This window comes from Alligator mississippiensis, chromosome 1 (assembly GCF_030867095.1).
Source record: "Alligator mississippiensis isolate rAllMis1 chromosome 1, rAllMis1, whole genome shotgun sequence".
NCBI lineage: Eukaryota > Metazoa > Chordata > Crocodylia > Alligatoridae > Alligator > Alligator mississippiensis.
In genome coordinates, this window is record NC_081824.1 from 237,760,850 (window position 1) to 238,040,863 (window position 280,014).

The window sequence follows — 280,014 nt, forward strand, 5'->3', positions numbered from 1 at the left end:
CGTTTTTCCCTGCACTCAGTACCAGCCCCTTCCCTGCCGGTGAGCAGGGGGTTGGGGCTGTGCACTGCCTCCCACCTGTACCGTTGGGTTGGGAGGGAACTGGGAGTGATGGGCGTGGGAGCACAGGGCCTGCACTAGTGTCCCAGTGTCCCAGGGCCAGTGCTAGCAGGACGGCAGGGATACAGGGTCCCAGCTGCCAGGGGCTCTGGAGCCAAGTCAGCTCCCCCCTCTCCCTGCTGGTGCAGCCCAGCTGGGCTTTGCAGACCCCTGCTAGCCTGTGCCCTGCTCTGGGCCCCACCGATGCTGGCCCTGGGACATTGGTCCCAAGATGGTGACCAGGTGCAGTACCTGTCAAGGGGCGGCCTACCCATGTGGGCCTCAACAGCTTGCCAAAACTGGGTAAGCGGCCCTCCGCCCAAAATAATTGCCCATCCCTGCTGTAGAGAGATCCAGAAGGGTCTGGAGGATTTCCTCAGCCCATGCAAGGATGGTGCGGTTGTCAGCCTATTGAAGATCAAGTGTGGTTGTTTTGCATAACTTTGATCATCAAGCAAAAATGGCTCAGATTGAAGAGCACTCCATATGTTTGGTATGCAGTATCAATTCTAGAAGGGAGGTGGTCCTTAATGAGAACCAGAATGACAGTAAGAAAAAAAAAAAATGGAGAACAGAATTGGGGTGATGATGCATCTTTGCTTGATCCCAGTTCAGATGACAAGTGGATCTGTGTCCAGCCTGCTACAAAGAATGGTCACGGTTATCTATTCATGGAGAAGCCTCAGGACCTGATGTGTTTTTCAGGTCATCCAACTCTAGCCAATACTTTCATCCACAAGTCTTGACAGTCAAAGGCATTTAGTAAAGTCAATGAAGGCCATATATAGGCCCTGATGTTGTTCCTAATGCTTCTTGGACCAGGTGGGCAACAAATATCATGTCAGTTGTCCTACAGGATGGTTTGAAACCACAGAGTTTCCAGCAGGACTTTCTCAGCAAGAGGTAGAAGATGGTTCAGGAGGATGCAGACAAGGATTTTCCCTGCTGTGGAAAGAAGGTGATATCTCGATAGTTCCTGCACGCAAGCTTATCTCCTTTCTTGAAGATAGTCATGATATTGGCATTCCTGAGATCAATAGTTTCATAGTAGGTAGGGTCGGAAGGGACCTGGGCAGATCATCAAGTCCGCCCCCCTGCCATGGGCAGGAAAGAATGCTGGGGTCAAACGACCCTGGCTAGGTGATTATCTAGCCCCTGGGATCTCCTCATTTTTTCATATTTGAAGGATAAATTTGTGGAGACTCTACTAGTTCCTTGACACTAGCCTTGAAGATTTCAGCAGGTATGCTATCTGGTCCAGTAGCCTTTTTGTTCTTGGTTTCCCTGATGGCATGCCATCCTTCTTCTAGATTAGGATGTTTGGTGAGGGATCCCTTTTCAGGGTGTTGGAAATGGACTTGATGGTGGGATGGGAAGAGGGATGTGGATAACCTTGAGAGGGTCTAAAGTAGGGTCACTCAGATGGTTAAGTGCCTGCAGGTAAGGTCCTATGAGGAGAGAGTGAGGAACCTGGACCTCTTCAGCCTCCACAAGAGAAGGCTGAGAGGTGATCTTATGGTCATCTATAAATTCATCTGGGGGGGCCAGCAAGGAATAGGAGATGCACGAAGGGGCACTCTGGTAAACAGTAACTAGAAACAATGGCCACAAACTGACACAGATCAGATTTAGATTAGACATCAAGAAGAACATCTTTATGGTAAGAGTGACCAGAATCTGGAATAGGCTTCCAAGGGAGGTGGTTGCTCTCCCCTACCCTGGGGGGTCTTTAAGAGGAGACTGCACAAGCAACTGGCTGGGGTCATCTGACCTCAGCACTCTTTCCTGCCTAGGGCAGGGGGTCAGACTCTGATCTACTGAGGTCCCTTCCACCTCTAAAAATTTATGAAATCTTCAGACTTGCTTACCTCCTCACACCTCAATCCAGCCTTCTAAGCATCTTGAGGTAGTCCATGGTTCCATAGTACCCTGGTTGAATTGCTCCCATATTTTGATAATGGGGGAGGGGGGAAATAACTCCTAGAACAAGTATTTTGAAAACTACTCGTTGACTGATTTCCAAAAATTGTTTGCCATTGGATCCTACCAGGATTCTGTAATGCTAAGGATTAATGCAATAGTGAAATGTCTTGCTTCTGGGTAGCATGCAGGTGAGACCAATACTGTATACAGTTCTGGTAGGAATATGGTTTTTAATTTTTGTTTTGCCTTTATTCTGTAAAAATTAAAGAGGATTGGAGAGAAGATGCACAAAAATTATTTGAGGGTTGGAAAAAGGATGCCTTACCCTAATACATAGTGCTTGACCTACATATGTTATTATCAAAAGACAAGTGACTTGCTTGGGTCCTAAATACCTTCACAAAGAAGAAAATATTGTGTATAGAAGGGCTCCTTTAATCTAGCAAATAAAGTAATTTTATGAATGTCACAAATGATCTTGTCAGTGAAGTAAAATTATATTTTGGATTGTGCACATCTAAGACCCTTTTCTTTGCTTTTTCTTTGCAATGTCTTTCTTCTAATTGTGATGAAGCATGACCCTGGATTCAGTCAGATGTACCTTTGAGATGCTCCTTTGGTGTTCTCATAAATTTAGGGATGCCGTTCTGTCCCAAACCCCTCTACTACTTGGCTGCTGAAAGCAGACAGAGATGCTCTGAAGGTCATCTGTCTGACGGGTAAAGCAGAGGTGCCATCAGTCTCATCTAGGTCTTGCCAGCTCTTAGCTGAGGGTGTTTTGCCAGCTAGAAGAATCAGACTCTTGTCATGTGCTTAGAAATGTTAGATTCCCCCTTCCAATAGAAGGCCAGCCTGCATGGTCAAATGCTCTGGAATCACACTTACCACTGACACAAAGTTACAAAAGATAACAAAAAGATTGATTATAAGAACAAAAGCCATCATAAGGAATTAGTAGCCATATGTTGAGATCAGAGGCAGAAACAAAAATAAACACACACAAGAAAACATAAAAACAATCACTTTACCTTATCCCTGCATCTCAGTCCTAAGCTCTAAGAATGCAATATGTTGGTCTGTGGGTTATATATGGTGGTTTGAATTTTACCATCTTGGATATTGATCATGGTGTCCAAAAAGGAACTGCTGGTAAGAACCCCACAGTCCAACATACATATCTACACAGAACCAGCAGTCACCCCAAACACACCAAGAAAGCTGTAATATACAGCCAAGCTCTCCAATACCACCAAATTTGCAGCAAAGAGAATACCTGTGATCACCACCTCACAAATCTCAAAAGGGCCTTCAGACAACAAAGACACTCCTCCAGAGAAAGTGAGAGATTGCACTTTTGAAAGTCACCTGGATACCACGTGGAGAGTTACTGCAGTATACAAAGAAAATCCCCACAAATCGCACTCTACTAGTTATGACATCGCCTTTCCCTAGCACATACATGGAAAATCCTCAAACTATTCAACCCATACTAGAAGAAGACCCAATGCCAATGGGTTTCCAGAACCACCCATCCTAGCCTTCAAACAAGCACTAAACCTTGCTAAACTCATCACCAGAAGCAAACTCCCTATGACCCAAACCACATTGACAAATGGATCCAGACCATGCCAGGACTAGAAATGCAAAGCCTGCCAACAGCCTCCACCATCCCGACTCTAACGGTGCTCCACAGCAGAACCATCACCATCCCTGGATCTTACAGCTGCATCTCCAGAAATGTTATACATCTCATCCAGTACAACAAATGCCCTGAGGGAAAATGTATTGGAGAGACCAAACAACAACTGCACACCAGAATGAATGCACACTGCAAAGCTATCAATGACAAGAATACCCAACTACCTGTGGGGACACACTTCTCACAAGACAATTGCTCCCTCTCCAATCTCTCAGTTCTAATCCTCAAAGGGAACTTATAAAACGCCTTCCATAGACAATCCAACAAACTTCACTTCATAAATCTGCTGGATACAAAAAATCATTGACTCAATAAACACTTTAGTTTTATGACACACTAGAACCTGCCTAGCATCTGATTCATCAGGTACCTGCCTGACAGCCTCTTTTTTACCTTATACTCTATCCCTTCAGCCTTTTTTTCCCTGCTCTCTTCCCCCTCCCCTCCCTTCTCTTTTTCACCCTTCTGCCTCATCTTTTGTCTTTCTAATTCTACCTATTTACATTTTTACTTGCATCCTGCCACACTTTTAGCTTCTTTCATTTCTTTTCTTGGAGTCTCAGAACAGCAGATTCCCTATGCCTGAAGAAGGGTGATTGCGCTTGAAAGTTTGGCAAGAATTTTTTTCCAACTACCCAGCTGGTCTAATAAAAAATATCACATCTGCTCAAAGAACCTTGCCTGTCGTGTAATGGCCAGCCAAAGACAAGGGGGTCTTTAGCCAGCCATTAAGCATACCCTTGTAAGATGTTAATTCTCAATGATTACTTTTCTCAAAAGTGAATAATGGAGGAACAATTAAGTTAATTATAGCCCTACTAAACAGTCCTGACAAAAATATAAAGCATAAAAATTACATTCATATCAAATACCACAACTCATACAGACATAATAAAGATAATGCTAAACACAGCTTAATGCCACCTATCCATAGAGACTACACATGCTATATCAGCAAAATAAATTCAGGAAAACATGCATGGCATTCCACAAACACCTCAACTATTGTGGATTCATGACACTAATATGGAAGAAGCAGGGGGGAGGTTCTTAGTGGGGGAATGTTTTTTTATTGGATCAACTGTGTAGTTGGGAGAGATGTTAGACAGACTTTTGGCCACAGTGCATTTCCTCAGGTCTGGGATAGGAGCATATGCAGCATAAGCTAAATACCAGATCAACATACAGAATCAGACACAATCTATTGTTTTAAGAAGATAAGCTCTTGGGAAGTGAAGAGAGGTAGCTACTCATGTTAGGCCAAAGTGTCAGAAGGTGGAGCAGAGTGGTACCTTATGGAAAGCAGCTAGTTCAGAGAGGCCTGAGCTTTTGCAGGCAACAACCTACTTCAGTAGATTGTCACATATGAAAACGTATGTTTTTCTGAATCAATTAGTCTCTAAGGTGCCACCCTGCCCTGCTTTCTGCCTTAAGGGAGTGGAAGATGATAGTAAACTTAAAGAGCAAAGAAAAGTTGGCAGAAGTCAAGGCAAGATAAGAGAAAGGCAGTTTAATAGATAAGCTAGTTGTATAAAACAGGGCTGTCCAATTTATAAGCAGCTGAGGGCCACAAGCCAGCCACAGCATTGCAACACTCCTCCCCCAGCACCATACTGTGTGGGCACTCACCTGCTCCCCCTGCTGTGTGTGTGTTCTGACCCCTGGTCCTCTCCCCAGCTCCCTGAGCTGCAGGCTGTGATGCCATGGCCCAGGCTACTCAGAGAAAGGGGAGGAGGCAGAAAGCAGCAGCCTGTGGGCCTTGGCTGCTGCTGCTTCTGCAGCCAGAGAATGGGGAGTGGCAGCTGGGCAGGAGCTGAAGGCTGCACATTTACCCCCTGTGGCCACATGAAGCCCATGGAATATAAGCTGGATAGCCCTGGTGTAAAAGAGCAAAACCATTCAGTAGGGAAAGGAATCGTTATTCTCTGTGGCGTACAGAAAGATTAGAGGCATCAGTCAGAGCATAATGAGCATAATGAATTACAAAATCCTTATCTGTATTTGGCCAATGGTGTCTACTGTGGAATCAGAAAAAATATATGCCTTAAACTTTGATTATTTTAGTTATAAGATGACATAACCACTTTGTGTAGAATTGCTGGCTCGGTACAGTAGAACAGATAAGGGCAAGTGTTTGTTCTTTGTAACTCTTCTGCAAATGCTTCGCTCACCGCGGCCTTGAAGGTAGAAAAAAAAAGTATGTACAAAGTAGATTTCCAGGTGCAAGAAGGAGGTTTGTGAACTAACCCCACCTCCCCCATAATTCCCATCCTGATAACAGCAAAGAAATAATGAAGTAATATTATAGCCGCTTTTCATGCTAATTTCACTATATGATCACGTGAGTTGTAAGCGACTGTTAAAAAGTATATAAGCCTCCTGATTTTGCTCTTGGGGGGGGACCCCTTCCAAGTGCTTGGGAAATCCATGTCACTTTGGAACTCCCCCTACAGCTGTAGTTTCTTTTGAATAAAAGCTTCTGCTGACCTGACCCAAAAGTACTCTGTGTGTGTTTCCACGACACTACAGTCCAGTAAATTTATGAATTTTTATTCTCAAGACCAACTTCTGAAGGGGTTTTGTAGATTACCCCAAGCATAAAAAGAGAGATCAGAAACAGAGGAATTTGTCTCTGAAAAGCATTCTTATTATTCTCTGAGAGTTCATGTTGAAGCATAGCGGTTGTATAGCTTCACCCACAGTTTCTGGTGATGGGTATGGTAGGATCTATGGTTTTGGTTGCTTTCATTGTTGATTGTGGTGGTAGTGGATGTGTGTTGACAGGTTTTGCATTTATTCTTAAGGCAGGGTTGTATATGCCCTGGTATGTGCTGCTCCAATAAAAGAAATTACCAAGAATTGTGAGAAGCAAGGTTATTTCCTAAACCATCAACACTCAACAACACTCCAGTCCTGCTCTAATGCATTTTTATTTTAAACAGGCCACCTAGTTGCTGATACTGTCATAGCTTCTGGAGAGCATTGAATTGCTGGGTTTGGACATGAATCTGATCTGTGCAGTGAGCCCAGGGAGCTGAAGCCCAAGCTTTGGTCTGTATGTGGAAGAATCAAATAATAAGCCTAAGAGGGAGTAAGATTTTATCTGATGAGAGAGCAGAGTTGAGACTTGTTTTAAGAACTTAGAGCAGTCCTTTAAAAAAAATCCTGGGGAAGACCACTCTAAGCCCTATTGTTTCCATGACTTTGGACCATTATCTCTTCTATTTGAAGTAACTGGGCTATACCCTGCCCTCTGCAAATACCCGAGATGTAATTCAATCATGGTCATGCCCTGTTGCCCTGATTCAGATGCTTTCCCTCCTACATAACAACTGGAACATCAATATAACACACACCTCAAGTCACAATCCTTGCTTTTGCTGTTAACAATTAACACTGTGGGGTTAGTGCACTGGAAGCTGCTATAAGAATTCGGGGTGTAGCCAGAGGATTATGTCCAGGGTGGATTTCAGTGCTGAGGCAGCAATGGATGAAGCAGTTATTGGGGTGAGAGCAAGAGTAGACCCAGGTACAGGGGCATGCTCACATCCCTTTTTTAGACCATGCTACAGAAGCAGCAACTTCAGACATTTTTTAAGTCCTGTGGAAAAAGAAAACATGATGCTGGGTCAATTAAAATTAGTCTCACAGTTGTTCCGAAGGGAGCACTGGAAAATACTCTACCTAAGAACAAGTTTCACTGTGCCTCGAAGAATGCATAAGTCAGACTGTTCTCCCATTAGCTCGCTTGCAGTCTGTTGCCCAACACATGGTTACAAAATCTCATTGGCTGTACTATAAGTACAAAAGGGGGGAATGTGGAAGAAGAAAACCCCAGGCCTTAATTTCTGCTGACTTCTTTGAGTTAGTGCACTATTTGCTAATGATTGCTTTTTCCCTGCCTATTTTGCAATCTGCTCTTTCTCCCGCCCTTTTCCCTTGCTGAGCTGAGTAAACCTATGAGGTCAATAGGTCAAACCACAGTCTATGCCCTCTTGCAGCTTTCTGGTTCAAACCAGTTTTTCTTTGACTTGTTATATCTTGTGTCATGTGACCTGAATTGAAACATATACAAAGCTTGCTTCAATTGTCTGTTGGGGGGCATGCAGAACCGATAAGGGAAAGCTCTGTCTGTTCGGTACTCTCCCCTGCAGTGTTTGCATAATAAAAGTCTCTGACAACTTCGTGACCAAACAATAAAAAGTGAAGCTTGTTTCTTCCACAGTCCCCAAATCAGGTAAGAATCTCCCCACTTCTTTCTATTCTGTGCTCAGGGATGTCCTGAGAAGCTCTGTCTGTTCGGTGCTCTCCCCTGCAGTGCTTGCATAATAAAGGTCTCTGACAACTTCATGACCAAACAATAAAGTGAAGCTTGTTTCTTCCACAATTCTTGGTGCCGTGACTCGGATGGTAACGCCCGGCTGAGAGTACCAACGGGCTTGCGGACCGTTCCCCTTCGAAACCCCAGGCACCAAATCAAGTTAAAAGACCTTTTGAAATCTCTAAAGGGATTATCGGTGGAGGACTGCCCATGCGGGTCAGGGAAACCAGTTCGAGCTTATGCCATCCAAACTTTTAAAATACAAACTTGTCAGACACTCTAAAGGATTTGTATAATACCAGTTTACAATTAAAAGAGTAAAAGGAAAAGTCTAGACTAAGACATATAGAAACCTGGCGAATAATGTGAGCGTTTTCCATGGTGTCGCTGACCAGGGCTGGGACTAAAGAAATATTCATGAACCTTGTGCCTCGGCACATAAGTTCCTTTATGTGAAAGAAAAGAATAAAAGACGCTGACCAGGTCTGATACTAAGGTTGGGTCTAGCTGCCCCAAGGCTGTCTAGAATGGCAGACTTGAAAGCAAGGGGGCCCAACTGAAACCTCGTGACCCATCAGACAGGTTTATGCTTTCCCCATCCACGGAAACTATCCAGGTAACTGGCGGTTAATGTGACCAAATAACTGTTAGGACGCCACTTCGTGCGCTGCCCTCAGTTCAAGATTGGCACATCAAGTCCCTTACCCTCTTCACTGTGTGAGTGCCTTGTGTGAATTGAGGGATGGGGGGCTCCAAGTCAAAAGATGTCCCAACCCCACCAAAAGAAACCCCAGCAGGTTATATGTATGCACATTATGGTCAAAAGTCGTGTAAGTTTTTAGATAAATGGAATTGGTATACCAGGAATAACTCTCCAAAACAATTTCCTTCAGAAGGAACTTTTGATCTTGATAAACTGATCCACCTCCGGAAAAGTTCTAGAGTCCTGAGGTAGCAAGACCCCTCAAACTCAATGGGATGTCTATTTTAACTGGTATGAAGAAGGTAGTAAGAGGCAACAAGAATCCTGGGTAAGGAGTCTTAAGGACTCCCAAGAAAAACTAAAAGCAGAAATTAAGCAATTAAAAAATGGATACAGCCCTGGCCAGGCTAATTCTTCCCTCAGCACCTCCTACTCCTTTATATCCCCAACTAACTCATGAGACCGAGAATGAGTCTGTAGAAGATATTCTAGAAAGTACTTCTTGTTTGGCCCAACCACCACCTTACCCCGAACACCTTCCACCTGAATTGGAAACTCCACCCTGTAGTCCAGAGGGCGCTTCTGCAGGCTCATATTCCCCTGTGGGTTTAAACAACAGTCGCCCTAAAAAGGGCCCTATTATTCAAGTACCGTTGCGCCAATTACCAGGCGCACAAGGCTGGGTAACAGTACATGCCCCTTGGACACCTGGAGATTTAAGAAATCTAGTTAAATAATTTCCTAACATCAGAGAAAAGCCCCAGAAGTTTAAAGATGAGCTCCAATCCGTTATTAACTGTTACAACCCTCCATGGTCTGATATGAACCAACTTTTGCGTGTTGCACTTCCTTCTGAAGTCCGACAACACCTAACAGATGAGGCAGACTGGCCACAGCGAGACCCTGGTCATGGGACAAATCTCGCAACCGCCCAACGCCAGTTACTAGAAGACATCTGTCATATGTCCTAAGAAAACTGATTGGGCTAAGATTAATAATTGTAAAACAGAATAAAGAGAGTCTCCAGCAAACTATTTAGACCGACTCAAGTCTTTGAAAGACACTCCAGAATAGATGAAGCTACCCAAAACACTCAGAAAGCAATTGCAGCCGCATTTGTCTAAATTAGGAGACCAATTGCATAACATCTGTGTGGGCTGGCAAACAAAACCATTAAATGAACTAGTTACGGTTGCCAACCATTGTTTAGCATGTCAGGAAAGAAAGAAAAAAAAAATAATGAAGCCCAGTTAATGGCTTTGCAACTTCAAACTTATCACCCCAGAGGACGAGGACGTGGAAAAGGGAATTCATGAGGCCGAGAAAGGGGATGCGAGTGCTGGCAACGAATGTTTCCTCCATTGACCGTTCTTCCTGTTTTTACTGCGGTCAAAGCGGTCATTGGAAAGGGGAATGTCCCAACAGACCACATACCTCTACCTCTTCAACAGGAGACACTGCAGATCAACATCAGCAATTCTCCCTAACTCTTCCCCAAAATTCTTTATCTCAATATTAGAACCGCCTGAGGGATAGTAACTTCACCCTTTCACCACTCTTACCCATTGATCAGTCTGGACCCTTTGTAGAATGTACCATAGCGGGGAATAGGGTAGCTTACCTTGTTGACAAAGGGGCAAGTCGTTCCGCTTTGCGTCTTTTTGATCTTCCCGATCCACCTCTTTCCAATGCTGTAGTTAATGCTGTCAGCATTTCTAACCAAGTAATTTCTCACCCTGTAACTCAACCCTTGTCCGTCACTCTTGGTCCTATCTATCTCTGACCACCATGCCTTCCTTTTAAGCCCTTTTACCCCTGTTAATTTTTTAGGTCGTGACCTACTTTGTAAACTTGTTTGTACTATTTATTGTACAGTGAATGGAGTTTTCCTTGAAGTACCAGCAGAAAACGAATGCGCAGTTCTTGCTGCTATGACTGAACCAGAAAACCCACCTATTTCTACAACAAGCCCTGATTTCAAGGATGAAATCCTTAACCAGGTACCCACTGCCCTACGGTCACAGCATGCTAATGAAGTTGGGCAGATACACACCACTGAACCTGTTAAAATTAATCTGGATCCACAAAAACAGATCCCGCGCATTTCCCAGTATCCTCTCAGCAAGGAGGCTGAGCAAGGAATCGCGCCAGTCATTTCTTCCCTCCTTCAACAAAGTATCTTGATCCCCACTTTTAGTCCTTGTAATACTCCAATTCTGCTAGTTAAGAAACCAGGCAAAACTACGGATCGCTTTGTGCAAGACCTGCAAGCCGTTAATTCTGTTGTTTTACCTATTTTTCCTGTAGTACCTAACCCAGCTACCATTCTTTCTTGCATCCCACTGGAAGCTTGTTTCTTTACTGTTGTAGATTTGTGTTCCGCTTTTTTTTCAATTCCTATTCATCCAAATAGTCAGTTTTTGTTTGCATTTACTTATAAAGGCTTACAGTATACTTGGACTAGACTCCCACAAGGGTATACAAAGTCCCCTTCTATCTTTTCACAAATTTTTAAAGAAAAATTTAGATATTCAGTTCAAAAACTGTTCTGTCCTTATCCAGTATGTCGATGATCTTTTGCTTGCCTCACCTTACTTTGAAGCCTGTAAAATGGATTCTCTACACCTTTTGACTTGTCTTGCTCTAAAAGGCCATAAAGCTTCTAAAGAAAAACTTCAGCTCTGCTTACCAAAGGTTCATTATTTAGGCCATGATATTTCCACTGGAAAAGTCAGCTTTCAACTGTGCAAGTTGAAACAATTCTCAAAATCCCTCAGCCTACAGCTGTTTCTCAAATGCACACCTTCTTAGGCATGGCCAGATATTGCCGCCAATGAATTTTGGGCTATGCCTCAATTGTAAAACCCTTGCAAAATCTTACCTTAAAGAACACCCCTGAACCTTTGCAGTGGTCTCCAGAAGCCAAAAATGCCTTTTCTGTCATTAAAACTGCTCTTTCACAGGCACCTGCAGTGGGGCTTCCTGATTATTCAAAGCCTTTTACACTCTTTTGTCATGAAAAAGATGGCTTTGCTCTGGGGGTACTTACTCAATCCCATGGAGATAAACATTGTCCTATTGCCTACTATAGTTCAGCCTTAGATCCTGTACTTGGTTTCCACCATGCCTTTGGGCAGTTGCTGCTGCTGCCATTCTTGTAGAATCATCTGCAAATATTGTTTTAGCCTCGCCCTTAACTGTTGCTGTACCCCACTCAGTGGCCATACTTCTTTTAAAAACCAAAACTCAACACCTTTCAAATGCTCATTTAACTAAATATGAAATTCTGCTACTTTCTGCAGCCCACATTTCTTTAGTTCGGTGCCCTGTACTTAATCCTGCTTCCTTGTTACCTTGCACCTTCTGATGGCGAGCCTCATGACTGCCTCGCTGTTACTGCTCATTTAACTTTACCTTGGGTTGATCTTAAGGACATTCCCATTCCAAATGCTGACCTAGTCTTGTATGTTGATGGGTCCTGCCTAAAAAATTCCAAAGGCTCTCTTGTTGCAGGTTACGCTGTATATTCCCAGCACGAGGTACTCGAAAGTAATTTTTTACCTTCTGTCTATTCTGCCCAAATTGCTGAACTTGTTGCCCTCACTCGTGCCTGTACCCTTGCTAAAGGTAAAACTGTTAATGTATATACAGATTCGCGTTATGCCTTTGGTGTTGTTCATGATTATGGGCAATTATGGAAACAACGTGGGTTTCTTACCTCAAATGGCACACCCATTCGTAATGGTTCTTATGTAGCCGCCTTATTAGATGCCCTTCAATTACCTGTTGCTATGCTATTATTAAATGTGTTGCGCACCAATCTTCCCAGGATGAAGTTATGCGTGGAAATACTCTGGCTGACTCTGTAGCCAGAGCTGGGGCCCTTTCACCCCCTCAGGCTGAGCAATTGTTCTTTTCCCATACCTATGAGCAGTCTCCTATTGCAACTCTTCATAATGTTGCAATTCTCCAAGATCAGGCCGCAGATTCTGAAAAAGACACCTGGAGACTGCATGAGTGCATATGACACCCTGATCACCTTTGGCACTCCCCAGACGGCCGCCTGGTTGTGCCCAAGGTCTTACTTCCCTACCTTGCTCGCGTGTACCATGGAGTGGCCCATCTGAGCAAAGGGGAAATGATCGCAGCTATTCAACCTGATTGGTACGCTCCAAATTTTCCTTCTATAGCTCAGCACTACTGCCAGGCTTGTCCTGTGTGTCAAGCCCATAATGTAGGCAAACCTGTTAAAACTAAGAAAGCTGCACATCCCCTACCTTGAGAACCGTTTGTAAATATTCAGATTAACTTTATACAAATGCCAAAATGTTGTAAATATCAATATGTACTTGTTATAGTTTGTATGTTTTCAAGTTGAATTGAAGCCTATCCTGTGACAAGAGCCGATACTAAAGCTGTCACTAAAATCCTTTTAAAAGGACCTTATCCTGCAATTTGAAATCCCACTTACCAACAATAGTGACAGGGGATCTCACTTTACTGGGTAAATTTTGCAAGAAATATGTAAAGCCCTGCAGATTCGACAGAACTTTCACTGCCCTTATCACCCACAGTCAGCAGGTGCTGTAAAGAGATAAAAAACGGGATACTGAAAAATAAACTAGCAAAAAATCTGTGCTGAGACTGGTTTAAAATGGCCAGATGCTCTAACATTAGCATTAATAAGCATGAAATCCACCCCTAATCGGAAGACTGGACTCAGTCCACATGAAGTCCTGATGGGGAGACCTATGCAACTTCCATCCTCCCCACCTTCTCAGATTAATATCCATTTAGCTAATGATCTTGTATTACATTATTGTCAAGCATTAATGAAATGTGTTAAGGCCTTTCGTTCACAGGTCCAAAAAGCTTTACCCAGAGAGCCTGAAAAAGCCTGCCATTCCTTACAGCCAGGAAATTGGGTTCATGTAAAAATCCACCAAAAAAAAAATCAGCTTTAGAACCTCGCTGGAAAGGTCTGTTCCAAGTTCTTCTCACCACTAACACTGCAGTAAAGTGTCAGGGACTATCTACTTGGATCCACGCGTGACACTGCAAAAAGACTGTTCCTCCTGACGAAACCAAGGATTAAAAATTAAGACTCCGAAAAAAGAGCCCATTAATAACCGAACATAGAGTCCCTCCTATTGACTATTTGTATTGGACTTTTAAACCTGGCCTATGAAAATGTGTGTTCGTCTTTAATTAACCAAATTAGGATAAACTTAAATGTCTCTCATTGTTGGATGTGTAGTCATGTCCCTATCCATTCTACCAAAGGAATACCCATACCAGTACCCTTAAATGCAGCCCAAATGTCAGCTCCTTATTCACCCTTTCATGGAAACAAAACTTGGCAAGATATAAATTGTAACCAAGCTGACTATGTACAACTAGCGTATACCACCCCTGGAAAGTTTTGTTGGACCTGTAATGGATCTTGTGTTGCAGTAAAAGTCAGTAAGTGTAAAGTAAAATTTAAGCTAAATGGTGCTTGGCTCTCTAACGGTTCCTGGATACCCAGTTATTCTCCCATTTCGGCTGAATATTTAGGTTATTATTCAGTATGAATGTTAAAACCAGTTTGTAACTTTTCAGTTACCGCACTAGCTAGTCACTATTTTGTATGTGAAAATAAGGCCTATAAAAATCTTCCTTCCGGTTGGAAAGGAACATGCCATGTCTCTGCAGCATATCCTGCCCTTACTATTAGATCTCACTTACCTAAAGGAAGAATTCGCAATGTTCGCAAAAAATCACAGAAAATCAAAGGTTTTGGGTTATAATGTTCCCCAACTGTGGCACAGGCTTAGCCATGTCCGAAATAAAGAGTTGCAGCAGCCCTAGAGAAAATAGCTAATGCTACTGCCATTGGTTTCCGTAAAATAAGTAAAGAAATTAAAAAAAAAAGACAAATGACTCTACAAAACAGACTCCCCTTAGATTATATATTAGCTAGCAAAGGAGGTGTGTGTGCTTTAATAAAATCAAAATATACCAGATGCTTCTAGTGCTATTGAGGACCAAGGCGAAATTATTAAAAAAGAAGCTGCTAAACTACACCAAACCGATCAATGGAGTCTTTGGAACTGGTTTGGCGGACTTGCGGCCAAATTCTTTTATATCACAATCATGGTCCTCAGGTTTATTCTCTTTCTACAAGTACTCCTTTTGTTGCTACGCAATTGTAACCTTAGTGCAGCCCGCAAAAAAACGCAACAGATATGTCTAACGTGATGCTGGGTCAATTAAAATTAGTCTCACAGTTGTTCCGAAGGGAGCACTGGAAAATACTCTACCTAAGAACAAGTTTCAGTGTGCCTCAAAGAATGCATAAGTCAGACTGTTCTCCCATTAGCTCGCTTGCAGTCTGTTGCCCAACACATAGTTACAAAATCTCATTGGCTGTACTATAAGTACAAAAGGGGGGAAATGTGGAAGAAGAAAACCCCAGGCCTTAATTTCTGCTGACTTCTTTGAGTTAGAGCAGATTGCAAAATAGGCAGGGAAAAAGCAATCATTAGCAAACAGTGCACTTTCTCCCGCCCTTTTCCCTTGCTGAGCTGAGTAGACCTATGAGGTCAATAGGTCAAACCACAGTCTATGCCCTCTTGCAGCTTTCTGGTTCAAACCAGTTTTTCTTTGACTTGTTATATCTTGTGTCATGTGACCTGAATTGAAACATATACAAAGCTTGCTTCAATTGTCTGTTGGGGGGCATGCGGAACCAATAAAGGGAAAGCTCTGTCTGTTCGGTGCTCTCTCCTGCAGCTGCTGGTATAATAAAGGTCTCTGACAACTTCGTAACCAAACAATAAAAAGTGAAGCTTGTTTCTTCCACAGTCCCCAAATCAGGTAAGAATCTCCCCCTTTCTTTCTATTCTGTGCTCAGGGATGTCCCTTTCCTCCCCTGCTGCTATCCGCAGCTGACCCAGGGCAGGGGATCTCCAGAGTTGCTTCTGCCCTGCTCCAGCAGGTTGTAAAAGAATAAAACCCGGTCATCATTCCCCCTCTTCCCACCCCTCTTCCCTCAGAAGCAAGCTCAGGGAGAAGGAATGCACCTGATACTACAACCATCCCTGGCTGAGCCTAGCTCCCAACTGCCCCACTGGAGCAGGGCAGGAGCAGCTTTGGAGCTTCCCCCACCCCAGTGCAGCCAAGGACAGTGGCAGCAGTAGGCAAGGAAGTAGGTGAATGAGAAGGGAGGGCTCTGTACAGTATTCTGGCTATCTACTTGGGCCACTGTGACAGGTTCTAGGGGTGACCCAGCTCTAACTCTAGGGTCCCTCACCTCCTTACTCACCCACCATGTCTTTGATGCTATTATTTTATTGGAAGGGAGGCTGTCCAAGGAGCTTAGAGCAAGCCTGCCATTGTTCCTGTCTCGGGTCTCTCCCCGCCCCAGTCCTCTTGGGCTCCATGCCCTTTGATCCATCTCCCCTCCCCCAATCTGTGCCTCCCTTGGCCGCCTCTACCTTTTTTCCCCTCTTGCTGACTCCAGGTCTAATGTACTCTCCATCTGCCTCATCCCTCAGAGCTCTTCTCTATTCAGCTTCCATGGCCGGACTGCCTGACCTGCCTCTACGGTTGCCTTATATTGCACTGGCTCTGCCCCTTTCTTGTGAGATGACTCCCTAGGGTTGCCTGTGAATGTCTCCTAATTAATCTCATTCATTACCTAGTCTCCAGGACAACCTGGCTCCAGCTGTGCCCTGCCTCCCTTGCAGGGTTCACTCTAGGCTCCTCCTTTCAAAGTGAAAGAAAGCCCCAGGCTCTATTAGGTCACTCATGCTCTGTCACTCTCCCCTTGAGCTACAGCTTTGCTGCTCCCAGTGGGAAAGCAGTACCCACACTCCTTGCTCAGAGCTGGATCCCTCAATTCACCCTCCTGAGAGAGTGTTTGACTTAAGACCCTACTTCCTGATATATCTTGTTCACAGGTGAAGCATAAAAGGGACTTTCACCTTTAGCTACAGGTTAAGCACATGGCACAGACCATCAGCCTCCAGTTTATGAATGAAACCCACTGCCTCTTCTTTCTCACTCATGCTGAAGCCACCCCAAAAATAAGCATTCACCAAACAGTTTTTTATTCACCTCCCTGTGGGGAGCACTTTCAGGGCAGGCATCTTTGCATCAGTTTAGGCTGGAGACAGATGTTCTGAGAGCTTCTTTGGAGGCAGAGCAGCTTGCTGATGGAAACAAGTTCTAGGGAGTAACTGGAGGCCTGTCCACATGTTCTCCTTTCTACTACCCTGCTGGGACTAAAGGAAGATAGTTTTAGTAGCTACAGATTCATACACATGCACTCAGAGCAGTATTTCAAAACTATGAAAAAAAGTGTGTGCGTGTGGGGAAGGGAGGGGGCAGGGTTGGAACTGGCCCACCCCTACCAACCAATTCCAATAGCAAACATTTGATTTTAAAGGGCTACTGAAGTAGGGGCTGAACTAGCAACTTCATATCCAGCCACAGTACCAGAGCCACATTATTTATTTTCGTTATCTCAACATACATTTGTTCACAATTGTGATTAATAATACATATAAAAAGTTACTGTACTAGAAAGTATTCAGGTACAAGTAGTTGCATATTTCTTAGTAAGGCCAGCCTCTTAAACATATGTAAGAGCATAGTATTTGTAGATAGCACAATTTCTTGGTGTGCTGCCTAGAATTTCCACACACACACTCAACTCTCCATGTGCTTTCCCTTTATCAGGCTTCCAGTTCAAAGTTAATGAGAACTTTCATGCCAGGTAAATGTGACTCCATCATCAGGACTCAGGATATTCCAGCATTATGTTGCCACTTGAAACATTTCATCTATCCAGTGTGCAAAAAGAGCACTATCCTGCAGATCTGTAACAAAGCTGGAAGTTCTCTGCACGTCAGAACTGTATCAAACAAAGACAGAGGCCAAATGTTTTAAATGACATCCAAGAATTTGCATTTCTTTTGCTGGTACTGGGGGTTCTCATTTATGCAGCACTATCAAAGGTGGGACTCTTCGGGTAAAAATCAGCAGGGGAGAGGTTCAAGATCTCATCGAATGGAAGGCCTTCATCTTCCGAAGGTATCTCTGCTTCAAACATACGCTGAAGCAATGCATCAACTGTCCTATACCCTAAGAACATAAAGACACATGGGTTTCTTTACTGGCACATATAAATCACCTCCATCCCCTTGATATACATTCAGGGCCCAAATGAGTGAGGTCCTTCTGCAACATGTTCATCAATTTGGGTAATGTCACAGGGGTGTTCATTCCAACTGCCTACGTTCTTACTCCCCAACAAGTGAGGGGTAGGACAGCTCTTCAGGTCAGCTCAAGTTAAGTCCTGCAAGAGCCCATGAATATAAAGAACTGTTTTCCACAGGCTTTACTCCCATGGCATATTTCCTACTTCTTTCTCCCCTCCCCCACTTACTATCAAGCACCCTGAACACACATGGTAAAGATCATTCTGTTTAAATTAAGTGCTTCTGTTCATAAGACTTCTGAAGGAAGTTTTGACAGCTTGGGGAGGAGGGGACAGGAAAGCAGGCAACATATGAAGCCTCAGAACTCAGGATTTCACTCATTTTTGTATCAACAGTGATATTTAAATAGGAAACAGCAAAGCTACAGAGAGAACACCTTAGTGGGAGGAAAGAGATATTACATTAAGTAGTATGGGAGATTCAGAGTTACCAAAGAATCTCAGTCAGGATGAAAATGGAATGGATATGAGAAGAAGAGTTCAACAGAAGAGAGGCTTCCTAACATCTGGAGGAGAAGCTGAACCACCAAGATTGTTCCTTAAATCAAGTAGCTATTGTAGGAGGTGGAGTGTGTGCTGCAAGGCCCAGGAACGAGAGAGACAAAACTGCTACAAGACACATAAAAACAGACACTATTAGAACAGCATTTTTGGTTTTGCCAGCCACAACTTGCATTCTGATTGACCATTGGGCCTGACAGTGCCACAGCGCAACTTGGCCAGTCCAGCTGGCACCACGCTGAGCCCATTGTGCTGAATGGACAAGGAACATTAAAAACAGAAGAGAAATCCCTTGGGCCACCCACCTGCTCTGAAAGAAGTTTTCTGAAGAATCACCAGGTGGTTCCAGCAACAGAGTGCCATGCAACCGTAATCAACTTTCCCACTTGTCTCATTATGACTTAAGGCAGGAAGGGGAGCCATTTTAGATTCAGACTTTACTTGGTGGGACTGGAGGAAATGGGGAGAGGGGGAGGTAGGGGAAACTGAGGCTTTAAGCATTTCATCAGTTTACTGGGAGCAGCAGAGGGAACTTCCACCAAAGCCAATTTACATGGTGAGGACACTGTGCCACATTGCAGTAGTGACAGTTAGCAACAGCATGTCCAACAGCAGACTGTCTTGGCTGATTGGAGGCATGTGGTACCCAGTTAGGGTGGCCATTGAGGTACCTCAAGAACAGAAGACAGTTGCATTTAGTGCAACTGTCCCCACCACCATTAATGTTGCAATTCACAGCAAAATCAGCCAGGACTCTCCATCTACAAGCCAGTGGGCCTTCCCACTACAGCTTAGACTCCACACAAAGACATTTGATCAATAAGCAGAAGTTGCTAGTGGGTTCATGCCCTAGAGAACGGCCCATGGGAGCAACCACTTACTTTTAGAAGCAATTTTAAAGACAAGACCTCTAGATGTCTTTATTCCATTCCCTTCAAGGTTGTTCTCAGTAGTTTCCATGTTGTCTATTAGTTTACCATCCAGTAGCTCTTCCCTTAAAAAAAGAGAGGGGTAGGGGAATAAATTCTCTTTTTCCCCCCAGGAAGCCATTCACCAATCCAGTCCCACACCCTCAGCCTGCTTGCCCACTGGCCTTAATGACACTTGCAACTTAAGAGTCATGGCAGATACTTGCTCATCTGCACTGGCTCCTCCCTATGCAGGAGCTCTGGTCAGTCAGTCCCACCCTGCAGTAGGGAAGCAGGACTCCCACCACTCTAGGAGGAAGGAAAGGGGAAATGCCATTTGGGGCAGGGAGAGCACAAGAGCCATCCTAGGCATAAGAGAGTGTTGATAAGCATGTCACTGACACCCACAGACTTCCTGTTAAAAGAAAAAACTCCAGCCTCAGATAGCAAGCATGCACTGGTCTGCCATTCCCTCTCACAACCCAAAATGTCTGTCACCTAGTCCTGATGCTTTCCTGCTCCCCTTCCCTGACCCTCTAGCCCCAAACTTGCTACCTATCCACATGAGAACAACAATCCATCCCATCTTGTGATACTCTGGAGAACTTCCAACTAAAGGTCATGCTTCTTCCTAGCTTGCCCCCAGTTTGCCCTGTGCTGTGTTCAGCACTCAAGGTCTGATCACCAGCAGCAATCCCATAAGTTTCTGGATTCCTAGCCTTTCTGAACAGAATGAGAGAAAGAGAGAGAGCGAGAGCGTGCGCGAGCGAGCGCGAGCGAGAGCGTGCGCGAGCGAGCGAATGTCAAGCCCAAGAGAGACAAATACTGGATGCCAATTCATAGAAGAGGTCCACTTGAGGACCAGAAATCTTCATCAAGCAGAGTGCCTCTATAAATTAGTCCATCTGCAACCTGCGTCAGTGCCTCTCCTCTGCAGGTGTAGCTACAGCCAGGCAATATCACTGGAAAAGGACAGCTTATATGGCTCATTTAGGTGAGGGTAACATTCAAAATAGGCATAAGACTACTACTTCCTAGGCCTTGTTCTAGACTAGGCTTTAAACGATTCACACCTCACTGCCTCAGAGTCCAGACAAGGCCTCAGGTGCTTCCAACAGAGCAAGGAAATGGTTGTAGCAGAAGAGCAATTTTGGGTACAGAGATCTGGGCTAAAGAAATTAGTCCAATTTTGTGGTAGCTATCCTGTCCCTGGAAATAACTGAGCTTTCCCCCAGATATTGTCTATTGCACTTTTTTGGGTGATTGAGACACTGTTGAATTAAACCTGCTCTCAAAAACCTAACCCTCTTTGACAAAGACAGGTTGTGAAGAGGCAGAGAGATGGAGGAGCTGAGGGGTATAAATTAGAGAGGTTCGTCAGCAAACAAGGAGAAGCAAACAGGACAGTTTGTAAGCAGTCCACTGGGAGCAAGAGAAGGAAGGGGAAAAGGCACCAGATCCTGCTTTGGGAAGGTAAGCGAGCCAAGACTGTGTGTTTGGCTTGCTGAGGTCTGTTTGGTGGGTTTGTGTGCTCAGAGCAGCTGGTTGCCAGTTGATTAATGCCTGGAAAAAAGACCCTAACAAAGGGGCCTAGTCAATCCAGGCCCAGGAGAGATATATAAAAAGAAACAGTTCAAGCAACCAGGGGAACAGTGAACAGGGAGAAGTAAACAGGACAGACTTAAGCATGTCAGACTTAAGCGTGTTGTTTAACTAGAATCCAGAGCAAGGGGGAGTTTGCTTGGAAACTCACATTCTTTTAGTTTAAGCTTCCTCTGAGAGAAGAGAGGTTTGCAGGGACAAGGGAACCCTTTCAGATCAAGAAACAGCAAACAGGCCAGCTACAGAGGAGTTTGCAAGGGAAGGTCTGCTTGGAAAGAAGCAGATTAGGAGACCCAGAGAGATGGCCGATTCTGAAGCATCCTCGGCCAGGAAGACTTCATCAACTTCATGTTGGAGGAAGCCTTTAGGACTGTGAAGGAAGGACTGCCAGAGGCGGTTCTAGAAAAGGAAGAGGGCATAGACTCTCAGGAAGCTGGAAGCTTGCAACCTCCGGCAGCAAAAAGTCATCATTATCCCCCATCTGCAGCGGTTTGCCTGGAGAATAGATATGGAGCGCTAGCAACAGAGGAGGAGGAGCACAATCCTTTGGTGAAAGAGGCCAGGGCAGAAATCCCCAAGGTGTGGAGGACTGAAGCTACTGTCATGAAGAGGAAGCGATGGGTGGTGATGGTTGACTCTTCTGCGGGGGACAGAGGGATTCATCTACCAGCCCGACCTGTTGTCCTGGTATGAAGAAAGAGCATTGGGAACCTGAAAGCCATGGGGAGGCCAGCACTATGGCACAGGTAAGAAACAAGAAGGTAAGAAACAATGGGCCCCTTGGGACTCGGAGCGGGGGGGCAGCAAAGGCACCAGTCGCAGGGCTCAAGTGCCTATATACTAATGCTAGGAGCATGGGGAACAAGCAGGATGAACTAGCGCTCCTGCTTGCACTAAACACCTATGACTTAGTGGAGCTAACAGAAACCTAGTGGGATTCATCCCACGACTGGGCAGTACATATTGAGGGTTATAGATTGTACAGAAAGGACAGGGTGGGGAAGAAAGGGGGAGGGGTTGCGCTCTATGTCAGTGAGCAATATACATCAACCCTCATCAAGATGGAATCCAAGGATGAGGAAGTAGAAGGATTGTGGGTTAGGCTACATGGGGGGCAAGGAGAAAGGGATTTGGTGGTAGGGGTCTGCTACAGACCCCCACATCAAGGGGAAGAAAGAGATTCGGGGCTCCTGAGGCAACTCTCAGAGACCATAAAAGCTAAAGAGGCGGTAGTCTTGGGGGACCTAAACTACCCGGACATCTGCTGGGAGTCACAGACAGCAAAGTCCCACCGCTCACGCAGGTTTCTAACCTGTGTACAGGACCTCCACCTGACACAGGAGGTACATGGTCCCACTAGGGGGAATGCCATACTGGATCTGGTATTGGCAACGGGGGATGACATGGTAGGGGACCTCCAGATCAGTAGCCATCTGGGGGACAGTGATCACCTAATAATAGAATTCACCATAAGACATCAAGTGGGTAAGGTAACTAGTAGGGTGAAAGTGCTAGACTTTAGGAAAGCTGATCTCAATGAACTCAGGCGATTAGTCAAGGACGCACTGCAGAGTAGGAGTTTTGAAGTGATGGGAGCCCAAGAAGGGTGGCTGTGCCTTAAGGAAACGATCCTTCGGGCACAAAGCAAGACGATCCCCGAGTGAGGCAAAAGAGGGAAAGGGGCCAGGAAGCTTCCCTGGCTGACCACAGAAATCCAGGGCAGCCTAAGGGCCAAAAGGGGAGCACATAAAAAGTGGAAACAGGGAGAGATCACCAAAGACGAATATACCTCCTCTGCTCGTGCTTGTAGGGAGGCAGTTAGACGGGCCAAAGCTACCATGGAACTGAGGATGGCAACCCAAGTAAAAGACAACAAGAAATTTTTTTTTAGATATATAGAGAGTAAAAGGAAGACCCAGGGAGGAATAGGACCCCTGCTAAATGGGCAGAAACAATTGGTGATGGACAGGGGGGACAAGGCTGAACTCCTCAACGAGTTCTTTGCCTCAGTGTTCCTAAGCGAGGGGCACAACAAGTCTCTCACTGGGGTTGTAGAGAGGCAGCAGCAAGGCGCCAGACTTCCATGCGTAGACCCTGAGATGGTGCAGAGTCACTTGGAAGAACTGGATGCCTTTAAGTTGGCAGGCCCAGATGAGCTCCATCCGAGGCTGCTGAAGGCACTGGCCGACATCATTGCAGAGCCACTGGCGGGAATATTCGAATGCTCGTGGCTCACGGGCCAAGTCCCAGAGGACTGGAAAAGGGCCAACATGGTCCCCATTTTCAAAAAGGGGAGGAAGGAGGACCCGGGCAACTATAGGCCAGTCAGTCTCACCTCCATCCTTGGCAAAGTCTTTGAAAAAATTATCAAGGCTCACATTTGCAAGAGCCCGGCAGGACAAATTATGCTGAGGGGAAACCAGCACGGGTTCGTGGCGGGCAGATCGTGCCTGACCAATCTAGTCTCTTTTTATGACCAGGTTACGATACGCCTGGACACAGGAGGAGGGGTGGATGTCGTATACTTAGACTTCAGGAAGGCCTTCGATACAGTATCCCACCCCATACTAGTGAACAAGTTAAGAGGCTGTGACTTGGATGACTACACAGTCTGGTGGGTGGTGAATTGGCTAGAGGGTCACACCCAGAGAGTCGTGGTAGATGGGTCGGTTTCGACCTGGAAGGGTGTGGGCAGTGGGGTCCCGCAGGGCTCGGTCCTTGGACCGATACTCTTTAATGTCTTCATCAGTGACTTGGACAGAGTACATTTCACTCCCTCGTCCAAGTCTGCAGATGACACAAAGCTATGGGGAGAAGTGGACACGCCGGAGGGCAGGGAACAGCTGCAGGCAGACCTGGACAGGTTGGACAAGTGGGCAGAAAACAACAGAATGCCGTTCAACAAGGAGAAATGCAAAGTGCTGCACCTAGGGAGGAAAAATGTCCAGCACACCTACAGCCTAGGAAATGACCTGCTGGGTGGCACAGAGGTGGAAAGGGATCTTGGAGTCCTAGTGGACTCCAAAATGAACATGAGTCGACAGTGTGACGAAGCCATCAAAAAAGCCAATGGCACTTTATCGTGCATCAGCAGATGCATGACGAATAGGTCCAAGGAGGTGATACTTCCCCTCTATCGGGCGCTGGTCAGACCGCAGCTGGAGTACTGCGTGCAATTCTGGGCGCCACACTTCAAGAAGGATGCAGATAACCTGGAGAGGGTCCAGAGAAGGGCCACTCGTATGGTTCAGGGCCTGCAGACCAAGCCCTACGAGGAGAGACTAGAGAACCTGGACCTTTTCAGCCTCCGCGAGAGAAGGTTGAGAGGCAACCTTGTGGCTGCCTATAAGTTCATCACGGGGGCACAGAAGGGAATTGGTGAGGATTTATTCACCAAGGCGCCCCCAGGGGTTACAAGAAACAATGGCCACAAGCTAGCAGAGAGCAGATTTAGATTGGACATTAGGAGGAACTTCTTCACAGTTAGAGTGGCCAAGGTCTGGAATGGGCTCCCAAGGGAGGTGATGCTCTCCCCCACCCTGGGGGTCTTCAAGAGGAGGTTAGATGAGTATCTAGCTGGGGTCATCTAGACCCAGCACTCTTTCCTGCTTATGCAGGGGGTCGGACTCGATGATCTATTGAGGTCCCTTCCGACCCTAACATCTATGAATGTCTGCTGCTTGCCTGGAGCCCAGATCTCGGATGTGATGGAGGGATTGCTGATACTCATCTGACCCTCTGACTACAGCCCCATGCTGCTTATCCACATAGGCACCAATGATACCATCAGCAGTAACTCTGAGCAGATCAAGTGCAACTACAGGGCTCCAGGTGCAAAGGTGAAGGGGACAGGGGCTCAGGTGGTATTCTTCTCAATCCTTCTGGTCAAGGGGAAGGGCCTCAGCAAGAGCAGATGCATCCTACAGATTAATTCATGGCTGGGCAGGTGGCATTGCCAGCAGGGATTTGGCTTCTTCAGCCATGGGATGTTGTTCCAAGAAGGATTGCTGGGATGCACCTGATGGAGAGGGAAGAGCATTTTTGCAGACAGGCTCACTAACCTAGTAGGGAGAGCTTTAAACTAAGTTTGCCAGGGAATGAAGAACAAACCCTGTGGTAAGTGGGGAAGTGGAAGACCTGGAGCAAGAGTAAGCAGGAGGGGGCAACAGAGGCAGCCTTATTCTTCCTGAGGAAGTAGGGCAATCAGCTAGTCACCTCAGGTACCAGTACACAAATGTGCGGAGATTGGGAAACAAGGTAGAACTGGAAGTCCTTGCACAGTCATAGCACTATGATGCAATTGGAATAACAGATACTTGGTGGGATAGCTCACATAACTGGAGCACTGTCATGAATGGGTACAAACTGTTCAGGAAGGACAGGCAGGGGGAAGAAGAGGAGGAGGAGTTGCACTTTATGTAAAAGAGCCATATGATTGGTCAGAGCTCCAGTATGAAACTGGAGATAGGCCTGTCAAAATTCTCTGGGTTAGGATCAGAGGAGAGAACAACAAGGGTGATGCCATGGTGAGGATCTGCTAAAGACCACCAGACCAGAAGGATGAGGTAGACAAGACTTTCTTCAAAGCAGGCATTTCCAGATCACAGACTCAGGTTCTCAGGGGAGATTCCAAAAATCTTCCTAACATCTGCTGGGAGGGCAATACAACAGTGCGCAGGCAATCCAGGAAGGTTTTGGAGAGTGCTGGAGACAGCTTCCTGGTGCAAGTCCTGGAATGGCCAACTAGGGGCCATGCTCTTCTTGACTTATTGCTCACAAACAGGGAAGAATTGGTGGGAGATGCAGAAGTGGATGGCAAGTTGGGCAGCAGTGACCATAAGGTGACCGAGTTCAGGATCCTAACAAAAGGAAGATAGGAGAGCAGAGTAAGGACCCAGGACTTCAGAAAGGCAGACTTTGACTTGCTCAAAGAACTGATGGGCAGGATCCCTTAGGAGGCCAGTCTGAGGAAGAAAGGAGTCCAGGAGAGCTGATTGTATTTTAAAAGAAACCTTACTGAGATGACAGGAATAAACCATCTCAGTGTGCAGGAAGAATAGCAAATATGGCAGGAGAACAGCTTGGCTTAGCAGGGAACTCTGTGAGCTTAAACACAAAAAGGAAATTTACAAGAAGTTGAAGCTTGGACAAGTGACTAGGGAAGAGGATAAGAATATTGCTCAGGTATGCAGGGATGAAATCATGAAGGCCAAAGTGCAACTGGAGTTGCAGCTAGCAAGGGATGTGAAGGATAACAAGAAGGGTTTCTACAAATGTTAGCAACAAGAGGAAGATCAGGGAGAGTGTCGGTCCCTTACTGAATGGAGGAGGCAACCTAGTGACAGATGATGCGGAAAAGGCTTAAGTACTTAATGCCTGTTTTACCTCGGTCTTCACAGGCAAGATCAGTTCCCAGACTGCACTAGACAGCACAGTTTGGGAAGAAGGTGAGCAACCCTCAGTGGTGAAAGAACAGGTTCGGGACTATTTAGAAAAGCTTGATGTGTACAGGTCCATGGGACCGGATGCGATGCACCTGAGGGTACTGAGGGAATTGGCTGTTGTGGTTGCAGAGCCATTGGTTATTATCTCTGAAAACTCTTACTGATTGGGGGAGGCCCTGGACAATTGGAAAAAACGGCAAATATAGTGCCCATCTTTAAGAAAGGGAATAAGGAGGATCTAGAGAACTACATACTAGTCAGCCTCACTTCACTCCCTGGAAAGATCGAGCAGGTTCTCAAGGAATCCATTTCGAAGCACTTGGAGGAAAAGAATAATCAGGAACAGTTGGCATGGATTTTCCAAGGGCAAGTCATGCCTGACTAACCCCACTGCCTTCTATGATATGACTGGCTCTGTAGATGCAGGGAAAGCAGCAAGTGTGATGCACCTTGACTTTAGCAAGGCTTCTGATGTGGACTCCCACAGCATTCTTGCAAGCAAGCTAAGGAAGTATGGGTTGGATGAATAGACTGGAAGGTGGACAAAGCTGACTAGATAGTCAGGTTCAATGGGCAGTGATCAATGACTCAAGGTCTAGTTAGCAGCTGGTATCAAGGGGAGTGTCCCAGGGGTCAGTCCTGAGGCTGGTTGTATTCAGTATCTTCATTAATGATCTGGAAAATGGGATGGATTGTACCCTATGCAAGTTTGTGGATGACACCAAGCTGGGGGGAGTAGTAGATATGCTGGAGGGTAGGGCTAGGATTCAGAGAGACCTAGACAAATTGGATGATTGGGCCAAAAGAAATATCATGAGGTTCAACAAGGACGTGCGCAAAGTCTGGCACTTGGGCTGAAATAAATTCCATTCGCTGCTATAGGCTTGGGACCAACTTTCACAGAGCTGCTGCTTAGCCAGAAGACCTGGGGGTTACACTGGACAAAAAGAGTCAGCGTGCCTTGTTGCCAGGAACAGCAGCATACTGGGCTGCATTAGTAGGAACACTGCCAGGAGATCAAGGGAAGTGATTATTCCCTTCTATTCAGCACTGGTAAGGCCACATCTGGAGTACTCTGTCCAGTTCTGGGCCCCCACTATAGAAAAATATGTGGGCAAGCGGTAGAGAGTCCAGTGGAAGGCAACAAAAATGGTTTGGGGGCTGCAGGCACATGATTTTCAAGGACAGCCTGAGGCAGCTGGGCTTCTTTAGTCCAGAGAAGACTGAGGGGGCATTCGATTGCAGCCTTTAAGCTATCAGAAAGGTGATTCCGGAGAGAATGGAGCTAGACTGTTCTCAATGGTGGATCAATAGTTTCAAGTTACAGCAAGGGAAGTTTAGGTTGGTTATTAGGAAAGTCACTCTCGCTAAGAGGATGGCGAATCACTGGAATGCGTTACCTAGAGAGGTAGCAGAATCTCCATCTTTGCAGGTTTTTAAGGCCCAGCTTGACAAAGCCCTGTCTGGAATGATCTAGTAGGGGATGGTCCTGCTTTGAGCAGGGGACTGGACTAGATGACCTCCTGAGGTCACTTCCAACCCTAGGTTTCTATGATTCTTATAGAAGTACCTTACAAAAAGAAACAGAGTTGCTCCCCAAAACGAGAGATGCAATTTGAAAACAAAAACAAAAAAAAACACCCCCTGCCCCGCCACCAGTGGTTGCAGGAGTTCCGGGAATCCTGGCTCAGATGCTTGAACAACTGCATTTCTGAGTTAGGCACCATAGAAACAACAGCATCCTTATATTTCCCACCACAAGCCGTACACGTCGAGACATATACTAATAAAAACTAGTTTCAGTCCTAGATGACTTACTCTTGGACTCCTACGCCCAGCTCATGAATTTTCTTCTCAATGGCTGTTTCTACTTCACTCTTTTCAAGTGAATACTCAACGAAGAAAGCTTCAAGAATAAATGCTATGAAGATGCTGAGGGAAACAATGAGCAGAAAGACATAAGCAGCATATTGTGTCCCTGTGTTTCCGCCATGCCCATCATCACAACAGTGATTAGTGTATGCCATGGGGTACTGAAGGATTTCTTGCCCATAAGCACAATCAGTAGAAGGCTCAGTCAGCTGGTGGCTGGCTTCCTTGCACATGCCTGGGACCAACAGACGTTGCACTGTGCTAGTACCACAGAGAGAGATAGAGGAACTGGCCAAGTCCCTTTCCAGAGCCCTGCTATAACTCATGGAGCAACATTTTTCTTCTTCCAGCTCCCATCCCCAGTGCAGCACATTATTTAGTTTTTTGCCTGACCCCCAAAGTGATATGCTCATTTATAGCCAGAGTCCTGCCTGCCTCTAGAGCATCCAAGCCATCTGCAAGATGATGACGACAACAACTGCTGCTTCCTGTCTAGTCTTGCCCAAGGAAGAGACTGGTCATTCCCACCCCTAAACCCTCTGCTAGCTCAATACCACTCTACCTATCAGTCAATAGGGGGTATTTGTAGGGTAGACCACCACAGCCTACACTTTCAGGGCTCAACTATATCCTCTTTACAGCACAGCAGGGCTCCAGGGACTGACTGGACTTTAATCATGGCTTTGTCAGTTGTGCAGAAGCCTCCATCTCAAACTCTCCCTTTCCCCCTCCAAGCAGATGAGCACTCTGCAAAAACATACTTAACAATCATAATAACCACCACAATGTGGAAGGCGATGAAGTACAGCTTTGCAGCCTGATGAGTTACACGTGCAAATCCACTGGCAAGAAGTATAAATAAAAGTTAAGGACTAAAACCAAGAGGAAACATATCTAGGGAACAAAAGGCACCCTGCTTGAGCAGTCAAGGCAGCCAGACTCATTATACCTTGTGACAAGTGAGCTCTCTTTAGGACACCAAGATCTTTCTGCATTCTGACTACACTGAAGTCAAGTGTGTACAGCAGGAAGCCTTTCCACTGACTTCACTGGGCTGTACTTACAAACTCTGTTTTGAGTATTGAAAGGATATCATGCCACTGATTAACAACCGTTAGCTCCATCAGAACAATGAATGAAGATGCAATATCATTGAAGTTGTTCTTGCAGTATTTCGCTCTAGCAAACGTAGAATCTTTTAAGGCCAAGTTTCCACATTCTAAGGCATGAGGGTCAGTGGATCCTGCTGCAAAGAATTGGATTTTCCCTTGGAACACTTCCATACCAATGATAGCAAACATGTAGTATACCACCTGTGAGAGGAGGAAGAGTTACTGGCTTTCTCTGCAGAGAAAGATGTGGAAATTTTGCCATGCACAGTAATAAAGGGTCTACAATTCTATCATGACCACTGCAAGCTAAACATTCCTTCCATGCGTGTCCCAGCTTTGTGTTTAAATACTGAAACACTCGACCCAGCCATAGTTTTTCCTCCAACAGCATTAGTGTTTGGACTAAGGCTAGCACCAATAGAGACCCAGTCCATAGAGAAGCGAAATCTATGCAAAAAACAAGACTAGAGTTGAACATGCAAGGAAGAGACTTTCCAATAAAATCTTAAGGGACCAGGATATTTTTCATTCTTACCAATAGTGTACCTTTTTTAGAGACATTCTTGGGAGGTGAAGGAGGGGTTTCTACTTGGCCAGACTGAAGTTCTAGATTCCATACTGTTCCTACACACTTGCCATCACTCCTAGATCCCACACTGATCTCTACTTCTGGTGGTTAGGCAGAATCTCATCCTGTCTGATATTATTTACACCTAAACTAACTCTGAAGACTTGAGTATATGTACACTGTTGTGATTCTGCCCTTCCTTTAAACAAGGGCATGCTGCTACTGGATGTGCCAACCCTTTACACTTTAGAGGTACAACAACGAGAAGACTCACCAAAGCCAGCCCGCCAAATGTCAGCATTGTAGGCACAATGTTTATTAGCGTGTTCATGATAACCCGGAACCTAGAGCACAAGGATTCATGAGAACATAGGAAGACTGCACTGCATGAAGATGTTTACTTAGGAAACTATTCCAAGAACCAGCCCCTCTGAACAGAAAGGCAGCATTTTGTTTTGCAGGTGGTTGAGTACATTCTTGGCTAGGTTGCTTCTGTTAGTTCCAGTTTTCTGTCCTCCTCCACTACTGAGGCAGGGCAAAAGCAAGCAGGTTTTGGGGGTAGTTATGCTGAAGTCTGTTTAGCAGCAACCCCCTGAGGACACCTAGAACATGAGAGTGCCCTTATTGTGCAGGTACTGCATAGTGTCAGAGTGTCACTCTTATTCCTGTTGGGACAGGAAGCTCCATGCCTCAGAACGATTTTTTTAAAAACAGTGGCTCTCAACCTTTTTTGTACCAGGACCTATTTGTAAATATTGATGGCCAGTCCCAACCCAGTGCTCCTCAATCCTGACTTGCTGCCTCCTGCCCCCAGCTTCTTACAGGCTATGTGGGGCAGGGAGGGGTGTGTGCGACATGGAGATCCCCAAGCAGCCCCTTGCAGGCTGGAAGTCTGACAGCCTGTGAGGGGAAGCCAGAGTTTCCTACATTTTTCTCCTTTAGAGGAGAATCCATTTTTCCAGTTTGTCAATCCATTTTTAAAATGTTGTTCACAACCCCTTCGTATATTCTTGCAACACTTCTGGGTCACAACCAAACGCCGTTTTAAAAAGGAACAGATTGGTGATGAGACTGAAATACCAAGATCAGTTTAGCTGGCATAGCCTCGCCTTTGCGAGCACCAGCTTTACTCCAACATGAACTAGACTGATAGGGATGGCTGCTCAGACCAACGACTGGGTCTACACTTATGTTCCACCTCTAAAACAGGCAGCAGCATGCAAAATTTAGGCTGGAGATTAGGAGGGACTTTCTGACTATGAGGGTTGTCAAGCATTGGAACAGGTTACTTTAGAGAAGCTGTAGCATCTCCATCCCTGGAACCTTTTGAAAGCAGTTGAACAGACACTTGCCTGGGATAGGTTAGTCACAAATGATCCTGAATTGAGCAGGGTGTTAGACTAGATGACCTCATGTGGTCCCTTCCAGCCCTAGTTTCCTCCAAGCCTAAATGTGACTTAGGTAAACCACACTACAGGTTTCACAAGGCCTAAAAACACACTCAGCTAGCCACAAATTGGTCAAAGCTGATAGCCAGCAAGCTCAGAATCACTGCCAGGCCACCCTCCAGAACAGCTCACTCTTAGGAAAAGGCTGCAAGCCCTATTGCTTTTGTACCTTTGAATGCTGTCAACAATCCTTATGAGCCTGAGGACTCGCAGTATGAAGACAATGTCCAACACCTGCTGACCATTGTATTTACTTGCTGAGTAAGAAAATAATCAGCTTTTAATATACTCTTAATTGGTAATGCTTCTTTGTCTGCTTAAGATAGGAATGTAAAAACTCGCATTTGGAGCTGTGTCAGGTGGCTAATAACATTGTTCAGACCTTCCTACTCTGAACAACCCAGCATCACAAGGAAGTTTGCTCATTTCTAGCACTGCCCCCACCCCCCAACCACAGAACCTCCATTAGAAACATGTATATACTTATGGGTCTGGGGGTGTAATATTACAAATAAGGTAAAACTGAAGGTTCTCTCCCCAGTGGTCCACGCAACATAAGAGGTAGGATTTACATTAAATGGATACCTTTCATTGTTGATGCGTAGCTAGCTTATTTGTTATAGTACTTTTGGTCTAAAAATATGAACTCCTTCATTATTTACTGTACTTAACCCCCCCACCCCCCAACTTTCTTCACACATCGCAAACCCATAACAAATCCTGTTACCAAAATAGGTATTATGTGCTTACAGCCATGTTGAAAGCCTCTGAATTTCAGACATCTGCCAACTAGATATAACCTACTCAAATCAGACATAAATAGGAAAGCAATGCTGAGCTTACTTGATTTGAATGCAGCATTGAGTATTGTAGCTACCAGGGCAGCAATGATGATTAAGGTGTCAAACCTAGTGCAGAGAAAAGGATGATTCTATTAAAAACTGTCATCTCAGTCCTTTTGCTACCATACACAGTAGGCTAGTGACATACACAGCACTTGGAATCCTGAAAAATGTTTAGACATGGGCTTATAAATGCTCATGTGCACTTGAATGTGGAGCTGGACCAAAAATGCAAGCATGGATTTTGCCAGACTAGATCCATGAAACTTTTGCAAGAGGATTCCAAATGAAAACTTGTTGTTTTCTGTTGCACACTACCTTTCAGATGTGTTAAGTGCTCTTAAGAACAGGACCAGCTGCACATTAGGGTGGGAAAACAAACTAAATGCCCTCTGAGCATCTCAGAGTTCTTTCAGCAAGAATTCTCTCTAGCTCATCTTGAGAAGCTCGTTTTGCAGACATGTCAAACTACTATACAGGGCCAAGGAGAGTGGGAAGTGGTCCTGCAACATCCCAGGAGGCACTGCTCCCAGCCTTCCCCACTTGGATACTCTATCCTGTCCCAGTGTGACAGTGCAGAGAGCCAGCAGCCAGAGAAACCCTAAAAGGTAAGGATCCCCACCCCCTGGCACACACACAGTCCTCTCCCCTCTGTTTCTGTTCTGGACTCCTTCCTTCCCCCTTTGCTTATGTGCTTTGTTGGCATTATCTTGGGGGAGCAGTCAGGGAAGGGGAATCCACCCATCTACCAGTGCTGTCTGGGCAGAGCTCAACCCAGAGAGTGGCGCAGCAGGTGGGCATATTCCCCTTCCTTGCCTGCTCCTCTGAGACAGTGCCAGCAAGCACAGGTGAGCAGGGTGCAGGTGGGATGGGAGAAAGACAAAAGGGGGAGGCAACAAGTGAAGCAGAGACTTGATCCAGGCTGGCAGGGGATGATGCAAACTCAGTCCAGGCTGGTACAGACCTAAGCTTGGACTGTATCCTGTCCTAGAGAGCAAGCAAACGGCAGGCATGGAGCAGACTTGGCAGCTCTTAGCCACATACCTGCTCCCCAGCCCTCTAGGGGCAGGTCAGAGCAGTGCATGTTAGATAGGGTATTTAAAAAAAAAAAAAAACCCTGTAGCCTGCATCTGCTCACAGCATGTGCTCTCTTTATAGAACACAACCTAGTATTCCTTAGGTTAGCATATGCTAACTGTAACATGTAACTGCATGTTTTCAAACAACAAAAAAACCCGAGTCATTTCCATTGCACTCTACATTCCTAATGCAGCTAAGAAAGCCACGCACAACTAAGAACCCTACTTACCAGTTCCAAAACTGGTTCTTTGCAAAGAATGTCCTGGGTTCATAAGTATACAGCTTCAAGAGTATCTCAATGATATACAGAGAAAGGAAAGCCCACTCTGCATATGAAATCAGTGGGTTTTCCTCATCCAGGGCAATGAATATAGCATTTATTAGAATGATCACATCGTAAATCCAAACAAATCTCCTGCAAGGAAAAAAAAAAAAAAAAAAAAAAAAAAAACCAAAAAAAACCAAAAAAAGCCACTTTTATATGCAATGACAGAAAAAGTCATTGTTCAAAGAACACTTTTCTCCCCCACCGACAACCGCCCCCCACCCACTTACTCATCAAGGCAGCTTTGCCAACCAGCCATTTTTTCCAATTTCAGTATTTTCTACAATTGTGTATTTAGGAGAGTTCTTATGACCGTCTTACACTTGAAATCTACTGAAAATATGTGCTCAAGTCACAGTGAACAACAGTGTATTTTCCTACCATCAGAAATGAGCACTTTTCAGACACTAGTAATAATTCAGCTGACAGCAAATCAAAGCCAGCTGGCAGTACTGATAAGAAGGTGAATGTAGAAAGTAGAAAAGAAGAAAGAAACCAGACAAGTGAAATGGTGGGCTATAAAGAATACCAAGCCCTAAATTAGCTCTTAGCACCAGTTGAATAAGTCAGTGAAATGGAGAAAACTGCCTATTGCTATAGACATTACTGAGTTACTATAAGTTTCACATAGCATTTAAGTCCAAGGATGGAAAGGAACAGCCAGGTTTTTGTGGGTCTCAATATTCATTTTATCTGAAAACTCTTGTACCAGCCACCTCTAACCAACATCTGCTCAGTTGTCCCCCAAGCAGTGAAAGAACTGAATTGTGCTTGTTGGGAAATTTCTGGTGGGCTCAGCACTGTGCAGTCTCTTCTACTCATGTTAGAGGTAACACTCCCAGCAACTTGAGCAGGAGCTAAATCTAGGCCAAGACTTTTGAAAAAGCATATGCAGTACATTCAATTGTGCAGTGTTGGACTATTCCAGTCTGTTGCCAAAAGGAACACTTGCCTGGAAAGAATTACTGGTTGGCAACATATTAAGTATTAGAGGCTGCCTGTTGAGAGAGCAGAGACACCTACTTGTGTCTAACCATGCTGCGCAGAAATCTGCTTGATGCAGAGTTATAGACATGGGGCAGCCAACGTTCCAGGGGATGGCTTCGGATTTTCATTGTGATCACCTGGATGTTCAGAAGGTCTGCCAGACGCACAAATGACTTTTTGTCTGCAACAGTCAAGGATGCTACATGTTACCATTTAGAATGCAAGCCCCTTAGGAGTTCACATTAGCAGAAATTTGCATAAGAAGCCTGGATAACAGCAGATCCAGTTTTGCAAGGGCAAGGGACCAGCCAAGTAGATGCTTAGGATTCAATTTCCCTAGTAGTATTTCAAAAACAAATATAGCAATGCTATTGTTTAAGCAAGAAGAGCTACCCTGCCCCCTCACCCCCAAAACCTTCTACACACCAAGTGTGATTTCAGTTTTCAGTTTGTTCCTACTCACCCACATAACCTTTCTGCTCATCATCTGAGATTCTCAGCAAGAGCTCTCGATGGGAAGTGCTGATCTCTGGGGCCACTAGCTTGACTACCTGCTTCCACTGGGATTCTTTAACAACAAATTCTGAGCCCTCCTTGACCTTTAGGATGTTGAAGGCTTCTACCATCTTGTGACGCTTCATGTAGGCAAGTTTACGAATCTCATTCTGGAGAGGACAAAGGAATTAAAGAGGTCTCACTTCTTAATTCCCCTCTATCCCACACTTTCGTCCATCTTAAAGTTCATATCTACAATTCTTTGCCATGGAATCTAGAACAGAACCTAGGGGGAAGTGCACTAAAAAAAAAATAAAATAAAATAAAATAAAATAAAATAAATGGTCAAGAAGGTTGCCATGCAACCAGAGGAGGACTTGTCTGATGTGACCCACCTGATCTGCTGCAACTGCAGATAGAAGGTCACCAGGAGCCTCCTGCCTTACTCTACACTAATGAATTGCACCTGTCCCCAATTTCTGCTCAGTCCATCCAGGCAGGATGCACTGGCAGCAATTCTGTCCTATAGATCAGATCTTGCAAGACTGAAAAAAACAAAAGTGGCTTACCCTGGGCCTTGGATCACAATGCATGATAAAGACAAGGCACACTGATGCATAAAGAACAGTATGGAGGGATGAGTTGCATGGTTTTACCACACACTAGGAGGGCTCTCATACTAGAATAGTAAAGAGCAGGAATCAATTTAAATATCATAAATGGTAACAACTTCCTCAATTTCAGTGGCACAGAACAGAGTTAGCCATCCCCAAGAAGCTGAACCCTATGATCAGAAAAGGCAACCACAGCTTTCATGATGAACCTTGTGTCCTGCTTCCATTGGGAGGCTGTCTCCAAAGGGCTCCAAACAGGGTCAGCTTTATGTAATAGCACTTCCAGTTTAAGCCTGCACTATCTGGTGTCACGTGGACACTTAGAATTGTAGAAAGTTAGGGTTGAAGGCACCTCAGGAGGTCACGTAGTCCAACCCCCTGTTCAAAGCAGGGCCATCCCCAATGAGGTCATCCCAGCTAAGGCTTTGTTTAGTCGGATCTTAAAAACCTCCAAGGATGGAGACGCCGCAACCTCTCTGTGTAACTTGTTCTAGTGTTTACTACCCTCCTAGTAAGAAAGTTTTTCCTAATGTCTAACCTAAACTTTGCTTGCTGCAACTTGAGACCACTGTTCCTTGTTCTTTCATTTGCTACCATTAAGAGCAGTCTAGCTCCATCTTCAGGTAATTGAAGGCTACAATTAAATCCCCTCTCAGTCTTCTCTTCTCCAGATTAAGTAAGCCTAGTTCCCTCAGCATCTCCTCATAAGACATGTGCCTCAGTCCCCATACCATTTTGAAGCAGAGAACCATTAAAAATGTGAAGAGGTCAATAAAATCCAATGTGTTTCAATCCTACATGGACAAGCTGTAGCTTGCTATTTCTGGATCAGGAGATGTGCTTCCCTAGCCTTTACCTTTAAGTGTTTTCTGTAATTGTTGTACACAACAGCCAGGAAGACAGACATGAAGATGTAGGTGTTGATTATAACATAGGTGATGAAAAACAGGGAGTACCACCAACTGAAGTCAAATGCTGGCATCCTAGAGAAAGGGGGAGTGTCTTTAATCACTTTTGCAGCAGACAACAAGCACATAGATAAATTCACAGTCATCATCTTAACTGCTGTAATCCTGTTTCAAACAGGCTTTGAGAAGTCTCATTCCCCTCTAGACAGCTATGAAAGCAGACAAATGAAACAATTATAAAGATAAGATACGCACACTCAGAAAGAAAAGCCACAGTCTGTTTGTTCTGTAGCCAGTCTGTAGCACTGATAGGCAACCTTTGCTAGCCACGGACCAGAACGACCCATCTCAAGTCAGAAGCAGGCCAGTACTTCTCCCCACAGCAGCATGGGGAGAAGCACCCAGGTCAAAGCCCTCACTTAAAGCTGCCCCACATTTGTGATCTGGATCCAATGGTTCTGTAGGCCAGATATGGCCTGTGGGCAATAGGTTGCCAACCGCTGGTTTATAGTGGTCCGAAACTACACAGCCCTATGCTCCACGGCAAGGTTTTCAAAATTCCTCACCTATCTGCTCTACACACACAGACCCTTCTCACTGAAGCTAGCAGCATCTGGAGCTGAGCTGAAATTGCTCAGTATAGTCAGAGTTCAAACTAGTAGAAATGTGATTAAGTGCACAGTTGGCAAAAGGGACAAATTTATCTTTGTGGCAGATCCAAAAGAGTCACCTGAATGACTATCAGCCTGGCTCCAGGGACAAACGTCTACTTTTTGTGTAAAACAGTTTGGTATCGTATTGATAAGAATGTGTTAATTGGAGTCTATTGAGTCCCATTCATAGAATATTAATATCAACTCAAAAGGGATCAAAATAATGGCTTTAACTGGAAGTGTAACATGAGTGCATTTAAATTCTGTCAAACAGTTTAATGCAGCCTTTGGCTGGGACTACAGAAATACTACTGATAGGTCAGTTTTACCATCCAAGTCATTCCTTATTTGAAGCTTAGTTTAAGCCCTCACTTGTTGCTGGATTAGCTGGCAAGTAGGATTTTCAGGGGCATACCCAGCTGCCCTGACTTTCTAGTCATAATTTTCTTTTAGTTGTTTACTACAATGTGTGCCTGAACCATTTGATATATGCAGCTCTGGCATACAAATAAGTTCAAAAGTTGACATCAGGTCACTCAGCTGAGTGAATCACAGTGCAACTGAAAACCCTATCAGGATACAAAAGAGGCAGCATTGTGTGGGCAAGAAAGTATTCCAGTGGCATTTCCTGAGGTGTGGTGGTTTAAACTCACCAATTTAAAATGTTGCATTAGGAGATCTTTCCACAGGATGGAACTGTACCTACAAAGCACAAGACTGAACACAGTTTTAAAGCGTGCCAGCATCAGTCTGTAACATCATTGCATGAGAAGCCTCAGAGAGAATGATCTTGGAGTCAAATTGCTCTTAATGTGCCACTGCCTCCTCCCTTCACTAAAAATGAAGATAAGTTAGGCAGCCCAGCACACACTAGTATTTTACCATGTATACTATATGAATAGAGATGTACTGGTTTCCTAGCTTTTACAATCTCTAAGTTAAAGAAGCCTAAGGAAAGGCAGGGGAAAGGGGTAGAGGGAAATGACCAATATGCTGCTTTAAGGTAATCTTTCCATCAACTGCAGAAAGGCTTTGGATCCTACACTAGGCTGCTCATACTGTTTTAAGCCCAGGGTGGTGTCTTTTATTTATTTATTTATTTATTTTTTACTGCCACTATGTGTCAGTGCAGTGGGATATTCTAGTTCTGGCCTCAGGAGTGCTGTGAAGACCGGGTCACTGCTAGAGTGCAGGGTACGTACATGACATCAGGGCTGTTAGCTGTGGTTACCAGCACATACAGGTCAAATACAATTTCTAGGTAGTTTGTGAAATATGGGGATCCTTCCACCGTCTGGAGATTCCTAAAGAGAAAGAAGCAGCAGGAAGTTATGTATTGACAGCAGGTGACTGATACACAGGCTGTGCAAAGGCTGGTGGGGCTGCTGTTCATTTCAGACTAAAGGCACCTGGCTATGATATTTTTAAGAGCATCAAGCCCCCACTGACTTGAGGAACAAGCAGTCTGGCAGTAGCTAGGCACTGTTCCCCATTCTCACACATTTGAGCTGCTGGATTTGGAGCTGCCCTGTTTCAAACCCACAACCCGCACTGAACTGCAACAAGGAGAGTACTCTCACCTGTCACCAAATAACTTCAAAGCCATGAGAGAAAACATGAGGACACTGAACATGAAGAGCAGGAAGACATATGTGATCTCCGGCAGCGTGTTCCGGATGCTGCGAAATGCTCTCCGCATCTGTCAAGACATAAGCCACAAGAAGCATAACAAGAGGCAAGTAAGCAGGGCATGAACCCTGGGCACTGTCTTACATGGCACATCAGAATGGTGGCAGGGTACAGGGTAGCAGTAGAAACAGACTGTGCTGTGGCAGCAGTAGCCAGGGACTTCTAAGTCCCCGGGGCAGGCAAGACCCCTCTCCCTACCCGACACCACCAGTAAGGTTTTGCTCAGGATGCAGACCTTGCTAGTTATGCCTCTGCAAGCCACCTTGAGGAACAAAGCAACACAAGTTTCTCCTTCCCTTTCAGGCCTCCATGCCAGGGTCAGCCACCCCATAGTGACAGACAGGCAGCACAGAACCCAGGAGCTACCACTGCTGGTCCATGCTGACAGAACTTGACAAGTAATGCTCAGTCAGTTTGGCTTCACATCATCCTGCCCCAGCTGAACAAGGGCAAGCTTGGTTATCAGCCTGACATTTTACCCTGAAAAGGTACCACCTTGCTACTAGATTCTCTGTACTGTAATTTTCTTGGTTGCCTCCTACACTGAGTTTTTTTGTGCCCTTGATGATTTCTACAACTATATTGACCCTAGTCTGAAGACAGCCTGAGATAACTCCAAGAAGAACACATCATCTCATTCATTTCAGCAGGTTGATTACCCAGAGACAGGAATTTAGAATCAACAGCAAAAGAAACAGCGAACAAATCAAAGCATGCTAGAAAGGAAAGGCAGTCATGCTACGAAGACTTGCACAGTCTGTTGTGAGGGTGTCAGGGTTTCTCTATAGCCAGAAAGATGCAAGGTCAGACACAAGTTTCAGATTGTGAACTTCAGCAGCACAGAAGCCTGTGCTTATTCTTATAGTTTAAAAAGCATTCTTGCTCCCCCCTCCTCCTGTTTTCTCTCTTTATCCAGAAGCCAGTACTTGGGCAGAATGGAGTCCAAGCATCCCGAGTACGCTTTATCAGTGTGGAGTATTTAGCAAGCCTCCCTCACTCAGCCCCCTCCCCCAACTCATAGCAAGTGTTGTTCACCAAACACTGAATGGTAGCATTTGAATCATCGTGACCTACTTAAAAACTCATTTGTTGCAGTCAATCCAGAACAGGCTGACCCAGATCATGGATTCCAGTCAGCCCAAGACGAATGGGATGAAAGATTACAGGGCTAAGCAAGCCACTCCTACAAATTGTCCACAGGGAAACAAGGGGCCACACACAGAGGATTCCAATCTTGTTGCTTGCCACCGGGTATCTTGGAGCATGGAAAAGGCTCCAGGTCAAGAACACAAGCAGAAGAAAGGGACTGCCAGTCCAACACTTCGAAGGGGACCGTGGACTGGGCTGCAGTGATACCCATTCAAGTTCCAAAGCCCCATCACACCACAGCAGGTAATCACAGATGCTCTGTGGCCAAAGCAGCAGCTAACAGGTCAACAAGCCACCTGCTCTGCTTTGTGAGGAGATGCATCTTCTTGACACACCTGCTCTCCCCCATTCTGTCAGAGGTCACCCCCAGTACATCATCTTGGCAACTGCCTCCACAGCTAAGTACTCCTTACTTTGCAACTTGGGAGTTGCAGTCAGGGTTAAGTCCTGGCAGGCATGGCCTGAATACCTCCCACTGATAAAACCCACCAAGGGAATGCCTGGATTCTATTCCCCCCCCCCCCCCCCGTTCTACATATACACAGACTGATCACAGGGAATTTGAGAAAAGGCAAGACTGAGATGATAAACAGCTGCTCCAGAAGCTTCAACGGAGCTGAAAACCACTGGAGCCAGTTTTCTCCTCACAGCAAAGGAAGCCAATGAATTCACACACAGACAGGGTCGCCTTGGGCAGCAGATGCAATGATTCAGCCTTCTGCTTACAGAAATAAGAGGCCAAAGTCCCGGTTGTGTCTGAGGAGAGTACAATTACGGATTGAGCTGTGCTCATCTTCCTTGAAGGAGTCTAGGATAGCTTGGCAAGCAAGTGAGGCTGCAGAACAGGTAAGAGCCACAGGCTGGTGCTTGCACAGGGTTTGGAGAGAATAGCTGGGATGTGCACTTCATTAAGAATCAGGACCAACAAGAAGAATGGTCCAAAAGTGTATAGATTCTATCCTGAATCTTGTTGATCCCATTCCCAAAAGCCAGCAAGAATTCAGTATGTGACCACATGGATGGTGAAACAAGCAGAGAAGGATTTTCACTACTGATAATCCAATGATGCAGACAAAGGCATTGACTTCAGAGACTCACTGGACTCTGGACAACATTGCACCTGGATAATTCATCGTATTATAGAGTTAAAAAAAAAAAGAAAAAAAAAAAATCACCCACCCCATGAAATTCTATAGTAAGTTACACTGGTGTATCATTTGTCTGTAGGGTTGACTTTCATTTAATTCCAGGGTAGACCTTTGCTCAGTGCAAACAGGCTCCTCCATCCCCAGTCTGGCAAGGCTCTGTAGGAAGCCCCAGCAGCAAACAGCCACCTAAGGAAAGCTGGCTATGTGTTTGTTCCATACAGCAGTGTAATTTCACTCAAAGTAAAATGAGGTATATTATCCTGGGATAAAAGATGTTTTATACCCATGCAAGAGAGGGCATTGTGGCTCATTTTTGTGATCTGGACACAAAGAAAGTTACTAGCAACGCCCGATGGCTCCTTTCATTCCAAAGCCTTACAATTTATTTCCTGCACGACTGAGTCGGTTTCTCCAGACATGGCTGGCCAGACATCTCCACTCACTTAGCAGGAAAGAAATCCTATTGATGAGACACACTGTTCTGCACTGTCACAGCCCAGAACATGTAGGTTTGTTTTGTACTATGTGCATGGTCTGCCTAAGCTGGGCAGCAAGAGCTGAATCCTATGAAAAGAATAACTTCAATTTGACAGCAAAGCTCTAGGAGTACTTCAAATCTGCACCAAGGGAAAGAGTGTTATGTGCTTGCACACACTGGGAAAGTCTCACTCTGAACAACCAAAGGAGCATATCTGGCTCAAAGGGAAAGGTCTTGACAGCTGCATTATGAGCTCACATATCTGTACCCCATTTTGTCAAATGCTCCAATTCAGAGAGAACAATCTGCAGCTTACAAAAAATCCAATACAGGTACATTTGTAAGATGACAAAGTACTGCTTACCTGGCGACTCTCTGTAAAGTTTACTAAGAAGATGGGCCTCATGATCCTTGAGTATCTAACACTGGTTATGTTGCAGATTTTAAGAGCCCCATGGATAATCAGATCAGTTAAAGTCACCTGTGGAAGAAAGTACAATTCACAGAAAATTACTTAGGGCTTGTATACCTGGGGAAACTGACTGAATATATATATTTTTTTTAGAGCAAAGTGTCCATGCAAGGAGGTATTCCAGAAAAGCTGTAGCTACTTGAAGTCTACAGCTGACCCTGATCTGAGATAGCCAGCCTTAAGCACTTAAGCCTTTACAGGAAAGCTAAACACCAACTCATAAAAAGCATCTCTTGTAGGGGGTGGGGTTTCAGTGAGTTAAACTGTGTTATTACAGGAAATATTTCAAATAGCTTCCAAGAGAACAATGCAAACAAGGCCACCCTATCTTGCTACATTTTCTTATCCTGAGTTTCAACAACTAGGCCCAGTTTTTGTCATGCTATGACCCAAAATTTAACCTTGAAAAGGAAGGGGTGTGTCAGTGCCATACAGATGATAGCTATGTGCAGTCAAAGCCAGCCCCACCATTTTCATGCTGCCATGAACTCTTTGTGCCCATGAAAACAGAAATAGGAAAAGGCTCAAATTAAAAAACTTTCTGCCCCAAGCATTGTACCTGCAACTAAGCAAAAGGGAACTCACCAGTATTGCCATCATAAGGCAGATATTCTTTGCATCCTTCCAGAATATATTGCGTGGAGTGACTTTTGCAAAGTGCAACAGTCGACTAAAGAATACTAAAAGACATAAGACCTCAACCAGTGAAGTGGCCTGGAAACAGAGGGAAAGTTAAGAAAATGAACTGACTTTGCTGAATTGTCCTATTATTTTTCCCCTAAACACTACAAATATCAGCAGAGCCCCTAATAAACATAACGTATGTTGATAGAAGAGGTTTCTCTGTTTGTATAGCTATACCATATTGCCAACCACCATGTTGGAAATCAACAAAAAGCTCTCCTATTGGAAGAGCTGCATCCACAGATGTTTTGTCCATAGACCTGCACCAGCAGGAGCATGGGTTTTTCATATTTATAGCCAACACAGCTGTGCCCACAAAACTTCATGAAAACCTGCACTCAGGCCATGAGACCAAGGTAGGAAAGTATGCATCAGATGGGTTCTCCGTTGGGAATTTTTTGTTGACTTGTCTTATTTCAAGCCCTCCCTCACCCACCTTGTATCTATACTTGCAGCTCACAGTTAAAGGGTCATATCTCTAGGTTGTAGAAAAAAAAAGCCACAGAGATAATTGATATTATTTATTTCTATTCTTATAGTAATAAACAGCTCAACAGCCTTCTCCACCAAATCCAGGCAGAGAAATACTGATTATTTATTTGCGCAGCAAAGCTATCGTAGGCAGCTTCCCATCTATTCTCCACAATGTTCATAACAAAGTTGCAATACTGTTTCCATTTTATCCCAATGGTTACCAAGAATGGAAGTGGGTACACAGCAGGGTCTTCAAACACAGCAAGGGAAAGGTTTACAAAAACGAAGAAGTAGGTGGCTGCTTGCATAGTCCAATGGTTGTAGAGATAATAAAGTCTGGGAAGGCAAACCACAGTCATTTTAAAATTAGGGTATTAGTACATATATGCATTAATACAAGTGTACAACAGAAGGGATAAAGGTCCTTCCACACTGTTAGATGCAGCTTGATTTTAAGTGATCAAGTGCCGGTAGGCAACAAGAAACTGTCCTGAGCATTAGCTATTTAAAGATTACCATAACACACATTATTTCTTAGAAGACCTCAGGTGGACTCAGCAGGTACCACAAGCAGCTGTTTCCTGAGGTTTTGCAAATCACCCGTGTCTAATTGCTGTTCCCAAGGAAACCAATTCATTTACACAGGTTTTTGCTTCTGATTATGTGGATTGGATGTTTCTCAACTGTTCAAGACAGCTGACTGTAACCACACTTTATCTAACATCACAGAGAAATATAAAGGGGAATACAAATATTGTGAACTCCAGTTTTAAATGTAACTATTAGCATGAATCAATCTGGTTTAAAAACAAAGAGCAAATACAAAGTTACCCACCCTTCATAATTGCCCCTTTTCTTAAAATGAAAATATACCACATAAGGTTAATTTAGATGTGTATCATAGAAAATTAGGATTGGAAGGGGCCTCAGGAGGTTATCTAGTACAACCCCTGCTAAAAGTGGGACCATCCCCAGTTAGATCATCCCAGCCAAAGGACCGTAAAAACCTCCAAGGATGGAGATTCCACCACCTCTCTGGGAAGCCTGCTCCAGTGTTTTACTACCCTCCTAGTGAAAAAGTTCTTCCCAATATCTAAGCTATACTTCCCTTGCTGCTACTTGAGACTGTTGCTCCTTGTTCTGTCATCTGTCACCACTGAGATCAGTCTACCTCCATCCTCTTTTGAATCCCCCACTTCAGGTGGTTAAAGGTTGCTATTAAGTCCCCTCTTCTCTAGGCTAAATAAACCCAGCTCTCTCAGCCTCTCCTTACAAGTCATGTCCCCCAGCCCCCTCACCATTTTTGTTACCCTCCACTGGATTCTCTCCAATTTGTCCACATCCTTTCTGTAGCGAGGGGCCCAAAACTGAACACAATACTCCAGATGTGGCCTCACCAGTGCTGAATAGAGGCGAAGAATCACTTCCCTTAACCTACTGGCAATGCACCTACCAATGCAACCCAGTATGTCATTAGCCTTTTACAACGAGGGCACGCTATTGGCTCATTCAGCTTACTGTCCACCATAGCCCCCAGGTTCTTTTCTACAGAGTTGCTGCCCAGGCAGTCAGCCCCCAGCCTGTCCTGGTGCATGGGATTGTTCTATCCTAAGTGCAGGACTTTGCACTTGTCCTTGTTGAACCTCATGAGATTCCTTTTGGCCCAATCCTCCAATTTTAGGTCACCGAATCTTATGGCCCTACCCTCCAGCATATGTACTACACCCCCCAGCTTGGTTGATACGTAATGTTGCAGCTAATCTAACCAAAAAGTTAGTGCCTTTTCAACAAGGCTCATACACACAGAATAAGTCTAGAGTTTGAAAACCAAACCATTTTGGAGACGTGAGCCAAAAGCATTAAAAATATTTCTCCATCACCAGGCATTTTTTGAACACTAGCTTTAAATATCATTGCTGTTTTCAAGCTTTCTATAAAGACTGTAGAAGATAAGTTTTGTTCTCCAGGAGAAGTGAGACACACCAAAATAATCATGTAATGCTGAACAACAGGGTATTTTTGTGATATCTTTTATTGGACCAATTGTATAGTTGGGAAAGAAGTCTGATGAGCTTTCAGGTATTTTGCTTAACCCAGGAGTGAGTAATTATTTGGGCCAGTGAGCAACATAGGGAATTTTGGTGAGCTGGGTCAGCACCATCCCCACCTCCCCCAACAGCTCAAAGCTCCCCAAGCAGTCTCACCCCATCCACCTGCCCATGTGGGACCTCCATGGAGACTGGCCAGGACCCAGGATTTCAGGGCAGTGACATAATGGGGCTGGGGCCCACGGCAGAGCCACAATCTGTTTCCGCATGCCCCTCCCCACAGAACCAAGGCCTGCTGCAGGGATGTGCAGGCAGCGAGTCATGGCTCTGCCCTCAGCTAAGAAAAAGCATCCGGGAGTGGGATGGGCAGGGGGCAGGGCCCAGCCCTACACTGTTACTGCTCTGCAATCCAAGCCCCAGCCCTGCCTGTCCACCCTGCTCCTGGATGCCACTCCTGGCCCACCCATGGCCCCATCCTGGCCAAGCATGGAGCAGAACTGTGACCTGCTGCCCACATGCCCCTGCAATGAGCACCAGTTCTGAGGACAGGGGTGTACAGGGAGCAACTTGTGGCTCTGCCCAGGACCCCAGCCCTGCACTGTCACCAAGCCACCTTGGGATCTCCACAGAGACCAGCTGGGACCTGCATGGGCAGGGTGTGCAGCCAGCTGGACTGGAAGGGTCCTTGGGCAAAGTGGTAGCTGTAGGCCCAGGATCTTGGGGCGGTGATAATAAGGGGCTCAGGCCTGGGCAGAGCTGCAATCTGTTCCCTACATGCCCCTGCATGTGGAACCCATGCCTGTAGCAGGGGCATTCAGAGGGCAGATTGCAGCTCTGCCCTGGCCCCAGCCCCATGCTGTCACCGCTCAGCATCTTGGCCTCACCCACCTGGAGTCCCATCACATCCAACTGGCTGCACATGCCACAGCCAGGGACCTGCCACAGGCTGGACAAAATCCATCAATGGGCTGGATGTGGTCCACACACCATATTTTGCCCAAACCTGGCTTAATTTATATGTCTGTTTCTTTTCCAAACCTGAAGAGAAGTGCTTTATGCCCCCAAATTTATCAAATCTCTCTTCCAGCCATACATTTAGTCCGAGATGGCACAAATGCACAATTCTCAGTGGGAAACAGTGTCAATAGATATTCAACAGGACAGGCTTTACTTACACACAATAGTAAATTAGCTTTTCAAACAAATTCCCTCCCCTTCTCTGTTTGTGGGCAGCTCATAAACACCTGACATAAGGTATTCTGGGAGAATTTGAGCTCCAATGGTCCTGCTCCCCCCAGCCCTCCCCTGCACTGTACAAGGGTTAGAGAGCAGCTCCATCACCCAGGAAGAGCTCAAAGCTTACTGTTCAGTAGCAGAACTGCAGAACGTGCGTGTACGTTTTGGTGGGCAGGGGGAAGAGATGCTAGAGCTGCTGGCAAGCGCCATGAAGCTTAAGTCATGTTGCTTGATGGAAATATCTGCCAGGGATCTTAGCCCAAGTCTGGCCAACCTGCAACATGGATGTCACAAGCACTATGGGTAACCTCTGTGTGTGCCACATGGCAGACCAGGGAGGGGACAGGCAGTACAGTAGCAGATAATGTGGGAAGTAGAAAGCAAAACAGAAAAAAAAAAAATATTGGGAAGGGAACACAGGGAAGAAAGCAGAAAGCAGAGCAGAAGATCAGGCATGGAAAGGTGATCACAGTGGCACTTGGAGAAAAGTGTGGGACTAATTTGTAACATGCCTGCCATGCCAAAAAGGCTGGCCTCCACTGCCTTAGTGTATCCATGCTTAGCTAGAATGGAAGATTTGAGGGAAATGAAATGTTTTATAGCTTGGCTGTCTGGTCCAAGCAATCTGATAGCAGAGAAACCACAGAGCACTAACAGAGCTGAAAGGAGGGGGGGGAGGGGGGGGGGAGCTGAATTAATCACAAAACTTGATTCAATTCTACGCAACCCACAAGTGGGTCATGAGAGTATATGAAAGGGTCGTGAACAAACTTCAAAGTTGATTATCCTTTAAAATGGGAAAAGTGTGGGAAACTGTGGCTTTTCCTTTACAGGCTGGGAAAATTCCAGCCTGTGAGGGGCTGTGTGCCCCTCCCCCCGAGTGCCCTACACATGGTGGGGCTGGGCAGCAGCAGGTCAGGAGTGAGGGGCACTGGGTCAGGAATAGTCGCTGAAGTTTACAAATGGGTAATGGTACAAAAGAGGTTGAGAACCACTGCCCTAAAGTACTCTTTTACACTCCTTCCCTTCTGTGCTACCTTCTCTTTTAATGCTTTATTACTAAGGAGTTAAGTTTGTATAGTCAACAGTTCTGTTCAATCTGAATAGGCCTAGTCACCAAAAGGGAATAAATCAATCCGACAGAATTGTTTTGATTAAAGTCTGCGTGACTTCTGACAAAAAGCACAAGAGGAAAGACTCCCAAGCATTTCAGCACCCCTACCCATTTCACCCAGAGGCAGCCAGCCAACAGCTCAGATTTCAATTTAATATGGTGTTGCCATACCATGCCAAGTTTCTGAAGAGTTCTCTAAAAAGAATAGGAAAACAGCATTCGAGACTTAACATTATTGGCAAGATGACAAAGCAAGGATCCCACTTCCTGTATTCACACATCACGCAACTCCCTCACCACATGCTCTGTTTCCCCCCCCGCACACACACACACACACACACACACACACACAAAGGTAGTACAAACACAGGAAAAAAGTTTTATTCCGTTTGCTGCTATTCTTTTATTCCTCAATCCTGCAAAAATGTGAATATACTATATATACTCTTAACTTCATGCATACAAAGAATTCCTTTTAAGCTGCTGAGGATCTGCATATGAACAGAGCAGAGGCTGTATGTAACACTTCATAGAATCATAGAAAAGTAGCTCTGGAAGGACCTTTGGGATGTCATCTAATCCAACTCCCAGCTTGAGGCAGAAACATTCTTAACAAACCATCTTAGACAAATGTATGTCTAAACATTTAGGGCTTGTAAACAGAGGTGATATCTTTTATTAGACCAAAAAGATTTTTGCAAAAAAGTGTCTTTAATTGCAAGCTTCTGGGCACACACACGCTTTGTCAGGCATCAGAGAAAAGATCGTAAATGTTCTCCTGGGTAGAAATTAAAGATCATGTTTCATAGGATTTCACAGGAGTCAATAGATGGAAAATTTTTTTTTGCAAAAATCTTGTTGGTCTAATAAAAGATACCACCTCTGTCCACAAGCCCCGAATGCTTTTTCCTCTAGACCAATACAGCTACACCTGAATACCTGACACATGGAAGATATTGAATTTTAGTCATTTTTTTGTAATGAAATCTTCATATTTTCCCAATCAGAAAACAACTTTGACCACCCGAAACCTGAGATCCTGCTCCTGCCTTTGTCTAAGGTTATTTGCATCATCACAGCCTCAGAGAAGAGCTGAGACTCCTTACTAGTTAAGGACTGCTGCCCAGAGGGTTTTTCCATCTATTGACCCCTCTGTAAAATCCTATGAAATATGAACTTTCATTTCTATCCAGGAGAACTTCTACAATCTTTTCTCTAATGCCTGATGAAGAGTATTTGTGCCCAAAAGCTTGAAGTTAAAGACTTCTTTTGCAAAAGTTTTGTTGGTCTAATAAGAAGATACCATGTCTGTCCATGGGCCCCAATTGCTTTTTCCTCTAGACCAATACGGCTACAACCTGGATACCTATCTAAACATTTGTAAGACCACAGCCTTGTTAGCTAAGTTAGTTTCCATTTCTCCTTGCATCAAGTAAGACTACTCCTCAACATCCCCCAACTATTAAAGGAAAAACATTTTCCAGTCAAACACTTGAACACTTTGCATGGTAGACCCCAAATATCATGGTGGATTTCAGGTCATTTTATTACCTGACTGCTTGCGGCGAGGTTTCAAATGGAATATTCCTGTTATACTGAGCATCGCAAACAAAAGCTGCCGCCAGTAGAAGATCCTGTAGAAGGGTGGGAGGAGCAAACGCAACAAACAACAAGAAACTCTTTAGTACTTCAAGAATCTAGAACTCTTACTTTACTTTATTTCACACACACTTCCAAAGATACCTTTCAAGGAAGCATAATTTTAACTTTAGATATTTCACAAAACAAGAGATGAATCTGGAAGATCAAAATAATGCTGACCATGTTACAACAAAGAGACTTTGTGATATGCAGCTTTGGAAATTATGCATTAATTAACAGCACTTGCGTATTCTCCTGCCCCTGGCACTCTATTCAAATTTAGGAAAAAAACCTTATTTCAGCATTTAAATCTCGAGGAGTAATGCATTTCTATTACAGGCTTGCCTGACTGAAAACAGGCAGAGGAAGGAATAGTTTAGCTAATCACCAGATGATATTGGCAACCAGCTAAGAACTTCAGGAGCACTGAGTTGGGGAGACCTGGCAGGCAGGAAGAATTTTTGCAAGTTTCTTCACTGTGCCAAGACAATGATGTTTATTTGAAGAGTATTCCTGGAAGCAGTTTTCACTATAGCTAAGGAAGGGGTCACAACCATGGCCACAGCAGTGCAGGGTGGTGCTAACTGGGCCAGGATAGGCTGCCTTCTTGCAATCCTGGGACAAGATGCAAGCAAGCCCTTAAAGTCTATTTCCTAGCAATTTACAGCTTCTCCCCTTATGATCTCACCGAGATGGTACCAGACCAACAACAGTCCCTCCAACATCTGCTAATAAGGGCATTCCTTGAAAAACTTGCAACAGGAAGGGATCTATTTGACCTGCCCTTCACAAATGGAAGTTCATTAGGAATGTTACATGTGTGCGCACACCCCGCTGCTCGCCTCTTTTCAAGCTTAGTATCTGTATGTTGAGTTTAAGCATTTAGCATTACTTCAGTTTACCTTTTAACAAAAAGGCTGAGGTAGGCATTTCATGCTTCAGCAACTGAGCCAAGTGTTTAGTTATTGGCCTTAGAAACACAGGATGGAGTGGCACAGACAGCTTCTCTGGTTCAGAGGGCACGATACTCTGCCTACGTGAGCCAGTCCATACCAGGGCAGACCTACTGCTGAACAAATCTGCATCCAGTTTAATGGATTAACTATTCAAATGCAGGCATTCACTACAGGGGCCTGCTGGCTTAACCTAGTGACCTGCACAGCTTTTCCTCCAGCACTGCTGCAGTACCCTGCTCTCAGACACCTGAGTCCTTCTATCTACTCTACAGGTACTCCTGCTGTGGTTGACTACACCTCATGCCTACACCCTGTCACGGTGGGGTGGCTCCTAACTACGTCCTTTCAGCCTGGCCCAAGAGGGGGACTGGGGCACCATTGCCAGGTCACAGGTTGAGTCCCAGGCCATCTCAGCGTACAGACAGAACCATGGTGGCGGCAGGACAGGGGTTGTCACCACCTTAGCCATTCTGCCCACGCCTGTGCTGGATGCTGATCTGAAACACCCAGACACCCGCTGCCAACAGGGCAAAACCTATGGGATATGTTTGACTGCACTGACCAGCAGACATGCTGACCACCACAGGCATATTTGAAAAAGCCCTGCCACCCAGTCCTGCTCAATGGCAACAGCCCCAACCAAGCCAAGGACTCAGGGTTTGAAGGGCACTTGGAAGAACTGGGGCCTTGCAAAAATAGTGGGGCACCCCACCCCAACGCACTAATGAAACTACAGCCCCTCTCTCAGGTTATGGTTTTCGAATTGTACAGGGGAGCACTCGTGTCTCATGGGGAGGGGGGGCTCAGCTCCCTCGTCCTTCAAATCCTGGAAGGAGTCGCCGTGCGAGCCAAGGCGCAGCTCCAGCCGGGAAGAAGGGTCCCCCCCGCGCGCTCCCAGCCGGGGCCCCAGTACCTGTTGCGCGGGCAGCGCCTCGCCGGGCGCGGCCATGGCGGCAGAGGGAGCGGGATGGGCCGCACGAAGCAAGCTGCTCCTCCCGCGCTGCCCGCCGCCCGGCTTTAACCCCGCACGTGACTGTGGGCGGCGGAAGCCGCGGGCCCGGCGGACAGACGGGGCCGAGCTGGGGCGGAGCGGGGCCGGGCGGCGCCGGGGAGCAGGCAGCCCGCAGCCCGCGCGGGGAAGGACTTCGCGGAGGGGCGTGGGTGCGGCCGGGCAGCACGACACAGCGCCCGCTTGTCTTCCCTCCCAATACTGGTGCTATGGGTAAAGCCGAGATCTTTTACTAGACCCACTCAACACTCTTCCTTGCCAGCTTTGGGGTAGGACAGCTACCCGTCGTCAGGCTGAGAAGTGCCTACCGTTGGTTTGGCTGGGGATCCAAACTCGTGGAAGAAGTGATGCCTTTTATGACAGACGTCCCAAAAGCGGGCGGCAGGGATGTATGAAAGGGTCATGAAGCAACTTTAAAAATGGATCAACAAACTTGACAAGTGGATTCTCCTTTAAAGGAGACAAAACATAGGAAACGGTGGCCTTTCCCCTGCAGGCTGGCAGAGTTTCAGCCTGCGAGGGGTTGCTTGCCCCTGCCCCACACACTGATGGGTTGGGACCTGGAGGGGCAGCGGGTCAGGGGTGTGGGGCGCTGTCCAGCTCAGGGCAGGGGGTTGGACTCAATGATCTACTAAGGTCCCTTCCGACCCTAAACATCTATGAAATCTATCAGTGTTTACAAAAAAAGGTTGAGCACCACTGTTTTATTAGACCAGACGAGTTTTGCCTGTCAGCAACCAGAGGTGCAGGGCCCCAGAACCCAGAAACCCCTGCACCGATCTCCTCGACAGCTAGCAGGCTTCATGGCCTCAGCAGGGGCTAGCAGGCCTGCAGCTTTCACCCTGCTGCGCCTTAACGCATACAGTCACCCATGTAATGAGTTTTGCTTGTCCGCATTTTGAGGTGCAGTTTCCCCCAAGCCTCTGCTCCGATCTCCTTGAAACTTGGCAGGCTTCGTGGCCTCAGCAAGAACTCCCACCCCTGCAGTTTTCACCCCCCTGTGACTTAACACACACATGTGACATGAGTTTTGCTTTGAGAACTTTGGGGTGCAGTTTCCCAAAAACCCCTGCAACAATCTCCTTGAATCTTGGCACACGTCAGCTCTCAGCAGAGGCTACTATCCCTGCAAGTTTCCTCTGAATCAGCCAAAAGACAACAAAGTTATAGATATTTCATTGATTCCCCATTATACCCTATTCAGAAGCTCGGAATCAATTCGGAAAGAGTAAAGCTTCCCGCAATTCAATTCAGATTAGTAGGTTTGGCCTCCAAATCATCTGAATCATCTCTGAATCCAAATCATGATCCGAAGCTTTGCACAGCCCTAACGCTTAGGTGTCTCTTTTGTGGCTTCCCTTGTGGCTTCAGTCTCCAACATCCTTAAGAACAGTTGCTGAGGGCAACTGTCAGGTGGCCCTCCCCAGTTTGCTTCCAGGTTAGCGCGTGCCTGTGGGGATATGCTCAGGAATGATTTTGCAAGGACACACCGCCACTACAGTATAGACCAAGGGTGCCAACCCTTGGCACGAGTGGCACACACAGCCACTTTGTTTGGTTTGCAATTCCAGCAGGGAGCATAGAGAACAGTGCAGATTAGTAAGAAAGCAGAGCAATGGATCCGGCAGGAAAGAGAGAGCAGAGCAAAGAACCAGGCAGGGGAAGGGGAGCAGAATGGCATTTGGCAAGGGGGCAGGGCTTACTTTGTGGTATACTAGCCAAAGAGGTTTGCCCCCTGGTGCCTGCCTTCCTGTGATCAGAGACCTGACAAAGAAAGCCTTGCATTCAAAAGCTTGTGTAACTTTACCCCAATGACATAGTTGGTCCAATCAAAGTTACCGCCTTAAGAAGTCTTTGGCTTTCACGTGCCTTCTGGAACATCATGGTTACACTTTTACATTACCATTAAAGCAAAAGAAAGATTTCATTCCATTTTCTTACTGAAATACAGCAGCTCTCTCTAATCAGGGAACTGCCAAACTCTAGTCAGAGTTTTCCTGCAATCAGCTTCTGCCAGCTGGGGGAGTAGACCATTCTAATGCTAAGGATCTGTAGACCCCATTTGCCTCAACCAGCATTTCTTAAGTACCATCAGCTTATCTACCCATCTATATTTTTCTATTGTATTCTCAGGGAGCACATGTACATTATGCAGATGAGTCCCTCACCCCCTTCCCCCCATATGCATCTGTCTGTCATTTCAGGTGATATCCATGATTTACAATTGTATCTAAGAAATGTAGAAATATATACAACCTTTCAGACCTGCCAATTCAATTTCCTTAGCTATCAGTTATTCAAGAAAGATATAGTCTCTCTCACATTCTATTTAAGGGGTGAAAAATAATAATCTCTGTATAAGATTCCAGGTGTTTATCTCCTGATTCCCTCTATGAGTCTTCCCTTTGAAATGTACAGTTGTTTGGGATTGGTGGATCACCTTAAGAGGCGTACCGGCATTTGGGCTGATATATATATATATGCAAATGCACACTCTCAAGGTGGAAACAGATGTTGTCTGATTTATCATTTGTGCCACCTTAATTTTTTTTTTAAGGTGGCACAAATGCAGAGCAAACAGACATCCTTACCTTTTGTTGCACCACATGACCTGAAAATCAGAGGCACAACAACAGGTAGTAATAGACTCTGCCACTTTATTGAGGCGGACATCTGTTACCTTGTGGTGCTTTCCCTGCTCAGCTTTCCCCACTACGGGTTTGGCTGGATAGGAGAAAACCCCACTTTTCCTGCTGCCCCAAACCTGCGCTGTGGGTTGGGACAGAGGGGGAAAAGTGCTTCCATGCTCAGCCAGCCCCAAAGGATCAGGCAGGGGAAGAAGAGCAGAATGGCATTTGGCAAGGGGGCAGGGCTTACTTTGTGGTATGCTGGCCACAGGGCTGGCTGGGTTGGGGAACAGCTGGCATTTCCTGGCTGCCCCAGACCTACACTAAGTGGGGTAACCTCTAGTGTTCCTCGCTGCTCCAAACTTGTGGGTCCATCATCAAGGACAGGACAAAGGGTGACATGTATTTTACCCTGTGCAGTGATCAGCATTGCCACGACACAAAGCAGCACATCTGAATCACTCCATTTGACAACATCTGTTTCTAGCCTCAGAGGTTATCTTCTGCTGCTAGGGTTTCTGTGAAGTGTGAAGGGCTATTGTCTGGTGCAAGTCATACTTCATTTAACCATCACTCCCCTGATTATTATCAGTCATGTTATGAAAATACAAAAATGCATTCATACCCAAAACTATGGTTCATATGAATAAAAAACATGGTAAAACTGAATATAGTTTAACATTAGTTATTTAATAGAGACCAAACACTACATCAGTAATTCTAATTTGGAAAAATATCTATGCATGATACATGGCAAACCCCCAAATCAACCCTGCTTTGGGTGGGTTTATAACATACATACACACCCTGGCATGGTAAGTGACCTCCATGTGGCTCTCAACCTCCCTTTAATCCTGCCCATGTTTGTGAGACTGACAGCTCAAGACCTGTAACTCAAACAATGGGCGTCTACATGTGATGCCATGCCACCATAGCAATGTGCTATGGCAACGTAGCAACCACATTCATCTACATGTAACAAGCTGCTACTTCACTTACTTCACTGTAGCGACATGCTCCCTCATTATAATGCGCTGCTAGGGTGAAGGAGAGGCTAAAAATAACCATGTGCCCAGCATACGGTGCAGTACGGGCTGCTACTGTGCCGTGCTTTACTATTTCCAAAAGGAAATAGTAAAGCACAGCACAGTAGCAATGTCACCATATGGGCATGTGTAGATGTGCAAGTGTGACGTACTTTCTTCCTTCATTGCATTATGGGCCTCTTGTCCTCTAAGAGAAATTCTGACAGTGCTCAGGCCAGATCAGTTGTCTGAATATGATCAAGTTTTACAATGGAATTTGGTTACAACCTTCATTAGTAAGAGCATTGCCAACAGAGAGGGGAGTGATTATTCCCCTCTATTCAGCACTGGTGAGGCCACATCTGGAGTACTGTGTTCAGTTTTGGGCTCCCCACTACAGAAAGCATGTGGACAAAATGGAGAGAGTCCAGCAGAGGGCAACGAAAATGGTTAGGTGACTGGGGGACATGACTTATGGGGAGAGGCTGAGGGAACTGGGCTTATTTAGTCTGGAGAAGAGAAGACTGAGAAGGGGATTTAATAGTAGCCTTCAACTACCTGAAAGGTTGTGCCAAAGAGGATAGAGCTAGACTGTTCTCAGTGGTGGCAGATGACAGAACAAGGAGCAATGGTCTCAAGTTGCAGCAAGGGAAGTTTAGATTAGATAATAGGAAAAACTTTCTCACTCAGAGGGTAGTAAGGCACTGGAACAGGTTACCCAGAGTGGTTGTGGAATCTCCGTACTTAGAGGTTTTTATGATCCGGGTAGGCAAAGCCTTGGCTGGGGTTGTATAGCTTAGGATGGTCCTGCGTTGAGCAGGGGGTTGGATTAGATGACCTCCTGAGGTCCCTTCCAACCCTCATTTTCTATGATTCTATGATTCACTATAGCAAGGCTAGAAAATATCTCTGTAATCAGTGGTCAGAACAGACACCCCAGATCCAAACTCTGAGGGGGTTCAAACCTGAACTCAGACTCTACAGCTGAGGTATGTCTCCCAGTAGCGTAACTAGGGCACTAACTTATTTGGGGGACAAGAAAAAAAAACTGCTGCTACAGCTGCACTATCACATTGATGGGGCAGTGGCAGCTGGAAGTCCCTGATGGTCCCATCTATAGTGGCTTCCCCAGGTTCCTGCCCACATTATTACACCTCTGATGTCTCCTAAATAAAATCATGAATCATAAATTTAGTGAGCTTACATCATGGGAACTTATCTGTGCAGCTCCTGGGCAGATAAAAGACTCCACAGCTGAGTCAAGTGCATACTGCTGACAAATAATACCCTGCAAGCACAGAGAGCTTCCTTTTCTGTTCTGCTAACAAAAGGCTGCAAGAAGGGAGAGCTTTGAGCAGGGACAGTGTAAGTGTAAATTTGGCCAAGGCTACTCACAAGCATACAGCCCTAATTCCACTCATGTATTCTCTGAGCACAGTGGAATCAGTATAAATAATCTACCTCTGACAAGAACCCAAAAGCAATACACACCCAAATTTCAACAATCTTGCACCCTCAGACAAGGTTTTAATGGAATCTTGTGTACTTTTGTGACAATAGAAAAAAACATTTATACTTCCAATTTATACACCCAAGTATTGCATTAGCTTTCTCAGCCATAGTCTCACACTAGAGCTCATGTTCAATTAGTTATCTTCCATTGCCCCTACGTCTTTTACAGTCTCTGCTTTCCAGTTTACAATTCTCAATTGAGCAAGTGTGACCGTCAGTCTTTGTTTCTAGCTACAGAATTTGGGTGCACTTGGAACTCATGCTTTTCAACTGAGCCCAAATTATCTAGACAATTTCTCCACCATTATTTTCCACTCCACTGATTTCTGTCATTCTTATCATCACCAATGATTTTATATTTTCTTCCAGATTATTGGTCATAATATTGAACAGCACTGGGCCAACCACAGATCCCTGCAGAAACACACACAGTAGATAATGATTCTCCACTTAATACTATTTTTGTGGTATATGAGAGTCCATTTTAATTCATTTAATATGTGCTGCATTTATCATAGATGGTGATAATTTTTTAATTAGGTTAGCGTATAGGACCGTGAAAAAAATTCTTATGGGAAGCTGAGGTATGCTACCTAGTATTCATTATTCTACCATGCATTAATTCTTCACTGATTGCATTGCAATCTTTTTGTGGGGATTTGAACCATAACTAGCCTGTAGTCATTCAGATAATCACATTTGCCCTTTAGATTACTGACATAAAATTGGGTCTTTTTTCAGTCTTCTGAAACTCCCCTCAAGTTCCAAAATTTGTTAAAAATCAATGAGTGGTTGAGTCAGATCATTGTCCAACTGTTTCAGAATTCTTAGATACAAATTACCTGGTCCTGCAGATATAAAATAGAATCTACAGATTAACAGATTATAAATATAATCTAATATAAATATAGGAGGGACCTTTGTTAACATCTAGTGTGACCTCCTTTATAATAGAAGGTATGGTTCTTCCCTGAATCCCTTTGGACTGACCACATCTTTCAAGGAAAACATCAAATCTCGACCTGAAAATTTCGAGTGATGGAGAAACCACTACAATTCATCATAAATTATTCCATTGGCTAAGTATCATCACCAGTAAAAAAAACTGCCTTGTTTCTAGCCTGTTTAGCTTCAACTTCCAGCATTGAACCTGGTTATATATTTGTCTGCTAAAATGAAGAACCCTCTTTTCACACTTCTGCTGCTCCTTAGATATTTGTAGGCTCTGATCACAACAGCCTTTAATCTTTGTATTGATAAAATAAATAGAGCTCCAGGACTGTTTCTTCCTAAACAGATTTTATGATCATTTCCTCATCCTTGTGGCTCTTCTCCAAACCGCTCCTGAACATCCTTCCTGAATTGTGCATTCCCAAACAAGGCACAGTCTTCCAGCAGCAGTTGCCCCTCTTCTGCCCAATAAAGACTTAATCTTCATGCTCCTGTCTAGTATTCCCATTTATATATCGAAAGGTCCCTGCTTCCTAGGACTGAGTTACCCATCCTATATGTATGTTCTTTTTTTCCAGATGGATGGTTGCACATTGAGGTGCCAGTTTACCAAGTGACTCACAGTGCTCCGAGTAATAACCTGATGTTTTTTTGCAGAGCTTATCAGGAATGATTTGTTTTCTTCCAAGTCCTTGTTAAAAATTGACCCTGCAGAATACCCCTGGAAACAACCTACTTGCTGGTGATTCTCTCATTTAACTTTAGGGGCTGCTATTGAATAGTCTATCTGTCATTCAAATAAAACTGTGTCATTATTACTTTCAGCTGTGAACATCATCCAGCTGTTTTCCAAAATACAGAACCTGTTTTATGTTTATTGAATTTTTTTGCATTGTTATTGAAGTTACCATAGTAATGCCCCCCCTTGTATTTCTTATATTTACAATGATTCCTTCTTACTGTCCTTAATTGAACTGCCCATGGGTTTCCATTATCTTTAGCCTCCCCTATCAATGCTTACAAGTCAGAACTGCAAAGTGATGACCCTGTCAAGTTCCCTTTCTTTCCATTTTAGATGTAAAATATTGATTTCAGGTTTGCCTTTCCTTTTTATTGCCTGGGAGGTTCCGTTATAGCCCAGGGTTGAGAAAGCTGGATTGCCTGGGGGCTGCTCTGCCTCACCTCTCCGCAGGAGAGTCAGCCAGCGCTGCAAGAAGGGCAAAGAAGATGAGGTCACAGCTCTGTCTGAACGGATCAGAGGAGGGAAAGTTTCCTCGTATTAGCATGGGCTGCCCTGCAGGGGCAAATGAGCCCCACTTTGGCCTCTGCTCCCACGGTGGAAGCCAACTGCCCGGCGGTGGCAGCGGCATTTCCAGCCATCCAGCGCCGGTTGTCATCCCTCAGCCCCCGTGACTGGGGCCGGCAGGGAAGCACCGCCCACACCCGGCGGGAGGCGGACGGACATGGCGCTCGGATCGGAGGCGCTGTCGGAGCGGCCGGTGCAGCTGGCTCTGATGCTGGCCTTCGCCTCGGGCGTGCTGGTGGGCTGGCAGGCCAGCCGCGCGCGCCGCCGCTTCCTCGACTGGCGCAAGCGGCGCCTGCAGGCCCAGCTGGTGGCCACGCAGAAGAAGCTGGACTTGGCCTGACCGGTGAGCGCGGTTGTGGGAAGCGGCCCCGCGCCACGTGCTCGCCCTGCGCATGCGTGTCCCGCGGGGCCGGGCCCTCGGCGTCCTGGCAGCCCTCCACCCCCCCTCCTATAGGTAGAGATGTGTGTGTACACATGCCATAGCTGTGTGAGTATACATGCATGCATATGTATATATGTGTGTGTATATGTCCAGGGGGACTGGACCCGATGATCTACAAGGTCCCTTCCACCCTTCCAGCCTCTATCTATTATAGACACACACATATTTATTTATTTATATTATACACACACACATATAATACAGACACACACATTATATATATCTATATATCTATATATACATTATAGACACACACATATGTATATGTGTATATATGTGTGTGTGCATATGTTTATATGTCTATATACATCAATAAATATTGTCAGGACCATACTTTCGGTGGGAGGGGAGGTGGCGATTGCCCTTGGCCCTGCGCACTTTCGGGGGCCCTGCTGAGCCAGACGGGAGCTGGGCAGAGTAGCTGCAGCCCTGCCTCTCACAGTGTTAAAGGGGCCTCACACAGGCTGATTTGCCCCAGGCCCTACACCCCTCTATGGCCATCTCTGGATATGGTGTATGTGTATATATATATATATATATATATATATATAGATGTAGACAGATATGTTTTGTGCAGGGAGGGGAGAGTAGCATATAAAATGTGGCAAGATTGCTGCCTGGTTCAGACTGGCTTTGTGTCAGCATCCAAACTTCTAAATTTTGTACCGTCCTTCCGGAAAACTCCCAAACCAATATTACCAATGGTAAACTTCTAATGAGGGATGCATTGTATGTTTGTGAGGGGGTAGTAAGGGGATCCTGAGCTAGGACTTGACATAGCAGAGCTCCATCTTAAAATAGCAGGGCTCCCGCCTCCAGTTTTGTTTGGCAGCAGCACAGCACAGTAATGGTATTGTCTAGAAATGCCGAGTGATTTGTCCTTAGTAAAGTTTGGTTTTTAGGGGATTGATGGGCCATTAAGTTTTGGGCTGTCTAGCTGTCTTTTCTAAATTGCTGAAAACTTCATGTCTTACATCAGGGGTGTCAAACATGGACCCAAGCTGGATCTAGCTAGGTCATCCAGCCTGCCAGTTTTGCCCCTCTTGGCTGCCAGACATCCAAGTGAAAGCAGTGGTGCTGGAGCCCCAGCAGCACTGCAGGAAGAAGCCCAGCACTGCAACTTATTCCAGCAGCAGTAGCCGAGTGCCGGCCATGCCAGGCTTCTTCCCAGCAGGTCCCCCCATTTAGACTGGCCAGAGTAGGTGCCATGTGCACTTGATCCAGCATGCAGGGGTCCCTGTCTGTTACCTGGCCTGCTAGCAGGTCCTATGCCATGAGACCCATCTTACATGACTGATTACTTCCTACAAGGTTTGATTTGATGTGGACATTACGTATCCTGGAACTATCACATTTGAGAGCTCTGGCATGTTTGAATGTTTGCAGGGAAGGAACACGAGTAGCAGGGGAACAGAGGTTTGCATGTGACAAGTGTTCAAAGAACAACAAAGTCCACATTTTCAAGTGCCCGTATGGCATGATGTGGTTATTATAAGCAGTGCTGACACTGTTGCATCTCCTGTATGTGTCTGCCTTCTTTGAAAATGTATCGACATTATATAAGGCAGATACTACACTGTCATTTTTTAAGTTTAATTTTAAGATTTTCCATTCCAAAGGACAAATTGTAGACAGCTGTAAACAGACTGTTACATTCTACATCATTTTATAGCCTGCTCTAAATTCCTGACATTTCAAGCTTGCTTTATTGTAGCTTATCAGTCTCAATGCTGTCTGTGCTTGGAGTATTTCCAGACCTGTTTATTTTTTTGTTTTGGGGTTTGTTTTTTTTAAATATAGTATTCTAACCTATTTTTCTTTGAGATTATTTTTCTCTCCTGCTGGAGTATTGTAACTATGGTTTAACATAAGTGAACATTGTTTTGACTGTATTTTTTATTTATAATTTAAATTACTTCAGGTTTGCAATGTAGCATTCACATTTATATTTCACTTTCTTTAACAGCCTGACTGGGATGGAAGTCGACAATTGAATGAACATAAACAGACTCCTGCTCCCTTTTTATCTAAATATATTTGAAGAAATGAGGTTTTATACAATACAAATATCTTCACACACTTCTTCACTTGAAAAAGAAGGCATCTGTGGTATAATACAGTCTCGCTTGCCCAAACTGACATTCTCCAAAAATGATCTTCATGCATATTAAAATAACCTCTGTATGGCTATGATGAGTTAAATTGGTACTGTGACTGCATGTCTGTTGTTTTGTATTTTTGAGGATTGTTCTAAGGACAGTTTGACACGCCTGTTCTCAGAGACAACCCGAGCAGGGTGAGGGGCCTGGGGCAAATCAGCCTGTGCGGGGCCCTGTCCCTGGACACGAAGCTGGCAGCAGATTCAGTGGCGAGGGGCCGGGGGGTGCCAAGCGGCCAGACATGAAGTTGGAAGCAGCGCGGAATCGCCACAACCACTCCGTCTGGCTCCACAGAGCCTCCCAAAATGCCGGGCCTGGGGCAGTCACCCTGATTCGCGCCCCGCAGAAATGGTCCTGTTCTTTTTCTTTACTTTTCTATTTGCTTGTCCCTGTGTCTTTTGACTCTAAAGCTGCTTCTGAACAGTATATGACTCTTACCACCAAAACTGTCAATATTTAAAGCTAATAAAATGTAATTTAGATTGCTTGTTAAATACAAACTTTTGTTAAGTAAAAATATAGCTTATGAAACATGTTAAGAGCCTAATGTTAAAGCCCAGAGAGGAGGTGGGAACAAGCACGTGAGCAAAAGTCAGTGAAAATTATAGAATGGCACACAAGTATACATGGGTCAGATAAAATCATTAATTCATGATTTCATGTTAGGCATAAAATTCAGAGTCTCTATCAGTCCTTTAGACTTACTTTTTATATCAGGAATATGTCCAGCAAAGATGCTTGTTATTTAGTAGAAGTCCTTGGGATTTTTTGATGTTTTTGTGGGGACGGGGAGACAAGTCTCAGCCTCGTGCTTCAGGTGTCTTGTCTATTGCTTTTTTTCTATCTCCCTGCACTCTTATTCACAAATGTTTTCCTCCAGAATTTTCTTTCATGAATTTCAAAGGAAGTCTGTACTCATTTTAAAACACGTTGAGCAGATGATGCAAAGTATACTCCATGTAGATTCAGAATGTGGTTAGCACTTTATTCTCAAGCTACTGTAATGCTTTCCTGCTACCTCTCCTGTCATCTTGCTTTTCCTAGGGTTTCTTACATTTGAGTAGGTGACATTAGATGCTTTGGGTTGTGTGACTGGCACCTGCCACAGTGAACAACAGGCTTATGTAACATTTTCTTCAAGAGTGCTAAAGATAGGTCAACAAAATGCAGTTACATTTTTACAACTAATGCTATATTAAGTTACATAAAAGTGGTATGGCATAAATTTTATGAGCAGGCTGTACCAAATGGGGCTGAGGTCAGTATTTAATAGGTACCTGTATTATTTATTGGGCAACATGAATCATGTGATAGCTCAAACTGCACATGCTGTTAAATTATACCTATACATTTTCTTTTATGAATAAATATCAGGTATTTTCATAAGCTCTTTTTGCCATGGACTGTCCTAATGTGTATCCCATATTTCTTAAAAGTAAATGGTGGGAGTGACAAAGATTTCTATGCAATACCTCTAATTTTTTAACATTCTGCGTTTAAACCATATCTGATAGTGAATTTTACCATTTTAATATGGGAACAGTGGACACTTAGCCTGCCTGTCAGCTGCCTGCATCTAAAATGGTACAGTTCTTCTGGGGGGGAGGGGGCGCAGTGGTGCTATTACACCACTCTGATTCCTGGCCCACCCAATCTCTAGCTAAAAACCTTAATTTGGGTGTAGAAATAACTGACAGTGAAGTATCGGAGGCACTGTGAAGATGCTCAAGAAAGCTAATTTAGTTTTGTGAATATGAATTAGAAATGTACATTTAACTATAATATCTACAGGACTAATGACAGTCTGTTTTGCCCATTTTGACCTAGTTTGGTGTTTTCTTAAATTTTATGTATACAACCAAGCAAGTAAGTGCACATTCCAATAGTTATATTTGTTTTTTGCTTTGGCTGTGAACTGAATAATATAGTACTAGCCCTCTAACATATTGGTAGAGCATCTAGTTTCTCTCTAACTGGAATTAAATGTGCATTGTTCTATGGCCACATCCAGACAAGCATGGATGTTTGGTTTCCCAGGGACAATTAGCAGTGGCACACCTTGTGCCAATGCTACTTGTTCCCTGGGAATGCCTGTGCCAAGTGTGTTCTGTTGCGTGGCAGGTTACCCCAGGTGGGGTAGGGGAGGCTGGGGCAGCAACTGTGCTGGCTCCAGCAGCCTTACTTGGGGGCCTTGGGGAGCTGTAGCCACAGCACTCCTGCAGCAGGGAGCCTGGCTGGCAACTGGAGCATGGCTCTAGCCAGCCAGGCTCTGGTTTTGGGTGGCACATGCTGCCACCACTTGCACTGCCCTTCTTGTTTTTGGCTTGGATTTTTTTGACCAAAAAACCCCTCTCATGCTGCAAGGCAGCGGCATGGGGAACGCCTGCACGCGCAGCGTGGCACTGCAGATGGGTCTGCAGAGCCACATATCGCATGCCCTACATACCGCATGTCCACACTTGTCTGAACACGGCCTGTGTGATAACTAGTGCGTCTGCACCCACCTCCCCTTTTTCAAAATCCTAGATGTGCCCACGAATTGTTCTATCAGAGCCCGTTTCTAAGATTATTTCCTTTCCCTTAAATGCCCCTTATGGCCGAGACTGAGGGTGTCTCTGCAGGCTGGGGTCCTCCCTGCAGGCTTGGGCGCTGTTAACGAAGGCAGCAGCTTCATCATCTTTTTCTTCCGACTCGCTGTAAGAAGTCCAGCTTGCAGAGCGCGAACCGTCCTGGCCAAGCCTCTTCCATCCCGCCCGTGTCCTCATCTCTCGCCCGCCGCTTGCGCGCGCCCTGAGCTTTCTCTGGGGACTGCAGCTCCCATGATGTACTGCGGCTGTGTGGCTCGCGGCCCAGGGTTTACTGCTCCACTCTCGTTGCGTGCTGGGACTTGTCGTTCTCTGCGTTCCCGAGCGCAGAGTTTGACCCCGTGCCTCCGTTGCATGCTGGGAACGTTAGTACTTTTGTTGCCTCCGGGCTCCGTGGCAGCTAGGTCTCTGGGCGCCGCGGGAGGACGTCACCGGGGAGCGCCCGGGCTTCGTTGCCGTGGCGACGATGGCCGGGCTGGGGCGGGGGAGCCGGGGCCGGGGCCGGGGCCGGGGCCGGGGCCCGCTGCAGCGCGTGCAGCGCCGGAGCCGCGAGCTGCGGGAGCAGGTGCCGCCCCTGCGGGGTGGGGGGGACCGGGGGAGGCAGGGGGGGCGACCGCCGTGCTCCGGCCCCGCTGACCGGCCCGTTTGCTGCAGGTGGACGCGTTGCTGGCAGAGAGCAGGCAGCGCGGGGCCCTCGGCCCCGGGGACAGCAGGGGACTGTACCCGAGGTAAGGACCCGCTCCCCTAGCCTGCCCTGCTGCAGGGCAGCAGCCGAAGCCGCCAGAGCCCCACCCAGGCTCGCTGGGGGACGGGACACACAGCCCTGGCCGTGGCACTCGTGCCTGGGGCAGCCTGTGGCTCTGATCAAGTCTGTTGCTTAGACTGGGATGGGTTTAAACAGCAGTGTGTAGTGGAGGGTGTGCCTCTGCCCAGTGCACTGCTGACAGGATGCCCTACAGGTCTTGCAACTAGCTTCTTACTGGCCAGTTTCCAGTTGGAGGATCTTGGCTACACACTGACTTTATGGAAATGAAGGAAACCTACCTAGCTTGTTCCTGCAGCCATACGGTTGAGGGCAAACGAAACCTGTGGGCATCCAAACCCCAAGTCTCTGGGCTTGGGCCTGCACATAGGATGATGGATTTGAGAGTATCTGAAGCCCTGGGCTGAAAAGTTTGGGGTGGAGGATACTTGCCAGTTGTAGCACCGCATATGGTGTTTAAACCGTTTGAGTGTTGCTCAGTTGAGAGGATTTGGCTAATTTGACCTTGAATACGAAACATTTTCCAAAAAAAAAGAAAAGTGGTTTGCTGCTGGCGAGGAGCTGCATCACTTTTGTGGAAGTCCTGTTGAACCATCTCTCCAGTGCAGCCACCTTCAATGCACGTGTAAATGACTGCCTGGATAACAGAGCTGGCAGCGGGCCAGGAGCCAGGGAGCCTGGATGCCGCACTTGGTCTGGCACTCAGCCTCACACCAAACATCTCGTCTCCTTGCGTTGCATTCCCACCATGATACCCACTTTGTGTCTCTGTGTGCTTTGTTATCTGCTGGCCTGAAACTCAGGAGGACCGGGTTAGAGTGCTTCTGGAGGGGCTGGACATGTTCAAGTCAGCAGGTCCAGATGCTCTCCACCCTAGGGTGTTGAGGGAGCTAGCAGGGGTTATTACAGGGCCCTTGGCACGGCTTTACGAGCGCTTATGGCGCTCGGGTCAGGTTCCAGATGATTGGAAGATGGCCAACGTGGTCCCCATCTTTAAAAAAAGGAGGGAGGACCCAGGCAACTATAGGCCTGTCAGTCTTACCTCAGTCCTGGGGAAACTCTTTGCAAAGATCATCAAGGAGCACATCTGTGATGGGCCGGCATCGGGGATGATGCTCAAGGGCAACCAGCACGGTTTCATTAGGGGCAGGTCATGTCAGACCAACCTGATTGCCTTTTACCATCAGGTCACAAAAGCATTGGATGCAGGTGTCGCCGTGGATGTAGTCTTTCTGGACTTCAGCAAGGCCTTTGACACTGTCTCCCGCCCCATCCTCATTAAAAAACTAGGCGACTGTGGCATCGATGCCTACACGGTCAGATGGATTGTGAATTGGCTGAAGGGCCATACTCAGAGGGTGGTGGTGGACGGGTTATATTCGACCTGGGGGGAAGTGGGCAGCGGAGTCCCCCAGGGCTCAGTACTTGGGCCCATGCTGTTCAATTTCTTTATCAGCAGTTTGGATGACAGGGTGAAAAGCAACCTGTTCAAATTTGCTGATGATACCAAAATTTGGGGTGAGGTGGGCAGGCTAGTAGGGAGGAAAAGACTGCAGAAAGACCTGGATAGGTTGCAAGGGTGGGCTAACAAAAACAGGATGCGTTTCAATACTGACAAGTGCAGGGTGCTGCGCTTGGGCAGTAGTAACCAGCAGCACACTTATAAGATAGGAAACTCCCTTCTTGAGAGCACGGAGGCAGAAAGGGATCTTGGAGTCATCATTGACTCCCAAGATGAACATGGGCCGACAATGCGAGGTCACGGTCGGCAGGGCTAACCGGACCTTATCGTGCATCCACAGGTGCATCTCAAGTAGGGCCAAGGAGGTGATCCTCCCCCTCTATGTGACACTGGTCAGGCCACAGCTGGAGTACTGTGTCCAGTTCTGGGCACCCCGCTTCAAGAGGGATGTGGACAACATTGAGAGGGTCCAGAGGAGGGCCACCCGCATGATCCATCTATGAGAGGCTACGGGACCTGAACCTGTTCAACCTTCACAAGAGAAGGCTGAGGGGGGACCTTGTGACCATCTATAAACTCACTAGGGGGGACCAGAGGGTTTGGGGGAGACCTCGTTTCCCCTAGCGCTCCCCGGGATAGCAAGGAATAATGGCCACAAGTTGTTGGAGAGTAGGTTTAGATTGGACATCCATAAGAACTACTTCACAATTAGGGCGGCTAGGATCTGGAACCGACTTCCAAGGGAAGTGGTGCTGGCTCCTACCCTGGGGGTCTTTAAGAAGCAGCTTGATGCCTACCTGGCTGGGGTCATTTGAGCCCAGTTTTCCTCCTGCCCAGGCAGGGGGTCGGACTTAAAGATCTACAAGGTCCCTTCCAACCCTACTTCTATGATTCTATGATATGATTCAGGGAGATGGGCCAGATACCATTATGTTACAATGTGCTGATCGCTGGTACGTGAACTACAGTATAAACATCTATGATGAAATCCTGGTGCCTGGAAGTTGTATATAAGGTTGCTCCCAAAGTTTTTAAGAATAAGTTTTTAAGAATAGGTTAGATAAACACTTGTCTAGGATGCTTTAGAATAAGAAAAGCAGGCCTGAAAGAGCCCTTGAGAGAGGACCTAGTCCAGTGATGCTCAGCCTTTTGATCCCATGGGCCAGATGAATGACATGGGGCCAGCCTGTGGGCTGGATTAGCCCTATGCACCAGGCTTGGACCCCATGCCACCTCCGGCTGGTCCCATGTGCCAGGCTCAGGTTCTGCACTACTACGCTCGCCCAGTCTGTTGTGCAGGGCCATGCTGTCTGACTTGTTGGGCTCCCCTCAGGTCTGGAAATTAGTGACAACTACTCCCTTGCCACCAATTTTTTGGACTTGCAGGGATCTCTGTGGGCACCCCTGATGTAATCCAGCCCCTTTTTTGAGGCAGGGCCATCCCTATCCTTAGATTTGTTGAACATACTTAACGATTACTTCCTGTCCCTGCAGTGGCAGGACACTGGCAGTTCCCTCATCCCTCTGTTTTACCTGGAGCAAATAAAGGAGACTTGTAATGTTTTGGGCCTTATTCCTGGTAACTGTGATAGGATTGTTCCTGAATCTTTTAAGAATAGGTTAAACAAACACTTGCCTACACCTAAATCATCTCTACTTATTCTGCCTCCTCTTGAAAACCTCCAATGGAGGAGATTCCACAACTTCTTCAAGCAGTCTGTTCACTGTCTTGCTATTCTAACATCTTGTCTTTTCTCTGCACTGAGTCAGGATCAAGTATGTCTTGACTGGTGATGCTCAGGCTCTGATTCATGGGCCAGATCTGGCCCCAGGAAGCCATGTTATCATGCCTGTGGGGCTCTGCCTGGGTCTGGAAATGTGACAGGTGGGGAATGGTGGTAACATTAAGTGCTGCTCCCCTGCTGCCAAATTTCCGAACCTGGGGGGAGCTCTGCAGGACAGTAATGTGCCTCTGTGTGCTAGCTTTGACTGACACACAGGCTCTACCCACAGCTAGATCAGGGCCTTCAAAGTTGCTCTGTTGCCAGATCAGGATGTGAGAGAATGTGTGGACGTGCTGCCAGATCAGGGTGCAGGGGATGATCCAATGGACCAACCTCATATATCGACTCCACATGGGATCCACCCAGCAGAATGACCCTGTGGCACTCATTTGGCCCATGGCACTGAAAGTCTGGGTGTCACTGATCTAAACCAGTAGGTTTCAACATTTTTAGACTTAAGGCATCCTTCAGGAAATGCTAACTCTTAACTTCCACTCATATTCTTTCTGTTACTAAAGAAAAAGAATAATTTTCTTTTTGCAAAGAACTGAGACACCACAACAGGTCAGAATATTTTTGACATTCGATTTCTATTTAAAATCCCTGGGTTCATGTTGTGAATCTTGTGAATAGTGTAGGCATCTGCACACCGAACAGTGCTGAGATGGTGCATCACCCTTAAAAGGATATCTCAGCACCGTGGTTGAAAATCAGTGGTCTAGATCATTCTTACAAATTTTTGTGTAACTTATTAACCACTTGTTAAAGGAGGTTTCATGATCTCTCTAAGTAGCCTGTTCCAGCATTAAGATTTCATTGCCCTTAACTTAAATCTAGCCTAAATTTTTGCAGCAAATAAAACCAAATTCCTTTTGTCCTTCTCTCAGCAGTCATTCTGAAGAGTTGATCACCATTATTTTTTTTTAAACAACTGCTTAAATATTGGTAGACAGTTATAATAATCTCAGTTCCTTTAACCTTTCCTTACAGATTGTTTTCTAAACCTCTTATTCTCGTTCTTACCCTCTGGAGTCTCTTGAGGTTGTCTATATCTTTTTCAAATTACATGTTTGAACTCCCAATAGTTGAGAAATGCAAAGTGATGAGGGGGAGAGACCAATGTTAGGTCTCTTGCATGTACCAGCAGCTAGAGTAGAACCTGAATACTACACAAAGTTAGCTTCCTTAACATCCCCCTCTTCTCATAAAGAGGAGGGTTTGCAATGTAACACAGGTTATACTGGGCTGCAGCAGACTGCTGTGTGAGACTGCTGCAGTGTTACAGCACAGAAGGGGCACCTTTAAGGTAAAAGCTGCAATAATCAGCTGAGCACCTTATCCTTATTTTGGCAATCCACTGTGAATGATGATTGTATATATAATTATTATACACACTGAGGCCTTAATTTTATAAAGACCTATGTACTTACACATTTCAGTAATTATGCTTGGTTTTGGTCATTTCTGTGTCAGAAAGGAGAAAATGCAACCTTGTTGTTTGATTTCAATATAGATGTGTGGAACTGAAGAAACTGGTGGATGAAAATATGCATACCCTTAAAAACTTGGAAAAAGTAAGTACTGGGGTTAAAGCATTTTGTGTTCCCCAGAGTAGCTTGGACCATGCCAAACTCTGGCTATATAGCAGCTATTCTGGCTGGATCAAGATCTTGATGGGAGTCCTTGGGGGTTAATTTATTATAATCACTACATGATTACATATTTCTGAGTGCTTTGGAATATGAAGTTCTGGACAAGAAGTGTTTATCAGCAGTACTTAATAGTATACTGATATTTTAAAATGGATTCAAAATCACAGAGATAAGATTAAAAGTATCCATGTGTACCTTTCTCTTGGCTAGATGAAAAATGAAACCCCTAAGCCAGTGGTTGCCAGACTGTGGGTTGTGACCCCAAATGGGGTCATAACATCAGTGGGTGGGGTCATGGGGGTGGGGGGCTGTGATTCAGGAGTGAGGGGTCATGTTGAGGAAATGGGGCTGTAAATGGGGTCATACTGAGGAAAAGCTTGTGAAGCACTGCTTGAAGCAGTTCTCCAACTGGGGGCACAGATTCCAAATGGGTCTCCAGTAGTTATGAACGCTATTTTGAGCTTGACAGGCATGTGTTTATACTGACAGACGTGGGGCTTACAACCAGAGGTGGGGTCTGAACTGGAAGTGGTTTGGGAATCTCTGGGCTAGAAAATATCAAGGAGACTTGACAATAACAGATTTCAGGGTGGATATCCCACAAACAGGGTTGGTAGGGAAAAGGACCCCTCTGAACTCAGTTACTTAAATAACATTGGCACAGAGACCAGAATGTATATCTTAGGCAGAGAAGCAGGAATTAGCTGGGAGCATAAAGTAATTATAAAACCATATATAATGAGGGTTTAGCGTCCTTTGACCAACTGTATGTGGGATTTTTTTCTTCAGGCTGATGAACCTGCCCCTGTAGGAAATTATAATCAGAGGAAAGAAGAGGAAGAAAAAGAATTATTAAAACTCACTCAACAGCTGCAGAAACTTGCTGCAGTCTTCAGTCATGAAAGTGTATCTAAGGATTACACTATGTAAGTAGTACAATTAAGCAAATATACCACAAACTTTCATATTACATTTTTATAAACATGGTTAAAGAACAAGAAATGGGTGTTTTCACTGTGTACTGGACCTTCCTTACATATTGTACTTGCTTAGGCAGCTGAAACTGACACTGTCTAATTAATGTGAGAGAAAGATAAAGTACCAAAAAATTCCATTTAAAATGTTCTGGAATCACAGTTTCCTTTCCTGTCATCTTATAACACACCCATTCAAGATGTTGATGCATAAGTGTTCCTTTAGAGCAGGGGTAGGCAATGTTTTTTGGCCGGAGTGCCAAAACCTCCCACAATGCCTACCTTGGAAGCAGCCAGAGTGCTGGCATGCCAAAAAAACAAAATGAGGTCAGGGGGTACATGGCAGGATGCCCTGCTTGTGCCCCTTGCCCCCCACCCAAACCCTTTGCCCCCTAGCCCTGCTGCCCTGTACCTGCCTGGGCTGCTCCCATGGAAGCCCTGCTGCAAGCAGCCTGGGCTCCATGGCCGTCAGCAGCTTCCCAGAACCTGGGCCAGCTGCAAACATCTGCTGCCTCTTGCGGCCCCAGCTGCCTCCCAGCCCCAGACCTGGCCCTGGACTCCAGGGAGGCAGCACATACCAGCGATGCTCCCCTCTGTGCTGCCCTTGAGGCTTCTGCAAAGCAGCGTTGGAACCCGGCGCGGCGGTGGGCACAGAAAGTTGCCTGCTCCCATCTCCCTGCTGCCCTGCCACGCTTCCCCTGCGTGCATGGGAGCAGCATGGGCGGCAGCACAGGGTTGTGCGCCTCGCTGCTGCCCGCACCTGCAGGGGAAGTGGCAGGGCAGCGGGGATCTTGGAGCAGGCAGCTATCTGCGCCCCCTGCTGTGCCCTGCCGGGCCGGGTTGGAACCCTGCTTTGCAGAAGCGGCAAGGGCAGCACAGCGAGGAGCTTTGCCGGTATGTGCTGTCTCCCCGGAGTCTTGGGCCGGGGCCGGAGAGGCAGCAGAGGTTTGCAGCTGGCCCATGTTCTGGGAAGCTGCTGACAGCCATGGAGCCCAGGCTGCTTGCAGCAGGGCTTCCATTGGGAGCAGCCCGGGCTCTGTGGCTATCAGCAGCTACCCAGAACCAGGGCTGGCTGCAGCTGGGAGGATACAAACAGTTGCTGCCGCCCCAGCCCCAGCTGTTTCCCGACCCCGAGCTCCGGAAAGGCAGCAGGTACTGGCAGCCCTGTTGTGGCTGGGGGCGGGGAGGCAGCACCTATTTGTAGCTTCCCAGCTGCAGCCGGCCCCGGCTCTGGGTAGCTGCTGATAACCACGAATCCCGAGCTACTCCCGGCAGGGCTTGCAGCATCCCAGCTGAGAGCAGCTTGGGCTCCCGGGCTCTGCACCGGCGCGTGCACCCGCGCCTCTGAGCCAGCAGTAGGGGAGGGGCCTGAGGCAGCGCAACCCTGGTCTCTCCCCCGCTCCTGGCACAGAGCTGATGACTGGGCTCCGGAGCCCGGCGCAGCTGTTTGTAGCCAGCCTGGGCTCTGGGCAGCCTCCCCGGAGTCTGCAGCAAGCAGCAGGCAGGCTGCAAACAGCTGTGCCGGGCTCCACAGCTCTGGCCTCAGCTTCATGCTGGTAGTGACTGCACGCACACCTCGGGGCAAACAGCAGGGCAGCACAGCCTGCTGCGAGGTGTGCGCACAGTCACTACCAGCATGAAGCTGATGCCGGAGCTGTGGAGCCCGGCACAGCTGTTTGCGGCTCCGGCTCTCTAGCTGCTGCCAATCATGGAGCCTGGACTGCTTGCACCAGGGCTTGCGGCCTCCCAGACACCTTCTGGGAGCAGCCCAGACTCTGTCGCTGGCAGCAGCTACCCAGAGCCGGGGCTCGCCGTGGCGTGCCAAGCAAAGTGGCCTTGCGTGCCATTCTTGGCATGCGTGCCAGGGGTTGCTGACCCCTGCTTTAGAGAGATCCTTTCTTTTCTGTGACATTTTTTGAATTGCTGCTCCCTGCTGCTTCTTGCTTTTGCTAGATGGTGAAACAGTGAAGGTGCTGCAACCATAAACACAGAGGCAGCAGCACAGCAGCAAAAGGTGCTGAAGAAAGTTTCTAAGGTCCCTGGAGGCTGGAGCCCTTTGGGGATTCAGGTGGGAATTTAGATCCGAGAGCTGTAAGGTATTAAAACAAAACACACAAAAGGTTAGACCTATCTGAAACATGAGGAGGGGCATAGGCATATTATAAGCTGGTAGGTGCTTTGCAGGTGAATGGGCAACAATAGTGGCTGAAGAAGCACAGTTCTAGTAAGGGAGGTGCTTTGTTGACTGCAGCTAACTGAAAGGTTAATATGACTGAAGGTTAATGTCCAAAGTAGAATGTTACCGTCTGGAGCTGGGAAAAAGTATACAGGCTGCAATCCACAAAATGAAGGGTTCAAATGTGTTCATAGTTTGGGAATTTCTTCCTAGCCTACTTGGAGTGTTGAGACTGTGAGAGAAATTGTCTGATCAGGCTCCCAATCTGGAAAGGGATCACCTGCAGACTCTCTTAACCCGAACAGGGCTCGTTTCCCATCTGCGACTCGAATAAGCAGGAGACGAGGGTGTGGTCTTTTCAGTTTATTCGGCCTAAGGTCCCCTGTCCCCGTAAGGGCAGAGAGACCCCGACTGCAACTCAACACATGTATTTATAAACTTTAGTTACATAAGCTCCTTCATAACGCATGCGCAAAAACTCAGCGGAAATTACCAAGATGGCTTGTCTTTGCTCACCCCACATGGTTGGGCCCAATCACCTTACTTGCCCGCCTATATTGACAGATCATGGCAATCTCACTGCAAGGTTGCATCAGCCAGCATTGACCAAAGGTCATACAAAGGTCACATTAACTTTCCAGCAATTTCCAACAATATTTTCTAACAAGACTTAGGAATGAGAATCCTGCTTTGACTTAACTTCCCTTCAGAAAAGCAAAATTACAAAGAAGATTGTTCCCATTGCTGTGTGCTGTAAAAAATTCTGGAGAGAAGCCATTAAAATAAGCAGTTGTAATAAATATGATGTATCGCTCTTTTTTAGCGATAGAGAATGTCAAAGCGGTCATCACATAGAACAGGAAAATGAGGAAGAGGATGAGGATGATGAAGTAGAAAGTAGTGAGGAGGAAGATGAGGTGGAAGATGATGAATTGGAAAATCAGCCAACTATTAAAGAATGTATCACTGTTGGTGATTTTGATGCTCAACAGGAAGGAGATCTCTCATTTAAGGTAAGCATATGTTCGTAAGTATTACAAAACATGTTCCAGGCTGTTTCTCACACTTGCAGCTCTGCACTAAGATGGTGACTAATCACCTCTCAAGCCACAAGGCTTCACCATGTTCCCTGCAGGAGTCAGAAAACAATTATTTTTTCAGTAATTGGAGGTTGTTGCTTTTCTCTTTGAGTTAGGGGTGGAACATCTGGGCATCTCGTATTTAATCCGTTCTCTGCCGTGGTAGGGCCATGGCATCTAGGATGCATCCACATGCATGCTTTAATAGGCATTAGCTTATTTTAATGCGCGTTAAAGCATCACAAAACACCATGCTCTTTAGCTAATGTGCATTAAAATAGGCTAATGCTCCATTTTCTAGTACCGTAAAATGGAGGTACTAGGTTTAATGCGCATTACCTAAAGGGCATTAATAAACATGTAGATGCACCCACAGCCTGTGGAAAACAACAGTTTAGTGTCTTGAAAACGAAAATACTTGAGTTAAATTAAGTCATTGGGCTCAAATACAGGTGTCTGGATGAAGTGTGGTGCTCTGTGTGTTATACAGGAGGTCAGATTAATTGGTGTAATGTCCCCCTTAGGGTTAATACATTTTTCAAAAAACGCCTTTATAGTGTTTAGTTTTCAGAATGGTCATAAAGCACAGTTTGGCTGGATGCCCCAGACCTTTGTTTAAAGAGATCCAGGAAATCACTGCCTTCTCCTAAGGGGAGAGCAAGTCCTATCTTCTCAGTTTGTGCTCTTCATATGAAATATAACCTCAGAAAAATTTCTCCTCTTGAGCTGCTTTGATGTTGGGCCACCTCTAATCACTTCCTTGCACCTATAATTTTTTTACATCAGATTCAAGTTTTATGTCTTTATCTTTGCATAAATATTGGCTCTTTCCACACCTCTTAATTGTTTGTCCTTGGTGCTGTTTTTATTTCCTTTAACAGCTCTTGCCATTGTGCCTTTCATGTTGCCATTATGCCCAGGGTCACTCATTCTCGTCTTGTGATGATTCTTTCATCTTGCTTTAATTGTCAGTAGTCCCCACATTCTTTCTATAGGTCTCTTTAATAAAGTTCTCTATAACCTCCCTTACCTGGATTGCTGCACTTTGTTTAATCTTCCTTTGGAAGCTACTTGTGTGCTCCAGTGTTCTAAAAATGATTAATATCTCATTGCAAATGTTGTGATGGAGCTCTTTCAGGCCAATTTTTGGAGCAAGACGTTCAAGAAAATAACATAAAGATTTACACTTAACACTGAAATGCATATGCAGTCCTAAGGATAGTTTAACAAGTTAAGGAATTGCATGGGATGAGTTAGAATGGTGTGGTTGCAAACTATCAGAGTTATCTGAGGCTTGGTCTCTTGTTTCTTGCCAGAAAGTGTAGCACTGTGCTTGGTTCCTGGGTGGGTGGGGGGCCATCTAGCAACACTTCCCTTTGATTCCAAGTACAGATTTTATGAACAGGCTTTGAGAATGTTCTTTATAGTTGGACTCTGATCAGCTTCTTGGCAGGTATCCTGGCATAGCTGATGTAGGGTTAATTATGTGTGTTAAAAGTATACATATGTATATTTTTATTCATATACCCCTACATATACATATATCTCCACCCCTACCATGAGAAGAATTTGGCCAATAGCTGTTTCAGGAGTAATTGTTAAATATTTATGTATTAATGTATTTGTGTCTTTTCTCTTTCTTTTCCACCCCCCTCCAATCTTCATTGCTGAAGAAAGGTGAAGTTTTGCTCATCCTTGACAAAAAGCCTGATGGTTGGTGGATGGCAGAAAATTCCAAAGGAGAGAGAGGCCTTGTTCCTAAAACCTATCTCGCTGTTAGTATGCTGCTACCTTCTTTCATTTATTTACACATCCGTTATGTAATGGGTGTGTATATGTTTGTACCTATCTGCAGATAGTCACTAAAACATTTCTCTCTTGTTATACAGAGATGAGCTGTACTGATGTTACATTCTTTTGTAAATAAAAGCGGCATCTTGAATACTTGAAATATGTTCCTGGACATAAAGGGGCATCTGTGAATGCTTGGTAGTGCTAATGCATGTTTCATATTATGAACCTAAGGAACACTTTCAAAGGCTACTTTTAAACTTGTATTCTAAAATTTTGGTCCCTCTGAAGTCTGACCTAGATTCATTTATGGCATACATATACATATGCTGGCCAGATTAATGATGTGCAATCATGATGCAGAAGTATGAGTGTATAGTTCAGATGACTGAGACCAGTCTTGAAGTCTGACCTCTGAGTTCATATCTTGCAGGCCAACTCACTGTAGTGCTCAGGATCATGTCTGAGAAACAAGCACTGCCCACTCACTTACTCTACACCAGGTGTTTTCAACCTTTTTTAAGGAGCGTACCCCTTTTGGGTACACTTCTGGTAGAGTTGGGGGCAGGGATGGTGGCCAGATGTGGAGCAGCGGGGGCTTGCCTGCGGCAGTTCAGGGTGGTGAATGGTGGCAGCGGCCACTACATGCGAGCTCCCCACCACTGCGTCTGGCCAGGTGGGCGGTGCCTGCGTGGCCCGCAGAGGGGAGCCGCTGCCATCCCTCTCTCCATCCCCCCCCAGCCCTGCTCCTGGGAGGCAGTGGCACGGGGTGGTGGGTGACGGCGCTCTGTCTCCACTCGCCCGCCCGCATTCACCCCCTAGCCCCTTTTCAAGTATCAACATGTGCTCCTGGTTGACAACCCCTGCTCTACACACATCCAGCAATATTATAAGGCACCATTACAGCTTAGGGAGTCCCAAGTATATGTCTCTTTGCTGCTCTCAGGACCTCTGAGTTTTCTATCCAATTGCTGGACTTGGGCAGTTGTAGACCAGGAGCTGGTGAGTAGGCAGGACTTGTTTTTCACACATCAATGGCAGGAGGCAGCATAGACATGGTCTGACTTTTGTACCCTCTTGCATTACACTGGTGGTCTGTCCTGTAAAAGAACCCTGCAGTGCATGGCAAAGAGCTAAGGTTCCTTTTTACCTCAGCAACAGGTGAATTTTCCCCTCCAAAGATGTCTATTTTGGATATAATCTCTTTTGCTCACATGGTAAGTGGGAGAATTTTGCTGTAAGAATTTTTAAATTCCTATATGTAGCAGCTGAGATATTTTAGTATCAGGGTGTCCCATAGATGTCAGTGTTTCTACTCACTAAGCAGAAAATATCCACTCCTAGGTATTAGCAAACACTGTGATGAGAGTACAGACTGGTCTTAAAAAATGAACTAGAAAGTATATGAAATGCTTGACAATCCACATGTTCATTACAGGTCTACAAGAAAGAGGGACTAGAGCAAGAGCCAAGTGAAGAGGAAACTGACGATGACATCGAGGTAGTAGATGAAACAGCAGATGGAACCAAAATTAAAGAAAGGTAACATGGGACAGCTCTGGAGGAGATGAAGCAAAACAATCTCCCTCTCCCTAAATTAGGTGATAAATTATTTAAAATTCGAATGCCCTTGGTTGATCTGAGCCAATTGCTTTTTTTCATACAGGAACCAGATAAGTTTGTTATCTGGTTTGTTCCAGATGGACTTGTCAAAAGCATATTGTGCTAATACAGGGTTGGGCAATTATTCTGGGCGGATTACCTAGGGCTGCTTACTCAGTTTGGGCAGGCTGTCGAGGGCCACATGGGTAGCCCTGCCCTGTGACAGGTGCCCCACCCCTTGACAGGTGCCCTGCCCCCTGGTCACCACCTTGGGACCAACGTCCCAATGTCTTGGGACCAATGTCCCAGGGCCAGCACCGGTGGGGCCCAGAGTGGGGTACAGGCTGGGCTGCACCAGCAAGGAGAGGGGGGAGCTGGCCTGGCTCCATAGAGTCCCTGCCAGCCAGGACCCCGTGCTCCTGCCACCCTGCTCTGGGCCCCACTGGCACTGGCCCCGGGACACTGGTGCGGGCCCTGTGCTCCCGCTGGCTCCCCACCTGCTCACACCCAGTGCCCCCCAGCCCTGCAGTACAGGTGGGGGGCAGTGCTCAGCCTTGACCCCCTGCTCGCCATCAGGGAAGAAGCTGGTGCTGAGCATGGGGAAAAGTGGTCCCTTGCCTGCCCCATGGACGGTGCTTCGTGCTGCAGCCTCTCACAGCCCACGCGGAACTGTCCGGAGCAGTCACAGGCAGCCTCGTGCAGGCTGCAGGTGGCTGCAGCACGGGGCGCTGGCCATGGGGTGGGCGAGGGGCCACTTTTCCCCATGCTCAGCGCCAGCTTGTAACCCGCCCCACTGCCAGCCTGGCAGTGGGGCAGGTTACAAGGTGGTGCTGAGTGCGGGGGGTGGGGGAGAGACAGCAGCCCCTCCCTGCTCCATGCCTGGCACCCCGCGCTGCAGCCGCTTACAGCCTGCCTGGGGCTGCCTGTGCCCGCTCCAGACAGCCCTGGGCAGGCTGCAAGTGCCTGCAGCATGGGGCGCCAGGCATGGGGTGGGCGAGGGGTTGCTTTTCTCCATGCAGGGAAGGAGCCTGGGAAATAACTGAGCGTGGGGGGGAAGCAACCCTGCCCCACACCTGATGTCCCACGCTGCAGGCACTCGCAGCCCGTGTGGGGCTGTCCAGAGCAGGCACAGGCAGCCCCATGTAGGCTGCGAGCAGCTGCAGCGTGGGGCACCGGGCATGGGGGGGGAGGGGCCACTTCCCCGCTCTTTCCCTGCTTGGGGTCCCCCCCTCCACTTACCTGGGCTTCCCCTGGGTCCTACTGCATTCATAGCAGGAACCAAGGGCAGAGAAATATTAATTTTCTACTTTTTTTTAGGGGCCCTGCGGGCCGGATAGAATGGCCCCGCGGGCTGGATTCGGCTTGCAGGCTGTATTTTGCCCACCCCTGTGCTAATATGATCCTGATTCTCTGTTCCAACAGAATGATGGGTCCTGTTAGTGGGGGAAGCGGTGAATGCAATGGATGTCATATTGAACTTTGTTACATATTTTGACACCGTCTTCCACTGCATTTTTATAAGTAAACCAAGGAAATTAAAATGGGGTGGGTGCATAATTGGTTGAATAGTTAGCCCAAAGAGGTCATCAACAGTTCAATGTCAAACTGGGAGGAGGGATCAAGTGAGGATTGTCATGGGTCTGATGCTGTTCATTATCTTCACTAATTACTCGGAGGTTAGAGTTGAGACTAATCTTATTAAATTGGTAGATGACACCAAGCTGGGAGGGGTAGTAGACATCTAGGGTAGGCTTAAGATTCAAAATAACCTTGATAAATTGTAAAACAAATAAAATATAATTCAAGAAGGGAAAGTATGACCTACTGCCCTTGGAAAGAAACAAGCAAATGTAAAATGGGAAATGAGTAGCAAGGTTGCAGCATTAGAAAAGCTGCTGGGGGTCATGATGGATCATAGGCTGAATATAAGTTCACATAATATCATTGCAAAAAAATAAGACAAATAAATCCAAGTATGCTAGTAAAGGGAGTGTCATATGCAAATCACATAAAGTGATTATTATTCACTTTATTTAGGAGAGATGCAGTCTCATTGGGTGTGCTGTAACCAGTTTTGGGTACTGCACATCTAGAACCTAGACAAGTTGAAAAGCAGACAGCAACAAAAATGATTAGCAATCTAGAAAATATGACACAGAAAAATTGGAACAAGTAGGATTATTTAATCTAGAGGTTGGAACACTGAAGGGGGATTTTCTAAATGTTCAAGTACTAAAAGGATAGCAAACATTTTGTTTTATTGCCAGTAGACATAGGTAACAAGAATTAAAAAGTTTAAATTGCAATAAGGGAGAATTAAATTGGATAATAGGGAGAACTGTCTTAGGGTCGTTAAACACTTGAGCAAATTATTGAGAGAGGTTGTGCAATCTCTGTCCTTGGACATTTTAAAGCACAATTTAGAGAGTCACTTGTCTGAAATGGTTTATGCCGAGATGATCATACCCTGGAGTTGGACTGGGTGACCTGAGATCCCCTCCAACCTTATTTTTCTGATTCTTTGTTAATGAACATACCTACTCAGATAAATTATTGTTTTACCTATAACAACTAGTTTGACTGTTAATTCTGTATCATTGATATTATTTTACTTTCTGATATCCTCTGATTTTTCCATCCTACCTCCAGAACTGATTCTCACTGGAGTGCTCTTAGGAAAGCTATCAGAGAGGTAGGTATATTTTTTGTGATATTGCTTTAATGAATCATTATGTTCACTAATTACTATTTGGATTTGATATTACGGTACAGTATAGTACTTTTTGTTAGCAAGGAAGGGACTCAGAAGTTCATTGTTTCTAGTGAAGCAAAGTGAGCGAGTACTTTGGGGATTAGCACTAGGACACATTGCTAAATAAATGCGTAATAAATTAGTGTATCTAGTTTTTTTCCATTAGTGCTACTCAGTCAACTCTTGTTCTAAGACTGTGGTTAATTTGATATTGTACTTTGCTATGCTGATTTTCTCTAACATGAACTCTGCTCTGATAGTGAAGTGTGAGCTTGTGTGAGGTGAGTCTAAGGATGTGTCTGGTAAGGGGCCAAAATAGCCCTTAAGATAAATTTGGGGAGGGGAGAAGTAAGTGAAGCTCAAGATCTGTGTTCACCTTTGTGACTGATTCCTCAGACAGTTGAAAATTAGGATAATTGGTGGTTAATGGAAATAGCAGCCAAAAATTCTGTTTTGAATAGAATGATGCCATTGATGTATTGGCAACCATGGGGGCTGTTCCTTCAGGGTTCCGGCCATCAACACTATCCCAGTTGTTTGAAGAAGGTAAGATTTTCTTACAGCAATTGCATTAGAAGAGGCCTGAAAATTAGTGATGAGTATATGATCTGTTTAGAACAGTTTAGGTTTCCTATTGTTGAATTGTTTTTGGAACAGTAGAGTGTACTACATTTTCTTGGTTAATCTCTTCATTCAACTGGATGAATGCTGCCCCTATGAAGTCAGTGGCAAAACTTGCATTGACTTCAATAATTTCACCCCTAAAAGGGGAGAAATCTCATAGACAGTTCCTGCAGATCGTAGGTATCGAACATACAGTGCACCGGCTGGATCCAACCCATGGAGCTGTCCTCTGTGGCCTGCCAGGCTACCACTGAGCCACCAGAAGCTGGGGGCATAGCTAGGGGGAGCAGCCTGCCACAGATTCCAGGCCCCTTGGGCCCCAGTGGATGTGGCAGTTGGCAGGAGGAGGGTGCATGAGGGCTCTCCAGCCACTGAGCCTGTTGCTACTGCCATGGCCCCACCTGCTGCCTTGTGCTGGAGCTGCTGCTATGTGCATCATGCCCTATGCCAGAGCTAGAGCTGTTGCCACAGCAGCACAGGGCACATGGCAGCTCCAGCTCCAGCATGGGACACAGAACCAGAGCTGCACCAGACATTTCTTGCCAGAGCTATCACTGCATAGGCTGGAGCTCTTTATTCCCAAGACTAGATCTAGCCTGCAAAGAGCCTTGTGGTCTGGATCCAGCCCAGAGCACAAAATGAGTTTGACATACCTTAAAACTACATCCAGTCAATAACTTTGCACTGATGTAATGATATGCCAGTGACATGGTGTGTAGTATTTATGCTTTCTAAACAAACACTGGAGGCCATGTGCTCTTTTTCTTCTTTCTTTTCATCCTTAATTTCTCTTTAACATTCCAAAAAATAAATGGATGTCCAAATATTTTCCAAAGAGAACCAGCTGCAAAGGGAGCTTCCAGCATGTTGATAGCAATATTTTCTTAGTTTCCTTTTAAATTTATTTTGTACTAAGTAATAAATGTTCTCCACCCGTAGCACCTGTATTGACTAGCTGGTTGTTTCCACATAACGAAAAAAATCTAATAATAAATCTATTCATGGATGGAGAGTGGAGAAAGAAGTGTAAATAATAAGTCACTGCCTTCTTTTAGGGAATCAGTTTCGAGCCAGTTACTTCCTACAGCCTGAACTTACTACTTCCCAACTGGCTTTCAAAGACTTAGTGTGGAACCCTGAAAAAGGCTCAGTAAGTAACTAATACTAATTGATACTATTAGTACTATAGTGTCCCTTTTCAGGATATAGTTTTTGGATTAGAGCACAGGTGTCAAACCGTGCAGGCAGTAGCAATGGTGGCAGCAGCTCCAGCTGGTACTCAAATCCAAGATGAGCATTTTTTCCCCCCCATTTCCCTATTAAATATGGTACTTTTCCCAAATCTTTGCTTACTCCTGACCAATGGGAGAGTCTTCAGCTTCCTGCATTAAATTAGCTTGCTTCTTCCTCGTTATAGATATGAAGTATGATGACATGTTATGCTTGTTATATAACTGTTATACATGAACTGCACCAACCCTTCCAGCCTATGCTTCACACATTCTCATTCCTGCCTTATGTGAGGATATGCAGTAGGCCATAGGCCCCTAGTTACATATTCAAGATGGAAAATCCATGGAAAGTCATTAAGTTTTGTCCCAAATTTTGTGTGGCTCCCTGTAGAATTCTGGAAAGGTGAGTGGGGTGGAATGGGTGCATCCAACCCAGTACAGAGTAGTGGATAAGACTTTGGGTGTTAGTAGTTATTAAAAACATGTATACATTGTATGAATAAACAGCCTATCTACTACAATAACTGTCACTTGATAGCATGTTTTGTTGGGCCTGTTTAGATCATTTTTTTTATAACCATATTCCTAGCTAAATTGATGGAGGTAAAATACAGCTGTTTTTAGGCCAGATGCTTGTAGATCCTACCCGTCCTTTAAACTGTTCCCATGTTTAGCATTAATTGGCATATTTGTTGTGGACTGCTGCTTATTAAGCAGTCTGAGCAGAAAGGCCAAGAAAAAATAGCATGAAGATTAAAATATATTCTTTTCCCCTCCTGGGGATTCCTTAAAGTAGGGATGAGTAGTGTTTTGGGGGAGCTTCAGAACTGGTACTCATGCTGTATCTATAGATAGAGGAATCCGGTTTCAAAGGCTTCCACTATGGTGCTTTTCATCTTTTACTCATTAAATTATAAAACGCACGATTATACCATTGTCAAGAACCACATGTAATTTAACATTTTTTTTCTTTTGTTTTGTTTATGATTTAGATTCAACCAAGACCAACTCGAATATCGCTGATTATAACTTTATGGAGCTGTAAAATGATTCCTCTTCCTGGAGTGAGCATACAGGTTCTCAGTAGACATGTCCGACTCTGTCTTTTTGATGGTAATAGGGTGAGTTGCTTTGATTAAGAAAATAAAAATACTAATTTCCCCAAAAGAGAGGTATTGAAACACGATTGCCCAAATCTTATTTTGCCTCTAAGGAATGCTGCTTGGGTGCCCAAAAACTGCCTAAGGCACTAAACTAATCCTGTTCCAACCTCGCTGTAGTCTGGATATCATTATGATACCAAATTCCTCATATGTCTTTTAGCAGCCTCCATCTTAGACTAATGCTCTCTTTACAATTTCCTGCCTGACTAGATTTGGCCTAATGTGCATGCCTAGAAGCAATTCAATGTGGCCACCTGACATCACTGGGAAACCCTAGCTGTTTGGGCTCCTGGCTGGCAGGGGGTGTCCTAGGTTCTGGTTCTATTTATGCATTTTCCATTATGCAGTTACTGGCTAAAATAGATAAAGAGCATTGGGAGTTGAGGCCAGAAGCTAGAGCTCTCATCTCCCAAGTGTGGTGGAGCCTTCTCCGGACCACAGGGACACTCCCTCTTCAGGACACTTCTAGCCCCTTGATTCTCACTTTTGCTTGCCCAGTGACCCAGCAGCCCTAGGTTCCTTAGAGCTCTTCTGAGGAGGTGGAGTAGAAGTGACTTAAATATACTGGCCAAAATCCTGTTTTTACTTTATGGCTACCTGCTTTTTTAGAAAGTATAGTTTATGTAATGTAACTGGCTACCTACTGTGGTCCTGTAGTCTGGCCCCCTTTTTCTTTCTTGCTTGGTTTTGCCTGTCATGTCTTGGTGTTGAGATGTTTTTCGTGAGGCTGTCTTTAAGGAACCTAAGCTTAGGCTGTAGGTACCTTGTCCCGCTATCCTGTCCCCAGCCCTGAATCTGACAGGGCTTCACGGGGTTTCACCCCCCTCTCTCTTTCTCCTGTACACCCTTTTTGCCAGTGGGTGGATACTCAGCCCTGCCAGGTTTCAGTTTGACTTAGTCCTCCTTTTTGTCCAGGCTCTGGTCAGTCTGAGTTTTGGCTTCCCTCCCTGGTTTCTAGCCCCCCTCACCTTCCCCCCACAAGCCCTTAATGCAAGTCTGAAAAAAAAAACAAACCTAGAAAAGCAGGCCCACACCAGGCTCTCAAGACAGTCTATGGTCCTTGGGGTACTCAGCTTCTTTGGACCCCTCTGGTATTACCCGGACCAGTTCTTTGTCTGTTTGGGCAAACTTACCACCCCCTTTTGGGGCTTCTCCAGGGTGAACATAAAACCACCCTCCAATTTTTGTATCCCCTTCCCAGAGCCCTCCAAATTCCAAAAAAAAGTGACCAGGGAAAAGGAGAAAAAAAAAAAGAGGAGGTTCTAAGAACTTCCTGGGCACTTACTCCCTCATTCTGGGTTGATGGAAGTCCCTCCTTTCAGGCGTCAGTTTTCCTGGCTGGAGGGGCTTCTGCCCCTGCCCCCCTGCAAGGCTGTGTTTCCCTCCATCACCTCAGCAAGTTTCTCCACTGTAGCCTGGGGAAAGTTCATATCTCACTCATCCGTGGCTGCCTGCTCAGCGACCTGGCTTCCCACTCCCTGAGTGCAGGTCTGCTCAATCTCTTGCTCTTCTCCCGCTGCTGGGTCCTGAAGCTGGCTGTGCTTTGGAAGCATGAGCCCCTGACCGAGGGCCTGGCCTCATCCCTTATCTGGGTGCCTGCTCCCCCTCTCTAGTGCCAGCTTCTTACCCCGCTCCTGTCCAACTGGGGCCTCCCTCAACAGCTGGGGTCTTCTCTGCCCCGTCCTGTGATGGGCAAGTCCCTCCTTACAAGTAATTTTGTAGGCTAGAAGGCCTTAAAGGGACCCCACTGCCTTTCCTTCCTTGGGCTAAGGTCTCCTGTTACCCTTTGTGATCCCTGTAACTAGATGGGTATATGAAAGGGATTTTTAAATTTAAAGTGATCACATTTTGGAGGCTGAGGCCTATCTTGATAAGTAATAATATTTCAAAAGTGTTCAAGTAGTGTTGGAAGTTAAGTTCCATTTTCAAAAGTTCCTCAAACACTTAGGAGCCCAAGTTCCACTGAAAGTCAGATACTTTTGAAATTATCTGGTATCCCGCATTTCCAAATCTGCGCAACCCATTTTATAGGTCTGAATATACCCCAGAGAGAAATATCATGAGAAGCATGTATCATTTTTACAGGTGTTGTTTAGAATTAAACAGTGTAAACAACTTTTAAAAAATAATATTGGAAAAAAAGTGTGTCAGGCATAAATGGGTTCTTTTCTTAAAAATGGAGCTTTCTGGAAACTTGGGTTGGTGGTAGTAACAAACAATATAAATTCAGTGACATTCACCATATTTTCTCACATACAACACACCTTTCCTCCCCCCCTCCCCCCCCATTACTGTGTTTTAAGCAGGGAAGCTGTTTTTTTTGCTGGAAGAGCAGAACAGGATATACTTTGCATACCATGCAGCTGCAGAGATGACTGCCAAGATAGCAGAGTCCTGTGTTAACCCTCTCACAGTCACAGCTATTGGCTGAGCACTGTAGCTGATGTCAGAAGCAGCTAATGAACTGTTGGCAGTATCTTGATGAGGCTTGTGATGTGAAAACAACAGTTTATTTACAGAACTTATATAAAGAACTACTTACAGTAATGAAATGCTACTGCCCTTCCGGGGGTCTTTTCCTCTTGGACAGGTCCTCTTGGAAACATAGTGTAGCATCCTAGGAGACAGTCTGGATGAGGTAGCTGGTATCAGGAACTTCCTTGTGCCATGCTTCCTGGATGCTCTGAGTTCCCAGGAGGGCTTACTCAGTGTCTCACAGTCTACCCTGACTCTGGAAAAATCTTTTTTTTCTACATTCTGCCTTTCATAAAGATTCATAGAAAATTAGGGTTGGAAGGGACCTCAGGAGGTCATCTAGGAAATCTTCAAGAGGAGACTGGACAGTCACCTCGCTGGGGCTACCTGATCCTCAGTTGTCTTTCCTGCCTAGTGCAGGGGGGCTAGACCCAATGATCTTGCAAAGTCCCTTCCAGCTGTTGCACAAACTGCTAGTTTCGTGCCCCTGGAGGCTTGTCCAATCCACCCCCAGGAGAGAGTCACACACACAGGCTAGGTCCAATTTCAGATTTATTGTTTGCAAACAAATCGACCCAGGAGCTGAGCCGCTCAAATCAGAGTCGACCCCAAACTGTGTCTGCAACTTCTTTTTATAGCCAATGTAAACAATAGATTTCAACGTGTCATGCAATTATTGGCAGACTTAGCATTACGTCTTGCATCGTATGTCTAGCAGTTACATGTTCTATGACGGTTTACATACATGTCTCATTTATATCTTAAATCCCCTCCCAGGGGCAGTTCTTAAGCCCCCCGCGGTCATCCTTCGGTCAGGGTCTGATCTCTTCGCATCAGCATCTTTCCCTGTCCCTCTTCTCTTATCTCTCGTAAAGAGTTATTTATTGCATCTGTTCCTGGCTCTGTCTGCAGAAGTTTGGTGCTACTCGTAAATCTATCATTTGCATATATGCCTTAGCAAAAGCAATTGTGATAATATGCAGAAGCAATTATAAAAGCAGAATGTATAGATTATGCTATATTTTTACCACACAGCCCCTTACAATCTATGAATCTAGTCCAGTGGTTCTCAGCCCTTTTTCTACTGGGACCTGTGGAAGAAACAGGCTTCACTCTATTGTTTGTTCACGAAGTTGTCAGAGACCTTTATTTACAAGCAGCTGCTGGAGAGAGCACCGGACAGACGGAACTTCCACTTATCAGTCCCGCATGCCCCCCTCCCCCCCAACAGACAATTGAAGCAAGTCTTTTATATGTTTCAATTCAGGTCACATGACACAAGATTATAACAAGTCAAAGAAAAACTGGTTTGAACCAGAAAGTTGCAAGAGGGCATAGACTTGGTTTGACCTATTGACCTCATAGGTCTACTCAGCTCAACAAGGGAAAAGGGTGGGAGAAAGAGCAGATTGCAAAATAGGTGGGGAAAAAGCAATCATTAGCAAATAGTGCACTAACTCAAGAAGTCAGCAGAAATTAAGGCCTGGGGTTTTCTTCTTCCACAGACCTATTTGCAAATATCCATGGCCTACCCTGACCCACACCCTCCTGGCCCTGCCCCCCCGGCCATGCCGGAGGAGCCCTCAGCTGCCCCTGTCTCACCTGGGCGGGAGCATGTGGGGGGTAGTGAAGTGACTCCGGCACTAGCATGGGCTGGAGGGAGGAGGAGAGGCCTGGGGCACCCTCTCTGCCCTGGGCTAGGGCTGCTGCGCCACACCAGGAAGCCTGGTCATGGCCCCTTCCACCCCCCGAGCAGTGTCTCCTGGCTGTCCCACCCCTGTGAGCACAGGCACTGGCCCTGGCCTCTTCCCCTGCTGGAAGTGGCAGATGCCTTCCTGCTGCCCATCTGTCCTGCCACAGCTCACAACCCTTTGAAATATTCTGATAGCCCACTTTTGGGTCTTGACACATGGGTTGAGAAACACCGATTTAGTCCAACCCCCTGCTCAAAGCAGGACCATCCCCAACTAGATCATCCCAGTCAAGGCTTTGTCTACCTAGGTCTTAAAAACTTTCAAGGATGGAGAGTCCACAGCCTCTCTGGGTAACCTGTTCCAGTGTTTTACTACCCTCCTACTGAGACTATTCTTCCTAATATCTAACCTAAACTTCCCTTGCTGAAACTCAACAACTTATTCTGTCATCTACCACCAATGAGAACAGTCTAGCTCCATCTTCTTTGTAACCATCCTTCAGGTAGTTGAAGGTTGGTTTTAAATCCCTTCTCAAGTCTTCTCTTCTCCAGACTGAATAAGCCCAGTTCTCACAGCCTCTCCTCATAAGCCATGTGCTCATAAGTCATGTGCCCCCAGCCCCGTCACCATTTTTGTTGCCCTCCACTGGACTCTCTCCAATTTGTCCACATCCTTTCTGTAGTGGGGAGCCCAAAACTGAACACAGTACTCCAGATGTGGCCTCACCAGTACTGATTAGAGGGGAATAATCATTTCCCTTGACCTGCTGGCAACACTTCTACCAATGCAGCCCAGTATGCTGTTAGCCTTCTTGGCAACAACGGCACACTGTTGGCTCATATTCAGCTTACTGTCCACTGTAACCTCCAGGTCCTTTTCTGCAGAGCTGCTGCCCAACCAGTCAGCCGCCAGCATATATCGGTGCGTGGGATTGTTCTATCCTAAGTGCAGGACTTTGCACTTGTCTTTCTTGAACCTCATGAAATTTCTTTTGGCCCAATCCTCCAATTAATCTAGGTCACTCTGAATCCTAGCCCTACCCTCCAGCCTATCTACTACTCCCCCAGCTTGGTGTCATCTGCAAACTTGCTGAGGATGAAGCCTATGCTGTCTTCCAGGTCAACGAAGATATTAAACAAAACTGGCCCCGGGACCGACCCCTGGGGCACTCCACTTGATACTGGCTGCCAACTAGACATCAAGCCATTGATTAATACCCTCTGAGCCTGATGCTGCAGCCAGTTTTCTATCCAACTGAGAGTCCATTCATCCAGCCCATACTTCCTTAGCTTGCCTGCAAGAATGTTGTGGGAGACTGTATCAATAGCCTTGCTAAAATCATGGTACGCTATATTGTCCAGTCGTCTCATCGTAGAAGGCAATCAGGTTGATTGGGCATGATTTGCCCTTGGTGAATCCATGCTGACTGTTCCGAATCCCCTTCTTCTCCTTCAAATGCTTAGAAATAGATTCCCTGAGGATCTGCTCCACGATTTTTCCAGGGACTGAGGTGAGGTCATTGGTCTATAGTTTTCCTGAATCCTGTTTCCCTTTTTTAAATATGGGCACTATGTTCGCCTTTTTCCAATCATTTGGGATCTCTCCCGATCACCATGAGTTTCCAAAGATGATGGCCAGCAGCTCTGCAATCTCATCAGCTAACTCCCTCAGCACCCTTGGATACATCCTGTCTGGCCCTATGGACTTGTATATGTCTAGCTTTTCTAAATAGTCCCTAACCTGTTCTTTTGCCACTGTTGGCAGCTCACCTTCTCCCCAAACTGTGCTGCCTGGTGCACCAGTCTGGGAGCTGACCTTGCCTGTGAAGATGGAGGTGAAAAAGTCATTGAGTACTTCAGCCTTCTCTGCATCATCTCACTAGGTTACCTCCCTCATTCAGTAAGGGACCCACACATTCCCTGATTTTCCTCTTGTTACTGACATACTTGTAGAAACCCTTCTTGTAACCCTTCACATCCCTTGCTAGCTGCAACTCCAATTACGCTTTGGCCTTCCTGACTTCATCCCTGCATGCTTGAGTAATACTCTTATACTCCTCCCTAGTTATTTTCCAGGTTTCCACTTCTTATAAGCTTCCTTTTTGTGATTTAGTTTGGTTTTCTGCCATACTTGCTTGTCTTCCTGCACATTGGGATTATTTGTTCCCATGCCCTCAGTAAGTCTTCTTTAAAGTACAGCCAGCTCTCCTGGACTCCTCTCCCTATCAGACTGGCTTCCTGGGGGATCCTGCTCATGAGTTCCCTGACTGAGTCAAAGTCTGCTTTTCTGAAGTCTGGGGCCCTTACTCTGCTGTTCTCCATCCTTCCTTTCCTCAGGATCCTGAACTCAATCAACCTGTGGTCGCTGCTGCCCCAGTTGCCATCTACTACTACATTCCCCACCAATTCTTCCCCATTTGTGAGCAGCAGGTCAATAAGAGCATGGCACCTAGTTGGCTGCTCCAGCACTTGCACCAGGAAGTTGTCCCCACCACTCTCCAAAACCTTCCTGGATTGCCTGCACACTGCTGTATTTCCCTCCTAGCAGATGTCAGGGTGACTCAAGTCCCCCATGACAACCAGGGCCTGTAATCAGGAAACTTCCACTAGTTGTCTGAAGAAAGCCTCATCCACCACTTCCTCCTGGTCTGGTGGTCTATAGCAGACTCACCACAACATTACCCTTGCTGCTTTCCCTTCTGATCTTAACCCAGAGACTTTTGACAGGCCTATCTCCAGTTTAATACTGGAGTTTTGAGCAATCATATGGCTCTTTATGTAAAAGTGCAACTCTTCCTTCTCTCCCCTGCCTGTTCTTCCTGAATAGTTTATACACATCCATGACAGTGCCCCAGTCATGTGAGCTATCCCATCAAGTCTCTGTTATTCCAGTCGCATCATAGTGCCATTACTGTGTAAGGACCTCCAGTTCTTCCTGCTTGGTTCCCAGGCTCTGTGCATTCACGTACAGGCACCTGAGGTAACTAGTAGATTGTCCTGGTTTCTCAGAAAGAATGAGAACATCTCTCCTGCCCAGGTCCTTTCCCTTGACCGGAAGGACCAAAGAGAACACCACCTGAGTCCCCATCCCTTTCACCCTTGCACACAGAGCCCTGTAGTCCCTTTTCATCTGCTCAGGGTCTCCCTTGGCAGTATGATTGGTGCCCACATGAGGTAGTAGTCAGGGGGCCAGATGAGTCTCTGTAATCTCTCTGTGACATCTTGGATTCAGGCTCTGTGCAAGCAGCAGACTTCCTCAGACAACAAGTCAGGCCAGCAGATGGATCCCTCTAACCTCCACAGAAGGGGGTCTCCAACCACCACCACCTATCGCTTCTTGGTGACAGTGGTCTCAGTCCTTTCCAACTTGAGGAGGCCTGGCCTGTTCCCCTCCTCTAATAGAGCATGCTCCTTGCCCTCTGTTGCTAGGGCTTCATATCTGTTCTCCAGACGAACTGTTGCAGGTGGAGATGAAGATTTCTGCTTGCTGACAGAGGTCACAAGCTCCCAGCTTCCACCTTCCTGGGAGTCCATGTCCTCTGCCTTCTCTAGTGCTGTCTTTGGCAGATTTTCCTCGACAGTCCTGGAGGTCTCCTCCAACATCAAATCAATGAACTCCCCATGGCAGAGGATGCTTCAGAACCTCACCACCTCCTCTGTAGCTCTCTTACCTGTTCCCTGAGAGACACCACCAGGAGGCACTGCTCACACCACAGGCATTCCTCCACTTGACCATCACTGGAAATAACATGCAAGCCACAGTCCCCACAGCACCAAACCTGGACCTGGGTGGAAGCCTCAATGGTGAGCGGTCCTTCGTGGACAGAAACCTCACAGGTACAAGCAGAGGCAGCGACAGTGGCTCTGACGTTATGACGTCCTCCAGCCATTTCCCTGGGACTCCTAATCTGCCTCTTTTCTCTTACAGCCCTTCTTCCGAGCATATTCCCTAGCAAACTCGTCTGGAAGCTGGCCTGTTTAGTGTTCCTTGGTCCCAAAGGTTTCCTTTTTCCTGGTTCCTCACACCAAGCTGAAAGGCTGTCCCCTCAAGGGGTGGGGGGGCAAACTTCTGCAAACCAACCAGCAAATTGCTTTCCCTCTTTGTTGCCCCTGTTCACTGGCTCCCTGGTTGCTTGGGGAGTCTCCTTTTTATACCCTGCTGGGTCTGGACTGGGCCCACCTCCTTGGTAGGGCTTCTGTCAGGCCCAGGCTGCAATCACTCAGCTAGCAACACTTGGCTTTTTAGAGCACATGCACCAAACACCCACAGCCCACCAAACAAACACTCAGCAAGCCAAAGCCACAAGCAGCTCTGGATCATTTACCTTCCCTGTGCAGGATCTGGTACCTGGTGCCTGGCTTTTCTCCCCCTTCCTCCTCTTGCTCCCAGCAAACAGCCTGCAAGCTGCTTGCCCTGTTTGCTGCCCCTGTTTGTTGGCCTCCTCCTGAAGGTTCATGTTGGTTAGCCTCCTCCTAAAGGTTCATGCTTTATTTGGTGGTGTGTTATATGCAAGAAAATACAGTATTTAAAGAACTGGGGAAGCATACACCATTGTATCTATAACTGTAGCAGGAATTTCCTAAATCCAGTTTAATATAAAACATAGTCCAGAATTTAAAAAAAAATTTAAGATCTGTTATAATCTGCCACCTCTGCAAGGTCTTTAGGCTTCAGAGGGCCTTTTTTCTCAGTACTCAGACTTTTAGAACGGTTCTTTCTGAAGCTGCTGCTAGATATGCCAGAGGATTGTAGAGAATGCTGTGCTTTGTGGGCTATTCTTCCTTTGTGGTCCATGTAGGATATTCCAGCAGTAATCTTCAATCATGCTGTGAGGAAAGGGCAGCCATGCTGTGATCATAGTGCAGAATGTTGAGTTGACCTCACATAATGTGTTTGTAAGAGCTAAGTGATTTTCTAGTAAACTTTGTTTTTTAACATAATTTCCTATCTTGTTTTAGGTACTGAGTAACATTCATACAGTTAGAGCTATGTGGCAACCTAAAAATCCAAAGTCATGGACTTTTTCCCCACGGGTAGGTATATAAATTGGAAACGGACGTTTGGGTATGTATGTGTATCTGCTTCATTTAATATAGCATGCTTAGAAGTTGTCAGCTAATAGGGTCATCTGGTGTTTAGTGTTTTAACATAAAGAAATGTGTGAAAATGGTAAAACTTGGGTGAATTTGTAGAGGAGGTACCTAAGCATTTAGCTTTCAAAAGGAGAGTTCCTGAACTAAGAAGGGCTTTATCTTGCAAATGTTGGCTTTTGAGTATATACCTGTAATAATCCCAGAGTGCCTGCAGTAATCCTAAGGGCTGCGTCCAGCTATGCAGGGGTGTGCACTTGCAGTGGCAAAAATAGTAGCAGCACAAATTTGTGCCACTACTTTTTGCTGCAGCGCACACCCTTGCCCATGCATTTTGGCGAGGGACAAATTGTCCCGCTTCGGGCAAACTGTCCTTGCCCATGTCTTCCCAGCTCCCAGCATGCTGGAGGAGCTGGGGCATATCTGCTAGAGTGGAGACACTCTGGATGGCAGCCAGAGCATCTCCCTGGATGTCTGAGCCTGTGTCTTCTGGTGCACGCTCTTGTATGCACTGAACTGCTTTTTTGGGGGCACTTTTTTTGCTCCCCAGACATCCTTGTAGCTTATTTTGGCCTTGCACTGCAAACTTTCAGTGTACGGCACATTTTAACATTCCCTGCATGTGGTTTGTGATGCCACAAAGAGGTTTGCAGCACCACAAGCCACACGTGCTTGCATATCTGGACATGGCCAAAGAGTTCATTTTGACGAAACACTATGGGTGTTTATAGAGGCGGGGGAGGGGGCTTTAATTGGCAAGCTATGCTAATTAAAAGCACCTGATTATCACATGTATCAGCGTCCTTGCACTGAAAAAATGACAGCGGTGCGCTTTGAACTAAAGCTTGCTCGATGAGGTTTAGTTTAAAGTGCACACCACCATTTTTCAGCACGGGGACACTGATGCACATGATGCTGGAGGCTGTTGGAGCGCGTTAATTTGCACACTTTAGCAAACTCAATCGGATCTGCTCTGACACACTGGATTTACAGCATGTCGGAACAGCCTCCCTGCAGGTGTGTATGTGCCCTGTTAAGGTCTCTTTGCAGGCCTGGACTGCAGACCAGTTTCTCCATTGGCTCAGTTAAATCATGATTGTGACCACACCCCTTGGTTAACAGATTTGACACAGGGAACTTTATGTTGAATTTGGGGAATTAGGGATGAGGCGATGACATGTGTAACACACTACCCCATAGGTCACAAAACCTTTTCAGAGGTAGATAAACAATGTAATTCCTAGTAAAGTGGCAGGTAAGGAACTAGATCCTGAGAAAAAACAGTCATAGGTGAGTCACAAGTTCAGTAAATTACATGTAGTAAAGGCCTGCACTTTTATCATCTCAGATTTTAATTTATTAACTGAACAGGAATGGGTTATGTCAGTATGTAGAAGGGAAAGCATCAAGAAGCTCAGGTGAGAAAGCATTGGTCATACAGCAGGTGGCACTCTTAGATTTGATTCCATATTGAACTGGTGATAGTGTCCAGTGTTCATAATGGAAGGAAAAAAGTGCTTCTGGCTTTATTCTGTCATTGCAAATGTGAACTTTCTTTGGGGTTTCATTCTCCCTGACTTAGGCTTTGCTTCTCCCTTAGACCAGAGATCAGCAGCCTGTGGCCTGCAGACCAGATTTGGCCCACAAAGGGATTGGATCCGTCCCAGGAATATCTGATCTGGTCTTCATTTTTACTAGGGGCACACCGGTTCCCAGCCATTTGATCCACTCTGCATTTTGCTAATGCAATAACAGTTGCCTGAAGCACCTCCAGCCAGCTGCTACAGCCCACAAGGAGAGCTGCTCTTCCTTGCTGTAGCATTTGCTCGCTGTTGCTGGAGTGGTCAGAGGGGAGTGGTGGCCCATGGCACTGACCAGGTTGCAACCTACAGCTCATGTTTGTAGAAGGTTGCTGACCCCTGCCTTAGATTGTTGCATAGAGTCAATATACATTGCTAAAGGGCTGTCATGTTAACTCAGTGAGAGCTGTGTCTACAATGTGAAAGATGTTCTCTCATTTGTAAAAAATTAAGATTTTTATAATAGGATTTACATTTTCAAGATAGCTGCATTTTATGGAAAACTAGAGAATGAGGGCATATTTTTGTCTTTAAATGGATAAAAGGAAAGTGCTGAATAATGATATTGGGTCCAGGGTCTTATTTAGAAAGGCATACCCTGTTTAGACACCTTTAAAAATGAGAAATTTGAAGAACGTTATTTGCTTCTTATTTTAATTTTAATTTTTTAGGTAACAGGCATTTTACCCAGTTTGCTTGATGGCGACTGTTTCATCAGGTCCAACTCTCCATCTCCAGACATTGGTATATTATTTGAACTTGGCATCACTTATATACGCAATGTAAGCATATGGTTTCAAAACTAACTGTTATATGGAAGGTCCTTTATATATGTATTTATAAAATGAGCAACTACCATAAACCCTAAGTCATTCTCAGAATCTCGAGAGGCTTCAAGCAATAGCACCAGAACTGGAATTGCTTGCTTGCTTGCTTAATTTTCTTTTGCTCACGTCAAGGATGATTAGATTTTGTTTTGGGAGGAGAAGGTGATTTTTGTTGTGTGTTTGCTGACTTCAGGAATAAGCAAACATTTAGAGATCAAAACTGTTTGTTTGTTTGTTTGTTTTTATGACAGGCCATTAGAAAGGTTTACCAGTGCTGGAAGCATTTTTATTGGTTTGCCAAAGGTGTGATATATTTGGTAATTATTAAGGGCCAATTTCCCACAATTCTGGTTACCAGGTTGCTTTCCTCATTGCTGGCAAAACCAGTAGTCTATTAGTTGATCTATTTGAGTTTAATCTTTTATGTGATTCGAAAGACGGAATTCCAGTCTGTTCCAGATGTTATAAAGTATTAATTTCAAGCTCCATTTTATCATATCTGACTGACTGGAATAACAATTGATATGTAGAAAGCCAGTTACCAGAAGGCCTGAGAGCCCATGAGCTGTGAAATATAGAAATCATAACACTACTGGCAAGCTAAGATTCCTAGATTTCATTTCTTGTGCTTCATGAAATCGTAGTTTTTAACAATCTCTTGTCTCTTTGTCTACTCTTAGTGTCTAACATTAGGTCAAGACTCAATATTCTGAGTTCCAAATGAACATTATACTCATCTGTCGAGTCACTACATTAATCTTGATTTTTTTTCTTATGAGAGGTATAACTTCATTCCCTAGTAGTAAAAGAATTGTATATCTAAATACATTAGCTCTGTTTCTTTTGGTAATTGATCAAGGAGTGTTTAGCAAAGAATAGGGAATGGCAGCCTTTATGTTGTTTGTCTTGTGAGGATTCCACAAAGCATAACTTTTTTTGTGGACTGTATGTGGTTTGTTAATAGCAAAGTACCTAGCTCTTCTTGTATATTGCTTTTTTACCTGTCAATCTCAAACTACCTATGAAGGTCTTTATTTGCATTATACATGTGGAGAAACTAAGGCACAAGTCAGTGAAGTGATGCCCTCAAAGTCATCCAGCATGTTGGTAGTGAGCTGGAAACAATGCTGATCTGGAATCCTCATCCATTGCTCTATCCACTAAGAAACACTGTCCCGTTATTACAAGTAAAGCATCCTAAAACTTATTGTCACTGATGACATGAAACTGCTATGCACTGATAAGGGTGGTTCAGGTTGTTTTCTTTCCTATCAGAACATAACTAACGGTTTTTTGGAGGCATTTTATTTATGCTTTCCCTTATTTGCAAATGCCTGAGTTTCTTTAGGATTCATCTTAAATTTGCATTCGTGGCTTCTAAAGCTTTATTAATTTGGAACATGTTTTCTAAGGGTTTTCAATTTCAGTTCTATTTTATTAGTGGTTTGTTTGTTTGTTTGCTAATATTGAAAGACCATTGGGAGCAATTTAAAGCGCAGCGTAGAGCTTTAGTTTTGGGCACAAAATTGACCAAGTTTTCATGTGCAGTTCTGATGATAAGCTCACCGACTTCTAATTCCAATTTATATTTGTTTTATTGGGCTTATTGTATTGTTGTAATGGTAGATCATGTGCGCACACAGCTCTCTCATGTGTGTACTCAGAATGCTTGGACAAAAAAACTCTCCAAAAATATTGTTTGCAGTATCAGATCTGTTGATATTAGCAAATCATGTTTGCGTGTTTCTAGAAAAGGGGTTGGTGACCCATGGAGCCATTTCATTTGGATGTGGGGCTTTGAGGGCATTTGGTAGGGAAGAGGGGGAGGAGGCCTTCAACAGCTGTTGCTTTGTCATTCCCCTAGGGGAAGAAGCACTGGCTATGGATACTCCCTGTGTTGTTGTGGGGAGAAGCACCATCAGTGGCTGGGTCCTAGCACCCACCCATTTGCCTGCCTCTGACCCAAAATGGGTCACTCTGGCCTGCAGCCAAAAAAGGCTGCTGACCACTGTTCTAATCTTTAAAGTTTTAAGGGAAATCTTTTACTTGTGCGTCCATAAAATGCCACTCATAAGTTTTCTCGTTTTACCTGGCTTGAGTGAGTTTTTTATTTTTCACTTTCTAGTCAACTGGTGAGAGAGGAGAGTTAAGCTGTGGTTGGGCATTTTTAAAACTACTTGACTCGAGTGGAATTCCAGTTTCTTCCAAGTAAGTTGGCTGTATTTTCTTTTTGATCAGAGTATGATTAATGTTTTGCTTTTATCTTTTTTTTTTTTTTTTAATCCCATACCTTCACTGACATTTTATGTAAAATTCCTGCTGCAGGGTTATTATGAACACTGAAATCTGAAATGTATCTATTGGGATTCCAGTAGTCGAGTGTCATGAGACTTCTTTTCAGAATTTTCTTATCCTCATTTCCTAGTCCCTCAAATGCCCAAGGTTATGCATTCAGATATTGGAAATGTAGGTTTAGTTTGCCCATGAACAGCACTGTTTTAAATGTTTGTTTCCAAGGTAAAGTTTCTTCCTTACATTATTAAGAATACATTAGATTCAGTGGGAAAATATGAAAAGACAATTTATGAGACACTAATTATGCTTTTTTGGTTTGTTTTTTGCATTTCTCACCTGATTCTGAACAGTGAAAATCAGTTGGTTCAATGCAATATGTAGTTTCTTAGTGCATTTGTGCTTGGACTTGAATGTGGCAGGGTACTATTATTATTATTTTTTTAATCTTGTTTTCATTAGCATGTTAAAATTTGGAAATTATATCTTTTATTAGACCACCTGCATGATATCACCCACACGAATATTTGCCTTTTGTGTATTTCCTGGACAATTGCAGCAACAACAACACCTCAACATTACCAAAGTTTGGAAATACAAAAAGGAATGAAGTATGGGTTAGATGAATAGACAGATGGATAGAAAACTGCCTGGATTGTCAGGTTCAAAGGGCAGTAATCAGTGTCTTGATGTCTAGTTGGCAGCTGGTATTAAGTGGAGTGCCCCAGGGGTTAGTCCAGGAGCTGGTTTTATTCAATATCTTTACCAGTATCTGGATGGAAGATGGGATGGAATGAACCTCAACAAGTTGCAGATGATACCAAGCAGGGAGGAGTAGTAGATATGCTGGAGGGGATGGAAGGGGTAGAATTCAGTGAGACCTAGACAAATTGGAGAATTGGACCAAAAGAAATCTCATGAGGTTCAATAAGGAGAAGTTCAATGTCCAACACTTAGGATGGAATAATCCCATGCACTGGTACAGTCTGGGGACTGACTGGCTAAGCAGCAGCTCTGCAGAAGAGGGCCTGGGAGTTGCAGTGAACAATAAGCTGAATATGAGCCAACAGTGTGCCTTGTTGCCAAGAAGGCTGACAGTACACTGGGCTGCATTAATAGGAGCATTGCCAGCAGATTGAGGGAAGTGATTCTTTCCCTTTGTTTGACACTGGTGAGGCCACATCTGGAGTATTCTGTCCAGTTTTGGGCTCCCCACTACAGAAAGGATGTGGACAAAGTGGAGAGAGCCCAGTGGAGGGCAACAAAAATGGTTAGGGGGCTGGGGGACATGATTTATGAGGAGAGGCTGAGAGAAGCAGAGGTTCAAACTGACTAGCACTACGAATGAAAGGGACCTGGTGGTAATAATTGACTACTGTATGAATATGAGCCGGCAGTGTGACGCTGAAGCCAGCAGGGCAAATAATACTCTGGCATACATCAATTGATGCATCTCCAGCAAAACCAAGGAAGTGATTCTTCCGCTGTATTCAGCATTGGTGAGACTGCAGGTGGAGTACTGTGTCCAGTTCTGGGCACCACACTTTAACAAGGATGTGGTAAAGCTTGAGAGAATCCAGAGAAGGGCCACCTGTATGAACAGAGACTTGCACGGCAAGCCATACAAGAAAAGGCTGAGGGACCTGGGACTCTTCAGCCTAAAACAGAGAAGGCTGAGCGGGGACTTGGTAACAGCTTACCGCTACATCAGGGGAGTACATCAAGGGCTCAGTGAACAACTATTCACCAGGGCACCCTTGGGGAAAACCAAGAGTAATGGCCACAAACTCCTGGAAGACCATTAGGAAAAACTTCTTCACAGTTAGGGTGTCCAGACTGTGAAATAAGCTTCCTCCAGAGGTAGTGCAGTCGCCTACCCTGGAAATCTTCAAGAGGAGTCTGGCCGGTCACCTCGCTACGGTCACCTGACCCCAGTTGTTTTTCCTGCCTGGTGCAGGGGGGCTGGACTTGATGATCTTCCGAGGTCCCTTCCAGCCCCTTACGATCTAAGAATCTATGAACTGGACTTATTTAATCTGGAGAAGAGAAGACCATGAGGAGAGTTACGTGCAGCCTTCAACTATCTGAAGGGAGGTTTGAAAGAGGATGGAGCTAAACTGTTTTCAGTGGTGGCAGATGAGAGAGCAAGGAACAATGGTCTCAAGTTACAGCATGGGAAGTTTAGGTTAGATATTAGGAAAAACTTTCTCACCAGGAGGGTAGTAAAGCCACCCAGAGAGGTGGTGGAATCTCCATCCTTGGAGGTTTTTAAGACCTGGCTACACAAAGTCTTGGCTGGGATGATATAGTTGGATGGTCCCGCTTTGAGCAGGAGACTGGACTAGATGACCTCCTGAGATTCTATTTTTCTATGATTGTATAAATAAAGGTTGCATACAAAGTGAAAATATTGGGCTAAGGCTAACTTTTAGCTGGCAGTGTCCATTTTGTTCTGCTGTCCTTCTAGCTATATGATCATAGACCAATACCAAGATTTCTACAGAACCCTTGTCTCATTCTATACCACATGTATTGTCAGAGGAGCTAGCTATGGTGGTACTATGACCCTGTGTGTATGCATCACTGTGGATTTTTGGACGTGATCATCTATGGTATTTTTCCACAGGACCTTATCCTTACTCAAGATGGATGAGTTGTTCTTCAGTTTTTTATTACTAATATAGATGGGGCACTGACATTCTGACCTCACTGCTTGCTTGCTTACTCTGGCATTTTGACCTCTCTTCTTACTCTGAGCAGCATTAGACAACATGGTGGTAAAAAGTTGGATACTCTTTTGGCACTGTGGGGAGGAAGAGGCCAGAAGAGACTGTATCCATGTTTTTTACTCTGACCAGGTCACAATGACTATGCATTGCTAACTTACAAGATAGATTTATTGCAACTCATTTTCTTTTCCTAGTTGTGAAACTAAGCTCCATGAAAAGGCAACTAGTTAAGAATGCTGCAGTCTGTTAGTTGTGACATGTTGATCTCTCTGAACACATCTTTCCCATGCACTGGTTTCTGCCTTATGCTTACTGACTATAAATTCAGATCTGAGATAAGACTTAATACTTGAGAATCCTTTGTGAGACTGGCCCTGGATGCTGAAAGATGACATCTCATCTCATGACTGTGTATTTACTTATGCTGTATGTTCACTAGACCAGTAAGCTGCTGAATGGTAGGAGATTAATTGTATGCACAGCAACTGGCCAAGGCTGGAACTCACTGCTACAAGAAAAGTGTGACACTGGGACTCATCTATTGCAGGTGAAATGCAAAGTTTTGTCCATCTAGTTAACCTTTCAGTGCAACTCCTAATTTTAAAATAACAAGAAAATATATATCAAAATGCCGTACTCTGTGCACTCAGGGTGAGTGGATTTCTTAACCACCACTTAGTGAAAGCTAATATAGCTCATTACATGAACAAATTGAATCAAGACGCAGGGTTAACTTCGGATGTAAGCCTGTATGATTCCAGGCACATGATTGCTTCAAATTGAGAATAAATTTATCATTTGTTGTCTGAGTAACCTGGCCATTTTAATGCCTAACTGCTTTCTAATCTGTTGTAATATTTTTATCTTGGTTTTAATGTATGTGTAAAGTGTTTTGGTTCCAATAACATATGCAGCTGTACTCCAGTGCTATAAATTCAGTAGTCTCTCTGAGGAAAAGGTGGTATATCTACATTGCATATATCTAATGGTTCAGGGGGGTATGAGCTTTTGTAGGCAACAACTTAATTCATCAGGTTGCATCTGACAAATAGGTTGTTGCCTATGAAACTCATGTCTCTCTGAACCAGTAGGGCAAGATGATACCTTAGAAACTACCATTAGTTTTTCTGAGAAGCAGAGCCATTAGCCTAGATAGGGTGCTATGCTAATGTAGACCCTAATGCTGCTTCTGGGACCCAGATTACCTCTAAATGATAATGTCACGTCCACTTGCTCTCAACTGCATTGATTTAAAATGCTATTTCCAAATGAAGGAGTCACTAGAAGTTTCCAAAGAGTGAACAATACAAACAAAACACATCTCTAGATGGCATTACCAACAGTAGCATCCTGTCACTTTCACATTAATACACATACCTTTTTTTTCTTTTCCAAAACTGCAGGAAGCCTAAAAGGATGGGTGAGATATGAAAACATTTTGAATTAAGGTCCCATTCTAATATGAATGGTGTTGCCCAACAGCTACTGCTATAAATATTGAATCATGCCTTTATGAAAAAAGGATGCAAGACAAAAATGACTATCAAATTTAATGATAACCTTCTGACATTCTTTCTTGTTTTTATATTTAGTGGGCTAAGCCCATGGATATTGCCTGTCATTGAATTCCTTTCTCACTATATCACATCTTTTTAGATTGTCAGATTGTTTCAAAGGACATGCTAATGGAATAGTTCAGTGGAATGGTGTTAGAACTGAAAACTAGTAATTTATTATGTGTTCCTTCTATAGGTGGTTTGAGAAGTCACGCTTACTAAAAAAGGCTGTAAAATATAGGGAGGTATGTTGACCTGGCACAAACTAGCCAGACAACAGTTCTAATTGGTTTGAACTATTTTTTTAAAAAAAGCTTTATCTTTAGATGTTCATTTTCCATCTGTGCACAAGGAATGCTTCATTAATGACCAGTTTTATTTCCACTCCCTCTGATAAATATTATACCCAGTCTTGATAAATGGTATAAAATAGTGTAATGATTTATGCAGGGGTGCTGGTTGTAGCCGTGTTGGTCTAAGGACATAGGCAGACAAGGTTCCTTGGGTGAATTTGATATCTTTTATTAGACCAACCCAAATAGTTGGAGAATAGTTATTAAGCAAGCTTTCAGGTTCAAAAACCCTTCGTCAGGCTAAGGAAGTTTCAGCAGTTGGTGTGTGCTCTTCCTGGATGGAATGAAAAGTAAAGAAACCAGGGGCTGGGCTGGACTGGGGAGTCAGTTGCCAGGCAGATTGTAATGTATCAAAAATCCAGTGTCTATGTTTAGTCCATGATCTCTAGTATCCAGCAGGTTGATGAAATGGAGCTCGTAGGCTCCTCTCTGGGAAGTGTTGTGTAAATTTCCCTTGAGGATCAGGACTGAGAGATTGGGGAGAGAGTGGCCCTCCTGTGAGAAATGTGCCTCCACCGGTAATTGGGTATTTCTGTCTTTGATAGATTTCCGGTGTGCATTCATCTTGTGCCCCCAAACAACAACTGCGCACCATTTCTCACAGGAGGGCCACTCTCTCCCCAATCTCTCAGTCGTGATCCTCAAGGGAAACTTACACAACACTTCCCAGAGAGGAGCCTACGAGCTCCATTTCATCAACCTGCTGGATACTAGAGATCATGGACTAAACATAGACACTGGATTTTTGATACATTATAATCTGCCTGGCAGCTGACTCCCCAGCCCAGCCCCTGGTTTCTTTACTTTTCATTCCATCCAGGAAGAGCACACACCGACTGCTGAAACTTCCTTAGCCCGACAAAGGGTTTTTGAACCCGAAAGCTTGCTTAATAACTATTCTCCAACTATTTGGGTTGGTCTAATAAAAGATATCAAATTCACCCAAGGAACCTTGTCTGTAATGATTTATGGTTTTTATTTATTTTTTACTATTGAGTCAGTGTCTGCTCCATCAATGTTCTTTATTGATAAAAAGATAGCATAATATGGAGAAAAAAGTTCTCTCTCGCCACATTGGCCATCTTTCTATCACAGGTTACAATCCTGCCCTGCTGAGGCAGACTTCAGAATTGCTGAGTTATTGATTCAGTCCCAGAGCAAACCAGTCGTCAGAGGTCTCACGTATTGAGCAGCCCTGTCCTCTGCTGCTGCTTCTGGAGAAGTTATTCCAAAGCAATACGTGTGACTGCAGCCACAGTGCATATTATTAAATAATGGTGATAAATGGCTTGATATAGAGGAATTGGAATACAAATATACCTCCAGTAATTGTAAAATGAGGAGCAGTAGAATGTAAGTCATACTACTTAAGAAAAAAATGAATGATTGGGTAAGAACATTCATCAAAGGAGAGGACTAACTTTTGAGTTCTGGACTGAAGTGTGTTCAGTCAGTCTGGAAAAATCTTGAACACATGGGGTGCTTATACACGTGGTCCAGGTGTGTGTGTGGGGGGGGGGGGGGGCAGTGCTTTAATTAGAGCGGCTCCAAGAACCACTCTAACTAGAGCACCTGGAGCATCTAGTGTATCAGCATCCCTGTGCTTAAAAATGGCAGCAAAGGCACTTTATCTAAAACTCATTTGATGAACACCCCCACTGCCATTTTTAAGTGTGGTGATACATGAGTTGTTGAAGGCTGCTGGAGTATGGTAATTACAGCACATTGGAGCAGCCTTGCTGCTCATGTATAGGTGCCCAGGGTAATTTCTTTTGCAGTAATTTTTTTTTTATGTGCCACAGTATTGATGACCCTTCTAATGAACATGGGCTCTACTCCATCTAGTGACAGTAGTTTCTGAAACTGATATAGTATCTAGTAGAGCTGTGCGAAGCTTCAGTCCCTGATTTGATTCGGTGGAGATTCGGCCCAATTTGGTGGCCGAATCTCCGAATCCATATTGAATCAGGAGACCTTTTAATCTCTCTGAATCAAATCAGAACCCTTTGAATCGATTTGGAAAGACTCAGCGATTTGGACATAGATTCAGCTTTAAATGTTTTTTCTACATACCTCAAGGTACCAGGCAGCTCATGAATGCTGTGATGGTGGGGCAGCTGGAGTGTCCCACAGGAGCACGGGGGTGTTCCCCAGCATGCTGGCAGCAGACCCGTAAGAGAACCAGAAGTACTTCCAGTCCATTTCCAGCTTGATGACTGGTGCTGCCTGTGTCTGGGGGGGCACCCGGGGTCCCCCCATGGCCGATTGCCGAGCTGGGGGGATTTGAGGGGGGGGGCCCGTGCAGTCCCTGGCAGACCCTGAAGTGGACTGAAAGTACTTCCGGTCCACTTCCGAGTTTGCTGCCAAGCACAATGGGGGGGGGGTCCCTGCACTCCTGTGAGGTGCTTCATCCATCCCATCATTGCAGTGTTCGAGAGCCACACTTGTTACCTCCAGGTATGCAGGTATGTAGAAAAAACATTTAAAGCGGTATCTATGGCTGAATAGCTAATTATTTGAATCAGCACCAAGTCTTCGGATTCAGGTTTGGCCAAATTGAATCAGAGACAATAATCTGAATCAACTAATCCAATCACTGTCCCCGATTCGGGCCGAAGTGGAATTGGAATCAAATACGGCCCATTTCGCACACCCCTAGTATCTAGACAGTTGAAGCTATGGGTCTAGCTTCAGGATGAAATATTCTTTGTAAATCGAGAAATACAAACATTGGAATTTTCAAGCTTGGATGGGTAGAAGTTTTGGAAAGACATGATCTAATTTTAAATGAAATATTTGCTGTTTTTCATTGTAAACAGTTATTGGAATTACATTTGTGAACCATTGCTAGTAAGTATTTCAAAATGTGATTAATTGCCTGATAAAAGAGGAATTTCAGACTTGCTTCTTGAGTTTCAAAGGTTGAGTGATTAAGCAAAACCAGATCTTTAAATTTTATTAGTCACAATACCTGGAGTATCTCTCAAAAAAAAAAAATCTTTGCTCCTTTTTCCTTTTTTTTGAGAAAACTGCTGCTGCTGCTGTTTTCCCTTTCTTCTAGTATGATGTTAAAATGTATCCTTTTTTAACAGAACTTTTGAGCTACTTTTGAATGGTGGTACTCCCTATGAGAGAGGTGTTGAGGTGGACCCGTCCATATCAAGAAGAGGTATGATTCCATAAATGTTTTATAATAATGTATTTATATAATACAAGCAGGTAATACATGGGACCTTGTAGGACTACAAATAGTTGGAGATTTTGAATGGAACCTGGAACTCTTTTTGACATTCAGCTCCCTTGTGGTAAACTGCAATTGGATAAGTTGTTGTACATTCATAAACCCTAAATAGATTGATATTATTACAACTTGTTATTAACCCTAATTCATGCCAATATACTCCTACTGTTTCCTATAGCATCTATAGTACTGTGTTTCAGAGAGAAATGTAGTACTTTCTCTACTTCAAATAGAAAAAATGTGGCAAGAGGATAATAAAAGGTACAACTGCCACTTTGTTTGATAATCTGCATTATCCATACATGGCTTCAGCTCTCAAAATATGATCACCCCAGTAAGTGGCATACTTTTTTATACCAAGTTATCACAAATCAGCTGTTCATGGACCAATCTTTTTAAATAGTCGTTAGGAGTAGAAGGCACAACCCAATCTGCATCACTTTATTCCTTGAAGTAGTAACACAAATAAAGGACTGAGAGAGATTGTTTGCATGCCAATTAAGAGTGACTTTCTATTTCAGTTGTGTGCATGTATTGGCATGAGAGAATTGGTTCTTAATTCTGACTGACGTCAGAATTGTTTATCACTGTTAATCTTACTCTGATTTAAGATTTCCATTATTTCTAATGTTTGAGGCTTAAGGATATTTTTCAAGCCTCAATAGTTTATGTTCATTTCAATGTTTATGTAGTCTTTCTTGACTTTCATTTAGCAACACTAGGTACCTATACATGTGACGGAGCTCTGCGTAAGAGCAGACTCAATTAGTCCAGCAGCCTCCACATTGTGTGGTCAGCATCCCCATGTTTTAAAATGGCAACAGGAGTGTTTTAACTTTATTACAAACTTTAGTTAAAGCACCCCTGTGCCCTGTGCTTTGGGTGCTTTGATTAGAGTGGCTCTCAGAGCCACTCTAATTAAAACGTCTTCCCGGTCCCCCCGGAGTACGTTAATTACGGTTAAAATTACTGTCAATGGGAGATGTCCATTAACAGTAATTTTAGGTTACTTATCGTGGATTATACAGTGTGCATGTGTACATGCAGGTGGGTGTTTGAGCACTACAGTGTGCTACTAGGGATTTTCTTCACTTGTTTCTGTAAATAAAATTTCCCCCTAAATGGGTCTAAGTTATTTGCTGCCTATATTTTAAGCAAAAGGTGCCTACTGTGATGGTCCTCAGCCTGCGGAAAAACCCCATTTCTTAGGCATGTACATTGTTGTGGGCTGTGGACAGCTTTTACTTCCCTTGACTCCTCCAAAATAATGGTATACTTTGCCATGCTTTGCCTCAGTTTGTTCTGTCTCGTTCTCTGTTTCCCCTCTCATCATCTGTTAAGGGTTATGATTAACAGTCTTAAAAATAAATGTCCACTTCTACTGAAAAGGTTAACTGTTCAGTACGGGGTTTTACTTCTTAGATGATCACAGACACTGCAACATCTCACTCATGAGAGATGCACATCCCAAGGAGGGCTGCACTTGTATTAAAAATGAACTGGAAGAATAATTTGGTACTTGATGGCCCAATCTCAAAATTATGCAGATGCCCTTGTGAGATGGTAGATTTGGAGTATTATTGTAGTTGTGATGGTGCAGGAAAAATGAGAAAGATTTTTATGGGTCATATCTTTTATTGAATCAACAGTAGTGTTGGGAATAATATAAACAAGTTTTGAATACAAAGTACCTTTCATCAGGTCTGATGACCTGACTTGAGGAAAGGTACTTTGTACCTGAAACCTTGTCTATAACCCTTCCAAGTTAGTACAATAAAAGATGTCACTGCAAAAATCCTTGTCTCTCTTATGAGATGGTAATTTACGAGCCTCCTAACTTTAAACAAAATTTAATTGAAGTAAAATAGCAGTCAATTTTTACCCTTGTTTCAAAATCTTAAAATTATTCCTGAAGAGCAAAGTTGGAAACTTTGCACATTTTAAATATGCACGTGGCAAAACAAAGTTTTGTTATTGAATAATAGTCTCCCTTTCATACTCTTGTATCTGTTTATTTAGCAAGTGATAGTATATTTCATCAGATGATAACACTGAAGAAACAGCCTCAACTTTTTGTGAAACTGCGGTCACTAAGCACACAATCTAAAGATATCCTCAAGTAAGTGTTTCATATGTGCTAAAATAAAGTGATAATTTTGACTCTGATAATTTGTAGCAGTGGCTCCATTTTAAATTTTGCTCAAACGTTGATCTTTGTTTTTATTTTTATGTTCCTAATCACTGTTCCTAATCACTTCTTTTCCTCCAAGTGCTTAGAAGTGGATTCCTTGATGAACTGCTGCTTGATCTTTCTAGGGACTGAGGTTAGGCTGAAGTCTGTGGTCTCCCAGATCTTCTTTCATCTTTAAGAAGGGAAAGAAGGGTACTATATTTGCCCATTTCCAATCGTCCGGGACCTCTCCCGATCACCACAGGTTTTGAAAGATGGCGGCCAGTGGTTCTGCAGTCACATCTCCCAACTCTCTCAGCCCACCTTGGATGCATTGCATCTGGCCCCGTGGATTTGTACACATCCAGCTTTTCTACATAGTCCCTAACCTGTTCTTTCAGCACTGTTGGCTGCTCGCCTCCTCCCTAAACTTTTGTTTGTGAAGACTGAGGATAAAAAAGCATTGAGTACTTCAGCCTTTTCTGCATCCTCTGTCACTAGGTTGCCTCCCTCGTTCGATAAGGGACCCACACTTTCCCTGATCTTCCTCTTGTTGTTGATACAGACAGTCAGCAGACTTACGACGTAATTGGTTCCTGAAAATGGCGTCGTAAGTCAAAATGTCATAACTCGGAACCAATTTTCCCCATAGGAACAATGTTATAAAAGGGGGATTGGTTCCTTTACAATGCTCAACACAGCTGTCTTCAGCTGGTAAGTTTGTTGTGGTGGGGGGAGGGGGAGGGAAGGGGCATGGGGGAGCAGATCAACACCCCTGCAGTGAGGGAGGGATTGGGGCTGGGATAGGTTGGGGCAAGTGCTTCCCAGCCAGGGCAGGGGGATACAGGGAGGGGGTGGGAATGCAGGGAGGGGGTGGGCGCTAATGGTCCAGGGGCGGCTTGTCCAGCAGCTCTCACTTCTGCCCCCACCACTGGTTTGGGAGGGCATGGGAAGGGAGGGAGGGGTGTGTGCCCTTGGATCTGCGCAGGGCGGATGGGGCTGGGGCTGCACTGTACTGTACTCTGTGCGGGCAGCGGAAGGTGCTGGGAATGGGGGCTATGCCCTCCTGCCACTCGCACAGCTGGGGCGGGGCAGAGCCGCTGCGCTGCGTCTGGACAAATGGTGCACAGCAGCGGGAGCCACTCCAGCCTCCCCGCACCTCCTGGACCAGCAGCAGCTTTGTCCCATGTCCCCCTGCCCGCCCTTGGCTGGATGAGCGGTGGCGGGGCATGGTGGGGGGAGGAGGTGTGTGTCTCAGGATTGGGGTAGGCGGGGCCAGGGCTGCACCAGGCTGTGTTCCAGGTGGGTAGTGGAGGCTCTGGGGGGCCTGTGGTTAATTTTAGGGTGGCTGCAGCCCCTTAATAGCCCCTACTCTGCTGCCCACCCCAGTCCGGGGGCACACGCCCCCCCCATGCCCTGCCACTGCTCGCCCAGCCAGGGCGGGGCAGGAAGGCATGGGACAAAGCAACTGCTTGTCTGGGAGCCGTGGGGAGGCCAGGGTAGCTCTCGCTGCTGCACGCCACTTGTCGAGGCAATGCAGCGGCTCTGCCCCGCCCCAGCTGGGTGAGCAGCTGGGAGGCATAGCCCCCACTCCCAGCACCTTCCGTTGCCCACCCAGAGTGCAGCGCGGTGCAGCCCTGGCCCTGCAACACCTCCCCCCTGATCCAGGGACACATACCCCACCCTTTTCCTGCGCCCCGTCACCCCGGCTGGGCAGCGCTTGCCCTAGCCCCAATCCCTCCCTCAAGCAGGGGCATTGATCTGCTCCCCCATGCCCCTTCCTTCCCCCCTCCCCCCACCACAAAGGACTTAACAGCTGGAGGCAGCTGTGTCAACCATTGCGAAGTTGAAACCGGCATCAGAACCTTGAAACGGTGTAAATTTATAAAGTTTGTAAGTGCCGTTCATCATAACTCAGAGTTGTATGTCGAGGACCGGGGCCTCGACTTACGAGGGAAAGGGGCCAGGAGGCTTCCTTGGCTGACCAGAGAAATCCAGGGCAGCCTGCGGACTAAAATTGGAGGGAGCATATAAAAAGTGGAAACGGGGAGAGATTACCAAAAAGGAGTATACCTCCTCTGCTTGCGCTTGTAGGGAGGCAGTTAGACGGGCCAAAGCTACCATGGAGCTGAGGATGGCATCCCAAGTAAAGGATAACAAAAAATTGTTTTTTTAGCTATATAGGGAGTAAAAGGAAGGCCCAGGGTGGAATAAAACCCCTACTAAATGGGCAGAAGCAATTGGTGACGGACAGTGGGGACAAGGCTGAACTCCTCAACGAGTTCTTTGCCTCAGTGTTCCTAAGTGAGGGGCAGGACAAGGCTCTCACTGGGATTGTAGAGAAGCAGCAGCAAGGTCCCAGACTGCCATGCGTAGACCCTGAGATGGTGCAGAGTCACCACCCAGAGGAACTGGATGCCTTTAAGTCGGCAGGCCCGGATGAGCTCCATCCGAGGGTACTGAAGGCACTGGCTGACGTCATTGCACAGCCACTGGCGGTAATATTTGAACACTCGTGGTGCACGGGCCAGGTCCCGGAGGACTGAAAAAGGGCCAATGTGGTCCCCATTTTCAAGAAGGGAAGGAAGGAGGACCCAGGCAACTACAGGCCAGACAGTCTCACCTCCATCCTAGGCAAAGTCTTCGAAAAAATTATCAAGGCTCACATTTGGGAGAGCCCGGCAGGACAAATTATGCTGAGGGGAAACCAGCATGGGTTTGTAGCAGGTAGATCATGCCTGACTAATCTAGTCTCTTTTTTATGACCAGGTTACAAAACGCCTGGACACAGGAGTAGGGGTTAATGTTGTATACTTAAACTTCAGGAAGGCCTTCGATACGGTATCCCACACCATACTGGTAAACAATTTAAGAGGCTGTGACTTGGATGACTGCACAGTCCGGTGGGTGGCGAATTGGCTAGAGGGTTGCACCCAGAGAGTCGTAGTGGATGGGTCGGTATCGACCTGGAAGCGTGTGGGCAGTGGGGTCCCGCAGGGCTCGGTCCTTGGTCCGATACTCTTTAATGTCTTCATCAGCGACTTGGACAAGGGAATGAAGTGTACTCTGTCCAAGTTTGTGGATGACACAAAGCTGTGGGGAGAAGTGGACACGCCAGAGGGCAGGGAACAGCTGCAAGCAGACCTGGACAGGTTGGACAAACGGGCGGAAAACAACAGAGTGCAGTTCAACAAGGAGAAATGCAAAGTACTGCACCTAGGGAGGAAAAATGTCCAGTACACCCACTGCCTAGGAAATGACCTGCTTGGTGGCACAGAAGCGGAAAGGGATCTTGGAGTCCTAGTGGACTCCAAGATGAACATGAGTCGGCAGTGTGACGAAGCCATCAGAAAAGCTAATGGCACTTTATCGTGCATCAGCAGATGCATGACAAACTGATCCAAGGAGGTGATACTTCCCCTCTGTCAGGCGCTGGTCAGACCGCAGTTGGAATACTGCATGCAGTTTTGGACGCCACACTTCAAGAGCGATGTGGATAACCTGGAGAAGGTCCAGAGATGGGCTACTCATATGGTTAAGGGCTTGCAGGCCAGGCCCTATGAGGAGAGACTGGGGCACCTGGACCTCTTCAGCCTCCACAAGAGAAGGTTGAGAGGCAACCTTGTGGCTGCCTATAAGTTCATCATGGGGGCACAGAAGGGAATTGGTGAGGTTTTATTCACCAAGGCGCCCCCAGGGGTTACAAGAAATAATGGCCACAAGCTAGCAGAGAGCAGATTTAGACTAGACATTAGGAAGAACTTCTTCACAGTTCGAGTGGCCAAGGTCTGGAACGGGCTCCCAAGGGAGGTGGTGCTCTCCCCTACTCTGGGGGTCTTCAAGAGGAGGTTAGATAAGCATCTAGCTAGGGTCATCTGAACCCAGCACTCTTTCCTGCCTATGCAGGGGGTCGTACTCGATGATCTATTGAGGTCCCTTCCGACCCTAGCATCTATGAATCTATGACTGCCTGTATACTTGTAGAAACCCTTCTTGTTCCTCTTCATGTTCCTTGGTAGGTGCAACTCTAGTTGCACTTTGGCCTTCCTGATTTCATCCCTGCATGTCCAAGCAGTGCTTTTATGCTCCTCCCTAGTTATTAGTCTAAGTTTCCATTTCTTGTAAGCTTCCATTTTGTGTGTTAGCTCACTGAAGAGTTCCCTGCTAAGCCAAGCTGGTCACCTGCCATTCTTCCTAGTCTTCCTGCACATCAGGATGATTCATTCCTGAGCCCTCAATAAGGTTTCTTTAAAATACAGCCAGCTCCCCTGGACTCCTTTTCCCCTCAGATGGGCCTCCCAGGGGATCCTGCTCATCAGTACCCCAAGTGTATTGAAGTCTGCTTTTCTGAAGTTCAGTGTCCTTTCTCTGCTGCTCATTCCTTCATTTTCTCAGGACCCTGAAGTCAGTCATCTCATAGTTGCTGCTGCCCAAGTTGCCATCCACTTCTACATTCCCTACAATTCTTCCCTGTTTATGAGCAGCAGGTCAAGAGCATAGCCCCTAGGTAGCCTCTCTAACACTTGCACCAGGAAGTTGTCCCCAACACTCTCCAAAAACTTCCTGGATTGCCCTCCCAGCACGTCAGGGTGATTGAAGTTCCCCACGTGAACCAGGGCCTGTAATCAGGAAACTTCCACTAGCTGTTTGAAGCAAGCCTCATCCACCTCATCCTCCTCTATAGCAGACCCCCACCACAACATCCCCCTTGTTGTTCTCCCCTGTAAACTTAACCCAGAGACTTTCAACAGGCCTGTCTCCAATTCCATACTGAAGCTCTGAGCAATCATACAGCTCTTTTACATACAACACACACACAGCTCCTCCTTCTCTTACAGCACAATAAGCTGGAGCACTCCTCCTTCTCTTCTCCCCTGCCTGTCTTTCCTGAACAGTTTATACCCATCCATGACAGTGCTCCAGTCATGCGAGCTATCCCACTAAGTCTCTGTTATTCCAATCGCATCATAGTTCTGGAACTGCGAGGACTTCCAATTCCTCCTGCTGATTTCACAGGCTCTGTGCATTTGTGTGCAGACACTTGAGGTAACTATCCAATTGCTCTATTTTCTTAAGAAGAATGATAAGGCCTCCCCTGTTGCCCCTTCCTGCTTATGCTTCCTCCAGGTTGCTCACTTTCCCGCTTACCTCAAGACTTGATCTCCCTCCCCCAGCAAACTTAGATTAAAGCCTCCTCCCTAAGTTAACAAGTCTATCTCCAAAGATGCTGTGCCACGGTCACTGCCACCTCTGGGCTGCCCAGTGGCTACTCTGCACTGTTACCGTTGCCCTGCTGGGCAGCCCAGAGGTGGCAGAGACACAGGGCAGCCCAATGTGACATGGGCTCTGGGTGGCTGGAGCAGGGAGCGCTGGCAGCTGTGAGGGGGAGGGGCTTCTTTTACCCACACCCGGTAACAGTTTCTGCCCCGCCACCGCCCTGCTGCTACTGCTGAGCTCAGGTGAGCGAGTCCAGAGCAGGTGTGGGGCTGTGCATGTGTGTCCCCAGCAGTACTGCAGGGCTGGAGCCAGCGGCAGTGGCACCTGGAAGGAGCTGCCACTGCCTGGGTTGCCTTGAAAGGCAGTTCTGCCGTGGAGGTGCCCCAGCCCCACTGTGTGCCCAGGTGCAGCAGGATGTGCCAGCTAGACAGTACAGAGCAGACACAGGCAGGGCTGGGGCGGTGCCGGGGAGACACCACAGGACTCATAGGCTCTGGGCTTTTGCGGGGTGGGGGTGGATGCAGGGGCTCCCATGCAAACCCCACAATACCCACATACCGTCCCCCTCAAACCCTACAACTACACCCTACCCTACACATAATCACACACCCCACAAACAGCGTACCCACCTACACACACCTGCCTCTGGGGGAGCCCCGCTCACTGCCTAGCTGGCACATACCCCACCACAAACACCCGTACACACCCCCCCAGCCACCCTCCACATAGCTCCCCACAAACCCCATACCCACCCACCTACCTCCATACATACCCCCACATCCACACACACAAACCCCATGCCCCCACCCCCCCCACAATACACAAGAGTAAGACTTCATTTTGAGCTTATTATGCAATCATATATATATTGGAAATATATGTGTTTCCAATTCCAAGCTGGCAAACACCTTCCCAAAAAGACCATACTTCCAGGGGCAAGGGGTAGGGTCTTCTGGTAGCAAAGGTCAGAGGTTAGGGTGTGGAACTTCCAGTCCCAAGATGGTGGCCGGGGGGGTGCCTGTCAAGGGGCAGGGCTACCCTTGTGGCCCTCAACAGCTCACCAAAACTCGTTAAGTGGCCCTCCAGCCAAAATAGTTGCCTGCCCCTAGCCTGTAGTATTAAATGTGTTTAGAATTCATTTCTTTAGCTAATAGTCAGTTATCACATGTGATTTCTATCTCAAGATGAGCTCCCCTCTCCTAGTACAGTTTCTGTGGAGGCATATATAACATCTGTTACAATCAGAGGTATAACTGCATTTCATTTAAACATACCTGTGCTAGGTTTAATCTGACCAGATTGGATACTAATAGCAGTAGCAGCATGGGTCAGCTGCCTTGACCAAGGGTCCGAGGTCAGTTGAAACAGCCTGTGCTGCTGCCACTCCAATACCTGCTACTGGTACCTCGTGCAGCTATATTAAACCGTATAAGGCAGTTGCACTTTGTAGTGTAGACCTACCCTCAAGAATAGGAGTGACTTTAATGAAGAAAGAGTGGCAAAATGTGTTCTCCCTGTAAACCATCAGATGTGGCTGCCTCAGGATGTCTGCAATGCATTCTTCATACACCTCCAACCATCATTGCTGAGCCCACCCCGACCTTCTGCTTGCTGATGCCATACCTGGGAATGAAGTGATAAAGCCACCCTGAGGAGCTCTCTGCTCTGCTGGAGACTGGGAGTGGGCAGACAGAGCATGTTTGAAGACAACATTCCCTGGGAATGCCAGGGAATGATATAAATATACCCCTAGAGCAGGGGTGTCTAACCTTTTTGAATGTAGGGCCGGATCATGAACTTTTTATCGCCCAGTGGGCTGGCAAGCCATATTCAAAGACCTCACAGGAAGTGGTATCACATCAGGAAGTGATGTCACATGACCTTTGACACCAATGAAGTTGCAGGAAGTGACAATGAAATGGGTCTAACCAGTTCAAAACTCTCCCTCTAAATGACTCATTTCCTGGATCTCAGCAAGTAAGCTGGAGTTCTCAGATAATATGCAAGCGTCACAGAGCCATTAATGTCACAGTCCATCAGTCCAGTTGCCCTGTGCTTTAGAGTCCCAGTGAAGACATTAACATTATTTCTGGCTGTGCAATGTCTGAGCATCTCCAGTGGAGGGAAGGCATCCCACTACAATTCATTCATTTTACCCATCAACATATATCAAATCCTTCCAGGGAAACATCTATTTCACTACACCACCTTTCCTGCCAGGAACTCTTCTCCCCTTTGCTACACACCTCCAATGTCAAGGCGGGGCCGCAGGGTCTGGTGGGTCTCTGCCCCCTGAAGAAGCTTTGTCACTGTTAGAGACTATTGGGGAGGGCCCACCCCCCGCCAAACCGCGGCTAGCTGTAGTTTTCCTTTAGCTAAAGTTTTGGGGCTGCACCTGGTACCATGCAAATGCCTGGGCATTCTGGCGCAGGGAGGCAAGGGGGAGCCGCCGGGGCCAGCGCAGCAGGGAAGTGCAGCCGTGCACGTGGAGCCCGGAGTCCGTGCAAGGGCCCGCAGAGGTGCTCAGGCCCCGTGCCTGTAAACAGAGCAGGATTTGGCCTGGGGGGTTAGGGCGCCTCTTGGTGCTGAACCGATGCTGCGTGAGCAGCACGTCCCCGGGGCTGCAGGCTTCCGCTCTGCGCCTGACCACACCGGGCTTTTCCACGGCCTGGCCCGACAGCCGCCCCAGGCTGTGCATGGAGCTGCGAGAAACCTTGCCGGGGTGGGGGCGGTCCTCGACCCACTGGGGGATCCCAGAGCCCAGCAGGGGCAGCATGGCGGGAGACATGGTGAGGACCACGGAAGGGTGGCTTCAGCTGCATGCCGCTTTTCCTGGCTGGTGCTGACCTGGCCGGGTCTGTCCCATCTGAAGCAGCACGTGGCTGAAGCCGGCTTCCTACGTGCTGCAGGGGACAGGAGGAGCCTGGCCGGGTCTGCACTGGCCAGCAGAAGTGGCGGCAAAGCCGTGTGCCACTCAGGACGCGACAAGCCCGGCCGGAGCAGCAGGGGCTCAGCTGCATTTTCCCCTGCCTACGTCGGTCAGTCCCGAGTGGCACACGGCTCCACCGCCACTTCTGCTGGCTGGTGCTGACCTGGCCGGGCTCCTCCTGTCCTCAGCAGCATGTGGGAATCCGGCTTCAGCTGCATGATGCTCCGGATGGGACAGACCCGCCCGGGTCGGCACCAGCCAACAGAGGCGGCGGGGGAGCCATGTGCCGCTCAGGACTGACCAGTGCAGGTACAGGAAAGTGCAGCTGAGCCCCTGCTGCTCCAGCTGGGCTCGTCCTGTCCCGACAGGCACATGGCTACTCCTCTTCCCACACGCACCGCGTTGGCAATGTCAAGCTGATGCGGTACGTGTGGGAACCTTGTCCCTTCCCCAGCCCTTCAGCAGCCATTAGGAAACTGCTGAGGGGCTGGGGGAGGGACAAGGGGTGGGAACGAAAGTAAATCGTGTTTACTTTCATTTCCCATTGCAGCACAGTGGGCCACAGAAAATGCCTTGGCGGGCCGCATGTTGGACAAGCTTGCCGTAGAGGTACCTCTGCTAATGGTATAGAGATCATTTCCCTTTGCATTGGGCACATCTACATGAGATATTTACTGTGCAGTTGACTAATTTTTCTGTGCACCGTTGGCTGGGGCACAGGTTGCTTCATTGTGGGGCTAGCCAGAAGGCAACTCTTGTGCCTCAGCCAGCTGCTCCACAGCATATGGAGACAGGTTGGAGCAGCCCTGGCCTGGCAGGCTGACCCCCCAGGTCCCCTGCAAGCCTGGGGTGCTCTGACCCAGCTTCATGTGTTGCACACAGTTTATTCATGCACATTAATTGCATGTGTAGATGTGCCCATTCTTTATTTGTCTGGGTTAACAAAGCAGAACTGGGGACTTTCTGTATGAGGGAGTAGAGCTATTTATCCAAAAAAAACCCCCAAAGCAGTAAAAGTGAAAGTGGAGTCATCCAAGTATTCAAGTAAGATATAAGTCTCTGTGTTCAAGCAAGGTTAAAGTTAATGGAGCTGACTTTAACCATCAGATCATCTCAAGACAGTACATTTTGGTGCTCTGAGATTTAAGTCAGCATGTCACTTGTATTTGGATTAAATGTCTGAAGACAGAGAATTATTTTGGCACATCCAGTATACGTGGTTGCTTTTAATATTTGCAAATAATTTATACCTTATTTCACTGATTAAACGTCTTTAAAAACAGGCTCTGAATTTAGATGGGCAGTATTGCTGTAGTTGCTACATAAACTAACCTGGTCATGAATGTTTGATCCCATCTTGCTGTAATCATTGGGATTTTTGCCAATGACTTCTTTTGAAGAAGTTCCATGTTCTTTAGGTGTAAATGGCATTCCAAGGGCCTTCCTAGGATTTAAATTCTGTTCTTCTCTGGAAAATATCTAAAACTAAATTGATATTTTAATGACTGTTCTGCTGTTTAGTTGCTCAGATGTAGAACACCTTTAGTTAGCTGTCATTTTCTGTCTCCTAAATGTCTTTTTATCAGTAACACAGAAGTACTTCAAGCACTCTTTATGAAAGAAAGTATATCTACACACTTTTGGCTTACTGCATCTGTTATTACTTCCAGTAGATATTTATTCGTGTACATTGATGTGGTTGTAATACCTATTCAGGTTCACAGGATTACTTTCCATGAGCTGTTTTGAATATAGATACAAAACCTTGTGATTTCTCTTATAGTCTGCTACCAGAAACATTGATTGGCAGCATGTGCTACATTCACCTCCTGATACTTTATCGACAAATTCTTGGTGATGTGCTCCTGAAAGACAGAATAAGCGCACAGAGTGCTGGTAAGAATTGTTATTGTGGCAAATTATGAAAAATCAATATTGTGAGTTATTCTGTTTAATTATTTCTCAAAGGCATATTGTACTTGCTACTTGCAGAGAAAGCGTATTGGGTTAGATAGATCTTTCGTCTTAACCAGTGTGGCAATTCTGATGTTTGTATGAATAATAATGCCAGGGGAAAAAAGGGAGTGTTTTTTGTCCTTTGCTTCCAAGTACTTGAAAGTACTTGCAGCAGAAATAAGTGGTTAGCCATGTTAGTCTGAAGTCAGGTAGAAGATATGGGAGGGTAACACCTTAGAAGCTAGCTAACTGGTTCAGAAAGGCATGAGCTTTTGTAGGAAACAACCAACTTTGTTAGATGCTACTAAATCCGTTCATAGCATCTGACAAAGTAGCATGTTTCCTATAGAAGCTCATACCTCTCTGAGCCGCTTAGTTTCTAAAGGCATTTATACATGTGCTGTGGGAGTTGGGCGGGGGAAGTGCTTTAATTAGACCACCCGGAGCATCTTGTGTATCAGTGTCCCCGCACTTCAAAATGGTGGCGGGGGTGCTTTATCTAAAGCTCATAGAAAGCACCCCCACCACCATTCAGAAGCACAGGGATGCTGATACATGAGACTCAGTCAAGTCTGCTCTGGAACACTGTAATTACAGCACACAGCAGCAGCCTCCCTGCTTTATAGGCACCCCATGGTGCCACCCTGTAGTTTGTTTCAGTAAGAAAAGACTTCCAGAATTTCCAGATGTTGTGCCTAGCAGAAAACAATGCACTGTCCTGAGATACAGTAAGTAGTTTTCTCTCCTAAAAAGAGATAATATATATTCACAACATAACATAGCCCAGCCAGCTAGGATGACATTATAAAAATTAAACCTAGCTAAGGCTCTAAATCTGACTAGCAATAATTGCTATATAAACTAACTTAGTAAGAAGGGTTTGAGCAAACCCCATTGTAATCAATGGGTGTTTTGTTGTTGCCTACATTAGGAGAAGAATCAGACCTTTAAAGCATATTTATTTCATTCTCTCCAATTTCTGCCATAAGTAGGGTTTAAATCAGGTTCCTGCCTTGGAAAAAAATCTGTCCCTAATAGGCACTCTCTCCCCAGTCTGAGAAAACTTTCATGAGTTCCAGTTTAAGAAAGATCTGTGTTCCATTTCTTTCTGTTTGATGTAATTCTACATATGTTGTTTCATGGAAAGAGTAGAAGTAACACACCCTATCTGGGCTGCATACATATTATAACCATTCAGTTTGAAGAAATATTATTTGCATTTTTTCCATGGAAGTTAAATGAAACCCATTCTGCTCGGGTCACTCTTACAGAGTCCCTAAATGTCATTCTCATCTGCTCAAGATTAGCTGTATATTCAATTTTGTAACACTTTAACTTGTGTCAAATGAGTTTCATATTTGACTTAAATTCCCATAATGGAAGGCAAACAGTACAAATCAAATTTTGTTTTCAGTGAAGTATGAATGAAGTGTTTTCAGTGAAGCTTTCAAGAAAACACACAAGTGAATACTGTATGAATTCTGTAACATTTGTATTAATACACTGTTCACTGAGGGATTCACAATACTTGTTTCTCATAATTTAGAATCAACCTGTTGTTCCTCCATTGTTTCCACTTCACCTCAAAATTTCTACATCATGCTTTGTTGATCCCAAATGTGTGTCTTTGTAGTATGTGGCATGACAGTGCATGCAGTTTGCCCTCGGATGAGGCTTTTGCTCAGTTCTTGTAAACATTTCTAAGTTCCTCTTAACTGTCAAGATCAAATGTTTTGCTTGTTAATTTTTAATGAGTACATTTCTATGCTTTCCACAAGAGAGCAGGTAAGTATTTCTATACTTAAGACTAATAATTTTCCCCACATTTTGTCAATTGTGGAGACAGGCAGAGGAGAAGTGGAGGAACTCTTAAGGCTTAAATTCAGCTGTGGAAAGAACAAAGCAAGATACGGGTTTAGATTTTTCCTTTTAAAAACATAACCATCACTGCACACTTTTTTCTTAATGTGCCTATTGTTACAGTCATTATAGAAATACAAAAAATTGCAACTCTCAGTCATTGTGGAGTGGGTTGATAGTTTTTCATACTGCAAAATTATACTGTCTGAATATTTCTTGATCTTTCTCCTGTGTCTCTGTATTAGGCTTTTGAAATAATACACGGTCTACTTCTATAGTAAAAGACTTTGAATCTGCACTTACCAAAATACTTAAGCTAACAATTTCAGTCCATAGCTAGGCACTTAAATAGTAGTTTCAGTTTTCAAAAATACCCAAAGCTATAACTACCATCACATCTTTCACTGAAGTTAATCTCCACAGTTAGTACATTGGAAAATCAGGCTTTTATTCAGTTTTTCTGATGTGCATGCTCTCATTTTATTTAATAAAACCATAAACTGAAAAATGATAGATTATTCAGGTCAGAAGAGTCCTTCTGATCATCTAGTTTGATTGCCTGACTAATGTGGATCAAAGAACTTCATTCTGTAAATTTTTTAGAATGATTTGTAACTTCTTTTTGAGCTATATGGTGTCTTTTTGAAAAGACTGAACATTAATTTTAAAGATTTCAAGTAATGGAGACTTCATCATAGCCCTTTGAAAACTGTTCTAAGGGTTAATCTCCTTCACTAAGCTTTTGCACCTTGTTTCTGTATAAATCCTGTTTTCAACTGTTGGATTCTCACTATATCCTTTTGTGTATGGGAAAAACAAAATAAAGTGCATGATAATCAGGTTTATGTCAAAGGTATTTATGTATTTTGAGTTACTAAAATTCCTGGAAAAAATCAGTTCACAGAGTTTTTAGTCTCTTAGGAAAAGCAGTTTAGTTTTATTTTACTTTCCAGGAATAGTTGGATAATAGTAAGCTACTAACGTTTCCTACACCTTGAGAATTTCACTTTTACAATACGAAAATAGCAGCACATAGGCACCAACTTCATGCATGCTGTGGGGCTCAAACAACCACTGAAAAAAATTAGCACCCACAGGCCCGTGCTTGCAGATGTTAAAAATAAAAAAATGCACTTTATGGGAAGAAGCAGTGTGTGACTTCAACCCAGCTCTGCAGTGTCTGTAAAGATCAAGCGCATCAGCAGGGCTTTGGAGCTTTTAACTAAAGCTAATTCGATCAGCTATTAGATAAAAGTGCCAAAAAAGCCCCACTAAAGTGCCAGATGCTGCAGAGCTTTAACGCACTGCCTCTTCTGGGCATCCATGGGGCTCAGCAGGGGAATGCGCTGAGTTAAAAGTAAAGTGCTGTTTTTTCGGGGGATAGTTTTTGTGTGTGCAACACCCACCAGCAAAAAACAAAGTTGGAGCCTAAGTAGCAGCACATTTGCAGTTGTTTATATTCTAGGGCTGTTAGAAATTATGAGAGAATGCAGTGGTATACAAAATCATCAAATGCTTCTGTAAGCCATTTTTAACATTCCTGTAGTCTTATCTAAAAATCTTATGAATTGTAACAAAATGTGTATGCTTCTTTTCCATTTCAGATTTAATTAGTAATCCTATTTTAGCAACTTTTCCCAAGCTTATGGAGCAGCCTGATCTTATGGATGCATTTAGGGTATGTAATACATGTTGTATTGAAGAATCATCTGCTGCTTCTAGACCAGTGGGTCTCAACCAGGGAGACCTGGGTGCCTTGAGATCCTTTCAAGTGTACCACAGGCTGCCATGCATTGTTAGCACTGTTTAGTATACAAACAAGATTCACAAAATAAACCCAGGAGTTTCAAATAGGAATGCACAGTGTTAAATCCATTTTGACCTCTTGTGACCTTTCTGAGTTCTTTGCAACAGAGAAATTGCTCTATATTTTTCCATAGTTGAAAACAGAATGAAAAGTAAGAGCTGGTATTTTCCCAGGGATGCCTGGAGTCTAAAAAGGTTGAGATCAACTCTTCTAGACTTTGACTATATTGCAGTATATTTGACCTCATACATTACCAAATGTATAAAATATACATAAACATACAATATAATACATAAAATATGGAGGTTCTGTTGTTCTTGTTTTATGTACATGCATAGTGAATGCTGTGCATTCCTCCCAGACTTGATTGCATTCATAATTATGACACAAAGTCTCAAGTAAATCTGGTAGAAGTAAAGCACAGCGATTATATAATACTTACTTCCCATTTTGCCTGGAGAAAAGTATTTTGGCTGGGAGAAGGTTATCTAAAACTTTTTTTTAAAAGGGATAACTGAAAAAGTGATTTACTAAACTATTCTTGACAAATTTTGGACCTTTTGTTCTGTATTGGGTACTTTTGTAGTCTTTCATGAGCAATACCATATTTACTCAATTCTAAGACAGAGGAAAAAAGCCCCTTGACTTAGAATAGAGCATTGGGGGGGCAGGGGGTTGGGCACCAGCCCCTATCCAAGGTTGGGACTGTAACCACAGTTGTTGCCTCCCCCCTCCATCCCTCCCCTGCAGCCTCTTCCACCAATCTCTATGCCCCTGCCCTCCACAGCCTCTGCTCCCCTGCCTGCTCCTCTCCCTCTCCAATTTACCCTTGCTCCACACTGGCAGAGTCTGTCCTGGCTGCTGCCTGGGGCACTGAGCATAGTCCCAACCCAGCCCTGTAGCACACATGGCCTGCATGGCTGCTATGGGGCCTGGGCTGGGGTTATGCTCAGTGGCCCAGGCTAAAATGGGGATAGAGTAAAACAAAATTAACTGCTGGCATGGAGCAAGGGGGAGGGGAAGAGGGGAAGCAGGGCTGTGGGGAGGGAGAAAGGGGAAGCAGAGGCTGTTCAGAGGAGGGGGAAGAAGGGAGCAGAGGCTGGGGAGGGAGGGGGACAGGGAGCAAAGGCTGTTCAGTTGGGGAGAGGGAAAGGGGAGCAGAGGCTGGGGAAAGGGGCAGAACAAGGGGCAGAGGGGGAAGGGGTGGCCCAAGGCTGCAGGGGAGGGCAGGCAGATGTGGCAGTGGGGCAGACACAAGCAGGGGGCAAGCTACTTTACCTCCCAACACCACCTGCACCCCACTGCCTGCCCTCCTGCAGCAGTGGAAGGAGATAAATTAAAGATGTTCCTCCAATAATTAGATTGTGTACATGAAAATTATTTTAAAATATATGCTGGGTTTTCGGTTGTAGCCGTGTTGGTATAAGGACATAGGCATGCAAGGTTCTTTGAGTAGATGTGATATCTTTTATTAGACCAACTGAATAATTGGTAAAAAGTTCTTGGCAAGCTTTCAGGTGCAGCCACCCTTCTTCAGGCATAGGGAGTCTGCTGTTCTCTGAAGAAGGGTGATTGCACCTGAAAGCTTAACAATAACTTTTTTCCAACTACTCAGTTAATCTAATAAAAGATATCACATCTGCTCAAAGAACCTTGCCATTTTAAAATATATACCTTTTCCTTCTATATAATCTAATTATTGGGGGGTTGACTTAAATTTGGGCTCATCTTAGTTTCAGATAAATACAGTGATATTAACACCTTGCAATGTTTAATGCCTTGATCCTTACAACAGTTTTTTTAAATGCCTAAATAACTAAATGCTGAGTTATATCTAGCCCTGAGTGACTTGTCCAAGAGACTGGGAAGACCCTGACAGTATGGAATTGAATAGTGGTCCCTCCTAATAGCATACAGACTATACTACCCTTCATATTAACATAGCCATTGTTTTTATTTGTAAATTGTCTGTAATTTGGTTTAGTAGATTATTGCCAGGCTGCACAATTTCTGAGCAGCCAGAGGGTGCCTGTAGCATGAGTTCTTCTGCCCCCACCTTATCCCACAGGCACTGCCATGTCTCCTCCACCATGTCAGCAGTGTGTCCCCTCCCCCCCCACCCCTTGCTTAAGTTATGGGCTCCCCATGCCCCTGTGGTGAGTTCTGCCCTGCCCTCAGGGGTGAGGGCAGGAAGCAGAAGCTGGAAAAGGGAGTAGAAACCTAGAGAAAATGTTGACAACCCAATAACTTCTTTTTTTTCCTGACAATTTGCAAAGTTGTTACTGACAGGCTTTTTTATTGACATGTGTTTTTACTGTAGTAAAAAAATATATTCTTGATTTTACACTTGACATTCACCCCAACTGCAACCCTCACTATGCTGTCCTGCCCAGCCTACCCACCCCCAGCCTTATCCCTGCCAGCCTGCTTTCCCCATCCCAGGACAGACCCCAAAAGAAGCCTACCTTGAACCCCAGTAGTATTGGGAAGCAGCAACAGCAGCGCATGGCTAGAGGGGAAGGGGTCCACAAAATACTGAAAGAAGGCTTCCTTCAGCATGCTTTGCTCCCACTTGGACATCAGGTTGTGTGATTCTGCTATTTCTGTGCTTCAATCAAGGTCCAGCTGTCCCCATTTTTTCCTAGAACGAAGCTTCACAAAGCAGCAAGAACTTGACTGTTTTTAGAGAGGACTTAAATTTATTTACAGACTGTATAGACAGGCATTTTTGGCCTGAATTTTTACCAACTGCCCATAAATTTATGGACAGTTAGCAACCTTGCCTGCAGACCCCACCAGTAATAGTGGTGGTAATGGTAGTAACAGGAGCAATGGGAGGAGCAGCAGTCAGGTGGGAGCTTGCAGGCCACCAGATGGACAGCCCTGGATTATTGCATTCTGCATATTGGACTCGGGTGTCACTGCATGACATTAGCAGGTAGCTGATGAGATGCAGATCACTTTGGTTAAGCAGCTCTACCTACATCATCATTGAAGCAGGTGGTGGTCAAACATTGAGAAAAGGAGTGGTTTTCAGTGTGGACTAATTGAGTATTTACTCATCTTCTATGAGGGGTTTTGTAAGTCATGATGAGCCCTGTGTTGCAGTGGCTACACTGCTAGCAAGTGCCAAGTTTGCTACTTTAAAGCTGGCAAAGGTATGTCTGCACAAGATGCAGTCATTGCAGTATAAGGGGACCTTGTATCTCACACCCTCCACCATGGATGTCATGGTACTAGGCAATGGCAAGTTATTGTTCCACAAGAGAACCATTGTCCAAGCTTCTGTTACAGCCTGGATTTGGAAGAATATAAACTGTGTAAGAGTCACTCAACCCAGAGAGGAGTTTGGATGATGCCTGATCTTTGGTTTGGTGATTTAAGCTCTGTGCTGGGATGTTAGATACATGTAGGTTCACATCTGCTCTGAGTGAGATGGGAACCTAGAATTGGGGTCCCTGGCTTACTGGAGAAGTGTCCTAACCATTCAGCAATTGAGGCTGAAACAGGTCTGAAGTGATCTGGGCTCTGGTGTCAGAAGCAGACTGGCTAAGTTCGCTGACAACACAAAACTTTGGGGAAGATTATTCACACTTGAGGATAGGCTGATGATCCAGGCCAGCCTTGATAGGCTTGCAAGGTGGGTGGATGAAAACTTGATGGCATTCAATACAGAGAAATGCAAGGAGCTCCACCTCGGGGGGGGGGGAACACGACAGACACCCCATCACAGTATATAGGCTCAGCAATGCTACGCTTGCTAGCTCTATGACAAAAAGAGATTTGGGGGTCAAGATGAACATGAGCCACCAATGTGATACCGAAGCCAGCAAAGTGAACAAAATTCTGGCTTGTATTGACCGGTACATCTCAAGCAAGACCCAGGATGTCATCCTCCTGCTGTACTTGACCTTGGTGAGGCCACAGCTGGAGTACTGCATGCAATTATAGACTCCGCAATTCAGGAGGGACATGGAGAAGCTTGAAAGAGTCCAGAGGAGAGCTACGTATATGATCAGAAGTCAAGAGAACAGGCCTTATGAAGAGAGGCTGCGAGCTATGGGACTCTTCAGCCTGGAGAAGCACAGGCTCAGGGGGGACCTCGTGGCACCCTATAAATACATAAGGGGTGTGCATCAGGATCTAGGGGAATAATGCCTGTTCACCAGAGCACCCCCAAGGAATGACAAGGCCCAGTGGTCACAAACTCCTGCAAGACCATTTTAGGCTGGACATAAGGAAAAGCTTCACTGTCCAAGCCCCCAAGGCATAGAACAGACTCCCCCTAGAGGTGGTGCAAGCACCTACTCTGGACACTTAAGAAACATTTGGAGGCTTATCTTGCTGGGATCCTTTGACCCTAGCTGACTTCCTGCCCCTTGGGCAGGGGACTGGACCCGATGATCTCATGAGGTCCCTTCGAACCCTAACATCTATGGAAAAAAAAACCCGTAAGGGCCCTTCTTCTTCAGGGACTAATATCTAGTAGTCAAAAGTTTCTGGCCTACCTTTTCATGCTCTGGATGGCAGGATGTATCCACAGTTGGTGCACATATATGACCGTGTGTGTTGCCAATGTGTAGCCTATTGGGCAGGCTCAGTCTACACGTGCACGCTTATGCGCCTACATTGCAGAAGAAATAGAATTGCTACCTGCAAGCAAGTGGCATTTTTGACATTTACCAGCTGAAAGCTGCCATTTAGTTGCACAAAGGGAAATAGAATTCCACTCTAAGTTTTACTGACAAAAGCTTTAACATGTTATATTGTATTTCAAAAATTATTTGATTAAATTCAACCTGTATTGCTGTACTTAGCTTTCTTCTGTTTCAGAAACATACTAGATCACTAAAAAATGTGGAATTTTGTGGCTTTTGTAAGTGTTTGATATTCCCAGTAGTATCTGCACAATTCAGGGTTCCAATGAAATACCAAGTATTTGGTATGTGGGATATGGAAAAAAAATCCCTTTGATTCATAGATTGTAAGGGACTGGAAGGGATCTCGCAAGATCATCAGGCATGGGTGTCTGGTGCCTCTTGAGTCAGGGGGGTATGTGCCCCCCCCCACACCAGTCAGTAACTGGGGGGTACCCCAGCAGCCAATCTTGCTGGCGGGGGGGGCCCAGCAGTCGATTCTGCAGCCCATCTCACTCACTGTAAAAGCGGCTGTGCAGCTCCCAGAACTCTCGCGGCCACGTCTGGAAGCAGTGCGGCTGCTTTTGCTGGCAGTCCCGCTCCCTGGCCAGCACTCGTGCGTGGGGCACTGGTGCTCCCACCTGCCCTCCTGCCCACTGGCTAAACAGGAAGCATTGTGGCTGGACAGGGGGTGCACCAGCGCTCTCAGGGTGCATGTGCACCCTGTGCACCCACTATTTGTCGCCCCTGTCATCACGTCCAGCCCCCCTGCACTAGGCAGGAAAGACATCTGGGGTCAGGTGACCCCAGCAAAGTAACTGTCTAGTCTCCTCTTGAAGATTTCTAGGGCAGGTGATTGCATTACCTCTGGAGGGAGTTTAAACCGGTACACTGCTGTCTCCCTGACAGACTGAGAAAGTAGCTCTTAGGTGTGACCTCTCCTAGTCATCTGAAGGTGACGGATAGTATGTTAATTTTTCAGTTTTTTTGGAGGGGGGTGGAATTTTTCAACTCTTCTCTCACTTGAGTTCAAATAAAGCTTTCCAAAGTTAAATTCATTCTACTAAAGAAGATCAAACGGTTAAGACAGATCAAGTTTTAGAAAAAACAGTCTCAGCTCTTTTTAAATGGGGCTGTAACTAGCTAGTCTTGTTTGTGAAGATTTCTATCTCATTTGATCCAGTGATCTTTATTTAAATAAAATTGGACTGCTCCATCATGTCTCACATGAGCGAGTGGTAAAGGTAAGTACATGAATGGCTAAATACAGATGTGAACTAAATAAAAAAATAATCAAGCAAAAAAGGTCACACGCAATTCCATGTTGAAACTCCACAGATCTTGGCAAAAATTCACAGATCAAAATTTTGATCTTTAAGGTAAACAGACCTGACTTTACCAAAAATCTTGTAAATTACTAATATATCTACTAATGACCATAATTAACCACCCTCTGAGCAAGAGACCTGGAAACCATCTCTGTTTATTCCTTGAATCCTTCTGGAAATCTCTGGGACAATGGCATTTCCCAGTGAATGAGAAGAAAACTCACTATCTGGTCTATCTGGTCTTCCAGGGCTTCTTAAGAGACCTTTTTTCTCTTCCCCACCATTGCCATCCTCTGTCCTCCATCCACCCCAAATACTGTTCTGTTTAAATGTGCTTGCTCTGAAGAATTTTTGGTGATAATTAGGCAGTTAGGTGGTGGGAGGACCAATTCTGGATTTGGGCTAGAAAACTCTGCTTTCTGCTTGGTGTCCTAATGTATTTTCCAATATTTAGGGAAATTTGCTCATGTATGAAATGGATTGAATGAAGTCAAAGAAATACCTCTTCCAACTGAAAATTGTCTTGATGTGCATCTTCACAATTTTTAAAACTCAGTCTGATATAATGTTTTGTGTTTTATTTCAGAGCGCTTGGGCAGAAAAAGAGAGCACATTAAAGAGATCAGAGAAGGTACTGAAGTACAGGTTTTCTCAGCATCATATTAAAGCTACAAAAACAGAAGCATTTCTATCAGTGTTGTGGCTAGTTTCAGCTATTCTTGTCTTTACTATAATAGAGTCAGAAAAGAATAAGTCCTTTAACTGCAGACCTTCACTTTTTTTTCATCCATATTTATAGTAGCAAGTTACCAGAGCAGGGTTATGAAATAAAGTTGTGATGTTAGCTAGCTTTTTTCATTATTAACATAGCATTGCAGGTGACTATCACTCATGGCTTTGCAGCTTTCATTTCCTCCTCTTTTCAGTGCCAGTATATGTGGGTCTTACTCAGGTTATTAGCAAGCAGGCTGGTTCTGTAGGTGCTGGGAGTTAGGAGTTCATCTGAATAACAATTCCCACATAGGCACCTGCTGTTTATACTGCCAGTAGCACATAATTAGAGGTTTACCAAACTCGAGGAGGTGGCTGGCCAGCCCATTTCAAGGGCAGATCACAGGGCTGGCTACCATATTTGCAGGTTGAACACAGCAGGGCCCCACCCCATGCCTCTGATTGGCTGAGGGGCCCCAGGAGTCCCACCCCTCCCCACAGATTGGCCCGTGACCTGAAACCACAGTTTAATAACCTTGTTTAAGCCACGGGAAACCATTAAATCATATGTAATTTTACATAACCCCTCCTCCCCTCTATAGCCCTGAGCCTTCATTTGCATAACCCTGCCTCCAGTCTCACTCTTCCACTCCTTTCCTCACCTTTCATTCCATTCTTTGCATAACTCCACCCATATTCTACACCTCCCACCTTTGGGAATCACTCTGCCTCCTTCCCCCTCATTCCATTATTTGCATAACCCTGCCCCCTGTAGAGACAGTTCCGTTCCCCCCCCCCCCCCCATCCTGCCTCCCCCATTCCCTGCCTCCTCCCCCTCCCTTGCACACCCTTCCCACCGGCCCTCCCCCTCCACATTCTCACCTTTGCTCCAAGACTGCAGGGCTTCCTGCATGCTTTTCTCCTTGCCAGTAAGTTTTGGGGGGTTTTGTTGGGGGGTTTTTTAAGCAAGCCCACCAAAAGTGTGGAGCCCACACTTTTTTTTTTCACAGAGCCTGCCCAAAAATGTGGCTTCTGTGAAAATTATGCAGTTGTGATTTTGGTAGGTCCCTACATATAATGGTAGCCAACATGAGCCAGGGTTCTACTATCTGTTCTGCAGACCCCAACCAAGGTATGTCACTGAGACAGCCTGAGCCTTGGTTGAACTAGCTCTAATATGAATTGGGAGATTTAATTTATTGATATTTTGCTGTTTTGAGGCAGTCCACAATCCAGTTCAGTAGTCTGAGAGCCAAAACTGGTCTTCCCTTCAAGGGTGGCTCTCCATACAAACAAGTTAGGCACTTTGGGCTCTTTTGCACATGCTCTGGAGGTGTTGGGGCAGGGGTCACTTTAATTAAAACGACTCCGAGAGCCACTCTAATTAAAGCGTCCACAGTGTCTCATATAACCAAGTTCCCTGTGCTTCAAAATGGTGGCAGGGAAGCTTTAACCATTTTGAACTGTGGGGATGCTGATACACAAGACATGGGGGCTGCTGGAGTATGCTAATTAATCGAGCTTGCTCTGATGCTCTGTAATTAAAGTGCATCAGAGCAGCCTCCTTGCACGTCTATAGGCACCCTTTATGTGCCCTCTGAAATGAAAATGGTCTTGGGAAAAGCTCCAGTAAGTGTATATGTTATTTCACATGAAATCCTGAAATCATTTTCAGAATAAATCTACAAGAGACTTCACTGTTTACAGTTTGCTCAGCGCTGAAGGAGTGGCCACTGAAAATGCCACCTTTGTTGCTAAATAATGGATCAAGCAAGAAAATGACAGTTCCGGCAGTGGTTTTCTCAGCGCTGAAAGAACTAAGTTTGAGTCCCATGAAAGCTAATTTTATTGGACTGGTAGATAAACATGAGAAATATATTAACTATTTGATGAGACTAAAGCAAGACACATTGTATGATCAGACAGCAAGTCAAGGTTGCCACTAACTCTGTATTCATTGAATTTAACAATAACAAGTGGTCCAGAATAAAAGAAACAGAAGATTGTGTCACATTGCAAATATGAATAGGAGCCCAAGAGGAAAAATGCTTTGACTCTGCTGTTTAAGTTCTTGTAGTGGAGGGCCACATACATTGCAATAGGATGTTCAAAATGTATGCATAGCAGCCACTGTAGGTCATCCAGATACCACAAGAACCTTAGGGTCTGGATGTAGAACAAGAACCCTATTCTAAGAAACCATGCTCTTTTGAAGTCATAGTGTTATGTACTGGTGATTAGACAAGTGTGTAAAATTTGAGAAGCAGAGAAGGGAAGGACAGCATAGGAGCTATTTGGATTACCCAAGTCCTGTCCTGTCACACTTTCTTCTGGACCTGGAAAAGTACTGGGGGAAAGACATATCAGGTGAGATGACCATTGAATCAGAAAGGCATCTCCTGCTGATCCAAAGTGTTTCTGTATGTGAGAACAAAGGGAAGAACATGTCAGGGCATCTAGGACCTGGAACCAACTTCCAAGAGAAATGGTGCTGGCTCCTACCCTGGGGGTCTTTAAAAGGAGGCTGGGCGAACATCTGGGCGGGGTCGTTTGACCCCAGTACTCTTTCCTGCCATGGCAGGGAGTCGGACTAGATGATCTCCTCAGGTCCCTTCTGACCCTACCAACTATGAAACACTTATGATGTATGGTAGTAAAACACACCCAAGGGATTGCCACTTGCATGACTTGAATCAGAAAATAAATATTTTTAGAGGCAGTTTGTGCAAGATGGAGGTTTTCCTGCTCAGTTAGTCTGCCAGCTCGTCAATGTCTCTCAGGAAATGCAAAGCTGTCAAGTTAAACTTGATTTACAATATGCCACGCCCTTAACAAAATTGTTTCTTGGTGTAGGAAACTTGTTCTTGTACCTCACTGCCTGGTAAGGTAAGGCACAGGCAATAGATTGTGTATCAAAGTTTGAACTCTTCTATTAAGAAAAAGGTAGAAAGGGTTTATGCATGTCACCCATAATGTCCTTATGTGGGGTGCATTGCTGGCACCGCCTTACCCTAGCAACTCTCTCCTCTGCTCCCCCCACCTCTCTCCTGCCAGGGATGGACCCCAGTACCCCCAACCTGGACAAAGCCCAGGGTCCCCCCATGCTGCTGAGTGGGGGCATTCATACGTCCCTCCATTGGCTGCAGGCTGCTGCCAGCTGCCTGACAGATGACAGGGCAGTGTGGGGAGGCATGTGCCTTACAGCCAGTGAGGGATGACACAGTTGCTCGGCTGGGCTTGGCTGTCCTTGGCAATGTCCGGCATGCTGGGAGGTGTGCGGGAGTGCCCCAGCCTTCCACCTCAGCCACTGCAGGCATCTACCTGCTTTCTCTAACTCTGGTTAGAGAAAACTGCATAGATTGGATCAATTCTGCTTTGGCTTTTTGGCTGTCTGTACTTAGCCTATGAATTCAGCACCTATGGTCTGATATGGGATATCCTCTTCCCTTCTTCTTTGTTACTAAAAATGAAGAAAAATAATGCCCCTTCTCCCTAAGGTACAGAATCTATCACAGCAAGCTTTGATGGTGAACCTACCTCTCATTGCATTACATTCATGTGGGAGTGTTTCCTGAAGAGGGACAGGGCTACATGCAAAAAAGTGTCGTCTGGAACTGTGTAGTATAATCATCCTAAATGGTGTACAAAACCCATTTGTTTATAGTAACTCCAGCACAAGCCTCCTTGAACAGAAAAAGATTGAAATCAATAAGGTTGGTAGAGGAAGCATATAGACATACAAAGACTAGTCCAAGACCCCTGACTGTAACTAAATTAATAATTTTGATACCAATGACTGGGTTGAGAGGTATTAGTAGAAGAAAATGCTTCCTTTTTTAAAATCCAGGGCTCTGCTTCAAAGGTCTCTTGACAGTCAAATTGTGTAGCCAGCATAAAGGAAAGCTTTTGATGAATGAACAACAGCAATCCAATTTGTGCCCTCTTAAAGGACTCTATACACCTTATGCTTTCAGGTAGATCTAGAATCCTTTAGAATACAAAGGCTCACCTGTCTTTATACTCTGTAATGTCTGCCCATCACAAGAAAGATTTTAGATTATTGTCTTCATCTCTAGTTTTCTGGAATGGACCACTATGGAGGCAAATGAGCTGATGTTGAAGGTATTGGGGATAAAGCAACCAAGACCATTTGGATAGTGGCCTGGAGTCCATAGAAGTGATATCCAAGGAAGGGCTGGAATTACAGGTGCTTGACCCTTGTGGAAAGAATAAAGGAAAGAACATCTTCTCTGTCACTTTTCATAATGCAGTTTTATCAGGGGAAGCATCTTCAAATAAAATTGGACTCCCTTGGTACCATAGTATCTCAGTGCATGAAAGTGTGGTGAAAGAAACATTAAGGCCAGCATTTAATATACACAAGATGAGATGCAAACAACTTGCATACACAGTACATAGCAATGTGAAAATGCTGTAGTTTATATCATAGGGATTTTTTATTAAAGCATCATGGATTTATCAACTCGGATTATCTGAAAATTTATAGATTCATAGATGTTAGGGTCGGAACGGACCTCAATAGATCATCGAGTACAACCCCCTGCATAGGCAGGAAAGAGTGCTGGGTCTAGATGACCCCAGCTAGCTGCATATCCAACCTCCTCTTGAAGACCCCCAGGGTAGGGGAGAGCACCACCTCCCTTGGGAGCCCGTTCCAGACCTTGGCCACTCGAACTGTGAAGAAGTTCTTCCTAATGTCCAGTCTAAATCTGCTCTCTGCTAGCTTGTGGCCATTATTTCTTGTAACCCCCGGGGGCGCCTTGGTGAATAAAACCTCACCAATTCCCTTCTGTGCCCCTGTGATGAACTTATAAGCAGCCACAAGGTCGCCTCTCAACCTTCTCTTGCGGAGGCTGAAAAGGGCCAGTTTCTCTAGTCTCTCCTCATAGGGCTTGGCCTGCAGGCCCTTAACTATACGAGTAGCCCTTCTCTGGACCCTCTCCAGGTTATCCGCATCCCTCTTGAAGTGCGGTGCCCAGAATTGCACGCAGTACTCCAACTGCGGTCTGACCAGCGCCCGATAGAGGGGAAGTATCACCTCTTTGGATCTTTTCGTCATGCAGCTGCTGATGCATGATAAAGTACCATTAGCTTTTCTGATGGCTTCGTCACACTGCCGACTCATGTTCATCTTGGAGTCCACTAGGACTCCAAGATCCCTTTCCACTTCTGTGCCACCAAGCAGGTCATTTCCTAGGCAGTAGGTATGCTGGACATTTTTCCTCCCTAGGTGCAGCACTTTGCATTTCTCCTTGTTGAATTTCATTCTGTTGTTTTCTGCCCACTTGTCCAACCTGTCCAGGTCTGCTTGCAGCTGTTCCCTGCCCTCTGGCGTGTCCACTTCTCCCCACAGTTTTGTGTCATCCGCAAACTTGGACAGAGTACACTTCATTCCCTCGTCCAAGTTGCTGATGAAGACATTAAAGAGTATCGGTCCAAGGACCGAGCCCTGCGGGACCCCACTGCGCACACCCTTCCAGGTCAAGACCGACCCATCCACTACAACTCTCTGGGTACAACCCTCTAGCCAGTTCGCCACCCACCGGACTGTGTAGTCATCCAAGTCACAGCCTCTTAACTTGTTCACCAGTATGGGGTGGGATACTGTATCAAAGGCCTTCCTGAAGTCTAAGTACATGACATCCATCCCTACTCCTGTGTCCAGGCATTTCGTAACCTGGTCATAAAAAGAGACTAGATTAGTCAGGCACTATCTGCCTGCTACGAACCCGTGCTGGTTTCCCCTCAGCATAATTTGTCCTGCCAGGCTCTCGCAAATGTGAACCTTGATAATTTTTTCAAAGACTTTGCCAAGGATGGAGGTGAGACTGACTGGCCTATAGTTGCCCGGGTCCTCCTTCCTCCCCTTCTTGAAAATGGGGACCACATTGGCCCTTTTCCAGTCCTCCGAGACTTGGCCCGTGCGCCATGAGCGTTCAAATATTCCCGCCTCTTGTTTTAACACTGGGGATAGTAGTCCATAGGATTACTGTTTTGCTTGGAATATACAGTCTTCTGTAGAAATGCCTTCAAGCATGGAGTACTGACCGCTTTTATATTCTTATTTCTAGAGAGATCAAGAATTTTTGAAGACCGTATTTACCCTGGTGTACCATGACTCTGTCTTCCCTCTTCTCCAGTCTACTTTCCTCCCAAAACATAAATGGGCAGATGAAGAGTCAGAAGCCTCTCGCTGGAAAGTGATTGCTGACTTTTTGAAGCAGACCCGCGAAAATGATGGTGCGCTCTACTCTCTGCTGTCCTCAGAAACTGTTCACAAAGTTTTTGATATTTCAGAGGTAGCATATGATTTTCTAGGAGAGGCAAGGAAAAGTAGTGTATCAGCATGAATGGATATTAAGACAGTAATAGAGTGTGGCATATGCAAAATATATTAAAGGAATGACCTATCTAATCAAAATAAAAGGGTTTTATAGTTTATACAAAGCATATTTTGTAAGTAAATTGTATTAGATTATCTGGACATATAATGACTTTTTTTACAAAGCATATACCAATAGATTAGAATAAAGTGTTTTATCTATTTAACTACATGGTTGATTGTTTTTTAAAAAGCTTCTGATCTGTATTTTTAAACATGGGTACAGTTATCAGTGACATCTATCTACTACTCTTATTGGCTTATGAAGGTGAATACTTTGTTGTACTGACCATAGAGCTCAGCAAACTCTTAAAATGGATGTAACAGTATCTTCTTTAGTTGATTTAGAAGAGCTGTACAACTATTCCTCACTTAACATCATAGTTACGTTCTTGAAAATTGCAACTTTAAGCAAAATGGTGTTAAGCAAATCCAATTACGTCACAAGAGTTACCTACTAGCAGGCGGTGCCAAACAGCCATAACCAAACATTACGTGACTTTAAACATGTATGTTCTCTAATATATCAGTGATGTAATAACGAAACAACCTTAACTGGGATGACGTTAAGTGAGGAGTACCTGTATTTACTTCTCCAGTCCATACTAGTTAGATGGTTATTTAACACAGGCCACCAGTCATAACTAAGACTACATTTTTGTCACAGCAGCCATGGAGGTTTGGAAACCATAACATAGAAACTCAGAATCAGGAGGACCCTGGCATTCTATGGAAGGGAAGAGCACACAGGATCATGGAAGGTGTAATTCAGCCACAGATGTTGGCTGAAAGAATGGGGGCAATAGCCCTCCAAACTACAACTCCTATGAGGCAGTGGTCCAGATAGAGAAATGAGCTCTGGTAAGGTACTGTTTCACTGTTGTCAACATGTAGCAAGCATGCTTTGGCACTTTTCCTTGAATACTGCATTTTCCACACCTCTTCTATGACATTTATTAAAAAGAATTGTGCCAAAATCATAGCCTTAGTCATAACACCCTAGTGGATAAGTAATTATTAAACAAAGAAAATAGCAATGAGTTGTAAGAAAACTAGTTTAGCAAGATATATTATGAATAGAAATAAATATTTGCACATCCCTAGTTAATGAGCAGTGGGATACTCTTGTACTGAGACAATTTTAAATGTTTTTACTTAGGATGTATAGAGAGGGTGGGGTTGTTACATTAGAAGAAGGTGCTTAAAAAGATTAGGAGGAAGTTCAGTTTTCATTATACGCAAGCCCTAACTGCTTAACATCGTTACAATAAGCAGAATAAGCTAGAGTGAACTTACAGTGCACCATCTATTCCACATACGTGCTGTAAATTCACATCTGATCTTACTGCATACTAACTTCCTCATAGAGTCACTTAGGATTCATTGGGTGCATCCACACATGCAGGCACATGCACTTGCAGCAGCTCAAATAGAAGTGGCGCAAGTTTGAACTGGGGCTTTTTGCCTCAGTACATGTGCCCAGAAACACACTTTGGTGTGGGGCAAATTGTGCCACTTGGAACAAACTAACCCTGCTTGGCTCCTGGATCTACATCCAGGAGGAGCTAGAAGCTGGGGCCAGCACCTGTGTTGGCCCCAGCAATATAAAAAGCTGCCCTGGTGAGCAGTTCAGGGCCACTCGCTCTCAGGAGCTTCTGGGGCCCAGCCAATTGGTACCTGAGGACACTACCCCTTGTGCCAGCTGGACTGCTGAAACAGCCATGAGAGTTCCCTGCACCCTCTACCCACTGCAGCAGTCTGGCAGTGGGGACTGCTGCCTGGCTGTGACCTGCTGCCACCTTTGACAGCAAGTAGCTCCAAGGCTGTGGCCCTGCCAGACCTGGATGAGGACTGCATGGCCAATAGAGACATCTGCACCTCTGGGCCAGCTGCCAGCAGACTGTGGTTGCACAGTTGGCCTTTGTGCAGCACTACTGCCATGTGTGCCACCACCTGGTCATCTGGGCAGCTATTTCCTGGAAGATATTCTCAGCGTAATGGCCTGCTTTGAACTGTCAAAGCATGTCCTCCTGATCCCAAGTGGCCAGGAGGTCAACCACCTCCAGCTGGGTCCTAGGTGCCAGTTCTGAGCAGGCTCCTCTGCCTGAGTCCTGCCACTTGCCTCACTAGCAAGAATTCTGGTCTTCCCTATTTAAATCCTGCAAAATCCCTGATAAAAAAAAATCCCAAAGTCACTCTAAAATATCCCAAAATCCATGTTCTCCCACAATTAAAACAAAAGACCACTAGATATATCATATGTGTGTGTGTGTGTGTATATATATATATAGATATATAGATATATACAGAGAGAGAGAGAGAGATCAAATGAGTTGGGTAATGTTTTATTGATATATTTACAATTTTAAAGCAATTTGGAAGCCTGCCAGTGCCTCTATCATCATAATAAAATAAATGCTAAATATCTATACAGTTTTGCATTGACTTTTGGCTTTTTTGTCATAGACAAATCAGAGCTGCCCCTACCCCCTTCACTCACCAAGATGTGCAGCACTGAACAGTGTTGATATGCCAGTGCCCTGCCCTTGCCCCTGACTCTCAACCTACAGCCTACCCCCACTCCATTCCCCTCACTCCTGCCCCACAGGGCCAGGTATGTGGGTGAGGGGTTTGTGGGGGTGGTGTGGGGTTAAGGGGTAGATTGTGGGGGGGCTGTGGGTGTGGGCAGATGTATAAGGAGGGCTGCTCAGAAGGAGTGGGTCCCCTACCCCCCCCACAAGGTGCAGTCCCCCCCCCCCCGTTCCCCCCACATGGCCACAGCTCCTTCACATGGGGCTACAGCCCCTCTGCAGGGCCCACGTGCCCCCAGCCCACCCCCACTTGCTGCCTCACCCAGCCCCAACTCCCTGCTCACTCCTTCCCCCCTGCTTACTTCTCCGGCCCCCTGCTCACTCCCCCATCCCCCAGCTCGCTCCCTTGGCTGGTCCCAGCCCCCTCTCACCCCCGCACCCAGCCCCAGCATCCCCACACTCACCAGTAGTAGCAGCGGCTGTCAGGGCCACTCAGGGCCTCATGGCACAGCCCCCCTGCGCAGTGTGGGGCAGCGGAGGGCAGTGGTTCTCAGCCCCAGTCGCTTGGCACCCGCACTGCCACTGCCACATTGCACAAGTGCAGCCCGGCTCGGTAGGGCACCGCACGGTGCCGCACACTCTCTGACAGCTCAGGATTGCTGGAGCTGTCACCCAGAGCCTGAGCCATGGCGCTTTGCTGAGCCGAGCCGAGTTGTATCCGTGTGATGCAGCAGCGGCAGCACATGTGCCAGGCAGCTGGGACTGAGCCCTGTTGCCCCACACTGACCTGCGGGACAGCTGTGCCATGAGGTGAGCGGGGAGACTGGGTTAGGGTTAGGGTCACCTCCGCCCCACTCCCTCCCCCACCCCACTCAACCCCTACTTACTTGGAAGGAAGCCTGGGTCCCTGCAGCCTGCATGCTGCTTGCCCTGAGCAGGGGCAAGGGCCAGCCATAGAGACACTGTGGCTGACTACCAGAGCATTTCTGTGGAGGACCCAAGTCTCCGGTTGCCTCAGGGCATGATCCGGGACTGTGCCCTGCCCCACTTTTTTTGCCCGGGTTTTATTTTGGTACCTGGATGTCCAGTCCAATCCCTTCCAACGAAGGAAATTTCATACTTTCCCTGGGCAGTTTATTCTACTGTTTGTACTGTCAGAACAGTAGGAAGTTTTGTTCTTAGATTTAATTGACACATGGCGAAAAGCCTTTAGTTGTCTTCGGAGGTTTGGTGGTCAGCTATGGTAGACTTAATTTAATTGTAAAGGAAACCATCACGAAGGATGATTATCAAACATGGGCAGAGGGAAACAGCTAAACTACTGCTAGTTACAAAAGCCGAGTAAACCTTTTATTTGCACATATTTTCGTATTTCTTTCCCTTTAACTGTGTGGTCTCTTTTGGGGAATGCCTTATTAAAGATAGTGTTAAATGACTGTTTCCCCCCAAAAAGATGGTTATGAACAGTCTTGAACTGTCCATGTCCATCCCTGGCTTCCCATGCATTCAGCTGCGACATAGATAGGACCTGTGGTTCTTTCCCAGGCAACCTGGGGTTGAGGTGGCACTTGGCTTCAGGCTGACTGGCAGATTGCCTGCCTCTTCTCCCTGACTGGCACCAGGCCAGCACACATCCCCCAGACTGGGGGGAAGGCAGTAGAGAGGGGAAGACAAGGGGGCAGGGTGAGGGCAGAAAGGGGTATGGTGGAGATTGGAAATGCAGGATAGTGTGGGCAGAGCCTGAACAGGGATGGGGCAGAATGGTGGGACTGCCTCAGACACCCTGAAGTTTCTCCCTCAACTCCATATGCTTATGCCATTGCATCAACATCCCACATCTTTACCAACTCCTGTTATTTGCCCCAGCACCCCACATCATCCACTTTCACTGGAAAGCCCCATGCTCATATACCCTCTGCATTTGCTGGCACTCAGTTACCCTCAGCAGCCCACCTTTTTATCATCCCCAACACATCATCTTCAGCACTTCACACATTCACTTGCGTTTGCATCTGGAAATGAGAAATGCACAATTATTGGCTACCTCTAAAAGTGTAGTTTAAGCAACTATCAAGAAACTATCAGTTTCACACTGGCAGAGAGAGACAGGGACAGAAACTCATTCTCCAGGGCAGCATGAAGCTGCATCAGCTGGAAGACTGTCTTCTTTCTTCCTGCCATCCCCTGCCTCTTTCACTGCACACCTCCCAGCTTCTATAATGAATGCAGTAGGGGTCCTGCAGATAACAGACTTCTTTATTGCCCTGCATGGATTGTTTCCCAGAGCACATCCCTTCTGTTTGCAGAATGATGCAGGAGTCCTATAGAATAAAAAGATGATCAAAAATATTTTGCTCAAGCAGCTTTAGTTCTGGCATTTGCCTGATCTTGCAACCTTAATAACATTCTCCTAACATAGTTCTTGTGTTGGTAATATAATATACTGGGAGGAGGAACCCCCAACACACCTATAGGTTGGGGGTGTCCTTCTCATCAGCTCGGAGGCAGAGAGGGATCTTGAAGTCATAATTGACTCCAAGATGAACATGAGCCAGCAGTGTAACGAGGCCATCAGCAAGGCCAATCGCACCTTGTCGTGCATTAGCAGGTGCATGACTAATAGAACAAAGGAGGTGATGCTCCCCCTCTATGCGGCACTGGTCAGGCTGCAGTTAGAGTACTGTGTCCAGTTTTGGGTGCCACACTTCAAGAGGGGAATCTCGAGAGGGTCCAGAGGAGGGCCACTCGCATGATTAGTGGCCTTCGTGATAGACCCTACGGGGGGAGGTTGAGAAAGCTGAATCTCTACAGCCTTCACAAGAGACGGCTGAGGGGAGATCTTGTGGCCACCTATAAATTTATTAGGGGGGGTCAACGGGGAATAGGGGATGTGCTGTTTACTAAGGCACCCCAGGGAGTGACTAGGAATAATGGGTGTAAACTAGTTGAGAGTGGATTTAGGTTAGATATTAGGAAGAAACTTTTCACAGTAAGGGTGGCCAGGATCTGGAATGGGCTTCCAAGAGAGGTGGTGCTATCACCTAGCTTGGAGGACTTCAAGAGGAGGCTAGATAGTCACCTGGCTGGGGTCATCTGACCTCGGTCCTCTTTCCTGCCAGGGACAGGGAATCAGACACGATAATCCATTGTGGTCCCTTCCGACTCTACAATCTCTCTCTCTCTCTCTCTCTATATATATATATGAGTTAAGCAATATCTAAGGTGTGGAGAGTTTGGTAAGGATGTTATATAGGGAGTTAGCTAACAGCCTGCATGTATATGGGTTGTAAACACCAAAGGAACAGAATTATTTAGGATGGCACAAGGCAGCAGATCAGGGTGAAGCTCTCTCAATGGGAAGGCCCAAAGCCCGCAGTAGAGTTGGTGTCACTGAGCATACACTACAGTAGGGTATGTCCCTGCCCTGGCACAGGGATGGGTTGGGTTTCCTGATAGGGTTTTTTCTTCTCTAATTTTGATTGCTCTTTTATCAGGGTCTGTTGAATCTCTTGTTTTGTTTTGTTTTGTTTTGTTTTGTTTTGTTTTGTTTTGTTTTGGGTATTAGTTAAATGCTACCATGACAAGTCCAGTTTGCAAGGGAGCTCCTATGGCTCTGGCACAAAAATATTGCAATATGTGTGCACACACCCAAGTTTTCATTCATTTTTCAAAAATGGCTCTTGATCTGCTTGAGCCCTTTATGGCATGATATTTAGCCAGGGAGTAGCTGATGATTCTTCTAGTTGTAATGAGTGGAGAGACCTGCCAGGCTGGGACTGGTTTTACTGATTACGTCCATATGGGTGTGTCAGTGGTTACTCTTTTAAGCTTTGCATATCAGTGGGATTGCACAGATAAATCCAAGTGTAGCGGAGCTGAAACTGTAGCAATTTACGCAGAGAAGAAGAAATGGCACAAAGCTCTCTCCCACCACCTGCCACCCAACCAGAACCTGTCATACCCTCCGGATCAGCTGTGTTTAAAACAATACCATATGCTTTTATCCTACCAGAGCTAGTAAGTACACTGAACTTGGTTTTGATTTGTTTTAAAGGCTATATCAAATTGTTCATAAAGATGGAGTTGGCCCAAAAGGACATCATGATAAAGAGATTTGGGATGTAATTACTTTCTCTTGCAAGTTGCATTTAAATTGTAAAGTCACTCTTTGATTTTGATTCGGTCAAAAATTGTACAGAATGATACAGAAACCTATATAAGGCCTTATAAGGCACTAAAAAACAAAGCTTTTTGTTCTTTTATGCTGCACAAGCTTTCTTTTAATTATTTATTGTCAGTTATTAAAAAATTAAGCTTTGTTAACCATTTTCTTCTGAAGAACTGTATTTTCTCTCTTTTGTATGAAAACTTCCTTAAGGATCAAAGATTGTAAACAGACAGTCAGCTTTTGTAATATGCCAGAGGTCTTAGTTTTTTTGATACTCCTAAGTACAGAGTCCTGTAATGCATTCCAGTGTGATTACTGAGCTTAAGGCAATTGATGTTGTACTTTGATATACAATACAGTAGTTAAAGTCTGTTCACAGTCATTACCTCTGTCACACTGTATCTGCACCACCCATCCAAACCTACATATGCATTTATTTATCTGGCTTATTTGATAATTACAACATCGTATTCACCAATCCAGCAGTTCTGCATAAACTGCCATCCCCAGTACAAACTACTGTTTAGTCTTTATCACGTCACCATTTTAATGGGTTTCATGCTGAATTATAGTGCCAAGAATATGATACTGATTAAATAGCATGTAAATCCCAAAATACGTTTCATTTGATCATGTTAAATCTTTTTTTGAATACTTATTTCTTTATTTTATTTCTTTATTAGATTTATATGCTGCCCTCCCCAGAAAAGGCTCAGGGCTTTTGTGGCTTCCTCTCAGGAAAGGTTGTGTTGTAGACCTTCAATATAGAACAGGGACTGTGTCCATACTTTTAGAAGTATTTTATAAGATCTGAGTTGATAAGAATTTAAAACCACTGTCTATTTATCTGAAATATGAAGGTGGTTACAGCCCAAAACAACTCTAAGACTTTTCCCTAGATTGCCTCACCTTTTTCAATGACGTGTTTTAAGGTATCAGTAAACAAGCAGTGTGTTTTGCCAATTATTTTGCAAACAAAAAAGGTGTTGCCTCTGAAGCTTTTGAACTTCACATGATATATTTTTATGCTTATTTAGAAATGTATGCTCTCTTGAGAACACCTGAGTTCCAGCACCCATTCTTTCTATGGTGCATTCTTTCTATGTAATCGCAGAGTGCCTGCTCTCTCTCTCATTGCTGTGACAGTCACTCAGCTGAAGTCAGTGAGCTGAATTCTTCTCTTGCAAAAGCTTCAAACTGTTATAACACCCATGTAGTTCTGTGTTGTTTTCACAGTTTAAACAGGTGTGAGATCTGAATTGACCCAGTGGAACTGAACTAATGTATTTGAGCTTAAACAGCAGCCCCCATAACATTATTATTGTTTTTATTCTTTATGTACAAGAGGAGCCCATGCAGGCACATCCTGGTACTTCCTTTTGGGCTCTCAATGTATATCCATTCCAATGTAGGAAAACTTCATAATACCACTGTTTCACATGCGTTCAATATTAAATATGATATTGCAGGGCAAGCTAATATTAATGTTGAGAGTTGAAGTAGCCTGTTGCGCTCTGTTGTAAGACCCTATTTTCAGTTTCTTAACTTTGTCAAGCCATTTGGGCTGAAATTTCCATTGCTTGCATCAGCCTGTATTTTTTAATATTTTAGCTGAAAGAATTCTGCTCTTTTCTAGAAAAGGGTTAGGGGAAAATATTTTGTTTGGTCTGTGCTATGAATGGGTGCCACTGTTCTGTTGAGAATCTCTAGCATGCTTGTTTTAAAGCAGCATCTTGAAGTTTAGCCTGGTGATTCCACTGTTGTGAGGAACATTGCTATTACCATGAAAACCTGCCTAAATTGGGCCAAGTTCTGATCCTCTATGACAGATAGTGGGACGTACATGTCTACAATACTGACAGTCAGTGAATCCTCCGCACCTGCCTTCTAGTAACACACCATACTCTCATTCAGAGAAGCTTTATCCTTGGCATGGTGTTTCTGGTGCAACACTTCAAGTAAAGTCCAGCAGTGCTGGCTGTCTACATTTAAAACTATGACTTTTACTATACCAGATAATTTGAGAGCAATTTCAGAGTTAGAATCTCCCCTGCTTGAGGGATCTCATCTGTCTTCTCTGCTTCATAAGCCTCACATGTTAATTATGAAAATTTCTTTGAGATGATTCATTCCTACTCAGTAGCGGCTGGTTAATTTGGCAGCTAAATTGTGCAGAGTCCATCACGGATAATGCTCTGTCCCCTTGCAGTTCTATGCCATCTGCATTGCATGCATGCTGTTAGCATTAGTGAGAGGTCATGTCATGGGTGACTGGGGCCACCTTAGTTGGGGGGGGAGGGAGGCATGTGCTCCCCCAGCGATCAGTCAGCAACTGGGGGGGGGGTTAGGGTAGGTGTCCCCACGGCCAGTCTCGCCGACCAAGGCGTTCCCCCCGTGGCTGATTGCACCAACTGGGAAGTGGCCACAGCGCTCTTGGAAGTGGCTGCAGCACTTTATCCAGATGCTCCCACTCCCTGGCCGGCGCTTGCAGGGGAGGCACTGGCACTCCCGCCTGCCCCACCTGCCTGTTGCCCAAGCAGGGAGTGGTGGCCTGTCAGGGGGTGCACCCCCGTGCACCCCCTATGCGTTGCCACTGGGTCATGTCCAAGCCCAGGCTGGAAGCGCAGATGAGTCTCCAGTGAGTAGAGGGCAATGTGTCAGGCAGAGGGACCAGAAAATGAAGTGATGTTCTTGATACAAAGAGGTTCAGAGATGGTGAGAGAGATAGGCAGACCTAGGCAGAAGTAGAGGGCTGTGTTAGGTTAGCCTGAGGGAGGAGTACAAAAAGTTAGTCTGAAAAGGAAGAGGTGATAGAGGAATCCTGAATAATTCCAGTAGGTGGCTAGAACTTCAGGCAAGGGTTTGGGATGGGCTGTAGGCTGTATGTTGTGTTCAGATTCAAAATTAAATTTTGAATCCGTTAAAGTTTTTCTCAGATTTGATATTTTTTGTATGGTTTCCCGTGGCCACTGCTGGGGCTCAGAGTCCACAGGGAAGCTATGCTGCACTGCACGACTGGTTCTTCTATGGCAGTTTGCCCCTCTCCTCTGGACTTGGCATGCTTTGCAGCCTTTCTCTCTGCAGCCCTTCCCCTCTGCCTTGGGTAGGCCATGTCTTTTGCATTATGAGTCAGCAGAGGCACCTGTAGTCATAGAGCAGCTAAGATCAGCCTAGGCACTGAGCAGAGGAAGCAGGCCTGTGAAATCCAGGCCAGCCTGATTGTCTTCTGAGGTGCTGGATGAGGGCAGAGAGAAATGTGTTTTATGAAGAGGCAACATAGAGCTAATCATGTGCAACACTTTTATCATGTCTTCCAGTCAGGCCACTTCTTAAAGATTCAATCAGCAAAGATCTTCACTGTCCCTGTGAAGTGAGCAACTGCTATTACTGTCATCTAACAGATGCAGAACTGTGGGTCAGAAAGATGAAGTGACTGGCCCAAGGTGGCACAGATGTCTGTAGCGGAGATGGGCACTGAACTCTCATGTCTCCTACCCCTGTGCTTTTAGCTGCTAATGGTGCTCCCTCTCTTAGAAAGCTAGGGTCAAACCGCTGGTAAGCACCTGATGGGAATGCTTTAGGAGAGGGAATACAGTCTGTGAGGAATGCTATGTTGGTCTAAACAGAAAGGGGATAGGTCTGTTTCAGCACTGAAAAGCAGGGAGGCAGAATGGGTTTGCTTCTGTTCAGTGCAAGAAGGTGTAAAGACTGTCAGCAGCTAATATTGCTGAGAGAGAAGTTGAATGAAAAGCACAAAGGGAGGTGCTGAATGGAGAGGCAGTTGACTGAACCCATGTCAGTTCCTGTGCACCCGTGCCTTGCTCAGTACCATGGCATCCCAGCACTTTTTTGCACTGATGAGCTCTGGAAGGAGAGATGATGTGACTGCCCTCTGGAGCTTCAGAGCTCCCAGAGTCATAGCTGGTCTCCTCTGAAAATTGCATTGATAGCTGTGCTGTGTCATTTGGTGATTATGGGCCAATCAAGGGGGATGATCCTGAGGGCTTGGTCAGGGCTGTGGACACCTCAGACAGCTCCTGAAAAAATGAGAAATCTATTATGCTAGCAGCAGGGAGGATATTTTGGACTATGAAGACCTGTGGAGAAAGCCAATGACAAGAGGGGCTGGCAGGTCCTGTCTCTGATGGCTTTATTGTATGCTCTTTAAAAATGAGATCACCTGTACCAGTGTCTCAGTAATGCTTAACGTTTTAGGAGGCTACATCTGTCAGTGTCTCCAAGGCATGTCACTGATAGCTGAGGCATGTTCCCTTCCCACAACCTGAATGTATAGAGGTAACCTGGGACAGTCCAGGAAAGGAAGAGCAGCCAACAGGAGAAACACAAACTCTGTAACATTTTCTTCCCTGCTTCCTTATCATTCCATTGAAAAAGCAGCCAGACATGCTGCTGAAAGGGTGGCTTAGAAGGGATGTTCCCCCCCATTTCCTGTATCATGAGGCTTTAAATGCCATAGGTCTATAGTCATGACCTGTGGAGAAAAGCTACCTGAGTTCTGAATATAATATGTTGTAAAGCTGAACTAGATTTTGCTCTTCTCCTGCTTTCTCTGCCAAACCTGTCTGATTGCTCCAAGGGGCTGGGCCACCATCTCCCCTCACTTTGCTGCTGGCTCAGCTGCCAGAAACAAATGCAGAGCCCTGAGCAAGCTGAAGCAAAAACATCACTGCGGTTTTGGGAGTGATAAGTTCACCGTCTGATTTTCCTTGGCACCGCTGTTGCTGTGCAGGGCAGTTCTGGAAACACCTGAAAAAAGTATGTATTTCTTTCATGCTTCTGATCTGAATAATTTTGCCAGCAACAAAGACCTGAAGAGAGAGACATGGCAATGTTCTCATCTTTAGTGATGTATAACCAAAACAACATATCTGTGAAATGCTGTTTTAATACAAAAGGCAGGTACATTGTGAATATACATGCTCAACATGGGTGGAATTCTGGCTCCATAGAATTCAATTACATAACTCCCATGGTTTTCTGTGGGGCCTGGATATCACTCTATGAGTGAATACTTTGGGGTCTGGTCCTATTTCACTTAAATTACCATAAACCAGGAGCAATTATTGAAGTCAATGGAGCTACAGGGGTGTTGAAGTCAGAATTGAGTCCATTGGTTTTTTGGGTAGCAAGAAGTAACAGAAGCACGAAGAGTTAAGAAACAAAAGTTCTCATTGAAAATGGGCAGGCACCAAAACACTGGCTCTGCAAAGGCTAACATGACCCTTGAATGCATGAGGGAAGGGTGTGTAAAGTGAAATAAAGATAAGGAAAAGCTGGTGCATCTGCACCTTCTGGATCCATTCTTGGATACAGAGGATCACTAGGTACATCTACACACACATTAACATGCTTTTAGTTAATGCACATTAAATCTAGTACCTCCATTGTGAGGTACAAGGAAAATGTGCCTTCACCTGTCTTAATGTGTTTTAACTAAAGAGCAACAGGTTAAGTGATGCTTAATGCACATGAACTAAATAGCATTTTTTAGTGATGCTTTAATGCACATTAAAATAGGCTAATGTATATTAAAGCATCACTTGTAGACACACTCACTGAGAAGTGAAATGGGGATTTGTGAGCATGTGGAATTAAAGTGAACTGAGCCTATGCCAGTCCAGGGCTTTGTTTCAAAATCACACAGATTTTGGGTACACCCAGGTGAAGTGAATGGAGTTTTGATGGTCTTTTCTTTTTGGGACTTCAGTTTTATTTGATCTTGAATTGCACCAAAGTGTGAGCTTGTGTGGACTGAAAACAAGAAAACACCTCCCTCATCCCCTCCAGACACACAGCCCCTGGAAAAAAAATGTCATTGCTGAGTTCCATATTCTGATCTGAGGTCCACTGGAATGAATAGGAAACTTTCCTTTGATTACAGTAGGACTTGGACCAGCCCCCTAACTTGTAATGGGACAAGAAGACAACTCTCATGTTTTACACTAGTATAAGCCTACTGGTCCCAGTACAACTTCTCCTGGTTTAGAAGGAGAGAGGAGGAACAGGTATAGGAATGGTAACATCCTCACTTGCTGAAAGAGGAAATACTCACACTGCTGTCTTGAAGAACAATTCACCTTCTGTGAGAGAGATCTTGGGTCAGTACTAGACTATAATCTTCATTCCTCCTCACTTCTCCTGCTTTCTTTTATCCTTAATAAAATTTAAATAAAGTCTCTCTCTTTTCACACAGCCCAACATACCCGCACATTACATCTTTCTGATCTTTGAGCTTTATAACTGTCAAGGACTCTAAATTCAGACCTGGCTTCTCTTTTCCATCTTAAAGTTCCTTACAGTCATTCCTCTTGGCTCTGAGTGAATATGATCTCAGTTCTCTTGGCTTCCAGACAGCACAAATGCAGCCTTACTAGAATTATTGATATAGTCACTACAGAAATATAAATCCATTCCATTGGACCAAGGTTAGGCCTTGAATAAGTAGGTATTTTGCAGAAAGTAAAGGTGTGGCCACGTATTATTGATTTTACTATTTCCGAAATTGTTAATGGCCCAATTAGTGTCTATACAAAAGACTGGATTGTAGACAGATAATGGAAAATCATATTCTTATCACAACTCATTTTGTGGAAGTGAAGATAGCCCATTGCTGCCACTGCTGATTGTTAATATGCTAAACCTACTTAGTTTAGAAAAATTAGAAGTATCTGCTTTCTGGCATTGAGTTCTGTGCTGTGGGAAGGGCAGGGCAGGGTAGGGTAGGGTAGGGTAGGGCAGGGAGAGATGGGTGGAGGGACTGAGTTATGGGAGAGAGGGAGCAGGCAGGAGGGGGAATACCTTACCCAAGCAGTGAGGCACGACATATCTTGCATACCTGAGCATTTAATAGCCTTTGGGATTACACAGCACACACACAAAGGTCAATTGGGTTCTCACCTCTAGAGAAGTGCAATTATCCTCTCATAATGGCCTCTCAGTCATCACAGATAAATAAATCACCCTGCCAGAAGTAAAATGATGCTAGAGATGCTTCCTGCTCATAGTGTTCCTGTCCTCAGCAGAAGTAATGTGTTGCCTTGCTGCTTTGTCTGCACCTCTGTAAGCAGATGGGCACTAGATCACATGGGGACTGTGGAATGTGGGGAGGAGGGAGTCAGTCAAAAGCACTGCATCCTTCTAGACTCCAGCCCGAGCGCTCAAAGCAGCTATCACCAGGAATTGCTCCAGGCACCACACTAAGAGTAGGACTAGCCTCTTACATTTCCAACTTTCAAATGTACGGGCACATAGGGAAACAGGGAATAGGATGGGAAGCTGAAGACCTGGAATAGGTCTACACAAAGTTGAAGGAAGTTTTGCCCATTTATGCAGACCCAACACCCCCCCAAAGTTCTCAGCATTCCAATTTCTTGGAGTTTTCAGGGAATTTCCCAAAAATCTTTGATTCAGAAGCAGGCAGAAGGCTGCTTTCCTTTGCAAGGAAGACAGTTTCACTTGAATAAAGGTCCTGTTTTAGCATCAGATGTCAAATCAATGGGAACACTACACAGTTCCTCACAGCATTTTCAAATAACATGCAGATACCATATTTCCACTTGTAACAGGCTGTTTCCCTAGGCATGGTGATGGCTCCCTTTGTCAACTGAGTAGCTCCTGCTTCAGTCCGGTTCCCTAATCTCTCCTCCACTCTCTCACCTACCATGCCTTTCTACAATTATTTAACTTGGGGAAAAAGTAGGCTGCCTGTGCCCCAGAATGATTTCTGGTCTGCTGTTGGTCAGTGCACTAGCAACATTAGCCTTATGGGTCAATTTTGTGGACTGTGACCTCCTCTCTAGTCATGCTCATGCCTTGCAGGTGTTAACTGTTAATGTTCAAATGGGTCTTAGACCCTAGTCTAATATATGGTCCTCTCTGGCCTTTGTGTCTTTCAGCACCCCAGCAGCCTCCCAGCCCTAGTCCAAAGCATGGCCCTCTCCAGCTTCTGTCTTTAAGAGTACCAGTTCAATATGTGGCCCTGTCTGGCCTCTGCCTCTCATGTGCTAAACTGTAGATTGTTTCCTGCCTGGTCAGGTTCAAGCCCCCTCATGCCTTCCTGGCACTATTAGGATCTCTGCCTGCCTTTGCTAGGCTCAGTCCAGTCCACTGGTCATAACTACAGTGAAAAGGTAAGCCCTCCAGTCATAACTCAGATTAAAAGCACCCAGGTTACTTAATACAATTTAGCTCTTGGCAAGCCCCCAGCTCCCTGTTTGCTGTCTTCAGGGCAGTGGGGTTCCCCAGCAATCACTCAGCTGCAATCACCACTACACAGAGCTACATCCCTCACCACACATAAGGCCAGACTGCTTTTCTAGACTCAGCCTGGGTTATATATCCACCAAGCTATGCCTTCCTTTGTGCTACTGCAGGTGTCCTCTATTAAAGTCCACAAATCAACCAAACTACAGTAAGTAGTAGATTTCCTCTTCTCCAGGCTGAACTCTGTCCTACAGTACTAACACTAGTACTGCAGTAACTACTGTTACCCAAGCCACCCTACCCTATTCTCTTACCTGAGCCTTTTATTCTGCACTGGGTGCCTGCAGCCTATCAGTCCCCTATTGACTAGCTTTTCCTGGCTGCTGGTAAGCAATTCCCTGCACCTGGGGCTCCCTGTGGCTTTTGACCACTCTTAAAGTAACAGGGAGTTCTGTCTAATATATGGTCTCTTCTAGCCTAAATCCTATCCTCTTTATCCTGCCGTTTGACCGCCCCCAGTGAGACATTTAAGTATGTGACTATCACACATTGAGATTTGAAGGCCAAGTCCAACCAGGCTTCATACTCAAGGAGCTAGATATTCTGGTCAGGTGTTTGAATCATAACTGACCAACACAAGGCTGTTTGGTACGTAGAGCGCCACCTGGAATGTAACTTAGTTTTCAGAAATGTAGAGCCCTTTGCAGCTTCTATTCTGATTGTGATGGGAGAGCAGGAGCCATGTCTTCATTGGCCTGAAGCATTGTACTAGCCTCCAGTAATCTGTTGCTGTCTTGCTCAACCAGAAAGATAAGGGCAGCACATTTACAGATCAAACTGTTCTTGATAGGAATGTGAAAACATAAGCATAATTTTCCAGGGCAGAGGGTGGGGGTTTCAGCTACATTTCTACTTGGCATTTGTGGCCTCTTATTGGAGTTCTCTGGCTGGATGACATCCTCTGGGTAAAGCTGGGAGGTGCTGGGTCTCTACACATGGATGGCAGCGTCTGCCTTTGCTTTAACCAACATAAATATTCTGCTGTTTTGCATTTGAGTGATTCACTGCATTCAGATCTCGGAGGCCTACAAGGAACATGTCACAAAATTAACAGGCTGAGCTTGTATGATTTCATAGATTCATAGATTTCTTGAGTCAGAAGGGAGCTGGTACATCATCGGGTCCGACCCCCTGCTCCAGGTAGGAAAGAGCGCTGGGGTTAAGTAACCCCAGCCAGATGCCTGTCTAATCTCCTCTTGAACACCACCAGGGTAGGAGAAAGCACCACCTCCCTTGGGAGCCCATTCCATATTTTGGCGGCTCTTACTGTAAAGAATGTCTTCCTTGTGTCCAATCTAAATCTGTTCTCCTTCAGTTTGTGGCCATTATTTCTGGTAACCCCAAGGGGCGCCCTAGCAAACAGAGTGTCCCCTATTCCCTGCTGACACCCCCCTTTCCCCTCCCCCCCCCATGAGTTTGTAGGCAGCCACAAGATCACCTCTCAGCCTTCTCTTGCGGAGGCTGAAAAGATTCAGGTTCCTCAGTCTGTCTTCATAGGATCTTACCTGCAGGCCCTCAACCATATGAGTAGCCCTTCTCTGAACCCTCTTAAGGTTATCCACACCCCTCTTGAAGTGCAGCGCCCAAAACTGGACACAGTACTCCATCTGCGGCCTCACCAAAGCCACATAGAGGGGAATTATCACCTACTCGTGATGCACCTGCTGATGCAAGAAAGAGTGTGGTTAGCCTTGCTTATTCCCTCATCACACTGGTGACTCATGTTCATTTTTGCGTCAGCCTTTTTTGTGTCAACCATGAGAGCATAATATGCACTAATGCTGAATGGCAAAGGCTCCAGTATTATAAATCCCTTAGCAGGGGTTGGCAGCCTATGGCCCCCAGCAGGATCTGACCCATGAAGAGCTCCAAATCCAGCCTGGGAAGGTCTGACCCAGCTCAGTGGGGCACTGGAGGATTGGGTGGCATGTAGCTGAACCAAGTTGCCCCTCCCCTCTGCAGCACTGTCCTCCACAGCCCTCTCTGCTGCTCTCCTTCTTGCCTGTGCTTGCTTTGCTGCAGAGGGGACAGGTATCTGCAGCAAGGTTATAAACAGACAGTTTGAGATTTGCAGCCCATGGGGATAAAATGTTGCCAGCCCCTGCCCTAGAGGCCTGAATGCTTAGCCTAACCCCTCACATTTATCAAATAATGTAGGTAATTTTGTGGGGAATTGATTACTGTGCATTTGCTGATCCCTTTTGCTTCCATTCAGAATTTCCTTGTGCCTGCTTACTGGGATGTGAAGCCATCTGTGGGTTTTGATCCTAGCTAGAAGCAGGAAGCAAAGGTAGTGAGAGATATGGAACTGCCAGGAATATATTTGTAAAATTAACTAAATACACTGTGAGAGCAGTACTGTCCCAGCTGGGTGTGCTTGTGGCACGTTCCTGCACAGCCCCTACAGAGTGTGGCTTCCTGACTCCAGTGACTGGGGGAGGAGAGCAAGGGGGGAACATCCTGAGGGGCATCCACAGCACCAGCCACACAAGCTGGGCTGCATCAATCTCCACTCCCACACAGGAGTTTGAGTTCAGGCTGCCCAGAGACTCTGCCTACCTGCCCTAATTCACCCAGATAGAAACTTCAACTTTTAAAGTGTTTGTAGCAGCAGGTACCATCAGCATATTGCAGGAAGGATGCTGGTGAGCTGGCAGGGAGTGGTGGAGCAGAGGTGGTGCCAGCAACCGGGGACACAAAGACCAAAATGCCTTATTTTTCTGTCTGAAACCTTTCCAGAAGCTAGGGTGTTTGGAATTCAAGGACAGCACAGTCTGAGTGGGCCACAAGATGAAGCACTAGTCTGTTGGAGAGGAGGCAAATGTTCTGGTGCTCCTACTGAAAGTCAAGGGAGGGTAGTTCTGCAGGTGCCTGCCTGCCTTCTCAGAGCAAAGACAAACTGACCTGGAAGGGGGCAGTGTGATCCATCCTTGCAAGGTGACTGGGCAGAGAGAGTCTTTGTGGGGAGCACCATCTGAATGGAATGTCATTCTCAGTTGGAGAAATGCTGAGATGGGGAAAGGACTAAGGCAGCCAGTGCTCAGCCTAGGCCAGGGGGATGCCCTCCTCTGGGTATGACTGGAGAGGGAAAATTGCAAATGCCTGGGGAAATCTTGCCATTAGTTGGTGGCGCACTAGTGAGTTGGGAAAGCTGCCCTAAGGGACCATCAAGGATTTGGGGCCACAGAGCTCAGGGACACAGCATAAAGGGTGAAGGCAGCACTGGTACAATTAAAACTGCAGAAATCAGTAGCAGCACTGCTCAGAGCAGTCCCAGAGCCCAGAGGGAAAGAGACTAAAGAGCAGGTAGCTCCATAGCACCTGAAAATCTTGAGACTGAAATGGAGATGGGCAGGCAATCTATCAAGAAGAACCAGGTGGTGCCCTCATTCCCTGATCAGCAGCCCTGGAAGGAGGCACCAAAAGCTGTAGAGGACTGGAGTTATGAAGAGTTTGGACATTTTAGCCCAGTGGTATTAGACAAGCTGGCCAAGGTGTAGTCAGTGGTGATGCATAGAGGGTGCATGTGCACTCCCTGAGAGCGCCAGTGCCCCCCCTTGATTGGCCACGCTTGCCAGTTAGGTGAGGGCAGGCAGGGCAGGTGGGAGCGCTGGTGCCCCCACTGCAAATGCCGACCAGGGAGTGGAGTGCTGTGGCACTCCCAGAAATGGCCACAGCCACTTCCAGAAGTGGCCGCACTGATTGGCTGCCTCATGATTGGCTGCAGGGGCCCCCTTCCCCCTGGTTTCTAACTGGTTGTTGGGGGGGGGTGCCCCCCTGACTAAGGCAGCACCAGTCACCCATGGGTGTAGTAACACAAACTGCTGCTGCAAATCCCAGCCCCTTGATGTGTGTGTATTCCCTTTGTGGGGAGTCATATCTATCTGCCTAAGAGTCCCATGTGAAATCCTTATTGCTTCTGTAACCCTCCCCCAGTACCAGGGCCAGGCACTATACCAGATTCAAGATCCTCAGGGTATCAATAGTTTTGGGCTCTCCTTCAGGCAGCTCAGCTAGCTGAGGTGTCCTGCTAAAAAGAAAAGGTGTGCTCTTCACTCTCACCTTCCCAAGAATCCACTCCATCTTAAGTAACAAATAGGGTTCTTTATTTTAGCTATAACTATTTAAAGAAAAGATTAATAATAAATATAATATATATATTACATTACATAGGTTTGACAACACCCATTAAAACCAATAACCAAAATATTATCTATAAACCCAACATTAGTGAATAGTTCATCCAACAAGTGATCCCACATACAACAGTCCTATCAATATATGTCCATTCCCAGATTATAGACTCTCAAACTCAGTTCCACTAGGAATTCAGTTCACTCCAATAAAAATAAACTTTTGCTGTGTGGTCACCAGATGGCAGTGTGCATCTTCTACAGGTATCTATGGAGTACAGTGTTTCAAGCAGAAACCTCTGTCCCGAAGGCAGCAGGATGATTCCTTCCCTGTAAACAAACTTCTTACAAGCACTATGGGGTTAAATGCTTCGCCACGTTCCCTTTCCTTCTGAAACTAGGGCTGCTTAATAGAGATTGCCTCCCTTTACCGGCAGGTCTCCTCTTCCTGCAGCTTAAACTTTCCCATGGCTCCGACCCAGCCACAAGCACAGACTCCCGGCCTCCCCTTTCCTGGGGCATCCGAGTCCTGAGTTTGCACAGCTCCTCTCCAAGATAAGGAACTCAGCTCCTTAATGAGCACCACAGGCTGTCCATCTTTCCTTGTGTGTTGGCTCCCCGGAACAGGCTTTCAGTCCCCTGGGTGGAAAGACTGTCCCAATCCTCTCCCTCCTCTCTCTTTCCTGCCAGCTGCTGTGCTTATATCCCAGACACAGTCAACCAGATCCCTCCATTGTGCTGGCAATCCAATCAGTTGCATGCATATTTTTAGGCTTGCACCTTTTCAGAGGTCCTGCATCCAAGCCCCTTCTTGCCCTTTTTGCAAAGGCTCCAGCATTGCTTCCCTGCCCAGTCTGCTGTCTCCGAAGCTGGGCAGCTGTTACAATTCTATGGCACAAGTGTGTGTACAACTTGAGAGGCTTTGGAAAGCAATCTTTGGGGAGAGACAGCAGGAGTGAACTCCCTATGGCAGAGTGATCAGAAAAATACAAAGATAGAGGTGGGCGGTAAGCACTGACTGGCAAGCCAGTATATGGACTGACATACCTATGTCAGTGTGGGATTTCACTATGGCACCAGACTGATGCAGGAGAATTCATGGAGCCTGATATTCCAGTGAGGTCATGATGGCCCTTAATACAAGGCATACAACCTGCCCTGAAATTGGAAAGCACCTTCTTATAATTCACTGCATGGGGCTGTTGGTGTGTGAGGGAAGCTATAGGGGAGAAGGTAATAATCTTCCCCAGGTGGAAGGAGTAAATGCAACCCAGGGCACAGATGAAGCAAACAATGGCAGACAAGGGAGGGATGTGGAGCCATCTGGTGAGCTGCAAGGTTTGCCAGTGGCTGCTCCCTTAGGAAATATCATCCACCCAGGAAGTTGATTCAGCACCAGGGAGCTGATGGTCAGATTCTAATGCACCCCAGAGTGGAGGGGCAATTAAGTTCTGTGTCTACAGCTGTACAGCCTCATGCAGAGCAAGGAGGTGAGTGTTAAGAAGTTCAGAAGGACTTAGCAGGGACATACAAGAAGTTAGGGAAATTGGCTTGAGTGAGGGATGCCTGTTGAAGAGCACAGATATCACCCAAGTTATGACTTGCAGTTATGTGTGAGGTCAAATAAAGGGTCTAAGAAGAGCCCAGATTGCACAGTTTAGCTGGCTGTTGCCTTACAAAGTTCCAGGGCGTGACATATCAGTGTGTGATGGACACCTAATTTTACCACTCCTAAAGCAGGGGCTTCATACAAGCTGGACCATGGAAGTTGTAATGGCTGCTTCTGATCCCAGAAGCCAGGTAGGACCAACACAGCCAAGAGACTTGAACCACAGACTCAGAGCTCAGTCAATTCTTCTCAGGGGAGAAGCAGAGGCTGAGATTCTCATCTGTGCACTTGTGGAAGATGAACCAGTTTGGGTAGTGGAGATAGAATGGGGCAATAGCCATGTCAGAGAAAACAAAGAAGGTTTTTGCACACTATGGCCTGTAGGAATAGGAAGACCCTCCCCTGTTTGACGTAACACTTATGCACTTGCTTAGTTCACTCTATTGATCATTTTATCTATCACATACCTTTCCCATGGCAGGGGTGGAAAAGGGTTAGGGTTGCTGTGTGTGGCATATCCACAGAAGAAATGATTTCCTGGCCCTGCAGGGAGGACGGGAAACCAAACCTATTTCTGAGTGATCTATCAATTACCTTCACTGAGTTCCTTGTTGGTTTTTAACAGGTGTTTGGAACCTGGGTCTGGATCCTAGTTGCTGCCACCTCAGTACATTTTCCATTGCTGCAGGGATGGGTTATGTATGTGTCAGTAAGTTCATTTATCATCTCCCTGGCACTCCTGCTGGTTTACCTGTTTGGATTTCACAGAAACAATGAAAATTGGAGAATCATGGTAAGAACACACACTGTTGTGCCGGGTGCTGCTGCTGGGGGTGGGTCTTGTCCCTGTGGCTGGTCTTCAGCTTCAAGGCTCACTGTTGTGGTCATCTAAGAGCATGCATACATGAAGTAGCTCATATATTAGTACGGACATAGAAGTCACATACAACAAAATTCAGGTGAAGTAATAATGCGCCTGAATCTTAACTTGGGATTTCCTGGTTTCACTTGCAAATGAATAAAAAAACCCAGAGACAAGTAAAGAGCCTGGGGATTTGGATAAAAACTTAGCAAGGGCAAGCAACAATAAAAACCTTAGTAATGTTCTCAGGGAGAGGATAGGACAGTCAGTTAGATACCTGAATTTTTTTATCTACTGATGTGAGAAGTATGGGGAACAAACAGCACAACTTGGAGATCCTAGTACAATCACAGAATGATGGTGTAATTGGAATTATGGAGATGTGGTGGGATAGCTCACATGACTGGAGTATGGACATGGATGGGTATAGCTTGTTCAGGAAGGGTAGGCAGGGGAGAAAAGAAGGAGGTGTTGTCCTGTGTATAAAGGCAATGTACATGAGTTCTGAGGTGCAGTACTAAGTGGAAGGTGGGCTTGTTGAAATCCTCTGGGTAAAGGTCACAAGGGACTGCAACAGAGGGGATGTCATGATGGGCATCTGCTTTAGGTCACCAAACTAGGAGGAGGAGGTGGACAAGGCCTTCTTTAAACTATTGACAGAAACTTCCAAATAGCAGGATTTGATTCTCATGGGGAACCTTAGTTACTGAGATATCTGTTCAAAGGGAAACAGCAGTGTGCAAGCAGTCCAGTAAATTCCTGGAGTGTGTTGGGGATAACTTTGATACAGATGGTAGAGAGGCCAACTAGGGGGAGAAACTCTTCGTGACTTACTGCTCACAAACATAGAGGAACTGGTTGAAAATGTGAAGATGGATGGTACTGCCTTGAGTGGCAATGAGCATGAAATGACAGAGTTCAAGAACCTAAGGGGAGAAAGGAAGGAGAGCAGCAGAATAAGGACACTGGACTTCAGAAAAGCAGACTTTAACAAGCCCAGGAAACTGGTGGGCAGGATCCCCTGAGAGGCAAGTCTTAGGGAAAAGGAGTCCAGAAAAGCTGTCTATACTTTAAGGATGCCCTTTAAAAAGCACAGGAGCAAGCTGTACCAATGTGACAGAAGTCTGGGAAGTGCAACAGCAAACCAGTATGGCTATATATACAGCAATCTCTTCAATGAGTTGAAACTCAAAAAAGGAATTCTATAAAAATGTAAGCTTGGTTATAGTACTAGGGAAAAGTATAAGAGTATCACATGGGCATGCAAGGAGAAAATGAGGAAGGCCAAGGCACAATTTTTGATGCAAGTGGCAAGAGACATAAAAGGAGATAACAAGGGATTCTACAAGTATGTCAAAAGTAAGAGGAAAACCAACCAGAGCAACCATAGGTCCCTTGCAGAACGCAGAAGGCAATCTGGTTATGGACGATATGGAAAAGACTGAAGTACTTAATTTCTTTTTTACTCCTATTTTCACAAATAGGGGCAGCTACCATATGATAGTTGCAGTTGACAGCAAAGATTGGGAAGGAGACAAACAGTCTGGAGTAGTAGAACAAGTTATGCATTGGGCTAGGAGCTGGAATGTCCTGGATAGACTGGAGAAGTGGTCAGATGAGATAATCAGATGAGATTCAACAAGGGCAAGGGGAAAGTCCTTCACTTGGGATGGAATAATTGCATGCACAAATACAGAAAAGGGAATGGCTGGCCAGGTTGCAGTACTGCAGAGAAGAAACCAGGGGTTACAGTGGACCATAAGCTGAATATGAACCAACAGTGTGCTCTTATTGCAAAAAAAAACAAAAAACAAAAAAAGCCAACAGCATACTGAGTTGTATTAACAGGAGTGTCACTTGCAAATCCAGGGAAGTGATTCTTCTGTTCTATTCAGCACTGGTGAGGCCTCACTTGGAGTATTGTGTCCAGTATAGGGCCCCACACTTCAAGAAGAATATTAAGTTTTGAAAGTGTCCAGAGCAGAGCAGCAAAAATAATTGGCAATTTGGGAAGCAAGATTTATGAAGAAAGGTTGAAAGAACTAGGGTTATTTAGTCAAGAGAAGAAAAGACTGGAGGGTGGAAGGCAATTTGATAGCAGTCTTCAAATACCTGAAGGGTGATTTACAGAGGACTTCCTGTGGTTGTAGGGGACAGAACTAGGAGCAGTTGCCTCAAGCTGCAGCAAGGGAAATTAGAAAGCTGGAGATTAGGAGGAACTTTCTGACTATAAATGTAGACAGGTATTGGAACAGGATACCTAGAGAAACTGTGGAATATCCATCCTCGGAATTTTTCAAAAGCAGGTTAGACAGACACATGGCTGGGATAGGTTTGTCAGGGGTTCATCAGGTGACTTTGTAAGGTCCCTTCCAGTCCTACTTTCCTATGACCCTATGATTCTATGACTTCTCAAAGTTTGAACAATGAAACATGAATCCAGCACTGGTGTATGTTTTCCCTCAGATTAATATTATTCTGTCACTAAATGTGACACTGCCGTTGAGAACACGCCATCTTTCCAAACTATGTTTTTAAGTAGCTTCTGACTTTCAAAATGTTTGCTCTTGGGCTTAGCTAGCATGTGTTTCATCCCATCCCACTTGGAACACTTGAGATTGTGCCAACTGTTTTGTGTGTCCTGAAGACACTGCTCTTCCCTCTTGCTGAAAACTGCCATTATACAGCTGACAGGAATAGCTATGCTATTGGATGTGGAGATTAGGCTGCCTTCTGTGTGTGGTGAGGAGTTCCCTACATCATGCCTGTGTTTTGGCACCATACTTTCCTCACTTGTCTCTCCTTTCTCAGGATAGTCTTTACCATGGGACCACCGGGATTTTATACATGAGTGCTGCAGCTCTACAAGCAAATGCAACAATCCGCTCTGAAACTGAAGTGCCAGCAGCCTATACACCTCAGTACTATCAGATCAATGCTGCTGCCTCGGTAGGTCAAATCCCCAGGATGCTGGTTAGCGTTCATTCCGTGTAACCACCTCCTTTCTCCCCAGAATTTCCATGGGGGAAAAATTTCATTGTTGCTGCAATTTTTAAATTTTGTCTTGAGAAAATCAAAACAAAGTATTTCACTGTGTCTGGCTGTTCCAAATCAAAATGTTTTGCCTCCTCAAGCCCAATAGAAGCATTTTTGTTTTAGGGCAGTTTGATAGTAATCGTGTCTGCTGGAGCTTCTGTAGTGCCTTATGCGATTGACAGTACAGTTCAGTGATTTATACTGCCTCCCCTCTCCTGTGGTCTGGGCTACCTGGTTAGACTTCACCTCTTTTGATACATTGGGTTCTTTCCTCCTCTATCACTCATGTGCCATGAGAGTCCCCTGAGCATGGTGAATTTTGCGAAATGTCAGCCTATGAAGACACCAGTTCAGAGAGAAATGGAACAGACAAATTATGGCTGTCAGGAGGTGCTGAGGATGGCTGGCCACTGACTGAATCAACCCAAAATATGTTATTGATGTGCTTCTGAATCCATTTTTTTAAAGAAACTTTTTGTTCCATAAAAAAATTGATATGTTGACTTTTCTTTTCAATATGGGACAGAGAAAGAGTTCTGTTTTTCAGCCAATGTTCTTCAGCTTTTCCCCACTGTTACAGCCTGAGCTTTTTCATTAAGAGATGGGAGGGATCATCTAAAGAGAGAGAAATCTGCTGATGACAAGGCATTGCATGGATACCCAAGGACATCAGTCACCCCAAAGCAGCAATCGACAGGGGAGGCTCATTTTACAGTAACATCCTCTCTGTTTTTCTTTCAGTTCTTTGCCTTTATCACGGCTCTACTATATATTTTGCATGCCTTCAGCATTTACTACCAATGAAGATTGATGGAAAGGATAGAAGATAGGTGTCAAAGAAACAGAGTAGCAACTTCTGGAATTGTATCTTTAAAACAATGGCTTATCTTGATGAAGAACAGAGTTTGAATGTAAATGGCTCTCTGAGCCTGCCATTGTTTTCTTTTAAGTTGAAATAGTGTTTGTTTTGTAAGCCTGTACTGAAGTCCTCCTTTTTATACAGCGTTGTGTGTTTTTGTCAGACAATAGCATAATTTAGGAAAAGCTAATTTCAAATATCTCTACCCAGAATATGACAGTTGCTCTTCCCAATGTACCTGCTCTGGAGCCCACTGTCATTTCCAAAGATTTTCAGTCTTGTATAGTCATGGTGGAGAATACAGGAAATACCTTATTGGATAATACAAAGCTCCCTTTATTTTCTTATGACACCTCTTCTGGCATGGGTGGTTGTTTTAATTTAGCTTCTCTCCTAATCTGGGATGATTGTAACTGTAATACTTCCCAGCTCCTCCAGCTTGGGTAGGCAAATACTAGTCCACCAGGTGCTTAGCTGAACCCTTTTCCCACTCCTGCTCCCCCTGGAACAATTTTGCTCTTGTGCAAAAAGCCACTGCAAGGTGCACAGAAGCCCTTGGGCTGAAGGTTCCATAGACTCCCATGGAGCAGGATTTCACTCTCTGAGATTCCCAGTCTTGCTTTAGGAAGGACAGCCTCTAGTTTTCCACACAGAGGTCTGGCCTAATGTCACTTTTTAGCAACTTTCCCAGCCTGGAACCCACAGGGCCTTGAGAAATAAGGAGAAGCAGAGGCAAATACCATTGCATTTTCCACCCTGGCTGTGGCAGTGAGGCTGTGTTAATTCAGGTTGGGAAGTTTCAGTGAGACACCCAAACAACAACTCTGTAAAGCGTGTGCAGATATGAAGGGTGGTTGTTAATAATAAAAGGTCTCACACACAGGTGTTTCTGTCACCTGTACATGCCCCATGCTGGCATGCGAAGGCCGGATTATGCGCCAGATTTTGGGTCCTCAGGGTGCCAGTCGCCCTGGGAACCCCTCAGTCAGACTACTAACTGAGGTGTCCCATGGAGAGGTGTGTCCCTCACCCTCGCCATCCAGAAATTTTGCTCTGAACCTGATGAACATGTTATTCTTTATTATACACAACCAATTTATAAATAAAAATATAATGACAGTAGTAAGAACAAAACTAACAATTTAGATAAAATTTACCACTACAAAGTTAGGTGGATAACCCCAGCACACTGGATGGTCCCACTTGTGTTAAACAACCTAAATAACTAAATTAACCTCATTATAACCTTTTAAAGCAGTTTCCCTCATAACTCAATTGATTTCCTTCTGGTCACTATCTACTTCCTATAACGCTAAATAGCAACACAGCTATAACTATGATCCACCACTAGATAGGTGGTGGAGGCAAGGCTTCTGCTGCTCGGGGGAAAATGGGCTCTTTTAATCATTCTTGGTAACACAGCAAAACAGGCTCTGAACAGCTGCTGCAGGCAATAGGCTCCGCTTGTTTCCTTTACTGGCAGGTTGTTCTCTAAAGCAGTTTCCTTCTGAAAATACACTTACTGCAAACACTAGTGATTAGGTGTCCCCTCACACATCCATGCTGGTTTGTTTTCTCTCAGCCCACCCCCTCTCGGGGCTGTCTTCCCCCTCCCAGTACATCTACCTGCAGACAGGGGTTTCCCTCTGCAGGTCTCTGACCCTGTGGCTTGAGCCTTCCCAGATTGGATTTCACTCCAATGTCTCAGTCGGACACAACTCATAGCTTGGTCATTAACCCTTTAAGGGCTTGACTGATTCTCCCAACCCCAGCAAGCCTACCAGCCTTGCTTATCAACACCTCCTCACTCTTTCCCTGGCACCTGTGTCCCTGGTTGCACAGCTCTGAACCCAGTGGGGAATCATCTTCTCACGGGACACCACAGGCTCTTCCCCATCCTGATGCCTGCTCCCTGGGCAAGTTTCAAATTGGTCCCCACCAGCTTGGGCTGAGTCTGTGCCCCCTCTCCTCAAGGCTAGAGTTGGCTCCTTCCACCTTCTCCTTCTCTTTTCTGTCCCTCAGGTTTTATGGCTCAGTAGCAGCCAATTGAAGCCCCCAGGTTGCAATGCAGTCACAATTTAAATACTCTGGTCACAATTTAAACACTCCAATAAGAAGTATGCATTGTGCACTGCATACCCTCCTGTCTGGTAAAGCTTATGCACCCTCTGCAAAGTTTTGTCACCCTTTTGTTGCAGAGCTCTTAAGCACAGCTCACCCATTCAGCTTGCAACCAGGTGAGCTTTGCAGCTGTTACATGTAGGAGTGTGTGTGTCACTGCTGTGGGGCAGGAAACTGAGAAGTGCCCTGGCACATCCTGTTCCATAGGTCCTGTGTGGCTGCGGCAATCACACTGTGCACTCTGTTTCTGCTCCTCAGGGAGACACCAGGCCATGTCCCCTCTGCCTCAGGCCCACACCCAGGAGCAATGCAGGGACTCATGCCAAGCTGTGCCATACATGCTGCCTCCCAGTACAGGGGTAACAGTCGCTGCTGTGGTGCCTTGCGGGTCTCAGCACAACATCCTGACACAGGGAAATGGGAGGTGGAGCTCAGGGAGGCAGAGGATGAGATAGCTTCAGGCATTGACATCTTCCTTGGTATTTGATGGACAGCTCCCAGACCATCCCATTTACCTTGGCTGTGATCAATAAAGAAATTCTTTACCTGTTTCATTGCCACCTAAAACTGTGCCTTGTATGTAGACATAGGTGACCATGGGGCTCCCAGAATGACGTGGGTTGGATGCCAGGGAGACCACTCACAGAAACTTCTGTGGGTGTAAGCTGGGGAGTGTGGGGCATCATTAGCGCTGGATTGCTACTTGTATGACACCCTAAATTTGAATGGAACACTTGCAGATTGGTTGTGTGGTCTGGGAAGCCAGAAAGTAGGCTACTAGGCAAAGCACATTTTTGTAGTCTTTGGAAAATGAACAGAGCTGGGTTCAATAGGGAATGTACACTTTTCCTTCTTTTCAAGTAAATAGTGCCGCACACTTTGAAAAACTCCTTGGGGGAACCTCTTTTCAGTGAAAGTTACACAACCCATAGCAAAAGAGTTAAACCAATAGTAAGAAATGTAATAAAAGGTAGGAAGAAAAATTACCCCTAAATTGCCTGTTTCCTTCATCCCTCCCCCCTCACCCATTCAAATGTCATCTTACAGAGACATGACAGATAGAAAGGTACTCTGAGCTCATAACTGCAGGTGAGAGCAGATAAGGCAGCATTGCCTCCCACCCCGACCACCACAGGAAAACCAAAAAAACCCCATCACCCCCTTTTCCCATATATGCACACATAATGAACCTCAAGAAAGGTACATGCATTGACTACATAGTAATAAAAGGTAATAAGAATTAAGAAAACCCTTCAAGTATCAGCACTACTGACTGCCTGAGGACTTGAAATTTTATTCAGACCTCCCTCAGCTTTGGTTCCATTCATGCTTTATGCACGAGAACCTGGTGCCTCCTGAGATGCCCCCTTCTTTGCTTCTCACTCCCTGGGTCTGCTCTGTATCCTCATCCCCTTCATCCCTAACACATAATGGGGCTCTCCTCTTGCTGACAGAAGAGGCACAGCAGTCAGAGACTTATATCTGAACTGGAGGAAAATGATGGACAGCTATGAAGAGATGAAACCATGTCTGACTTGTCAGAATCATGAATCATCACAATTTAACTCTGAGAATGCGCTGATGACTGACTCTGTATGAAAATAAAACAACAAATGTGCTTAACCAAAAAAGTGTGGTCACTGATTTGTCACGCTTTGGGGTGATGGGGTTCCTTGGAAATGGTCCTGGATGAGAGAGCAGGACCATGACTGTACATGTTGGCAGAGAAAAAATGGGTACACCAGTGGATGGGGGTGTGGGGGAGGGTTACGATCAATGCCTGCTAAGGAAGAGCTAAGCTGTCTTAAGTGTTTCCATGGCTTCCAATTGTGTTCCCTGAGGCAAAATGGCAACCATCCTTACAGTTACAGTAAATGAGGAATGATCTGGCATGGACAAACAGGTTAAAAAACAAACCCCCCAATTACTGCTGTGCCCTGAAATTAACTATGCCAGTACATTTATTGGGGAGAGCACCTGAAAATGATTTGCTGATCAGCAGAAAATTTGGGCTTATGTGGGTTTATGCTGGCCACTGTGCAGGGGGAGTATTTATGGAATTACAACCACAAAAAGCAACCCTGTCTCACCTCATGTGTCCCTGTCTCACCCCATGTTACCCCTTGCACCCCATGTCTCATACCATATGCTGACTGCCTATGCTGGCTTATTCTGGCCACCTGGAATCCCCTCCAAGCTGCAGGTGAGGGATGGCCAAGCCAGCCTTTCATGTTTCCCCAAAGCAATACCCCACCTTTTTCACCCTGATGCCTGAGGTCCCCCTAGTATCATAGTTTCCTAGTTGGTAGGGTTGGAAGGGACCTGAGCAGATCATCGAGTCCAACCCCCTGCCATAGCAGGAAAGAGTACTGGGGTCAAACAACCCTGGCAAGGTGTCTATCTAGCCTCCTTTTGAAGACCCCCAGGGCAGGAGTGAGCACCACTTCCCTTGGAAGCTGGTTCCAGATCCTAGCCGCCCTGACTGTGAAGTAGTGTCTTCTAATGTCCAGCCTGAACCTATTCTCAGTCAATTTATGGCTGTTATTCCTGGTTATTCTTGGTAGTGCTTAGGGGAACAGGGTCTCTCCCGTTCCCTACTGGTCCCCCTTGGTAAGTTTATAGATGGCCACCAGATCCCCTCTCAGCCTTCTCTTGTGGAGGCTGAATAGGTTCAGGTCCCATAGCCTTCCCTCATAGGGCCCTCCTCTGGACCCTCTCAATGCTGTCCACATCCCTCCTGAAGTGCAGCACCCAGAACTGGATGTAGTACTCCAACTGCAGCCTGACCAATGTTGCATAGAGGAGAAGGATCACCTCCTTGGACTTGCTCTTAATGCATCTGTGGGTGCATGACAAGGTGCAGTTGGCCTCCTGACTGCATCCTCACATTGGCGGCCCATGTTCATCTTGGAATCAATAATGACTCCAAGATCCTTTTCTGCCTCTGTGCTGACTAGAAGGGAGTTCCCCAGCCTGTAGGTATGCTGCTGGTTCTTCCTCCCCAGGTGCAACACCTTTCACTTGTCCGTATTGAAACCCATCCTGTTCTCATCTGCCCACCCCTGTACCCTGTCCAGATCTAGTTGCAGCCTGTCCCTCCCTTCTAATGTGCCCACTTCTCTCCACATCTTAGTGTCATCCGCAAACTTGAACAAGGTGCTTTTAACCCCCTTGTCCAAGTCACTGATAAAGATGTTGAACAGTGCAGGCTCAAGGACCGAGCCCTGGGGAACCCCACTGCCTACATCCCTCCAGGTCGAAAATGACCCATCCACCACCACCCTCTGGGTGAGCCCCTCCAGCCAATTTGTGACCCATCTGACTGTGTAGGCATCGACACCACAGTCTCCCAATTTTTTGATGAGAACGGGGTGAGAGACAGTGTCGAAGGCCTTCCTAAAGTCCATAAAGACTACATCCACCGTGATACCTGCATCCAAGGATTTTGTGACTTGGTTGTAGAAGGCCACCGGGTTGGTCTGACAGGACCTGCCTCTAATGAACCCATGTTAATTGCCCCTAAGCATAATCTCCCCTGCTGGCCCCTCACAGATGTGCTCCTGGATAATTTTCTCAAAGAGCTTCCTCAGGACCGAGGTAAGACTAATGGGCCTATAGTTCCTGGGTCCTCCTTCCTCCCTTTTTTGAAAATGGGGACCACGTTGGCCCTTTTCCAATCCTCTAGCGACCCCAGAGCACCTGAGTGCTCATAGAGCTGTGCCAGGGGTCCTACAATGTCCTCTGCCAATTCCCTCAGCACCCTTGCATGGAGATCATCTGGACCTGCTGATTTGAAGATGTCCAGTCTCACCAGAAGTTCCCTGAACAGGTCCTCTCTGACCCTGGGCCCAGCTGTGCCTCTCCTGAGTTTGTCCAGTATTCCGGTGGGGGGGGATGTCCACCCTGGCTTTCTCTGGACAGGGTGATCACTGCAAGCATCCGAAGGCTCTTCACCCAGAAGCCAACAATTTCTTCTGAGCTTTGAATTAGGGGTTCCCCTGGCCACCCCAATAGTTCCCCAAGTGATGGATGGCATAAAAAATGGGTACACCAGGGGTGGTGGGGCGGGGGGTGGGGGTTAGGCTGCAGATCAATGTCGGCTAAGGAAGAGCTAAGCTGTCTTAAGTGTTTCCATGGTTTCCAATTATGTTCCCTGAGGCAAAATGGCAGTCATCCTGACAGTTGCTATGTAAATAAGGAATGATCTGGCATGGACAAACAGGTTTTAAACAAACAAACAAACAAAAAACCAATTGCTACTCTGTCCTGAAATAAACCATGCCAGTACGTTTCTCTGAGAGAGCACCCAAAAATGCTTTGCTGATTGGTAGAAAATTTGTGCTTATTCGGGCTTATGCTGGCCGCTGTTCAGGGAGAGTATTTATGGAATTGCAACCAAAAAAAGCAACCCCATCTCACCTCATGCACCCCTTGCCTCACCTCATGTGCTGGCTGCTTATGAGGGCTGACTCTGTGTGCTGTGTGCGTAGGGGGGTGGGGGCAGGGAGGGGTTTGTATTTTTGGAACTGCAACCAACCCCGTCTCAGCCCGTGTCCCCCTGTTCCACTCCCTATCACCCCATGCACCCTGTCTCACACTATGTGCTGACTGCTTATGAGGGCTTATGCTGCCCACTGTCTCACCCTATGTCCCATCCCACCGTTTCACCCCATGTCACCCCATGCACCCCATGTCTCAACCCATTTCCCCACAATTGACAAAGCTAGTAGATTTGTTGGGGAGAGCACCTGAAAGTGCATCACTGGGTGAACGGCAGAAAATTGGGGGGATGGGAGAAGTCTAACCGAAAGTCACCTGAAAAAAACAAACCAATCACAAAATACATTCCTAAACTGCTCCCCCCCCTCAGATTTGGCCATGCGATCATCCCAAGAGATGTCAGGGAAGTTGAAGTTGAAGACTCCCATGATGATCAAGCATCAGGAGTGTGCAGCTTTGACCAGTTCCCTAACGAATTCCCAATCTAGGTCTTCCTCTTGGTGGCGGGGAGGGGGGGGGGTGTCTATAGTTGACTCCTACAAGTAAGTCACCCTCCCCATGTTCTCATATCTTGACCCAGAGGGTCTCAAGATGCCCTTCCTGGTTTGCAAACTCAATCTGCAGGGAGGTGAGCTGATCTTTTACATAGAGAGCAACACCCCCACCCCTCTTCCCCACATGATCTCTCCTATACACAGTGTAACCCTTTACTGCCACCGACCAATCATAGGTGGAATCCTGCCAGGTCTCTGTAATTCCTACAGGTTATAGTCATTATCACATAGGAGAAGGGCCAGTTTCTCATGCTTGTTTCCCAAGCTCCTGGCATTTGCGTACAGGCAGTTAATGCTTCCCTGAGGGGTTAAGAGGGGCTTTTCTTTGGGCTGTTGCCAGAGAGGGATCTCTTAGGCTGCCCAGGGTATTGGTAGTGCAGCTGACATGACCTGGGCTAAAACTTAGTAGACCGCCCGTCCCCCAGCGGTCTCAGTTTAAAACCCTGTCAAGAAGGTCAGCCAGGCAAGGTGGAGCCCAACCCTTCCCAACAGTCCACTCTCTCTGAGGACCATGGTCAGGGAAGCCAAACCCCTCACGATGGCACCATCGCTGGAGTCTTCTATTCACTTTATTAATGCACATGTCCCTCTGGATCCCATGTCCTGCAACAGGGAGGATAGAAGAGAAAACTATCTGTGCCCCCAGACCCTTGAGCCTGGCTCCCAGAGCTCTGTAGTCATGCATGACCCGGCCTGGACTTCTCCGTGTCATTGGTACCCACATGGATGAGGAGCATGGGATGGTGGTCAGAGGGTCAGATGAGTTTGGGGATTCTCTCTGTCACATCCTTGGACATGAGCTCCAGGCAGGCAGCAGACCTCATGGGTCAAGGGGTCAGGGCAACAGATCACTCCCTTAGTTCCCCCAGGGAGGGAGTCACCCACCACAATAACTCTGTGCCTTCTTCTAGGCACAGGTGCTGGTGGCCCAGTGTCCTCACATGCTGAAGCCAGTGGAATGGCTGGCTCCATTGATGTGAGAGGTGCAATGTGGTTGTGTAGCTCCAGGGGAGTGGTAACCCAGGTGCTGCACCCCTTTGGGCTGGGCAGGTATCTGCTGTCCAGTCTGATTACTTCTATTTAGGACTGTTTGCATTTGTATATTTCAGTAGTGCCAACACACCTTCATGGTAGTTGGGACCTAGGTAGCAGATCTACAAATGCGTGACTATAGACATTCCCTGCCCCAAAGATCTCAAGTGTAAACTCGTCAAGATAGACACAGCATAGGAGAAGAAGCAGAGGTACACAGAGGCAGTGTCTTGTCTAAGCAGATCAGAGATGCAGCTCCCTCCCACCCTAAGAGCAAGAGAGAGGTACTAGATTAGCTTCACCCAATGTGGGTTTTGGTCTGCCCTTCTCTGACTTCATGGGACAATGACCCAGAAGCATCCAACCTTTGGCACAAGTTTTGCAAGTGGCACTCAGCAGGTCAGGGAGGGGGCAGGTATCACAGCAGCAGATAAGGCAGGGAGCATAGGGCAAGGGGCAGAAAACAGAGGAGGAGATCATGCAGGGAGCAGAAAACAGAGGAGGAGATCAGGCAGAGGAAGGGGATTCAACTGACACTTGAGGAGGCCATGTGGCTAATTTGTTGTATGTCTTCCCAAGTGGTTGCCTCCACTGCTCTGACAACTAGGTAACAGGTTAGGCTTTAACTAGCTTCTCTCCCATCCACTTCTTGAAACTGGTCCATAAGGCAGCCAAGAGAGATATATGGGATCAGGAAGAATAGAGTAAGCAAGAAGTTTTGTGGATGAGAGATGGATACTGTCCTGGGTGTGTGGAATCGTTGGACTCTAGCTTGGACCCTCATTCCTAATGGGACAGAAACTTCACCACTAATCTCCATCCATTTTGTCTAATACATATTAGGTGCAAGGGACAGTGGCTCAGCTTCAAAGGGAGGGACAGAAAGGGATCTGGATAATGCCAAGACTGTAGTTGTGGTGAGAACATTGTGCTAAGAAGCCGGAGATACATTTTAAAACTCCTATTCCCACTGGGTGAGGAGAAGCCTAGAACCTATCTCTAAACTGGGCTAAAATATGGGCATCCCTCCCCATCATTTTACTTCCAACGTGTCCTCAGGCAGCTGTAGAGGGTGATCCTGGTTTTATATACATGCTTAAATACCAAAAGCTGCACTTATGCAGCAGTGTTTGTGCTACTTAGGTGTGTGAGAAGAAATAGGATTCTGCACTCAGTTACTGGAACATTTGCATAGGATACGAGACCAGGTTCAGGTTTCACCTTTCCTGAGAGTATACAGATCTCCAGGAGATCCTTCCCTTCTATACTATAAGCTAGTCGGGGGTGAGGCAGGGGGTAGGAGAGCTTTCAGCTTCTCCTTCAGAAGCTGTTTCCATTTTCTGTGGAAGAAAGATTCATTGGGCCAGAGAGGGTGTGAGTGTGACAGTAAGCCCAACCTGCTCACCTGGGAAAGGGAACTGTGGGTACGGATAAATGTATATTTTAGCTACGGGGAGTGTGAGGGGAAAGAGGGGAGGAGTTGTAGTTGGGGAGTGAGCAGAGGGTGTTGCAACCTCATAATTACATTTGCAGTGTAGCAGTCCAAGCTAAATCCCCCAGCTTTGACCCTGGATGAAACTGGAGTGGTTTGATGCCCTGTGCAGAGATGCCTGAGAATGAACAGGCAGTCGTGGAGGTGCTGAATATGGTGGGGTAGGGAGAAACACAGGAGTGCTAAGGATTGGAAAACCAGGGGCAAGTGGGGTGGGGAGGAAGATTACCAAATATTGTTGGCTACAAAGGACCAACTCACAGGATCATCATAAAATTCTAGTTTATTAGATGGATGCAAAAGTCATATCATAAACCTTGGGGATGATCCCCTCAAACACACACACATTCATGCACACACACACACACACACACACACTCACAATAGCTAGCTATGAACACTAAGCACCAGTGTCAAGATATTCCTATTCCCAAGAGCTGGAGTCCACCGTCAATGGCCAGTCAAAGCTTTTTTCAGTGTGATGTTGCTTCAGAAGGGGATCGCCAGCTGGTACTTCTGGCTAGACAGGCAGGGTGCTGGTTAGGTCAAAGAGGGCACCATTGGAGGTCATTCTTTACTGCCTTGTATCTCTCTTTGGCAGAACTTGATGACTCCCCAATTTTCGGGTTTACCCAATCCAGGGGTCATTGACCTGATGCGACATCCCCCTTGGTGGTTGCTGGATGGCAGCTGTCAGCCCCAGGAGTCACATCCCCAGGTACGTGCAATGCCATGGCACATACAACAAATAGATCAAATACAATGGGGGGGGAGGGGGGAGACGGACGGACGGACACACAGACAACATACTGATGCAGAATACTATTTTATACCCATAAAAGCATCTACAAACTATATTTTTAATAATAATATAATAAAAGAAGAAGAGGGAGGAAGGAAGAAAAGGGAGAAAAAAGAAGGCATCCCCAAAAAGGGGCAAATACTGCAAAAGGGGCTTTTTGCCATATGGAGGGGCTTCACATTGGAGGCCAAAAAAAAAGGTTTCTTGCTACAACGTTAGGAACTGTTTAGCCTCAAGACCACAGTCCATCCATGAGATCAGGAACTCTTTTGCAAGCTTTGACACAGAATTAAGGTATAGCCATTAGGGCTGTGCAAAGCTTCGCTGGCTGTTTCATTTCAACACTGTTTTGACTCATTTCAAGCTCAAAACAGTGAAATCAAAATGAAATGAAGTGCTTTGAAACAGCTTCAAAACGAAACAAGGCCAGTTGAAACATTTTGAAAGTTTTGAAATGTTTCAAATTTTGAAGCAGCCAGCCAGGTGGTGGGAAGCAGGGGAGAGCCAGGGCTGAGTAAAATGCCATGGCACATACAACAATGTGGCTCAGCTGGGCTTAGTTCCCCGGGCGCCGGGTTCCAGGAGGCAGTCATCCAACAGGCAGATCAGGAGCCCACCTATACCTCCAGGAGGGCTGCGGGGGCTCTACCAGACTCCTCCTGGGGGTGTGGGTCTCCAATTTGCCTGCCAGATCACAGGACACTGTTCCTGACCCCGGCTCCTGCTTGTCCGTGTCACAACCCAAGGGTGTGATTTTGTTTGTGTGCATTTCGGCACTGCTAAATTATTTCCCGCCACTCGGAGCTTTCTTTGCAGGGTGCATTTCTTAGTTGCAAAGAGAAATGCACGGTGCAAAGGAGTTCCTGCCACCCACATGCAAATTTGTGTCCCACTATTGGCCAGTTCTAAATTATTCCCACGTGGCGGCTAGCGATTGGCTTGCTAGCCGTATAAGAGGCTTGAGTGGTTTCCGCCCAAGATGGAGGACTCCACAACTATCAGGAGGAGGAGAACTTCACGTCTCGTGAAGATATCTAAGCACTGCGGAGACTCACAGTCAGACTCACATTTTGCATCTACTCTCTTGCCTACTGAATCCTAAATTATTATCAGTAAAATGGGACAGCTTGAACAGGAGGGGCAGAAAGGCCCTGACTGAGAACTTGCTCAGCCTACCTGATTGCTTGGTAGTTAGGGCATTTTTTGGGGAGGAGAGAGATGAGAGGGTTCACAATCACAAGCAGAAACAGGGTGAAACCCCTGTGTCCCACATTCTGGGCAAGTGCTAAAGGGTCCTGGACTCACTCAACATAATTGGAGGAGTCATAAGTGTTAGGCTCCCTCAGTTTAGGTGATCTGTATACATACTGTGTCAGGATGTCATAGAGTTATAGAATAGAAGGATTGGAAAGGGCCTGTAAGATCATTGAGTCTGGTCCCCTGCCATGGGCAGGAGGTAACTAGGCTCAAACAAGCTCCAGGAGGTGCTTGTCCAGCCTCCTCTTGAACACCTCGAGGGATGGTGACTGACTGCACCACCTCTGCTGGGAGCCTGTTCCAGATTCTAGTTACTCTTACGGAAAAGAAATTTTTCCTTATGTCTATCCTAAATTTTTCCTCAACTAGCTTGTGTCCATTGGACCTTATCCTCCCGAGGGGTGCCTTTCTGAAGAGTTGCTCCCCTAGATCTTGGTGTTCACTCCTAACATACTTGTAAGCAGCTATCAAGTCACCTCTCAGTCTTCCCTTACTCAGACTGAACAGGCCCAGTTCCCACAGTTTCTCTTCATAGGGCTTATCCCCAGGTCCCATATCATGCAGGTGACCCTTCTCTGTACTCTTTGGAGCTTATTTACATCCTTCTTGAAGTGCAGTGCCCAGAACTGGGCACAGTACTCCAGCTGTGGTATCACCAATGCTGAATAGAGGGGGAGGAGCACCCCCCTGGATCTGTTGGCAATGCCTCAGCTGATACATGCCAGAGTTCTATTTGCCCTGCTGGCGAGTATTGTACTGATGGCTCATATTCATCCTCTGGTCGATTGTCACTCCTAGGTCCATGGGTGACTGGTGCCTCCTGAGTTGGGGGCGCACTTGCCACCCCAGTAGCCAGTTAGTGACTGGGGGGAGGGGGGTCCCCTGGCAGACAATCACACCGACCATGACCTGGAAATGCCAGTGGCATGCTGGGGGTACTGCGAAGAAAGGTCAAGTCCTGGGGCATGGCCCTGTGCTCTTAAGTGGTAGGTATGTGTAACCTTAGCCATGGTGCTACGCACAGCCACGTCTGGATTCAGGGCCCTGGGGTGTCAAATACCCTCAGTCAACCTCCCGGCCCCTAAGGCTGGATCTACCTCTCTGTGGAGTGCTTTCTTGTGGTTTCCCCACACACTGGAGTACATGAAGTCTAACTATTTGCAGTTTATTATTTACAAAACCGTCAACATATGAATGAGGTTAATAGCAGAACGGGATATCAATAATCAAATTGTCAAAGGCAGGTATCAATGAACTAAACCACTCTGTACAAATTGAATCAAAGTCACCCTGAGTACAACTTCGTGCAGCGCAGGAAGAAGCTGACTTTGAAACGCAGTTACAAACGTAGCGAGAGCTTATAAGGGGTGAGAGGGTGAGGTCGGAGGCTTTGGATAGCTTACAATCAGTGCAGGGTGGGAGTGCGAGGTGCCACGGGGGTGTTACGGTCCGCGGGTTCCAGGTTCGAGAGTTATCTGGCCTGGACCAATCTATGCCCTGGGGGTTGATTCCCCATGGGATAGCAAAGCACGCGGACTTGCTTTCACCTTCCCTGCAGTTTTGTTTGGTTGTATTAAGGTGGGGGAAGGCGAAATTTTTCGGCCAACTGTATTGGATGATATACGGACCTTGCATAATTTTGGTGAGATCCTCTCTTTCTGGGTGGTTGGTTGGCATGATTTCGCTTAACCCTGACAACAAGGTTGAAATTACGTTTCTTTGTTGCTTGGGTGTAGTTACATTAATCAAAGGGCACAGGTCTCTGGACCTGGTTTCGAACCAGTTGGTAACATTCAAGGGTGTTAGGTAGGGGGTAAAGACAGGGTCGTTAACAGAGAGAGGAAGGCGTAGACAGGCGGTAAGACCGTCTTCCCCTGCGTGGTTGTCAATGGTGTCGGCCCAAAATGACAACAAGGTTAAAACAGTATTGGGGGGTGTAGGATTTCCTACATTAAATGAAATTAGGTTAGTTAAGAAAAGTCCAGTTATGACGGTGCCGGTAGATGTCATGATGACGTCACGTGTCGGTGTCTCAGTGTTCGCGGTGGCTCCCTTTCCTTTGGCCTGGATTTACGATAGTCGTGTGTCTTGGGCTTTGGACCTGTAAGGAAAAATTTAAGAGCAGTAAATTTGTTCTACAGCACTGTGTTTGTGTGGAGGTGTGAGCAGCGAGATAACCAGTTATGGTGAGCTAGGATTTGTTGCTTTTTTTCGCCTTCATCGAAGCGCACGGAGTAGGTGTTCGGGTACGGCTCTGCGCTGATGATTTTTCCTTTGTATACTCGCGGGTGCGATTGGTGTGGGTGTGGGATGGTGATCCAGATGAGCTCGTCTGGTGCGAACTTCAGGTGCCACGGTTCTGGGTGTCGGGGGTTAGACTTATCCCATAGGGTTTTGTCTGCATTGAGCGAGATAAGGACATCGTGGTTTAATTTCGTCCAGTTTTTGTAGGTCCCGCCTCCCTTTAAGCGCAATCGCTCCTTATAAAGGCCAATGTGTCTTTCTACCACCCCACTGGATTGGGGATGGTATGGGAGGTGGAGATGCCAAGTGACGTTATGGAGGCGGGCGAATTTGTTGAGTGCTGCGGAATTGAACGGTGGGCCTCCGTCTGATTGAATTACGTTAGGGGGTTGCCAACTGGCAAATGCTGAAGTTAGTGCTGATATGACAGCTGCGGCGTGACTTTTCCATGGCGGGATTACTTGAAGTTGTCGTGTGCCAAGGTCGATAATAACGAGTCCTTTATTTGGAGGTTTCACGCCGGGCAGGGGTCACAGCAAGTCCACTTGCCAGACCCTTCCAGGTGCAAACTGAAGTGGGTCTAACGCTCCGATTTGGTATTTCGTTTGGTGGCATTTTTCTTTGGCACAAGGCTCACAAGCTTGGGCTACCCGTTCCCAATTGGTTCTCAACCCGTAGGGCGTATGATTGTCTGTGGCTGACCGCCAGCGAGTGTGGTGTCCCCAATGGTCGTGGAGCCAGGCCAGAAACGGGTCTATTTCACCTTTTTGCTGTACTTGCTCAACAGGTAAAACAATGTCCGTGCGGAGGGGGTCTTCCAAGAGTTTATCGATGACCTCATGTACTGGGTCGGTCCCGGGCTTGTGTGACTTGGTGTGTTTGACTAGTGGGAGAATAGTGAAGGTGGCCAGCGTATCGAAAATGTTTTGCCAGATGTTTAAGTTTTGCGTTGGCGCTCCTGTACCGGTAACAATTTTATAAATATATTGGGAATCAGTTGCGATCACGGGAGTGGGAAGTGTCCTGTCGTGGTGTTGGAGGCAATATTGTACTACTACTTTGAACCCTAGCAGTTCATTCTTTTGGGCCGAGCTGCATCCAGCGTAAAGTTTCGTGTCGTGGCAGGGTTTGCAATAGAATCTGTAGACTCCATCGCCTCGGGTTGTGCCGTCAGATGCCATCCAGGCTGGGGCTGTCATTCCGTAGAGGACAGGTGAGGCATTTTCTGCGGCGTCAGGGCTGGGTGGCAGGTCTTGGCATTTCCAGCAATGCCAATGGTAGTGATGGTTGAGCACTAGCGTGTTCCAGGTGGATGGTTCCCCTTGGAACTGTGGGTCAGGCTTTCCGGCGTTTAACAAGGGTAAGAGGGTGGCGCCGGACGCCTGGAGTGTCCCGTGTCCATGAGACAACAGTTCTATAAGTTGCCCTGCCATCAAGGTTTTCCCAACGGCTCCATATCGGTGTTGAGCTGCTTGGAGGGTTCGGTGGGAGGTATAAGTTAATTCGCCACGAGAGTTGTGGGCTGTGGCCCAGACGTGGCTGGCAGTGTATCCTAGAGTCACTGTCATTGGGTCGGCAAAGTCGAATGCGTAGAGTGGTGTTGTCCTAATGGCTGTAAGAAGTTTATGGAGATCTTTCCCGTCCCTCTCGGTCCAGGGCGTGAATTTTTGAGACTTGTTGCGGATTTGACGTTGAAGTTTTGCGATTACGGGTAGGTGGGCTGGGGTGACATGGTGTCGGTACCAATTGAGATACCCAAGTAATTTCTGGAGTCGGTTTTTGTCTGTTGGTAATTGTCCCTCCAATAGGCTGGTGTCTGGGCTTCCGTGGGTTACGCCAAACCTTGTTTTGTTGATGAATTTGGTGCCTAAAAACGTGATGTCAGCTGTAGGCTGTAGTTTCGATTTTCTTAAGTTGACTGTCCACCCTTTGTCATTGAGATGGGTGACCAGGTTGCTGGTGACTTCGGCGACCATTTGCAAGCCCAATGCCGGGTGTGGCCCATGATGGCGAGATCATAGACGTAGCTCCAAATTTTTAATTCATCTTGGCTGGGTAGAATGTAGGAGGTACGGAACCCCTTTAGCGTATCATTCATGGCGCCTGTGGCTAACGCTGGTGCATTGAGGTATCCCTGCGGGCAAACTGTCCACTTGTACATGGTGCCATTGACACACATATTTAGTGCCCCCTTTACATTGTTGATTGGAATGGAGAAGAACATGTCTTTGAGATCAAGAGTTGTCCCAACCGACGTGTCCTTTTGAAATTGTGCCATCTCATACAGGCATTGGGGTAGCGTAGAGGCGTTAGGTTGCATGAGTGGTTGGCATCGCTTGTTGGCCTCACGATAGTCCACCACTAGTCGGACTTCATTGGGTTTTCCTGGTTTCGCAATTCCCCATTCCGGCGAGAGGCGAGTACTGGCTGTTATTGGTCTGATGCACCCTTGTTGTTCGAGGCGCTGCAGAAGATCGATTAGTGCCCCCTTTAGGGGATCGTTGGTTGGGATTGGTTTATAGCGCCATGTAGATGTATTGCAGAGCATGGACTGGTGTCGGTCAGGCCCGGTTATAGAGAGTGGGAGGGCTTGCAATATTTGCTCCCTTAGCTGAAGTGCCTTGATGCCGGGAATTCCCAGGATGTTAATGTCCCCTAGGACCACCTCGAGTGCCTTGCGGTAACCGGCCACTGAGAACTTAACCTTTGCAGTGGTTGCTGTGGCATTTAAACCTTGTACCATGATGGTTTTTGTGGTTTTCGTATGAGGCATTTATAACATTAACTTGGGCCCCTGTATCGAGGAGGAAGAAAACTTCACGCTGTGTTGTTGGATTGGTGGGGTCGTAAACGATGAGTTTAGTGTAGGGGCGAGGGTCTGCGGGGCCAGGTTTAAGGTCGCTGCTGCCGGCCTGACCGGCGGCAGCTACTCGTTTTTTGACTTCTCATTATACCTAAAGCCCAGTTCGTGTGCTGGTTGTCATTGTCCTGCATCCCCTAGGACGAGTAGCTGTTGTTTGGTAAGCTTGGAGTGGTTCAGGAGAAATCCGAACATGGCTCTCTCTTCCGGTGTTCTCTGAGGTGGCAGTTTCGATTCCTGTCGAGGATCGGGTTGATGGTATCTTGGCCTTTGGTACTCGACCAGGTATGCAGCGAGGCGGTTTGGTGCATCAGCTGGGTCCGTAGTCGCTGACTTCATGAGGGCTTGTAGCCGTGGGAGTTGGCTTAGGATGTTCCTGGCCGGTTGAGTGGCCAGTGGGTTGAGGAGGAGCCGAAGGGTGATAGCACTCTCTCCCCCGTAAACCTCTATGCAGGCTTCTATGGCCTCGAGAGTGGCTGGGACTGCTCCGGGATTTTGTAGGTGGCGGTGGGCCTACCCCCCTTGCATTGGGCTTGCGTTAGCCCCAACTGATGTACTCTTGGGTTCCAGGAGCAGTATGAAACCCCTATTATAGCTAACAGGAGTTGCTCTGCAGTGGCTCTTCCCAACCATCTGTCATGCCACGCATGAGATTTGCGATCGATTTGTCCTGCAACGAGGGACGGAAGCGGGATGTTCCAGTGAATGTTGTCCATTAGCAGTGCTAGGTCGGTAACGTGTCCCCCGCTCCATGAGGCCTGACGGGTTAGGAAACAGGCTTCCTCTAGGTCTAATAACTCAGACCCGAATTCCACTACAAGGCGTCCCACCCAAATAACTAGTGTTTTGGCGGGCTTTATTTTCGATTCCCTGCACAATTCTTGTAACTCAGCTCGATTGCGGGTGCGGTAGGTGGTGGTGGTGTGGGTTATGCCTTGCGGGTTGGTTATTTGTTTGACCAAGGCTATGGGGTGAGCGGCCTCTGGGGACGTTGGCGTGCCTGGTGGGAGGGTTGGGTATAGGTTCCCGCTCGATGATTCCTCCCCATAATAAGGAGGCGGGGTCGTTGGGGGCGGCATCGCCTTGGGGGGCAGGGCCATTGGCTGCGTTCCCGCCTGCTCTTTTGTGACGCCGCCCTCTTCCTCCTTCTTTTCTGGGCCTCCCGGGTACTTCTCCTTTTCCTCAGCACCATTTTCAGGCGGTGGTTCGGGATTTTGCTGTGCCGCCATTTCCACGGCAGCCTTGCTGACCGTGGCTAGCTGGGTTTCTAAGTTCGCATTCTCACGCAACAGGAGCGAAACTGTGCGGAACAGTACATTAATCATTTTCCCTTTGTCCCATTTGGGGCCTGCCCACCTAGTCGCGGTGCGGCCCTCCGCTTCTAAACTTTCACGAAGCTGGGTGAGCAGTTCATGGCCACGTGACTGGGATGCCAGGGTCAGACAGTTGAACTTGTCGGGGGGTGTCCCCTCCCCGCCTTCTCGTACGTGCCGAATGCAGCGGGCAAACTCTTGGGCAGGGGTCAGGTTCGCTGCACCCATCGCTTTTACCCGCGCCAGGGACAGTGTTTCCACTTCGTCCCTTAGTCTGTACACGACCCCTTTTCTGCTCATAACACACCCAAAATAGCTCGGGCCTAGTTGGGCGGCCCACTCTTTTCCGACTCCCTCTTCTCCTCTGAGGGAGAGGTAACCGGCGACCACGTTTGAACTCCTCCTGCCTGCCTGATGATAGGCAATGTGCGCCCATAGGTCGTCCGAGTCAGACGTTAGGCGCTCCCCACTGCACCATGGGCAGTTCTTAACTAGTTCCGACTCCATTGCGTCTTCCCCAGATCCTGTTCATGACGCCATGTGGTGTCTGACCGGCTTGCCGGGCTATGGCCGGGAGCCCGGAACGTCAGGTGGGTACTTTGACGAGTGGAGTGGAATTAGGCACAGATGCGTATTGGTAAAATAGATTGTTTACTTACGCCGCCGATGCGTGCAGCGCAGGAAGAAGCTGACTTTGAAACACAGTTACAAATGTAGCGAGAGCTTTTTGAAATGAGACGAGACATTCCGTAAACGGCTTATCGAGCCTGCAGGGGAAGGGGTACGTCAGGGACGTCGGTGACGGGGAGTCATTGGTGGGTGATCAGTCTGCCAAGTTTACTCCAGGATGTGTGCGGAGTTCTCCAACGAGGGCGGAAACTGCTTTTACTTTTATATAGTCAGTAAGCCAATTGCTAGTTGCCAAGTGGGAATAATTTGTAACTGGCCAATGGGTGGCGCGCATGGTTAGCTAATTATGAGGACTTGTTAAAGTTTAAATAAGCGTAGCCGTTGGACTTGGCGGGAGTTTTTGCTGGGGATTTTCCACTGTGCCATAGGCATTTAAACAATGGGTACTGACAGGTAGGAATTAGTTTATACAGACAGTGTTAGAAATAGAATAAGAATGGAGAGAAGACAAGGACTCTGCCGAGTGTGTGTAAGTGGTTTGCTAGGCCTTCTCCTTCATCACTGCTGCACTTGGTTGTAAACTCTTGCAGACTGGTTCTCTCTCTTACATGGAGTGGATTTCCAGTTGGGCACATTGTCTGGGTCTGTGCCTGTTCTCCCATCTCATGCACTTGGTGTTCCTTGCAACCTCTTGTTGTTTAATTTGTGAGTCTCTTTTGACTGTCTTCTAGCATGTTGTTTTCTTTCTTTTTCCTACTGCTTCTCCATCTGTTTAATGTAGGCCTCTATCCTCCTGGTCTGTGGCTTGGGCTCTTGGAACAGAATCATTATCTGATCTCATTCTTGGGCATCTGTAAACCTGACATAATAACCAAACTGTCTCTCAGAGGCATAAGGAGAAAAATGTAGTGCCTTGGGCAAAGGTGCTGTAGAGGGCAAGAGAGTGGAACGTTTGCCCAGGGTTGGTAGCCTCTGGCTCTGTTCTAGACATACCACTACTGATCCATCCCTATCAGACCTGACCAAACTCCTTTATAAGGCTCCCCCACTCCAGCTACTGCAACACCATGTGAGATTTCTGAAAAATACAGACGCAAGTAACTATACAAATGTGGCCTTCCCATGCACTCATCCTCACCCTCTTGGTTCACTTCCTGCTGCTGAAGATGTCAGTAGCATCAGGCCCTGCAATATTACCTATCCGAGCACCTGACCACAGAATTAGCAGAGCTTTCCTTTTGGGAGCAGGGATTATAATATTTCTTGGCAGGACTTGGCGTTCCCCACAGACCGCAAATGAGTAGGTCGTCTCCACTTGAGGAAACTGGGCCCAAGAGTGTCTTCTGCCAATCATCTCTTCTCTGTCCAGTTACCTCAGCTCCAGGTCCCTGGTAACAAGCAGGATAAGCCAATTCCTTTAACACCACCTGGAAACTTGTGGACCACTCCAACTGGGTCCAGGTATAGCTTCCCCCACATGACTGGACATGGTCAACAAGCAGAAATTTGGCATCAGGCAGTAGCAACCAGGTGAGTGTGGCATGACCTGAGCATTTCCAACTATGTACCTATGGTCTGCTTGTAGAGATGGGGAAATGAGCACAGGCTGCATGAGAGACATCATGATGGCTGCAAGGAGACATTGGTAGAGACATGGGGCCTGGGATCCCCATGCATTGAGCACTAGTACCATTTTTGATCCAATGCCTAGGAGCTAATGGTGTCCTAAGGTCCCCAGTTGCCCCAGGAAAGTCTGTGTTCAGTCTGGTTGGGCAGAATTCCTTCTGGGCATCTCGGGACAGAGTTTGAGCTGCCTTACATGGCCCTGGGATTCCCGGGGCTGTTGTCAACAATGTGGAGGATGACAAAGACTACCACCACCTTGGGATCCCACAGAGTGTGCAGAAGGAATGCCAGCATAGATGTGCTTAAGGAACTGTTCTCCGTTTCCTTTCAAAACATTTTGAGTGCCCTTGTTTCATTTCAAAGCTATTTTGAAGGCTTTTGTTTTGTTTCGATTTCACTGTTTTGAGCTCAAAATGCATTGAAACAGCTTCAAAACAAAATACTGGGCAAAATTTTGCACAGTCAGGCACTGCTTGGGTTTGTGCTGGTTGTGCTTTGGGGGCCAAGGTAGGGTTATGCTCATGTGCAGCTGGTGGTGGGTCAGCATGCTGTTCTGGGAGTGGATGAGGGGTATACGCCATTGTTTTGGGCAGTATGAATGGTGGATTCTCTTTCTGTGCTTGTATGCATTTTCTCCACTGCGGGGGGTGGGGCAGGGACAAAACACGTTTAGATGATGCCATCTTGAAGAACGTGGACGAAAACGTGCACAAGTTGGTAGAGATGGCTGCGGAATCCCAGAAGCCATATGACTGGATATATGATGTCCTGGACCAAATCCGAGCATCAAAGCAAGTCCTAGACAAATTTCCGCTTTAAAAAGCAGGTACACAAAGGCAAAAGTAGCTTCCCTTGGCTAGCCTCTGTTCAGGAGGTAGCCAATACAGCTGATCCTGCTCCCCAAAATGCACTTGAGCTAGAGGAGGGTCATAACACTGCCACCAGGGCCAGGTGGCCACCACTCTGGTTCAGAGAGCCAGGGCCGGTTCAAGGTGATGGTGGGGTGAAGGCAAAGAAGACCAAGTAACTGAATGCTTACAATATTGTCTTCATTACAATAAAAAAAAATCATATTATCACATGCCCATAAAGTGTAAGTGGTGTATCACCCTTCACAAGCCATACATGCCCACTCTGAACAGGCTTTGGCCTGAACATCCCCCTGATGCACCCTGGGCTGTGGCCTCTCCCTCCCTGCCTGTTCCCCTATTTCTGGGGCCAAAATATGACCCTGCTTCTGGTGAGGGAAAATTCCCAGCCTGTCTACACATATACACAGGCATGTGCGTGCAACACACACACACACACACACACACACACACACTTGTGCTATTACATGCTTGATAGAAGTAATACTGATCAGTATGGATCAATATTAATCAAACAAAAATGTCTATACTGTTTCAGCTGTATTGTGATTTCCCAACTGAAATAGATAGTATTTCAATTTATTGTGAAAAAATGAAGAGCAGAAAGACAAAATGCTGATTTGTACTTGTTCCTGCTTGATTGATTGCTTGGGGAGGGGACGGTGTTTTGATTGATTGATTGGGGAGGGTGTTTTGTAGGTGGGCGACGGGAAAAACAAAAGCCAACCATTACACAGAAGAGTTACCCTCATTCAAGCTCCCTGCATGCATGCTTGGCCAAGTGTAACAGGGGGCCTTCTTGGGCCCAAGTTCCCTGTGGCCCACTCACCTGTTTCTGGGCTAGCCGCCCGCCTTCTCACCCACCATACCTTGTTGGTAATTATTTCATTGATGTTAATAAATCAGGAGGCTGCCCATTTCTTGCCCCAATGCCAGGGGGCACTATTGCGGCTCTGTTCCTCCCCTACACCACAGTCCAAGCCTCGCAGATAGCATCCAGATGTTATGCATATCACCAGCCTGCCCTGGGCCCCAGAATCCTGCCAGTTGAACCCCACTTAGATCCCTCCATTCAGGCAGCCTATTCCGCCTTCATAGCTCTCTCCTACAGGTGTGGTCCCCCCGGGGCCTTTGGCTCACTGGCCCTGGCCCACCTCCAGGCCAGTCGGGACCCCAGGCCCTCAGCTCTTGGGTGTTCCTCATGGTAGGACCCCGGCCCTTTGACCCTTTCAGTCCTGGCCCCAGCATTGACCAGTCAGGGGAAGTTCAGACAGGTGTGAGTCTATGGCCTCACTCTTTCTCCATGGGGTTCACCTTCCAGATCCTCCAACAAGGGGTAACCCACCTGGTTGTGGTGGCTAGGGGTTAAGGCACCCCAACCCACCTTTCACTAGGGTGGTAACTGGCCTGGCATTTCCTGGGGGGGTCCTGCACCACTGAGAGCCCCACCAGGCCATCCACTCCTGGCAGGGTGCAGTTTTAGGTCATGTCCAGGACCAGGAGCCTCCTGACCATCCCCTACAGCTCCTCCCTTACCTCCCAATGATACCAGCAGCCCTCCAGCCAGGCAGTGCTGTTGCCTGGCCTTCTCGCTGCAAAATGCCCTGCTTATATAGGCAGCCCTGAATCCAAAATGGCTGCCCTCATCAGGCACCTGCCCGCTGCTGTCTTATGGCCCCTTAAAGTGGCAGGCACAAACAGTGCCCTGCCACACCAAGTATTGCCACTTGCTGCTTTTTACTCTTGTCTGTCCAGTTCTGGGGTGGACGGGTGGAGGGGGTGGGGGATGATGAGATGACAATTACTTACAACAAGGTGATCGTGGCTTAGGGATTGGAAGACCTCACATCTTCCCAGTAATGCCACGACTCCATAAATGCTCCACCTTATAAACAATTGTTAATAGTGAATGATTCATGTGACCACTTGTCTTTTGTGAAACTATCTTGCATGCATGCAAAGGATCCCCAAGCTGAGAAGGGCAGGTGTAGCCAGCCCTTCTCCCAACTGACCGACACCCACCCACTCCTGAAACGCAATCTGCCTATGTATGTATGTATGTATGTATGAATGAAAAAAAACCTGACACAATTTCAAATTTCTGAACTTTATAACCCTAATGAAAAAAGGCGGCTTCTGGGTAGTATCATGACCCAAAGGTCTGATTTTTTTTTGTGTGTGCTTCGGCACTAAGAATTATCCCTGTGGGTATACAGCTTCGTTGCACGGAGGAGTTCTGCTGCGCAGAGAACCCGCGTGCAGGGAAGTGTTCCCGCCACTTTGCAGCGATCTTTGCAGGGTGCATTTCCTTTGCAGCACAGAAATGCACGGTGCAAAGGTTTCCTGCTCGTCGTATGCAAATTCGTGCCCCGCAATTGGCTAGTTCTAAATTATTCACACGTGGCGGCTAGTGATTGGCCTGCTAGCCGTATAAGAGGCTTGAGCAGTTTCCGCCCAAGCCGAAGAGGACTCCGCATCCATCTCGTGGGGACTCTGGGTGTGCGCGGCAGGGTAATAGAAACCCTGTGTGTCGCTCAGAGGGGTTTGGCGGCCTGATCCACCGCCCACCTCTTCCTGTCCTCGAACGGAGCCTACTATAAGACGTAATGACGAGTTTAATGCGCGCTTGTCCTGGACATCCGGAGTTTGTTGTGTTCTGTCTGCATGGAGCTTTGCAACCTCCACGTGTGTTCGTGTTTTTTGTTGTAACCGCAACTCAAGCAAGTTCTCAGCCTACACCACGACTATCTCGGTGTAAGTAAAATAATCTTAAAATCAACTGTTACGTGTCTGTGCCTAATTCTAGCTCGGCGCCCGCCCTCTCCGATCTGGCCTGCCCGGGCTGCTGGCCACAGCCCGTGTGCAGAGCGACGTAAGCGACCCGGGGTCAGACCCGGCGCGCACATGGCGACGAGGATGGGATTGGGATCTCCGTGACCCATGATGGGATCAGGATCACCGCGGCACATGCCGATGGGATCAGGAGAGGGCTCGCTAGAGTTAGAATTAGTTGAGGACTGCCCTTGGAGAAGTGGGAGACACAGCGTAGCAAGCGTCAGAGAACTGGAGGCGCACCTCGCGTACCACCAGGCGGGCGGAACGGGCCGGAGATGTGTCCGTGGACACCTTTCGTTAAGGGGAGAAGAGGGAACTCCAGAAGTCGGAGCCCTGGAAGGGAAAGAAGTATATCTTCACCCCGCGGCGTTCGGGTGTATCATGGGTGATGAGCGGGTCCTGTATAGGCCCCTCGAAGCTGTGACCCTTGCCGAAGTCGACCCGGAGAGCGCAGTAAGCCCGACCCCCACCCGGGAGTGTGTCCGTTGCTCACGGTGTGCCCAAGAGATGGGAGAGACGATGCCAATCGGCTGGTTTTCCCCGTGTATGGTGGTGCCTAGACTGAGGGGTCGTGAGCGTCCATCTGAGCTCCGCGAAGACCCGGAGACAGAGGACCGCACCGTAGATGAGAGAGTGGTCCTATGGTACGACAAGGGGGGAAAACTGAACACAGCTTTTCAAACTATGGCTGATCTAATGACTGAAACTTTAAGTTTAAAGACCCAGCTGCATATGGCCGTTCGAGCGGTCGGAGAAGCAGCTGAGAAAAGGGATCTTGAAAAGCCCCAACAAGATGGCGCCGAGCAGAGGGAAGACCGCATGGAGGAGCCGGAAGTGAGGGATGGAGCTTCGGGAGAGCCCGCGAGGGTTCGGCCGGTAACTCCGCCCAGCGACACAGCGTCGGTTCCGCCGACCACGCCCCTTTGCCGAAGGGAGGGGGAGTCGAGCAGAGGAGTGCATCCGCCCCTCCCGCCTGAGACAGCAACGACTCCCACTGTAACAATGACTGCAGCTCCGACAGAAACAGCAACAGCAATGACAGCTAATGAGGAAATTGATCAGCCTGCAGTATCAAACAGCCCAGTCATCAGTCCGCAGAGTGCAGTTCAAGCTACCACCTATTACGCTCGTTCCAGAGCCGAACTGCAGAATTTGTGTAGGGAATCCAGGATACGATCCGACGAAACTCTGGCTGTGTGGTTAGGACGTCTGGTCGTGGAACTTGGGTCCGACCTCCTGGACCAGGAAGAAGCAAGCTTCTTGGTGAGACAAGCCTCGTGGAGTAGGGGACATGTCACCGACATCGACATGGTGGCGTTTAGCGTCCATTGGCCTATTCTGATTCCAGCACTTGTGGCAGGAGCGATCGAACAGAAGGCCCACGCATGGCACGACAACCGACCAGAGCACACCGGTGCAGAACAGCTTGTACTGGCGATCATCGGAGTTTCGTACTGCGCCTGGAACCCAAGAGAATGCACGTTGGGACTAACACCGCTCCAATGAATGTGACCGTGGCCTCATTGTCACCTGCGAGACCCTGGAACCGTTCCAGTGACTCTCGACAGCATAGATAGTTGCCTTAAAGTTTATGGGCAAAGAAACATCATGGTTCTGCGAATTGTGCTGAACCCACTGGTCGATCATCCTGTGAGTAGTCTCCTTCATCAGTTGTCAAGACTACGCGTCCTCATGGAGCCAAGACTGTCCAGTGAACGGGAGTGTCAACGCCCGACTGAGGCTCAGAACACGAAACACCGCGAATCCGAGCGTCCAGTATTACGCCAGAGAACACAGGAGGAGAGATATATGTTTGGATACCTCCTGCAGCGTTCTGGACTTAATAAGAGACAGCTTCGGATTTTAGGAGACGCGGGACAATGGCAGCTGGCCTACGAGTTAGGTTTTCATTATCTGGAAGAAGGCGACGATGACTCATCGACGATTTCATCAAGTTGCTGAGTCAGAAAAGAGAGGAGAGCTGTCCAGTATAAAATCGTGTTTATGTATTTGTATTTAATAGTACTGATAAGTTTAATTGACTGCATTATCGTGCGGTCCAGTGTGATTTTATAGATAGTATTGAATAACCATTTTAAGAGAGTTTTTTACAGATCTGGGATTCGGAGTGCGTGGTGGAGAGAGGCCTCGAGAGGGACAACATCACCGAGAGGAACGAAGGCCTAACACGCGATTCCACCATGACGCCCACCGAAGTCATGATCGTTCAGTTTTTTGTTATGAATGTGATTTTATGTATATGTGTGTGTGCCCGCTATTATTTGATTCGATCCCTTGAGGACGAACTTTTATTGTTGACTGATTTTGTTTTTGCTCGTTTAGTTTCGCGAACCATTGACAGAGCTATGAATAACCCGGATGATAGGTTTGAAGTATAATTCTATTGTGCCTTCAGCAAGGGGGGATGTCATGACCCAAAGGTCTGATTTTTTTGTGTGTGTGCTTCGGCACTAAGAATTATCCCCGTGGGTATACAGCTTCGTTGCACGGAGGAGTTCTGCTGCGCAGAGAACCCGCGTGCAGGGAAGTGTTCCCGCCACTTTGCAGCGATTTTTGCAGGGTGCATTTCCTTTGCAGCACAGAAACGCACGGTGCAAAGGTTTCCCGCTCGTTGTATGCAAATTCGTGCCCCACAATTGGCTAGTTCTAAATTATTCACACGTGGCGGCTAGCGATTGGCCTGCTAGCCGTATAAGAGGCTTGAGCAGTTTCCGCCCAAGCCGAAGAGGACTCCGCATCCATTTCGTGGGGACTCTGGGTGTGCGCGGCAGGGTAATAGAAACCCTGTGTGTCGCTCAGAGGGGTTTGGCGGCCTGATCCACCGCCCATCTCTTCCCGTCTTCGAACGGAGCCTACTATAGGACGTAACGACGAGTTTAATGCACGCTTGTCCTGGACATCCGGAGTTTGTTGTGTTCTGTCTGCGTGGAGCTTTGCAACCTCCATGTGTGTTCGTGTTTTTTGTTGTAACCGCAACTCAAGCAAGTTCTCAGCCTACACCACGACCATCTCGGTGTAAGTAAAATAATCTTAAAATCAACCGTTACGTGTCTGTGCCTAATTCTAGCTCGGCGCCCGCCCTCTCCGATCCGGCCTGCCCGGGCTGCTGGCCACAGCCCACGTGCAGAACGACGTAAGCGACCCAGGGTCAGACCCGGCGCGCACAGGTAGTATCAATATTGAAAACTTTCTATCTCTGATGTCCATAGTGTTTTGCAGGGAGGGGAGAAAAAAGAAGAACAGAGGTTTGAACCAACAAAAGTCGAAACACCACTTGCCCACTCGCAGAACCCACACCAGTCATTGGAACATTTATTACCTATATATCAGCAGGGACGCTTTATAGTCTGGAGGGATGGTCTGGCAGCCAGTGTCCACCTTGACTAAACACTGTGGTTCTGGAATGGGAATGGGAATTATAAGAAATATAAGAAATAGGAAGGTTTGAAATATTGAAGTGTTAAGGGGTAGGTAGGTAGGTAGGTAGGTACCAACTTTCAGAAAGTTGGAGACTTACCATTCTGCTGATGCCACTGTTCTGGGCAGTGCTGAACACCGTGGTAGTGGGTGTAGTGGGCAGGGGCAGTGGGTACTGGAATGGGAATGGAAATTATAAGAAATAGGAAGGTTTGAAATATTGAAGGGTTAAAGGCTACCACGCTCTGTTGCAAGCTTACAATTCTGGAGATGCTGCTGTGCTCTGCACTGAAAATTGCACTGGGTACAGCGGCAGTGGGCAGGGGGTGCTGGTGCTGGATGGAACACGAGCGTGGTGGGGGGCAGCACATATACTACCACTGGTGGTGGTAGGACCAAAACAACTGAACGTCCCATAATATGTTGCTCTGCCATTACCTTCACTACCTGGCTCCCTGTGGTCAGCTGTGGTGTGGAAGCAGAGGGAGGAATGGATGGGCAGAAAAAATGCTGTTTCAAGATGTTCCAGGTTCCCGGGGGACACCCCGCCCCCCTCTAGGGACCATGCATTATAATACAAGAAAGAGTTACTAATCGCCTTTGATAAGGGTCCATGAATGCCTTCTTGCCTGCCTGCCACTAGGGCTGGGGTGGGGTACAGGATACTGGCTTCACCCACAGGCTCACCAGGATCACAGTACATTGGGATGGGGGGCGGGGAGGAAACAAGCATTTGGCCTCTGATAGCAGCCCCCCTGCAACTCTTTCCAATAATGCCATGACTCCGTAAATGGCCCCACCCAAGCAAAGAATCCCTACACTGGCTGAGGAGGGCATGGTCATCAGGTCTGCCAATCTACCCCACACAGGCCCAATTACCCATGCTAATTGCCTATGAAATAAAACATGACACACATATATAGAGACAAAAAACTTACAAAACTTTTATTAACAGAAAAAGGAGTACATTTTTTTAAAATCAAAATAAAATAAAAAGACAACCTAAGTAAAAGTACTTACATTAAACAATAGACAATAATTAAGGTAAGGAAAATTATATATAAATAATATTAAATATTAAAGCTATCTCTAGCTATACAAAATATCTCTATATCTATAAAACTCTATCTATACAAAATATCTATACAATATCTAAACACTGTCGTTCTTTGTTCTTTTTTCTATCCTTCGTTGGCTGGTGGGCTTGCTGCATTGTTCGGAGAGAGGGGGAAGAAAGGAGACACGAAACTGGGTGGGCTGGTGGATATGTTAAGTGGCGAGTCTGACAGGCAGTGTCCACTTGGACTATTCCCTGTGGTTCTGGAATGGGAATGTTTGAAATAGGAAGGTTTGAAGAGAGAAATGTTCAAGGAAGTCTTAGGGTATGGGTAGCAAACTCAAAACTTTGCAAACTTACCATTCTGTTGATGCTGCAGTGCTGGGCAGCTATGAACCCTGCGCATGCAGCAGGCCAGGGGTGTGGGCAGTGGGTACACTGGGAGCACATACATTACAGGCAGCAAAAAATTACCAATGGGTAATTAACTACCACTTGTTGCACACCATGGGCTTACTCTTACTCAGCCATTTTCCTACCCATGTATATTTAAAATAATATATTTTGAAAGCCACACCTCACTCCAACCCAGCCCTGGTCAGCTGAGTAGTAGTGGGGAGGGTTTAAGGATAACACCTAAAATAAATTCACATCACCACCGACAGACTAAAGAAAAAGTACAGCACCACCTGGTGGCGAAGGAAAGCAATTACAAGTCTTCCGGACTCTGAGATGCTTGGTGTGTGCATGACACTATAGGGCATGCTAAGACATGGGGCACTAGGAAATAAAACCTCTCCAAGCAGGGTTAACTAAAAGTGCTGAAAAGACTTTTAAAATGGTGGGAAATCCCAGTCCAGGAGCAGGCAGGGTGTGTGAGAAACACCTTGAGCCCCTGGAATTTTTCTGCAAAGAGGATAAAATCTAATTTGCTTGACTTGCAGAATGTCCCAGGTTCACTGAGCACACATTGCGATCTCCATAGAGAAGTCTAGCCAGGATTACAAGGTAAGAAACCCCTATTTAGCTTTGGGCAAATCCCATGTTTTTCTTCACTCAATTCTGAAAAAAACTTTACACACAAAAGCTGCAATAGAAAGGACAATTGTGCTGCAAATGAAGGGTTAAGATGGGCAAAACTTGCAGGATCTAGAGCTATATGCAGGTAGAAAACATCTTTCCTAAGATAGAGCTCTTTCCAATTCTCTGTTTTTTTAGTGCAAAAGAAGTTATCCAGAGAGTTTAACTTGCAAAACGTTAAGCGTGTGTGGGGCGGTGTGTTGCTTTCATAACCAAGAAGGGGAGGTTGCTAACACTTTATATTAGTGGGTGCCTGTCTACACAGTAAAATGCAGTTGTGATGTATTGCACAGGTACACACGTGCATGTTAAGTTTAATATAGCCAGCAAAAGTAAAAATAAGTAGTGTAAATACAGAATGGTGTTGGAAATTTAATTGACATTGGTAATTCTGCTAAAATTATTTTATTGAATTTAAATGCAAGTAGCAGCCTTACAGTTACTTTAGGCATGTGTTTGAAATATCCACTGTAAATTTGATGTCAACATTACAACACTTATTATCAACTGCTCCAACAATAATTACAGTTGTGAACATTTGATCAGGACTCTTAAAGCTAGGCTATCCATGAGGGAATTCTAGCTGTCCCAGATCGGCTCCAGCAAACACAAGCAAACACAAGCAAAAAAACTCCTGTTTCTTGCTCTGTTTGACCTCTTCCTCCTCCCCCCTCCCTCTTTATGCTACAAACAGATGTTTCATCTTTCCTGGGATAAACCATTTTATTCCCATTCATCTTTCCCAAAACACAAAACCTTCTACCTTTCTTCTTAACATTTTTTTAAAATTCTCAGTGGGCTCTCCTGGATTAATGGGACCAAGTGATTGTCAGACTAATCTTGCCATTGTTTATCACATTGCCTCCTACGTTAGGATTTCATCTTGTCTCTTTTGTCTAATTCTCAGCATTTTACAGTTTAGTACTTTGACCCTCTTCTTTCCTCTTTGCTTAAACCAGGGCTTTGTGGAAATTTGGTTCAGTGCTATATAACAGGGTGGGCAAAATACAGGGCCTCATCTGGCCTGCAAAGGGGCTTTGTTTAGCCCGCAGCAGGTCCCTTGATCCCTCCTGGCCCAGGCACCACCTGCCTGTGGCATGTCCTGACACCCCCTGGGCATGCAGCAGGCTGGGGCAACTCTGCAGCTGGACTGCCTTTGTAGGCAGCCCAGGTGGCGATGGCTTCTTCCAGCTGCCAACACCACTGGCTCCAGCCCTGTAGTATTGTTGGGGACCTGTGCATATAGCCCTGACCTGGCATGCCCCGTGCCTGCTCTGGACTTGCCCACTCAGGCTCAGCAGCAGCAGCAGCAGTGGCAGCGGCTGCGGCTGGGCAGAGACTGCTCCTCAGTGCAGCGGAAAAGCAGCCCCTCCCACTCACCACTGCCAGACCCTTCCTGCTGCAGCCATCCAGTCATGCTGGCCTGCCCTGAATCTGCTGTGCACTGCTACTGCTGCCCTGCCCGGAGGTGGCTGTGTTAGCAGCAATGCTGCAGGGCAGACTGGCGCGGGCTCTGGGTGGCAGCAGGATGCATCATGGGTGGAAGGTGTGGTGCGGGTTGGGGTCAGGGTTATATGCGTGGGTTCTGGCTGGTCCGCTCCCGCCAGGGTGTGTCCAGAATGGGCATGAGGTGGGGCAGAGGCTGCGCACTGCTGGTGGTGGCAGGGAGGCACTGCAGAGCATGTGGGCTCTGGGCAGTTGTGGGTCAGGGATGGGTGCTGACCAGCTCAGGGGGGCACACATGAGGGGCTCCCATGCAGACCTGACATACCCACAAACCCTTCCCTGCAAACCCCACAACTACACCCTCCCTTACACACAATTACACACCCCACAAACTTCGCACCCCCCACTCCACACCCCCGCATACCCTTCACCCCCCTCTCCACATGTACCCCCCACACACACCTGTGCATCTCTGGGGGGAGCCCCTCTTACTGCTATACACACACACATCACCACACATATGCACCCACACACCTCCACACCCCACAACCCCCTACACACCCCACAGCCCCACACAAACTCCATACCCATCCACCCCCAACAGAACCCTGATACTCACCCACCCACATTCACACATAGACAAGAATATTTTTTTTTAAATAAAATTAAAATATGTTACTGTGGATGTTTGTATTTTAGTATATAATTTATATTTATAAAGAATATATAAAAGGGTTATGAACAAACTTTAAAAATGGATTCTCCTTTAAAGGAGAAAAATGCAGGAAACCATGGCTTTTCCCTTGCAAGCTGGCAGAGTTCCAGCCTGCAGGGGGTTGTTTGGGACTGTCCCCCAGGACTGACCACTGATGTTTACAAATGGGTCCTGGTACAGAAAAGGGTTGAGAACCATTGATCTAGAACATAAGAACATCAGAACTGCAATTTGCTGGGTCAGAGTGTAGGTCCATCTTTCCCAGTATCCTGTGTCACATGGTGGCACAATGAATGATGAGGGGGAGAGTGAATTGGGTACAACCAGGGTTTTTTTCCCACTGTTCCTCTCTCACTGGCAGTCTCCAGCATTTAAAGCCTAGGAAGTTCTAACTCAGAGGCTGTGTCCCTAACTCCCATGCTCAATAGCTATTGATACCTCTTTCCTCCAAGAATTTGTCTAATCCCTTTTTCAATCTGACTAACCGTCAGTTTATAAGAACCCTAATAAGATCTCTACACATGCACTTTGATACCAGTTGCTGACTGCAATATAAACCCCCTGGGGACCCTGACTGTGTGTTTTGGTTCCTAGCCTGTGCTGAAACTCATGGTGCTGTATCTTTCCATGCTAGGCACGGATAGTCTGCCCATGCACAATGTTCTTTTTATTTTGCTGTGTTGATAGGGAGATGGATGAAGGTGGATGAAGATGAATTTCCTGATTTTTTATAGATTATGGAAAGGTGTGTGGCGGGCTTGCTGGGCTTTTCAGGCTTAGGAGACCACAAATGCGATTGGTGGGGCAAAACCCACCAATTAGAGACAGGCAGGGGAGGAGCTAGGAGGAGAGTCCACTTCGTCTCTACTCCAAAGTGGGGGCAGGAGCGGACTTAATTGGGAACTGCAGTTGCAGCCCTCTGACTTTCATTTTCAATCTGGGGGTGGAGCCCCAGAAGGGGGTATAAGTAGCCATGTGCTAAGCATGCTGCGCAGTCAGCGAGGGACAAAGAAAGAAGAGGTCCTGGGCCAAGAAGAGCTGGGAGAGCTGCCCAGTGGGCCTATCCAGCTGCCCAGAAGAGCCTGAAAGATTCTGCCACTGGACAGAAGCAGTGGGCGGTGCAGGTGTCGCTGCACGGAGGGTCCACGAGGGACTGGGACCCTGGAAGCTGCAGTGAGGTGGCTTGGGTCTCCAACCTTGGCATAAGGCTGGACTGCAGTGTAATTGTTGCTACATGGAGGGTCCACGAGGGACTGGGATCCTGGGAGCCACAGCAAAGCAGCTCAGGTCTCCAACCATGGTGTGAGGCCGGTCACGGGAGCCAGTGCTACCACGAGGAGAGTCACTGTGGGGTGTAATTCCCTGGAGAAGGAGGGGCTGAGTGGTCTGGAACCTGTCACAACCCAAAGGTGTGATTTTTTGTTTGTGTGTGCGCTTCGGCACCACTAAATTATTTCCCGCCAGTTTGTCGCTTTCTTTGCACGGTAGAGTTCTCTGCTGCAAGAGAGAACTCTGGTGCAACGGGGGATTTCCCGCCAGATTACAGCTTCTTTGCAGGGTGCATCTCTTTTGCATCATAGTGATACACGCTGTAAAGGAGTTCCCGCCATTTGTATTAGGATTCACGCCACATTATTGGCCCATTCCTAATGTAGGCACACATGGCGGCTAGCGATTGGCTTGCTAGCCGTACAAAAGGCTTGGGTAGTTTCCGCCCAAGTCAGAGGAGGGAGGACGAGAGAGATTCTGTGTGAAGATCTCCAAGCGCTGTGGACCCTCACAGTCCCAACACGCCTCCCCTAAGCAGGCAATAGAGGCAATAGAACTGAGCCTACGGAGCTTTCACTCCCCGTCGCCGAGCGCAATCCTAGACGTATCCCTTTCCTGTAACTTTGGACCCGCAGAGCCTAAGTAACTCCGGGGAAACTTTTCGAGTCTAACTGAACCGGACCCGCGGAGCCTGAACAACTCCGTGGGAGCAATCGATTTGTCATGTTCCTCTAGTGAGGATCCAAGCGGGAGCTGTGCCTAGAAACCTGTCCAGCCTACACCAATACCATCTTTGGGTGTAAGTAAACAATCTTTTCAATCAACCATTATGCCTCCGTAACTAATTCTAACTCGCGTGTGCTAAACCGCCCAGCGATTCTCTCCAGCCCCGTGTGCCTGGGCTGCTGGCCACAGCCTGTGTGCAACGAAGACGGGCCCGGCTTGCCCCCGGCTTGCACATGGTGACGGGAATGAGATTGGAATCGCCGCCGCACATGGCGACAAAGGTGGGATCGGGGCGTGGCCCGCACAGAACCCATCCCCTGCAGTAGGTCCGCAAGAGCCCTGGAAACAGAGCTGTTCCTGAGCGTGGGGAGCAGTATTCAGAGCGGCACAGCCCTGGGCATGCATGACAGCCCAGGCCCGCAACTCCTCCTGAAAAGGATTGAGCCACTGGGACACATGAGCAAGTCACGCCGCTCCCCTGAGGCCTGGAACTGAGCTCTCCCTTGGAGAAACATTAGCCAGGCCAGGGAGCTTATGAACACTGCCCCACCTAGCTCCTTGTGACACGGGAGTCAGTGGGGCAACAGGTCTCCTGGGGAGACACTTGGGGAAAAGTAGCCTCAGTAAAGAGGCAGGAGGAAGAGACAGACCCCCTAGAGCAGAGGAACCACTAGAGAACTCTTGTATCTCATATTTTGGAGTGTTTATTGATTATTTGATACACGCTGTGCATTTTTGGAGTGTTTATTAACTGTTAACTGTACACCTCGTATTAGAGTGCCATTTATTGTTGTACTTACCTGCTCATACCATTTGGGACCCTTATGTTTACCTGTTTACTTTTGGGTATGTATATAGTTATAATTATATTTACTTGTAATCTGTAAATCCTCACTTTAGTTCACTACCTTTTTATATATACATATATTAAATTTGTACCTGGTTAAGACATTGCTTTTTGTTCCTCCTCTATTGAGACATGATAGTTGGGAGGGAACTGTGAGTAGACTGCAGTTTCCACCCCCAGAATATATGCCCTGCTGGCTTTCCCCTTCTATTGGTGAGGGGGGACACTTACTTTGGGGACACCTGTGTTACAGGTGCATAAAGGAAGTCTAGAATCAAGAAGAGAATCTGCAAATGCATAATTTGCCTGATTTTGCAAAATCTACTCGCATATAGAAGGAAATTTCTTACCCCACTCCTGTCTTTAAATTCCATTTTCTTCAAAAACCTGTGTGGCTGTTGATTAAAAGAAATATTCTTACTTTTATTATTTGGAGACAACTCATCTCAAACTACAAGAAAGGATGTCTTGTTTAGGAAAGTGATGATACATTAATTAGTACTGAAATATGAGAAGCTTTGTATCTCAGTTAACTATAGTTACAGAAATGGATATGGACGAGTCTTCAATGCTGTTGTCAATAGATCAGCTTATATGTTTTGTGAACTATTTTTTAAATTCTTTTTACTTTGGATTTTTTTTTCACTGTAGATTTCATTAGGCACCCATCACTGAGTCAGCTTCTTTTTTACCGACTTGTTAATGTCTAAAAAACTGTTTTTTATTGGTGTGGTATAACTCTGAAAATACACACAGTAAAAGGAGTTTAATATGCACCCAAAGCAAAAATAATTTTGTTTTCTCTTAGATGCAAATCCAAAGTAACTTGGAGATTTTGAAGGAAGACAGATGAGATTCTGGCTTTGGAAAAGAATGGGCAAAAGAAAACCCAGGAACTGCTAGTAAGTAGCATTGCTGCTCACTGGGCTTATCTACACATGCAATTAATTTGAAGCAATAAACTCTGGCACAGTTTGCACTGGAGTTCATTGCTCCTGGGCACACTATTTGACTATACACCTGGAACCGCAGCATGTTGAGCCACATCAGAGCAGCCCCAGCTGGCAGGTTACCTGCGGGGTCAGCCTTCCAGCTTGGGGCTGCTCTGACTGGGCTCAGTGTGATGCAGAGGAGCTGGCTGGAGCACAAGAGTACTCCAATGCAGGGCTAGCTGGTAGACAGACCCTGCACTGAAGCACTCTCATGCCCCAGCCAGCCCTGTCAGCATCTACATGTGCTTTGCTGCACACGAAAAAACTTTGCAGCAAGATTGTACTTGTGTTTGCAGCAGTGACAGCCTGGTCTGGAGCAGGGGCAGAGCCACGATCCCCTTCTTGCACACCCCTGCACAGACCATGCAGGCTAAAGATCATGGCTCTGCTCTGGTTCTGGAGCAATCTACCCCCATTGCAAGATCCCAGCAGTTCTTGAGCAGCTCCCTGCTCTGCTTTGCTGTGCACCCTGCCAGCATGGCTGAGGCTGGTCTCCATGGCAACTCCAGCCTTGAGCTTTCACAGCAGATGCAGCTGGGGTCTCCATGGAGACTGGCCCCAGCCATGCGGGCAGGGGCTGCTGGGAAATGGAGTCTGGCTGCCGGCTGGATCAGCCATTTTGCCCACCCCTGGTTTATATCAATCCTGATTCAGTGAGGGTATCACAGTTGGATATGATGGACCTGGCAGAGTTACCTTGTTTTTAGATCTTTGGGAGAATACAGAAAGTTTCTGGGGTGAGAGAGTGGGGGATAAATAAATAAGTTTTTTTCCTGGAGCTGGCATGGGAAGGCTTTGATGATATGTTTCAGTTCCCGAGTGAATTCTGGTGTGGGGTCCTCCCCAAGTTCTTTATGGTATTTTGTGTTAGAAAGTTGTCTGTTGGTTTCACTGATATAATCATGATGGCTGAGGATGACTTTGTCTGTTGGTTTGATTACCATTTTGTTGTTGGATCTTAGGGAATCTGAGACAGCTTTTTTCTATAAGGTGGAGAGGTTGTCGTAGTCCTGGCTTTTGTTGAGAATGTTGCCGTTGCTTTCTTCTTGAAACAGTCCATGTAGTAGTCCAATGTGTGGTTATATCCGCTAGGAGGTGTTCGGGTAGCTTGCTAGATTTAGATTTAGTTGAACCTGCTTGAGTGATGAATTACAGTATTATTTGAACTTTTCTTTTGCATTTTTGTATCTGCATTGTCAGCTATAGCCTTGGGCTCACTTCCACATGATGTTCTTGTGCTATCAGTGTGAGAAAGCAGCTTATGTTCTAGCATTATCAACATAGGCCTGTAGAATGTGGGCCTTGTTGCTAACTTAAATGAACTGAATTTGGCATATACCAACTCAGTCCATGGGATATGTTGATCAGATATGTTAATGAAAGGTGATAAAAGTTCCTAGGAGCAACTTTTTTTTTTTTTTTTCTCACCCCTAACAATTTCATTCCTACCCCTCAGCCACTCCATCAGCTAAAATGCTCAGGAATCAAATAGTTAATGTTAGAGACAAGGAATACTTGTGGGTAGTATATTTTATTGGACTGACTACTGGTTGGGATATCACAGTAGCTTTCTGATATCACTGTGATAAACATGTAGCATGTTGTAATTTTTAGCTAAAACCTAAATATTTTGATATTTATTTGAAATGAAATAAAGCTTTTCATTTCCAAACACCCACTTCCATTGTGCTAGGAACTTTGCCTGTCAACAAAACACCTGAGTGCCTTGGAATGATGAGATCCCAGCTCTCTTCTTCCTTCCCTCTCTTTCTCTCTAGGCATAGCTTTCTGCACCTGAATGTTATTAGTTAAGCTTGAGCTAGGTTTCCTCAGATACAATATTACCCTGGTTCAGTTGAGTAGTTGTTTTTGTTTGTTTTCCTTGCATGGCTATTACTGCTAGTACCAACATAAATGTCATATACTTAGCAATAAATAAAGAATTCCCCTTCCCCACTTGCTCTGCAGCACTGTAGTCCGCAGGTTTGTCATTGCCCTGAAATAGAATAGTTTTCTGAAAGCATACTGTTAGGTTTACAATAATTTGGATTTTTAAGAAGTATTAGCTTTACAGCTGAATACAAGGCATGACCTGTCGCCTAGTAATGCAGCTGACCACAAGGCAGAATGATAGCTAGGCCTTTGCTTGTGTCAAGTAATCATTTTAACTGCAACAAGCATTTTCTGAGTTAAAAAGTGAATCTGTGTCTGTGTGCTAAAAAAAAACCAGCTACAGCTAGAAGTAAGATAAGACAGAGAAACCATTGTTTGAGCTTACTGGTTGTGTCCTTGAGAAGTATCTTCTACTGTGTAAGGTTTTACTAACATAATGTTACTGTTACTTAACTTTTAGCTTTTAAAAAGTGCTAGTTCAGCTTAATAGAAATATGCTGTTACAAAGATTTGTAGAGCACCGCCCCGAGTATTGCTTTTTGTTAACCATATAGTCTTGCTTTGTTGTAAGAAGTATAAAAGATCGCCTCACCCTTGAGGGGGGGCCATTTTGCCTTTTGCTGGCTTTATGGTCTTTGCTCGAACAAATAAACAGCTGTCTTTCTTTACCCGTGTTGTCTGTCAATCAAATTACAGCTAGACAACAGACCTTAGGGAGGTTTCTCCCACCACAGCACCACTTCTTTAACCTAAGCAATGGTTCTTTTACCTAAGCCAAAGATCCCTGTAATGCCCAAAAATACTGTGGGGGTCTGCTCGTCAAGAAGCTACCACTACTAGGACAGTTAAGCAAAAGATTGGGATGTGGTGAGTTTGAGAGACACAAGGGGATCAGCCTATATAGGCTGATTTGACCCAGTTTGGCTCAGATGTGCCCTAATGAACTGAGTGCTGGCTCATGAGGGTATTAACTGGACACCTAGCCTGATTTAGAGGTATTTCATTAATCTGTGTGCTTCTGTCTGACTGCATTTTTATTGTTGCCCTAACTGAATCCACGGCATATAAGGGTGTAAGCCTGTACGTGTTGATTAATAGAGCACATCTGAGCCGGCTGGGTCAATGTGTGTGTGTAGGTGTTTGATTGATTTGGTGGCTGGAGGAACCCAGCTCCATTGAAACTGAGTCCTGCAAAATAGCTCCATTGAGAGTGAGAACTTGCAGAAGGGAGAGATACAGCTCCATATAGAAACACAAGTAACTCAAGTAGCACATTGCCAGAATTAGAGACCCCAGAGACATATAAATGAGCACACCCCAAAGTGATGGGCAAATCTGGTAACTCCCCACTCCGCTTCTTGGAGCTAAACCTGGAGTGAGAGAAGGGCTGGGAGGCTAAGCAGGTGCATGCAGCCAGATAAGTAGGGTTGTAGGGGGAGGTCCCAGCCATCCTGGGGCTTTAAAAGGGACTGCAGGCTGCTCTGGGGTGGATGTTGTTAGAACGTGTCTTTTGGTGATTGCATTTTGTGCAATGTATGCCTGCTGTAGGGAAGGAGATTATGAATGGTTAAAGACAGCTGTGTTTCCCCCCCCCCCCCCCCAGCTTGTTTGAGAGAGGGAGGCATAGTGTGGAAGGGGCAATAAGCGGGGGCATGTATGAGCAGGGATGGGAGAGGACCTGAGTAGTGGAGGGGAGTTGTATTTCCTTCAGAGGTATTGAATGTGGATTGGGAAGCTGAGGGGAGGGGGTGGTGCTTTGCCAGGCCAGAAGCAAAGGGGTGAGTGTTGTGGGATAGATTGCTTTTGAACTTTTTCAATTGCTTTGGAAACTTTTTGGGGTGGGAAAGTTGTTTTTAATGTAGAATTTGTTCAGCTTCTGTATTCCCTTTATTCTAAATTGCCCTGAGTTTTTTTTGGGGGGGGCATATCAATTTAACAAGTAAATATCTTTGATACTGCAAAACCAGGTTCTTTGGATAAATGTGATATCTTTTATGAGACCACCTAAATAGCTGGAAACATTTTATCCTGTAAGGCAAAGAGGAATACAAAACTTAAACTCTTGGTTCAGAGGTGATACCTTTTTATTAGACCAACTAGAAAATAGCAAATCTTTCTTTGCAAGCTTTCAGGCACACGCATCCTTCTTCAGGCTGAGAGGCAATTAAAGATGGTACAAGTCCCCTTAGGTAGAAAATAAGCTTCATTTTGCACAGAGGAAGCTGAAGGTGGATGTATGTTCCTCTGGGTCCCTGGGAGTCCCTTTTTGTGTGAGTTGCTCTTTGATGTGCAGATAAGGTAATTTCTCTTCCCTGGTGGTGTCAGGTGGCTGAAAGGTAGGGAGGTGTCAATCTTTCTTTCTTGTTTAGCAATGAAGTTATTAATTCCAAAAACAGCTAAACTCTGGTATCTTCCATGTTTCAGGGATCTGTTTTATAGCTGTGGTATATTGTAAGGCAGTGATCCTCAACCTGGGTGTTGGGGCACTCCAGGGTGCAGTGAGATATAGTGAAGGGTGCCCCAAGAAGTGTGAGAAGATAAGCAGATAAAGGCAGGCTCAGGCTTCTGGTGGGAGGAGATAGGCAGATAAGGACTTTCTTTTCCTAGCTGCTCCATCTGCAAGGTGGTAAGGCCAGTAATAAATTAGATTTGTTTTTGAAACGAGGTGCTGCTCAATTCACAAAATTTATGGAGGGGTGGCTTGAGTCTAAAAAGATTGAGAACCCCTGATGTAAGGTGCGATTATCAAGGCTGGCTGGACATAAACTGGATTATGTCTGGTCTTGGATAACAGAATGTTTTCAGGCTGTATATAGATTATCTGAAGTAATGGCCAGATCTGTTGGGTTTCATTCCCCCATAAGTAGCTGATCAACAATTCCAATTTATCTGTGTCTTCTGTGTGAGACTAGTAAACAGAAACATGACATTTTTTTTCAACAGATCAATTTCAGGGCAGGGAGCTTCACAAGTCAAATGGCAACACCCACTTCCTGCAGCAAAGAGCTGATTCCAGAGCTCTGAGAAACGAAACTTAAGCTGCCACACATCCCCTGAGGAGCCATGGCCGCAGAGAATCCTGTCGAGAGCCTGCAGGATGAGGCATCTTGTTCCATCTGCCTGGATTATTTCAAAGACCCAGTCACTATAGGTTGTGGGCACAATTTCTGTCAAGTCTGCATTGCTCGCTGTTGGGAAGGAACAAATAAAGACGTCTCCTGCCCACAATGCAGAGAGTGCTTTCCACAGAAAATCTTTAAGAAGAACAGGCAGTTGATGAATTTTGTAGAAATAGCTAAAAAACTAAAGGGGCAGGGGAAGAAAGCAGGAACAGAGCATGTACGTGGTGAACATGAAGAACCTTTGAAACTGTTCTGCCAGGAGGATCTAAAATGTATCTGCGTTGTGTGTGACAGGTCCAGGGACCATAGGACTCATTCTGTGATTCCTGTAAAGGAGGCTGCCCAGGCTTATAAGGTAAGAAGTCTCAGGTCTGGCATCACTTCCTAGGCGCAGATGTTTAAAAAGTGGTCCTCTGTCTGGAAATAGCCAACTGCAGTCGCTGACTTTTTGTATTGTTGCTGCTATTGTAACAAAAATGTAAGCAGCTGCTCTTGGCTAATACCTCTTCCCCCCACCCTTTTAAAGTGTTTCTTATCACATTACAGTGCAAGACAGCTTTGTATCTCAGGAATGCTAGCATGTGTAAGAGGGAGACGAGATGTGGATAATTTACCAGTGAAGAACAGACTTGTAGATCAGGAGAAAGAGTCACTGCAGCAGAAGACGAGAGTTGGGACAGGGCAGGCATTTGGTGTGCAGTCCAGAGGCAGCTTCCCTTTATATTCTTGTACTACAGAGTACAGTATTTGAGACACAACTATAAAACTGACATTGGTAGGAGTTCAAGGGTGTCCAGAAAAAAACCCCTTATTTTGCTTTGTTTTTGCAAAGAAAGTCTGATTTGATTTTATTTTTCTTTCTTTAATATGTTCCCTCCTTCTTCCTTTCATCTGTTTTCTAAGTCTTGGTTTGTTTGTTTGTTTGTTTTTTTTTAACCAGTGTTGACGCTCCTAAAAATTGATAAGTATGTGGGGCTGTCTGTTTGCCTACCTTTTTTGTTGGTGTTTTGTTTTGTTTCCTCACTTTCAGTGTTACCATGGGGGGCTGGGGGAAAACTTTTTTTTTTTTTTTTTTTTTTTTTTTTTTAAGGGTGTGGCAAGCAAACAAAAATATGGCCCTCTTTCTGACCTGCTTTCCTGTTGCTTTACCTCCTCTCCCAGGATAAATGAAAAGCTTAGTTTTATTACATCCTGGGCAATCCTAAAGGAGCTAAGATGCAAATGGCATTCCCAGCCCATGAGCAAGTCCATGATTTCAAAATATGTCTTGTTCTTTATTGGGATGAAACCAAGACCTTCCAACCTTTCAACGAGGAAGAGAGAGAAATAACTTGCCCATCCCAGAATAGCAAACACCCACATCATCAATACTGTTCTTCCCTTAGGAAAAAGTCGAAGACAATGTGAAGGCTCTGAAGAAAGAAAGAGAGAAACTCCTGGAATTTAAAGAGTCAGGAGACAGGAAAAATGAAGAATATCTGGTGGGTGCCAGTTATTATTAACCTTCAGGGGGAGTGGGCTTTTCCATTAGGTAAATATGCTGCCTCTCCAGCCCTCAGTTTATTGTGCAGGCTCCCCTCCCACCTTCTGCTTCCCTTCTTTATCAGAGTAAGCTCCATCTTTTGCACTGCCTCTCATCACACCTCCCAAAGTGTACTATATCTTCCCACTATTACCAGCCATGTCCAGAAAAAAACCCTTATTTTGGTTTGTTTTTGCAGAATGTAGCAACATGGTGCTATATGTGCCTGTGTCCATAAACGGACATCTCCATGTCTATGCTGCTGCTCGAAGCTTTGCTGAGGTACGCGAGACTGAACAGCTTCTGATTCTTACTCAGAGAATAGAGCAACACTTTTCATCTCACTTGGCCTCTGTTTTTGCCAAGATCTTTGCAGCAGTAAGAGGCAGTGCTGGAGCGATTTACTGAAAAAGAGAAAGGTACAAATGCAGAGGTAGGGAGAGGAAAAGAGAAGGAGAGAGAAGCTCATATTTAAGAGCAGAGTCTGAGCTGAAGGAAGCTGTGCTCGTCTCCTATCCCCCTCAACTGGTCCTCTTGCCAGTTCTACCTGGGGTGGGAAGTAAAAGCATGCAGCATTCAGGTAGGGTTAAGAGGCTTTAGTTTATCCTATGTCTACCAATTGGAGACTAATAGAAATACCGGAGTCCACTGTAAACTAACCAGGGACCCACCTGACTCAGAATCCCAACATATACCCCTTCTAGCAGCTTGGGAGGTAGGAGATTTATATTGTCCCACCAAACTGGCTTCCTTATTTTGGGAAAGATTCTTCCACATTCCCCCCCAGTAGCCTTAGACCACTGGTGTGGCAGTGACTAGTGACATTGGCATTGCCCGTTCAAAATGAAGGCCTATCATTTCCGAGTGTGTTCTGCTCACTCCTCTTGGGCATCCAGCAGACATGAACAGGGCTTGGAAAATCTGTGTGCATCTGCCCCTGTGAGGGTTTCTTTAGTGTGGACACTTCCTTCTTTGTGTGACACTGTGTACCTGTCTGACTCCGGTGAAATCCTGACACCATGAAAAACTTCCACTGATGTCAGTACAGATAAGATTTTCACCTTCTATGCCTGAGTGGTTGGGAATATCATGAAAGGCAAATACAACTGCAACAGTTTGCAGGCTGTCTTGCAGTATTTGATAGTTTCTCTCCTGACAACAAGAGCCCTGAGCCTTGCCTCTTGTTACCTTGAATCTATATGATCAAAGATCACTCATGTCACGAGGGTAAGTTGTCAGAGCATTTTTTCACTGATGATCAGGAGGAATGTTCAGCCCTGGTAGTCTTAGTTGTGACATCATGCCTCTTACTGGATGTGTAGGGCCAAATTAGAGATCAAATGGACTATGCATCTACTTTCATAAAAGACCATCATCTGGCCTTTAAGATTTGAGTCCAAAAGAGCAATGGGGAAGAGGATAACCCACCCATCTTTTTTGTGTTAACTGTTTTGCAGGCACTAGAGCAGGGTGGAATAGAATTTCATTTAGGTGCCTGAGTCCACTGTTACCTAACAGTTGGAAATGGATCTGGTCCATCTTGCACTGTGGAGTACTCGGTGATACTTTCCAGGGTTCTAACCTGACCTTTCCCTATTTGTATGTGATGGTGCCAGAAAAAGAAGCAAATGGAGAAGCAGAAGCTTACGTCTGATTTTCAGCAACTGCATCAATTTCTGGAAGAAGAAGAGCAACTTGCCTTGGCCCAGCTTGAAGAGCTGGATAAAGAGATTTTGAAGAGGCAGAAGGAAAATGTTAACAAGCTCTCCAGGAAGATATCGTTTCTAAGCCAGATGATCAGTGAGATGGAAGGGAAGCGCCAGCAGCCAGGGACTGAGTTCCTGCAGGTGAGGCAGTGTTAGAGACACCCCAGAAGCCAACACAAGAAAGGGAGGACTTTTGTATGATTAGGCATGGGGAAAGAATGGAATGTAATTGGAAAAGCTGTCAGGTGCAAATGACCGCTTCCCCCCTGACCCTTCTCCCAAGCAGGAGGGATCCCCAGTGTGTGGCCTCTGGGACTGAGCTGCCTCTGTCTTGTTTTTTTCCTTTCTCTTCCCTCTAGGACATCAGAAGCACACTGAACAGGTATGTAAATCCTCCTCCCATCCTCAAACCTTATTGTCCTGGGAACAGGGCTGAGGATTTGGAATATAACTTTTTAAGGAAGGATTACTGCCAAAAATAACTCTTCTTCCCACCCCTTCCCCCTTGCATCCTGGGTCAGGGGGAGGGAGTGGGAAGTAGCTGCCTGAAGATTTTGACGGGGAAACTTGGGCCTGCCACCTCCTGGTGACTATTCTTCTCAGGTTGGTAATTATGACAAATCTTCCTCCCCGGCAGTTTGCAGATGGGTGTGAAATAAATTGTACATACCAATGGTCTCTATTTCATTGCCTAGTGGATGCATAATGCAGTCTTCCAAAAGCAATTGATCATATTGGCTGTGATGGTAGGTAAGTCAGGTACTGTACTGCTCATGGAAACAACTCTGAAGAAGTAGCTCCAAGTAAAAAATTCAAACATATTGCTGGATGAGACATTGAGGGTAACTCCTTGCACTTTCCCCACCTGTGCTGAAGTCTTCTGTATGAGGAGTCTGCATAAATGCAGTCTCTGTGCCCCCTAGTCTAGTAACTTTTACTAGAGTGAGAATATGGTTTCTAAATAAACTGTTTCTTTCTAGGTGTGAAAAGAAGGGGAAATTTCTTCAGCCAATCATTTATTTTCCTGAGTTGGAAAAGAACCTCAACTCCTTTTGTCAGCAAAGGACTGCAGTAAAGAAGACTCTTAGGATATTCAAAGGTACCAAGGAGAGAGAACTGGGGTGGCTTTGGGCATGCCTCCACCACTTCCCTGTTGTGTCTGGGGGCACTACCAAAGAGCATGGTACACCGAGTAGGAGTGACAGGGTGGGACAAATTTGCAAAAAATGTGTGGTGCCTTAGTGTATCCATAAGTGTATGCCCAAGACTGTCTGACAAGGGCACAGGGACATGCACACAGGACCACACCAGGCTGGCTGCAGTGCCTCATTTTCTGAGACTTGGTTCATGCTAAACTTGGGTGGTTGCATGAGGCCTGCTCTTCACCAGCAGTCCTGGTCTTCGCACAGGGGGCAGTGTAGACAAGCCATCCCTGGCTCTGGCATTAGAAGGGCTCAAGCCAGTTAGTTCATTATTGGCTGCTACATGCTAATCCCCATGGGGTGAGGCAGAAGGGAATGGAGCATGGAACCCAGGTCTTTTACTTCCTGGGCAAGTGCTTTAACCACTAAGCTACTGGTCCGCAACCTGTCATCTAATATCCACTGCTTTTCCTCATTTGCCTACACTGAACACCTGCTATCATGGCTTTTTTTTTTACCTTGCTACAATTTAGGGGCTTACCTGGGCTTAAGCACATAGCCAGGCAAGTATACCTGAGCATTATCTGTGTAAAAAGCCCTATTGAGCATGCTCAGTAGCTGTTTTTATGGTTGTATGTCCATCCTACATCCATAGAACTGAATTGCAAACTGCTCCCAAGTGCCAAAAACAGCACTTACATGGCTGTGTAACTGTCATTAGGGCCCATAAGTGAAATAGGATCTCACCACTAGTGTTTCCATGCCCAAGCCCCTCTTTGCGATCTGCCCCTTGGTTTCCATGCCTTCATAACTGGGATGTTAAGTATAATAAAATCCCTGTTATCCAGCACTCTACTAACTGGAATTGCTGGCCAGCTGGATGCAGGGCGGGGAAAGCTTGCACGCGGTGGCTGCAACTGCCACCTACCACCCTGTGAGGTTGTTGCTCAGTGTATGGCTGCTGCTAGCCCCCCCACCCTGCTCCACATTCAGCTGCCGCCACTCTCTCCTCCTCCGCCCTCCATGCTCCACATCTGGATGGAAACCCACACTCCTCAGGTAACCAACATTTTTAGATATCTGGCACCCCTCATTCCCCACACATGCCAGATAACAGGGATTTTACTGTATCCTAAGGACTAGTCATTCTGTTTAGTGGCTATGGTGAAAATGGCTGGAGATACTTTGAAATGGAGGCACAACATGCTGTTTTTTTGCCCTTGTGCCCGGACTAGGCAACATGCAGGAGCAGCAGTGTAGGCAATGTGTCCATGGAGTGCAAGGTGTTCTGGGAATTGTCGTTCTCTCAAGTGGTAATGGAGTTGCTGCAGCTGGAAAGGGAACTTTCACCCCATGTTGGGAAAGCAGAAAAATTGGCTGCATGCAGCATAAAAATTAGAGCAACTTCTTTTGCCACTACCCCACCCCAGTATTAGCACCCCAGTATTGGCAGTCTCCACTGTCACTCTGGAAAACTGATTCCCAAAACACTTGTGCTCCATGATACATTGCCTGCACTGCTACAGTGCATAGCCTGGAAGTGCGAGTGGAGCCAGGAAGGGAAGGGTGAGGTGCCCCTCCCCCTTAAGCCATGCCCAGGGCACATACCCCACTCACTCACCCCAGTTTATACTACTGCTTTGAAATGTGATTTAGAAATAGAAATGTTATGAACAATTTTTATTTCAAAGACCCCTGGGTATTCCTTCCTCTCTCATTTTAAAATGTACTGACCTGAAGTAATAAAAGGATATTGCCTCATTCTTTATGAATTTCCCTCTCTTTTCCTCGTTTTTTTTTTTTTTTTTCTTCTTCTTCCCCAGATTCCTTGTCAATTGAACTGTTGAAAGAAAGGAGTAAACCTCTTAGACCAGATAAGAAAGGTAAATTTTTCATGTGGCTGCTTGTCCTGGGGAAATTCTCATACAGTTTGTTACATTAGAAAACCTGTCCATGTTTAATTGGTTACCATAGGATGTTTTAGCTCTTTTAAAAATGACTACATTGGCTGACAAGGTGTTAACATCCAGTTAATTAAGATTGTGCTGTTAGTTCATTTCTTTTGACCACTCCTCTCTTCTCTTCTCTATGATTAACTACAAATATTGATGCATTTAAACATAGTAATCTGCATCCATGCTTGGAACAGTTATGCTCCATAACTATTGGATCCTAGCTAACATATTAGTGTTTTAATAGGGGGAAAATGGTGTTTGGTCAAAAAAAATATGAAAACCAGTTTTTCAAATATTTTTTTTATTAAAACAAATTGGGAAAAGTTAGGCCAGATTCTTGCCTTTCTTCCTCTTCAACCCCAAAATATGGGAATGTACATATAACTTTTCCCCATTTGGATACTCCAGAGTTGTTGAAGAGTGGAAAAAGGGAGAGAAAGCAGAAGGAAGATAATTTTCATTTCAGAAAAGTTATATACTACAACAAAATATCAGGGAAAGGGTGCATGGCTTTTGTTAATTTATCTGTTTCAAGTGAGAAGAGGGGAAACATTGACAAAGAATAAAAGAAATTAAGGGAAAAAACACTATCTTGCTGCCTCTTCTGTCCCACCCAAAAAGAAATAGGGATGATAATTTGGAATGCTAATAACTGAGAATATAAATTTGTATGACTCTTTTTTAAATCCCATATATTTCCAGTGGGGGGGGGGGAAGATTCCCCCCCCCCCCAGAACTGTTACCTTCCCCCCCCACTTTTTTTTTTCTTCTCTTTTTTCTGTTTTCTTCTTGCTTAAAGAAAAATAAATAATTTTGAGGAGAAATTTCCCCCCACTGGAAATGTATGGGACTAAAAAAGAGTGGTGGGAAGAGGGGGGATAAGAGGCAGGCATGTGTTTCATGTAGCTTTTAAAAAAAACTGCTTGTTTTTGGGGAGGCATTCCCCTTTTAAATGCCCCCTTCCCCCCCATGTAACAGAAAAGATCTACTGGTTTTAATTAACACATTTTTCTAACGTAATATATTTTCCTAGTTTAAACAAGCTTTAAATTGGAACCAACATTTTTCTGTGTGCGCCTGTGTTACCTAGAGCTATTGTAAGCTGAAGCCACCAACGCGTTTTTTCTGAGACCACCTCTAATGCTCAATTCACACATACACAGAATGACAACCTGAGAAATTATTGTCACCAACCAGGACCCAGATGCTCTTTAATTGTCCACAAAGCTTTCATTTGTCAGTCTTATTGAACCTTTTTAATGTGAATTTTTCACTCTCAGACAGTTCTCTTCTCCATGATCACTGTCTGACCACTCCCTTTCTTCTTTACCGTTGGTAGGGATGGGGGTCTATTCTTTCCATTTTTGGGCCCTGAAGAAGCTCTCTTTAGGCACATATCACCATATGGCGATATTGGTACGGCGTTGTGCTTTAGTACTTCCTTTTGGAGGTACTCAATCATGGCCTAGTGGTAGCTGTTACTGTGCCATGTGGGCGGCGCATGCTTAGATCTTGCAGCTACGTTCCTACATCACTGTTGGGCGATGTGTAGACGTGCCCTCTCAAGCCATGAAACCCAATTCTATTCTCGAAGAGCTACCCCCTGGTTTTCACTTTCTGGGCTTGGATAAGTCTCCCTAGTCTAGCTGGGGCACAGTATCTTTCCTGTAGGGACTGAGGTCTAGTGATCTCTCTTCTCCAGTTCTGCTTTCTTTCCTGATTTGTGTGCTCCTGCATTCATGCTCTGCTTCTGGGGGTAAGACAGTCCTACCAAGCAGCAATGAGAACACAGGGGCATTTTTACATAAGTGCCAGGAGCTTTGAAAAGTGCCCAGTGCTGCATCGCTTACAGTTAGTTGTCTAAGTGGCAAAATGTGAGTCGGCGCTGAGAAAATGGCGGTGGCGTGCTTTTTAATTAAAACGAATAGAAGTTGTTTTAGTTCAAAAGTGCATCACCGCCATTTTCTGTGCGCATTTTGCCACTTACACAATTGCACACGGTGCGATAAAGTTTGCATCGGCTGACATGCGGAGCAGACTCGGATCTCCAGGGTGTCACAGGACAAAAGGTATAAATGCCTGTCACGCCTAGGATAAGAAAGTGCTTACAGTGACATCCCTACCCAGCCACAGCAAGGGGAGAGTTCCCCGGGACTGAGCCCTACAGGGATGCTGTGGGGAGTGAGGAATGAACCCAGCCTTCACAAGGGCTAAGGCCCTCTCCTAACACTCTGCTGTTCTCTTTCTCTCTCTCTTTTCCTATTGCAGTAAACATGACTTTGGATCCAGATACAGCAAACCCCCACCTTACATTTTCTACAGATCACAAAAGTGTAATATGGGAGCGTGTGGTGCAAAATCTGCCTGACAAACCCGAGCGATTTGATCCTATTCCCTGTGTGCTTGGCTCTGAGGGTTTCATTTCAGGGAGACATCACTGGGAGGTGGAAATCAGGGGTCACAGGTGCTGGTGGACACTGGGGGTTGCCCTTGAGTCTGTGAGGAGGAAAGCGGGGTTCAACTGTAACCCTGAAGGAGGCATCTGGGCTGTGCAGCGGTGCAAGGGTCAGTACTGGGCTCTCACCTCCCCTGTGACTCCCTTGCTCCTGGACCAGGCCCCCAGGAAGGTCCGGATCTCTCTGGACTACGAAGAGGGGCAAGTGGTTTTCCATGACACTGATAACAATACCCCAATCTTCACATTCAAGTCTGCTTCATTCAACGAAGAGAAAATCTTCCCTGCCTTCTGGCTCTGGGATGCAGGATGCTTGCTTAAATTGTGTCCTTGATACGAAATGTGCACTGGGTTTCACAAGGCCCAGGCATCCTAATCCCAATGCCAGGTTGCCTTCCATGTTGATGGTCTTAACCTCTTAAAATGCCTTGGCTTTCAAAGATGCAGAACACCCCTTAACTACAATTGGACTTGTCTAGACATGGCAGTTCTCAAAGTGAAGTCATTAGTATCTAGTGTCCTAAATCCTAGAGGTCTAACAGATCTCTGGATTTTCATATGCATGGATAGCAGTAAGTGTTCATGGTTGAACAGCAAATCTCAGCACCCTGAGTACTGTTCAGTCTGTTTGCCAGTAGTATCCATGATCCTGAAGGAAGTAGTGTAGGGCTGTAGAGCTTAGCTGGTAGAGAGCATGAGACGGGGAGACTCAGTGGGGAGAGGGTTGTAGTGGACAAATAAGAACTGAACAGTCCTGGAGGAGAATAGGAATAATTAAATTGGAGGGGGGAGAAACCTCAGTAGTCAGCAACAATAGAGGGGGGTCAGAGGTATGGAGCAGTGGGGGGAAGGTTGGGCACCGCTGCATAGATTAAATTACAGAAGGTAGGGGTAAAAAGAGAGAAGTAGGAATTTAAAATCCTGTTGGAATCATTGGGTGTCTACATAGAAAAGTTGCTTCAGTCTCGTTTAAATTGGATATTAAAATTGAGTCAGCAAAACCAGTCCCAAACCCCCAACTCTTGTGTGGACACTCCTCAGTAAGTCTAAAGACAGGCTATTTTGATTTAGCTTTAACCTAATTGATTAGGAAAGTTCAAGGAAAGCTGACCTTACAAGGAGAGAAGAGAATCCTCAAGCTTTTAGCACCAGTTGAACTCCGCTAGTTTTCAGTCCTATTAACAATTAAACTGAGGTGATTCTAAACCCCATACTTAATGAAAATACCATGATTTATTTTGTTCCTCTATTATGGCTATTCTTAAATGTCACACTTAGTTACTGTCAGTAATTTGTATTGGTGTATAAAATTGCTATGCTCAAAGTATCCAGCCTGGGTCTTTCTTTGAAAAGCCCCATGTAAGGTTCTGCTTCTTACTGAAAATGCTGGTTGTGCTAGTTAGTTAGAAATTAGTTTGTACAACTCATGAATAAGGGTTATCCCCCACTTGCAGTATTCCAAAATACTGCCACCATTTAGTAAGCAGAATAGTTGATCCAAATATTACCTTTCGTACCTTTTAGATTCAGTGCCTTTTAATATGTATTTCCTGTTAATAAAGGCTTTAAAATGTACATTTTTTCCTGTTCTCTTTTCTATTCCATATATGACGTCAGGGTAAAAGCAGGTAAAGCTTGAAAACAAAATATGACTTGCAGCAGGATGGATGAGTGATGGTACGATATGAGGACAGGGGAAGTTTCACCCACAGGGATCGTTGATCACTTTTTATTCAGCGAGTTATATGGGTTGAGCATGTGGAGCAGGGCAAGTGTGTGTTATGGGAGTAAGGCTTTGGAGCAGTCTGTTTGTAGAAGGACTGAATGCTCTAGGTCAGGACAAGTGCAAGGACCACTGAACTGTTCCAGTGTAGGACTTCAGCAACTGGGGAAATAACAGGAGGGCTGTTAAGGAGTTCTTTATGGATGGCTTTGTCCATAACTGAGGCAAGAGCCACTCCAAATAGAGGGGACAGACTTGTGCAAAAATCATACTGGCATCAGCTCCTAGCTTATAGGAGGCATCCTTTTTTTTTTTTTTTTTTTTTTCAGGAAACATGAGCACACTGGAGTGATTTTAGATATTATTTTCACAACATGTGGAAGTTTATTTTTATTTCCCCCCCCCACTTGCTATGGTTATTTAAATAGCCATTGCCAGCACCTCTTTCCCACCCGCAGAGTGTATCTTTCCTGCCTAGGGCCAAAGGTATGAGGTGACTCCACCTTAACTAGGCTGAGTGTATAAAAGCTACACTACATGGAGAAGGCAGAGGCCTCCAATGTGCTGATGAAAAGGCCTTCAGCCCTCACTTTGTAGTGAGCATGTTTGTTATTACCCTGAAATAGAATAGTTTTCTGATAGCATACTGTTAGGTTAACAATAATTTGGATTATTAAGAAGTATTAGCTTTGCAGCTGAATACAAGGCATGACCTGTGGCCTAGCAATGCCGCTGACCACAAGGCAGAATGATAGCTAAGCCTTTGCTTGTGTCAAGTAATCATTTTAACTGTGTTAAGCATTTTCTGAGTAAAATCCAGCAAGTGGATCTATGTCTGTGTGCTGTAAAATCAGCTACAGCAAGGAACAAGATAAGACAAAGAAGCCATTGTTCTAAGTACAGTGATCATGTCCTTAAGAAGTATCTACTACTGTGCAAGGTTTTGCTAACATATCAGAATGTTACTGTTACTTAACTTTTAGCTTTTAAAAAGTGCTAGTTCAGCTTAATAGAAATATGCTGTTACAAAGATTTGTAAAGCACCGCCCAAGTATTGCTTTTTGTTAACCCTGTAGTCTTGCCTTATTGTAAAAAGTATAAAAGATTGCCCCACCCTTGAGGGGGGGCCATTTTGCCTTTTGCTGGCTTTATGGTCTTTGCTCAAGCAAATAAATGACTGTCAGTTCTTTACCCGCGTTGTCTGGTCCCTATTGCAGCTAGATAATGAACTTTAGGGAGTTTTCTCCCACCACAACTTCAAATCTTTTGCCTTTTGGCTCTGGGGCCTAACCCCTTCCTCATGGCCTGCTAAGGCACTACTTCCTGGGGCACCTCCAAAAGATGCTGGGCTTGCAGGGACTGAACTAAAGGCTCCCGCATGTGAACAGAAGGCATTTCTTGATTTGTGAAGGGGATTAAGAGGAAGATGGAGAAATAATTTGGGGGGAATTTTTTTCAGAAAAGCTCAGCAGTGAGAGAGCTGGGTAAAGAAGACTGTCTGCAGTTCTGCAGGCAGAAAACCAATTGAAATCTCTTGCAAGGTTCACTCCCTTTATCCCTTGGCCTCTTGAAGGCTGAGACCAAGTGTAGTAGATCAAGTGTAGCATGGAGGATCTATTCTCTACAGAGCGGAGGACCCGTGCGGTCTTCCCCTGCACCACAGCAGCAGGGAAAACGATATCAGGTTTTGGATTGCGGGCATCCGAGGATTCCTGGGAGACCAGGATGTGGCAACCTATGCCGAGATTGCGGGGAAGGCTCCTTCTCCAGGGGGACCCCCCCAACGAAGACCACCTGGTATGGAGATGAGGGCCTATCCAGTTGGCTTCAGAGTAAAAGGGTCAGACAAGAAAGACCAATACCTGCCAAATTGGATGAAGAGGGAGGATTTCAGCTGGTTGATCCTGAGAGAGACGCTCCATGCGAAGGAGGACCTCGTCTACATCTGGAAATGTGAGTCCCCTCCCGATTAGGCGGTGGTTTTCAGGAGTCCTGGGACTAGGCAGAACTTCTGGCAACAGCTGGGGGGAGTGGCTGATGACTAAAGGACTTTGTCCCCAAAGAGGCTCTGGAGACAAAAGCGGGTGAGAATTCAGCTCTGCACATCAGAGGTGAGGGAGCTGGATTTGAGATTCTAGCTCAGCAGGAACTGTGAGGCTGTGGGGGCAATAGAGAAGGAAAAGGATGGGGAAGACCTTTGGACTGGGGCATAGTTTGCTGGGGTCATCCTGAAACAGGACCCAGACAAGGCAGGAGCCATGATTCATCTTCAGGCCTCCCTGACCCTGGGATGCCATAAGGGACAGATCTCCTACTGGGGGAAGCCAAGACTGCCACCAGTGCAGAGAGGAGGGCCATCTCAGGAAGGACTGTAAAATAGAGCTCTGTGCAGTCTGCAGTCAGGCTGGGCACAGCTTGCAGAGCTGCACCAAGGAAAAGTACTGTAATCTGTGTGGGGAAATAGGGGCACCTCTTCAGGAGATGTCTGGGGACACAAGCTTATGCAGCCAGAGAAGCAGGGGAAGATGAGGTGCCGTCCATAGCCCCAGTTTTGGAGCCTCAGGATGCAGCAGGCCCAGAAAGTGAAAACAAAATGGAGCTGGAGGTCCAGAGTCGGGAAGGAGAAGGGGCAGAGGGCACCCCAGAGCCAGGGCCCTCCCCCGTTGACCAAGCAGTGAAAGAGCTTGTAAACTGCTGGAGCAGCTGAGCAAGGACTGCGTCCCAGCCCCATCTCCAGCAGAGGAGCCAGGGAACAAGGAAGAGAGTGAAATGGAGGTGACTGCGGGAGCCTCTGAGAGTCCCTTTCTGTCCCCCTTGGTGTTGGTTTTCTCAAACCAAAAGAAGGAACCCTGGAAATGGACAGGAATGCTGCCTTCGAACAGAGGAGTTTGTGTTATAGATATGGCACTGATAAACCAGATAAGGGCAAAAGAGGGCAGGCCCACCCAGTGGAAATAAATCGGGAGAGAGCCTGTCCTCTGATCACAAGCAGAGCAGGACCGAGAACAGAGTAGGGAACTGGAAACCGAAAGTACAAGTTACCTGCTCCCTGCAGGCAGCCAGCACCATGGGAAGCATTAACATTGCGTCTATGAATGTCAGAAGCCTGGCAGGATGAGGCAAGTGGGACCAGGTGCTGCAAACCCTGGGACAAATAGAGGCAGTGCAGGAATGTGGACTTTCCAGCCAGACAAGCAGGGCTTTGCTCTCCAAATGCTAGCCGCATGGCCCAGGCACATGTGCTGGCTCAGGGGACAATAAAGCTGCTGTGTCTCAATCCTGCAGAAAGGAGACACCATGAGGCTCCTGCAGCACAAAGAGATTGTTGCAGGCAGGCTGCTACAAGCCACCCTGGAGACGCATGGTACTGCTTTTGAACTGCGGGCAGTGTATGCACCGGCCAATAGAGAGGCCAGAGGCCCATTCCTGGAGAGAGGAGACAATGGCCATCACAATGTCCACCGGCCGCCCGGTGATGCTGACAGGGGATTTCAACTGCGTCATCAGCAAGGAGGGCTGGGTTAGCAGAGTCAGCGGGACAGGCATGGATGGATCCTCCAAGCAGCTGAAGTAGCTTGTCTGGGATCACGGCATGGTGGACGCAGCCAAAGGCGCCCAGGAACCCAGGGGACACTTCACCCTGCAGGCAGCACCAAGTCTAGAATTAACTTTGTCTTCCTCCCCACGGGGTGGAAGGCAGAGAAAGCCCACTGTACACCCATGTGCTTCCTGGGCCACTGTCTTCTCACCCTCCGGGCTGACCTGGGGGGACAGCTGGAAAGAGGCAGAGGAGTGTGGAAGCTGAACACCAGTCTCCTGGAAGACTAGCGGACCAGGAGCAGCTACAGAGAGTACTACACAAGCTGGAGGATCCTCTGGGGCCTGTACCAGAACCAGACCGAGTGGTGGGCCAGCATGAAAGAGAGGACCAGGGGCTTTTTCCAGCGAGCGGTCAAGTGATGGGCCCTCTTCCACCGGAAGTGGCATGAGTGCTGGACCCGTAACTTACAGGACCTGCACAGGCAGGTGGTAGTGGGCCAGGACGTGAGGGAGGCCATGTGGTAGGTGAAGGCCCAACTAGGTAGAAGAGCAGTAGGAGTGGTTTGCTTATTTCTCCAGAGTGAAGAAGAGCAAGGAGGAGGCCATGACATGCCTGAGAGATGGTGTGGGAGCAGAGCACCGGTTGAAGGATGGCATGCTGGCCACAGCAGCTGCCTTCTACCGGGAGCTCTATGCCGGGAAACCGGTGGACCCAGAGGCCATGCAGCTGTGCCTGCAAAGCCTCACCCAAACGCTTGGGGAGGATGAGCAGTGGCAGCTGGAGGAGGACTGGATGCAGGAGGAGCTCTAGAGGACCCTCCGGAGGTTCAAGAACAGTAAGACTTCTGGGGCGGACGGCCTGCCCAAGGAGTTTTACCGGACTTTCTGAGACCTGGTCGGCCCAGACCTGCTGGAGCTCTTTCAAGAGCACCTGCAGGACGGCTGGCTGGGTGTGGGGATGGACTGGGGCCTCATGAACCTCCTGTACAAAAAGGGTCTGAGGGAAGAGTTGAACTGAAGGCTGATCACCCTCCTGAACTTCGATTACAAGCTGCTGGCCAAAGTCTTGGCCGAGTGATTTAAATTAATCCTAGGTGCAGTTATCCACAAGGACCAGTCATGTGGAGTGCTAGGGCACCAGATTCACAGAGCCCTGGTGCAACTGAGACATGCTCCAGCTGGAGAAGGAGAGAGGGCAGAGTGTCATAGTCCTAAACCTGGATCTGGAGAAGGCCTATGACAGTGTCTCACTGGTCCCTGTTCCATACCCTGGAACAGATGGGGGGAGTCCTGACCTGTGTAGAAGGTCCTGATCCAGCCAACGAAGTGAGCAGCGAAGTGCAGATCAACGGTTTCCTGAGCGCCCAGATCGCGATGGAGCTGGGGGTCTGGTGGAACTGCCCACTCTCCCCAATTCTGTTCATCTGCGCCATTGAGTCCCTGGTCCACTGCCGGAGGCAGGACCCAGGGATCTGTGGAGTCCACATCCTGGGTAGCAGCAAGCAAGAGGTCGAGGTCCTGGCCTACATGGATGATTTGAACATCCTGTGTTGGAACAAGTGGTTGGTAGAGGGAGCCCTGTGGCACACACGGGTATACGAGGTGGTGGCGGGGGCCAAGCTCAATGTGAGCAACAGCACCTGCTTTGCCGTGGACGAGCTCGGGGACCTGGAGTCCCTGGGGGTCTCTGTTACTTGCAAGGGGGTCAGGATCCTTGATAGATTTTGATTCTGAGCTGAGCAGCAGGACAGTGTGGGAGAAGACAAAGGCAAAGGTAATGCAGAGACTGGGGCTGTGGCACATGCATGCTCTTTCCATGGGGTAGCTCATTGCGCTTGTGAAGGTGGTGTTGTTACCAGTGCTTCCCTACTTACAAGTATGTCACCCACGGGATCCAGAGGGCCATGTGCATTTTCTTTTGGGGCTCCAGATGGGAAAAGGCTGCCTGGAAGACCTTGTACAAGGACAAGAGGGCCAGGGGCATGCCAGACATCCTCCTGTTCCTGTGGGCCAAGTATACAAGCCCGATCTGCAAGCTGGTGATGGACGCAGAATCCAAAACCACTTGTCTGATGAGATATTTTGCAGGGCACATCCTGAGACATTGTTGGGTGTTCACCCCAACCAACCACAGACCATGGGCTCACGGTGGTTCTATGAGATCCTAAATCGGTGGCATAGCTTGTATGACCTGCAGAGTGCAGGCCTCATGACCATAAGCAACCACAAGAAGATCCAGGAGATGGTGAGGCTGAAGGACACCATGTCACCCGTGGACCTGCTCCCGGGCAGTGTGTGCCAAGCTGTGTGGGAGCACATCAACCACAAGGACCTGTGCAAAGATCACAAGGACCTGAAGTAGCTCATAGCCCACTGAGCTCTGCCACTGAGGGCTGGGAGACATAGAGGGTCAGCTAGGGAGCCCCAGCTGCCCATGGCCCAACTGCCATGGAGCTACCAAGACTATCGACACACCTCCTCTGGCTCTGCACTTGCACCAAAGAGGTATGGAAAAGGGTGAAGCAGCTCTGCAAAGCGGTGACCAGCGTCAACCAACTAACCAGAGAAGCAGCGCTGTATGGGCATCTCACTAAACACCAGGGGACCCTATCGCCCAGTTTCTGTCCTGCGCTGGGAGCGCCCTGTGGAAGGACAGGAACCTCCTGTTGTACAGGAACACTGACATAGAGGTAGTAGGCTGTGTGAAAATGGCTCTGAGTGAACTCCAAACCTACTACCAGAAATTGGTAGTGGAGGATGGAATGGATGCAGCCAAAGCCACCTGGCACAGACATGTGATACAGGACCTTCCAACTTCCACCGAGTGGAAAAGGCGGGGTGACAGCAAGGAAGAAGAAGAGACAAGTGGAACTGAGGACAGTGACAGCAGCAGTGGGTCCTCCAGCAGGAGCTGGAGCGACAGTGCCGTGGACGACAGGTGAACTGAGTATGTGACCCTGCAAGTGGGGTGGGGATGAAAGGAAAGGGTTGCCTGATCTGAGAGACCAGAAGTTGCTTGTGGGTGTAGTGCACGATGCAGCTATTGTAATGGGTTTGGGTGGCCAGCGGGCCTTTGTATGGGCACACAAGTGCAGGTATTGTAACGGGTTAAGGTTTTCTTTGTGGAGCAATACTCTGAGTGCAGAGATGTATAGATATTTTTACAAAAAAAAAAGTTTCCAGCTCTGACAGGGCCCTGGCAATGACAGGGGACCAGGATGCTGGGGTTCAGGGACCCACTAACCACAACTGTGGGAGGAGCTAAACAGCAAAAGCTATCACAATGCTGATTTTCATGTCCAGTGCTTGCTGCTGAACATCTGGCACCTAATTCATGGTGTGAAGTGCTGTGGGAGGAAGATATCAAGATCAATGGGTATGTGCCCCTGCTGAACCCAGCAGCCTCAGCCTCCCCCTCTTCCTCATGGCCCAGGCTTTGAGCTTGGGCTTGACCCTCTGCCTTAAGCTTTCAGAGAGGTTTTCTGCCCATCCTTCCCATCCAGCACCTAACAGGAGTGGGAGCTGGGCAAATACAGACTCTTAGCCAGGGGCTTCCTGCTCTGCCTAAAATCCCCTGTGGGACTCAGGTTTTCTGGGACCTGCACTGTGTTGACATGCATCTCCTCCGACGCAGGCAGAGTGAGGAAGGGGCAGTGTCTGTGGAGGGACAGGACCCAGCTGGAGCTCACAAACACACCCACCTTGAGCAGCACCCATGGGCTGAGTGTCTCCCTTTATGGGCTCTGGGTCCCTGGGGATAGCCTCCCCCCATGGGGTGTATCAGGGAACAGAGGACTGACTGGTGCTGGTTCTACTGGGGAAGTTTCATACCTTTCCTAGTTCCTGTAGGTGTTTTTTCACAAGGAGGAAAGCAGCTTTCTCTGGAGACAGCCCATCTTCCTTCTCCACCTCTTCATTCTCCTCTTCTGCATCCAGTTTCTCACCTGCTGGGCTGGGAATCACTGCAGCAAGGAGGAAAGGGGAGCAGGTGACTCCTGCACCCTGAGAGAAAGGGAAGTGGGGTGTGGGTGGCAGAGATGGTGTCGTGCTCCCCTCGCCAGCACAAGGCTGCAAGAGTCTAATGTCATCCCTCTCCATCACCCCCATCAACCCCTGCAGCCTCACACCCCCAGCAGGTCCCCTCACTTGTGCGGCTGGGGTGCTCCTGGTCTTCAGGGACCTGTGTGACTCCTGAGGAGGAGCTGGTGTTTGGGCTGGTGCTTCTGGACCACAGGGAGCTATCCAAGTCCTCTGGGGCAGAGGAGCTGCTGGTTGGGCTGGTGGTTCGGGACTCCCGGGAGCCATTCAAGTCCTTCAAGGAGAAGCTGCTGGTTGGGCTGGTGCTCTCGACCTCCTGGGAGCTGTGCCAGTAATCCCAGGAAGAGCTGTAGCTCAGACTGGGGCTGCTACAGAACTGACTTGGCTCCTGCCCCAGGGAGGCTGGTCCCTCCTCCACAGGGGGCTGCCTCTTTCTGTGAGTCTGCAGGGTTGGGCTCCAGGCTGGTCAATGCCATGGGTAGAGAGAGAGCTGCATGGCTCTTCTGTTGCCTGGTCCCAGCTGCTCAGGCATATCCAGGGCCACCTCCACTTGGACCTGGAGGGGGTGGATTTTTTCACCTGCTCTTCCCCTACCACTGGGAACTGCTGGTTTTCCTTTGGAAGCAGATGGGGCACAGCCACTTCCTAGCCTTGATGGGCCCCTCCTTGTCATGGCAGGCAGGGCCCAAATCCTCCTGCCCAGGTGCCTGGATGCTTTCTTTTCCCATGAAAACTACCTTGGCCAATCTCTTCCTCAGCACCCACCTCAGTCTGTCCATCCTGCCACTGAGCAAGAGTGGTTATCAACTGGGTTTCAAGGCACCCCCTCTACACCCATCTGCCCCCACCCCTGCTCATCCAGGACACAGGCAGGTGAACCCTGGGTTTCACCCATGCCCCCAGAATCCCTGGCACTGAGGTTGGCAGGGGGGGGAGAGCCCTAGGCTTAGGATCAAAGACCTGCAGCTGGTTTGGACACACAGCTCCCTGCTCCTGCCCTTCACCTCTTACCCCATATGACTGGCTGTGGGCTGAAGCCCTTGGAAGTCCAGGTAGCCCCTGGGATGGACCCTGGGGCTGGGATTCAGGACTGCCAAGCAGAGGAAGACAAGGGCCCCTTCTCTGGGACCAGCAACACCACAGCTTTGGGTTCCCTGCACATTCAGCCTGGGGTGCACTGGCTGACCTGGGAGCGGTGGGGAGTTTCAGTACCTGGGGATGTTTCCAACCCCCCAGAGGTGGTGGGAGAGCACCAGGGCCAAGGTCACCACATTGCAGGGGGATGGATTTCCTGCTCATTTCTGCAGTTCCTTGCCCAGGCTTGGGAAGTCCTCAGGGCATGCTGCAGGCCTCTCACCTGCCTTGGGGGGTGGGGGGGTGGAGTGCTGCTAGGCAGATGCTTAGAGGCCCTGGGGATGCCTCGCAGTCCTCCCTCCAGCTCTCGCACTTAGGCACCTCACCTCTGATGAATGTCCCATGCTGCCTAGACCTGCAGTTGCTGCCGTGGGATGGGATGACACCTACCACTGAAAGGGACTATGCCATCCTGTTGGAAGCCATCCTCTTACACAGCCCCTTGCCCGAAAGAAAACTGCACCTCTCCTACCCCTTTTCCTCTCTGCTTGACCATGCCACAACTCTTGTTTCTCCTGGACCTTCCCTTGCTGGCTCTTTCCTGCCATTCAAGGGGAACTCCTGCTGTGCTCCACTGGCCTATTTGCACCTCACAACTGCTACTGGCTTCTCCCTCGAGCTTGTCTTCATGCCTGTTAGTACTTAGGAGAGGCCCATTCCCCTGCTCTGCACCATCAACAAGTGTGGCTCAAAATGGATTGCAAGGAGAACCAGTGTTTCAGTCCAAACTTGCTGTGCACCATGTTCCAGCCATCCTGGCAGGGAAGAGAACCCTGTTCCAGGAAGCATTGGGAAGACTTGTGACATCCATGCCAGAAAAGATGGTCTGAATCAGAGATAAAGCACAGACAAGGTTAGAGCACAAAAATTTCTTATCATGGCCTAGGCAGGGGGTGGTTTCCAGAGCGTTTCCAGCTCCTGTCTCCTACACACACAGCTCCAGGAAGCGTTAGTCAGCCCCTCACTCCAAAGTCAGGGTCCTGTTTTCTGAACACTCTCCAGTTTTCTGCTATACTGTCTGACAACATAAGGGCTGATGTGTGATGCCCCAAGTCGGCACTGTGAATATAGTCCCACCCCATGGCTGGAGTCTCCCAACTCTCCTGCCACGATTTGATGGAATATGTAAAGAAGTGGGGGGGGGTTCAGTGGTATTCCTTCCCCTGATGACCTGAAGATGGGGTACTCATGGGTGTGCTGCAGTGGTTCTCGGGGCTTTACCTCCCCTACACCCCATCCACTCACCAGCTGCTCAGGACTTCATGCTGTCACCCCCAGGAGGGTATCCACCCCACAACTGTGGGTCCGGTGTGGGCACCAACAAAATGGCTGGCTGCTGGGATCTTACCTCGGTCCTGAGGCTCCTGACCCTGGCCTCAGGGTCTGAGCCATTGGTGTTAGATGATCCTCACAAAGAGGATTGCCACCTTGAAGCTCTAATGCTCCAGGCCTGGGAAGTGCCTATCCCCATCCCTGTGCCAGCTACTGCCCCCGGTCCTCTGCCCTGGGACAGTGGCTCCGGGACTCTTCCTGCTGGCATGCCAGCTCTTGGCATGCCTGGCATGTTCCCAGCTGGCCTCTCCCTCTTCCCAGCCAGCTTCCAGTGGGGTTTTTAAATCTCCCATGGTGGTGGCCACAGCTGACGTAATCAGCTGGTTGCTGCGCAGCCTGGGAAGCAGCTGCTTGAACAACCAGCGAAACACCGGCTCTCATGGCTCTCCCTCCACCCCTGCCTGCCTGGAAGGTAAGTTTCCTGGGGCATGGGTGGCCCTGCTCCCTTTTTTGGGGACACCAGGGTTCACCCCCAGCATTTCTGAACCCTGCAGGGCTTCCCCCGCCACATGATGAAAGTTGCAACACTTCCGTGACTACTGTCCTTTTTCTTAAACAATGGCTGTATAGCCAGGGCACTTAGAGGCCTTTGTCTTTGCACGTGGCTGCATTGTTCCACTTGCTGGTGGCACAGCAGAAGCTAGAACTGTTTCTAACTTCTCAGTTTCCAACTTCTTCAGCTTTGATCTCAGATCCTTTCAAATTGTTAGTTGTTTCTCATGTGCCACTTCTTACACCTTGTAGTGATCATTAAGTTCAATAAACACAGGCATACAAGGAATGAGAAGAACTAAACAACAACAATTATTGTGGAGCAGTAAGCAAGCCTCTGCAACCCAGTTTCTCTCTAACTAGCTACTCTCTGAGACACCTTTTCCCAATTCCTACCTTTTTCAGTCTTCTAAGTTAAGGAGCATTCATAAATTATAACTTTTATCACTACACCAACTGCACCCAATGCAGAAAGGAAGGAGAAAGTCCTGCTCATTTCTTCTGCAACCTCAACAGTACAGGAGTAGCTGTATGAGGGAAGGAGACTAGCTATAGGTCCACTGTACCTGTCTGCATGGAGAGACTTGGGTAGGACAACAATGATCATGAGTTATGCCCTGGGTGGAAAGACCTTGATGCTGCAAGATGGGGGTGGGACAAGGATAGAGGAGTTCTGTCCCAGCTTTCATCGCTGACCATGCTTCAGAAAGAAGTGAAGAAGTTGGGGAAAATGGAACACCTATGGTGCTTGACTCAGGCACTCTGGACTGGGGTCTCCCCACCCACAGGACCCTAGGGAACACATGGAGGCCAGGGTGCGTCAGGCACAGCAGGGCCTGGAGCAACCACAGGCAGTGCAGTGGTTGCTGGCACCTTATTAGTTGCAGTGTTCATGGAAAATGTGCATAAAATCAAATAACATTGAAATGGAAACTTCACCTATCTCTTTCCCCCATGCTAATGTAACCCAGGAACACCCAAGGGTGTGCCTATCCTCAATTGGAAGGGATAGATGAGGCAGGCAACAGTGCTGTTAGGAGGACACCGGTGATTTGAGCGTGGGTCCCTCTTTCCTCTATAGAGTCAACTCCATGCCAATGCTCTTAACTATTTACAGTTTATTGAATTATATATATATTGAATAAGAAGTGATATGTGTATAGGTAAATATTCTAGTAGGTAACAAAGGAAAACTTTCTGAAAATATTCTTGTCACAACCAAATTAAGTAGTGCCCATGTCACAAACAAGTAATAACCATTTAAAACATTTTTTTCTGCACTAGGTTAACTAAGGGTTAACAATAATGATAGTAACCGCTTTTTTCTGCGCATGTCAAAAAGAAATTTATTGCTGCGCCACTAACAGAGATAAAAACTTTTGCCTTCTTTGCTTTATATAAATCATTATAATTGGTCAAAGAAAACAAGGAGTAACCCTGTGAAAATAACACCCTAGCAAAGACCGCTAGATAATTGACGATTCTAATTAGATTTATGACGTGGCGAAAAACAATTGGCTATCATACAAACAAAACCCGCTTACATTTTTCGCAAAGTCGAAGACAACTCTGCCCACACCTTGGAGTAAATCTGACAATTTGATCAGTTGTCAGCGTCTTCCCGCCGCGACCTCCCTGGCGTACCCTTGCCCCGCGTGCCCGATAAGCCGACCGCCGGCCCGTATATATATATCTGCAGAATGACTGAACGACGATCTCTAAGCTGTAACTAACTAAGTATCTCTGACCTCCGTCTTACACCACCTTGACATGAGTAAACAATCTTGCTTTGCAACCGATAAGCGTCCACCTAATTAATTCCACTCCAAGTGTCACAAGTACCCGCCTGACGGCCTTCTAAGGCCCCGGACCCTTATCTGCCTGGGTGGGAGTCAGGGAGAGCTGCTGGCTGGCTGCCCTGGGCCCCGACAATTCTTAGCAATATTTTTTAACAACACCAAAGGTATACAGATAAATATTTACAATATGATAAGCCAAAAACCCATTATACAAAGCTAACCCAATTGCATAACATTTTGTACAACGTATTCATAATTATGATAAGAATTACACAAAATATGAGGCACAGTTTTACACGATATAAGGCGCATTTACCTATGGATCCCAGCTAGCAAGGGGTGCTTCCCCTTCTATGGGTCTAGCTGGGAGGGAAACTTTCACCCGGGGCTTCCCTCTGGGGAGGGTTGTCTTATTTCAGGAATGCCTCTCCTGCGGGACCCAACTCTACCAGCAACTTACAATTTTCTTCAAGGAGTCATCAACCGGGCCTCGGAGTCCTTCAATCAATCAGAGGCCCCACCAGCATTGTCTGTATCACTCTGAGACCTCCCCTCCTGGCCCTGTGCCCTGCTTTGGGCACTGAGGGTTCCTCCAGCTCTCGTGGGGGGAAACCTAGCCGCTGCTGGCTGGGTTTACCTAGCTTTATGCCTAGGCCTTCTCTTTCCCAGGCTCTGCTCTAGGCTCCAGGGCTCTTTTAGTTCTTTGGCTGGGCCATGCTATGGGGCTCCAGTTACCTGGTTTACGCCAGGGTCAAACTGAGCAGGCTCAAGCTGCTCCCAGAACAGGTTTTCCCTGGACCAGACTTTACACTGTGTAGGCCAGAGCAGCCTCAAGCTGCTCCCAGGGTTGGCTCTCCGTGTGCCAGTCTGCACACTGCTCTGTCCAGCCCTCTGCTGAGGATGCAAGCTGAAGCTGCCTCAACACAGCTCCCAGAGCCTGAGCTCCGTGTACCAGCCTGAGCACCGCTGGGGTGAAGAAGGGATCCTGGTGGAGGCTCTTCCCTCTCCAACATCCCTCACCATCTCTGCTCAAGCTTTTATTTACACTGGAGGCCCTGCCCCTGAAGTCAGCCAGACCTGCAAAGCACAGTCTTCAATCAGGACCAGGGGCTTACCACCACCCCCTCCAAGCAGGGGCAGGGCAAGCCTCTCCCAGCTGTTACCTGATTGGTAGAAATGTTCCACCAATCCAAAGTGTCCTTCTCCAAGCTGGGCTTGCAGGGCAAAAGCGGCAAGCCCACCACACTAACATTAGAAACGATAATTCTAAGTCTTCTGATGAGGGCTCAAATGCTGTACCTTCACAGGCTTGGGATAGAGGCATACATTCAAACTTCTAACAGTAAGGGCAGGTTGACAGGGAGCTACCAGCTGATTCTTCTTCAGGGTAGCAGAGCTCAGAGGTCTGTATGTCCAACTGTGGGCTTCTCCCTAAGATGGGGCTCAGTAATCCTCGGCCTTTTTCCCTCCAGGGTGTTACCTCCCCTGCTACAAGGCAGAGGAACCCTGGCCTGCCCTCCCTTCTCCTTGGGGATTGATTCTTGCCTATCCCTCACTATTGCCTTGGCTCTTTCCTGACATCCCTTTGTGACAGGCTTCCTCTCTACATAACTCTTCACATCTTCTCTAAACTTGTATCACTGAAGTTCTTCTATTCACTATCTCCCTCAATGCCCTTCCCCTTCAGATAGATGGCAGCCTCCAGCCTTTTTTCCCTTTTCCTGCATAAACTGCCATCTTCCATGGCAGCTATTTTCTGATTAATGGCTTGGTCACAACTGAAAGTAATTTAGTTTTTTATTAATGCTTTCTGGATAGGTCAGGATATAAATCTAAGTAGTAATAGTAATACACTAGAGCAGCCCTCCGCTCCCTTCTGCAGGGAACAGAGCTGAGTGGGGCGTTGCCAGGCCCCTGCAGGATTGTGCAGCACGTCTGCCTGCACAATCCCAGGCTTTTCCCCACTGGCTGCTTAAGGGATGGGAAAGTTGCCCTGGGCTAGCACTCTGAGGCAAGGTGGGGGAGGCATGCATCTATTGATGATATGAAGCTTTTCAATCTCCCTCTTTGCTTTGTCATACTGTCTGCAGCAAACTGACAGGCAAGCAAGCCAGCCTGGGGGCTGATAGTGATAACATTCTTTATCACCCAATTAGCAAAACAATGGCCTCTCTCCATTACTTCAAACTTCTATAAAAGCTTACTGGCTGACCTGTTGAGTAGCTCCAAACAGCCCTAAGAAGTCACTGTTCTGTCTGCTTGCCACGGTGAAACTGGAGACACACACACAGACACCTCTCTGCATTAGCTAGCATACCACATTCCTAGGTTCTGTGGGGCTGGGGTCCATGCTGTGGGAGATGGGAGGGAAGGAAGTGGAGGGGTGGGATTTCCTGCTTGAGCAGTGTGGGGTAGGGCAGGGGAAAGCCAGGCAGACCCTGCTGTGTCTGCAGTCTCTGCTGGAGCCTTATACAGCATTAGCTAGCACACCACATGCTGACTATGATCTGTGCTGTGGCAGAGAGAAGGAAGGGATCCCTGCTTAAGCAGCGAGTGGCATGGGGAAGCCAGCAGACTCTGTTGTGCCTGCAAGTCTCTGCTGGAGCTCTGGCTAGGGAGCAGAGGGGAGGGGCCAGCTCTGCTGTAGAGCAGAGAGCTCTGCTGAGCCCAGAGAGCATGCCAGGGTGCTGGGGAACTCGGATTTAACTTAAACCAGCAAGGGGTCTGGGACAGACATTGCTTAAACAGGTTTGACCCAAATCAGTTAAGTCTAATACTACATTCAACCAGGTTTGTCTCAAACCGGTTTCAGCCATTTTCAGATAGGTTTATGTGCACTGAACATCTGTTCTGTTACAAGTTTAAACCAGTTTCCGATCATTTAAATCAGTTTATGTGTAATGTCTGTCCCTAGCCCTAGGCACATTTCCTGGTACAGGTCCCTGTCTGCTATCTTTTCCTGCATGGGGCTCTGCAGCCCAACCACTACAAACTCTGAAACCCCTGCCTCAGCTGTCCAGAACCTTCAGTTGCTTAAAAAGGCTCCCTAAATTGCACATCCCTGTAGATGCTCTGCATTTTTCAGTTAACCCTTTCAGAGACAGGCAAGCAAGCAAGGACTTTAGGATTTTTTGACTGCAATGACTTTTATTCTTAAGAAAACACTTGAGTTACAGATGCTGGTAAAATAGAAAACCCTCCTGAGAAGTAACCCCCCTTATTCTGGACTCTTTCTTACTTGGAAGTCAAGGCTTGGTCAACTGCCAGGCAAGCAGAGCCCCTGTCTTTATTCCATGTACTGCTGGACCACCCACCCTTTCTCTTACCCCCTAAATTCCAATCACTTGCCATATACTAACAGTGAGAAATTCCAGACCCTTCCTCCCAATAGGCTGCTGTCTGTGATCTGTTTTCACAGGTGCTGGGCATCCAAAGGTGCTGATATTTAATGACTCTATTGAAGCTTCTCAGCAATGGCATAAGCAGTGGTAGGCAGATGGGGCATCAGGCTCAGATACCCACTAGAGGAGGTGCAAGAATGGCAGTCATCGCTACCACCAGCAAAGCAGCCACAGTTGCTGTAGGTAACTCAACTCCTGCTGCTGCTGCTGTCCAGGTCACAGACCCTGGTTTTAATATCTTTACCATAAGTGCAAAGACCCTGACATACAGTGGGTATAAAGGGTACAGCAACGGTCTCCATCCAAAATGTAGGATGTGGCATTTGAATTTAGAAGTGTTAACACAAACATTCTGTCAGTTATAAATCCAAACAAGTAAACCCCCTCTCCAGCCCCCGCCCCCCCGTAAGCCCCTTCCACAGTTTTGTTCAAAAATCTAAAAGCCATTTTCTTTCCCCTCCCTTTTTTCTCAACCCCTAAACAACACTCCTTGCACTACTCCTCTTCTCCTCTTATGGAATGCTTTGCTTTCCCTTGTCTCCCCTCCCAACCTATTAACCCCTCTCCCACCACTTTCTGCTGTCTGCCTAATCCTCTCCTACCTCCATTTGAATTCAGTCTTGAAAATCCTCCTCCTCCACCTCTACCCACATCTGTACCTTACCTGCCTTTTCCAACTTCCCCAGTATTCTGCTACATGCTACCAGTCTCTATCAACCATCTTCCCAAAGCCACCTCTTATAAATTCCCTTTTTCCTAAGTATTCTCAGGCTGCCATTCTCCATTCTTCTGATGACCAGGGATCCTGGTTTTCTGTTTCCCATGGAAAAACAGAGAAAACTATGGATTTCCCCTTTTTATCAGAGAAAATGTGGATTTCTCCTTTTAGCAGAGAAACCCACGGATTCCCTGCTTTTGCAAACAGCTCTGCAGGCTGGTTGAGTTCCAGCCTGCAAGAGCTGTTTGCAAACAGGGTGGGAAACCCCCAACCCTGCCTGGAAGGAAAGGGGAAAGGGGAAGGGTGGGTCCTGAGGCTCTCAGCCACAGCTCCACTTAGCTCAGCTTCACTCTTCGCTCCTGGAGCCTGAGGTAAGTGGGGCTTGAAGGGGGCTGGGGGCCCCTCTGGCAGGGCTGGGGGGTTGCGGGTCATGGCTGGGGGGCACTGGCAGGGCTGGGGGGGGCCAGGAACTCGCCCTACCCCCACCTGAGCAGGCAGAGCTGTGGGGGAGCTGGCTCCATGCTGCTTCTGCTGCAGCTGCCTGCTGTTGGGGGCAGGGAGCTGCAGACTTGGGTCCCTGGCTGCATAGCCCTGGCACCTGGGGCCCCCTCCAGCAGGGCTGGGGGGCAGGGGCTGTGGGTAGGGGTAAGAGGCACGAGTAGGGTGGGGGGCTGTGGGGGCGAGTGAAGGGCACCAGCAGAGCTGGGGGGTGGGGGCTTCAGGGAGCTTTTAAATTTAATAATGGATTTTGGGTTTTTTATCAGAGAATCTGCAATATTTTTTGTCAGAGAATTTGTGATTTTTTTATCAGAGAAAACCAGGATCCCTGCTGATCACCCCCCCGCAAAGTTACTTCCTCCCACTTCATGTCATATCAAACAACCTCTTCCTTCTCCCACTTAATGCTTCACCTCTCTCCTGGACCCAGAATGTAACGAGGCAGCTGGGCACATGAGGCAACAGCAAGTTCTAGCTGCCGCTGTGCGACAAGTATGATTGTGCAGCTATGGTGGCAGTTGCTATTTTTCGGCTCTCTACTACCAATAGGATGTAGGGTGGCTGCCCTGGCCATCCCACCTTAATTACTTACTGCCTGGACCTTGACCTGTTTCTCCCTATCCCATCTCTATCTCTCTCTTTCTTTCTCTCTCTCTCTCTCTCTTTCTCACCCAAGCACTTTCCTTTGCTCCCCTCTACTCTTCTTCCCTGGTCTACCCATCCTTACACTATCCTGACTTCCATCCATTGTCTCCCCCAAATACCATTTTTCTCTTTCATGCGTGCCAGCTCACATTCTGCCAATGAGCAGACACTTCATAGTTGGTCAGTCAAGACCCAGAACAGAATGTGAAAATGAGATTCATACTCTTCAGAAGCAACATAGGTCACAAGGGTTTGCCCAGGTCATGAAGTTCCAAGTATGAGACATGGATCCGTGCTTCTTTAGTGTCAGAGAGTGTTTGGATCCAGTGTTATAACCAGTGGTTCTCTGTAGCAGAAAGGTTATTTTACAAAAATAACAGAAACACTGATGCTTGTAACCAAACCTATCAGTGTCCATCTTTAAATTGTACTTCTGATTAGGGCTGTCTCGGGGCGGGGGGGGGAGGGGGGGGGGCAAATTGGGCTACCGCCCTGGGCCCTGTGCTTTGGGGGCCCCTGCAGAGCCAGGTGCAGTGGCTGCGGCCCCTCCTGCAGTGCCTGCCTAGTGCTGGTGACGCCACACTGTCACCGCCAGTTTTGTGTTCTGCGACTCACCACCACCCTTCCACCCTCACCCGCCACCACCGCTGGCTTCTTTGCATCTGGGCCCTGCACAGGCTGATTTGCCCTGGGCCCTGCACCCTGCTAGGGTCATCTCTGCTTATGATGAATTCATTTAAGATAAACTGGGCAGGTACTAGCTCAGCAAAGCTCTTATGAACTCACCTAAAGGGAAGAAGCCAGAAGAGGAGGCTAACTCAGCATTTGTCTTCTGAATAAACTTAGCTATAAATGAATAGTGAATTGTTGTCTAGTGCTGGCCAACAGTTAACATGGACAATATCCTCCAGCCTTAAATCAGATAGAAGTATCAAGACCACTGTCACCTGACTTCTTATGAGCCACAATACCCATTATATTGTACATAACCTGCCACCCCATACTATCTAGAGCCTTTTCTAATTCAGAGACAGACTGACTAGTTCACTGTATTAATTATGTATTTCTTCAGATTAACACAGACTGTTGGATTCTGTTGTCTAATGGCTGTAAGGACACTTTTACATGTGGTCTGAGGGTCGGGGGGTGGGGTGCTTTATTAGAGTAGCTCCAATGCGCTGGAATTCCAATGCATCGCAGCACCCTTGGCGCTTATGTATAGGCACCCTAAATGACTGTTCTTGATGTTACAGTGCCTGCAGCTGCAAGGTTTTCCAGAATGTGTCTGTATCCAGTCTACATCTGTTATTTTCTTTGGGACTCAGAAGTGTCCAGAGGGACAGTGCTTTTTCCTGGACTTCCTGATGTTCTGTCTCCTGCCAGGGCCATCCCAGTACACATTTGTCAAGACATTTCTCTCTGATCCCTTTTTGAATTACTACATTTGCAGAAGTTGCATCGTCTTTCTAGTTGGACTCCAGCACCTTCTCTTTACAGGTAAGCATTACAAAAGAAGAAGCAAGATGGTAGGAGGTCAGGGACTCAAAATGAGTTCCCAAGTCCACCTCTCATAGGGCATTTATACACATGCTCCAGGAGGGGGGGCGAGGGGGGAACTTTATTTAGAGTGGCTTTGTGGAATTTGACATATGCTGATTGAAATTAATATTGTAACTGGTCCATTCATTGTTAGTTGCATCTTGCTCCCCTGCAGGCACTTTCCCCTGGCGAAGTTTGTTTTTTTAAATTACCTATTTATAAAAAAACAAACCAATTAAAACCCCCAAACCCTAAATCCTATTTCATATATGATCCATTCCAAGCTATGTACAAGAATCCACATCAAAGGTGGAAGAAAGAAGTAAGCACAGACTAGTAAGCAGTTTCATATATAAATCAAGGCCCCAAGTCAGGAAACAACTTGAGCAAGTGTTTAAATTTAAACTACAACTTATCAATCCCTCCCCCACAAATATCTGTGAGATTTGTTAAAGTTGCTTTCATTTTTTCATGGTTTGGAGTTTTTTTAAAGGTTTTTGCATTTTTTTATTGGAAACTTTTATAGTAAACTTTATCAGAACTATCACTGAGTTGGTTTCTGAAATGTTCCATTTACAGAAAATCTCTCTTTGTAAACTTTTTACTGAAACTGGGTGCATGAGAAATTCTGATACTGTTCGTGAAAAATTTAATGTGTTTTAAATCAAACCTCTGTAAAACTTTTAAAAACCTCCAAAAAGTCAATATTTTTTTTACCCCCGATTTTTGATTTTGGAAAATAAAGTCAATTATGAAGAAAAATTTTGGTTAGGAAAGTTTAAACTCTCTCTCCTACAGCCCCCTACTGAATTAGGGTTACCATATTTCCAGGATCAAAAAAAGAAGACACCGGGGGGGGGGGGGGCAGGGTATATGATTGGGGGGCAGTGATATGCCTGTGCCCTGCCTCTGCCCCTCACTCCCAAACCACAGCCTCCCACCTGCCCTCCCCCCCAGCCTTGCTGGTGCCCCTCACTCCCAACCTGCAGCCCCCTGCCCCACAGCCCTGCCAGTGCCCCTCATGAAATGCTGCCCTGCAGCAGGAGGCTTTCCTGAATTGGAATCTCCATCCTTTTTCTTTAGATGCTATTTTGCTGCTGTTTTATGCATTGCTGAATCTTAGATTATATATCTCATGAAGCTATGACACAGCCACCATTCCAGGGCTTGGTTTCCTGTTCCTGTGCATCCCAACACCCTTACTATTGCCATGTCTGTCAATATTGAAGCAAAATGTTCTAAGAAAGGGCACAATTCAGGAACTTCCCTGTGTCATGTGTTTAGTTGTGGATGATTCTGCATGCTGACCATGATGTGCATCTGATTTATACAAGCTAGGTGCTCTAACTGTTCTTCCCTTCTTCAAGGACACTGTTGGGCCAGTAGCATTTCCCTGACTTCCAGACTGCCAAAATGGCTCCATGTAAAGCATACACATTAATCATTGCTTTTTCTGAGTGGCCATGCTGAGAGGCCAAGAAACAAAAAATAAATAGAAAGCGGGTGACATTAGCAACCAGCGTGCCAGAAGTCTACAGCTGAGTGAAGTGCTGAGGGTTAAAATAACGCAAGAAAAAAGATGCAGCATATTCCAGGCAAAATAGCAGAAGGATGATTTTATAATTCCAAAGGGACTTTTCTCCTGAAGTGCCCACGTAACAATCTGCACCCAATGCTCCAGTGAGTGACCTGGGTGGAGTTGTGTTTATCTGCTCAGAATCTACGCTTGAAGGCAGAAACCAAAGTCTCTTGATCCTGCCCTTGAGATTCACACATGCTGGGTAGCCAGATCGGGTCCTTCTTGTGTTCCACTTCATAGAATGGACAAGCTTTCAGATGTTCAGACATGCAGGGAACTTCATTGAATTGCCACTTGTTAACAGGTGAGAACAGGCTGCTAAATTGCCAAATCTAGTATGGGGGGGAAAAAAGAGAAGGCTTAAACATATTAAACATAGGTAGCATTACATAAAATGCTTCAGCGTTTTACAAATCAATGTTCAGATACTATAATGGGTCTTCCTCATGCTCATTTAATTGGACTGACTAACGAAGTCATGTTAATTAAGAACTGATACAACAGAATGGAAAATCTGTATGTACTTTATATACACAGAGAAATGTGCAATAAAACAGTAAATGTAAAGTGCTAATATATAAATATCTATCCCTGATTACAATTACATTCAAATGGTATTATATTTGAGAGTATTTACCAGTAACTTAAAGGTAAAAATGTTACAGTGCTGTTGCAATTTCCCCCAAAATAAGCATTTGAAACCTAGGAAATTTACAGTGCAAGTCATGTGTAAAGGAAATTCAAGCATGTAAGGGTACAAACACATAGTTAAAGTACCCAAACAACCATAAATTTGCTCTCTAGGGATATTGTGCATTAAAGACAGGATAATGTTTAAGAAATGTTAATGTTTATGGTTTCCCATTAGATTAAACTGACTTGTAAAGGCATTAGAATTTTTTCCTCAATATTTATTTCCTGTATAGAGGAAAGATGATAATTGTTTGAATTAAGTCTGATATCCTAGTGACTCCACTTAAGAATTATTTGAGTTTGTCTATGGTCTCTAATATGGCAGCAATTACATTCAATACTTAGTGGTTTTGTTTAACTATGAACTATTTTTTCAACGATAGCTGTGCAAAAGATTTAATGTTTTGAAAAATAGGTTGAATACTTTTCTAAAATACATGCTCTAGTTCAAACAATAATTAATTCAGGGAAATGTGGCCTTTATTAAGCAGGAGTTTGGATTATATTAGGGGCATGAAAGACATGGGCTACAAAACCCTTTCATCAGGCCTGTGAGGCTGGTAGCAGAGCTTGCAATTTGGGGGTTGGGCGAGCAGTGTATGGCCTGATGATGAATTCCCAGCAAGCCCAATGGACATGCATGTTGGGGGGGGGAGTTGAGGCAGAGGAAGATGTTAATCCCCGTGGCACTGCTTGGTCTGCATCATTCTATTTGTAATATTTTTAAAAGAAGGAAGGACTGATATAAGTGCTAAATTTATTAAGGTTTTAATTAAGCTTTAACTCATAAGCAAAAGATTTGCCTTGAATTTTCTGAGAATTTACTTCTTTTACTTCAAGTGTAAATGCTGTTACCTTGGGGAGTGTAGTAGGGCACTAAGGTGCCTGCTACTGAGAGAGCCAGGAAGACTCCTCAGGTGCCGGTAGCTGAGGTAACTAGAGGGAGCTAATGATCCGCACCTGCCTAGCCAGGTGACAAGGGGCAGGGCCTGGCTCCTATATAAACCACAGGCAGGGGGCCAGGTGGCAGTTCCCTACCAGCAGCTAAGGAAGGAGGAGCTCCCTGCCAGAAAAGCGAAGCCAAGCCGGGATGCTAGAGCAGTGTTGGTCACCGCGGTGGGATAGAGAACCCTGGTAGGCCTGAGCGTAGTTTGGTTGGAGGCTTAAGTTGTGTTGTAGCCCAGGGGCTTGTGTTTATGTTACTATTTGTTACACCGGTGGTTTGGGTGAGGCTATTAGGGGATGGAGGAGACCTCATAGAGGACTCACAGTAGAGTGGGGACCCCAGCACCAGTGAGGGTGCAGCATTTGGGGTGTACAGACCCCAGCCCCAGAGAGGGGCAGTTGAGAAGCCCCAGGGTGGGCGTGGTGAGCCCTGAAAAGGGGGCGGCATAACTGAGAAGGCCTGTGTGGGTGTGGTGAGGTCCGGAGAGAAGGGCGGCGTTATTGAGAAGGCCTGGAGAGAGAGTGGGCCTGGAGAAAGAGAGAGTGAGAGACGGGGCTGTGGAGAGCCCGAGCGCTAGAGAGGGTGCGAAGATAGAGAGAGGGACAGAACAATATCCATTACATCTGCGAGGCTTGGGGCGTGGTATTGGGGTGGTAGGAGCCACGCATAGCCCATAAGGCTTGAGTGCATGGGACACCCCTGACAGAAGAACCATGGCCAAGAGGACAGAAGGTAGCCTCCCTATAAAATATTTAAAAAATCAAAGACGTGGCGGACGAGAATCGGCGGGTGCAAGGCGACCACTTGGCACGGTGAAGGAGGCGGCAGGGGAGAGCACGGCGACCCTGACATCCCTTCTGTTACAGGGAGGACACTCTGTATTATCATACAAAACAAAGAATTTGGCTTTATGTACAAAATTAAGTATAGCTATAACCATGGAGTCCCAAACAGTGCCTCCATATCAGTAGGTGCCTGCAACTGTACTAATTTACATTGACAATTAGAAGAGTTGTCATGCCTCCTGTTTCAGGGCATAAAATTTCCCTGTAAACTGCACAAATGGCAATAGCACTTGGGGCTATAGTGGGTCAAAATTCAACATGAGTCAGCAATTTGAAGCTAAAAAATAAAAGCAACACCTAGATATGATCCACAAGCTCAGCCTACAGATTTAAAATAGGTCAAAAACATAGTTTCAAAAACATTTTGACCTGCTGTGGGCATTGTGAATTCTTGGCAACATAAGAATTTCTCTATTTTTATGTAGTCAAGAAACAAGTCAAAGCTAAGATCTGGCAATTTTTTAGGAGTGTCTTTAGTCTAAAAAGGTTGAGAACCACTGACCTAGGGGATCAGGCTGTGCTTAATATTGGGAGGCAAGGTGTCGGAGAGAGATTATGGGTAGGGACTGACTTAAATCACAATTTTGCGATTTTCATGGAAACCACAAAAAACGGCAATCTCTGCAATCACTGTGAAAAATGGCATTGGCTGCAATTTCCCAGGAAATCAACCAATAAAACCCCTAACTTAATAAAATGCTAGCTGCTCCTCATTGCTGCTGTGGCCCAGCTTCATAGCCTGCTTGGGAGGGGAAGGCACAAGCTGATGAAGCAGCAAGAAGGGCAGCAGCCAAGATGGCAGCTGAACCCTTGTGCCTGTCTGCCAATCAGGGCCAGGGCCATAAAAAGGGCAGCCAGCAGTCAAGATGGTGGTCACCCCCCTGTCCCTCCTCCCCCTTAGGCCTCTCCACCTGTCAACACCAAGAGGTGAAGCCTCTGCCAATCAGTGCTGAAGGTTGGGGCCACCTTGCAATATTTGCAAAATTGGATCTGAGCGCTGTGACCAAGCCGTGAAAATTGCTTTCTCTCACACCGAGTTAGATAGGTTCCTAATTATGGGTGTGTTCTGGTAAAGTAAAGAAACAGGACCCCGGACTGTGTGAAGTTCGGGTTTGTCTTGGTATGTGAGGGGGACAAGATTTCATACCAGGTGGTTCATTAATTCTAGTAGAGGATATAAAATATCTCAGTAATTCTTCTGCTTATCCTCTTCATGTAGAACAGACTGATGTCTACCAGTGAGATGGAGGAAACGTGGTTTCTGATCTGCGAGTGCTGTGTTCACCAAAAAGCACACTACATTTATTGGGCGTCAATACAGATATTTGAAAGACCAAGAAGGAGAGCTTCTTCATCGAGAGCTCTCTGTTAATTGACAAAGTGGGATGACTTTAACCCTCACCACTCTCATGTTGTGCTGTAAAACCTACCCCTATACCACAACATATCCTAATGAAGTAGAGCACAATTAACAGATTTCACTCTCAAAAAACCAAAACCTAGAAAAAGTCAGAGAACTTACATTAAGGTTATGTTTACAGGATGACTGAAAATGAGCTGCCCTTCTTGGCAGTTTTCACCACATGTTTATAAGTCTTGCGACTCTAAGGACTATGATAAAAAGCACTTCTGAAATTATAACCGAATGAAATATGTCAAACTTACTAAACTAGTGATTTATTTTGCTATGGGAAGAAAATAGGATGCTAGACTGTGCTGCAATTGGTCAGTCTACTGCAACAATTCTTGTGTTCCAGAACCTTTTAATTCAAAATGTGAGCAAGTTTTGAATCAAAAAACTTGTTTCTCAGTAATTTGTGCCTCACTGATTAGGCAACCAACATCAAACTGTGCAAAGTCCAGTGGCACAATACCTCCACACAGATCTACACACACTGATAGTTTCATTGAAAAATTTCACTCTAACTGCAGAATGAAAACAGTTTCAACCATGAATGACTGGTGCTTCCCACAACTTGGGGGGGGGGGGGGGGCGTGGCAGTGAGCAGGGACAGCCACAGCCATTGGCAGTGGTGGGGGGATGGGGGGGGGAAGGTGGTGAGTGGTGAGCAGCAAGTGGGGACTGCCCACAAACGCCAGCAGCTGCATCGGCAGCAAGGTGGGGGTGGGTGCGAGTGGTGACCACCTGCAGAAGCTAGCAGCAGCATCGTCAGTGGCCAATCTCAGGGGGGGCACGTTTTCTACCCCCCGTGCCCGCCCTACACATTGCCTGTAGTTTCAACTGTTCATAAAAGGTGTAAATGAGCCTGTAACTTTGAATTTGCATCCCTTTATCTTAGCTGACACAAAACTCTCAGCCAGTGTTCCTATTTGCTGAATACACTGGTAATGTAAGATTAGTGAAAAGAATTGATGCTTTGCAAATGGCTAGTTCCAGACAGTCAACTATGGCAAACCTTTCAAAAGTATGTAAGTTGTTTAGGAACCTAAGACCTATAAAGGATGGAAGACTGGATCCACCTCAAAGGAGGAGTATTCTGCCCTGTAGGGAGCGAACCAGGAAAGCCAATGCTGTGACTGAGCTCCAACTGGCTACATATATCAAGGACAATAAAAAGTCCTTTTTTAGGTATGTGGTGAGCCAGAGGAAAAGCAACGGTAACATTGGACCCCTGCTAAACTAAATGGGACAATTGACAAGTGATGCCCAAGAGAAACCCATTAAGCAGGTTGGCTATTTTGCGTCAGTTTTTCACCAGCCCCAAGGGACAGCCCTGCTCAATATGGTACAGGACGGCCAGGGTGAGGGAGAACTATTACCTTACATCAGTGTAGGCAATGTGAAGGAACACCTTGAGAGGCTGGACACCTTCAAGTCAGCTGGCCCAGACAGTTTACACCCCAGGGTACTTAAGGAGCTGGCAAGTATCATAGCTCAGCCCCTGGCATGGATCTTCGAGAACTCGTGGAGCTCAGGCAAAGTGCCCAAAGATTGGAAGAAGGCCAATGTGGTGCCTCTCTTCAAGAAAGGGAGAAAAGTAGATCCGGGGAACTACAGGCTCATCAGCCTGACCTCTATTCCAGGGAAGATCGTGGAAAAAAAATTATCAAAGAGACCATTCTTGACAAACTGGCTGATGGCAACATCCCGAGGGATAGCCAGCATGGGTTTGTTGTGGGTAGGTCTTGCCTGACCAGTCTCATCTCCTCCTATGACCAGGTGGCATATCACCTGGACAAGGGAGAAGAGATTGATGTCATATACCGTCATTTTAAAAAAGGCTTTGATCTGGTATCCCATGATTATCTCATAGAAAAACTGGCCAACTGCGGCCTCAGCTATATCACAGTTCAATGGCTGGAGAATTGGCTCTGAGGTCAGACCCAGAGAGTGGTAGTTGACGGAAGTCAATCATTTTAGGGCGCTGTGACCAGTGGGGTCCCCCAAGGTTCTGTTCATTAATGATGTGAACATTGGTATCAGAAGTGGACTGACCAAGTTCACTGATGACACCAAACTTTGGGGTAAAGCATCCACACTCAAGGACAGGATGGTGATTCAGGTCAACCATTACAGGCTCAGAAAATGGGCAGACAAAAACCTGATGGTGTTCAACAGCGAAAAATGCAAGGTACTCCACCGCAACATGCTTATAGGCTCGGCAGTGCTATGCTTGCCAAAAGGGACTTGGGGGTCATGAGTGACCACAAGATAAATATGAGCCACCAATGCGATGTTGCAGCTGGTAAAGCAAGGAAAACTCTGGCTTGCATCCATAGGTGCTTCTCAAGTAAATTCCAGGATGTCATCCTCCTGCTTTACTTGGCCTTGGTGAGGCCGCAGCTGGAGTACTGCATCCAATTCTGGGCTCCACAATTTAAAAAGGATGTGGAGAAACTTAAGAGAGTCCAGAAGAGAGCCACACACATGATCAGAGGGCAGGAGAACAGGCCGTATGATGAGAGGCTGAGAGCTATGGGACTCTTCAGCCTGGAAAAGTGCAGGTTCAGCAGGGACCTGGTAGCTGCCTATAAGTATATATGGGGTGTACATCAGGATCTGGGGGAATGCCTCTTCACCAGAGCGCCCCAAAAGATGACAAGTTCCAACAGTCACAAAGTCCTCCAAGACCATTTCAGGCTTGATGTAAGGAAGAACTTCTTTACTGTCCGAGCCCCCAAGGCCTGGAACAAACTGCTGCCAGAGGTGGTGCAAGCACCTACTCTGGACTCCTTTAAGAGACATTTGGACGTATATCTTGCTGGGATCCTTTGATCCCAGCTGACTTCCTGCCCTTGAGGCAGGGGGCTGGACTTGATGATCTCCTGAGGTCCCTTCCAGTCCTAATGCCTATGAAATCTATGACTTTGGCCAGCTCCTTCAGCACTCTTGGATGAAGTTCATCCGGTCCTGCTGACTTACTTATGTCTATTTTTTTTTAATTGATCACGCACCAGTTCTACAGCAATAGTAGGGAAGGTGGTCATTCCTATATAGTAGGAAAGTTGTCATTCACACATATAGATGTGGCTTCTGATATAGGAGCAGTGCCTGGGGCAGTACAACCTGCTTGGGGATGCCACTCAAGAGGGGTACCCTGGAAATAAAGAAGTGGTTAGCTGTGTTAGTCTAAAGTGAGGCAGAAGGTAGTGTAGGGTGGCACCTTTGGGCACATCCTGATGAGTGCGTACGTATGGTTTGTGGTGCCTCAAATGGGTGCTGCAAACCATATGTAGTGTGCGTGCACTTGTTTGCTGTGCTGCTAAGCATGGTGGGTTTTTTGACACTGGGAGATCCTGCCGTCAAAAAAAAACCAACGCTAAAAAAGCAATATGGTACACACAGCAGCAGCATGCACCACCAGAAACAGAGTCTGGCCAGCCAGAGTCACACTCTGGTTGCTGGCCAGACTCCAAACAGCAGGCTTGGCCCCACTCATGCCTGGGGTGACGCCCAGGATCCCAAGTAAGGCTGCTGGGGCCAGCACAGCCTGCCAACTGACTGGATCCAGCTCGAGGCTGCCCCTGCGGTGCTCCACATAGGGTTAAGCCTCACCCACTCCCACCAGGTAAACCCATGTCACACCCCTGCCAGAGCCTGCTGGCCCAAACCCCAGCCAGCGCACAGCTTCTGGAGGGGCTGTTCCAAGTGCAGCTGGAGCCAGCTGGATACTGCTCTGTTCCCCTCACCTCCAGCAGGAGCCACCCAAGTGAAGCTTCCTGGCTGCCCAAACCAGCACAGCAGGGGCAGGAGCAGGAGGAAGCACTGCTGGAGGTGAGGGGAGCAGAGCAGCACCCAGGTAGTTGCAGCCACACCAGGAATAGCCCCACTAGAAGCTGTGAGGGCTGGCCAGGGCCCAGGCTGGTGGGGCTGTTCTGTTCCCCTTGCCTCCAGCTACAGGCTAGGGCCAGGGCCAGGGCTAGTGTGTGGGTGAAAGCACAGCATGGGCTGCCCCTAGCAGGGCTTTTCCCCTTGCAGAATGCCTACTGGCACTCCCCACCTTCCCCTCCCTCCTCTCACCCCCTGGTGGCTCCCAGACAGCCCCCCCACCCACATGCACGTTGGCCTCCATACACCCCTCTGCCACCCCCACAAGGCAGAGCATGCTGGGAGTGGATCACACCTGTCTTGCTCCCAGACACTGCTCCCTACCCCCCACAAAGTGCCATAGAGAGTTTTGGTGAGTTATTGAGAGGCAAGGGAGTAGGGAAGAAGTGCTGACCCAGCCTGCGATGACTCATCAAAATTCCCCATGTGGCCTTCGGGCCCAAATAACTGCCCACCCCTGGTCTGTGCCCATGAGCTACCTAGGCCCAAATCTCCCAAAGGCATTTGGGTTTGTATCTGAATTCACAAGTATGGCACCAATGACCTATTCAAAACTGCTGCTTAGCTGCCACCTGCTCCTGTAGGCACTTGCATTTCCACCTGCATTTGCATTTCCACCACAAAGGTACTTAAGTACTGATGTTGCTCCAGCTAACAAGCCACTCAGCCCCAGAGTTCAGCCCCCAACCCTAGAGGACCTGAAGTGAGACTATCAAAATAGGAATTTCCTTGTTTTTCTTGCCAGCAGGGCCAGTCTCATAAGCATGATCAGAGCATGCCCAGAAGAGGTAGATTTCAATTGCCTGATGCTTAGTTTATGTAACTGGGTGTGGGAGACCTGGACTCAAATTCTTGATTTGAAGCTGGGACTTGAACTCATAATTCCCACATCTCAGGTCACCGGGCTGCAGGGTCTGTCTCTTTGTCTCAATGCCTGTGTAGCCATACACAATGCAACCACCATCATAGGGTGGAGATGGAGTGATTTCTTCCCAGAATCATTAGTGTTTTGGCAGTTAAAGAACTGGATTTTTGAAGATGAAGAAACCAGACTTAAGCACCCACTGTCAAGAAATAATTCATGGTTCAAGACCTGGAGCACAGACAGTTATCTATCTTTAGTCTAGTTACCTGTTTTGTTGTCTTATCATCTCTCTCATGCCTAATACTGTCTGAGATTCACAAACTGGGCAAACTCACATTTAAGTCCCATACCTGACACAGACTGACTGGAGTGCACTAACCAAAAAGTATGGCAGCTACAGCTATTGCCATTCAAAAACCAGTTGGAGGAGGAGGAAGATGTGTTTCTTCCCTCCCTGAGTACTGACAATGTAACAGATAAACACAGCTCGCAAGGAACAATTATCAACAGGATATTCATCAACTCATATTTTACTTTCATAGATTTCATAGACATTAGGGCTGGAAGGGACCTCGGAAGATCATCGAGTCCAGCCCCCTGCCCAAAGGGCAGAAAGTCAGCTGGGGTCATAGGATCCCAGCAAGATAAGCATCCAGTTTGCTCTTGAAGGTGTTCAATGTAGGCGCTTGAACCACCTCCGGTGGCAGGCTGTTCCAGACCTTGGGGGCTTGGACAGTAAAGAAATTCTTCCTTATGTCCAGCCTGAAACAGTCTTGTAGTAGTTTATGACCATTCGACCTAGTCGTCATCCCTTGGGGCGCTCTGGTGAACAAACGTTCCCCCAGATACTGGTGGTCACCCCTGATAAACTTATAGGTGGCCATCAGATCGCCCCTGAGCCTGCGCTTTTCCAGGCTAAAGAGCCCCAGGGCTCTCAGCCTGTCATCGTAGGGTCTGCTTCCCTGACCTCTGATCATGCGTGTGGCTCTTCTCTGGACTCTCTCAAGCTTCTCCACATTCTTTTTGAATTGTGGAGCCCAAAACTGGACACAGTACTCCAGCTGCGGCCTCACTAAGGCCGAGTACAGGGGGAGAATGACGTCCCGGGATTTGCTTGAGAAGCATCTATGGATGCAAGCCAGCGTTTTGGTCGCTTTACTAGTCGCAGCATCGCGTTGCAGGCTCATGTTCATCTTGTGGTCAATGATGACCCCCAAGTCTCTTTCTTCCATAGTGCTAGCCAACATAGCACTGCCGAGCCTATAAGGATGCTGCGGGTTTTTCTTCCCAAGGTGGAGAACCTTGCATTTATTGGCGTTGAACACCATCAGATTCTCGTCCGCTCACTTGCTGAGCCTGTCCAGGTCAGCCTGGATTACCCGCCTGTCTTCTGGTGTGGATGCTTTGCCCCAAAGTTTGGTGTCATCGGCGAACTTGGCCAGTCCGCTTGTGACTCCAGTGTCCACATCATTAATGAAGATGTTGAACAGTATGGGTCCAAGGACAGAGCCTTGGGGGACCCCACTGGTCACAGGACACCATGATGAGTGACTTCCATCTACTTGTTTGCTTTTAACATTTTTAAAAAAACAAAATCCTTCCTTCACTATTGCCAACATATGCATCATTACACCTTCACAGCTACGGCTCCTCCTGTGATACACTTGCCTTCACACAATGTCACTATGGCCAGGACATGCAATGTCTTGCGGCACAAGAGTCTTTTCTGCTATGAAAATCCTAAGTGTGAGACTTGGCTGATTCTCATCACAATCATAACATCGTACACTCCAGCTAGCAGAGGCTGTGGAGTGCCCCTGCACCTCACTACAGGTAGGAATAAAACATATTATACATGTTTTATATTCTAAGACCTTGGCATTGTATTTTAACTTTCTATGAATACCATATTTACTCAAATCCAACATGAGATTCTCCCCCCCCCCCATTTGCCATGGTGGGGAACCTCTCATGTTGGATTTGAGTACAAAGCTCCAACTCCGGCCCCAACCAAGCTGCCTGCTTCCCCTATAGAATCACAGAAAATGAGGGTTGGAAGGACCTCAGAAGGTTATCTAGTCCAACCCCCTGCTCAAAGCAGGACCATCCCCAACTAGATCATCCCAGCCAAAGCTCTGTCTAGCCAGGTCTTGAAAACCAACAAGGATGAAGATTCCCACCTCTCTGGGTAACCTGCTTCAGTGTTTTACTACCCTTCTGATGAGAAAATTCTTCCTAATAGCTAACCTAAACTTCCCTTGCTACAATTTGAGACTGTTGCTCCTTGTTCTGTCATCTGCCACCACTGAGAACAGTCTAGCTCCATCTTCTTTTGAACCCCTTCAGGTAGTTGAAGGCTGCTATTAAGTCCCCCCTCAGTCTTCTCTTCTCCAGACTAAATAAGCCCAGTTCCCTCAGCCTCTCCTCACAAGTCATGTCCCTCAGCCCCTCACCATTTTTGTTGCCCACTGCTGGACTCTCCCCAATTTGCCCGCATCCTTTCTGTAGTGGGGGGCCCAGAACTGAACACAGTACTCCAGTACACACTGTTGGCTCATATTCAATTGATTGTCCATTGTAACCCCCAAGTCTTTTTCTGCAGAGTTCTCCCAGCCAGTCAGCCCGCAGGCTGTACTGGCACATGGCATTGTTCTGTCCTAAGTCCTACACAAGCCCCCTTGCACAGCCCAGTGACAGTGTTTAGAGGAAGCATGTCAGGGGCAGGGCACACTATGGAAATTCAGGGATAGCTCCAGAATCCTCCATGTTCTATTCCAATAGATCTTGCTAAGGAATTGCAATGCGGAGTAGCTCCCAGGTTCCCTGGAGTATTCTGGGAATGCTCTGGTCCCTACTGAAGCAAAAAGGCTGAGAGCTGATTTAATGCTCACCCTCTTTCAGTAGCATAACTAAAGTAGGATGAGCAGAGTGTCCTGGTGCTGCTGCCAACAGTGGGCTCATCATTGTTACTACCCTGTGTGCCACCAGTGTCCAGAGCACAAAAATGCTCCCCCCTCCCCTTTTCACTCCCTCCCCAACCCCATGCTTATGTCTCTGCCCTCTTTCCCTACATTTGTTAGGGAAGTGCTAGTGAAATGTGTCTGAGCGACATCTCTGGAAACTGATGTCTTTTGTCTACAGACCTGGCACAGGAACACAATGGCAAGGTAGGATCCTATCCACCAAACCCTGCTTCCTCTCTAGTCTCCCTCACTTCTCACCCAGACTAAGATGGGCATTCCACTCATTGATTTCAAGACCAGAAGGGGCCACTGTGACCTGTTTGAGCTTTTTACATAGGTCATAACATTTCACACAGTAATTTCTGCATAAAGGTTTTACCGTGGGAGTGAATGAGAAAGCATATCTGTCGCAGAGCACCGAGGTGCCCTGCTCTTAGAGGGGCAGAAACTGCCAGAGGAAAAGCTCTGGCAGTGCATAGGGAGCCCTGGCAGGGAATAGGAGCCCACCTGTGAGTTGCCAGGGCAACTGGAGGGAGCAAATGACCCACACCTGCCAGCGGTCAGCTGCCTGTAGGAGGCAGAGCCTGGCTCTTATAAAGCCCAGGGCTGAGGCCAGGCTGGCAGTCCTTTGTCAGCAGCCAGAGAGGCAGGAGCTCTCTCAGGCATGACACAAGAAGCAGTGAGAACTGCAAGTACTGCTTGAGCAGAGTTACAGAAGGCAGCTTGGGAGGCTTGAGCCGTGGTGTTAAGTTATAGCCAGGCAGCTTCAATTTGTGTTACAGCCTAGGGGCTTGTGGTTTTGCTTTGGTGTTGTTTTGTTATTACACCGGTGGTTTGGGTGAGGCTATAGGGGTTGGAGGAGGCCTCATTGGGGACTCACAACAGAGGGTGAGGACCCCAGCGCCCGAGTGGGCGCAACATACTCATAGGGTCCCACAGTGGTGTGGGGGCCCTAGCGCCAGTGAGGGTGCAGCGTACTCAGGGGGAACCCACAGCGATGTGTGGACCCCAGTGCCAGTGAGGGCGCAGCTTACGGGGTGCTTAGTCCCCAGCCCCAGAGAAGGGGTGTTTGAGAAGCCCCAGTGCGGGCGTAGCGAGCCCCAGAGCAGGGCAACTATTGAGAAGCCCCAGTGCGGGCGTGACGGCCCCAGGAAGGGGGCAATATTTTAGAAGCCCAAGTGTGGGTACGATGAGCCCCAGGGAGGGGGCACTATTGAGAAGGCCCCTAGAGAGGGCGACAGCATTGAGAAGCCCAGTGCGGGCGTGACGAGCCCCAGGAAGGGGGCAATACTTTAGAAGCCCAGGTGTGGGCGCGGAAAGCCCCAAGGAAGGGGGCGGCATTTTAGAAGCCTGAGTGTGGGTGCAGAGAGAGCCCCAGAAGGGGGGACATTATCGAGAAGCCCCAGTAAGGGCATAGCAGGCCCCAGGAGGGGACACTATTGAAAAGGCCCAGACAGGGGGCAACAGCGCAAAGAAGGCCCCAAGAGAGGGCGACGGTGCAGCGAAGGCCCGGAGTGGGCAAGGAGAGCCCCAGGAGGGGGCGTCAGTGTACGTAGAGACAAACCAACATCTATCCCATCTGCAAGGCTTGGGGCATGGTATCGGGGCTGGTTGGAGCCACGTGTAGCCTATAAGGCTAGGGTGCCCCGAAGCACCCATTTGTGCTGGACAAGATCCACAAGGGGTCCAGGAGTCTGTGTCCAAGAGGGCATAAGGCAGCCTCCCAACTTAACTTAAGATCAAAGACGTGGCGGGTGAGAATAGAGGGTGCCCTTGGGCCGACTTGACACGGAGAGAGGGCCTCAAGGAGATCCCGGCCCTCCTGCAGGACCCTGCCGTGACAATATCTTTAAGAAAGACATCCAGTCTTGGTTTCAAGTGATCAAGAAGAATGCCTCACATCCCTCAGTAAGTAGCTCCAATGGGTGATTATCTTTACCATTATAATTTTGCACCTTGTTTGTGGTTTGAATATGGCTAGCTTCAGTTTCCAGCCATGGTATCTATTTAGGTAGGTCAAGTCATACCCAAAGACTGATATATCTTCTCCCCGTAAGATGTACACACGAGCTATGGTTAAGTCACTAAATGGGCTCTCTTTTTTGTCTCACTAAAAGTCTATCCTCAGTCTTTTTGTGGCCCTTCTCTAAACCCTCTCTAATTTTTTAACATCCCTTTGAAGTGTAAACATCAGAAATTGACTCAACATTACTAGAAGCAACATAGCAATATTCTCAGCAATACAATATATAAAGTAACATAGCTTCTCCCCTCCTGCTAAATATTTTACTTTAAATGCACCCAAGGATTGTATTGGCTATTTTGGTCATAGCTTTTTACTGAGAGTTCACATTCCTTTGGTTACCCATCGTAACCATAAGTGCCTTTCAGAATCATTGCCCTCCAAGATGCATCCTTTAGTAGAGCCTACATCTGTTGTCTCTAAATCTCTTACTCAGTATATTTAATCATGTTAAAGTTTCCAAGACCATTCAGCCCTTGACCTCTTGTAAGAATGATAGCAAGGCCACTAATTAACATCCACTGTGATGCTGAATATTTTGACTGGAAAAAAAAATCTCAGGTGTGCCAAAAGATTTTATTCTGATGACCAAGCAGCTGTCAGGTGGAGTTATTTTCCAGTCATCACCACTGTGAGATTATTTTTTTTACCAGTTAATTAAATATGAAGAGCTCCTATCTTATATCTGATCCTATTAAGCAGTCCAATTCCAAAGTCAAAGTTTCACAAAAACCTTGCAAACTTCCATTTTGTGAAAAATGTTAGAAACTGGCATGAACATACAGGCTCCCTTCTCCATCACAGTGGGCATGTCAACAATTAGTTCGCATGAATAAACTCTGGAGCAATCGGCTCTAGAGTTTATTAATGCACAGCACATGGAGCTTGGTTGGAGCAGCCCCGGCTGGCAGGGCCCCAGGGGTCAGCCTGCCAGCCTGGGGCTGTGAATGGGCTGGTTGGGGCATGCGAGTGCTTAAGTGCAGGGCTAGCCAGCAGGCAGCCCCTGCACTGAAGTACCCTTGTGCCCCAGCCAGCTGGGTCAGGATCTATACATGTGCTGCTGCAAATGAAAAATCCCTGCAGCAGGGTAGTACCTGTATTTACAAGCTCTACCCTGCTGCTCAGTTTATTAGTTTCCTGCACCCTAATAGGGGCACATCTGTAGACATTGAGATGAATTAGCTCCACAGTAAACATCTCATGTAGACATGCCCAGTGAGTACTTGTGGATGTTTCATTTTTTGCCAAGGATATAGTAATTTCAGGCTCTCTTTAAAAATTATAAAGGACCAAAAAAGGCACAAAGGTAAAAAGTCTGGTGCAGAACCTTTAAAAGCATTGGAAAAGCTCAGCTCACGCCAGGCAAATGAATAAAGTACTTGTATTTCCTTTTTAATGAGCCTATCCTACAAATATCTTTTTCTTTCTCAATGACTAATTGAATCAGAGATGCATTCACTTTCTAATGAAGTGAGCTCTTGCTCATGAAAACTTCTGCAACTCTGATTCAGCTAATCTATAGGGTTCATCCCTGTCCTGCCTTCTGCCTGGCTTCAGTTTAACATAGTTAACTACCTCTCTCTTCTTTCTCAAAGATTAGTTACTTGCCTTTTTACGAGCTCTCCATGAAGTGCCTCCATGAGAATATCTCTTTCTCTCCCACAGCAGGAAGACCATTCCTCTCTCCTGAAGCAGAGTGGCACAGATGTCCCTCATTAGCACAGACACTTGGGACAACTGAGACAAGCTGAAGCTATCTAAGAAGCTGGCAATGTATTTCAGCAGTTCTGCTGGGAGGCTGCTTAGAGAGCACTTATCTTCAACTTGAATCCTCATTTTGAAGTTGCATTTCTCTGATTCAGAAAGCACAGGGTCAACCAGTGGTTTAATAGCAAATGTCTTGAGAGGCTGGCTGTAAATAACCTTTGCTTTATGACCGGGAGGACGGAAATTGTTCTGAACAAAAGTACATCCCAAGTAGGCAAGGGGACAACGGTGTTGGAACCACCTGTCCAGACACGACTGGATATCAGCATGCACATTCTTGAAATGTGAAGGAAACTCATCCCTCCTGAAGAAGTGATTGCACATGAATGTGAATATTGAGCTGCTTTTATTATGCCTTCTAGTCACACTTTGTGTATAAAGCTCTACATGGAGTTCTGGGGGGTTCTGTGCATCCAGAACATCTGCTAGAGTTGTCCTAGCAGAGAAGGGTTCTGCTTGAAATGTGTATGTCTGTGTTCCAAAATCCATGAACAGCCCATCAATACTCTTTGCTTCGGATATCTCGTGACCTTTCAGTTCTTTTTCCAATGCACACAGTAGTGTAGTTCTGACTACATCCGATTTGGGTAGTTCTTCCACATTTATTCCCAACTCTGAAGTATCCACTGACTTGTTCGCACTTGGCATCTTATGTCCCAGGGCATCTCCAAGTCGTGCTCTTTTGCCATAATAGCTGGTAGGCACTTTAAAGGTACAGACGGTTTTCACTTCTTGATGCTCCAAGTTCCCATAGACAAAATCTTTTTCTTTGGGTGTGCAAGCAGCTAACTGGCCAAAATGGATAAGCATTCTCCCATGATGCACCAGGTACATGTTATAACCACCTACATCAACTTCTTTTTTCAACCTTTCCAGAACCCCATCTTGCCAAGGGGCCAGGCCTGTCTTTTCTGCAGGTATATTGACTTCATGAGGTTTTTTGTCGTCTTTTGGGTCCTCCATGGCAGATGCCTCCTTTGACTTCTCTTTGGGTTTGTCTCCAGAAGAAACTGGCACTGTTTTCTTGGAGTTCCCACATTCCTTTTTTTCTGTGGTTTCTGATGAGCCTGTTACCTTGCAAGCTGAAAGTTCCTTGCTAAAAATGTTTTCCCAGGTTTTGTAACCTAACAGGTCCATCCCCTCTTTGTCTACTGCCAACTCCTCACGCTCAAATTGGCTCAGCTCTACCACTTGGCCATCATTTTCTGTAGAACCACAGAATGCTCCTCCAACAGCTCCTTGTTCTAAACGTGCATCTTCAACCATTAGCGCTTCCATTTCATCATCTTCTCTCCACTCGGGAAACAACTCAGCCACCTTCAGATTCCTAAAAAGAATCTTCTGATCTCGGAGGGCTAGTGCTGTATCCAGACACTCCTCGTTATGTGGTTCCTTCATAATGTTCTGATGTAGGATAGTGTTTGAGTCCACATTCGGCCAGCGATTCCATTCCATAGAGCAACACACAATGCTGGCTGGACAGACCTGGAGGTGCTTTGCCAGCTTAAAGCGGGCCATGGAGAAGGGGCAGCCATAGGCTGAGTTGAGGCATGCTACCTGCTCGAGGGGACACAGGAGTTGGTGTTCTTCCTCTTTGCACTTGTGAAAGGCAGCACCACAGTGCAAGTGGCAGTTGATCACCATGCAGGAGATGGTGGGCTCGATGGGGACTCGGCAGTACCGGGTGAAACATTTCTCACAGTGTTTGTGCTGCCCAGGGGGGTTCCTCTGAGGCCTGCCCTATGTACATTGAGGATGAAAAGACAGTAAGAAAACACAGTTGTTTTTGGAAGGTGCAGGAAAGGCTAGGGTCAGTTAGTCAGAGTGGGTTTGACTCCTATGTGCTAAGTGATACTGCTAACCTGATGCTGTAGTCTAGGGATGTAAAATTTGTTTGACCATCCTGAGCCAGATCTGGACTGCGGGGCTCCTTGCAAGCCTCATTCAGACCCACCTCCAGCATCAGAACAAGTGGTAGTGGCATTAACCCCAAGGGCTGCCTGAGCCATTTTGTTGGCTCAGGGAGTCACGAGGGTTAACGCTGCCATTACTCACCCTGCCACCACTGAAACAAATCCCAAGTGGGACTCCATACCCATAAATTTGGTGGTAGGCTGAGCAATAGTGATGTTAGCCCATGAGGTTTCCTGATCTGACAGAGCAACTCAGGCACCCTTGGGTGTTAACACAGCAATCGCTTGTCTGGCTGTTGCTAAAACAAGTCCCCAGTGGGGCTTCATACCTGGGAATTTGGGGGTGGGGTGAATGACGGTGGCATTCACTCTTGTGGCTCCCTGAACCAACTCAGGAAGCTGTGAGGGTTAATGCTACCGCCATTCATCCTGCTGATGAGTTTCTGGACCCTCCTCAAGCCCCATGGGCCAGATGACAGATCTGTAGGCCATATCTGGCCCATCTGGCCCTTGGGACTAGTCTAAAAAGCAATGATGTAGAAGTGTTCATTTAGATCTGCTCTGCTTGTCTCAGACTCAGATTTGCTGACAGTCCTGATCTCAGTAAGCTCTTTTTGCTCTTTTGTGTGTTAGCCCAACAGAAGCAGCATAGCTTTGAAAGATTTTAACTTCATCCCAGTATCTAGTCAACATCTGTATATGGGCTTAGATACCAGATCTTATCAGCCTTTACAGAAGAGTGAACATATGATGTACCACCCTACAACAGTGTATTTTGAATGAACTGTGGAATTACACTGGGAAAAGTTGGGTACAAGTATACCCCTGTACATTACACTGGTATAAGTATGTCTCTGCCCCTATCTGGGAGTAGCTATGTGCTATGGGAAAACAGGTTTTTATATGCTCCCACCATTAGTTAGAAGTGAGGCTTTGTAATAGTGCCTACTGAGGGCACCTATTCCCATATACCTGCTCATCTGTCCAGTCTGGGTCATGGTGCAAATTATACCAGTGTACAAAACCAATGTAATTTACACTGATGTAAATCTGTTGTGAGTCTAGATCCTATGTCAGGGAATTAGCACCCTTATCCCCTTGTATTATGTCAGTTTCTCTGCAGGAGGGCCCCTCTCAAAGTCTAGGCATCTTGAGAGGAAGCTTCTGGACTGGAAAACACACAGCTCAGCAGTGGCTAGTAATGAATCATAGAGAAGTAGGGCTGGAAGTGGGGTGGTGCTGGGTGTTAAGGTGCATGTTTGACAATCCAGATGTCACAAGGCTGAAGCTATAGCAGAACAATTCATGGTATGGTCCTGTCAGATTCCAACAAATCTGTGAATTCTGCAGGCAAATTCTGTAGGTGCCAAATATCTTGTCACTCAAAGACACAAAAAAGGAAAGGGGGCTGGAAGGGAACCTCCAGGGGTCATCTAGTCCAATCCCCTGCCTGAGGCAGGATCATCCTATACAAATCCATAGTCTACACTCTTCATTAAACTACCGTCAACCCTAACACAGCACAACACGTAATACCCTACGAAAGACCCACAGCAGCCAATGTCCTGTTTCTATGAAAGATTGTTAATGTGTGAGAGAGATCCCATGTAGAGGGGTACAAAGGAAGGCAACCCCCCCAGTCCATACCAATCTGACCAAGGGGTAAAATTCCTTCCTGACCTGAAATATGGTGACTGAGTGGGGGGCAAGGCCATGGTCTTGTGATTGCAGAGCCATTGGCCATCAGCTTTGAAAACTCATGGCAATCGGGAGAAGTCCCAGATGATTGGAAAAGGGCAAACATAGTGCCCATCTTTAAGAAAGGGAAAAAGGAGGACCCAGAGAACAGCAGACCAGTTAGCCTCACCTCGGTCCCTGGAAAACTCATGGAGCAGATCCTCAAGGAATCCATTTCTAAACACTTAGAGGAGAAAAAAGTGATAAGGGACAGTCAGCATAAATTCACCATGGGCAAGTCATGCCTGACCAACCTGATTGCCTTCTATGATGAGAGAACTGGCTCTGTGGATGCGAGGAGACCAGTGAATGGGGTGTATCTTGATTTTTAACAAAGCTTTTGATATGGTCTCCCAGAACATTCTTCAAGGAAGTATGGGCTGGATGAATGGACTGTAAGATGGATGGAAAACTGGCTGGAGCATCAAGCTCAGAGAGTAGTAATCAATGAGTCAATGTTTGGTTGGCAGCCGGTATCAAGTGGTATGCCCCAGGGGTCGGTCCTGGTGCTGGTTTTGTTCAATGTCTTCATCAGTGACCTGGAAGATGGCATAGAGTGCACCCTCAGCAAATCTGCAGCTGACACCAACCTGAAGGGAATAGTAGATACACTGGAGGGTAGAGCTAGGATTCAGAGAGACCTAGACAAATTAGAGGATTGGGCCAAAAGGAATCTCATGAGGTTCAACAAGGACAAGTGCAAAGTCCTGCACTTAGGACGGAACAATCCCATGCACCAGGACAGGCTGGGGGCTGACCACCTGGGCAGCAACTCTGCAGAAAAGACCTGGGGGTTACACTGGACAATAAGTGGAATATGAGCCAAGAGTGTGCTCTTGTTGCCAGCTAACAGCATACTGGGCTGCATTGGTCGAAGTGTTGCCAGCAGGTCACTACTACAGAAAGGATGTGGACCAATTGGAGAGAGTCCGGCAGAGGGTGACAAAAATGGTAAGGGGGCTGGGGAACATGACTTATAAGAAAAGACTGAGGTAACTGGGCTTATTTAGTCTAGAGAAGAGGAGACTGAGAGGGGACTTAATAGCAGCCTTCAACTAACTGAAGCAGGGTTTGAAAGAGGGTGGAGCTAAACTGTTCTCAGTGGTGGCAGATGACAGAACAAGGAGCAATGGTCTCAAGTTGCAGCAAGGGAAGTTTAGGTTAGATATTAGGAAACATTTTTTCGCTAGGAGTATAGTAAAACACTGAAACAGGTTACCCACAGAGGTGATGGAAGCTCCATCCTTGGTGGTTTTCAAGACCTGGCTAGCCAAAGCTTTGGCTGGGATGATCTAGTTGGGGATGGTCCTGAGGTCCCTTCCGATCCTGACTTTCTATGATTCTATGGTCCACTGATAAAGATAGTTATCCATGTTAGTCTGAAATTAGTCAGAAGGCAAGGTAGATATGCACCTTTATAGACTAACTAAATAAGATATATGTAGACAGCACAAGCTTTGGTGACCCTAAGTTCACTTCATCATTGTCTCAAGGTGATTATGGGGAACAAACCTGTCCTGGCTAAAGACAGCCTCCTAACCTCAAACAGTATCTCTCAAGCAACAGGCTACCTAATTCCCATCCTCACCAAGCCACCAAGCCTTGCAATGGAGCCAAATGCCTGCGGTGCCCCCATGTTAACACACACCACATCATTGCTGGACTAAATATCAAGGAGTGTAACATTCAAGGTTCATTCACTTTCAACTCTACCAACACCATAACCTGCTTACAATGCCTATCTGCTGCCTATACCAAACAGATGAGTAAATCTTTATGTGCAAGAATGAATGAATACCAATCTGACACCAGCTGCAGAAAGACACAAAGGCCTGTGTCAGAACACTTTAACCTCTCTGGATACTCCATCGCTTACCTCAGGATTGCTGTACTCAGGCAGAAAATTTTTAAAAAACAGTTTGACCATGAAATTGCAGGACAAGAAATAATCCATGAACTGGACTGTGTTAAGTATGGTTTAAACAGGGACTATGGCGTCTTAGACCATTACCTGGATTATCTTTTGTGATCTTTTTGTTTCTATGGGTTCTTTGCTCGTATGCCTCTTACAGTATTCCTCCTTCCCCTCCCTCCTTTCTTCCTCCTGCTTTCCCATGTATTGTATTATAATCACTCACTCCACTTTATTCTCTGCTTTATACTGTCCTTCACAGCATCCGATGAAGTGAACTTGAGTTTATGAAAGGCTGTGCTCTCTTTCTCTGTATATCTTAGTCTATAAAGGTGCATATCTACCCAACCAATTAAATCCATTCTCCTTTTCTTCTTCACAAGGACAAGTCCTGTTTGCCAGAGAGCTTTCTTTGCCCTTTATCTTCAACAATGTATGGAGGAAAGCAAAGAGACCAAGGAAGAGGGGCTGGTAGACATGAGTTCAGGATGTGGAGAGTGGAGCTGGCAAGGATCCAGCTTATGAGAAAGCTCTTCCCTCCACTGAAAACATGGGAACAGGGGTTATCGGAGTCTCTCTTCTGCCTTGGGGCAGAATCTCTTGGTAAGGGGGCCAGACAGGGAGTTAGGAGCAGAGCAGAGGAGACTCCTTTTAAGGAGAAGTAAGACTGAGGTGGTGTAAAGACAATGGAGCACCAATCTGGTTAGTTTGTACATGTGTGGCTCTGGTGTCAGAAATTATTTAGGGAATCAAAATATTTCTCTTAACCAGGAGGGATATTTAAACATCAGCTCCTGGCCCTGCTTTTTATTTTGCATCTCACCACAACCAGCAGAGACACTGCACAGAGCAAGCTGGCACCATGCTGCAACAGTTTGATCAGGCTTTGCTCATATCTGGGCACGTGTACACAATGTGAAACAATAAACTCTGGCATTTATTGTGTCAGAGTTTATTGCTCCTGGGCACACTGTTTGAATGTGTGCCTGAGACCGCAGCATGTTGAGCTGGATCAGAGCAGCCATGGCTGGCAGGAGGCCCAGGGGGTCACCCTGCCACAAGCTACATCATGTAACAGGGGCAGATCCTATTACATGTGTTGGTGACAATGAGACATCTAAGGGTGGCTTTCTATTCCCTTGTCTAGATTTGGTTGTTTACATGGATTTTTTTGTTTGTTTAAGAGCCAAAAGTGCCACTTACAGGCAGGAATGCTGTTCCTGGCTGCATAGTGTCCATGTACATAACCAGGTACTCACAGAAACTAGGCAAGTGCAGTAGCAACAAGAAAGAGGATGTCTTTCCTGTCTTTCACTCCTCTAGGGCCTAAAGCACTTATCTAGGAAGCTAAAGGATCTGAGTTTTAGGCCTTGCTCACCCACAAGGGATTGCAAACATGGGTCTTTCTGACTTAACAGCAGTGTTCTAACAACTACACAACAGGTTAGGTGTTATTCAGGGCTCCTTTTGAAGCTAAGCCAGACTAGAGGAGGGCATTTCTTCCTCACTGGGAGCAAGGGCCCATGCTAGCTAGAAGTAAAAGATAGAAGGCCCTCCTCCGTTCCTGAGTCCAGTTTTCTATAGTCTTGTGTTTTGGTCAACCACATTTTCAGGCCCTGAGTGCCACTATTCATCCACAAGGGACACGTGTGTACCCAGCTACATTTGTGCCAGTCTGGGCATGCATGTAATCATCTCTGAAGACAGTCTACAAAACTAGGCTTTGCACACAGTCTACCTCTGCTTAAATGCGATTTTTGGCACTTTAGACCAGTGGTTCCCAACCTTTTTAGACCACGGACTGGCAAACTATGGACGGGAAGTGACCAAGGACCGAAAGTGACCAGGGGCCAGCAAACTGCGGACCAGCATAATGTGGACTGACAGACAACCCTTTTTTATACTGAGTATAAAAAAGGGTTGGCTACCAGTCCGCACTACGCTAGTCACTTCCAGCCTTCCGGCCCAGCAGCCAACCCTCCTACAGATCAGCAGCCAACCCTTTGCAGCCTGGTACTGGGTTGTGGCCCAGGGGTTGGGAACCACAGCTTTAGAGGACCAAAAGTGCCATGTAGATGACCAAATCAGAAGCTTTTTTTATTTTCCTTTGATCTGCAACAAAGAATGGTACAAAGCTGGAGAATTTATATGCACTCAAGGTAAAGAAAGGATATTGGCAACTTTGCTGGCACTGTCTTAAAACAAGTGAATCATATTTTCTTCTCAACAGGACCTACCATAGCTCCAGTGGACTGTCTTGGTTGGCTCTGGGAGAAAAAGGCACAAAATTAGTAAATTAATCAAACTTCTTCTTTTTCAGTAAACTAAAAAATACAGTGGCACCAGTACTCCAATGCCTAGACATTAGTACTTTGCAGTTCCCTGCAGAACATTCAGTTGCAAACACCCCATCCTAACAAACAGCAGCAGCTGTGACAGAGGAAGTGAACTAGGGCCCAGTGTGCTATAAGATCCTTCTTCTCTCCTATTCACTGAACCCTGTTCTTTGTGCTGTTTCCTGGAAAGGAGTGATACTGTAAGAATTAATGAGAGGGAATCAGTAATAATACTACAGGAAGGAAACTGACATATATTAATATGAGGGCTGTGCGAAATTTCAACAAGTGTTTCATTTCAAAGCTCTTTCAATGCATTTCAAGCTTGAAACAGTGAAATCAAAATTAAGCAAAAGGCGTAGAAACAGCTTCAAAATGAAATGAGGGCACTCGAAACATTTCAAAAGTTTCAAAACATTTTAAGTTTCGAAGCAACCCAGTGGTGAGAGACAGGGGAGAGCCAGGGCTGCACTCCAAGCGGCTCCACCAGCCCCATGGAGCTCAGCCCAGCAGTGGAGAGCCAGTGGTGGAGCTGCTCGGATCGCAGCCCTAGCCAGTGCCTCTCCCCTGCCTCCCGCCACCAGGCTCAGCTCTGTGGGGCTGTGGAGCCTCCCGCTGTCAGGCTGTGCTCACCAGGGCTGTGCTCCGAGTGGCTCCACCACTGGCTCTCCCGCCGCCTTCCGCTGCCAGGCTGAACTCCATAGGACTGGCAGAGTTGCTTGGAGTGCAGTCCTGGCTCCAAGCACAGCCCCACAGAGCTGAGCCTGGCAGCAGGAGGCGGGGGAGAGCCACTGGCCAGGGCTGCACTTGGAGCAGCCACTGGCTCTCTGCCGCCTCCTGCTGCCAGTCTCAGCTCCATGGGGCTGCGGAGCCTCCAGCTGCTGGGCTATGCTCATCAGGGCGGTGCTCTGAGCGGCTCTGCCAGCCCCATGGAGCTCAGCCTGGCAGCTTGAGGTGGAGGGAGAGCCAGTGGTGGAGCCACTTGGAGCGCAGCCCTGGCTGATGGCTCTCCTCTGCCTCCTGCTGCCAGGCTCAGCTCCATAGAGCTGGTGGAGCTGCTCAGAGCACAGCCCTGACTCTCCTCTGCCTCCCACCACCGAGCTGAGCTCTGTGGGGCTGGTGGAGCCAGTCAGAGCGCAGCCCTGGCTTTCCCCCATGTCCTGCCACCGGGCTGCGCTCTGAGCAGCTCCGCCAGCCCCACGGAGCTGAGCCTGGCAGCAGGAGGTGGGGTGAGCCACTGGCCAGAGCTACATTCTGAGCGGCTCCACCATTGACTCTCCTGCCACCTTCTGCCACAGGGCTAAGCTTCATAGGGCTTGCGGAGCCGCTCAGAGTGCAACCTGGTGGTAGGAAGCAGGGGGAGCCAGGGCTGCACTCCAAGTGGCTCCACCAGCCCCACAGAGCTCAACCTGCCTTCCCAGCACTGCTGGACTCCTCCTGGGGGTGCAGGCCCCCAGATCTGTGCATGAAATGATAGGAGGCTGCTGCTTCTGTCTGGGCCCAGTGGCAAAACCAGTCTTCCCAGCACTGGGTGTGGGCTGTGCCCAGCACTAGTCACAGGTGGCAGCGTCAGCCTCGTGTTATCCCGAGTGCAGATTCGGGGGCCTGCACCACCGGGATGAGTCCGGCACAACCCCACAGCCCTCCCGGGGTTGCGGGCCCCAGATCTGCGTGCAGGATGACAGGAGGCTGCCGCTGCTTGCAAGTGATATGAGTTTTGCTTGTCAGCACTTTGAGGTGCAGTTTCCCAGAAGCACCTAGCTCCTTGAAACATGGCAGGCTTCATGCCCTCAGAAGGGGCTACCATCCTTGCAATTTTCATCTGAATCAGGCAAGAAATTACAAAGTTATAGGCATTTTCATAATTTCCCATTATAGCCTATGGGCAAAACATCAAAACACTTTGAAACAGTGCAACAGTTTTGATGAAATGAAATGGAACAGCGCTTCAAAATGGAACGAAATGATGAAACGAAATACTGTCCCTTTGAAATGGCAAAACAGAATTCAAAACAAAACGGTGCTGTTTCACACAGCCCTAATTGATACCTATATTAAAACTTGACCTCTTTCAGTTTGAACTCTCAGCTCTGAAAGGATTTGTCATGCTTGACTATTCCATTGCTGCTTCTGGCTCTGACCAATGCCTGGTGATTCAGGGAGAGGTGAAAAACACCAGTGTTACATAGGATGGCATAGCTTGAGCCCTGAATTGCTTGGATTTATAGATTCCCTTTTTGTTTGTATGCATAAAGTCAGTCAAAGCAGTGTGTTGATTTACGTATAACTCAACATTATTTCTTCATTCCTACAATACAGAACAAAATGGCCTTTCTCCAGCTTGCAGAGGCAGATCCAGGATTATGTAAAGTGAGCTCTGCAAGCAACAACTCATTGCAGGGGTAACTGTACCCCTACTCTAAGCTTCCCATCTCCCCTGCCAGGACAGGCGGACAACACCACAGGATCAGCAGCCAGGACTTTTCTAAATCAGGTAAGAATCTCCCCCCTCCTGGGCTCTTGGTACCCCCTCCCTTCTCTACTCCGTCTCTTCTCCTCTCATTCACCTCCTCCCTCACCCACTGCTGCCCCACTGTCCTTGGATGCCCTATGGATGAGAGTGCGTTCCAGAGCTGCTCTTGCCCCACACATGCTTCATTCTCCCTCCCCGGGCCTGCGCCTGGGCTGGCAGGGAACACCCTGGGGGACATGGTAGACAGGTGAACCCACCCACTGTCACCACTGCCACTTTCCCCAGCTGAGCCTGGTTCCCTATGCAGACTAGCTGGAGTGGGGCAGTAGTGACTTTAGAGTCCACCACAACCCCAGGTTAGCCAGAGACAGGGGGGGAGGGGATGTGTCACTGAACACAGAAGACAAGCAGGGGGGTGGAATTTTCACCTTATTTTGGAACTTACAAATAATCTCTGGCTGCTGCTCCCATGGCATGGTCTAAAGGGGAGGGCGACCATGTCCCTACAACCCCTCTGGATCCAGCCTTGCTAACTGGTAGGTTATCTGTAACAGGGGACCCAAGCCCTGTCATGGAGAAAGCACTGATGGACAGGGAAGGCCCCTTTAAGAACAGAACTTTTGTGGCCCAGAGCATCAAGAACTTGGACAGGAGAAGTGCCACTGCTGAGCAAGGTAAGAGGCTTAGCTCTGAACTCTGTAGAGGCAAGAAACCCCATCAGAAGAAGGAAACTGCTGGAACCAGGGGTGTGTCTGGGGGAAGGGGGTACAGTGGCACAGATGCATCCCATTTCAGTCAGCTGTGTCATGGGAGAAGCAGCCAAGGGTGGGGTTTTTTTAAGTGCCTGAAGCAAATAAGAATCCTCACTCTCCTTCCCTCTGTGCTCAGCAGCATGTCTTCTCCCCTTCCCTTCCCTCCTGCTTCACCACCCATCAGTGCCATTGTCTCTGTGTACCCAGGAAACTCCAGAGACACTCCTGCCTAGTCCAGCTGGGCTCCCCACAGAGGTGGGTTCAATCTGCACTTGGGATAACACGAGGCTGGCGCTGACCATACAGCAGCTCACAGGCAATTCAGGAAATTTTTGGAAAGTGCAAGGGACAATTTCCTGGTGCAAGTGCTGAAGCAGCCAGCTAGGGGTCATGCTCTTCTTGATCTGCTGCTCACAAACCAGGATGATGTGGTGGGGAATGTAGTAGTGGATGTAGCAACTTCAGCAGCAGTGACCATGAGATGACTGAGTTCAGGATCCTGAGGAAAGGAAGAATGAAGGGCAGCAGAGTAAAGACTCTGGACTTCAGAAAATCAGACTTCAACTTACTCAGGAAACTGATAGGCAGGATGAGTTCCTCCCCTGGAAGGGCAGTCTGAAGGAGAGAGGAGTCTAGGAGTCTACTTTAAATAAGTCTTACTGAGAGTACAGGAACAAACCATCTCAATGTGGAAGACTAGCAAGTATGGCAAAAGACCAGTTTGGCTTAGCAGTGAATTCTTCAGTAAATTAAATCACAAAAAGGAAGCTTATAAGAAGTGGAAACTTGGACACATAACTAGGGAGGAGTATAAGAGTATTGCTCCTGCATGCAGGGATGAAGTCAGGAAGGCCAAAGTGCAATTGGAGTTGCAGCTAGCAAAGGATGTGAATGGTAATAAGAAGGGTTTCTACAAGTATGTGGGTAGCAAGAGGAGGCTGAGGGAAAGCGTGGGTCCCTTACTGAATGGGGGAGGCATCCTTGTGACAGAGAATGCAGAAAAAGCTGAAATCTCATGAGGTTCAACAAGGACAAGTGCAAAGTCCTGCACTTAGGACAGAACAATCCCATGCACCAGTACAAACTGGGGGCTGACCAGCTGGGCAGCAGCTCTGCAGAAAAGACCTGGGGGTTACAGTGGACAATAGGCTGAATATGAGCCAGCAGTGTGCCCTTGTTGCTGAAAAGGCTAGCGGCATACTGGGCTGCATTGGTAGGCGTGTTGCCAGCAGGTCAAAGGAAGTGATTATTCCCCTCTACTCAGCACTGGTGAAGCCATATCTGGAGTGTTCAGTTTTGCTCCACCCCCAACTACAGAAAAGATTTGGATAAATTGGACAGAATTCAGCGGAGGGCAACAAAAATGGTGAGGTGCCTGGGGGACATGACTTCTGAGGAGAGGGTAAGGGAACTGGGCTTAATGGGTGCCTATACACACCATGGAGTTTAATTCTCATTAAATTAAATAGGTTTATAACATTTAAATTTGTTTATTTTGGAGTGTCACATCAGTGTTTGCATGCATTAGGTTTTTTAATGAATTACGATTTGGAACCTCGCACCAGTGTTTGCACACAGTTGGTTTTCAAACTAATTAAGCCTAGTCCCCAGCCAGTGCCATAGAAGAGCAGGACAGTCCAGTGCTGCCCTGCCTCCAGCCCGGGGCCCCTCACCTGTGCCCTGCCCCACAGCTGTGGGTGCACGGAGCTGGCAAACAGCACAAGAAAAAAAAGCAGAAGCAATTTGAAAGTGGAAGCAACTTGAAGGGGTGAACTACAAAAAAGTCGCAGTGCCATTTGGTGGACAGAGACGCTCACTACATGTCTTTGAGTGCCTCTGTGTTTGCACACAATGAATCTATGGACATGACACTTTAATTCCTGGTGAGCCAAACTAAACTACATTTGAGGAGTTTTACTTTTGTACACCAGAAGGACTTTTAAAGCATCCAGAAAACCTGCTCGTGCAAACAGTTACACCATTGCAGCTCATGAAAGGGTAAAAAATGTGGTGTATACCAAGATGCAATTAGTCTAGAGAAGAGAAGACTGAGAGGAGATTTAATAGCAGCCTCCAACTACCTGAAGGGTGGTTCAAAAGACAATGGAGCTAGACTGTTCTCAGTGGTGGCAGATGACACCAATAAGGAGCAATGGTCTCAAGTTGCAGCAAGGGAAGTTTAGGTTAGATATTAGGAAGAATTTTATCATAAGGAAGGTAGTAAAACACTGGAACAGGTTACCCAGAGAGGTGGTGGAATCTCCATCCTTGTAGGTTTTTAAGACCCAGCTAGACAAAGCTAGTTGGGGATGGTCCTGCTTTGAGAAGGGGGCTGGACTAGATGACCTCCTGAGGTCCCTTCCAACCCTAATTTTCTATGATTCAGTCTTGAAGTCCAATATTCATATATTTTAAAAGATAAGATCTTTCTCTCATGGCTGTATTAGTTTTTATCTGCATTTAAGCAGCTCAGAAGAGCAAGACACTGGGCAGTTTATTTCTCACTGGCAGCATCCCTGCCACTTTGATTCTTATAGTATTTCATTGCAAATGTAATCTCTAAAAATAGTCTCAGCCAGGACTTACATAAGGTTAGAGGAAGGCTGGGTATGTTACGCAGTAATAAAAAACATGAATGTTTGAACAGTACTTTCCACTGAAGGACTAAATTCAGGACAAACCATTGATATCTATACCTATATATCTATCTAGATATCTAGATATACACACAGCAATTGACATATATATAGAATATATATGTGTGTGTGTATGTGGGTATTTATATATACATACATACATACACATATATGTATACACATACATACATACATACACACATATAAATCTGACCGGTAACTAATGCATGTAAGCATTCATTTCACTTACAATTTGCACAAGTCCATTGGGTGCAGAATGCAAAAAGTGTAGTCTACAGAATTTCTGGAGCTGATCCTGCTTTCAGTTATGCTAGCGTAAAATGAAACTAATTCTATCTGCTGCAAAAATAAAACACCTCATTCACTTTTACCAGAGATGAACAGAGGACAGAGCCTGAAGTTTAGATTCAGTATCATAGTTCATGTGAGCTCAGACCTGATCTTTTTAATTTGGGCCTTATCAATTTTTTATAGCCTAAAAGAGGAGAAGAGTGACTTTTCATCTCTTTTGCTGAATATCCAACTTGCTTAATCTGATTTTTCATATTAAGCATCAATCTCCACCAGAGCCTAATGGGTTTTTGCTTCCCTGTCATCTAGTCAGTAATCAGAAGCTCTGTCTTCAGACGTTGGCCGATGACTATTGCTGATGCAAGATGCAATAAATTATGGCTCACTCTCCAGCAGCAATATCAACTCAAAATACCAACAGATGCTAAAATAATTCTGGGGTCAGTAAAGGTAACAGATAAAATTCTAAGGTACACAAGGAGCAAATAGGTTGAATAAGGAGAACAAACTTTTCTGAACTTGGCTACAGCTTTGAAATGGGTTGTATTTCTCAGTCTCTTGGCCAGGGCTGGATTAACTCTTTAGTGGCCCTAGGCAAATAAACTCATGGGCCCCAGGCCGGTTGAAACACCCCTCCCCACCTTGGCACTGCTTCCTGTGGGGAGTAGGGCTCAGAGCCACAGCTAGGAAGCAGCTGCTGCTGCAGCGAGGCCTGCAGAGCGGAGGGGAAGGGAAGGGCAGGAAAGAGAGGTGAATGGGGCTATTCCTGCTGATGCCATGGAGGGAAAGACCAGGGCTGCCAGCAGCTTAGGGCTATAGGCATGTGACTAGTTTGCCTATGCATTAATATGGCCCTGCTCTTGGCAACTGGCAAATAAATGCACAAAAATTGGGTTATATATTGAAAAGCTTGCTTGATATGTGTTCAAAACTACAGGAGTGTTCCAATTCTGTCCACTTCAGTAACAAAAAAATAATTTATATGTCTTTATGATAAATCAAATAGAGTTTAAAATATACAGCTATTATTTTGACAGCAGTGATGTCTGACCCCTGGGCAGGTCTAATGAGTTCATAGATTAAACTATTTATTTACCAGTGAGTTTCTTAAACTAATTCAGCTTTAATAAATTAATCCAAAATAGTGCAGCTGTTTTCTAGTAGGATGCTTACTACATGTAGATCATTGGTGTCTTAGGATATAATGGTGTTGCAGCATATCCAAGCTTTTTCTAAAGAAACTTGAGGAAATTTCCATTTGAATGACAGTGTAGTAGTGCATCAGATTCCTCAAATGATAACGATCATAGGACATCTTTAGGATCTGATTGCAAATTTACAACAAATCAGCTTTCCAAAATTAAGAATATTTACTCTGGAAAATCTTAGGAATGCTTAAATCCAAAGATTTATATTTTAAAAATTTCTTTAAAAGAATGTTCATGTTCCTCATTAAGTGCACAGTTGGTTACTGCATGGGTAAAAGCTCAGTATTTCTTTTTATCCTCATTACAAATTGTGTGTCCCTATGTCTTATGTTCTACATAAGATGAATTATTAATTTCTTTAGGGTCTCTTTCTACAACATTCCTCACTGTGGTATCTGAGCAACTTATAAACATTAATGAATTTATTTTCACACCACTCTTTGATGTAAAGTATTATTTTTTATTATTTCTGTGAACAGGATACTGAAGTGTACACATTTTGGATGTCCAGCTGAAGATACCTACAGCCTGATTTTTTTCAGAGTACTTAGTATTTTTATGGCTCTCTTTCTGTTGTCACTTGCTACCATGAGTGTGCAGTGAATATATCACTCAGGAACTTTGATAGTGGGAGGAAACATCCATTTCCCTGGAATCCATTTGATTTAAACAAGAGATTCTTTTTTTCTTTCCCTGCAGCCCTCTGCCTCATTCACTATACCCTTTCTATATCCAACAAACAGATAACTTACAGACTTCATTGGCTACACAACCCCATTTTATTTCTTGGAGCTGTGGAAAAACAGCATGCAATTATGCATTTAAAGACTATATTATAATACATTTTCACCAGACACTATGCAACCCTCATTTGCCTAATGTGCTACACTGGAGTTGCCTACTTTGCTCTTTAAACCATGAGTAAACAGGAATTCCATCATATGGAATTGTACTGGCCCTGATGTGGTCCAAGAGACAGGGTTTGCACCTCCAAGAGCCACAGCTCACACCTCTGTCACTTGAGTAGCTGCTTATACTAGTAGTTTACCCTTGATGAGTAAGTATACACTGCAATAACAGGTGTGATTGCAAAGTATGTAGCAGTACCTGAGTTTGCTACAAACTAGCTAGTCTGAGTACCAAAAACTGTTTAGACACAACCAACTAGGCATCATTGCAGATTGCAAAACCTCTTTGGGACCCTGGTTAAATACAGAGGTGCCTAGACCATGATGATCTCCATGCTGTCACTGCAGTAATGCTATCTGTGCTCCTGCCAGCTAGTTTAAAGCACTTTTGAAGCATAATGGTGTCTTCTGTGAACCAGAACCTAGGTGAGACAGATCTCATCAATAGAAATCGCTGACAGCCTGGTTCTAGGGAGGGATGCTACCTTGTAGATAAAGTTCTGCCTCTGTCCCCTGGCTCCCATCCTACCTCTTTCTATACTTTCCTTCCTGCTTCATTCTCCATCTCTATCATTTGTGTCTGTGTACCCAGCTCGAACACCTAGATTATGTCCTGGTCCTCCATTGCTGTTTTTTCTCTCAAGCCCAACCTTTGCTTCTCAGCCCATACTAGTAGAGTCAAATGATTACCTTGGGGCTTTCATGCTGCACAGACCTAAGAAGAACACTGAGAGCACAGGGGAGATAGTGTCCTTCCTGTTAGTTTTGGTGCCTGGCACCGCAATGGCCCCTAACTGTAGGAAGAACAATTGCAAAAAAGTTCTCTCCAATCTCTCAGTCCAGATCCTCAAAGGAAATTTACAAAACACTTCTCAGAGATGAGCCTATGAACTCCACTTCATCAACCTCCTGGATACTAAAAATCATGGACTAAATATAGACATTGGATTTATGACACATTATAACCTGCCTGACATCTGACTCCCCAGATATCTCTCCACTTTCATCCCCCTTCTCTCTCTTTTCCCCTCCCCTCCCCCACCCCTCCCCAGCCTGTCTGTCACCCACCGACTCCTCAATCTACATTTACCTGCCTTGTATGCATACCACCCCAGCTGCTGGCTTCTTTACTTTTCATTCCGTCCAGGAAGAGCACACACCAACTGCTGAAACTTCCTTAGCCTGACGAAGGGTTTTTGAACCCGAAAGCTTGCTTAATAACTATTTTCCAACTATTTGGGTTGGTCTAATAAGATATCAGATTCACCCAAGGAACCTTGTCTGCCTAGTTATCTCCATAACACTCCAGAATAAAGCACATTTCTTAGCTTAGTGGGATTTCTTTGTGACATCTGTTAGCACCTGGGAACTGTGTGGGGATGCAGCAGAAGTAGAGATGAACTCTTTGGATCATAATGATGCTGAACACTCATGGACTTCTGCTGATTATGTGCTATCTGCAATTTTTCAGTGGTTTATAACCTGGCCAAATTTGGTCAGATTTTATAGGACTGACAAAAGGCACCTCTCTAACAACAGGGCATATCATATTTCCATATTTCAAGCTTCTGAACTAAACAATTACAATACTTTCACATTTATAAGAATGTTATAGTTTCATTGCTAGAATTTTTTTTTAACTTTGCTCTAAGACAGAAAATTGAAAGGAACCCAGGATTGAAAATTTCAGTTCAAAAGGTTAAAATTTGGCAAAGTCATGAGCAACTAAAAGAGTCCTTATAATATTAAAAATATCAATTCTATGATGTGCCATCAACACTGTCTCTGTGTAATCTTATATTGTCTTAGAATCTACTTTGGGGCTAGACATGGAAATGTCTTCCTGTTTTTCCCCACTGTAGTTAGTTTTTAAAGTCTTATGAATGGCTTGCTTCAGGGCATCTCAAGGTTACTCCTGACTTTTTTTTCCAGCCCTTCACCTATGTATCTTGCAACCTTCTTTTTCAGAATACTTTGAAAATCCCAAAGGTTGAATCTTCATTTGACCTTCTGCCCTCTGCTTCTGCAACCTCATGTTGAAGTTGAAGTTTACAGCTTAAAGCCCATATTTTGAATTTTTTCTTAAATGTAATTTACAGTGTATATGCAATTGTTTTAGGGAAGTATATAAGCGAACCATTAAAATATTCAGAATTTGTATGGATTACTAGAAAAATAAAAAATAAAGTTTAAGGCCAACATTTTCAGAAGTGCTCATCAATATTGGGTGCCTCTGTTCTGGATGTTCAACAGGAGACATCCTGCATGTCAATTTTAGAGGTGTTGAGGTATAGTGGATAAAAACTGAGGCACTGAGCACCAGTGAGCACTTATTTTTTATAAGTTTTTATAATCTAAGTGGTTTTATTTTAACCACTGAGATATGTAGGTTTCAGTTTTGATTTTTATGGCATAGCTGGGAAATAAAGCATAAACTTGTTTTAATAAAGACTCTATTTACAAATCCTTACCTTGATCATAGGATCCCTGTGATAGCACCAAGACTCTTGGTTTTGCTCAGCAGTGTTGAAGTGAGGTGGAAAGATACGTAGGTGCAGAGAAAGAGGAACAAACAGAAAGACAGAGAAAGCCCAAGTAGAAAAGTATATTAAGTAGTTTGGGATGTTAAAAATAAAACCAGCATGCTGAGCCATGTGACCATGTGGCTCGGCTTACAGAGATACCATTTCACTGTATTTATTAACACTGTCACTTCTGGAGTGATGTTTAACAGAGAAAGCAGGAGAGGAAGAAATGACTCATGTCTTTGGAATTGGATGTTTGGTGAAATGGCTAATAAACATTTTCCACATACAAGAACTATTTTTTGTGTGTGTCCTGCAGTCCTTTAACACATCCATGCTACCACTTACCCAGAATTTAAATCTAACTGCCCATATTGGTCTGTGCCCTTCATTGGTCTCATAACTATGCTTTTTCCTCCTATTGTTATGAACTCCAGCAACAGAAACTAATACACAGTAATGGCATGTATCTAATTGCCTGCAGACTTATTTCTGTACTGCAAAAAATCCAAAGATACAAGCAATTTCTATTTCATGCCTCTGCCATTTCTCGGGGGAAGGGAGGTGGGGAAGGGGAAGAGGGGAAAAGAGGAGAGAGGAAGGGGGAGATACCACCTTGGTGGAGATCCAGAAGTATTCTGCTAAAGTCCAGGCCAAGAAAAGGCTTACAACTATCTTCAAGAACCAACTATAGCTATTAAAGATGGCTTGACAAAAAAAAATGATGGAGGCTAGTAGACAATACCTCTAAAATGCATTGTTATTCCTACATTATAGTACAGGCTTGCTGCACAGTACCCACATGTGCATGCTTACTGAAAAGTAAAAATGTTTAATAACAAGTAAATTTGCTACCTGTAACTAGTTATTGCACATGTAGATGTGACCTGGGAACAAGTTTATTTCCAGGCCACCTCTGCCACTCGGGGGCTGACCTGAGGCTAGCCCCAGGGCTCTAGACTGGGAGCCTCTCCTGCCCCAGGGCTGGGTTGCCTCTATGGCTTCCTGTAGGCATTTTGAGCCCTGGGGCACACCAGCAAAGAGCCCAAGGGTACTGCAGGCCCCTGTGTCCCCCTGGGAAGGCCGCAGGCCAACTGCCTTAGCCTGCTTGCAGCCCAGCGCTGCTGCCTGGCACTGCACTGCCACGCACCTCGCAGTGCAGTTCCCATGCCATCCAGGCCAGCAGGTTGCTGCAGGTTGCAGCCAGGACTGCCAGCACCCAGGCCCAGCTGCAAGCAGCTTCTGACTTCTGGGGCCAGCTCCACCTGCCTGCAGCCCACCCCCAGCAGCCTGCTATGAGCCTGCAGGTACTGCAGGCCATTGCCTTAGCCGTATGGCTGCCAGTCCCAGCCATGCCGGGGCGCAGAGACAGCTGTGCAGAGGCCCATGGTGGTGCCCTCCTTGTCCATGGCCATGGCCATGCTGTACACACCACCCATGGCCCCAATTGGTCCATGGAGGAAACTGGTGCCCTCGTGGTGCTGGGCGGAAAGGTGGAGGGGCAGCACCAGTTTGAGCAGAATGGACATTCCAACACCCATGTCTATGAGGTGCTGTCAGGCCAGATGTGGGAGCATGGGCACTTCCAGTCACTGCGGCAGTGCCGCATAAATGTCAAGGCCTTGTGGGCACAGTGGATCACCATCACAGACCACAACTGTTAAGTCAAGGAGTGCCTATAATTCCATGCCTTTTATGTGGCAACTGACAGACATTTTTTTTTTAAATATATTTCTATATAGTTATAGATAGATAGATAGATACACACATCATCTAGCATAAAACTTTCCATCACACACCTTAAACCACATTAAGAAACCATGAACCTGTTACAATAAACGCAGCAGCTCCCCTGCATCCCCATGCACCCACCCACTGCCCTTCCCTAACCCAATCTCAGTCCCTTAGTCCAAACCCTGATTTGGGGTTTGCATTCTCAGTTCATTCCCTGTCCTTGTTGCTGTCGATTTTGCTGTCACTTCCATTGCTGCTGATCCTGTTGCTGTCTTCCTCACTGTCTCTGAGTCCAGTTACAACATTGTCCTTTCCTTTTTCTCTGTCTTCTTCCCCTCCCAGGGGGTCTTCAGACTGTGACAAGTGTCCCTTTTCCAGGTGGAATTGTCTGCGTCTACTGATGGACATACTCAGGCCCCAGGACCCAGGCCGCTGTCTATAGCTGCATGGGTGGCCTGCCCAAGCTCCATCTTTGGCCTGGCACCCCCGGTGACACATCACCAGGAGAGGGCCCTGTGCGGGCCGGGAGCAGTCCGAGGCCCTTTTTTCGCGCAGTGGGCTGTCGCCAGCAGCCCGGACACGCCGGGTTGGGGAAGACAGGCGGCACGCTAGAATTAGGCATGGACGCTTAGTGGTTGATTTAAGATTATTTTACTTACACCGAAGATGGTCGCGGTGCAGGCAGGAAAACTTGCTTGAGTTGCGGTTACAAAACAAAACAAAAAACTCGAACCTGCAGAACGTAAGGGTACATTGCAATGGGGTTTCGGCGACGGGAGATGAACAAAAACCTCAGGACTACGTCGCAATGGGGTTTTGGCGACGGGAAGAAAAAAACTGCAGGACTCAAACCCCAGGTAGAGCTCTGGATTCACTCACACAAAGTTTGCTAGGCTCCATGGAACTTTGCGCACAGGGAAGGGTACGTCGAGGGATCAGGCGGCGACGGGGAGAGGCGAGAGGCTGATCAGACCCCTATAGCCTTCTTGAGATACACGCTGGGTCCGATAGGCTCCGCAGCGCTTAGAGATCTTCACGAGACGTGAAGTTCTCCTCTTCCAGATGGTTGTGGAGTCCTCCAACTTGGGCGGAAACCACTCAAGCCTCTTATACGGCTAGCAAGCCAATCGCTAGCCGCCACTTAGGAATAATTTAGAGCTGACCAATAGTGGGGCACGAATCTCAATACAAACGGCGGGAATCTGAATACAAACGGCGGGAACTCCTTGCAACGTGCATTTCTCTGCTGCAACGAAGAAATGCACCCTGCAAAGAAAGCTACAAATGGTGGGAAATAATTCAGCAGTGCCGAAGCACACACAAACAAAAATCACACCCTTGGGTTGTGACAGGCCCCTTGGGTTTCCAGCAGCCTGTCCCACCTAGCTTCCCAGCTGCACCCTCTACCAGCAGCTCGGAGAGCCTGGGCCTCGCCATATCTGCAGACCCAGGCTTGGGGAGGCTCGGGGAGCCTCTACCAGCCTCACCATATCTGCAGACCCAGGCCCCACCATGAGGCACGGCCAGCCATGGCAGTGCCAGCTCCTCCCTGGGCAGGGTCCCCGGCCAGGCACCCACCTGCTGTGCCTCACCATTTGAGGATACTGCCTGGAGCCACATGCCGTCACCAACCACCGTGACTGCATGAAGCCGCCAGCCATGCCAGCTCCAGCCATGTGATAAGGTCTCTGCCCCTGCCCCCAGCCCCAGCTCACCTGCACTCCCCTTGCCCAGGGATCTCCTCCCACAGCACACAGGGAGGTGGGAGACAGTGCAAAACTTTATTGAGCAGCTTGTGCCCCTGCAGCTAGGCGGGCACAGGCCTCTTACATGCTGAGCAACATGTCATTGCTGGCAGCAATGTCTTCTTTGGCAGTGGGGGACAGGGACATGCAATGCAGCCACCGGGTAGCAGTGGAGGTTGTAGGGTAGCCCGGGCTTGCCTCCCAAGCCATCGTAGTTCGGGGTCCTGTACCAGATGTGCAGGTGAGCCAGGGCACCATGGCCATCAGCAGCAGCAGGGGGTAGTGGGTTGGGTAGCCCTCGGCCCACGCAAACAGTTCTTCACACACTGCCTGGGGCATGTGCAGCAGGGGCATACTCGAGGCACAGTTCCAGCACAGAGGTGGGGGCAGGCCATGGGGCACCTCCCCAGAGAAGACCTCTGTGTGGAGGGCAGGGATGAGGACAGCTCCTTGTCCCAGTTGCCTGGGAGCCCCATGCCCCCTGAGACAGGGCGCTGTCGGCTGGGCAGCATCACAGCAGAGCGATTAGCCTCCAGGAGGAGGAATGGGGGAAGCAAGGTCTGGAGCTGCAGCAGCAGGTGCTACCAGGAACCTGGCCTGTCCCACCCTGGGAACAGGGCAGGGGAGGCAGGCTGCCTGTGGCCAGCAGCCAGTAGCCTGTCAACCTCAGGGCAGTGAGCAGGGATGGGAGGCTCAGCTGGTGGCTGCCTGGGCCCATGCCTTCCTAGCTGACTTACCATAGTCCCTGGCCACCTGTGCATGCTCAACCCCTGATCTGAGACTGAGTAGTGCACAGCCCCTGGTACAGAGCATCTTATCTCTGAAATGTTGCAAATTCTCACAAGAACAGCTTTTGTCTCATGGCTCTATAGGGCCTGCAGTTGCATGCAGGGGAGAGGCAGCCCTTGGCAGCTGGGATGTGGCCCCAGGGCCACCGCTGTCCACAGCTGGGGCCCTGCAGATGTGTCAGCTCTGCCAGAGGAGGTCCCTGGCAGACACCTGGTTACGGCATCAGAGGACCAGCTTGCAGATGCATAGGCTTGGTGGGTAGAAGACATGGTATGCCAGGACAGGTCATGGGCAAAGGACATTACCCACGATGACACGTGGGACTGGCATGAGGAGGTGTGGGACTGGTGCAAGAAAACATGGGACCAGGCAGACAGGGAGTTCTGAGTGCAGCTCCTGGCCCTTGAGCACGAGCGGGTGGAGGTGCTGTGGGAGCAGAACACCATCCTGGCCCGGGCAGTTCAGGCCATGGATGACAAGCACTAGGTGCTAGACACTGTTTTGACCCTGGCGGTTGCCTTCATGCTGCCCCCTGCCTGGCCTCCAACCCTATCTCCACCTGCCCCCTGGCAGTCACCCAGTGATGACCAGCAGGCCCTGGCCTGGGCCTGGGAGAAGATCTTGCACCATCTCCAGCAGCCAGAAGTCCCTGCCCTGGCCCCTGCCCCAAGTCCAGTGCCACCCAGCCCCCTGCCTGGGCCCATCTCTACTCCTCACCCAGCCTCCACATTGGGTGTGGAGCCAGAGCTGCCTGCAATGGGGCCAGGACTGCATGTCAGCCCTGCTGGCCCTGGACACGAGCTGCCGGAAGAGCTGCCCATGTTGGGAGAGCACCAGCCACCGTCTCCCCTAGGTGAGGCCCCCACCTGCCACACTCTGTGGCATGTACACCGATGGGGGAGCAGCCAAAGGCCAGGGTGCTGGCCACCTGTCCCCGGGCTCTGCCCCCTAGTCACCCCTATTCCATGGCCCCCTTGTTAAGTAATAAAATGGCATTCTGGACTAGCAGTCAAGGATTGACACGAGATCTCATTCAATAAATGACAGAAAGGCTTTATTTACTACAAGTATTCAAAGTTAAATAAGCCCAAAAAAGTAAAGTCGAGTGTTTATCTATAAAGTGAGAATTTCTCACCAAACAGGCAAAGAAAAGCAGTCTATTTCTTTTAATCGGCTTCTTCAGGTGCAGATCTGCTCACCTCCAAGACAGCTGGGCACAGTAGCAGTTCGTGTCAGAGAGATTTCTCACTCTTAAAGCACACATTGCTAGTTGTCTCATTCCTCTTATACCCTTTAGCTCAGCATCTTCAAAACATTCTTGTAGTTGTGTAAATCAAAAGAAAGTCCCAAGCAGTAATTGGCAAGAAAATCCTGTTAATCAAACTGCTCATAATTGGTTATCAGAAAGTTCTAATTTGAATGAATTACTACTACGTTTGGAACGTATCAAGAAACTAATTCACAATCACGAAAAACACAAGGTTTTTGAGGAGTCATCCTTGACAGATCAAGAGAACCAGTAAAGCAAAACAAAAGTAAATCAGGAGGAGACATCTATCACATATGGAAAATGACTTCCTGCACATAAACATGAGTTAATTGCAAAAGAAATATTTACCGAACTAATTCATCAAGGATAAACATTTACCACAGCTACATACTAGGCAACTAGAAGCCTACTTAAAATTAGCATGAATATAGTAAGATAAGCTGGAAGTGATACCTCATTATTTCTTCTCAGATGACCTAGCTGTGAACTCACATCCCCTTGCACTACGCAATTATCATCAGTATTTTGTATTTTAACTTTTGTGAGCAGGCCCCAGCTTAGCTTGAGTTTCACAGTCATCACTCCCCACTCCCGGATGGCACACAAAAAACATTATATATAGTTTTCAAGGGGAAGAAGGTATTTTATTGTTGGTGGGTAGGGTTGGTGGTGGAGGGGCTCTGTTTGTTGATGGGGAGAGGGGTCTGTTTCATGTAAGGGAAATAAAAACTTGTTCTTGTGAGATGGGTTTTCAGTGACCATGGTGCTGGGGTGGGCAGGGGCCTGTGGGTGGCAGTGCAGGTGGGCTAGAGCAGGGAGTGCTGGAGGAGATGGTTGGCCAGCACCTGCCACACCTGGTGCCCTGGCCCCCACTGGTGGTTGTGTGGCTCTCCTGGGGCCTTGGCACCTCTGCATGCTGCACCTCCTCTGCCCAGCCCTTGTGGAAGAACTCCCCCAGGCCTCGCAGATGTTGTACAGCATACAGACCGTGGCAATGACCCAGGGGGTGTTGTCCTTGACAAACTCAAGGCTGGCAGTGAGGGTATGCCAGTGGTACTTGAGGCGGCTGAAGCCACACTCCACCAGGGCGTAGGTCTGGCAGTGGTTAAAGTGGGCCTGGCAGGGCAGGAGCAGGTAGGTGGGGTCCCTAATGAAGAGGGGCAGGACAACCACAGTGCCCAGCTGCAGGTCCAGCACCCCAGTGCAAAACATTCACTCTCCACCAGGCCTGGCAGGCCAGAGTTCTAAAGGACATGGCATTGTGGGCACTGCCCACCTAGCCGGCACTCATATGCATAAAGGCCCTGCAGTAGTTTATGATGGCCTGGAGCATGACGGTGTGAAAACCCCTCCGGCTATAATAGTGGTGGCCTACGTGGGACAGGCAGGTGATGGGTGTGTGGGCCCCAGTGCACTGGGGGAATCCCAGGGCACAGAACCCCACTTCACTGCCATGGGGTTGTGCAAACAGAGCACAGTGTCTGCCAGCAAGTCCTAGAGAGCACTGCACAACTCCTGGATGGCCTTCCTGGTGGTGACCTTGTCTATGCCAAACAGATGGCCAAGATACCACAGGCTGGTGGATGTGACTAGCTTGAGCAGGGCGAGAACCAGGTGGGTGTCCGCAGAGAGGGGCGGCTGCATGCTACTCCAGGTGTGGCCAGATTGCTCCAGCAAATCCCAGAAAGTTACCTGGGTCATGGGGAAGGCCTCCAGCCACTGCTCGTCATCCCAGGTATGCTGGACAACACCAGTTCTGGCTGGCCCAGCAGGCCCAGAGGGCTGGAGGCCCAGGATGGCAATTGCAGCCCTGAGGTGGCATCCTGGAGCCTGTTGGTGATGTCCCTGCAGGGGTTCAGTGAGGTGGATGGGGTCAAGGCAGCAGGTGCATGACAGTGGCCCTGGGACAGTGCATGGCAGTCTGGCAGGTAGCCACTGCACATGGGGAACTGGGTGGGCCAGATGGCCCTGGGCCAGGTGATGGTTGGTGCATCAGGCCAGCAGGGCCAGTGCAGCAGCTAGCAGCAGCCTAGGGTGCTGGTCACTGCTACCCATGGCAAGGTCTGGAGCAACCATGGTGCAGGGAGGCACAGGTGGCAAGGAGAGCGCTGCCACATGTTGCCCCTGCACCACGCATGCTGCTTCTGGCCAGGGAAGTGGCTAATGAACCTAACTTCTGTTCTGGGAAAACTAGTAGAAATAATGAAAAGAATTGTTTAGCACATGGATGAACATGACTTGCTGGGGAGGAATCTACATGGCTTTGTCATGGAACTATAGAAGGATCTGGCATGATTGAGTGAATGTGCAACTAAATGGCAAATGCATTTCAATGTAGGTAAGTGTAAAGTGATGCACCTGGGCAAAAATAACCCAAACTATACCTACATTATGATAGGCTCTACAGTAGCTGTTGCCACACAGGAAAGAAATCTGGGAGTCATTATGGACAATTCGCTGAAAACATCAGCGCAGTACTCAGAAGCCATCAAAGAGTCAAAGAAATTTCAGGGATTATTAATAAGGGAATTGTAAAAAAAAAACAACCCAGGAAGAATCATCATGCCTCTTTATAAATCGATGCTGTGTCCATACCTTGAATACTGTGCCTTGTTCTGGTCCTCACACCTCAAAAAGGATATAGAAGAACTAGAAAAGGTCCAAAGAAGGGCAACAAGGATTATTAGCAGTATGGAGGGACTTCCATATGAGGACAGACTAAAAGTTTAGAAAAGACACTTGAAGGGGGATATGATAAGGGTTTACAAAATACTAAATGGTGAAGGGAAAGTAAATAGGGATTTATTATTTACTACCTCATAATACAAAAACTAGGGGTCATAAAATGAAGCTACAGTAAAAGCTGTGTTAACCGCATTTAACCGCCGCCCCCACCCCCCAGGGGTTTTCAAAAAGGTTGAAAACACCTGCCTCAGAAAACCAGAAGTTTTAGAATCCCAGCACTTCCTGTTCCCCGCTCATGCCTGTTAACAGAGCTTTTACTGTAGTAGGTAGAATGTTTAAAACTAACAAAAGGAAGTGTTTTTTTTCCACATAGCATATAATTAAAGTGTGGAACACATTGCCACAAGTTGTTGTGGAAGCTGACAGCTTAATTTATACAAAAACAGACTGGACAAGTTCTTGGAATAAAGGAGCATCAGTAGCTATTGAGCATGGAAGTTAGAGACATAGCTCTGAATTAGAACTTCCTAGATCTTAAATGCTGGAGGCTGCAAGTGAGAGAGGAACAGTGGAGAAAAAGAAACTGGTCTTACCCAGTTCACTCTCCCTTTCAGCATCCACACTCTGCCAGCGTGACACAGGATACTGGGCAAGATAGACCTATGGTTCCTATATTCTTAAAAGAGCAGCCATAAAATTCATAGAATCATAGAAAATTAGGGTTGGAAGGGACCTCAGGAGGTCATCTAGTCTAACCCCCTGCTCAAAGCAGGACCATCCCCAACTAGATCATCTCAGCCAAGACTTTGTCAAGCCAGGCCTTAAAAACCTCCAAGGATGGAGTTTCCACCACCTCTTTAGGTAGCTCAAAACTGCATATAATACTCCAGTGCTGAACAGAGAGTAGAGGAATAATTTTCTTTGATTTGCCTGTGACATTCATGTTAATAAAACCCAGTATGCTGTTGTTCTTTCAGTTTTGTTGTTGTTCTTCTTGTTGTGTTTTGGCAGCAAGAGCACATGGTTGGCTGATATTCAGTTCATGATCCACCATAACTGCCAGGTCCTTCTCTGCAGTACTCCAACCTAATTAATAATCCCCCAGACTGTATTTATGCATGCAGTTATTCAATCCCAAGTGCAGGACTTTGCACTTGTCCTTGCTGAATTTCATTTGAATGATTTTTGAATAATTTCTCCAGTTTATCCTAGTCATTCTGAATCCTAGCCCTACCCTTCACTATCTGCAACTCCACTCAACTTGGTGTCATCTGCAAATCTGCTAAGTGTGCACTCAATCCCATTGTCCAAATCATTAATGAAGATGTTAAACAATACTGGACCCAGAACAAACCCCTGGGGAGCCCCACCTGATACCTCCTCCCAAGTAAATATTGAGCTATTGATGACTACTCCTTGAGCAAAATGATCCAACCAGTTACGTATCCACCTTATAGTACTTTTTAGTTTGTATTTCCTCATCTTATTAATGAGACTATCATGTAAAACATGTAGTGATCACCGAGTTCAATAAATACAGGCATACAATGAATAAGAAGAAATAAGCAATACACCTTATTGTGGAACAGTAGGCAACCTCTGCAGACTCTTTGTCTATAACTAACTAACCAACTAACTAACCAACTAACTAACCTGCTGTATCAGGGACCATGTCCCAATTCCCAACTCCTTCATGTTGGGAGCAGCTCTAAATTATAACTTCTATCACTACAGAACAGTGTCAAAATCATAGTTGACACAATCATACTTGGGGCATAGCCACCTAGTTTTGTGTAACTACATGTGATATTACTTGTGAACATGCTAATTCACTTGTTTAATAACTGAAATATATATGCATCATTTTAATATGATCATAACCTTCATATTAAGGTCTGTATATCCTACTTTAAGCAGTGGCAAGAATAAGACACGGAACTATGAAAGACCTGTCAGATATAGGAGCTGGGTGGATACTATGCTCTTTAGAAATCACTTAGGCCCAAAGAATCTGACAGAGGTGTATGTGACACACTGACACAGATTCTGTCAACTGTACATTTGAGGTACATTCCTGGATGCTCTCAGATCTTCAAGAGTGTCTTTCACCCCCAAAGCCCTGGTTGACGTCTACTGATTGACCACTGAGAATAGACTGAGCTACACCAAAGGGCTAACTAACTCCTTGGCCCAGAGTGCCTCAGCTTCACCTGTCTCACTCACATCTTGCCAGCTTTTAGCAGAGGAGATTTTGCCAGCTTAAAGAATCACAGCCTTTATCTAGCATGTGCTCAGAAATTATAAGTCCCTTCCGCTGGAGCAGATGCCTGTTTGATGGTCAAGTGCTCAAAAAAAAAAAATAAAAAAATCATGCTTACTACTGACAATAAGTAAGTTATAGGGTGTGGCGGCAAGGCACCACCAAAGGCTCCTGCAGGGGAGAGTGTAAACCCTGCGGGCCCCATACCCCGGGAACAGACCCCTGGCAGAGATAACTCACCTCAAACAGGGCAGACAGGGCAAGAGCTGCGACCGTGGCTGCAGCCGCGTGAACCGGCGTTATGCTGGCTGTTTAATCAGCTGTTTCCGGCACGGGAAACAGCCGGACCAATCCCAGCGGCCACCATGGGAAAGTTTAAAAGCCCCGCCAGAACTAGGGCGGGAAGAGAGCCAGAGAGAGAGAGCAGGCCAGCAGCTCGCTAGGCAGGCTGCGGCTCTGGCACAGGAAGGGAGCAACACAGCCTGTGCGTCTCCCCCAGGCAGCACCAGGGAGACCTTCAAGCCCCCTGCTGTATGCAAAGCAGGGGAACCCCTCCAGCTCCCAGCGTAAGTGGAGCCCGAGGAGGCAGGGGAGTTCTCTGCGGGCAGCAGGAGGGAGGAGGCATTTGAACCCCCTAGAGGAAGCAGGGGTAAAGGAGGCAGCTCTGCAGCCCCCTCCTCCTCAGGGGAATATTTTTTCTGAGATAAGAAAAACCCTGAGAAGGGGGAAAAAAAGCAACCAAAACCAGGAAGGCAGGCCCCGGGCCATCCTACAGGGCTGAAGACCATCTTTAACGGATATCCACCCGGTTGGTGAGTGGACAGGGTGTAGGGGAGGCAGAGCCCCGTGGAACATTGCACCAAACAACTGTAAGTACTGCCATCTGTCGGGCAGACCCCTGGGAAGATCTCCACTGAAAACCCCCCTCTCATAGTAGTTTTGACATCAAAGTTGTGGCAGGCGAGTCAAGGGGAGGGGCTACACCCCTGACAGGCTGGGCAGCACAAAGGGCGCAAGACGTCACATAGGGAATTACAAAAAGATGTATTATAAGAATCAGTAACCATAGGTTGAGACGGACAGAAATAGGAAACAAAATAAAAAACTATGTATTACTGTACCCTACAACTTTACCCTAAAAATGCAACTTCTCTCTGCCAGCCATTAAGCGCCTTTTCTGCCTAGCTCCTTCAGCCTCTCCTCATATGATTTGCCTTCCAAGCCCTTTATCATTTTTATCACCCACCTCTGGTTCCTCTCTAATATCTCCATGTCCCTTTCAAAATGTAGAGCCCAAACCTGAATACAATATTGTAGATAAGGCCTAACCAGTGAGGAGTAGAGAAGCAGTTTCATGTCATTGGCAAATTTACTCAATATTGTTTAAAATTTCTATGCCAATTTCCAAATCATTAATAAATACATTGAATAACTGCAGACCCAGGACAGATCCCTGTGGGACTCCTGCCATTTTGACATGGATCCATTTATAATGACCTTTTGCTTGAGTCTATTGAACTAGTTGTCTATCCACCTTACAGTAGTTTGGTCTAACCCACATTTGTCCTTTTTGTTTATGAGAAGGTCATGTGGGACCTGTTCAAAAACCTTGCTGAAGTCCAGACACACTATATCCACAGCATTCCCTTCATCCAAGTGTCACGGGATGGGGTCCTGCAGGATGACCATGATCTCCCCAAGGCCCCCTTACCTTGCCAAGTTGGCTCAATGGGCACCCTCTATTCTCGTCCGCCACATCTTTGATTGAATGATTGATAGGGAGGCTGCCTTTCAGTCAGTCCTCTTGGACATGGTCTTGATTGACTCTTTGGACTCTGGAGGTTTGCAGACCCCTGGTGGGTCCCGTTCCAAGATAGATGTCACAATGGGTGTTCCAAGGCACCTTCAGCCTTATGGGCTATGCGTGACTCCAACCACCCCTTTACCATGTCCCAAGTCTCGCAGATGGTACTGACATTGTTTGGCCTGGGCCTTGTTATAATTTGGCCCCCTTGTCCTCGCTGGGCTCTCTGCGGCCCTGTCTCGCTCTGCGCCTCACTGGCGCTTGGGTTCTCCGCAGCCTCAAAAAATGCTGCGCCCTCTCTAGCACTGGGGTCGGTGCACCCCAAGTGCTGCACCCTCTCTGGCACTGGGGTCCCCACGCTGCTGTGGGCCCCCTATGAGGCCTCCTCCTTCCCCTAATAGCCTCACCCAAACCACCCATTTTATACAAAAATAAACAAAACACAAGCCCCTGGGCTGTAACATAAATTCAACCTGCTTGGCTATAACCTCATTCAAACCCTACCAGGAAATGCTCCGTCCCTTAACAGTATCAGAAGCTGCTCCTGCAGACAGGCCTCTCCCCTTTGCTTGCTCTGGGAGAGCTCCTTCCCCCTCAGCTGCTGGCGGGGAACTGCCCTCCCTGGGCTCGGTCCTGGGGTTTATATGGGCCCACAGCCTTGCCCCTTCCAGTCAGCTGACCATGTGCAGGTGCAGGCTAATTTACCCTCTGGCTTGTTGCCCTAGTAACCTGCACCTGGGCTTCTGTCTCTCTCTCTCTGGGTTTCTCCCCAGGCAGCCTCCACCCCTCAAGGAACAGGGCACCTTCTTGCCCTGCAACACCAAGTAATTATTTATATCATTTTTTTTTACATGATTTGGTTTTAGTAAATCCATACTGGCTGCTTGTGATCAGTTTTTCCTCCTTCAGATGCTTCAGGCCTTCCTTCCTTAGGATATGCACCAGTGACTTCCCAGGTATTGAGGTGAGGCTAACCTATTTGTAGTTCCCTGAGTTCTTCTGGTTGTATTTTTTAAAAAGTGCACTATGTTGGCCATTTCCAGTCCTCTGGTACTGGCCCATTTCCCAGACTTAACAAATATCATTGCAAGGGCCTCTGAGATCTCCTCGACCAGTTCTTTCAGTATCCTGGGATGATGTTCACTATGCCCTAATGACTTGAATTTATTCAGACCCATCAAAAGTCTCTGATAGCCTCTTTTGTTATCTTATCCCTCAGATTGTCCCCTTCCTTATTCAAATGGTCTTTATTAGATGCCTGGTTGTTGTTGCCTTGCGGGGCGTGAGGTGGATGGCTAACCCTCAGATACAAACAGGCCGGGGACAAAAGGGACGCGGACTCGAATTGAAATGATGTAATAACTTGAATCTTTACTTACAGTTTACGCAGGAAAACTTCTTAACAGCTGTTTGTGATGTTACAGTTGTAAGCAACAACAACAGCACGGACAATGACGGGAACAACAACTACAACAACAACACGTGAGCTCAATATGTTCGAGTGGTACGGTCGAGTGATACGTTCGAGTGGTGGAGCGTCCAAGGGGGAGGATATCGAGGACGCAGGATCCTGGAAAGGGTGATCAGGCCTCTCCAAACTGATGCGTGGATTCCCCCAGTGCCTGTGTTCTGCCCCTTTTTATAAGCTCCAGAGCCAATCAAAATGTGCCCCGTGTATCTTCTGACTTTCAGACAGGAGGCTGTGACTGCCGGCCGTGCGGTCACGTGCCTCATGTAGCCCCTGATTTGCTGAGGCTATTGGATCACACGCTCATCATGACTCCCTCACACTCCGAGCATAGTTTACCCTTGTGTTTTACATTGGACTGGCGTTTGGTCATTCTCCATTTAGACAGCTGTAGCTTAATTTTTTTTGTAAAAACTGAGGCAAAGTAGTTGATGGGTAGCTCTTTCTTTTTTCTATATTTTGTTAAGAATTCCTACTGACAATTTAACAGTGGAGCAAAGAAAGCCTTGGTCTTTCTTTTCTGGGCAACCTACTTGTTATCTTTAATTCCCCCCGCCAGGTGCAGCTTATTCTTTATTTTTGCCTTCCTGATTTCGTTCCTGCAGGTTCTTGCTATTTTCTGATATGCTTCCTGGGTGACCTGCCCATTTTTTCCATTGCCTGTTTGCTTTGCTTTTCATTTGAGGCATCCTAGAAGCCACGTTGCTCTCTTACCATTCATCTTGTGCTTCCATCATGTGAAAACAGTTTCTTGTT

The 280,014-nt window shown here is 46.6% G+C and overlaps 6 protein-coding genes across 13 annotated transcripts; 4 read left to right on the forward strand and 2 right to left on the reverse strand.

The window, feature by feature from the left end:
* Positions 1 to 17,220: 17,220 nt before the first annotated feature.
* On the reverse strand, positions 17,221 to 51,496 carry LOC102561285 (two pore channel protein 2). Of its 2 annotated transcripts, XM_006258092.4 has the most exons (19): positions 51,369 to 51,496; positions 49,410 to 49,492; positions 43,682 to 43,796; positions 42,888 to 43,016; positions 42,195 to 42,311; positions 38,947 to 39,065; positions 38,569 to 38,670; positions 36,662 to 36,788; positions 35,160 to 35,361; positions 34,733 to 34,877; positions 33,614 to 33,799; positions 32,306 to 32,370; positions 31,632 to 31,719; positions 30,289 to 30,358; positions 29,428 to 29,647; positions 29,096 to 29,186; positions 28,281 to 28,394; positions 19,390 to 19,502; positions 17,221 to 17,871 (listed from the first exon to the last, which is right to left on the reverse strand). In XM_006258092.4, the coding sequence occupies exons 1-19, from the start codon at positions 51,402 to 51,404 to the stop codon at positions 17,726 to 17,728; spliced, it is 2,268 nt and encodes a 755-aa protein (XP_006258154.1). In that variant the 5' UTR covers positions 51,405 to 51,496; the 3' UTR covers positions 17,221 to 17,725. The 2 variants fall into 2 exon arrangements, with proteins under 2 accessions (XP_006258154.1, XP_019335648.1); XM_019480103.2 differs by lacking the exons at positions 43,682 to 43,796; positions 51,369 to 51,496 and having other exon boundaries at positions 49,410 to 49,496.
* A 7,490-nt stretch (positions 51,497 to 58,986) lies between these two features.
* Positions 58,987 to 62,872, forward strand: MTLN (mitoregulin). The gene is made up of 2 exons (XM_059720318.1): positions 58,987 to 59,228; positions 61,294 to 62,872. Exon 1 carries the CDS (start codon positions 59,043 to 59,045, stop codon positions 59,223 to 59,225), a length of 183 nt encoding a protein of 60 aa, XP_059576301.1. The 5' UTR covers positions 58,987 to 59,042; the 3' UTR covers positions 59,226 to 59,228; positions 61,294 to 62,872.
* Positions 62,873 to 64,522: 1,650 nt separating this feature from the next.
* NPHP1 (nephrocystin 1) lies at positions 64,523 to 134,147 on the forward strand. 4 transcript variants are annotated; one of them, XM_006258099.4, is made up of 20 exons: positions 64,523 to 64,636; positions 64,726 to 64,799; positions 69,594 to 69,654; positions 70,522 to 70,658; positions 73,706 to 73,895; positions 75,635 to 75,736; positions 77,191 to 77,294; positions 80,004 to 80,046; positions 80,568 to 80,652; positions 81,786 to 81,880; positions 82,955 to 83,083; positions 92,253 to 92,327; positions 94,636 to 94,746; positions 96,917 to 96,999; positions 104,814 to 104,890; positions 106,982 to 107,081; positions 117,062 to 117,174; positions 120,699 to 120,772; positions 127,453 to 127,497; positions 133,670 to 134,147. In XM_006258099.4, the coding sequence occupies exons 1-20, from the start codon at positions 64,538 to 64,540 to the stop codon at positions 133,946 to 133,948; spliced, it is 2,076 nt and encodes a 691-aa protein (XP_006258161.4). In that variant the 5' UTR covers positions 64,523 to 64,537; the 3' UTR covers positions 133,949 to 134,147. The 4 variants fall into 4 exon arrangements, with proteins under 4 accessions (XP_006258161.4, XP_019335650.2, XP_019335653.2 ...); XM_019480105.2 differs by lacking the exon at positions 127,453 to 127,497; XM_019480108.2 differs by lacking the exon at positions 120,699 to 120,772 and having other exon boundaries at positions 133,670 to 133,812.
* A 4,152-nt stretch (positions 134,148 to 138,299) lies between these two features.
* Positions 138,300 to 162,833, forward strand: MALL (mal, T cell differentiation protein like). Its single transcript, XM_006258093.4, has 4 exons — positions 138,300 to 140,528; positions 155,330 to 155,497; positions 158,378 to 158,515; positions 159,344 to 162,833. Exons 1-4 carry the CDS (start codon positions 140,421 to 140,423, stop codon positions 159,404 to 159,406), a joined length of 477 nt encoding a protein of 158 aa, XP_006258155.1. The 5' UTR covers positions 138,300 to 140,420; the 3' UTR covers positions 159,407 to 162,833.
* Positions 162,834 to 195,820: 32,987 nt separating this feature from the next.
* LOC102561902 (zinc finger protein RFP) lies at positions 195,821 to 210,536 on the forward strand. 3 transcript variants are annotated; one of them, XM_019480127.2, is made up of 8 exons: positions 195,821 to 195,903; positions 200,003 to 200,536; positions 201,567 to 201,662; positions 203,320 to 203,550; positions 203,769 to 203,791; positions 204,390 to 204,508; positions 206,375 to 206,434; positions 208,775 to 210,536. In XM_019480127.2, exons 2-8 carry the CDS (start codon positions 200,123 to 200,125, stop codon positions 209,293 to 209,295), a joined length of 1,464 nt encoding a protein of 487 aa, XP_019335672.2. In that variant the 5' UTR covers positions 195,821 to 195,903; positions 200,003 to 200,122; the 3' UTR covers positions 209,296 to 210,536. The 3 variants fall into 3 exon arrangements, with proteins under 3 accessions (XP_019335672.2, XP_059576302.1, XP_059576303.1); XM_059720319.1 differs by lacking the exon at positions 195,821 to 195,903 and adding an exon at positions 198,845 to 199,395; XM_059720320.1 differs by lacking the exon at positions 195,821 to 195,903 and adding an exon at positions 198,845 to 199,329.
* Positions 210,537 to 229,702: 19,166 nt separating this feature from the next.
* On the reverse strand, positions 229,703 to 265,585 carry FBXO40 (F-box protein 40). 2 transcript variants are annotated; one of them, XM_006258096.3, is made up of 4 exons: positions 265,450 to 265,585; positions 254,591 to 254,620; positions 246,633 to 248,531; positions 229,703 to 231,731 (listed from the first exon to the last, which is right to left on the reverse strand). In XM_006258096.3, the coding sequence occupies exons 1-4, from the start codon at positions 265,456 to 265,458 to the stop codon at positions 231,534 to 231,536; spliced, it is 2,136 nt and encodes a 711-aa protein (XP_006258158.3). In that variant the 5' UTR covers positions 265,459 to 265,585; the 3' UTR covers positions 229,703 to 231,533. The 2 variants fall into 2 exon arrangements, with proteins under 2 accessions (XP_006258158.3, XP_019335670.2); XM_019480125.2 differs by lacking the exon at positions 254,591 to 254,620.
* Positions 265,586 to 280,014: the final 14,429 nt, after the last annotated feature.

What these genes read in the sequence shown, in the direction of transcription:
- MALL (XM_006258093.4), top strand. Translation starts at nt 140,421, where the DNA reads ATGGCACAAAGCTCTCTCCCACCACCTGCCACCCAACCAGAACCTGTC. An exon ending in CTTTTATCCTACCAGAGCTA is followed by an intron (nt 140,529 to 155,329) that starts GTAAGTACACTG and finishes GGTTTTTAACAG; the next exon opens with GTGTTTGGAACCTGGGTCTG. An exon ending in AGATCAATGCTGCTGCCTCG is followed by an intron (nt 158,516 to 159,343) that starts GTAGGTCAAATC and finishes TTTTTCTTTCAG; the next exon opens with TTCTTTGCCTTTATCACGGC.
- FBXO40 (XM_006258096.3), bottom strand. An exon ending in GACAGTCCACTGGAGCTATG is followed by an intron (nt 248,532 to 254,590) that starts GTAGGTCCTGTT and finishes CAATGTACATAG; the next exon opens with GGCAGGCCTCAGAGGAACCC. An exon ending in CATGGAGAGCTCGTAAAAAG is followed by an intron (nt 231,732 to 246,632) that starts GCAAGTAACTAA and finishes CCCCCATACTAG; the next exon opens with ATTTGGCAATTTAGCAGCCT.
- NPHP1 (XM_006258099.4), top strand. Translation starts at nt 64,538, where the DNA reads ATGGCCGGGCTGGGGCGGGGGAGCCGGGGCCGGGGCCGGGGCCGGGGC. An exon ending in AGCAGGGGACTGTACCCGAG is followed by an intron (nt 64,800 to 69,593) that starts GTAAGGACCCGC and finishes ATTTCAATATAG; the next exon opens with ATGTGTGGAACTGAAGAAAC. An exon ending in TTCCTAAAACCTATCTCGCT is followed by an intron (nt 75,737 to 77,190) that starts GTTAGTATGCTG and finishes TGTTCATTACAG; the next exon opens with GTCTACAAGAAAGAGGGACT.
- LOC102561285 (XM_006258092.4), bottom strand. Translation starts at nt 51,404, where the DNA reads ATGGCCGCGCCCGGCGAGGCGCTGCCCGCGCAACAG. An exon ending in AGGCGCTGCCCGCGCAACAG is followed by an intron (nt 49,493 to 51,368) that starts GTACTGGGGCCC and finishes ACCCTTCTACAG; the next exon opens with GATCTTCTACTGGCGGCAGC. An exon ending in AAGAACCAGTTTTGGAACTG is followed by an intron (nt 32,371 to 33,613) that starts GTAAGTAGGGTT and finishes TCTCTGCACTAG; the next exon opens with GTTTGACACCTTAATCATCA.
- MTLN (XM_059720318.1), top strand. Translation starts at nt 59,043, where the DNA reads ATGGCGCTCGGATCGGAGGCGCTGTCGGAGCGGCCGGTGCAGCTGGCT.
- LOC102561902 (XM_019480127.2), top strand. Translation starts at nt 200,123, where the DNA reads ATGGCCGCAGAGAATCCTGTCGAGAGCCTGCAGGATGAGGCATCTTGT. An exon ending in GGAAAAATGAAGAATATCTG is followed by an intron (nt 201,663 to 203,319) that starts GTGGGTGCCAGT and finishes TGATGGTGCCAG; the next exon opens with AAAAAGAAGCAAATGGAGAA. An exon ending in TCTTAGACCAGATAAGAAAG is followed by an intron (nt 206,435 to 208,774) that starts GTAAATTTTTCA and finishes TTCCTATTGCAG; the next exon opens with TAAACATGACTTTGGATCCA.